At 36.6% G+C, this 231915-nt stretch overlaps 3 protein-coding genes and 1 long non-coding RNA gene across 8 annotated transcripts; 2 read left to right on the top strand and 2 right to left on the bottom strand.

Annotated features, from left to right (window-relative positions):
- Positions 1-3823: 3823 nt before the first annotated feature.
- On the bottom strand, positions 3824-59487 carry ZDHHC2 (zinc finger DHHC-type palmitoyltransferase 2). Of its 2 annotated transcripts, none has more exons than XM_045535479.1 (13): positions 59027-59487; positions 35721-35747; positions 34441-34535; positions 26849-26969; positions 25317-25386; positions 24549-24581; positions 19364-19484; positions 17016-17148; positions 15308-15434; positions 14875-14967; positions 11539-11651; positions 8715-8789; positions 3824-6370 (listed from the first exon to the last, which is right to left on the bottom strand). In XM_045535479.1, exons 1-12 carry the CDS (start codon positions 59151-59153, stop codon positions 8749-8751), a joined length of 1101 nt encoding a protein of 366 aa, XP_045391435.1. In that variant the 5' UTR covers positions 59154-59487; the 3' UTR covers positions 3824-6370; positions 8715-8748. The 2 variants fall into 2 exon arrangements, with proteins under 2 accessions (XP_045391435.1, XP_045391436.1); XM_045535480.1 differs by lacking the exon at positions 59027-59487 and adding an exon at positions 38455-38482.
- A 15995-nt stretch (positions 59488-75482) lies between these two features.
- On the top strand, positions 75483-124109 carry LOC123626399. The gene is made up of 3 exons (XR_006730840.1): positions 75483-75706; positions 117040-117185; positions 124065-124109. It is a non-coding gene; the product is annotated as an uncharacterized LOC123626399 (long non-coding RNA).
- MICU3 (mitochondrial calcium uptake family member 3) lies at positions 84462-164238 on the bottom strand. 4 transcript variants are annotated; one of them, XM_045535329.1, is made up of 15 exons: positions 163829-164238; positions 135724-135877; positions 131403-131434; positions 124052-124130; positions 120437-120484; positions 117698-117780; positions 115308-115379; positions 111814-111852; positions 103774-103869; positions 97644-97744; positions 96867-97038; positions 91951-92059; positions 89489-89646; positions 87990-88058; positions 84462-87372 (listed from the first exon to the last, which is right to left on the bottom strand). In XM_045535329.1, exons 1-14 carry the CDS (start codon positions 164207-164209, stop codon positions 87990-87992), a joined length of 1593 nt encoding a protein of 530 aa, XP_045391285.1. In that variant the 5' UTR covers positions 164210-164238; the 3' UTR covers positions 84462-87372. The 4 variants fall into 4 exon arrangements, with proteins under 4 accessions (XP_045391285.1, XP_045391287.1, XP_045391288.1 ...); XM_045535331.1 differs by lacking the exon at positions 111814-111852 and having other exon boundaries at positions 163829-164227; XM_045535330.1 differs by lacking the exon at positions 84462-87372 and having other exon boundaries at positions 87409-88058; positions 163829-164227.
- Positions 164239-179857: 15619 nt separating this feature from the next.
- On the top strand, positions 179858-189500 carry FGF20 (fibroblast growth factor 20). The gene is made up of 3 exons (XM_045535271.1): positions 179858-180961; positions 186452-186555; positions 188358-189500. Exons 1-3 carry the CDS (start codon positions 180676-180678, stop codon positions 188601-188603), a joined length of 636 nt encoding a protein of 211 aa, XP_045391227.1. The 5' UTR covers positions 179858-180675; the 3' UTR covers positions 188604-189500.
- Positions 189501-231915: the final 42415 nt, after the last annotated feature.

Genomic DNA, 231915 nt, shown 5'->3' with positions numbered 1-231915 from the left:
CTGTGGCGTCTTTTTAAAGCTGACACAGTGTAGCAAGTTTCTAATTGGTTTCTTTTCATTTTGATCTTCACCTACTTAAAAAAAAAATAGGAATTATAATGATTGCCTTTTGAGTAGCCACATAGTTGCTGAATTTCGTAACTTGTATCAATTTTGGTTTCTGTCTCTGAAAGTACAGACAGTCCCTGACTTATGATGTTTTGACTTCCATTATTTTGTTATTTATAATGGTTTGTCTGGAGGTAACCCCATTGTAAGACCAGGAGCTCCTTGGAACTTAGGAAGTGGGTACAGTTTTTACTGAATGCATATCGCTTTTGTACCATCACAGAGTCAGAAATTAAGTTGAAACATCATAAGTTCAACGTATGGGGACCATCTGCTGTGCTGTCAGTATTAAATGCATTTTCAACTTACAGTTTTGACTTAAGATGGATTTTTTGGGACATAACCCCATCATAAGTTGAGAATCATTTGTATGGTATTTTATGACTTCTGTAGAAGAACATTATGCCTTTTACTCAATCTAGTTTTTGCATATGAGATATTTGGCTGATAATTTTTTTAGTGTTGCTGAGCCATTAATTATGGACTCACTACATACTATTAAATCTACTAGAGCAAGAGTCAGCAAACTGTGGCCTCTTGGCCAAAATCAGCTTGCTGCCTGTTTTTGTGTGGCACGTGAGCTGAGAATGGTTTAGTTTTAAATGGTTAAGGAAAAAAAAAATCAATAGAATATTTTCTGACATGTGAAAGTTATATGAAATTTAAATTTCAGTGTCTATGAATTTGTATTGGAGTGCAGCCACATTCATCATTTATGTATTATCTATGGCCACTTTTTCACTACAGTAGGAAAGTTGAGCAGTTGCTACAGAAACTGCCTGTGGCAGTCTCATTGTTTCACATTGCTGCTTGGCAAGCTGCAGGAGCATAGTGCTGCAGATAGAACCTGACAGCATGTGGTGAGCCATGTGTATTGTCATACCACAATTTATTATTTTGTCTATTACCAGCTCATGCCCAATTATGTCAGTAAGAAAAATACACTTTGAATGTTGTGCTTTTAAGGCACATTGGAGTGAGCATTTATCAAATGATATAGTAATGCATTGTATTTGTGATGCAATAACACTATACTGTGGTAAAAGAATACAATATTGTTGACATTACCAGACTAAACACTCATCACAACATTCCCAGTTCATGGGAAAGCAACAGTAAGAAGAATTACAAAATTTAAATGGAATCTTTCATCACAAGATAATTTCTTCACAAAAATAAAAAATGAAAACAAGGCTACAATCAAAGGATGTTTACAAGTGCCCAGTTTGTTAGGTAAGCAAAGAAAGCCATTTATTGATGAGTTATATCATGTGTGAAGGTGATAACCCAAAGAAATGTGTCCAGAGAAAGTAAACTTAAGACTATTAATATTAATTAGCCTTTTGATGAGAATAGTTGCTTGAAGAATGAGGGCAGTGGAAGCAACAGCAAATGATGTTGAGTGTTGTTCTTTGACTCTTGAGTCAGATCTTACCAGTACAGCCCAGCCTTATTCTTTACTTGAAAAATCAATGCTGAGTTGAAGTGACTGAATAATTAGTCTCTATTGATAGACAAGTGGGAATATTTTTAAAGAAGTTGAGAAACCATTGTCAGTACAACCTAAAGTGGAATCTACTAAGAGATGATACAACTGATGTTTGTAAAAATATGGTTGGAGCAGAAACAGGTTTAGTTGGTCTAATTTATAAAGTCTGTGAAAATGTAAAGTGTTTAAAGCCTATAGCTATTCATTTTATTCGCTAGCAGGTACTTTGCAGGAAATATTGGTGTTATTGAACTGGTAGCATCAACAGTGAACTTCATTCGCTCTTGTGGACTTAACCATCGTCAGTTCCATGAATTTTTGTGAGAAACAGAAGCTGAATATCCTGATTTGATCTACCACACAAGACTTCGATGACTTAGCAGTGGTAATGTTCTGTTGTGATTTTCTTGAGCTCTGGGCTGACATTTAAATTTTTCTGAATGAGAAGAACTGTCCTTACCCACTATTTTTGAACACTGAGTAGCTTTGGGAATTAACTTTTGCCACAGACTTGATAATGTTCCTTAATGAATTTGACCTAAAATTACAAAACAAAACACACTATGATAAAGTTATTTCAGCAAAAACTAACATTTAAATCATAAGAATGCCAAGCTGCTTTATACACTTCTGTGCTGTCAAAGGTCAAAATGGAAAGTGAGATCTCCATTTACACATTAATTTTTAGTGGATATATTTTCCTGCAGTTCCTTCACCAGTTTTTGGATCTTGATGCAAGTGCAAAGAAAACATTTCAAAATCCATTTAACTGCAACTGAAGAGCCTCCTCGTCTGTTGGAAATGAACAATCTGTAATGAATGACATGCTAAAAGGCAAATACCAAGAAAAGACAAATGCAATCCCATAAATGCCTTACAAGTGATAAATACGGTTAAGTAAAATCATACACTCATGGGTGGTATCTGGCATTACCTTGACCTATCTGTGAAAAGACAAAGATGAAATATGTGAAATCTCCCTACAGATCAGCATGAACAGATGAACATTTTCAATTGATTTTGATGACAGGGAACACTAACTTTGAGCTCAAATTGACCAAAATGTTACCCCCCTCAAAGAAATTCCATTTTTCTCATTAGTAGACATATATTACAAAAAAATTGTACTCAAATTTGAGTTTTGAATTTTTAAAACAATTTTGTGAAAATTGTTTTCTCATATAAATACCTAAATAATGTCCTTGATTTTGTCTTTTAGCTTGCACAGCCTTAAATATTTACTCAAGCCTTTTCCAGAAAAGGTTTGCCCACCCCTCTGCTAGAGGAAACTTAAGGGTCCGTATCCGTCCTGGCTGCCATTTCATCTGCAATGCCAAATGCAGTGGCTCCTTTGGGTAACCAACCTGGGGTAGAATCAAATTATGAATACCTAAGATGTGACCTCACTTCTATGAAATGAATGTGTTAGAGTGGAAATATGTGTTGCATGGGCTAAGAATGTGTAAAAGGATGTAAAACGCTTGGGATTAAGCCAGGTGGTTTTCTACTCAGGAAGAACAAGTTTCCACAGAAGGATCTTACCTAGAGACATGTTATTTTTGAAAAATCCATTGTTGAAATGTGTCACTTCTGTCAAAATATTGGCAGATTGGAATTTGTAGTCTGTGGCAGGATGAGAAGGTTGAACTAGGGGATACCTTCATCATGGTTTACAACGTAAGTTGCTTCACATTTACCATTTTCTCAGGTAGGTTTGTATGTTCGTAGGTTTTTTTAAAAAAAACTTCACTTTGATAATATAAGTATATGCAAAAATATATAATACCGTGTGACTTCAGAATCAGCCCAGCAAGTTTACATGTATCTCAAAATAGGGAAAGTTTGCTAGTTTATAATATAATGGAGTAACAGTTTTTTCATATGTTTTCTTGAAGCATGAATCACATGATTGCTAGCCTTTTTATAAACATGATTTATACCTTTGATTTCACTAGTTAAGATAGTTGTCAAACATAGGCCATATTTCCAATAGTTGTCTATTGATTACAGAGTACTTGAGTTTTATAGTCTACTTGCCCTTGGAATGACTTACTGAGTAATTACCTCATCTTTCCACCACCCTTTCCCCAAAAACCTGTTATGTCCATGTTGTAGATGGGAATTTTGCCATTAGCAGCACTGTTAGACAAGAGAGTGTATCTTTAAAGTAATTTATATTGTCAGTACAAAGTATACAATTTCATATAGACAGTTAATGAAGGTGACCAACCACTTTATTTGGGTACATGAGGAATGAATTCATGGATATGCTCTTCCTTGAATGCATTGTCATTGTAGTCAGATGTAAATGTTTTTAAATTTACCTTTGAAATAACAATCCTCTTCCACTATGCAATAGCAAATAGTTGACTAAAGTATATGAAGCATTTGTACAATATTTTTAAATGAAAAATTTCTTAAATCTTGATTCCTGTATGGTAAAATCTCTAAAAACAAGAAAAATCAAAATTATCAGAGTAATGGACAATCAGAACAATTGAAGTATGTTTCTTCAAGTTTGAGTTAAGCTATTAAATTTTTTAAAGTAAAATGCTGAAAGGTAAGTTTTATAAATTTACCTCTTAAGGTAAAGTTTATAAATATGTACAAAATGTAGGTCTATTTATTTGGTACTTTGTTCACTCAGATAAATTTATACTGCATATCAAATGAGCATAAATCATCTCTAAAAATTTTAACCTCTTACAATTAAAAACAAGATAAAACTGAACAAAAAACCCTTTAAAGGTTATTCACTGTATGAAAACAGAAAGAGAACCATTACAACAATGAAAATTTTTAATTTTTTAAAAACTTTTTCAAACCTGCTTCTAATCTATGTTGACTTATGTATTTAAATAATTACATAAAAGACCTAAGGGAAGGGGGTAGAGTAACAGTACTGTAGCAGAGTAAAGGATAATAAAAAATTCCATCTTTCTTTTCTAGCTTTCAGTTTGACAGGAGGGAATACCTAACAGAATCCTGTCCAGAAAAACAGCTATAGTAATGTGCTTTGAAAAAAAAAGTCTGGCTGCATATAATTCTTAATACATCATGTGCTGCTGTTACCTTAAGACTTCTAGCAGTAGCTGTACGTTCCAGTCTGGCACTTCAGGTAATAAAAAAATGACCAAAAAGTGCTTTAAGATAAAAGTAAAAATGTATCGTATCTTCTGAGATTTCTTGAAGCAGATTGTCAGATCAAACTCTTTAGTTTAAAAAAGAAAATCTGAAAAAGACTGCCATCCTACTGTTCAAAGAACTGCACTCAAATGAACTATAAGATGGACTTGACTGACATTGGTTCATCCATAAGCACATTTAATATAAAACTTTATATTTTTAGCAAGGATGAGTAATTGCAAGGATCTTTACTCCATTATCTTCTGATCTTCTAGTTTATGTTGTGTTGAATTTTTGTCTAACAAAGATTTTGAAAAATTTATTACCATTTTCACTTTGATTAAATACCAGTTACTTCGCTGTGTAAGCTTTAAAAGGTAATCTGCTTTAAATTCTCAAAATCAGTACCAAAAAAGTATACAGCTTATTCTAATTGTTAACTTTTACAAAATGTATACTTCATTCAAATAAAAAAAAAATAAAACTTTTTTCTTTTTTTAAATAGTGCATACAAGGCACGAGAGCTTCTTAGTATTAATATATATACTGAAGCTGAACATTTTGGCATCAACACACACCACTTTAGTTTATGTTAAACTGAATTTCCAAACAGCATGCCATTTAGTTCATGTTGAACTAAATTTCCAAAATTACATGATTTTTGTTTAATGATTTGCATAATTTAATCTTAATAGGTGTTTGAAGAAAAATATAGTTTAACTGTCATAGTTTTGATGAGAGGACAGAGAAATAATACAGATATCACTAGAGGATTAATCTGTTGACCTATCAGGAATTCTTAACAGAAATTCGATATTTTTACTATGTTTAAGAGGAGAAATAACCTAAAAAGAGATTTTTTAAAAACCAAAGAATGCCATAAAACAATTTTCATAATTATCATAAATTCCCCCTGAATAAGACTAGAAGAGATGAAAATACGTTTCCAACGTAATAGAAATGTATTAGTTTTGACAGAAGTTTTTTAGCCAATTGCTTTATCAGTGAGCTCAAGCTTCAATGTTCACCTTTATTTTCCAGCAGGCAACAAAGGCTGGAATTAGATTAGTCTGGCAAAAATGAACGGTGATCTTCAGCTGTAGGTCACTTGGACTCTGTAATGAATTCATATTTATTACAGGTCACTCAGTCTGAGGCTGGATTCACATCAGAGGGGGAAGAAAAAAAGTCTGATTTGTTACCTCTATTTTCCTAAAGGTAACATAGGTTTTATGAATAAAGCTTATCATTACAATGTGGCTTGAAATCTTTTAAATCTTAAACAATATCTTAATAGTCTCAATTTGCTGACTCAGAAAATTAGATGAGTAATAGGGTTTTTATGTGATAAACTGTGCTGCTCAAATATCTGTGTGAAAACTGGCCCTGAATTTATTCTAAGTTTTTGATAGATGATATTTTCCCTTTTGATTAATTAACCAGAACTACTTTTAATGTTTAATAGGGATTTGTGTTAGTTGTAACAATCTGTATATTGGATCCAAAATGTGTTATATTTTAAGCAACAGCTTGGAGACAACTACTAATTGATTCATATTCTGCACATCCAGCCAAAGGAATATAGGACAACTGACCAATGGCACCTTCCTATGGGAAGCCGCTTCCATCCATCTACAGCACTGATACCTTGAAATAAACAGAAAACATGAAAATATTGTGTTAACCACAAAAAACGGCAACAGCTAACCAGGTCATTCACTACTTGTGCAATAACATCCCTCATTTTAACTGTTTTTTATGCCAGAAGCCTCAGTAGATGTGTTCTTGAATACTGACCTCCAGATCAATGCTTCTCAAACTTTAATGTACATATACAAGAAAGACTCTTATTAAAATGCGAGAAAATGCAGATTCTGATTCAGTAAGTCTAGGATAAGGCCCAAGATTCTGCATTTCTGTCAAGCTTCCAGGTGCTGCCAGTGCTGCTGGTGAGGGGCCACAGTTTGAGTGACAGGGTTCTATGTTGTTCTACATTTGTCTGAGGCCAAGTGGAGTTTGGGAGTGGCAACTGAGTTGGGAAGCAGATTTAGGGAAATAATTTTGAAACTTCATGTGTATAGAAGCACAACAATTTTTACTTAAATTGTATGGGGGGGGAGAGGTTAGGTAAGCTAAATTGAATCTACATTTTAGTACCTCTATGAGTTTAGGCACATCATAACTATCTGAAAACTGCTGAACTAAGACATATTTTACGAAAAGGCCACAGATCATTTACTAATATAATTCAAAACAAGAAGAAAAAACTATCAAGATAACATTTAGTAATATAGGCACATCAATTTCAGGCTATTAGTCAATATAAATGTGAATTGAATGAATTGCAAATCTGAAATGTAAAAAAAGGAATAACTGTTTTTAAAAGTCTAGTATCTATTAGCTACCTTAGGAAAAATTTAATTAAAAACCAAAACATTTTGCTGCCACTGGTTCTATCAATAGAATGGAAACCATAGTATCAGAAAATCACTTGGATATTTTAGGTCTATGCAGCTGATTCATGCTGGTATTTGGTTATTATGACTACTAATGTCAAATATTCAAATGTAATAAAATCAGGTTCCTGTGAGATTTTTAATTTCAACGTTATTTTGTCACTTACCTATCAAATGTTTATTGACAACCTACTATGTGTCTGGCATTGTGCAAAGTGTTGGGGACAGTGATGAACAAACATGACACTGGTCTTGTATCAAAACACTGGGGAATCTAGATGACTTATATACAGTGTTCCCAAGTAAATATGTAAAATATTTAACATAGAAAAACTTGTAATAACACTGACCTCACAAACAATGGTAACTATAACTAATGATTCGAAACACTGAAAAAAAATCCTGTGAAATTTTATATGTTTTATAAAACTCTGTTCTGTAATATATTTGTTGTATTGGCTAGTGATTCATATCTGTGCATTCATAGTTACATTCTAAGAATTATTTTCAGAAATTTAATAATGTCTCTTATTTAACCAAATTAAGATTAGATTTTCACTATATTAATCATAGTTAGGATCAGTCTGTTCTACTGTGTCATCATGTATTCAGAGTTGATCCTGGTGTTCCCAAAGTGGAAACACTAGTCAACTGACAAATTACCAGATCAACATTTTGCTCTCATTACATGGCTGGTCATCAAAAGCAAAACAAAGCAAAACATAAAAACATATCCATGAAGTACCTTGACACAAACGGTTTTGTTTTACATGCTAATCTCTTGCTTCTCTTAGACTTTAGGATTCTAGGTTGCAGTTTTGTAAATGAGAGTTGTTCAACTTTTTATATTGCATTTATTGTAATAGTACATATAGTTGTTTGTTTATTCCAAAGAGGTTCTTTATTTGTAGCTTTTTAATGACTGCAGGTTTACAGACAGATGATGTTTTAAAGAAACTGATTTGGAACTACAAGTTAAAAAAAATTAAGGTTTAGAGAAAATAATTTGGAACACCTACAATTTTCAGTATAACACATACTATGAGGTCCTACTGTGACCAAAAATGAGAATGAGAGTGGTCTGCACTAACAAGATATAAGTATCTTCTACTTAGACCCAGAGAGATTCTGCTAACAGATTGTTGAGGATATGACCATTGTATATTATTATCCTGAAAGATAAACAATAAAAATAATAATTCTATTATCCTATGAATGACAAGATAATTTTCATGTAAAGTTCCATATTTTAGGATTGATCCGTGTCATTTAATGCATTACTCTCAAAATGACTTTTTTTTGCCAATTTATTTTTATAATTTATCAAATTAACCTAAATTTTATCTAATACTGAAGTTAGCTCCATGTCCAGAGGCCCCGACATGATGAATGCAATTCCATAGGTGAGATAAGACATCTACTAATATGACTGACTAGCAAATACATAGTAATGCTCATGGAAACTATTTGCATTAAGAACACTAGAAAACTTTTAAAAATATAAAATGTAACAATAAAGGGAAAACTTATCTTACTTTTATAAAGTATGAATTTGTTTTGCTTGAAGAGCTAAGTCTCATTCTCCATGCTTAATGCAGGATTGCTCATACCTTAATGGAAGAACATAAATTAGCATTTTCGGTTGCTTTTGAACAAACAGGCAGAGACTTGTTTATTCATCTATGAATTCCCCCTCCCCCAGTATGCTTCCAAAGATGCCTTGTACCTATGGGTGTTTATAAGATGATTATATAGAAACATACGCCCGCCCAATACAGTGTCAGCTGCAACCAGCATTTCTCTCTGTCTCTTTTTCACACATACACACAAAAGCCCACTAAAAATAATTAGAGATACACACCTAATGAAGTAGAGGAAAAAATAATGAAAGATATATTGAGCCTGGCACCGCTCACATCACCTTAAATTAACGTTTCCTAATTCTTCATCTACCTGCCTCATTCTAGTCCAAACCAATCTTTGATGAGACCTTTCTCATCCCACCTTCTCATTCCTCTTCCTTCTTTTACATCATCCCTTGAGCTTTAAAAAGTTTCTCACTTCATCAAATTAAGACAAAAAAGAATCTAACATGCCAAATAATTAACAGCACATAAAAATCAAGAAACCACTTCTAGCCAGATGCTGTGACTCATGCCTGTAGTCCCAGCTACTCAGGGAGCTGAGGCAGGAGGATCACTTGAGCCTGGAGTTTGAGACCAGTCTGGGCACCATAGTGAGAACTAGTCTCAAAAAAAAAAAAAAAAAAAAAAAAGGAAAGAGAAGGAAAAGAAAGAAAGAAAGGCAAGAAACCACTTCTATGTTAATGTTGACTATATAAGATGAAACAAGAATCCCTTCTGGAAGAAAAGGAACTCTGTTTTTCCACCCCCCAACAATTGACCCCCAACTATATATCATTCCTTTGCCTCTAAGGAAACTGATGGATTCACATGGCAAAGTGGTGTCATCAATTTTGTTTTAGGCAACACCTAGTCCTTCCCAGAGATTGGAAAGTGAAATGGCATCTTAGAAGGTGAAGAGAGTGACCAAATTATGAATACTCAAATCATGGGGATCTTTGGAGAGCATATATAATCCTTAAAAATAAGACTCTTTAAAGAAAGCTTATATTTTAGGAGATTGTGACTGATTACATATTAATTAATGACTAAAATTTGTACTCAGGACCATCTTTTTTTTTTTCACTAACACTAAATCCCAGAGATTTCAAAGAAACCAGTAAACATGTTAAAGTGCAATGAACCTAAGTCAGGCTGCATGAGAGTTTGAAGAAGAGACTAGAAATGAAGGAAATAAGGTCTGAAAAATTAAATTAGTCAACCTGGGAATTTTCTGGAAAATAGTGCCTTAATCATGGCTGTATGCTTTTAACTCATTACATGGACACCACACAAATATATACACACCTGCATGTATGATCACACCATTTTGTTTAATCCTTATGAACCCTGAGAAATAGGTATTATTTTAAAGATAAGGAAGCTAAGTCTAAAAGAGGCTGGGTAATTTAACAAATATCACACACTAATAGGTGTTCACATTGGGATTAAAATCAGGTCTGTCTGACTTAAAAGCCTTGCTTGTTCTTTGCTAATAAACTGTACTGACTAAAGTAATCAAAAGATTAAAATCAACAACAATAACGAGAAATGTGAGCGGGATGTGAAGAAATCACAGGCAGCTGAAGTTATGGTAATTACACAATCACTTCAACATTTTGAAATTGGATAAAAATCTTAGAGTAAAAGACAGAACTACATAATTTAAAATACCTTTCAGCACATATTTTTCAACCTATTATTTGAACTGATTGCATTTTTTTCATTTTTTATGCTTTGTATTTTGAATTTTACTTCTATCATTTTATATAATGTTCAGTGATAAAGATTTAGTTCTTTAAACTGGAAAAAAGCAATGTAGATCTGTCTTTCACAAAATGATTTTCTACTGCTAACACATATTAAAGTACCTCACAAACAGAAGTTCTTTGAAAATAATTCTACGTTTACAATAGGAGTCTGACTCCAAAGTAGTAGTTCTTTGTAGATTCTGATTATTAGCCCTCTATTGGATGTACAGCTTAAGAAAAAAGCAAACAACCTCATTAAAAAGTGTGCAAAAGACATGAACAGAAGCTTTTCAAAAGAAGATAGACAAATGGCCGATAAACATGAAAAAATGCTCAGCATCACTAATCATCAGGGAAATACAAATTAAAACCACAGTGTGATATTACCCTACCCCTGTTCAAATGACTTTTATTAAAAAGTCCAAAAACGATAGATGCTGGCATGGATGCAGAGAGAAAGGAAGGCTTATACACTGTTGGTGGGACTGCAAATTAGTACAACCTCTATAGAAAACAGGATGGAGATTCCTCAAAGAACTGAAAGTAGAACTACCATTTGATCCAGCAATCCCACCACTGGGTATCTACCCAAAGGAAAAGAAGTCATTTTATCGAAAAGACACCTGCACTTGCTATTAAATTGGAACTAACCAATGAGCACACATGTGCACAGAGGGAAGTAAAACTCAGTGGAAATCAAGCATGGGGGAGGGGAGTGGAGGGGATGGGCAAAAACCTACCCAGTGGGTACAATGAACACTATTTGGGTGATGGGCGCACTTAAAGCCATGACTCCAGCATTGCAAAAGAGATCCATGTAACCAAAAACATTTGTACCCCTTAATATTTTGAAATTTTTTAAAAAGTAAAAAAAATAAAAACCAAAGTAATAAAAATTCTGTAGGTAACATAATAGAATTTTTTCACCACTTTCACCTTTTAAAAGTAAAATATGTTAACAGATAACCAAACAAGCCCACCCTTACCAGCTTTGCATTTTCCTGGGTTTGTGCTGCTCTCTGTCCAAGACTGAGAATCAGTAAGAAGGTGACTCTGGGACTCTCTCAATGGCTTTGCAGGAAATTGATGGTTTTCAGGACTGAATAATAGTAATAATAACAAGTTAACTTTTGATAGTGTTGTTAAGTGTTTCTCAAAGTATGGAACTCAAAACACTTGTGATGCAAGATGTTTGTAGGAGGTACCCCAGATAATTTTGGGAATACAAAAATGAGGCATTAAGTAACACTGATTCACAATGAGAAAAGTATTCTCTCTTCAGTCTCTTCATTCTTCTTATTACAATATATTGACAATCGCTAACTCTGACAAATCTCCATTTTTAATACAGAGAATTGTCCTCAGCCTCAGAATTTAGCAAGTAAGGGAATCTAGTTAGAACTGAATCACAGTATTTTATTATCAATCTTATTTTTAAAGTTATATTCTATTTATAGCAAGTCATAATAGTTTCTCATTTATGACAGTGGCATAAAGTTTGGTTTAAAAATAAGTTTAAGTGCCAATTTAAAGAAGTATTTTGTTAAAGAAAAATGTTATTTTTTTAGGTGATACGTAGATATGAGAAAAAATAGGAAGTGACAGTAGGAAGACAATTTTGAGAAAAACTGGTCTAGCGTTTCTGAAATAGCCTAAATGGCTTTGAACAAAGAATTCTCTATCTTCCTCTACAAAACTGAAACAACACATTTGAGGACTATCTTGCAGGAATGTTAAAAACATCTGAAATTATCACGTCTTGCAAACTTGATCTTCAATTTGGGGAGCAAGGAGTCTTAAAAGCAAAATTTCCTTTAAAATTGAAGTTTCAAAATTGAGGTAGAAATGCAATGTATCGACATATTGGAAGGCATGAAAAAATATACATAACATAATATTTCACTTAGGAAAAACTGTTGCCTTAGAAACTAAGTGGCATTTTAGAATATTCTGAAATAGTAATTAAAATAGCATTCCAAAGAAAACAACTACTTAAAATTCTTTCAAGAATAATTTCACATATCTTAGCTCAATTATATATAGCAGCTATTTTTTAAGAATTATAAGGATGTGCTTCTGTTCCTCAATGATTACTTAAATATTTCAATTTTGTGCAGCTTTAACAACTCCTTATTAAAATTTGAGAGGTAAATCTTAAAAAAAAAAGAGCATGTCTTCACACAGGTTTATACCTATCTATATTAAAAATTTCTTTCACTTTTTCCCCCTAACAAACATCATGAGATGGCATTTTACTTTAACTCTTCTTATTCCTCAAGAAAGGGACCATATAACAGAAACATCACCCTAACTAGGCCTGGTGTAGGGACTCCTTGCAGATTCCTTACTGCTAACAGGACTCCAGCAAGGGTCTACTCGTTCAACAATATTTACTGAACACCTGTTATGGCGATGAACAAAGCCTTTGCTCTCGTGAAAATCTCACTGTTATTGAGGAGGAATGATAAATTTTACATATATATAAATAAGTAATAAGTCAGGTGGCAAGAAGAGCTATGACAATAGAAAGATATTAATATAAAAGAGTCTAATGGGAAGCAGAGGAGCAGGTTACCATTTTACAAAGGGCTATTGAAGACGGCCTCTATTGGGAAGTGACACCTGAGCGGAAGGTGAATGAAGAGAAGGCACAGACCGCTCCGCTATCTGGAGGAAGAATGGGAAGGAAGGGGAATTGGAAAGTATGAAGATAATAATAAGGAACATGGTTGGTATATTTGAGGAGCAGCAAGATCTGTGTGTCGAGGATTGTAAGTCATGCACAAGTGATAAAGAGTGACATCAGAGAGGTGTCTGGGGCCAGATTAGATGGTCTTGTGTCAGTAAGGACATTCATTAGCTTTCATTCGTAGTAAGATGGGAAACCAATAGAGTTTTCGGCAGAAGAGTGACACAGTCTGATTTATATTCTCAGTGGAGAATAGACGGGAATGCAGCAAAACAGAACTGGGAAGATCAGTGAGGAAACTATTGAAATAGTCCACGTGAGAAGTGATGGTGGCTTAGACAGGAAGGCAGCCGGGGAGGTGGTAGGAATGTATTCATGTTTTAGGTATGTTTTGAGGGGGCATCTGGTAGGATTTGTGAATGGAGTAAACACAAAGTATTTACTTGTATTTAAGTCATCTAGGATGATGCCAGTTTCTGGCCTGAACACCTGGGGGAAGAAGGTCACTAAAACTGATACATGGAAGAATGGAGGAGAATTGGGTTTAGGGTAGCAGTAAGGGTATAAATGTCTTGGAATCCAGTTCAAAGTTCTGCTTTGAACCTGTTCAGTTGGAGATGACTTTGAGATGTCCAAGTGTGTGTGTCTAGTAGTAGACACACAACTCAGAAGTACAGCAGAGAGCAGAGGTAGCCATAGAAATTTTGTATGCACTAACCAAGGGAATTTTGTAGAAGAAAGAGATGTTAGCTGTCAAAATCTCAACATTTTAAGGAAAAGGAAGAGAGGCCTAGAAAGGTTACTTGACTTTTCAAGATCATCCATTTAAAAAATTAAAGGTATGGTTATACTCAAACAAATCTGTCATAAAGATATAAAAACTGGCATTTCAAACCACTGAAAATTCACATATAGGATTTTAAAAGCTTAAGGAGTTCTTCCTTTTGCCAGTTAGTAGCAAATTCAGAATCAAATTTCAGGTCTTTCTGTTGCCGTCCTCAAATTCTTGATACACTAGAATCAGAACAAACTTAAAACTGGAGCAAGAGGCTCCAGACAACGAACTTCTGAGACCCCTTCCCTTCTTTCTCCATGGAAATGGCTCAGATAGCACTTAGAGGTCTTTAAAGCACACTAAGCACATGGAGCACATTGCTGACGGAATTGTCAAGCAGGTGTCTGGGGATGCATTTGATCTTCAAAGTGCTGATCGGGGAAGTTTCTCTGATCTCTATACCAGTTACCACGGAGAGGAAAGACATGGAGGGTCAGAGGGGAACTTTTCCCTGTCTGCTTACCCCAGCAATGGGGAGCTAATTTGGACTTACGCTTTTTTCTTATAAGCACTACATTTAAAAAATCATAATATATTTCAGTCAACCAAAATGTACAGAGAATTAACACCTTTTTACCCACCACCTAGACTAATAACAGAATGTTCCAAGCATAACTGAAGCTCCCCATGTATTCCTCAATCACATTCTCTTCACTCCCGCATTCCAAGTGGAAACCACTGCAGTAAATTATCGTATGTTCTTAATTTTTTTTTGAAGGAACATACAACCAAAGGATACAAGAGGATAAAATACATTATTTGAAAGTAAAATGAAAAAATATATATATATGAGATTACTTTTTAGCTGTTGAATTCAGTCCCGCAGGAGTAGAGGGTTGTTCAGGATCCTGGTTAACAAGGCAAGTTGGAAAGGAGCAGCCGTCACCTAGACTATAATTAAAATTAAAACTTACAATTGAACCATAAAAAGGACAACAGAATGAAACCCTGTTAAAATGCTGATGTTTGAGAGCAGAACATTTTACATTATAGGCAAAACACTTGTATCAGACATTGTCTCCAATATAGTGTCTACGTTTAGGAAGATGATGAGTTAGCTGATTTCCACATTGATGTAATAGTGAACCATAAAATAATATAATACTTTAAAAAATAGGAGGTCCTCCTATACAGAATTATAGACCTATGGAACTAGAGGCTTTTCCTGAAATTAGCTTTTGTTGGATTATTTTCATTAGTTTAAAGCCTGAAAAATTTCACTGCAAAGTACCTTGAAAAAATGGGTAGCAACCAGTACTTCTTCTCATCACCAAACACTTGTCGCATGTTTTTACTGAAACCCAAGCTGAATCCATTCTTATCTGTTCCATGTCGAAATACTGGACTTCTGAATGCCTCTAAAAAAGATGGTAAAGCAATCACATGAGTAAAAAACACATTTACTAGTAAACCCTAATATTTAGCAATAATTGCATTAAATGAGGAAACTCTGAAAATCAATGGCAAGGCACCTGTGGGTATGTGCCTATCAACAGCCCTGAAATATAGCTGGTCTATTCTTCTTTAAAATATCATAAGATATATCTATTAAAATTTTTAAATAACCCTTTTATTAATATAGAAAATTAGAAAATACAAACTAGCAAATAAACTAAAACTTTACATTTTATGGGTCTTTTGATTAATAGATAAATGGATGGATAGATAAATATAGACATATACAAATCTACATTTTTTTAATCAAAATGAGACTATTCTTTACATATATTCTACAACCTGTGTTTTTAAATCAATAAACTGTTTTCCAATTTTATTGAAACTTTATCTCATCTAATCATAAACCTTTTCCAGCTGACTCAAAAATGTACTTTAAAGCTACTTTGTCCAAACCAGGATCCAAACTAGAGCCATAGACTCCATCTAGTTATGCTCACTCTTTAGAAATGAGAAATTTCTATGCTCCAACCACATGGATAGCTTCTCAGATATTCCTAGCTTTTTCCCTCATTTCCTATGGGGCTATTTGTTTTTAATTGAGGTGAAATTCACAGAACATAAAATTTGCCTTTTTAAAGCAAAGAATTCAATGGCACTTAATATATTCACAATTTTGTGCAACTTCTACCTATATATCAAGTGCCTAAGTATTTTCATCACCTCAAAAGAAACTCCATATCCATTAAGTAGTCACTCCCTACTCCCCTATCTCCCCATCCCCGGCAACCATTAATAGGATTTTTCTCTGTAGTTCTACCTATTGTGTATATTTCATGTAACTGGGAATCACATAATAAATAATCTTTGTGATCAGCTTCTTTCCCTTAGCATGTTTCCAAGGTTCCTACATGTTATAGCATGTATCAGTGCTTCATTCCTTTTTGTGGGTGAGTAATATCCCATTGTACAGATATGCCACATTTTCTCCATCCTTTGATGAGCATTTGGGTTGTTTCTACCTTTTGACTATTGTGAATGTGCTGCTGTGAACACTGGTATACAAGTATCGGTTTGAGTCTCTGTTTCCGATTCTTTTGGGTATATACCTAGGCAGGCTGATATGGATATCCTATGTTTAACTTTTTAAAGAATTACCAGACTGTAAATAGGTTCCCTTTCACCAACCCCAGGACTTTATTCACCCCCGAGCATCTGTTTGTTTCCTTCAAAGAACTTTTCGCATTTGGTAGTTACTTTTACGTTTGGTTGTTAATTTGTGTGCCCCTCACTAGACTGTTTTGCCCTTGCTCATATATCCATAATGCCTTGTATATATATAATGCTTCCAGACAATGCACAATCAATCAATATATGGAATGAGTAACTTTGGATGTATCTAAGTGACATATTACAAAAAATGTGGGAAATAAGAATGATTTTTACCACTTCAGAACAAGTTGGCATTTAATCATATGGCAACTGTCAATGAATATCTAGATACGTATTCAAAGCTCTGGCAACTCCAAGAGTTGGATACTCACCTAATGTAGATTTATTTTTGCTGACAAGCCAACAATGATAGCCAAACAGAGAAGACAAGCTGACAGAAAACATAGCTGCAGCAAAGAATAAAAACATAATATGGAACTTGGCTTGAGTATCAGGTAGGCCATTCTATAAAGAAAGGAAGAAAATAAAATGTTTTGTCAAAGGGATATGTATTCCCCTACTTTTATAAGTAAATTAATAAGATTTGTTTTTTTTGCTTAAAATTTTTCTAAATTTAGATATGGAGAAAGATACATGGCTTTATATTGAAACTTTAGGGGAAATATATATATGTAGATATAAATATCTACATATATATATCTACATATATTAGATTAAAATAAATGCTTGAATATGAATATATATGGAAATGATATTGAAATTCAGAATATTTATTTTTTTCTATAACCAAATCATAGAAAAATTATGGTAGTATATATGTATAAACTATAACAGTAGGAAGCAAGATAAAAGGAACTATAAAATATAGTTTTAAATTTATTCCTTGAATATGTTTTGTTAAAATATGATAAAGTCACAAATGTTTAAATAGTTTTATAACAATGCCAGAAAATGAAGGTTAACTGGCACAATTTAGCTACTATTCTCGTTGATGTTTTACAGTACTACAAACAACAGCATCAACTAAAAGAATACATACAACAACACATTCACAATAATGATTCCAGCTATTTTAAATAATAGCATCACAGAAAAGATCAACATTAGTACATAACACCTGTCTAAACCTTACAATATCCATGGGCTGAATCAGTCCATCTCAAAGCAAAACCAGTTTGACTTTCGCTGCTTGTGTGTCCAAGGAGAACTGGACTGGCGCGAGAATGGAGGGCTGGGGGCTCTGGACACTGAGTGACGCACCAGGACTGCCAACAGGTAGTCCTTCTGATAGAAGGTCATGATGTTTCAATACCTGTACTACCTGACAGGTGGACACAGGTCACTAGGTCTCACTGGCAATTTTCGACAGCAGGGTCCTCACGGTGAAAACTTTGGTTATTCCTCTTCAAATATATTTGTGGTTTGGAACTAAAACCATCCACAGGAATAAGGAGCAGTGACATAATGTTCTCCCAGACATTCATTAGGGATCATTCTTCAAGCTGGACACTAGTAGTATTCTTGGATGCTAGGATATGTCCCTTCACCCACGTATTCCTAGTGCTTAGTGATCTAAATGGCACACGGTAGGCATTCAATAACACTTTGGTATTAAGTTTGGCTCAAATCCCACATAAATGATCTAGAAAATCATTTCAGAAATTCTCACCATAATAACGGATAATTTAATGAAAATAATAAAGCAACCCTGGAAGGAGATAAACTGCTTTTTACCATCATTTGGTGTTCACAAGGAGGATTTTTGGATATTTAAAATACTCAATTTTAATTTCTTTTTGCCTACATTTAAACTATTGAGTGCAGAAAACAAATGAGTTACCTAAAGCCTAATCAAGCAATGCCTAATAAAAATTGAGGACATTATAGACATAATAATTTAAAAAGTAATCTTTTTACATGTAAAGAAATCACTTCTATTTTTGAATTTGAACAAAACTAATACAGTCAAATTCTTGTTATTTGCAGTGGTTATGTTTTATAAAGTTACCGCAAACACTGAATTTATGAATGCTGGATTATTGCTCCTAGGGAAAATACAGGGTTAGGTTCCCATGGGCCTCTCTGGTCACAACATCTTCATCAACTGATCATTCCATAACCTTGTTTTATGTGTGTTTCGGCTTAAAGGCACCTTATTTAATATATGTTGCTGATTCATTAATATAAAACTCACATCCAATAGCACTACAACTCATGCCTGAATTAAGCTTATCTAACACATTTATTTTCTCCATAAGACACATCAGTCTTCTCTTGTTTAGAAACACTGGACCAAACTTCAGCACTTGAAGACCATTTTTAACAGCAAAATCAACAAAAAGCACAAAAAGGCAAAAAACATGGCACTAAATCGACTGTGAGAAGCACACTTGTTTACAGTATGAGAGCTGAAACAAGAAGGCAGAGCGTCGCCTTGTCCAACCTCAACTAGGGAAGGTGCAAAGGGCAACTCAAATTTTTTGCCACTGTGCACACAACTGCAGATGACCACAAAAGCTCTGTCAGTACTAATTTTGGGGTTGCAAATACATTTTAATGGAGTAAGTAAATTAACAAATACAGAATTTGTAAATAATGAGGACTGATTGCATATCAATTAGCTGTATTCTATAAAATCAGTGTGTGAAATAATTCTTTACGAAAAGCTGTATTATATATTTTTGTATACTAAAAAAGAGTCACCAAGGTAATGACTTACTGTCCAAAATTTGACAAAATACTGTAAATCTGTAGCCGCAATAAAAACGCAGTAGAGCAGAGAGTAAGCCAAGAAAAGGAGAAAGAATTTATAATTTGAAAATCCAACACAATTGTTCACCCTGTCAACAAAACAAAAATATTTTCAATGAGTTTTATATCTTCATTCTAGGTATGCATATGCTCAAGGTTAACAGAGTGTTTAGTTTCTTCTCATTTTAAATGTATTGGCATTTTTTAAAGTATAACTCATAAGATTTCTTTATATACATGAACATTAACAAATCCATTTCACTACAAAGAAATTTGTCTGTATTTTAAAAATATGATATTTAATATTGCTTTAATCCATCACAATGATTTTTCACATCCAATTATACAAATAAATACATACCTAAAAGAATAGAGCTTGTGAGAAACTTAAATCGGGCAGACTAGAGGAATTTACTAAGTCCTTCCTCTACATTATCTTTGGCTTTGATTTCCAACAATGATTAAGTAAGCTAAAATCTTTTGAGCTTTCCCAAATTAGATGAAATATCTTCCCAAACTACTCTTTGCATGCCATTACTGAAGCAACCAGATTGTCAAAGCATATTAAATGGGAGGTTTAAGAAAAGAAATAGAACTGGGAGTCAGACAGCCAGGGTCGTAATATCCATTTGACACTCAATAATTATGTGGTCCCGAGGGAGTGAAATAGTCAATTAGAATTTCATTTTCCTTATCTGTAAAATAAGCGTTCTGAGATCATTTCTGAAAGCCAGAGTTATATTTTATAATTCCAAATATTGAAATTCATAAATTCACAGTTGTTACTCTAAAATCATTACATGGAAGGGGTAGAACTTAAACTATCATATCAATAAATATAAATACAACTCATTTTATAGTCACACTTTCTATCAAAGTTTTTTTCCCTTATCTTAAAGACAAGGCCATTACTGGACCACCTCATGTAAATGTGACACAACACCTATATGAAATTGGCCAATACCTTCGCTGGTAGAGTTCACTTTTGGTTAACTGGTATAATGAACATATTGCACAGAACATACACATATTGTTGTCTTTCCTCATATGTCCTTGTTCCCACTCTAATGTTGGTAAAATAATCTCACTATCTATTGACTTTGCTAATAAAATGAAACATCTTTCTTTCTAGATTTTTTAAATGAAATTATGTCCATATAAAAAATGTTTACATTTTTTACTTCAAAAACTATAAGGTACAGGACAGTATTAGATTTAGTATTTTTTTACCTTAAAGATCTTGTATATGGGAAATGAATTCATAAAGAGGCCAAAAATTGTGGGTGCACACTGTATGAAAACAATTATATTTGCAGCTTTAGAGGATCCAATGGGAATGCAAACCAATTGCTGAGGTTGCCTTTGACGGTGTCTGAATGAAATAATGGCAAGAAATCATATTGGAAACAGTTAGCCTAGTCTAATTGTATTCTGTCTCAAGGATACAGAGTATTCCCTTTGCTTGCTTGTGTTGGTTTAAAGATGAAAGAATGGACAGATAGACGAAGGCTGGGATACTGTAAGACTTTGGACAATGTGGGTAATAAACAATGACTCTTGTGGACTAGGAGAAAATTAGAAGGGATAGGAAAGATGGTTCCTCTTCCTACAGGAATGTAAGAAGCAGCTTTTGTATTAAATGATAAAGAGCATTTGTATAGAAAGAAAATGATTTTGATCATAGATTTTATAACATCTAATTGAGCTGACTTTAACTTTTACTTAAGAGGATGGTATAATTTGCCATGCTAAAACCAGGGAACACAGGAGAAAGTAAATAAAAACCAAGTATTTTAGAGTTTAATATGTATACACACATATCTACATATATATCTAGGGGAAATCTAGTAATAATATTTATTTTGAATGATACCTTACTCTCTGCAAAACAGACAGGTTTTGGTTAGACATTTCAACTGGCTATTGCTTTGTAGACTCGATTTCAAAAGGAAGAGGACTTATTCTGAATCTGAGCTTCCTCCGTCTAGAATTACAGAGAAGCAAAACACATTCTAGGTAAACATCCTTTCATGTTGTTTAAATTCAGTGTAAAACAGCTGTTGGCTCTGTTTCAGGGCAATCACTTTTGGAGTCTAAACTGGGGAAAAAAACATAATATATTAGAAAGAGCGTGGCTTCTGAAGTCCAAAAAACTTGCTATGTGACTTTGAGCCCAGTCTTTCAACTTTTCTGAGCCTCATTTTTTTCCCTTTAAAATGGGATACATAATTTCTGCCTCTTTCTGTCATTGTTGTAAGTATTACAGATTATATGTATGATCTCTAGAACATAATAGGCATTAATATTTAAAGCTAAAATTATTTATGTTTCTTTGTGTTATCTAACCTTTGGCAGGCATGTGAAAGTATTATTAATATAGTCGATTAAACAATTAAAATTTTATGCTAAGAGAAAAACAACACTTCTCTGATAGAGAATCCAATAAAGCAGATATCACAGAATCTCTTTTAGTTAAAACGCAAGTGTGAGATTGATCTCCTGAATCCTGATGGGTTGTTTTAACTGGCCACAGCAGATGTGCTGAAATCACTGAAAAATAGAGAGGCATTGTTGATCTGGTGTTTCAAATGCTCAAAGGCGACAGATACTAAAGTTCAAAACCACAGCCAAGACCTGCATAATAAGGTTGCCCCATAGTCTGGGAACATCCTAAAAGTGCATTAATAAGTGACTAGTACATTCACATAAAGGTTGTAAAAAAATTTTTTTGTAAGTATTCATATGGAAACATTTCCAGGATATATTAAGTAAAAAAAAAAAAAGGAACAGATTCAGTCCACAGTGTAGCCATTTGTGTTAAAAATAATAACAAGGGGGCGTGGGAGGCCACACACACAAGCGCACGTGCACACACATATTTACATCTACAAAGTGACCATGACATTAACAACGTTGGTTCCCTGTGAATATGGAAGAAGGTGGGGCTAGGGGCTGGGAAGAACACGTTCACTTATCTCATTTTTGAATTTAGGGTCAAAGGTATGTTATTAGCTAGAGATTTTTTTTAAGTTAAAATTTTAATTTGAAATAAAACAATAAAATAGCTGCTCCATTCAGCTGGCACCAGGTGATTATGAGGCTCAAGGCATCAAATCCTTCACAAGTCAACATGGCTACTGATTTCTGCGAGGCAAAGCCCAGAGCTGAGATGGTGGCCGGGACAGTAGATGCAGCATGGGCAGTGACAGTGCAGAGAAGCAATAACACGGCCGTTAAATGGCACTGCAGGCATTCATTCACCTTCTCCCACACTGCCGCCAAAGGGTGCGAGGAACAACAGGCAGCATGTAGGTACACCATGTGAGCCTGTTCTTAAAAACTCTAGAGTCTTATATCTGTTCATCTTCACTTATTTAATAGGATCTGTCAATATTCAAAAGATTGTCAAATTGTAAGTTTCTCATTCAGCCAAATAAATTAGAGGTTTAGAAAGATTGCTATAATGGCAAATTATTATTTCTATTTGTGTAATTTGTGAGTGAATAGCAAGGGCATGGCAAGCTTTGTAGGTATGTGCTGACCTGCTTGTTTCCACCTCTCCATTCCCTCTCATCACAATCCCTTTATTAAAGTTAAAAGCTGAAGTCAGCTCTATGTCCCTGATTACTTTACCACTCTGCTAAATAAATCTAGAGCACACAGCTACCCAGAAAGGAGGGTGCTTGGCATGGGTTCCCCCAAAAGCAGACCCTGAGACAAGAACTTGGGTACAGTTTATTTGATACAAGGAAGGAAGAAATGCCAACAGAGCATAGGTTACTGGCCAGGCCCTCACTGGTTGAGAGTTGTTCCTGGAGGTATTAATGCCCTGGAACTCCGGGACTGCCCAGCTTGTGAGCTGAACAAACCTACCCAGGTAGAAGAGATCCCTCACACAGAGAAGCAAAGAAACATAGGTGCCTGAAATGGGGAACTGTCAGCAGACCTGGGAACTGTCCACACAGGGCCCATGAACTCACAGGTCCTAGAGATACGTGTGGGGCATTAACAGCATCTGCTACTGGAGAATGGCGGGGAGTCAACAGAGGAATATAAGGAGGATAAAGAAAACTTATAATTGAAGATATTGCAGGGGGAATACTTGCTGAGAGAGAAAGAAAGGGGGAGCAAAAGAATGAATACAAATATAAATTAGTACAAAGGGGACATATCTTTTGAGATCTTTAAGAAGAATATCATTCTCTTAGGAGTTGACTAACCTTAACAATTCTTTAAAATTTTTTATTTCTTATTTTTAGCTCAGTCTCTTGGGAGACAGTCATGGCCTTAACATTTTTAAGCAGAAAGTCTAGGTGGAGAAAAAGAAGAGGTATACAGGCAAGAGACAGAATACTGGAAATCCTACATTCCCCTATTGTTTCCTGCTGCTAAGAGAACCATTACCTATACATATTTCAACCTATACCCAGAGTGGACTTGTAGGCTTGTGTACCTGAAAATCAGATAAGGCTTCTAGAATAAGTATGATTAATGTCCAAATCCAACCTGGCTGGCAACCTTAGCATGGTTGTCAGAGATAGGTGTGCACTGAGATGAAAAATTGCAGGAAAAGGTAAGAAAAATCAGCCTTCAGTAATTGGATCTTTCAAATAATCCTCTAAGTTACCTAACTCCATGACTTAGAAATATTAGACAAAATTATTGAAATTAATGAAGTGGAAACTCTTGTTTAAACATATCTGTGTATTTATGTATTTGCTATTCTGCTCCTTAATGTCAAGTTTTATTTAAAATAAATTGTTAAAGCCTTATATGACTTAACTCTTTATTAAAACCTTCCAGGGAGGTATTGTGTATAATTTAAATGTACATCTTTCTGTATTATTTCTGTGAAGTATTTTAGAATCTCTATGCTTATGCACATGCATACAAAGAAAACCCTTTGTTCTAAGCTAACATGCAAAATTAACTTTTATATTGTTAACCAGCTGGCTTTAAAATTATTTCATGGAAATTCTCTCGAATAAAGGCTCCTTTAAGCTAATTAAACAAATACTAGAAACTAAATCTGAAAGTACCTCCTAGGTCAGCTAAGGTAATATTTCATTTGTAAAAAGATTTAAATAGATATGATTTAATCTATTAAAATTTGTAAGAAACAGAAACTTATTTAAGTATAGAGCCAAACTCACCATGGGCAATGATGATCCATCTTTAAAATACATCTAGAAAACAAAACACAAAACCCAACACCCCACAAAATTTTAATCACATTAAATTATAAAAAAAAATACAAAATATGGCTATTTCAGAGTTGTGGCAAGTAAAATATTGCAAAATTATTTACTTATCTAAAAATTGAACAATAGCAAAAGTTCTCACTTAAACACTATAGCCAATTCTAGTTATGATATAATAATAGAACTTTAAATTAAAAATGCATGCTTTGGGATGCAAATCAATTCATTTTCTAAAAACAACATAATATGGTAATACACAACAATCTTATGCTAAAGAAACTACAAAACATCAACGGATTTACAGAAAGTCTGGATAAAACTTTTTCTTTGCTATCAATTCTTAAGCCAAGTAATACTGTCCTTGTAGTATATTAAATATTAATATACAATAACATCTGACTGTCATAAAATCATCTGGGTTATCTTTATAAAGATGGAAAACACTCACAGAAGGGTTGCTAAATTGAACTAGCCAAGTCAGAACTGCTAAAAATCATGCACCTGTCATTGTGAATCTGGGGGAAAAGGGAAAATTGATCGTGGCCCTTTCCCCACAGTGGTATAAATGTGATTATACCAATTATGTTTTCTAAATAATGATCTGAGAAGTGTGAATAAGGAGAAAAGGAGATAATCTGGAAAACAGTGAGAAAAAAAAACCATACTGAATAAAAAAGACCACCAGCATGTAGATATTTTAGAAGTAAAAGGTTCTCTTACTTATCACAGACGGAACAGTGATGGCAGCGATCTGGTTTTATAAGTTGGCATCTGTCACAATAACGGATTGCTAGGAATAAAAAGCTCCACTTAGTCTTAGATTTAACATTGAATTGAATATACAATTAAATGGCTTCTATCATCTCTCCAAATGTGAATTCTAAAAAGCATACAGAATTCAAATTTGGTAAAATAAGATATTTGACTCTGTTTAAATACAAAAATGAAATTACTTGCCTACAGCCACAGTTCTCTTGAGAGGTTTCCCAAGAATAGAAATTTGTCTAAGGCATTCTCAACTGCCAGTGGTTATAATGAGGCTCACAAAGGATACAAATATGTCCATTTCTATCAAAGCAGTCAGAATGTCTCTCTCAATTAAACCAATTCATTTCCTGTACCCTGCTATGTACCAAAAACATTTTAAATCGGACTAGGCATTAGGTGACCAGGTTTTTGCACCTTGTACTGTCAATAACTAGCTTTGGAAACTCAGGCAGTAATTGATTTCTAGGGAGCTCAAATTTCCTCAATATTTGCTTATGCTTATAGGGTAAATATATCTACACATACATAAGCACATCTCTGTTTTTGTGGGATAAAACCAGTGTCACAATAGCAACCAGGAAATTACCACTTGATCATCAAGAAACAGTGAAAACAACAGCATAAAAAGTACATGTGAGACTTAGATTCCATTATGATTCTAAAGTGAGTTAGAAACAAATATAAATAATATAAAAATATTAATGTGACATTTTATATTCTTTTTGCATACTAAGTCTTTGACACCAGTGTGTATTTTATACTTAAAACGCATCTCACAATTTGAACTGGCCATATTTTAAGTGCTCAATAGCCACATGGGACTGGCAGCTACCATAATTGGCAGCACAGGTTTAAAGTCACAAAATTTCTGGATGAGTCTTGGTGGGCAAGTATCAATAGTCCATGTGCATCAGTTGTTTAACTGAATAGTTGTTCGTTACCTTAAAATATGACCCAAGTAAGAGATTTATTAATTTAGTAGCATTTGTAAAAAAAATTCCTATACATTTTAAAGCCGGATAAAAAAATTGTGCCCATACCTAATTGAAGTTTTACATAATTTATATAATTACTATTTTAAGCTTATGAAAAATACCTGCAAATATATTAATTTTATATTCACTATAGATACTGCTCTCTTAAATATGAATAGGACAGTCTATAATTAAAACTTTAAATGTCAATACTACTACACATTGAGATGTCTGCAGTTTTCACATCTCCACTGGGTCAGAACTAAGTAGGCAGAATGGAATGAAAGTCAGTTCAGATTTAGTTGTGATCTCTTCCCTACAGTGTTTGTTATTCATGTTTCCATTCTACTTTATGGAATTGCACAGGAAAGATTTAATAGCAATCCAAGAAACAGCACAATATTTTGAAATTAGTGTTTGACAGTTTCAAGTACACAAATCTGGTTTCTAACAGTCGCTGCTAACGCACTATTTGGATATTGTTACAAAGCACTCATCATGGATGCTGACCTCCAGACATGGTCCTGGTATAGATGGGAAGGTCTTTGGCTGCCCGCCTAAGAACTTCCTGATGGGCTTCTCCTCTTGGCTCTCTCTCCAACAACTCTTTCTCTGCATAAGAGAGATGGAACTGGGGAATAAATTTAAATTTCAATCAGTATTTATTTTCAAAAGAATTACAACATATTGGTCTATTCTACCATACCCAGTAAAAGGTATTTATAAAATATTAATGGTAGACAGCATATTCAGAGAGATAAAGACACCTCAGCAAGTCTGTTAACCACACAGGTCATTAGTTTATGCATCCAGAAAAAGTGTATAATATTAATACAGTAATACCTACTTCCTCAGATGTTTATGTAACTAAAAAGGAATAGAATACACAAAAATGCTTACGCACTATAGAGTTCTATCCAACATTAGTTATATTAATAGATGAAATGGCCCAGTAAATAGCTCAATGAATGAATTTTTCATTTGGATATCATTCAGAACAAAAGGAGAAACAAATCCATCAAGTGTAGTTTCTCATTTAAGTGAGTTTTAACTTAGGGATAATCATTTCATGAAATCTCCTCCAGTATTCAAAAGAACTAACTATTCATTTTACTTCTTATACTGCCAATTTGGCCCAACTAATTAAAAAATATTTATTTGAGAAAAACTGAAAATTTGTTTGGACTCCTGAATAACACACACACACACAAATAGTTAAGTTTGTACGAACTTCTATAAATGTGTTTCAGGAGACAAGCACAAGAATAATCACGGCATCATTGTTTGAAATAGAAAAAGCTAAACACAACTCAAGTGTCCATCAAAAGGATAATGGATAAATAAATTGGGATACGATATATCTAAATAATGGAACACTACTGGTACTTAACAATTAATGAACTACAGCTGTGTACAACAAAGGACAGATTCTCAATATATTGTTGAACATAACAAATCATCTTATAGAACATGGATGGAATGATTCCATTCATATAAAATTTTTAAACCAGCAAGCTAAACAATATATACATTATTGTTGAGGGATACATATATGTGATAAAATTATAAAGAAAAACAAAGAAATAATTAACATAAAATGCAGGATAGTTGTTGAGGAATAAAAGGAAATATGACTAGGAAGTTCACAGGAGATACGGAAAACATAAATGTTGTATATATATTGGCTGGGTGATTGCTCAGGTGTTTTCACTTAATTATTCATTAAATTGTGCACCGTATATACTTTTTTGTATGAATATTTTATCATTTTTTAAAAAGTTTTAAAAAAGAGATATAAGTATGTCAATGAAAGAAGGAAAAACAATTTGATGAAAATTAGGACATGATATTTGAGCCTAAATCTTTATCTTCAGAAAAATAAAATGTTAAAATCTTTGTTTATAGATTAACAGTTCTACTGAGATTATTTTCAAAGTAGAAACAAATCTCCAGCTTTCAACTGTATATAATTTTTAAATTACCATAATATTCCTATATGCATGACTTTTTGTTTCATATTGTCATAAAATTTCAGACTCATTATGATAAAAGAAAAGAAAAAAGTAGAAAATTTACATGATATGAATTATTCTAAATTAGTATATCAAATTTACTAGCTAGCATTAAACTAGTAGCTATGTTAATTATAAGTTTCTAAAGTATTTGGAAAAGTATTCTCTAGGCGATGTCTCCTGCTATAAGTTCACATTTGCTTACCTATTAATTAATTTCATAGTGTTTCAAATTACATTTCAACCTGTCCTTTTTCAAATGAACACAAATAATGAATAGTGAGGACCACATTTATGAAAGCTTATGTATTCTTTCTATCAGCCTTAAACCTTCGGTTAAAAAAAATGAAGTATATTTATGCAACTATTCTGATCGTTAGAATATATATCATAAATAAGGGTGGTGTGTAGCTGTGAGCAGTGTTGAGTGTGGAAGACCAGAAAAGGGCAATGCTGCCTAATCCTAGAGGCTGGGCAGGAGCAGCAGCAGACCTACATAGCCTGGAATCAAAGAAAAGGTTGGGAACTACATTTCCAACAAATGGAACACTATCTTCTAATTGGATAATGGATTCCTAGGATTCATTCCATTGTTTTAAAAGTTTCTCCAGAAAAAAACTTTAATGGGAAGCTGATGCAATGAGAATGCTGTTACCCTTCATATCTTAGTAACCAAATTTAAGAAAGGAGAAAGAAAAATTCAAGTTATTTATTGGTATGCAATCATATTGGTTTATCAGAGGATTTACCAGCTTTTCTTTCTTACTTAAAAATTCTAGGTTGGGGTACAAAATATAGTTAAATAGAAAGAATAAGATCTAGTGTTTGGTAGCACAATAGGGCAACTATAGTAGTTAACAATAATTTATTATATATTTTAAAATAACTAGTGGATTTGGAATGTTCCCAGCATAAAGAAAGGATAAATGTGTGAGGTGATGGATACCCCAATTACCCGGATTTTATCATTACACATTGTATGCTTGTATCAAAATACCACGTGCACCCCATAAATATTAATATGCACAACTATTATATATCTATAAAATTTTTTTTAAAAGATAAGAAGATGAAGGAAAAGCTTTAGGTTGGGTAGTGTGTATCTGTAGATCACACTACTTTTAAAATTAAAAATGTGTTCATTGGAGACTCGCAAGGGTGGGAAGGTGGGAGAGGGGTGTGTAATGAGAAATTATTTAATGGGCACAACGTATACTATTCCTGTGACAGATACACTAAAAGCCCAGACTTCAGCACCATGCAATAAATCCATGTAACAAAATTGCACTTGTACCCCTTAAGTATATACAAATAAAACAAACTAATTAATTAATTAAAAATATGGTGTTAACTATTTTGAAAGAAAAGAAAAACACTGACAAACACACACGTACTGATGGTCGTAAGAGAAGTGGGTATCTTGTTTGGACATATTTTTTCAGTATGAAAGAAATTAATACCTTTTATACTGAAAATGATGTTGTAATGCTGTAATAGTCAATAAATGGCAGGGACATTCTTGAGAAAGTATGTGTCAACTTTGCACATGCTGATTCCTCTTCCCAGAATGCTACTCCTCACACTCTTTCTATGGATGGCTCCTTTACATTTGGCAAGTTTCTGCCTAAATGTCATCTTCTCAAACAACTTCTGTGATTCCCTTACTAGAAGGTACTCTGACCACTCTGCCCCTTCCCCTGTCATACCCTATATCAGGTCTAAGTGTGCTGTCTTTGTGCGACATGCCACAATCTGAAATTATTTTGTTTGTTCATTTGTCCTTCGCCCCTCTCTCCCATTAGCATTTAACTCCACAAGAGCAAGGCTCAAGTCCTGGACACATTAAGTGCTCCATTATAACTATGTAATGGAAAAGGAGCAAACACCACTAGGCCCGGGTCACATCACTGCATATAAAAAAAAGTCATTTTATATGCTAGTCTCTGTCAGATGTGGCAGTTCTCTGGCAGGTTGATACATACTATTTTGTTTTTGTTTAAATGCTTTTTTTTAAAGAACACTTTAGATTTACAGAAAAATTGAGAAAATACAATAAAGTGCTCATACACTCCCTTCACTAAATTTCCCATATTATTAACATCTTGCCTTATATGGTACATTTGGTACATTAATAAACCAATATTGATACATTATTATTAACTAAAGTGCATAGTTTATTCAGATGTCCTTACTTTTTACTGAATATCTTTTTCCATTCTATGATACCATCCAAGATACCATGACACAATTACTTGTCATAGCTCCTCAGGTTTCTCTTGGCTGTGGGAGTTTCTTAGATTTTCCTTGTTTTTTTTTTTTGTTTGTTTTTATCTTTGACTTTGATAGTTTTGAGTAGTATTGTACGAGTATTTTGTAGGATACTCCTTTATTGGAATATGTCCTGATGTTTTCCTCATGAATAGACTGGGGTTATGGGTTTTTAGGAGGAAGATCACGAGGGTAAAATGCCATTCTCATTATATCATATCAAGGGTACATAGTATCAGCATGACTTATCACTGTTGATGTTAACCTTAACCATCTGGTTGAGCTAGTTTCTGTCAGGTTTCTCCACTGTATAGTTACACATTATACCCTTTTCCATCTTGTGCTCTCTGGAAGGAATTCCCAGGACACAGCTCACATTTAAGAAGTGGGGATTTATCTCCTTCCACCCCTCTTTGAGGGCAGAGTGTCCATAATATTTATTGTATATTAATACTTTGGGTTATAATCCAACACTACTTTATTTTTGTCACTCAAAATGTTCTAGCTTTGCTATTAGGAATTCTTTCAGTTGGCTCCTGTGTCCCTTTGATAAATCCCCATCAATTTTTTCTTTTTAAGCATTTCCATACTTTCTGGCAATACAAGATGCTCCAAGCTCATCTTGACTATTTCTTATCACAGTCCATTTCTCAAAGGAGCCTGCCTTCCTTTTACTGGAGAATGTCATTAAAAACCAAGATCTGGCTCATATACAGTTTTTATATTAAAGGAGAGTATAATTTTAAAACAACATGCAAACTAAAGAAAAAACCTCAGATCTAATAATACATAAACAGAAAACTCACAGATATGTATTTTCTTTTTTACTAGTTGTTTTTCACTTAGGACAAAACTAAACATAATCTCACTAGAGTCTAAAATGTACCTATTAAAACATAAAATTTTTTTGCCTATTAAACTGGCAACAAAGAGTTTCTTAATAACACCATGAAATGCCAAGGGTCTGATTAAACTGTTAACATCATAAAGTGCTACGATCCATTTGGGGAACAATTTGGCAAATGACGTAAATTTTCTTGGTCTAGTAATTCTACATCTGATAATTTATACTAAGGAAATAATCCAAAATATGGGTAAAGCTCTATGTACAAACATGTTAATAACAGCATTATTTATAATACAAAGAGTTGGGATCAGCCTAAAAATACAATTTGAGATGAGACTAATAAATTTTTATGTATTTCAGTGAGACTATTATGTGGTTATTAAAAATGGCAATAAACCAATGAAGGACTAATTAAAAAAATTGGAACAGGTGTGCTCTAAATACAAAAATAATTGGAAAGAAATTCAAAATGCAAAGTGGTTGAATCAGTGTGGTGGAATTTTTTTTTCTGTTTCTTTTTGCCTAGTCTCCATTTTCAAAATATAACGAGTATAGTTATATTACTTTTATCTTGGAGAAAATCTTACAAATTGAAAAACTATTACTGATTTAATAATCCTGCTATGAAAAAGGTAAATTTTAATTCATATGTTCCAGATTTCTTATATTCTCTCCATAGTGAAAAGAAAATATTAGCATATATTACTTCTTCTCCTACTTCTTTAGTCCACTTTTCAAAAATTTTTAGCAGCTGAGGGTACTTCATTGTCCATTTAAGTCCAGGATTCTCATTTTATAAGGGAGGGGTCTCTGGCAGCTAATCAATTAAAAGAGTAGCCCAAGATCTTACATTTTATAATGGAATAATCTAAGATTCTCAACCACAAAACAAGGGCTCTTTCTGCCCCACAATGGTCTCCAAACCGCTGATCATGTATCCCAACAGTAAAAAATAATGTGAGACTGTGCCACTAGTATATGGGTATTATTTATTCATTCATTTACTTTTAGAGACAAGGTCTTGCTCTGTCACCCAGGTTGGACTATAGTGGTACGATAATAGCTCATTGCAGCCTCCAACTCCTGGGCTCAAGCAATCCTCTTACCTCAACCTCCTGAGTAACTAGAACCACAGGCACGTGCCATCGTGCCCAGCTAATTTTTTTAAAATTTTTGTAGAGACAGGCTCTTGCTGCTGGTCTCCAATTCCAGGCCTTAAGCTATCCTCTTGCCTGGGCCTCCCACAGGGCTGGGATTACAGGCATGAGCCCCTGTACCTGACCGAGTATTTATTTATTGATATATATATATACATATATATATGTACTATCAGCTAATATATTATGTACCTTATATGTCATACTTTTAAAAAATAGAAACATTAAAATAATAATACATAAATAAAAATACTGCTATTTTTCCCCCATGCTCCAGTTGATGACTTCGGTACATCACCCCACTGTGGTATCTATTCTCCATACAGGAGCATGGTGTAGTGAAAACAGGGCGTCCTTAAGGGTCAAACAGCTGTGGTCTGAAACTTAGCTTTCCCACACACTAGCACTAGATGCCTTAGGATAATTACTTAATGGTCAAAGCCAACGGCTCCATCGGTAAAAGGGTAATAAATATTATTTGTCTCAGCCAGTTGTATGAATTGAGCAAGGTATGTCTTTTATAGAAAAATCACCCCACAAAGCCTGCTTCAGTTATAATTTCACTGTTATCAATTTTTACTGTTCCAGCCACACTGTGTTCTTGCTTCTGTGTTTCTGTATCATTTTCCTTTTCCCCTCTCTCCAACCACTATTTCAAACCTTATCTACTTTCCCAAACCTCAATTAACTCACCTCCCTCTTCCTTCTTAGCCACTGATCTCACATATAATTTTAGGGAGAAGTTAGAAGTTACCTCAACTTCCTGCCAAAGCTATAAACATAAACCTGCATCTGTACACATAACTCCTTCCCTACTTTCTTTCAGTCATTCAGCAAATCTTTATTGAGTACCTTCTATAGGTCAGACAGTGCTGTTGCCACTGGTGATGGAGCAGCGAACAAAGCAGATAAATTTTATACTCTTGTAGAACTCACATTCTAGTGATGGTATATAAAAAAGTAGTAAACAAATAAATATAGAATGTGCTATAGGATAGTAAATGCTATGGAGAAAAATAGAGCCAGGTAAGGTATAGGGAATGCCGGGAGCCGGGGTTTGCTATTTTATACAGAGTGGTCACGAAAAGCCTCAACCATAAGGCACCATCTGCATAGAGACATGAAGAAAGTGAGGGATCTCTCTTGTCTTCTGAAAGGATCACTCTGGCTACCGTGTTGAAAATACACAGAAGGAGGCAAGGACGAAAGCAAGGAAACCTGTTAAGAGGCTACTGCAAATGAAAAATGAGATGATGGTGGCTTGGACCAGGGTGGAAGCGGCAGAGGGCATGAGCTCACACCGTGGACGTATTGCGGGAGCATGGCACAGAATTTGCTGATTGACTGGATGTGGGGTATGAGAGAAGAAGAGTGGCTGAGCACCACTCCAAGGTTTTGGGCCTGAACAACTGAAAGGGTGGAGCTGTCATCACCGAAGTGGGTAAACTTTAGGAATAAGAGCACTGGGACGGTGGGTGAGAAATCAGAAGTTTGTTTTCAGTTACGTTGAATTTGAAATTCCTAGTAGATGTCAAATGGGTAGCTGGAAATGAGTCAGGAGTTTAGTAGGGAGGACCAAGCTAATGTATTAATCTGAGAGCTGTAGCATTGGAATGATACATAAAGTTATAAAACAAAATGCAATTGTCCATGCCACCATCATCTCTCATTTATTGTTTTAAAATTTTTTTTAAAAAATCCCAAAAAGTCACTAAACTCAATATGTTTGCAACATTAAAAAAGAATAAAACTCATTCTTTGGATATCGGTATTACTGATTTCTATCTATAGAATAATTTTAGTAATATTTTAACTTACTTCTTTTGAAGGATTCATTGGTAATGTAAAGATAGTTTTCCAGTAGGACCAGACAAACATTGCGAAAAGTAGATGATAGGCCATCAGGCACACAACTAAAACGAGAGAAACACAATTATCAGCGTAATATGGAAATACATATTAAAATCATGGTATTCACAAAAGATCTGCTTGTTCTACAATAATCAAACTTTAATTATAATACATTATAAATGCTCCTTTACTTCATATGAGAATAAGCACAATTCAATGAATATAAATCCAGACCCAAGAGTTTTTTAGAAATTCCCTAAATAATTAGATGTAAGCCCATGAATAGAATCTTCCCATCTATAAACAGATCCATCTATTGGAAAAATGACTAAGAAGGAGCTTTCCTAAATTGTAAAAATAAGGTAGTTGGGGCTGCAACTTTAAAGAGCAAACATAGCATTAAACACATGTTAAAACATTCAGGCCTTAAGAACTTTGCTTTACCGACACAGATAATACAAGCAGTTCCTATTTGAGAAGCTGTTTGCTTATTTGCTTAGCTCTAGTCAAAGCTGGTGTAATGACAACCTGTCTAAACAGAGAACATCTGGACAAAGAGATTTCCTCCAAAGGGAGTTCAAGTGTCTTGTTTAGCACATGTGATAACTGTTAGAAAAAGAGTTCTGAATACTCTTTTCAGATACTCTATATAAGCACACTCTGTATGGTGTTTTAAAGTCTGGAAGTACTGTGCAAATTTAAAATATTAATTAATGATTCATTCTGGATAGTACATTAATATATAACTGACTTCTGTAAGACATAGTTGAATTAAATGTGCTAATTTAAAATATAGCACGTTTCATATTTTAAAACTTTAATAGCCATTTTTAACTCTTGTAAAGAATGATGATACTCATATTTTTAAAGAATGACGGTCATTAAAATTCTGAATTATTCAATAAGCCACTTAAATCAGTGTGAGATGACTATAGCCAGTGATATTTTTCATAAATTATGCAGGTGTCTCAGTCATGGGGTAATACTCTGAGTTGGGAAAGGACATTGCTGATATCCCTGTACCTCAAAGCCATAGGAATCTTTGGCACAATTAACACCATTCTGGGGTAGAGGTCTTTGCCAAGTGTCTGACAGAATTCAGTCTGGGGACTTAAAGACATGAAGTGTCTTTAACCCTATCTTGTCCCCACGTTCTCAAAGAATAATTAATCCCAATCAAATCTAAAGAAATACAATGCGTTTTTAAAGCTATTTTAAAATTTTATATCTGTAACAATATATTTTACCTTGTTCGCCAATGTTTTCCATGGACACTGTAGAAATAAATAGATAAAGAGATAAATAAATAGATAAAAAGATAACTAATAGGTTATACGAAGCTTAGAGCAAACATAAGGCCTGACAGAGACAAGGCATTTAAATAGCTTAGCAATTTGGCTTCCCTTCAAAGCAACGTTCTTTAAATATTTGCTCAACTTTATTTCGAGGGGAGGCAGCACCGTTGTGAACAGGGTGGAGGAGAAGGCTGGTGTTGCAATCCCCCTGCCTCTATTGTACACTTTGGCCCTGTCTCCCACGCAGCAAAACAAACCCCTTCATGTGTGCCTCTTGTCTTACTCCTATGTCATTTGGTTTATTGGTTTTCCTTCCAACTACAGAGTTCAGATAAAAGCAATGCTCTCCAGACACATTTATTGCTCTTTATAAATTGGCAACCACCTGGTTAGCTTTCCACAAAAAAATAAAACGTGTCCAAAGCGCATTCTCTTTCTTTTCAAATTTCTGTAAGCACAAGTTCTTATGCCCAATGTCTCTAATTGCTCCCTATTCCAATGAGGGGCTCAGGCAGAGCTGGGAAACTGCCATTCCTTAGGGGCTGTTGTAAATATTCCAAGGTAGCAGGTAGATTAGGACAGGGGCCACAAGAGCTAAAACAAGCTGGGACAAGAAACTGTGTTCAGTAATTGAGACAGTTTTCTTACCTTTTTGTGTTGTCTGTTTGTTTTGCTTCCCATTTGGCCTTCCTGTGCTTACACTGAAGTCTTTTGGAAGTTTTGGCCTATCTCAGTTGTACCAAGGGAAGGTTTGTTTATGGGTTTTTTGGCCTTATTCAGCCTTTTAAAGGGGCACAGGATTTTTTTTTTTTAAGAGATGGGTCTCACTCTGTCACCTAGGCTGGAGTGTAAGTGGCAGATCATAGCTCACTGCAGCCTTTAACTCCTGGGCTCAATTGATCCTCCTGCCTCAGCCTTCCAAGGAGCTAGGCACGCACTACCATGCCTGGCTAGTTTTTAAATTTTTCATAAAAACAGGGTATCGCTATGTTGCCCAGGCTCATCTCAAACTCTTGGGCTCACGCAATCCTCCTGCCTCAGCCTCCCAGGCTGCTGGGATTACAGGTGTGAGCTAGTGTGCCCCTCAGTGGGGTTGAGGATTTCAGGCCTTAGTTCTGGAATGAAATGTCATCACCTTAGGAAGTACTAGAATCAGAGAGTAGTGTGAGAGATTTTTAAGATCCAACCAACCTCCTTCCCCAGAGAGCTACTGAATGTAAGTTTAGGCACTTCTAGAGCCAGCAGGAGCCCACAGCTTTGGAGAGCAGCCCATCCCAATATTGGATTGCTCGAAGAATGAGAAAATTCATCCTTATAGTGGGCTGAAATTTCTCTCTTTGTTGCTTCTACTTGTGGTATCTAGGCTTCCAATCTGTAGCAATAAGCAGAAAATCTAAACAACAGACCTTCACACATTTAAAGGTGTTATGTTCCCCTTAAATAATTACCAATCTTCACGTGGCATCTTTAAATGTTTCCTAGGTTCTCACGTCCCTTTAACATTTCTGAGCCCTAGAATGGGGTCCGCAGGCATAGATGATCTTTGACTTATGAATGGCCTGTTCTACAAGTTTGCTTTTAAGTCAGAGGCTAGTCAGAGTTCACTTTCTCATAGAATCCCTGAAGTGGTTAGCCAGAAGGCGTAGGTAAGATCTGAGGCAAGCCTGTTTTTTACATTCAAACCCACCACCACATAAGTGCATTTCTCTCTAGGCAATGACTTCCCAGTCTTTGAAAGTGCTCCAAAATTAACAGCAACTCAAAACCTCCAACCCTTCAGTGCAGCTAATCTAAGGAAATGAAAAGCAATTTGTCTCCATTTGTGCATTTATGTAAGAGTGGACCCTTAATGACCCTTCCAGAGGTGCTGTTGCTTTAAAGAAAATGTATTTAGTAATCCATGACTCTAGCTGTCAGAACTGAACACAGTACAACAAAACAACATTTTTTTAAAAAGGTACGATTAGCACGAGTTCATAATCCTTTTGACCTGGACCACTACTCTATTAGCTGGATATACATTCAAAAACATCTTTTTTAAAAGCTATTTTATGTGCCACTCATAGCTTGTTTTTCCCTAAATGTCCTTCAAAAGCCACAGATGCCCTATTTTATTTTAAAATTAAACAAGTTATCCATATATACATGCTTAGTGTGAATAACTGTGATCACATTTATAAGATGAGACGTAAAAGTCCAAAAGGGCTGTGTCCAGTTACACACCAAGATCATAAGCTTATCCAATTTCCTGTAAACATAAGTCTTTGTAATTTTTGTTAACATCATAGGACAAAACAAAAATCATTGTTTTAGTATTCATTTCCCTTATTACTAGTGAAATTTAGCATTATTTTTAAAATATAATGACTGCCTTTTCCTATCTCTTCTGAGTGAATTATCATTTTCCTTTTGACCTACTTGGCTTTTAGTTATTGAAAGCATTTTATATATTCTGGACAGTAATACCATATCTGTTACAGATATTGCAAATAAAGTATGTAATTATTTTAAATGATTTAATACTAGCAAAATTTTATGATTTATCACTGATAAAATAACAGCATCCAAATTTTTAAATTAACAGTTCATTGATAGATAAATGGGCTACATTAGATTTTGCTCTATGATACTTAGGAAATGAATGTTCTCTCAACCATGTTTACTTCATTAGTAATCAGTGATTCACCTTGTAATTTTCAGTTTAATGGCAGAATTGTCAAGGTCAAAGTTTCCTTTTTCACTGTGTAAAAACACATAAAATATTGTTGTCAAATGCAAATATTTTTGTTCACAAGTGCTATTAAAGAAAAGGTTGCTATTTAGCCTCAAATGCTTTTCAAATATTTATGTATATAAAGATAATATATGGAAAATACTCATTTTTGAAAAAATATAGATGGTAACCAAATATAATTTGATTATTTGTATCAATATAAAAATGTGATAAAGGTGGCTACACAACACTGGAAATTCCTCTATGGTACAGTTGAAGAATAGGTATCAGCATAATTTTTAAATAGACGAAACTGAAATTCTGTCTGTAAAGTAAATAATAAAATTAAACAATACTGGATTAAAACTCAAAATTCACATTAAAACCCAACAATTATATTTGGAAGATCTGTTATAATTATATTCAATATTGCTATTTAATTTTTATAAAAATATATATAGGACTGGAATAATCTGTGAGATGATTCCCTGCTTTTAATCACAGATTATTCCAGTCCTATATATATGTTTACCAACTGATTTTTAAAAATCTGGCTTTCATGATTATTATTACATAAAGTATTTACTGTCAAAAATTGTATCTATTGATATGTAACAGCCCAGTAAACTGTTGGTAACTCAAATCTAGTTAAACTTTGATTCATAAACACATCCAAAATCCAAAATTTCAGATACTAAACTATACCTTCATAATGGATGAAAAAAAAAAGCACTCCCCTTCCCTTAAATTAGCAAAGAACAGTTGTATAATTGTTTCTAGAACAATTAGGTTTTCAGGTATTTTTATGCAAATGTATACTGCTGTGATCTTTTTATTTCTTCTCTTAACCTGAATTTTCTATTTCTTGTCTTCAAACTCTCTCCTTTGGAGGAATTAATTTACCTTTGTTGCTTGTACACAGTAACTTTTCAATATAAAACCACCATACAATTCCCAGATTCATTCTGACATAGATACATCCTAGCCTCCTAGAAGCAATCTGATAATGAAGAGTACCAAAAACCCCACAGAGACTTGGTTCTAATGAATGAATCTTAAGGATAACTTTAAAGCCAAGCTCTATTTTTTTTCTGCTTCCCTTTCACTCACTCATTGAGAAACAGTCACTGACTATGCTATGCTTACACGGTTGAGAACAAAATGGTAAATACGACTCCAGCTCTGTGCTGAACAAGCTTAGAGTTTATGAGATCATTTTAGTTAGAAGTGAAAACTCAGGAAACAAGGATGTGGTTAAGACAACATTTTCAATGAAGGAATAAAGCGGCTCACAATCAAAAGATTAAGGCAGAAATACTAGTAGCACTCATACCGCCTGTGCTAACAAAATCTCTCCCTTGACCTCAGGTCTCTAGCTGCTGCCCCATTTTTCTGGTCTTGTCACAGGAAAACTTACTTTAACAATCATCCAAAGTCACTGTCCCTGCCTCCTACCTTCCTCTTACTTCTTCAACCAACTGCACGGAGTCTAATTCCCTGACATTCCACTGTAATCACCCTTGTCAAGGTCACCAACACCCTCCCTGTGCTAATTATCGGTACTCAAGTTACTCCAACAGAATTAATTATGCTCTTCTTTTGGAAATAGTCTGTCAAGTTGACAGCGAATTCTTTGACAAATTGGCCAGGGGCAACCCCTTGAAGCAGAATCTTTCCTCCACTCAGCTACTCTCAAAAAAAGGTCTAGTTCATTTTTAGTGTTCTAGAGATCAAAGCTGATGCTGCTGCTAGACCATCTTAATGACAATGGAGGAAAAATGTCATTCACATTAGTTTTTCCAGTTTACCTCCAACGGTAGTCTTTTCTTCCTAGCACATTTTTTGAATTTATTTTCTTTACAACACATCTATTTACATTTTTAAAGTCTTTATTAAATTGGTTTTGTCTTTGTCATCCTCCTACGTCGTTGTAATTTTATTGGCAAATCTAGAGCCTGCCTTGCTCTCAACCGCATCTCATGGCACTTCCCTCTTGTGCGTGATGCTTCTGCCACTCTGGGCTTTCTGGCTTCTTAAACAGGCTAACCTTGTACCCTCCCTAGATCCCCTGTGCCGGCAACGAACTGGGCAGTAGGAGACCTGGACTCTAGTCCAATCCTCCCACCTTGATCATGATACTCAGCTGAGCTGTGCTTTAATTTTATTGTTTAACACTGCGGTCCCCAACCCTGGGCTGGTACCGGTTGGTGGACTGTTAGGGACTGGGCTGCAAACCTCTGCCACACCCCTCCCCCACTCCCCACATCCATGGAAAAATGGTCTTCCATGAAACTTGGGGTGGGGAAAGAAGGGGTCAGAAGGTGAGCGGCGAGGGTGCAAAGCTTCCTCTCAATCACTCTCATCACACCTGAGCTCTGCCTGCTCCTCTTCCAAGGAAAAATTGTCTTCCATGAAACCAGTCTCTGAAGCCAAAAAGGTTGGGACAGCTAGTTTAACACATTAACTGTTATGTGAGTTGTATTTAACTCAAGCCAGTTTTGAGCCAGGGGCCTCATGAAGCATCTGTAACTCATACATCTCTTTATTTTGGGAGCTGCGTGGTGTGCAGGCAACTCACGCTGCCATGCTGTAGCATACATGTTGCCTGATGAGCGACCTCCTGGGCAAAACCCTGCAGTTGGTTCGTGAAAATGTTACTTGTTGATGTTCTTACTGTTACAGTTAATATTGACAATTTAGTTGCATATAACTCATGCACAGAAAACAATAAAAAATAACAAATTTTTCATTAAATTAGAAAGGATCTGTTTGTTTTCAAAGTTTTTATCCTATTTTCATAATAAAACACCGTGGCCCCAAAGAAAAAAATTTTTTTTCTAGTGTGGCAGGCAATGTGTTACACAAAGATTTGTACTTTATCTTGAAGGTTTCTCTGGCTACGAAATTATCTTAAATCCTACTTTAATGTATTCTGAAAAAAAAAATAGTGACTTTTACAAAACCCTAGGACAAAAGACATTCTAAATCTAAACTGATCAGTAAATTAGTAGAAATTGTTCTGTCAAGGGCAGATAAACACCTTCAGAATAGAAACAAAGGTTAAGGATAAGGCATCCACGGTACAGAATTTGAACCCTGAACACACGCTTTCCCGTTTGTACTTTCTCAGTTACCGTAAAAGCCAGTGCTAATATTCCTAGCAGTCTTAGCACAAACACTGTGCCAGTCAACCTACATTCCTCACTGGATCTCCACACAGGTCCTTGAAAATTCATTTTGCAATAAGAAAACTATAATCTCTCTTAAAAGGCAAATCAATGATGTCATCTCACTTAAAGCCCTTCCAAGGCTTTGCACTGAATTTACAATAAAGTCCAGTCTCCTGTCCTTAGCCTCAGTGGTCAAGCATGTTCTGGCTCCTCTTATCTCTCCTCTAAGATCACTTCTCGGTCACCAACCTCCTTGTTTACTAAGTTGCAGCCACACTGAGCTTGTTTCTAAATCACACCAAACCTTAGTGTCTTTACCCAGGTGTGAAAGCTCTTTACCTGACTGCACACCTGGCTCACTCTTTATCATCCTTCAGGTTGCAGTTTAAATGTCAGCTTCTCCTGTCTAGTTAGTCCCTGCAATCACCATCGCAATACATCTTTTTTTTTTTTTAGCACTTAGCACAACCTGTCATTATTTTTATTTATTTATTTTTTCCATGCCCCTCACTGACGTTTATATACTGGCCTTTTGCCACCTGTTTGATGTTTTATCTTGGCTGAGCTACTTAGCCTCTATGAACTTTCTCCCAATGTTTATCTCCCTGGGCTGTTTTCGGAATTAAACTAGGAAAGTAAAAGCACCTAGAAAATAGGATTTGGCACATTTTAGGGGCTGTTAGTTGAACATGGAGGACAAATACATCACTAAACAGTGCAATGTTAAGAATGTTAAGAGTAGGAGTTCCCGAAAATTTAGTGCTGACAGTTTTATCCACATTCTAGGGGAAGAAGCGCACAGTGAATATTTAGCTTCTAGTAACACTAAAATTTTCTGGAGGCGAAATGCCAAGTTGTTAAGAATAACTTGCTGGCAGACCTTTTAAGTGTGAATAAACAGAAAGATGCAGGTGAATTACAACGTGGGCAAATTAATATAATGAGAAAGAAAAGAAGCCAGTGAATTTTTAAACTACGTTTTCTACCCTACCCCTCCCAGGGCTCCTTTCCTCTCAAGCCCAGACACACCTGTGCCCACCACGCCCTGTCCAGACAGGCCTGCCCTGCACTAGAATCTCAATGCGAGGAGCAGAGGTGCTGTGCCATCTGGGGAGAAGTGGGGCCTCCCAGGTGGTTTGGTGCATTTCCACAGCCTCTACCTCAGGATTCATATCTAACAAACTATACCGGTCTAAACTACGGGCTAGGAATTATCAAACCACCATGGAAAATGGCCCAGAAATTACTGACGACAATGCAATGTCACAGACAAAAGTGAACAGTAAGTTAAATACTAGAAACCAAGATACAGGAAGTCTCTTAGTTAATAAGTTATGGTCCAAAACATTTGTTTTCTGGGTGGTGAGGCCTCTAGATTAGCCATCAGAGGTGTTTGCAAAATAGTATCAGTAATATTACAAAAACTCGCTACTTTGTGTTAAGGGAAGCCTATTGAGTTTGCAATATCCAAACACACCTCCCTTCCAGCACAATGGACCAGGGGCTGCCTTCATTCTCTCCCCACCTGCTGGGCTGTGAGAGCAGGTGTTCATTTCACTCCAAGGCTTCAGTGACAACACCTGCGTCAGTTTGCTCAGGCTGCCATAACAAAGCCCCACAGACTGGGTGCCCTAAACAACAGAAATTTGTGTTCTCACAGTTGTGGAGGCCAGAAGGCTGAGATCGAGGTGTTAGCCGGGCTGGTGTCTTCTGAGGTCTCTCTTCTTTGCTTGCAATGGTCACCTTCTCTTTGTTTCTTCACATCATTTTCCCTCTGAATCCAAATTTCCTCTTCTTATGAGGACAGCAAGTCACATTGGATTAAGGCCCACTCTAATGACCTCATTTTAACTTAATTACCTCTTTAAAGACCCTGTGTTCAAATACAGTCACATTCAGAGGTCCTGGGGTTGAGGACTTTAACCTAAGAATTCTGGAGGGACACGACACAGCTTACAACACCCTGGAAGGTAAGACTGCAGCTCTGCACGCTGGGTGGGGGCAAGAGGGCAACAGTGGGCTGGTGAGGGGCAAGGAGTTCGATGACAAGGCATGAGAATGACCTAAAGGAATGACAGGAAAGGAGCACTTGTTGAATGCTCTCTATGCCAGCGATTTCTGCTCAATTACAACAATCTGTGAGATTGGTATTATTATCATTTTAACACAAAAAGGTAAAATAACTCCTAATGTCATTCAAATCATAATATATGGAGCTGGGATCTACCTATAGGCCTGACCCCAAAATTCTTTGAATGATTTCATGTGACCTCCCAGGATCTGTGACATCTGGTGCCTACTGACTGTGCACCCACTGGGCTTCTCTGTCCCGGGCAGCCATCCCTTCTTCGGTGGCTCCCAGTTACTGGCCTGTCTGGGTCCGATACCCCTGCCACTGCTTGCTACTTCTGATTTGGGATGCTCAGGAAAGCAGAGTTCAAAATGTCCTCTTTTTGTCACCCTTCCTCCACCAACCAACTTAAAACATCTGGAAATGTCCAAACTTGACAAACTTTGGACATAAATATTTGGTCATATTTCAGGGTGGTACCTGAATTTGGCCTTTCCTGAGCATCTCACTTGAAGAACTGGGGAAGGTTTAGGGCTCTGAGTTTCTAGAGCAAGAGTGAGATGGTGATACCGGGAAGATTAAGAGATGGGACGGGGGTTTCCTAATCTCCATCCCAGCAGTAGACGGAAAGAAAGATAATTCTTGAGGTCTGTACTGCCCGGGCACACTCCTAAGGTACATTCTTCACTTGTAGAAACTGACATTAAGAAAGACAGAACATGGATCTGTCCTGGAGTGTGTAATTCTTAATTGTTAAATTTATGAAAATCTCCAAGTGAGAAATGTGTCTCTCCCTCTCCCCTCAACAACACCATTTCCCTATTATTATTATTTATTGTGGTAAGAATACTTAATCTGAGATCTACCATCTTCACCAATTTTTAAATGCATAATACAGTATTGTTAAGTATAGGCACAAAATGTACAGCAGATCTCTAGAAGTTATTCATTTTACACAAGTAAAACTTTATAATTGTTGAGTAGCAACCCCATTTCCCCATTCCTCAAGCCCCCAGAAAGCACCAAACATTCCGTTCTCTGGTTATTTGAGTTTGACTATTTTAGGTACCTCATATAAGTGGAAAGATGCAGTATCTGTCCTGTGACGGGCTTATCTCACTTGGCACACTGTCCTTCAGGTTCAACCACGTTGTCACACATGGCAGGATTCAACAACATCATTTCTTTAGCAATTTGATGACCAAATCATTGCTCAAAATATCTAAGGACCTCTACTCTACAAAAACAGATGGTGTAAAATCTAACTTATCCAACTGAAGGCTGGGAACACATTCACTGAATGTGTGTCCCTACATCCTTAAGAATGTGGAGGTCTCTCAATTTATCAGTTCTGAAAGCGGGATAAAGTCTCGTGGCAATGGCCCTGAAAAACTCATTGCCACATTCATCCTGGCAAAGGGACAGACAATTCCTGCATCGCTGACTGTGCTGAGCAGTGGAGATAAATAAGGCAATCTGATCTCAGTGCTGGTCCCTTGATCTTAGTGTCCTCATTTTAAAGCTTACTCAATGGAATCCTATAATCCTTCTGTCTCGATTTAAAATAGAAGAGCTTCCCAGTGCCAGCAGGTTGTGTAGATTTCAGTGCAGGTGTAAGTTTGCTTATCCTGTTTAGATACAGAGTCGTATGGGTCCTCCCTTTTCTACCCATGGATAAAACTCAACTCCAAGTTTCTACAGTCACTGAATCTTTTCAACTCCAACCCCCTCCTTTCCAATTCCAGATGCCCTTCCTGAGAGAGACCAGAGAGGCCACAACTGACTCCTAGGAACCACGTGAGTCTATGGTGGACACTACTCTCTCAGCAAAGATCTCCCTGGTTCCCACACAATTCTTGTCTACTATCAAGGGAAGGTCAACTAGGGATTTATATCCTGAAATATCCCCCTCATTAGTCAGAACTAAAATGTTAGAATTGGAAGGGCTTTAATGACTATCTTGCCCGATGCGACTACTCATCTTGCTTATATATGTATGCATGCATGTATTTATTTATTGGTAGCATGCAAAAGTCCCACTTATATTTTGGTTATTTCATCATTTTAAAAATATATACCATCAGGTAGAAAAAATTTTTGTAGTATGTTTTTTAATGTCATTGGATCAGTTTTGTATTATCTGGTACACTCAGAATTATCCCAGAGGACAGCACTGAAAGTACTCTATTTTTCACCACCAAACATTAGCTGTTTGATTTATCAAACAGAAAAGCAAAAGATGCTTCTTTGCATCTCTAAGGAAACAGACAACCTTCTAAAACTACTTCCCATGGCTAGCAGCTACATGTTGAGTATTATATGACCAGAGAACACGCACACATAACACATTTTAAAAATTAAACCAGTATTTCTAGGTTCACAAAATTACTTGACACTTATGTAGTACTTTACAATTCTCCAGAGAAAGAAACTGTATGAGGATGTAATTCCAACCTTTGTGTTTATGATGCTTATTGGTATAAAATTTACAGTGGCACACTCAAAGAAATAAATTAAAAGATTTAAAACAACACTAGCACCAGCAATAATTGTTGCAGTATAGCATTGGGGTGACAATATCTATTCAAACATGCAAGAGTATCAAGCTATTCACTAGCTCGCCCTTCAGTACTGGGTTACTGGGAAATAGTATTTTCTTTTGTAACTTCACTGTCATATATTTATGAAGTAAAGTTCTCACATACGTGATCTTTAACCCCAGCTGGAATTACATGATGCCTTCTCCTTACTTGAAGCAAATCATACCCTCACCCTACGCTGCATTTACCTATAGCACTACCACAATCTCTCTGACAGTAATTGCTAAAACAGTATGTATATTCAGTTGCAGAGAAAAGAAATTTGACATAATCATAATCTGGCAGCCCACATATGAAAGATTTGTACAACTACTGCTATAAGACACAGCATGTTGTAATAGTGCAATATTATACAAATACCACCTGTATATATACCAGGTGTATTCATTAATATAGTGAGAAGTTCGAAGAAATGTAAGCAATCAAAGAAGACAGTCATCAATATTTGGAATGAGTCTCTTCCTCTGCTCAGTATGTGAGCTGCATCTCGTTTCCTGTCTCCCTCTCTCTCTGCTAATTATATGTATGGATTTTTGCTTTCTGTTCCTAAAACCATTTCTTACCCTGGACCTGTAGGCAATACAGAAACCTTGCTATTCATTCATGAATGCTGCTCAGTCCCTGTGCTATGGATCACAATCTAGTTCATGATTAATACCACGGATTACGGATGCATCCAATTCCCCATCCTCTCCACTAGCTCCTGTCTACCCGGTTTGCATACCATTTTCACTTGCTAGCGTGTCATTCTTTAAAAGGATTAAATTTGTCACAGTTTGTGCTCTGAACTCTGTGGTTACTCAAAAAATTTGTTGAACTTTTGACTATGTACAGTAAGACAGCCGCTCTCAAGTTTTCTACCATGGGCAGGCCTGATGGCCAGCATTCTCAGGAGGGACACACTACCCAGTAAAGAAGGCTACCACATGGGCGAAATGGAACCACTCACAATCCCCAGCCCACCAGCTCTCCTGCTGAACCATGAAATGACACGGTATTAAAAAACTGCTGCAGCGACATCGGTGCACCCCAGGGATACCTCCAGAGACCTTCAAATTTGGACACGTTTACAAGGACACATTATAGGCTTCTCTGGAATCACACTTTCATCAGAAATCACCTGCTCCAGAAAAACAGTACGGTGGTCCTCAAAAACTTAAACACAGATTTACCATCTGATCCAGTAGCTCCACTCAAATTGAAGCAAGGACTTGAACAAGTAGTTGTATACACTGTTCTCAGCAGCATTGTTCACAACAGCCTAAAAGGTGGAAACAACTCAAATGTCTATCGATGGATGAATGGATAAACAAAATCTGGTATATCTGGTATAAAAATGAAATTCTGACATATGCTACAACATAGATGAACCTTGAAGATATTATGCTAAGTGAAATAAACCAGACACAAAAGGACAAATATTGTATGATTCCACTCATATGAAGTACCTAGAACAGTCAGCTTCATAGAGGCAGAAAGTAGGATGGTGGTTGGAGAATGGGAGTTACTGTTAATGGGTCCGGAGATTCAGTTTGGGAAGATGAAAAATTTGGATGGTGGTGATAGTTGCACAGCATTTTGAATGTACTTAATGCCATTGATCTCTACACTTTAAAATGGTTAAGATGGTACATTTTTATATTATGAATATTTTACCACAATAAAAAAAATAAATCACCTGCTCTAGAGCCTATTCTCACACCACGAATTAAGTTAAAATTCAACTTTAGCTAATGTTTTCTTACTTCTGGTCATTTACACACTGCGAAGTTTTTATTGTTCAATACTTTGAAAAAGTAACCTCAGAAGTGGTAAGTAGAGAAAAACAAAGCTCTGTTGAGATGTAGTCGTCTAGGCATTTCCACTTGCCAGGTGGCTCATTCATGAGTCTCCCCAGACTCTCAGTGTCTGAGATTCAAAAGAATGCTGAGGCGAAATGACAAATTCCACTCTTCTCTGACCTTTTTCAGTCAATAGGAAATAAATTAAACTGTGAATGCAAATCCTCCAAGAGTCTTGGATCCTAGCCTGATACATGTATCTGTCTCTGATAACCTTAACTCAGAGTTAAATTATGTTCGGCGTACTCTAAGAAGGCTGGGGCAAGGAAAGGGGGAATTGAAACATATTTTAGAAAATCACTTTTTTAAATCTAAAATGGATAGCAATTTCAGCACTTTAAGGGGAGGTGTTAGTCATCTTAAAACTACTAAAATGGACTACAGTATCTGTGGGCAATGTTGACATGCTTCCTGCAAATGCATTTCACTTATTTTTTGAAGTGATTATTTGAAACCGTAAAAATATTACAAACTTGTTTATAAAATCTGAATGATCAAATAATAAAAAGCTAAAATAGATGATCCTCGCATGAAAGATTCAATGTTCTTTGATGCTTGAAATGTCTACCCTGCTCACAAGGGTTCAAATTAAACAAACCCAGCTGACATTCATTCATTCATTCATTCATTCAAGAAACATGACGAACCTTACTAATCAGCCTCTGTGTCAGGCACCAGGCTACAGGGGTGCATAAACCTGACAGGGTTACTGCTCATGAAATTTCCTGTAGATTATTTTCAGATAATAAGAAAGCAAAGCCTTTTAATTTGAACTGAATTAATTCAGACAGCCCAGCAATTCATACGCTGGTATATTGATTCTTTTAAATTATAGTCAAGGTTGTCAGAGTAGAGTTGGTAATGAATTCAAAACAAGAGTTCAACGTCCACATTGTTAAATTCCCAGTCCTCATCTCATTTGACATCTGAGTACTTTTGTCAAAGTTGATCCCTCCCTCCTCCCCGATACCTTTTCCTCCCCAGGCTTCAGGACAACACACTCCCTTAGTTTCCCTCCACTTCACTGATCGCTCCTTCTTGGTCTTCTTTGCTGGTTCCTACTCATCCCCTGAACTCTCAGTGTTGACCATCTTTGGTCCTCTTCTCTGTTCAAATTATTAATACATTCTCACATGTGGTGGAACAGATGTATCCAGTGTCATGTCTTTAAATCAATTTATATGCTGAAAGCTCCTAAATTTATTCCTCCATTCTACACCTCTCTCCCTAACGCCAAACTCATACATGCAACTGCTTACTCAGCATCTCTGTTTCAGTGTCAACACACCCCTGACCGACCTAAGGCAATCCCCCACCCCCACCCCTACAGCCTTCCGCATCTCAAGTGGTCATCCTTCCAGTTGTTCAGGCCAAAAATATTAAAATCATTTTTGACTCTTTTCTTTCACAACTCACATCAGTCATGAAATTCTGTTGTCACTACTTCAAAAATGCACTCAGAATTGGACCACCCATTTCCAATACCTGCATCATGGTTTGACACACCATCATTGCTCACCTGGATTGGTGCAGGAGCCTAGGATACACTTCAGCCAAAATGATCTTTTTGATGCTCCTCAATATCCTGCCTCAGGGTTTTGTTTTGTTTCAGACAGGGTCTCACTATGTTGCCTGGGCTAGAGTGCAGTGGCATCATCATAGCTCACTGCAACCTCAAACTCCTGAGCTCAAGTGATCCTCCTGCCTCAGCCTCCCAAGTAGCTGGGACTATAGGCACGTGCTACCACAGCTACTTTTTGGGTTTTTTTTGAGAGACGGGGGTCTCACTATGTTGCCCAGGCTTGTCTCAAACTCCTAGCCTCAAGCAATCCTCCTACCTCTGCCTCCCCATGTGTCAGTGCTTTTAAGTGGACTATTTCCTCTGGCTGAGATGCACTTTTCTAGAACATGGCATGGTTAAATGGTTAAATGGTCAGCTCCTTCATGTCTTTGCTTATATTTCATGAGTCCCCCTCCCACTCTGGTCATTGTATTTAAAACTGAAACCTCCCTCTGGCATTCCCAGTCCTTCTTGCCCTATGTCTCGCTTTTTGTCATCAAACTGATGACCCTTTAACAAATTATATAATTTACTTACTCATGTTTCTTATTTGTTCTCCTTCCACTAACAAGAAACGGAAGCTCCAAGAGCTGTCAATAGATATTTTTTGAATGAATGAATAAATTAATAATGTCCAATAAATTATGGATAGTTAAAACGCATTTTGGATTCTGCAATTATTTGTTAAAAGCCAAGCTTACGGAAACCTATAGTGAATTGCTACCCATCTCTCACTGACCTATAACTCTCAGTTCTGCATATTTTAGTTCTCAGTATGTACTAGTCCTGGAATAAGTTGCATTTCATTAAAAACATGCTATAGTTAACACCTTGATTAAGTCAAACTGGTCTCTGCTCTCTTTTCGCATTAACTGCCCTGACTGCAGATGCCCTGGATAATCACTTCCTAGTTAAGTACATAATCCCTGACTGCCTTTCTTCCTAAAACATGTCACATGGATTTGTCCACTTAGTAGTAAACCTGATCACAAATTAAGGCCCTGCCATTTGGAGTAGGTTTATGACTTTCAGTTTGAGATTCATAATTGAAATCTTTTCCTTGGTCCGTAAATGGCATCAGGTGTCTCTCATTACGGCTCAAGCTCAGCTGTTGTGGAGCAGGGCTGCCTTTCCCACTAAAGTCTTTCTGGTGTGAATTATATGTACATTACAGAAACTATTTGAAATCACACCATCCCTCACATCCCCACAAATCTGGTGAAAAGCCACACTTCAGATTCAGCTGCTGACCTCTTTGAGATTACCCATGGGCCCCTAAAGGGACCAGGGTCACCGGTCTGGATTTTAAGTCACCCCATTCTAATATACCCTTCAAATATAATGAAAATCCTTTTACATAATGCAATAAACACAGATACCAATTTAATTTTATCTGTACACAAGAAAATAGATACTCATGGCAAGGCATTTTGGTTTTCCAAATTTCACTGAATTCTAATCAAATAAATGTAAAAAGTTCGTGGAAATACACAAACTTCTTTTTAAAAGGATGATATCTTTTCTCAGATGATCATGAGAGCCAGGCACAGTGGCTCACACCTGTAATCCCAGCTACTCAGGAGGCTGAGGCAGGAAGATTCCTTGAGCCCAGGAGTTTGAGACCAGCCTGCTGAGACCCCATCGCTATAAAAATGAAAGTTAAAAAAAAAAAAAAGATGATCATGGAGATAGACAACTACCTTGAAACTATTTTACTTTGGATATTTGGTTTTAAAAGACTTAGAGAAAAAGGTTTTTGTTTTTTTTTTTATTGTTTCATGTGTATTTTGTTTATGTATTTGTTTTGGAATGCTCCTCTGGACCATTCTACTCCTCTGGGGTGCCAATGACAGTGAATAAATCCAGAGGTCAGATTAATTTCAGTATGGCAGGAATGCTTAATGGGACACTTCACATGAGGGTAAATTGCAGGATACCATGGAGAAGCACTGGCAGAGAAATAAAAGCCAGCCACCTATAAAGCACTTCCTCATTTGCATTTTCGAAGTGTAATCAACAACATACCTAAAATGAACTACCCTCAAGTATGCATTTTAGAGTGGAGAGAAGTGCTAAGACAATAAATGCAGCATATATTTTTGCTCAAGAGTGTCTCCCAAATAAAAATGGATTTTTGTTAACACTTCGGGCACTAACATTTATCACTGAATTTAAACATCACAGTCAGATGAAAAATCAAATTAGGAAAAATGCTACATAAATGTTATAAAATGTGATATTATAATTTTGAAAGGAAAATTCCCAAGCAATCACAGCTGGTTTCTTCATGACTATCTTATGCTTCTTAAGAAATCCGGGCAGCCACCTTCTCCCCACCGTCCCCTACCCGTACCCCTATCCCCTGCCCCGGTAATTTCACTCTTTCCACTCTCAGTATTGGATTGAGGAAAAGACCAAGATATTATAATAAAATTCCCTTAAAGGAATTATAAATAAAAATTTCAACAATTGGACTATTAAAACCTTCATTCAATTATGTTATGCTTTGATTATTAATTCTCTGCGGTATTTCTGAATGGTAATATGTAATAATAGAGTTCCACATAGTATTAAAACTGTCTAATAATCTTTGGAATATTGTTTTTCCAACAGACAGCATTAAGAATCTATGCCATGTTCTAATCTGTCACTTTGCATGATAGACAAGGTAGTATTTCCACAGTCATTACAGAGTGCTGGAATCTCAGGGGACCCATGAATCCACTAATTCCTTGAGAAGAGAAGGCTGGGAGATGTGATACAACTGTCAAAATACATGAAATCAGCAGTATAAATTATGAAATATAAGTATGGTGCTATTTTTCTGAGAAGGAAAAATCACAAATTTTCCACCATGATGAAAAATAAAACCAAATGAAACAAACAAAAAAATCAACGAGGACCATTTCACTGAGAACTCCTCAGCCCCATATATATTACTCTCTGGAATATATGTTTCTTTTTTTGTTCCTTTGTTTTCCTGGCACTTCTCACCATGGAAGCCAAAAAAGATCAACTACCTGCGCTTGCTGCACCCTCCTGCCCGGGGTTTGGGTGCAACCACCTCCACTCGGACAGCCGGATGCTCTGCCCAGGCCCGTGATGCTGGACCCGCTATTACACAGGGGTGGGCAGCAGTGGTGGCCCCAGTGCTCTGTGATGACCGGCCACCAGGCCTGCAGCCCCTTCCAAAGGCCTTTCCTGGGGAGGAATGTCAGCTCTGCTTCATCCACCTTCTTTTGGCTGCTGTCCATTTTCTAAACTAGGTTCTCCAGTGGTCCCATGGATTCAATCAGTTTCCTTCATGAAGTTCCCTGCCCAGTTTCGCCCACCAGGTCACAGGCCCTGAGCTGGGAGCAGAGTCAAAGAGGCCCATGCATCTGATAAGAAGGGAGAGAGCTGAAACCACCACCCGGTACATAGTGGGGGCAAGCATTGCTGTTCATAACCCCACTCTGAGATATTTACATGTGGTAAGATTTCTAACATGATTTGAAATTCATTGCTACTTAAATGCTCCCCCGAAGCTCTCCTTTTACTGGCTTTGCTAATTATCTTTTCACATCGGTCCAGCAACCAATTCACAGGTTCCTAGGAGTGAGACGTTTTGTTTTCCATTTCTGCTTTCCTACCACTCTGCTGTGGAAGGGGCAGTCTGAAGGGTAACATGCCCTTTCGTCATGCCCAAGCTGATGAGAAGCCTTCGATCTTTGGGTTTTTTCCCCCAGAGGCAATTTTTTTTTCCTTGGCTATTAGGAGAAGATGTCTATTAAGCTATTCTCTAAATCGTTTCTGTGGGGGAAAATGCCTGGCATATAACAAGGGTTCAATAAATGCTTTTGAATGAACCCTGCTCAAACTACTAATAAGCTGACCTCTTTCTAACCTTGTGGAAACACACCTTTTCTAGAGACAATTAATCATCTTGATTTAAGAAACCATCCCTTTGGCTTCTGTTTAATTACTGGAAACATTCGTGCAAGTATTTAATGTAATGGCATAGATGACATTCTCAGTGAGCATTTGAAAGCAAAGTCTTCTACAACAAACCATAGTTTAAATTGAGCTTTGACTTCTAGATCCTATCCTCTCACTTACTGGCATTATACAACTGGATGATCTCATACCAAAAATGAGTTGAATAAGATTAAGTAAAAAACTTACACGATTAATTCATTCAACACTTACTGAGTATCTCTACATGCTGAGACTGTGCTAATTGCTTTACAAATGTTACCTCTAATAGGGTTTAATAACAAACGGTAATGCTGCACTGTATATCAAAAGAAAAGGAATTCTCTGACACACTAAATGGAACCAAGAAAGCATTAAGCAGAGTCTTCTTTTCTTCTATTCCCCCCATGACTGCCTCTCCATGTCTGGACCATTTATATTAAAGTCAAATGGCTGCAGAGATCAAGAGTTTGGGATATTTCAAATGTATTTTATACATCTGAATTTTGGATTTGAAGAAATATTGAGTTTTTACCCCTCTATGCACATAATTTGAAATCTTCAAAATATTTGATAATATCAAGAGAAGTCACAGAATATATTTTTGCATCATTATTACCAATGAGAAATAATTTCTAAAGTGATTTAAGCATTAGAAGTTTTGTATGCATCAGTTTTCTATGGATGTCCCTTATATTCCATTTTAAACTGTTTTGATACATATAGATAGCAATATCTACATTCCCAAGGATCATCTGCCCTTTTTAAAAAAATGCTTTAATGTCCTAGTTTTTAAGTGATAATTTACCAATAACAGGGATATATTTCTTTTTCTATGTAGCTCAAATTCATTTCCTCATGGAAGGCAATTTAGAGACCCACCAGTTTGTGTTCTTGAGCCTGCAGTGGCCTGGAATTAATGATAGATTATAATGTGACAAAATCCAAGTAAGAGGTTTTATGTATTTTATTCTTAAAGATGTTTGTTTGAAAGAAGGAAAACATGGCTGTGTATCTTTCAAACTGATCCCTAAATATATGGACAAATTCTTTTAATTCTTAAACATCTTCAATAATCACTGTGGAATATAAAAAGTTGCAATTATTGCTGAGGGATGATTATTAATAAAGACTGCAAAACTGTGAGTAAAACGTCAATATTCTAATGGTCTAAATTCTAAAATACGCCAAAGGTCAGCAAACTATCGCCCCAGAGCCAAGTCTGGCCTGCCAACTATTTTTGTTAAAGCTTTATTGGAACGCAGCCACACCCATTTGTGAAAGTATTGTCTATGGCTGCTCTCTACAACAGCAGATTTGAGTAGCTGGAACAGACACCACATGGCCTACAAAGCCAAAAATATTTACTATCTGGCCCAAATTATAAAACCTTCAAAAACTCTGAAATCACTGTGTAAAGACTGCTGACTTACTTTCAGAGCTCTAACTCTTATTAAACAACAACAAAGTTTAAACAACTTGCTAAAACAACTTCATTGGGCTAGGAAGATTTGGTCAAGGGTTTGGTGGGAAAGGGACACATTTCGTCATCTGCACCACAGCAGCTAAAGTCATTACTGACACCTCCACTAGGTAACTTGGAGAAAGGACAGAGGACTTGTAGCAACTCTTAAACGTTTAACTTTTTCATCTACAAATTCAAGAGGTGGTTGACCTAGATGAGCTTTTTAATCTCCATGATTATTTAAAACGACTAGAGTAAAACCCTAAGTAAACTCAGAACCATCTGAGTGCACAAGCTAAACATCTCCTAGCACCTGCCTAAGATGAGAGCAGGAAAGTGATACATCTCAGAAAAACAGAAGCCAAAATGGTTAAAACAAGGATAAGTGAAAGTTTCTTGTACTATTGTTGAAACTTTTCAGTAAATTTGAAATTATAACAAAGTAGTATAAAAATAGTTAAAACAATTTTAAATGTTAGCACTTAAAAGGGAAAACTTCAGTTACCTTCTTCCATCAAGCAAAGTTAACGTGATAATAGCCATAACAGGTCTATAAAACATACATAAGCCACTTCCGGCATGTCCATTGACTCAAACATGCCTGAGGTTGCAGACTACCCTTATTCCCTCTAATTCTGTATCCTAAAGTGCCACCTTACAAATTTCACCCTTAGAATTTATCTTATTTTACGTAAAACAAGCTCGCTAATAACGAAAGGGATCACAGACAGGTAAGATACAAAAGAAGCCAGAGGTGAAGGAGAGAAGAGAAGGAGGAAGAGGAAAGAGGAGTTATGAGGAAAAGAAAAGGATGGAGGGGGAGAAATATGAATAAAAGAGCCTAGTTAATCGACAGACTAGATAAACATGTTCCAAATGATTACAAGTGTAACAGTCCTCTGTGGTCTTGTCTTTGGGAGACTAGGAAAGCAGACTTAACTGAAACACTTGACTCTCACACGACATATGCACATCCCATATATTTTATATGTACACATACTCCAAAAAGAGATATGAGTTATTTTTATAAAATACAAACACTAGGCAAAAATTATGCTAACTGAAAAAGTGCCTAGAGAGCCACATACATCCACGTTGTTAAATATAGAAACTAACTGTAATGAGAATCATTATCTCCAGTTTCCAAGGATACCAGAATAAGCACTACTCCTAAATTGCAGTTCATTCAGCAAAGGGCAGAGAGTAATTTATATTCAGGGTCATCTCTGGCTGATAGCAGATGTGGAAGGCGGACCAGGGCCAATCATCCTGTTTGTTCTATTCTGTTTGTTACCTGCTCTAGTTCCTAGTCCCTGACCCCCACCCTCTGCTCCCAACCTTGGCCAATGTTTCATGGGAGAAATTTGGAAAATCTGCTTGTAAACAGCAACTTCCAACAGAAAAAGAATCCACCATAAAAGGCAGGGCAGTCTGAGATGTGATGAATACTGGGGGTGGGGTGGGGGGTTGGCATTTCCATTTGCTTTGTCGGTGAAAAGGAGCGGAGGCTGGTTTTGTGTGTCAGTCACTCTAGTCGCCATCTTTCCCAGTGCCTATAAAGAAACTGCACAGTTACTTTCAACTTCCCACCCAACCAAGGCCATGTGAGGCTTTTGGAGCCTACCACTCCTAAACTGCCACAGTCTCTACCACCAAATTCATCTTCCATTTGTTCTGCCTTCTAGACTTCAGGATCTAGACCTTTCATAACAATTACTTTTTGTTTCTATGACAACAAAAATATAAAAACTACTTTCTGACAACCTAGGAGATATTGCCTCTGCATCATTTATTTGTTTATTCTAGACTGTTTATAGATCGCTTTCAATGTGGCAGGCATTGTGCCAGACCAAGCAGGCAGTGACAAGAAGCGATAGGAGACCTCACTTACGATCACCAGGTAAAGTATCAATAACAGGCCACGTCACTTAGACAACTGAAGAAGAGGCATTCTCCCACTTAGTCAAATCGTCACTTAATAAAACAGTGACGTGGATTTTATGGGGACTTGAGATCTGTCTTAAACTTACAGAAAGTACATATAAAAATATGATCCAAATATAAGAGCAATTTTCCATTTAGTTCCTTCCCCATCACCTGTCTACCCAACACAAGAAGATTTCTCATGTAGCACTTCAGCTAGGTGCAGAGAGGTACTTGCAAAGGCAAGAAAAGCTCTCTCTGCCTTCAAATGTTTCCTCCTGGCAGACATGAGACACTGTAGCAGGCTAAGCTTCTCAGCTTAATGTGATAATACAGGAGAACAAGCTGCCTATTATAATAATGAAGGCCTTCTAGGACTGCCCTCCTTTGGCACCAGTTATATTAATTGATACTAGTCACTGTTTTTAAGAGAGTGAAAGAATGAAATACAACAAAGGTTCCTAACAGTTATGTAACATATACAGTATACCTCAATAAGGGAGGCTATTTTCGTATTAACACTTAATACAAAAATTACAACATGTTTCTTCCTATACATTTTAGACGACCTGAATATCACATATCTAGATGCATTGTCATGAAGATGTCAGTGCAGCCCAATCCATTTAAAAAAAAAAAAAAAAGACTTTTTTTTTTTTGGACTATAATATTGTTTCTAACTCCAGGAAAGAAAGTATTAACAGCAAATTTTAAAACTACCAAAACTATATAAAATGGGAAGTTAGTCTCAATGCTCTTAAAAGTTACGTCGGTAATTATTTTGGTGTATTATCCTGATACTATTTCTCACCAGGGGCAACATTTGGAGGTTAGATGGCTTCAGACAAGATTCTATGTCTGAATTTTGCAGCTTTGAAAATGCTTAAGATGGGAAGGTTAAAACTAAATAGGACACAATTTAATCTTTTTTCCTCATCCCACCCCAAGGCTAGTGCTTGGTAGGTGGAACACCAAACACAGAAAGCATTCACAAGTCACTGGCAGAAAGATCACCCTCTGTTTTAACATTTTTTGTGATAACCCGTTATCAGTTTTCACAGACCTTTGAAAGTAGAAGCCGGCTTACATGAAGCGACATAAGGGTACTGCCTGCTTGTGCACAGTCAACTTTTTTCCCCCTAATCTTCAGCATTGAAAGTACCCCACCCACCAGTTCAGCAGCGTAGAACTTGGACTTGAGCCACTTGGCTTTCTGGCTGTAAAATGCTCGGATATCACCTCTTTCTTTTTCTCCCTATTATTCTAACGTTTAAATTACGGTCTTGCGTGTTGCATGTGTCTTCGAAAATACTTTCTAGTAGTTCACCCCCGCTCCCCTTTTTAACTAGAAAGTGTCCAGGTGGCAATCCTCAAATCATAAAGGCAGCAAAACCATCCCCCGAGCGCTTTTTTTAAAAAAGTAGATTCATGACAACCAGAAAGGGACCGAGCTCTGGCGCCCAAGGCCCGTACCCCGGCGTGGTCTGGCGCAGCTTGCACCCCGGGCCCGGCCTGGAGCCCTCCAGCCTCCCCCGCAGCCTCCCCAGCCTCGGCTCGCCAAGGAGGCTGCGGGCAGCGGGGGACGCGGTTGTCCCGACCTAGGGGGTGTTGCCGGGGCGGCGGTGGTCAGCGGAGGGCAGGGGCAGGCTCGGCTCCGTGTGCGTGTGCGGGGGGGGTGGAGGTGGCACCGTAACCTGAGAGTTGCGAGGGGAAGGCAAGGGTGGTGCGAGTGGCAGGAGGCCGCCTGGAGGCTGTTTCCGGCCGCGGTGCCAGCGCAGACGCGGCCACTCGGCAGCGCCCGGGGCGCGGAGCAGCCTCCGGGGTGGGGACGGGGGAAGCGCGGCTGCGCGCGCCCGGCTCCCGCGTCCCGGGACCGTCCCGGGGGGCTGCCCGGGGGGCGCCGGGGAGGCGGGTGACAGGACGGGCCGGAGCGCGGGGGGCGCGGGGGGCGCGCACTCACCTATGCACAGCTGGACGGCGTAGGCGTAGTAGGACCAGCCCAGCAGGAGGCTGATGAACACCACCGGGATCCAGTACAGCGCCCGCCGGCACCGCCGCCTCACGCTGCCCGGGCCCGAGGGCGCCATCTTCCAGCCGCCCGCACCTGCCCCGCTCCGCCGCCGGCTCCGGGGCGGGCTGGCCGCGCCCGGCGCCCCAGGCGGGACGGGCCCGGGGGCGGCGGCCGGTCGCGCCGCGGCCACTGCCGCCGCCGTGGCGCTAGGTCCCCATCCCGCAGCCCCGAGCCGGCGCCGCGGACTCCCCGCTCCTCAGCCCGGCGGAGGCGGTGGCTGCGAGAGGAGGACGACGACGACGAGGAGGAGGAGGAGGAGGCGACGGTGAGGAGGCGGCGGGAGGCTCCGCTCCGCCCCCGGCCCGTCCCGCGGCGTGGCCGGCTGCGCCCTCGGGCGGGCGCTCTGGGGACTCGGGCGGCCCCGGCCCGCGCGCCCCTCGCCGCGGGCCCCTCGGGAGGGCGCCCACCTCGGCCCGGCCGCCCGCGGCTTTGAGCCCGGATTCCGGGCGACCCGGAGGAGGCGGGGGGCTGGGGGCGACGGCGGCCCCTCCTCAGGCGCCCGCAACTCGGGACGGTCGGGTGGCGGGAGCCGCCGCGCTCGGCGCGGAGACGCACGCGGGGGCGGGAAGGGAGGCGAGGGTGACCGAGCGGTCGCGGCGGGACCCCTCGCCTTCCCGGGCCAGCAGGGCGCGGGCCGCGCACCCCGGCAGCCGCGCCGCTAGAAAGTCTCCGGGCGCCGAGGCCAGTGGCCCCGCATCCCGCTTGGGGAATTGTCGCCTCAACTTGTGGGTCCCGGGGAACTGGCGGCGGGCGGGGCCCCGGCTCTAGTACGCGGATTTGGGGGGGGACCGACGCGCGCCACTGAGGGGGGTGGCAGCCGCGTCCTGGCCCGGGAGGGGCCGGGGCGGGAGGGAGAAGGATTTGCGGTTGCGAATCCCGAAATCACTGGAATTAGAAACAGCGGTCATTTGCTGCGAGAGTTTGAATTTTCTAGTCAAAGTATCTCCTGATGGTCACAGTGACCATTCCCGCCACCCCTCCCCGGAGGCCGGTGGCTCCTTCCAAGTCCTCTTTTTCGCAACCCCTGGGTCACTACGATGTTTTCTTTTGCGATGGCAATTCCGAACTTAGCTTCTAGCTGCTGCTAAAGTGGTTGCTGAAGACACGGGAAGGGATCCTGAAGGTAGTCAGACCAAACCTCTCATTATGGGTTTGATGAGAAAAGGAAAAAATAGTCGCATGCTTCTGAGATTGTCTCCGTTTTTCCCTTCCTCTGATTATGAACGCACCTAATTCCGCAGGGACACACTGTAATCAGTGAGTGTATCTAAATTATATACATAATTGCTATATAAATGGGCACCATTTTACTTAACATTAGTGAATATGTATATTTACACCACACAGCAACCGCATTCAATGAAATTACTTCATATTCATGTGTAGAAGTAAAAAAAAAATGATTTAATGAATTCAAAGAAATTTAGCTCTTACGGCCTTGAGATTATCTTCCTGTGACTGGATTAAACAGCATGCTAATCTCTCCTGAAATAGCTACTACGTTACACGTGCACACGCCAAATCTCTTTGACTTCTCTTCAAAAAATGCATAGAAACTGCCAGTCTTTCTACAGGACTTTAAGTAAGTAGATGAGAGAATGAGTCTTTCTGTCCCAGTGAGTCACTTTGCTATGGTGTGGTACTTTATATTGTATTTGGATATTCTGTAGGGTAGATTAGTGACTTCCCTGGAATCCTCAACTTTTCCCCTGGATAGTGACCTTATGCTCCCAATCAGAAGCGACGAAAAGCAAAATTAAAAGTCCCTTTCAGGACTGAAGTACTGTGACAAAGATGAGCAAAACAGTGATTGAGAGACTATCAAAGAATGAAAAGGCAGGGGTCAGATTTCCCACACTAGAAACACTGGAGAAAGTGCACATTGTGCCTTTGTAAATAGCAGCTGCTGCAATGCGCTGGGCTGCTCCTCTTCTAACCGTCTTAGGGTCCTGAGGTCAGAAATGGAATCGCATTCTGCACAGTTTTCACCTCTTTTATCCTTCTGGAAGAATATGCAGGTGTAATATCTTTGAAGGAGGTTAGATTTGTATTCATCCTAAAATGTTATTTATTTGTTCATATTTATCATAAATACTTGTGGAACATTTTCAATTTATTTTTCTATTTTAAGGGTACTACTATTATTGAGTTCTCCAAGGGTATGGCTTTTATCTCAAAAAAAAAAAAAAAAAAAAGTCTAGTGTAGAAAGAATTGTCTTGAAAGCCACAAGATAACATGATTGATCTTCGCATAGTCTCTAATTAGACAGGCATAAGCATGCACACACAAGTATAAGCTCTTTCGTGAGTAGCCAATCTCTAGACACCAGGCTTTGATGAAAGTGGAAGGATAACTTTTATTTTTAGGAATAGAGAGTTTTCTGATTTTTCCCCTTTAGGACTGTACATTAACAGGAAAATAATTTGGAGGTTATAGACAATTAAGAAGAAATTTCACTAGGGAATTAACTCTTTAGAGAGAAATACAGAAGGTTCAACTCATGAATTTTAATTTAGATGTTCAATAAGTATAAGACATTGTGGGTTTCATGTATAACTATGATAGAACTGATATGGCCATTTATGAAAAAGACAGCCACAGCAAAGGAGAGAGAGAGCAAAACTAAGAGAAAGAGGAGGGGTGGGAACAGCTAGGCAAGAAAAAAGTGTGGGGAACACAGAAAAGGGAACTTGCCTAGCCTTCCCTACTGGGTCCACCCAGTCCCTAATGACCATAACTCCATCCTCACCAGGCCTCTGCCTGGTTGCTCCACCCACTCAGCAGTTTAGCAAACTCATTCAGCTCTCAGATTTTCAAAATCCCTATTATCAGACCCTGCTCCCATGAAGGGAACTTAATCATCCCCCTTTCCCTTCAGCCCAGTGCCCCAGATTCTTCAGTTCCCAAACCTCAAATCTATCTTGCCTTCATGTTTAATGCTCCAAATCTTCCTCCTACTTCCGGATTCAGATTAAAATGTTCACTTACTCCCATGCATAGCATGAATCAAGAACAGCATGACAATCAAGCCCAGGGAGCCACATGTCTCTAGGAATGGACCCCCACTAAGCCACCTATGCCAACCTCATCTCACCTTTTCACCCAAATCCCCTACCATAAACTTTATTAGGGCACTGGCTTGGTATTTACTCCTTTTTGGAAGTGTTCTTAGAGGAAAATGTTGCAGTAAGAATATATCGTTGAAGTGTAAGGTCAATTTTATTACTCTGAGATATATGATAAATGGATTGTGTTGATTTTGCTAATAGTATATGGTACTTGACAACTAATACATTTTATATCTCACACGAATTAGAAGGAATGAAGCTGAAGTCTGGATTTACTCATTTATTTGTTCTTATTTACTTACTCATGACTCCCTCATTCTTACTACAGTGGTCTGCAAAAATATTGATAGTCTTTTATTATTTTCTTAAAATAAGTATATCATTCTTTTGGGGGAAAAATCCATTTAAAAGCCTGAAATCCAGGACATCAGTGACTCTAGTGTTAACTTCCATGTTTATAATAGTGATCAAGATGTTCTTTGTGGGAGAATAATAGTATGCCCTAAAGTATATGTTTCTAGAGATGTGTAAAATACAATAAAAAGGAATGTGTTTTAGGGAATGTGGGAATGAAGTAATGCTTAGATATGTTTTGGCTCTCAGAGATTTATGTTTGCAATTAAGTTGTAATGGAATTGAATAGAATGGAAGATAATCTCAAATGCCTACGGATATTTCAATGTACAGTTGATTGGGTCAAAACATTGGGAAAACTGTAAAGTGGGGCACACTGTCCCTGGCAAATCTTGCCCTTCAAGCATGCTAGGTTTTCTATGATAGTATTAACGCCTACTGCCACTAGATGGCAGGGACACACCAAGCAGTGCCGTTCTGACTTTTTCATACATTTCAATTGTATCACTGTTGGCGTAGCCAAGGCAATTATAAATTATGAATTATAGCTTCATCGCAATTATATTATAATTATCCTCATACAGTTTAGTATTATTTAGTAGTGAATGATTAATTAATAAAATATCAACCGTATTCAGGAAATTTAGAAGACTTTAAAAGAACAATTTTCTATATAGCAGATCAGTCTGATTTTGCTTCCATTTCTTTACGGTTTGCACGAAGGTTAATCTCTTTGGAAATAAAATCGGAATTTTCCATTTAAATAAATGCTTTTGCCCACAATGACCCCGTTCCTTGCCCCTAAATGAGTAAGGGCAGTGTCTATGAACCCAAGAGGTGGGCAGATATTTCCTTCCTATGACTGGCAGCTGTAGCATGGATCTCTAATGGGTGATACAATGGCACAAGTTCAGTCGGAGATTATTAGAAGTGGCCATTATGGAGTTGAGAGTTCAACAGCCAAGCAGGGAGTGACCAAGAGCATTAGAGCCCTGCAGTGTGGTGGCAAGACGAGTGTCCAGTGATGCCAAGGCCAGTAATGCCATCCTAGGCATACTGTTCTTGGTGGCAGGATCTTGGCCTTGCATCAGCTTCCTTTGTTCCAGCTCCATTCTACAGGCTTCCTTTTAATTCTGTGGGGTGCTTATATACTCACAAAAACATTTTTTGTGTGTAAGTCAACTAGAGTTGACTGGTGTTTACAACCAAGAACTGTGACTGTTATATAGCTTTAATTTCATTCTGCATCCATTTCTTAAAGGGTCAGTGTCAGCGCATGGAGACTGAGGCTCCGTGAGAAATAGGGGTACAGGAATTTGGAGATGGAGGAGCCTACTTGGTGTCCTTCAAGTCATACTCTCTAGAGCTGCATTGTCCAATAAGTACCCACTAGTGACATATGGCTGTTCAAATTGAGGTTGAAATTTATTAACATTAAGTAAAATAAAAAGTTCAGGTCCTGGCCGGGCGCGGTGGCTCACGCCTGTAATCCTAGCACTCTGGGAGGCCGAGGTGGGTGGATCGCTCGGGGTCAGGAGTTCGAGACTAGCCTGAGCAAGAGCGAGATCCCGTCTCTACTAAAAATAGAAAGAAATTATCTGGCCAACTAAGAATATATATAGAAAAAATTAGCCGGGCATGGTGGCTCATGCCTGTAGTCCCAGCTACTGGGGAGGCTGAGGCAGGAGGATCGCTTGAGCCCAGGAGTTTGAGGTTGCTGTGAGCTAGGCTGACACCATGGTACTCACTCTAGCCTGGGCAACACAGCAAGACTCTGTCTCAAAAAAAAAAAGTTCAGGTCCTTAGCTGAAATAGCCACATTTCAGATGCTTGCTAGCCAGCCACATGTGGCTAGTGGCTGCCATATTGGACAGTGTAAATCTAGAACATTTCTATCATGGCAGGAAGTTCCACTGGACAGAACTGACTAGACATTTTGTTTGGTCTGAATATTCATTAGCCTGGCTTTATATTGGTAAATGTAAGAAACAAAATGTTCCCTATGTAATCCTACCTCTACTATTTTATAGAAACAAGAATGAAAGGTAATAGGAAGAGGAAGACAATTTTAGGTTTATGGTATTAGGAGCTTTCTTCCTTTGAAGATAAGTCTAAAGTGTAAGGAGCCAGTTGGATAACAGAAACACTATACATAGATTCTTCAACCCAAGGCTTGTGTACAAATGATTACTTTCGAAGTATATGCAGGGAGAAACTTAGAATACTATATCCAAGCTCCTGCATGTAAAGCTAAATATTGGATTTAGATTTTAAATGAAGTGCTTGAAGCTATAGTCTTATTCCTCGATAACTCCAGCCTTGAAACACAGAATGGTCTATGTTTATCCAGTGGCCACCAGGACTCTTTCCATTGTGTTGTTTGAGCAGATAATCACTGGAAAGCTGTGAAGAATAACTGGTTATATTCAGCTCTGTCTCTGTCAAACTGTAGGCTAGATTAGTCATGCCAGGTTTTCTGGATGGCAGATGTGAGAGGAGGTGGAATTAATGTGTCTTGCCCAGTGGTCTGTGCAAACCCACATTGGCTCTGGTTCAAGACACACTCTCCTGAAAAAGAAAAAAAAAAAAAAAAGAAAGAAAGAAAGAAAAGAAAAAGAAAAAATCAAATGATTTTTTAAAATGTTTAATTTTAATAAGTATTTCCAAGTATTGTCAAAGACTTGATATGTAACTTGGAGATCAAGCTCAACATTGCAATGTATAACTATAGAAGGAAAAAAATCCAACCAGAATTTTCTCTGGCCTTCAGAAAGAACAGGAAAAATAAAGAATAAATATTTAATGATGACATTTAACAAAAAAGGAATGTTGGCTTCAGACTTGTAGTAGGAAAATTTTTATCATCAGCGATTCTTTCATCACTTAGAATTTCTCCAGTGTAAATTATGCCCTATAGCTCAGAGTCTTTGAGTCTATGATTATTTTCAAGTAATACTCAGATACTCCATATTTAGAATTTTGTAGGATTATTTCACTGGTTGATAAAACCTTTCTCTATTTGCTCATATTTCAGTCTCTTTGATAATGGGTCATGCTATGAAATGCTAGGCTGGCAGTGTAACATCAATAACCTTTATATTGAAATCTGAAATGACATGGATTTTGGTTTTTCAGACACTCAGTATAGTTGTTGAAGGTTCAGAATCCACATAATTAGAGATTTTGTAAACCAAATATAGGTTTGGGCAATACATTTTTATTCTTTTAAGCTTTCTTTTGAATTCGGTAAAATATTAAAGATAACATTTTTTAACTTGCAGGAATAAGTAAAGATTTGACAACTTGGCATAGTTACTTTGTGAATTGTTGAAACAGTATGTTGATTTAATTATAAAGTAGAAATTATACAGTTCTAAAATATTTTTAATGGATAGAAAAGGTAAATTGGACTTTATACATTATAATAAAACTTTCTTAGTGGTAACAATAGTGACCTATTTCTAATTACAGAAATGTATAATTCCTCTTTAATTAGAAACATCTCAGAATATGAATACACATAGTTGAATGCAAATTCCAGTGACTGAAACTAAAGTTAAAACATCAACAGTCTATTATTTTGCTAAATATGGTAAGCATTGCAATTAATTATACTGCATCCAACACTCAAACAAAATATCTATTTTGGCTAAAAGCATTAATTAATTTCCTTTATAAAAAGGTCAGTTGTGACTATTTTCATTAGAAGACAGTTAAAGGATCCAATATATTTACAAAATTTAAAAATAATGAGCCTATCTACTGAGGCTGCTTAAATAAGACTAGGAACTTTTCAAAATTTTTATAGTGTGTTATTTAACAAATATTTACAAATTGCCTCCTTTGTGCCCAGATATTGGTGATATTCAAATTGAAAAATATAGTCTTTAGCCTCAAGGAGCTTATGGACTAGTGAGAAGACCAATGTGTGAACACTTTTAATTCTAAGATAAATGTACATTGCAGTAACGTACCAAGTACATTGGCAGCAAAGGAGAAGTGACTCAATTGTGCCTGGAATAGTCAGGAAAGCCTTCAGAGAAAAAGTGGAATTTGTGCTAAAGCTTAAAGGACAAGTAGGAGTTTGCACCACAGAGAAATGAAAGGATAGTTTTCTTGTGCAGGGAATGCCTTCTCTCCTTGAGAGGCCTATTTTGAGAACTAGAAGGGAAAAGGGTATATCATTCAAGGTCCAGCCGGAAAAGTGAAACTCATACTAGGCATTTCAATGGGAAGAATTTAATACAGGAAATTAAATGCAAAGATGTCAGAACAGTTGAAAGAGCAACCAGAATGAGGTGAAACAAACACAAGATTAATAACTGTAGAAAATCAGTCCCACCCCTAAGGCTGCAAGGACAAAGAAAAGGTGGTGTTACTGCAGCCCGAGGTGATGGGAGACCAGGTAGCTTGAGGCAGAGAGAGAGAGCCCAATGGAAGGGTAGCCTGAGAAATGTAGTTTGCAGGGATCAGTGCCTTGTGTATAAAGCAAAAGAGGGATAAGGAATAATCTAAGCCCAAATAGACAACTGATCAGCACAAGGGAGCTCAGAATAGGGAAAATGAAATCCTAAACTGAAACAATGACAAAGGGGCTGGAGACAGATTCTGGGAAAGGTCCAAGGACCAATTAGATAAGAGATGCAAAAGACAGGAAGGAGAAGATTTCCTAGATTTTGGAGCCTGCAGAAAGGAAATCCAGGGGAAAAGGAGGTGAATGGGCCACATCTACCATTAACTATTAACTTTCATGAGAATAACTTCAGAGTAATATGCATAAAAGAGACACAGAATTGCGAAGTGGGAATGGTCATTTCTCTCTGCCTCAGAGGAGTCTACATATACTCATCCCATTTGGATGTTAACTTAGGCCACATGTTTTCTTTTGGGATTATATCCTTCAGTTATTCCATCAAGTGTTTAACAACTCTCTTTGGTTTGGGTTTGTTTAGCTCTGCCGCTTAGAGAGTGTTAGGGCTGCAGCTATGAAAAATCGTTTTGTTGTCCAACCTGTTCATGTTCTAGGTGAGAAAGCAGGAGCACAAGGAGGCTGGATGACTTGTCCGATGCCGCACTGCTAGGTGAGCAACGAGCCCAAACCCAGACTCCTGACTCCCAGCCTTATGTTCCTCCCACTCCACCATGGGCACCAGAGGATCAGCTTGTTTTCTCTTAGACTCTAAGTGTGGCTAGTTTAAGAAGTTAAACCCAGGAATTTAAAGTTCACAAAAGGAACTGAGTAAAATGTCATTGTTAGATTTTATTAAAACAATATTAGGCCGGGGGCAGTGGCTCACACCTGTAATCCTAGCACTTTGGGAGACTGAAGGAGGAGAATTGATTGAGCCAAGGAGTTTGAGACCAGCCTGGGCAACATAGTGAGACCCCATCTATACACAAAGATTTTAAAAATTAGCTAGGCAAGGTGGCTGTAGTCTTAGCTACTCAGCAGGCTGAGGCAGGAGGATCACTTGAGTCCAGGAGTTTGAGGTTGCTGTGAGCTATGACTGTGCCACTGCACTCTAGCCTGGGTGACAAAGCAAGACCCTGTCTCAAAACAATAAATAAATAAATAAACATACCTGGGATAGTAACTATACTTGGATAAAAGATCTAACCTAGAAAAAGAGCAGAAGAATCACTTAGAAGAATCACAAGATGCTGTGGCATTTTGGGCAAGACAGTTATTTACTGTGTGGGACTGTCCTGAGCATGGCAGGTCATCTGGCGTCTGTGGCCCCTTTGCACAGTAAATGACAGGACCATCCCCCTTCCTTGGCATTATGGCAATCAAAACTGTCCTTTCTCTGGGTGGTGACTGGGGGTGGGAGGAGGTTTGGAAAGAGCACCAGCCTCGAGACAACTACTGTTAGACTGAAAAATGGTACAGAAGTTCCACCTTAAATAGATAGCGGTGGGTGGGATTATTTTTACCATAATGTTCCCTCATAGAGCAAAAGAATACATTTATGTCATATAATGAAACAGTCTCTTTGGAAGAACATTGAATTTGTTTCCAGAGACACTGAAGAGAAGATAAAGTTTTATCACATTTTCACTGCAAGAGAATGGTCATATTTCAGGGTATGTATTTAGAAATATAACTAAAGTACCAGTGGTAAGAATTTGGTTTTCCTCAAGGGCTTGCAATGAAAAAATCTGGTTTTGAATTACAGTTCTGTCACCTATTAGCTGTTTGATCTTAAGCAAGTTACTTGTTAACATTAAATTTTCCAACATTTCTTGAGGACGTTTCTTGTTTCTTCAACAAGAAAACTAAGAATGTACGGTGTAAAAGTCCTTTAAGAAATCCATTAATTCATCCATTCAACACATTTTGGTAACTTCCTGTGTTTGAGATATTATGCTGGGTGATGGTTATATGGTGAGCAAAATAACAAACCCAACCAAACCGAAACACAGCAAGCAGATGGCCTTAGTGAAGTTCACAGCATAGCTAAAGAAAAGAGTCTACATTTACATCTCTTATTTGAGTAGGCATGACTTTATCAGCACATTGACTGGTATCAGTATCATCAAAAATGTTTGCATATCATCTGTACCTGTATAAAACCTGGTATGAGATATGTATATCCACATTCAAGAATCAGTTTGAATCGCCATGACCTGAGACACAGGCAGTCTGCTTGTGTCTAAAAGTGAAATCGTCTGTAACTGGCGACATACTTCCGTGAATGCTTCAGTGTCAAGATATATATTCCTCCAACATCGCTGATGTCCATTTTTAGTATAAAGGTATAAATTGTATGCAACAGCTTTGGAATCTTCCCACCACAGCAGAACATCCTCCAGCTATTTTAAATAACCTCCTGTGTTGGATATTTCCATTTGCTCGTCTAGATCCATTTTCTACTCTTCTTTGTGTATGGGAGGCTCTTCTTTTAAGATCTATATCAAAGGACTCCCTTGCACTCTGGAGTTGGTTCAATCAGTAGGAAGTAGGCAGCAGATGAGAGAGCTAGACAATAACATGGGAGTATTTGTTCTACCTCCCCCAACCTGACACTGAAGATCGTAGCTTCTGTGAAATATACCTATTGTCTCCCTTTGCCTCTCAGGCCTGGGGTAGGGTGGGGTGGGGGATCGCCTAACTCCCAAGGGTGCTCAACCATACCCTGTTGGTTTCCTTTAATTAAATTCTTCTCAATTACCACTTTTGAATGTGTCATCTCTTCCCTGGCTGATCCATTACTAATATAACACCCCCCAGCCTATCGGTAAATCTCAGGACAGTCTACTTTTTGCTACATAGAAAAAAAAAATGACTACTGAATCCTTATTTAAAAAGTCAATTTTATCTTTAATTATCTTTTTGAAAGTAAAAAAAATTATAACAGAATTACATGTAGTGGAATAATACCTAACAGCTATATAGCAGAAAATTTGGATACAGAGAAAGAAAAAATCCTCCCATGGTTTTACCAATTAGCACAAACCATTTTCTTGTTATTTTAGTTTCCATCTGGTCTCTTTTTGTGTATTTTTTTTAGAGTTGAAATGATAGCATACGTACAGTTTGGTGTTCTCATAAATATTTTGCTACATTTTTTCACGCTACTATATAGGCTTCAGAACAATTTTAAATATTTGCACAATATTCTATTCTATGGAAGTACTATAATTTATTAAATCATTCCCCTATTGCTAGATATTTAGGTGTTTTCAAATTTTTTGCTGGTCTAACATAATGTAAATAACTTAGCTCATATTGCATTTCCCTTATATTATCTTTGGTTTCTTTGGATAGGGTCCCAGAAGTAAAATTAAATCAGAGTCAAAGAATTTGAAAAACTATATAGATGTGATGGTTTTAAATATGTGCACAAATTCTTTGACACTTTTTTCAGGAAGTGGAGACTAATTGCCTTCCCCTCAAGTGTTGATTGGACTTAGTGTCTTAGTCCATTCTGGCTGCTATAACAAAATACCATAAACCGGACAGCTGATAAACAACAGAAATTTCTTTCTCACAGCTCTGGAGGCTGGGAAGTCTACGGGCAAGGCACTGGCAGGTTTGTGTCTGGCGAAGGCCAGCCTTCTGGTTCATAGAAGGCAACTTGTTGCTGTGTTCTTGGATGGTGGGAGAGGTGAACAAGCTCACTGGAGGCTCTTTTGTAAAGGCACTAATCCCACTCATGAAGGCTTCACCCATATCACCTGATCAATTCCCAAAGGCTTCACCTCCTAGCACCATCACCTTGGGGATTAGGATTTCAACGTATGAATTTTGGTGGGACACAAACATCCAGACCAGAGCACTCAGTGACTCACTTCTCATACATAGAATAAAGCAGAATTGATGGTGGGAATTTCAAAGACTAGGTCAAAAAAAAGACATTGTGACTTTCCTCTTTCTCAGATCACCTGCTCTGTAAGAAGTCGGCTGCCATGTCACGCGCAGCCCGGTGGCGAGGCCTGTGTAGCAAAGGACAGAGCCCCCAGCCAACAGCCATGCCAGTCAGCGCTCCTGAAGTCAGTCCTCCGGCCCTAGTCATTCCTTCAGGTGACTGTAGTTGGAGTGAACAGCTTGGTTGCACCCTCACGAGAGACCCCAAGCCAGAATCACCCAGCCAAGCTGCTCCTGGCTGACTCAGACATTGTGTGAAATAATGTGTGTGTTTTCTTAAGCCACTGCATTATGGAGTAATTTGTTTTGCAGCAATAGATAACTGATACAGCAGCAAAGGAACGATTGTTTTGTAGCATTTGTTTGACTGGGTTTGAATATGAGGCATTTATTTAGTGAGTATCCCCGCTCCAGTTAATCATAGCAAATTATTGCCACTTGGGGGATATGGGAAGAGCCAGTGAGAGACATAATGAGAACAAAGAGGGAGAGAAAAGAAGGGATAAAATCAAGAGAGGGGAAAAAAGAAGGAATAAAAGGGAATAAGCCAGCAAGAGAGGGACATGGGAAAGGTGACCACATGTCCTAGTTTACCGGAGGCAGTCCCAGTTTGTGTTGTTCTGATGTAATTGTGAACAGAGTTCCTTTTCACTTTCAAAAGTGTCCTGGTTTGGATGACAAATTATATGACCCTAGATGTAGGCCAATAGAAGCAATTTTCTGCAATAACAAGGAATGTATTTTGACCTAACTTGATGGGTTTTTTTCCCGAAAAATCTAAGAGTTGGAAAATGCAAATTATGTGAACATATAATTTGGATCCGTGAGATATCAGCAGAAGGAGCTGGTGACAGGAAGATAGATTTTTTTTTTTTTTCAGCTGTAGGCATTCCTCATTTCTGTTTTTAGGAGCAAGGAAAACTAGTAGACAGAAATAGCACTAGGGACTATGTATTTCACATGCACAGCATAAAATATTCAATAAGACTAAGTAGGTGATTGAAACTCAAGAGATTAAATAAATGAAAGTGGTAAAAACAGTTAAAATATATCCTTTCCCCCCCTCATGGAACAGTATAATAAAGAATAGGAAAATAAAGAATAGGAAATGTGTATAGGATTGGTTTAAACTATTTGGCAATATTTGCCAAAAGAAATTTTGAAAAACCTTTTTCTTTTAACTGTTTTTATTCCACTTTAACAATGAGTACTGTGTTATATTTTTTCAATAGCCCATGAATTTTTACCTTCATTTTGATCTTTAAGGCCAAGTTAACATTAATTACAAATAAGCTGATTCTAAGTGAATAGCATCATTATTTCTGGAATAACAGTAACTAACATTCACTAAGTGTTTCCTATGTGCTAGGCTTGGTGCTTTACGGCAGTTTCCCATTTCATTCTCAGGACCGCCCTAGAGCACAGCTGCTGTCACTATGACATCCTTCAGATGAAAAAGTGGAGGTGTGGAAAGTGTAAGAACCTTGCTTAACTCTGAAGGTAGTTAGTGAAACAGCCAAGATTTGAACTTAGCGAAGTCTGACTGTAGAGCCCATGCTTAACCACCATGTTATTCTGAATAGATAGGCTACATGTGATCACCTGTTTATTCAGATGTTCTAATGTATCCTTTTTGAAATAGTTATGTCTGTTTAGATTCTGATTTTAGTCCTTGCCCCTTTTCTCAATTCTTTGCATGGATCATTTAACTTTATAATTATGCAAGTCCACACCTGTCTGGATGATACACCGACTCATTCATTTTGTTGAAAGGTAGAAACCAAATCGATGAAAAAAAAAAAATACCATAGGAACCTAACTGAAAAATTTCATGAATCACCTTAATGAGGAATGGGTATCAGGAAATCAAGTACACAGAACCTCAGACAATTTGCTTTTAGAAAAGTGCTAATCACTACCTATTCATCTTGAATGAAAATGCTTCTCTGGCAAGACATTTTATGACGATGGAGGACAGGAGGTGAGAGTCATTTCAGTGGCTTTTAAACAATTGTTCCTCATTCTTCTGTGTTTGAAGATGATGATGTGTATATTCATTACTGAAAAGTGAGGTGGCCAGTATTCTTCCTAGCATTGGGTAAAGAAAGACAAAGTCGATGCCCTTACTTGCTAGTTCTTGTGTTGTCTCTTTGCAGCTGTCTTTATTTTCCTCCCTAATTTTTCCAAGGCTAGCTGATCTGTGTCTGCCCAGGGCCCACGGCTCTGCCAAACAGTTGAAGGTATGTTCTGTGTTCTTTAAACCACATTTTTTCCTAAATAGCTTCTGCCTCATGCAAAATATTTAAAAAAAGGTATAACATCTTGCTGTTATCTATTAAATATTTTTTTATAACTTTACATTCTGTTGGAGTTGCAAGTCTAATTTTGCACCCTTTTTAAAGTAAAAGTACTTGGGATTTTGTTGTGAAATAGAATCCCTAAGTCATAGTGATGAAACTCAAGGAATCAGTTCAGACAGTTCCTCATAACTGCTCTTTAAACATCAAATTCTCCTAGAGCTTATTGCTACATTGGTGGGATTTTTGGTGTCATGAGCAGCATACTTACCATCTTTTCTCTTCCATTAAAATTTTGAGAGAGATCAATATCCCCTTCCGAGTAGCATAAAATATTACTCTTTCCTTTATCTGTTTCTCACTACCCTAAATTTCTCTAAACTCAGATACACTTGCACACTGGCCCAAATGTCCCTATGCCAGGAAAGGATCAGTTACATAATTTTTGGAGCCTAGTGCAAAATGAAAATGCAGAGCCCTTTGTTTAAAAAAACAGGAAACAGTGTGGTATAAGGTATTAAAATATGAAACTTTCTCCCTTATTGTATGGTCTTTCTCAACTTGTCATGGTGTTTTTTACTTGCTACTTAATGTCATTCTAAGTAAATAAAAATTTAAAAATTTAAATTAATAGTATGACTTTTACTGTTCATCTTAATATTGTACAATGCCAGTTTTAAATGCAAATATCAGAGCATTTAACTCCTATGTGGAATCACTGAAGTTACATAATTCATATTTCATGGCAAGGTATCTGAGCATGCCTCCAGCTGGCCAGAAGAGGCACATGCAAGGCAGACTTGGAAAGGTTGGAAGAAGGAGAAGAGTTCATCCAGCATGGAGCAAGCCATGGGTATGCTCCCTCAGGCATGAGGATATCTGCAGGGTAAGTGTGGACCCTCACAGGTGCCCTGGGACCCCATCTTATGATGCAGGATGCACATGCGTTTGCTCAGGCCTGACTGCTTTCAGGTTACCTCTCCTGCCAGCTGCTGCACTGACACGCCAGGCTCTAGCTGGGGTAGCACCGTGGGGAGTCAAGTCAGACAACGCCCCTTCCCACAGTGGATAAGCAACCCCTGAGGGTACTGCAACCTTCGGGCTAAAATGCTTATCTAAGTACTTGGTTTAGGGGTGAGTGGAAGGCTCATGTCCACTGAGCTGGTTTCTGGCTGGCTATAGTTGACACACCATGGCACCAGGGCAGGATGGCCTCCCATGCCCTGCGCCAAGACTTGCCCTACCCACATCTGCACCCAGGCTCCTGCCGGGGGCTTGGCAGCAGCAGCTGGGCAGGGTGGGGAGTCCAGGCAAGGCATAGGGTGGCCAAGAGGCCCCGGGAGGTGAGGGAGTGGGAAGGAAAGCCAAGTGTGAGCAGAGGCTGGAAGCCCCTGCACAAGTGTCACTGTCCCACTGACTTCACGTACAAAACACAAATTCAAAGATAACATTATTAAGAATTCCAAGAGGGTGACTGCAGAGGATTAAAACCCATGCATGGAAGCCTTCTGACACGGGGCTTTGTGCACTGCACTGGTCACGCGGCCATGAAGCCAACCCTACAGCATGAAGGAGTTAGCATTTTACCCACAAGGAGGTGGGTGTAAACCAACAACACAGTTTTATAATAAAATAACGAGAAAATAACTCTTTGTTGCTGCCCATGATTCATACATAACAATTTATAAATATCTATCTTATTTTCTGTAAAAAAACATGAGGAACATCTCACTCATGAATATAAGTTCTGGCATCTTTGACTCGGTTAGTTGGGAGATCTTAGTCCTAAAGGAGATCGTGGTTTCCACTAGGGGACACAAGGGTGGTTCCACCGGACTGGAGAAGGCAGAGATTGCCATCTGGCTGTTCTGGACGGCTTTTGCTACTGGATCAACAGCAGAAAGGTGGAGTGATTGATCCCTGATACCAAGAAGAAACTGGCTTGTTGCTCCACATTAGGGACAAAAAGGACTATGTCTGTTACCTAGGAGTTTTTCTGGGGTTTTTATTAGTACTCTATACGCAACAGGAGAGGTTAATGGAAAACTTCAGAAACCAAAAAAAGGCAGGACAATTAAGGATTCAGACCCTTCAGGAATGAGGGTTTGAATTACTCTATCAAGTTAAGAATCTTCAGCTGAGGTTCTGCCTGAAGGTGGAGGCAATGAATGGCTAGTGGAAAAGGGAAGCAATTTGGGCCTCATGACCAATTGCAGAGAAAAGGACTGTCGTCACTTTGCATATTTTATTTTTGCTTCTCATAGGTATGTTTATGGGTAAATGCTAATATTTTCGTCTTCTCTCTCCTTTCCATTAAAAAAAATTTTAGGTACAAGTTGCTAGAGGTTAACCCTACAATGAGTCTTTATACAACAGACTATTCGGTGGAACTGGAATGGATTCTGAGTGGCGATTAATGTAGCCGCAGCGGTGTATACAGTGACTGCAGGGCTGTGTGCATTGCCTCATTTTGAAAAGACAGTGAGTATCCTGTTAGGTGAAGATATAGTTGTTTATTGCTGTACAGCAGTCAAACGTGTGCAGAGGGTTATGTATATGGACACTAAGTAGTCAAAATGGGGGACCGTGCTGTTTATTGATTTATTTCTTATCTCCAAATTCACCCTTTTTGCTTACTCTGTAATAATTATGATGGATTTTGTAACTATTTCTCCTTTGCCAACCAACCTGGTGCTAGACCTTGTCAGTAGGGGTTTCTGGAGGGACAGTAGAGGCGGAAGGAATTTTCTCTTCCTGGTTTCAGTATGGCTCACTCTCTAGGCTCTTACAGCGTGAACTCTGCACCCCTGCCAGCCCCCACTTGTTCCCTGTGTGGTTTCTCCTGTGCTAGGTTCCTGCAGGATGCAGCTCTCTCCGGTGCTCAACTCAGACAGGGATGGTGTATCTGGCACCCCAGATAGTATAGAGCTGCACCCCAACCCAGGTCACAGCACCCCAACCCAGGTCACTGCACCCCACAACTCCTTTTCAGCCCTAGCATCCCAGAGCCACCCTGCGAGTCAGTGTGCGGGGCTCTCGCAGAGGGCTGCCTCTCCAGCTCCCGGTTCCAGCAGTGCCCAGCCACCAGAGGCTCCCTCTGATGCTCAGTGGGATTGGAAGCTCACTGAGGACTCCGATGATTTAAGATTCCACTTCCTTGTGGATGGCCTTCCTGGCACCCCATAGACTTCCAGCAAGTCCCACTTCTGAGGCACCTCAGTGACTTCACCATCCAGTGAATCAAAGGTGGGCCCTTTCAAAGAAGCCTGGATCTTAGCCCAAGTAGGGGGAAGCTCTATGTTGGGAGCGCTGTCTTTGTCCTAGTGATAATGGTTGCTCCTGACATCTGCTGCTCCTTTGTTAGAATTCTCTTTACCTCTCACTGGTCAATTTACCATCATTCCAATAGCTTTTTATATCAAACTGTCCCTGCCTAAATTGTTCTGTGATTTTATACTCCTTGCCAATTTTGTCTGATGTTAATATAACCACTCGTTTCTTTAGTGTCTGCATGGTATTTTTTCACTTATTTTACATGTATCTTATACATGTCTTTACATAAAGTACATCTTTTCTAAATAGTTGATAGTCTTCATTAAAAAATTCAGTGTGATAGCATCTTTCGGTTGGAATGTTTAGTGAACTTACATTTAATTCAATTATTAATTTGGTTGGATTTATGTGATCACTTTGCTGTTTTTTTTCTATTTTTGTTTCCATGTTTTTGTTTCCTCCTCATGGGTTAACCAGTATTTTTTATTATTGCATTTTATCTCCTCTACTTGCATTTTATCTCATCTTTGATAGGTTACAATATATATTAACTAAATTAATATTATACCATTGTACCTATAATGCATCTTACAACAGTACACTTCCATCTATCCCTTTCTGTCCTTTGTGATATCATGAAACATTTTGATGATAAACTCAACCAATGCATTGTTACTTTTTGTTTAACCAATTGCCTTTGTATAGATATTAAGAGAACAGAATTGTGTATCTACTAAAAATTTATCACTTATGGTAAACTTTAATATTTTGCATAGATGAAAATTTCTGGCTGCTTTCATTCCCCATCTGCCTGAAGAACCACTTTTAACTTCTCTTGTGGTGCTGGTCTGCTGGTTGCATTCTCTCTGATAATCTTTGTCTGAAGGTGTCTTTATATTACTATTATTTTTAAAGGCTACTTTGCTGGATACAGTATCCTAGATTGACACTTCCTTTTTCTTTACACACTTTAAAGAGGTTATACCACCACCTTCTGCCCTCCATTGTTACTGATAACCAGCCAGTGATTATTCTTATCCTTACCCTTGTATGTAATATATCTTTTGTTTCTGGCTGCTTTCAAGATTAAAAAGTTTTTTTTTGGCTTTCCAGCAGTTTGATCAGGATATGACCAGATGTGGACCACTTTGTTTAGGGTTTGTTAAACTTCTTAAAACTCTGATTTATACATTTTTTCAAATTTGGAAAAATTTTGGCTATTACCACTTTAATTTTTCTTCTGTCCCCACTTCTCCCCTTCTTGATCTCCAATCACACCTATGGAATTATGTTTTATATAGCTCTGTAGGTCACTGAGGTACTGTTCTTTTCTTTTTCTCAGTATTTTTTCTCTTTGTGGATCAGTTTGGCTAGTTCATATTTCCTTGCCTTCAAGATTACTGATTCTTTCTTCTTCTGTCTCCAATCTTCTATTAAGGCCATACAATGAACTTTTATTTCATTACTGGGGTTTGTTTTTTTTTTGAGACAGAGTCTCACTTTGTTGCCCGGGCTAGAGTGAGTGCCGTGGCATCAGCCTAGCTCACAGCAACCTCAAACTCCTGGGCTTAAGCGATCCTACTGCCTCAGCCTCCCGAGTAGCTGGGACTACAGGCATGCACCACCATGCCCGGCTAATTTTTTTAAATATATATATATTTTTAGTTGGCCAGATAATTTGTTTCTATTTTTAGTAGAGACGAGGTCTCGCTCTTGCTCAGGCTGGTCTCGAACTCCTGACCTTGAGCAATCCACCCGCCTTGGCCTCCCAGAGTGCTAGGATTATAGCATTACTGGGTTTTTTAATTCTAGAATTTTCATTTGGCTTTTATAGTTTTTTCTGTTTCTAATTCCTATTTTTCTCATTATGTCCTTCTTTTCATTTAAACTCTGGAACATATTTATAATAGTTCTCAAAGGTTTTATCGGCTAATTTCAACTATCTGGTCACCTCTGGACCTGTTTCTATGAACTACTTTCCCCCCTGGTTAAGAGTTACATTTTCCTTCTTAGTATACATAATACTTGTTTACTTGATAGATCCAATGTTGTGGATACTCCATTGTTAAAAACAGGGATTTTGTTGTCTTCCTTTAAAGAGTACTGAGTTTTATTCCAGCAGTATTACTGTACTCATGGGCCAACTTGATTTTGTCAGAGCTTAATTACTCCTAAGGTGTGACCTTAATTCTTGGGTTGTGATGGGTATACATGGGCATAAAAAGATGTAAAGACACTGGAAACTAAGAAAGGGGGAGGGTGGCAGAGGGTTGAGGGATTAAAAACTTACCTGTTGGGTACAGTGAACATTGTCCTGGTGGCAGGCACGCTGAAAGTCCTGACTTCAGCATTATAGGGTTTATCCATGTAACAAAAACTTTTGTACACCCTTAGTATTTTGAAATAAAAAAATATTCTTGGGTTGTTTAGTGAGACCTTTACACTCTGACCGATTCGAACGCTGATGGCTCCCAGCACTGTGACACTCCAGTAGCTGTTTTCTGCCATGCCTCAGGGAGTCTTGCCCTGCTTATGTGCGGCTTAGTATTAGTCAAATACTTAAGAAAGAGTAAGGACACCCTTGTGCAGATTTTTGGTGCCTCTTTTTTGCATAGCTCCCCTTCCCACAGATTTCAGCTACCTGAGCTATCTTTAACTCTGGTCTCATATCCGCCATCCCATGAGCCTGCTGTTTTCTGTTTGGGCTCCACTTCCTTGTGCTGCAGTTTGGAAAGTGCTCTCGGGAAGAAAGCCAGAGTGAACGTAGAGGTCACCACGTTGTTCTTCCCTTCTTTCAAGGATCAAGGCCCTGAATTCTTTGTTGTAGTTTATGGTAGAAGGATAAATCTAATACCGATTACTTAGTCTTGGGTCTCCACGGAGGTTTTGATTTCAGCAATTAAATCATTTCTAGAAATTCTATCTGATAAGTATATCTGTTTAATCCCTATATATATATATATATATTTGTGTGTGTGTGTATCCTTTTTTTGAAATTCCATGGTTAATTTCTTACATAGCTCTTCTGTATTTTGTATTCAGTTCTAACATCTGCATTATATTTGGGTCTAAATTTATTGTTGCTGTTGATTCTCACTCACAGAGGCTAGTATCTGGAGTTGACAGAATTCTTTAAAAGATAATGCTTGATTATAGTCTTGTGGGATGGTTTCTTTTGCTTCAGCCAGTCGTGTGTATGTGTATAGACTCATCTCAGGACCCTTTGGGACAGTTAAAGGTTTTAACTCAGAGCAGGGGGGCTTGTAATCAGGTCCTATTTTCATTGCTATTTCAAAGCCCAATACGCTCTCACAGTGCCTGTAAAGAACTCTGGCTTCAGGGCAATCCTACCCCTTCATAAAACCTGCAGTCTCCCACCTACCATTCTGGTTCCATCCACCTGTGATTCTGTTGCTCTGGCTGGGGTCCTCACCTATGTGATCCGGTTCTTGGTTATTTCCAGCAAGTCTAATGTAGGCTCCAAGTTACCTAGTTCCCACTCCTGGCTACTTGGAGCTCAGCTCTTGGATTTTTAGAAAATTTGTTTTTACTTTTTGTTTTTAATTGTGAAGGGGGGAAAATTACTGGAGACTAGAAATGCTTTGGCGTATGTTGTATTTGGGGTCTAGCTATTGTGGAACAAAAATTAACCAGGGCTTCTAAAAACTCAGGTATCTGGGAGAGAAAACACATGTATTGATTTTATAATCAGTCAAATAACAAAAATAAAAGGCCACAAATATCTTTATCTGAATTACTAATGTACATGCTTAGTGGTAATTTATCACTATGAGAAATTGAGTTATTAGTATCATCTATCTAGCATTTTCCTGTTGTTTAATTTATTTCTCAGTCCAAATACTAGCTAAAGGTTACTTTCCGTAGACTGAATCTTTGTAAATTTTAGAAAAACATATTTAAGTTGACAAATGAAGGCTGACATTTGGCTATGCTTTAATAGGCTGAACACCAAGCAAATCCTATTCCTTTATTTGTTCATTTTGCAATAAGTCTTGACATCACCTTCTCCTCTTTCTTAAATTTGCTTACTTAGCAAGGCACAATGCAGTTTTGATGTGCAATCTGATTTCAAAAGAATCTTTGAGACAGCTAATCTTTTGTACACTCACTGTAATTAAATATTATAGCACAAATGGTACACAAGGTACTCACTTTCTTGAGAACCTCTTAGCACCAAAGAGCAATGACACAAAAAAAGTATAGATTTTCAGAGTGCTTTTTTGTAAGTTTTCAGCTGGAACTTTTAACTCTTATAGCACCATATATAGCATAGACTAAAAATATCATTATTGTCTTTTATTCTGTCCTAAACTCTCATTTTACCTCAGTTTAAAATCTGCTGGCAGACTAATTTGCTTACCTTTAAGCTACCTGCTTCATCCATAAATGTATGCATATAGGAAATGCCATACTGAATTAGACTAGTAATCAAGTTCAGTTGTCTCTTACGGTAAATGTGACCAGAATGTTTTGTCAGAGAGTAGGGCTGCTATCTTTCTTTAACTTTTTTTATCCTAGTGAATGATTTCCACTGATGTTCCTTAATCAATTAATTCCTTTCTCAGCCCTACCATCCAAGCTTAAACTATCTCATAGTTCCATAAATTTATAATCACAATTATACTTTTACTTTTCTTAAAACCATTTCTTCCCACTTCAAGAAGTAATCTAACTGGATTTAGTGAATAAATCCACCCAGCACATGACCTTCACGACTTCTTCCCACTCTTACCAGACTGAGATCATAAGTTTTAAAAATGTGCTTTTCTTGAAAAGTAATCATACATATACTAAAAACACTCAAAGCAGTTCCATAACAGTTCATCAAATATAACTATGCCCCATCTTCAAAGGTAATAACCATTCTTAAATTCCTTCCAGATATATTCTAAATATGGAACTTAAATATATTGTTTTAGACTCATATTTTTTCCTGTTCTCTCTGGAAACCATACTAAAATGACAGAAAAAGGATTTTTTTTTTTAAAGTGTACCTTTTTCAAGGACAAAAAAATTAGAAGAGAATACAGGGACAAAATTTTTAAATCTTCAGAAATAGATGGTAATACACTTACAGATTATAGAGAATTTGAACACCTGCAACAGGGACACACTTTGGAAGTGGCAGATTCATACTGCAGAGTTCCTGAAAGGCTTAAGAAGGAAGAATCCAAGTACCTCCGAAGGTTGTACTATAAACAGGATTGACTGACTGAAACTCTGTTTAGGGAGCATTTAGATTTCAGGTTTGTCTGTGCCTCTTCCTCCTTTCCCCTCCCACACACATCAGCAGAAAACCCTGCAGAGGTCAAAGCAGAGGTATTCTATGCACAGGGAGAACAGAGAAACTGAAGTTGGAGGTAACATACTGAAGAAAGGAGATGAAAGATATCTTTCCTATACTCAGCTCTGAACAAAATGGCAGCCAAGGTTTGAACTACCAGGAAGGAGAAATCGGACCAGCTAAAGAGAAGAGACCTATAAGGACTGATAGGTAGTCAAGGTTCCTCAATGAAATGGCCCAGCCAGAACAGCACAGAGTAAAACCCATCGATAGTCAAAAGCTCATCCCACGCACACAGAGCTCCCAATTTGTTTTTAAATATGAACATATAGCAAAGGATTGGCAGATACTTGAGAAAAACCTGTAATATACAGAGACCCAAAACACAAACAGAAAAAAAAAGGAATGAGGCAATGAAGGGAACAGAATAAAACTTCAAAGAAACCAAAATTCAATAATCAGAGAGAAAATAAAAGACAATGAATACATGAAACAAGACCAGGAGATGATAAAAAAGAAAAACTCACAGAAAAAAAATTTTAAAATATGAAATAAAAAAACTCAAGAGAATGGATACAAGACAAAGTGAGGAAATCTTTAAAAGGTACAATAAAAAGACAAAGAGATGAACAGCAGGAAAGAAAAGAAAAATTATAGACTGAGTATAGGAGATTCAATATCTGAACGACAGAAATTCCAGAAAAACTGAGCGGAGAAAACAAGAGGGGAGGTTCTCAGAGAAACAATTACAGGATTTTCTGTTGTTTTTTTCAGCACTGAATGCCATGAGTTTTTAGGTTGAAAAGACCCTTATCAAGATACATCAATTTGAAAATTTGGAATAATAGGGACAAAGAGAAGATTCTCCTAACTTCCAGAAAGGAAAAAAAAAAAAAAACAACCCACAAAAGTGAGGAATCAGAATGGCATCTGATTTCTTAAGAGCAACACTGGAAGCTGGAAGCCAATGCGGCAACGCTTTCAAAATTCTGCAAGCTGTACCATTCTAGATTTCTATCCCTGGGCAAATGTTACCCAAGCAGGACGGTAGAATATGGGCATTTTCAGGCATGCAAGATCTCAAAAATTTATTTACCATGCAGCCTTTCTCAGGAAATGTGGAGGATTCTGATCCACTCCAAAAAATGAAAAGATAAGAAATAGGATGACCTAGGAGCTATAGAGGTTAAATAGAATCTTCAAGAGATAGAGAACAACCACTGTAGATGTCACGGTAAGATGGAGAGCTCCAGCAGGCATTTCTGACATAACAAAACTCACATATTTCCTTGTGTGTTCAAATATACTAACAATATACGTGTAGTTCTGGAGAGAAGTCTGGGATAAATTATTATAGTAAGTAAATGAGAGGTACACAAAAAATTAAGCTGACTGAAAAGGCGAAAATTATTAACTCCGGGGAAAGGAGGAAGATATATAAGGAAGGAAATATAATAATTGATGATGATATAATTGATTCAACTAAAGTTAAGCTCTAACTATACTGAAAGGATGGGGAGGGGAAAACACGGGTCTGTGTCTTGGAGAGGGACTTGTAAGAGAGCCAAATCCTTATCTTCCACTGTAGGAAATCAACAGTTAATAATGCAAACATGAAATCAACCAAAAATATCGGTATAAACATATTATCGTGAAATATGAAGGTAGATACCAAAAGAAACTGCTAAAAGACTTGAAAGTGATTGCCTCTGAAAAGCAGGAAAGGGAGTGGCTGGAAACAGGGATGGTGTTTTTCTAGACTTTAGAGCTCTTTGACTTTTAAAAATATATAGTGCATAACTTTAATAAAATTAAAATATAATTCTATGCAATGAAAGTATGCTTTGAACACCAACAGTAGGAGAGCACACATTCTTTCATACCTGACTGTGCTCCCATAAACACATCTTGCGGATCATGTCATATAAACATTATAAGTATACCTCCTACTTTTTCACAGTTACATGCTATTCCATTGAATACATATATTTATTGACATGAAAATTTACAAACATATGTATTGGGATAATCCCGGAAGTAAAATTCTAAGTTAAAATTTTGAGATATTTCTATATTGCCCTCCAAAGATGTTATACCCAAACTTACAGTCTCACCAGCAGTATCTAGGAATTCTAAACTGCCTCACAGACTCTCCAACACTACATATCACAAAACTATTCTATCTTTTCAATCTAGAAGGTGGAAGGACTTATTGACACTTTGATTTAATTTGCATTTCTTTAAATTTATGTTTACAAAAACTGTCTACCCAATCCCAATTTAAAAAACTGTATCCTTATTCAGATCCCTTTTCCATTCTCTTATTTTTCCTATTCTATTTCTCATTATCACATCTCCCTTTCTTCCTTCACAATGTTGGACAAAATTTATCTTTTCCAGAAAACTTTCTCTGAGCACTGTATACTTACATGTGTATAGTCACAGTTACAGGTATATCTCTCAGTTTTTAAGATGTGTTCCAAAGATACTGATAGTGATATATAAAGAATTATAAACACAATATTTCACAGTATTTAAGATGAAACATTGCAAGACGTACCATTATTTCATGAGCTACTAAGAAAGTAAAAATACTGTTGAATGAAAAAAGCACAATGGTTTCTTAACACTTAGAATTTTTATTATACTTACTGAACATTATACAATTCATATTTTTACATCCTTTGGAAGTAAAAGCACTATGCTTTTAACAAGTGTTAATTTACTATATGGCTGTAAGAAGTAGGATAATTACTGTATTTTGAAAACTGATAAATTTCTAGGTCTTGTCTTAGGAAGACAATATTTACAATTCACCATCATTAGTAAAACAGGGGCTGCTGTAGTTTTGGTCTAATTATTTTAAACAAAATTGATACTCCATTAAGTCACATGTAAACTTTCTGAAAAGCTTTCCAGTACCAATGACCACAGTTCTATAATGTAGAAATTCCTATGATGCACTTTGAGAGGCATTATGGTTCTATGTGATTTACTTACTTATAAAGGTGTTGATGAGATAAATTTCATTGGCATGTATTGCCACAGAAGAGAGCAGACGATCGATGGAAGTTTGGTAACCCATAAAGATTTCCAAAGTTTGGAGGTGACATTTCTGAAGGACATTATTAGTCCACAGACATACATAAAAGCAAAGTACAATGTTTCTTGATTAATGGGCAGGTATATTTATTTTAAGATGATGTAAGAATGTAAGACAGGTCACTTTACAATTATAAGAAAAATAAATTAAAACTTATGTTCAATAAATTTCTTATTATGAAGTGATTCTGAGAAGTACCATCAACTGTTTATTATGTAAGCTCTCTGTAAAATGTATGATATTAAAATTTTACGTATAGCTTAATCTTTCCAGAGTTTGTAGAAGGAAATACTGAAAATAATAGCATACATGTATTAATAATTAGGATATTATTTTCAAAGCATTTAAAAATTTTTAAATTGATGTAAATAACAATCTAGTGAGCTATTTTTACCTCTCATTTCATATATGATAAAGTTCCAGAGTGATAATATGAAGGGACTCACTGTAATTTACTACTTTCCTTTACACTTTAATTGATCAGAATATTTTATTCCCATTTTAAGATTATGCTGCAACCTTTCAAACAGATATTCACCCATTCACTCTGATAAGCAGTAAAGAATAAAGATTGTGTATGCAGTATGCTGTTCTTTCTTGGGAGAATGACAGAATTGTAAAGGATTTTAATGGGCTAATTTAATTTTTAATCTGTATTTATAGGATTTTCCATGTATGTAAGATAATATAACTTACAGCTAAGGATTAAAGAAAATTACATTTTTTCAATTATTTTAGATACCAAATAATGTTGAGAACAGTCAGTATAAGATAAAACAGACCTGGGATTACTTCTCTAGGTAGCTCACAGGGTAAAAAAAACAGACCTGGGGCATGTTAAATGAGTGGGGAGGCATTTTCATTTAGTCACTCGAGTCAACCTTCAAAGCAGGTGAAATTAAATTATTATACTACATGGGATCCTTAAATTTATGAATCATATATTTCTAATTAGTATAATAAATAATATCAGATAAAGAATGTAAAAAGTCTAACAAATACAAAATCAATGCTAATAATATTTTCTTGGAAATAAAATTACTTTTATAAATAAGTTGATGCAGATCAATTTCACATTTAATAACTTATAAAAACAAAGTCAGTGTTTCCTATTTTCATATGCAAAAGCAAGGTACTAGTTGGAGTGTATATAACTTACATTAAATATGTCTTAGAAAGGAAGATAAATGAGCTTATCTTCCACATACGGTATACAAATTTATTAATTTAGGTTCATTATTCTATTTTTGTATAGTATCCTTGAATAAACTAAATGTTCTGAATTGAACAGATTTCTATTAAGTACTATTAAATTATTTCTCCACATGAAAATCTTTGTTGTGATTCAATAGAAAGTTTTTATTTTCCCTTTTAAGACATATTATTTTGAAATAATAAATTATATTTAAATTATTCATTATTACTGGCTGTTTGGCAACACTTTTGCATGTGGTCCTTTTGCAAAAATCAAAATATTAGCTTCTACCTAATATATACATCAGTCTTCTAAACCATTTTATATTAGTCTCTTACAACACCCATTTTGATGCTACATACATATATTGACAATATGCAACAAGTTACAGAGCTCTAAGACATTATTTTTACTAGTGCTATTAACATATACCACCTGCAATCAGGAGCAGCATTATGTTTAAGAAGATAATGACAATGACAGTGACTACTGTTATAACAACTACCACTGCTTCTACCATCAACACATGACTGTTTTTTGGGGTAAAAAAAAAAAATCTACCTTTTAAATTTCTGTACTGCAAACATAAAAGAATACTAGACATTCTGTTGACTTTGGTAAATGAACAAAAATTTTAAAAAACTTTTTATGCAAGTCAAACAACATATGTTTAAGTACTTTTAAAAGTTAAAAGTACAATGTAAACCATCACATTATACAGTAGCTTAATTTCGTTTTCCAAAATTATTTCAAGGTAATTAAAAACCTGGTAAATAACAGGATTTGTTAACAATGCTAAGGGTCCTAAGATAAGTCATAAGCAATATTCATTCTCTGAAAATAAGTTCACAGTCCAAAAACAAAGAAAAAAATGTGGCGTTCATTTTAGGTGATCTATATTCCATGAGTCATAAATTATTTTGAAATGAGGCAAATTATTAATAAATAAATAAAAAATATTTTACATACATTCTCATGTAGTCATTGGAAGTATCTATATACTTCTGAAGGGAATGAAAAAGTGCAGAAAGTTCAGTAAATCAAGGCAAAAGCTCAACTTGATTATATATAACATTTGTAATAAGAAGATATATTTTATCTGTTTTATGTTAAGAATTAAGTTCAAGAAAAAAATATAAATATCATAGCATTTCACCTTTTCCTTCATTTTCTACATGTTCTGATCTCAGACCTGCTTCCACTCTCTGAAATTTTTGCTTCTTGCATTTGTCACATAGATAGTAATCCTTTAAACTTTGCTTTACGAGTATCTAATTAAAAAAACAAACAGTAATACAAAAGCAGTATTTATTTAGGATATAATTCAGAGGTGATGGCATTAATCAAATATTTTTACAATAATGATATGACACAGTAAGGAATCTAATAAAAATACCCCCCATAATATATAAGAATAAAGTTCAAATCCTGGTTTGCCGCTTACTAGTAAGTTATCATAGGCAAGTTACTTGCTAAACCTTGATTTTCTCTGCTCTTAAATGGGGTATCTGTGAGAATTAAATGAGACACTATACATGTGGAAGAACACTTAGTGCCAGATAAATAAGTAAAAAAATTAGCTGCTATTTTTGTAGCAGATGTTCAGAATCATGATCCTAAAAAACAGTAACAAATATTTCTTTGGTGCTAATGATCTTTGATTACAAAAGTCCAATTTGGATTCAATATATTGTATCTGCTTATGTACAAAACTGCAGGTTTAACAAAATTTTTCAATCAAGATGCTCTAATGGCCTAAAAAATAAAAATAAATTAGAAACTATAATTCTATTCCTTTCAGCTATAAAATTTTACATAAAATTTTATAACAGAAAAAGAAATCATGACCCTTTGTTTATTGGCATTAAACAAATTTAGACAAACATACTTATCTGCTATGGAGTTCTTTCTTCAGGCAGGACTTGAAAGTTGGATACTTCTGGACAGTTTTATAACCCTGTGGAACAGAGGATCAAGCATACAGATGTACAGGAAGACAAACATAGCATGATTTCACTCACATGTGGAATCTAAAAAAGTCAAACTTAAAGAAGTAGAGAGTAGAATGGTGGTTACCAGAGGTGGGGGTGTGCGTGGGGGGGGAGGGAATGGGGAAAAGTTAACCAAAACATACAAAGTTCCAGTTATACACTATGAATAATTTTTCAAGATCTACTACACAGCAAGGTGACCATAATTAATAACCATGCATTGCATTTTTCAAAATTGCTTTAAAAACGCAGATTTAAAATGTTCTCACTACAACAAAAGTATGTGAGGTGATGGATATACAATGTATACCTATATCAAAACATTATATTGTACCACATAAGTATACACAATTATTTTTTGTCAATTAAAAATAAAAATTAAAATAATGTGCTATTAAAATGAGGGCCACAGGCATGTATATAAATAAATAAAAATAAAACACATAACATCTAAGAGAAAAATACAGGGTCAGATGTTTGGCATAGTTCATATTTAATTTGATCTTGCTACTCTAAAATTTTTGAGGAAAATTAAATGATTTTCAATGTATATCCTTTCAAGTCTTTGTGGCATCATCTAAAACGTTAGCAACTAACCACTAGGTGGCAGTTAAGTACACAGCATCTTCACCCAGGCAGTTTGGATTTAAACTCATTAAAATTTTTAAAAAACATTGTCTAATATGAATTTTGACTTTTTGTATATACAACTTTTTGTCTTTTAAAATGTATAATACTTAGGGGTATTCTTGCCAAATATAGAAGATTGAATATTCTAGCTGTTAATTTTAATAGAAAAAAATTTTTTCTTTTTCCATTAGATGTATAAACATTTATGGATTCATACTATATTTCAATCTTTAAAACATGTTTCTTGGGAAAAATCATGGAATTTCTAGTAATGACCTTTCAGTATAAAATGGTAACAGAAAAAATAGTTCAACACACAAATTGTTTAACTTATTTTTCATATAAAAAATAATGAACATACAATGACTTAGAAACCTCAAGTTGCCTAAAGAAAACATGTGCCTTATAAAACAACAAATAGTGGTATTTCTTTGCATACTGCCAGGTCTGAAAAGCCAATGTGCACACTGAATTTTTCAAAAATATTTGACAACATTTTCCCCCACAAACTGGGATAGAGACATTAACTGAATATGAAAATAAATTATTAAAAGTGAAACTAATTTTATATTTTTAAAAAAGTATTCTCTTTTATTACCTCAAGTTGTTTCTGAAATTAGATAAATCCTGTTTTTCTTTTCAAATAAAGTATTTAACATTTAATTTTTATATTCTTAAAATTTATATAAATTGTTTCTAAACTTACACGGATTTTTTTCCCTCAGATTTTAAAAGGATATCAATATGGTTAAAATTTGTAGTTTACCCGGAATCCTCTATGGAGTCTGTCTTTCATAATTCCAATAAATTCTTTGTAACTTAATTGATCATCTTTGTCAACATCAAAAATCTTGAAGACAGTGTTCACTAAATGTGGTGAAAGTTTGAGTCCAGTAGCTACATAGACGGCACGTTTAAATTCATCTAGATAACATCACATAAAAAGAGTAGTCTGTTAACATTTTTATAATATGTTATTAGAAAAGTTGTAAAAAAACATTGTTTTCTAAAAATGGATCATGACCTTATGCAACATGTCTTTTCATTAATCATGCTGTGTTTTAGGGAATAATTTTTGTGGTTGTAATGAAAAGAGACAGGAAGTAGCTGTACCTTAGGTTAATCATGCAATCATAATCCATGAATGTTTCATGAGCACCTACTGTCAGTGACAGATACTTTAGAAGTTATTAAGGTAAGTTGTCAAGAAACTTAGAGTTCAGATGGGAGATGAGACACCTGTCCAAATAGTCATTACATGGGCCACACAAAAAGTACCAACAAGGTGTTATGAGAATTTGGAGATGCGTGAGTACTTCTGTCCGGTGTATGGGGTAGGAAGAAGAGAGAAAAGTGGTGATTAGGAAAGGCTGTGATTTTGTATTTGGGCTGAGCCCAGAAGGATAGATGATTTCAGCTTGTACAGCATACAGAAATGGCACAGGAGATGACATGTATGAACCAAGGCATGTGGGGACACAGGGCAGCATAAAGCACATTCAGAAAACAATGAGGAGTCTGGTTTGGGTAGAGCAGGGGGACAGACAAGATCTGTAGGAAACTCTGCACAGGGACTTTGAGGTGAGGAACCTGTACATTCTTCAATGGGCAATTGGAAAACTCAATAGTTTTCCGGAGAAGGTGTGTTGTAGGAAGGTTAATTTGTGTTTTAGAAGATTATTCTGTGAGCTGTCCAGGAAACATTGGTGAGGAAAGTAGCTAGTACCAGGAATGCCACTTTGGTTGCCACTGCAATAGTCCTTCTAAAAGGTAATAACTTGAATAAAGGTGCTAGTAGTGGCAAAAGAAAAGAAAGGGATGGACATATTCCTACAAACTGCAAGACAAGTGACACAATTACTTTTTTTCATTTCTCAGTTCCACAAAGTAAAAAAGCAACTTTCCATTCTGAACCAAATGAGCAGATATTGATTTTTTTAAAAAATGTTGATTAAGTTTATCGTGGTAATACAGGCTGGTCTGTAAAGGCAGGGCTCCCAAAAGTTTTCATTTTAAAACACTAAAATGGGTTGAGAAGGTGCCATATTTGAATGTCTACACTAGAGAAAGGGTAAAATATGAAATTTGTTCAGGTTTCTCCTACTCAATGGATAAATGAATGAGGCCACATAACGGAGTCAATACCTGTGGCTTTGGAAGAGACAGAATTGTCATCAGCCCTTAGGGGCTGCAGCCTGGCTTCTCCCTAGAACTTGGTAATAAAAAACCTAAGACTGTCCTCTGAGATTTAACCTTGGGATAATAGCAGAGACTGGCAATCACCTTAAAGACATAAAGTCCCCATAGGGCAAGAATAAAGAGATATGGCCATGAGGGGAGGGAGGATGATCACAGCCAGAGAGTCCTAGAAAAATACCTGGCCTGTTAGTCCACCTACAGGGAAAGGAGCTGGTTCTGAAGACAACAGCATTCTGAACTCTATGACAGTTGTATTTCTTTGTAAATTAAGCAAAATTGATATTCTCAAAAGTCAGTCAATGTAAGTCTATGGCTAAGAGGTAGCTCTGATGACAAAACTCGGGTTTCTGAGTTGGCAGGCACTGAATCAGTAACATAAATCCCATCCTGTGGGAATGTCTGGAGCATGGCCAACTGGTTCTTCTGTAGGTGGACACATGTCCCCTAGTGATACCAAATCGCCATGAAGTTTCTTCTTCTTTGAACTTTTACAAACATCATTAGCTTTTCCCCATGATATGAAATCAAGGGCAAAAATAAATTCAATATGAAAATTTAGCACATTTCTCTAAACTTTGCTTAGTTTTCTTTTAAGTGTCAGAACTCATTTCTCATTGAAAGTATATACCAGACTTTCAGGCAAGTTGGGTGATATGATATGAAATATTTAAATTATTGCCAAAATCTCTATAATCAATGTAGGATTATTATTATTTTTTTTTTTTTTGGAGTTAGGGTCTTGCTCTGTTGTCTAGAGTGCAGTAGTGTCATCATAGCTCACTGTAACCTCAAAATCCTGAGTTCAAGTGATCCATCTGCCTCAGACTCCTGAGTAGCTGGGACTATGGGCACATGCCACCAGACCTGGCTAATTTTTCTATTTTTTGTAGAGACATGGGTCTTGCTATATTGCTCAGGCTTGTTTCAAACTTCTGGCCTCGAGCAATTCTCCCGCCTCAGCCTCCCAAAGTGCTAGGATTATAGACATGTCACCACACCCAGTCTAATTTTTGAAAGATGATTACTTACCTTGACCTATAGAACGACTTGCAAAGTTATACATATTCAGGGCTATTGCAAAGTCTTCTAGGTTGTTAAGAAACTGGAAAAATGACCTGAATTCATCAAATGTGATGCCCTATATTGGGAAAATAAATGTAAATATATTTAGTATTACAAAATTTATTAAAATAAGTTTCTACGCTTAAGAGAAATAAACAGATTAAGCATCTGCAATATATCTCCTATGTAAACATTTCCAGGGTACATTATGAAACCTTCTTTCTCCAAATGGAATGTAAAATTAACTCAGACTTATTTCCACCAGGTGATGTTGTTACCATTACAATAATAAGTGAAAATATTTTTTAAACACTGTCATATTAGCACAAAGTTCCAAAAAATGCTACAATAAAAATGAATAAAAAAGTTTCAATTTTGAAAACTCTCTATTTTAGGCCTGAATTTTTTTACACCCTAAAAGTAAATATGATGATAAAGAATTTAAAAAACAGCAGGAAGTCATTAAAAACAATTTCCCCTGCACATGTACTCCTTAAATATGATTCAGCATTAGATCATTAATGTCTTTATAATGACAATGCAAACTCAAAATGTTGATTCAGCGTCAACCTAGTATATTTGTGCTTGTTCCTGTCATGATAACACTGCCAGGACAGCAGGAGGAAATGCAATGCTGAAGATACAGCTCTGGGAGACCCAACTAAGGGCTTGTGTGGGATCATGTAAAGCTGCGGTCCCCAACCCCCAAGGCATGGACTGGTACCGGTCCCTGGCATGTTAGCAACTGGGCTGCACAGCAGGAGGTGAGTGGCAGGCAAGCAAGGGAAGCTTCCTCTGTATTTACAGCCGCTCCCCATTGCTCCCATCACCACATAAGCTCCGCCTCCTGTCAGATCTGCCATGGCATTAGATTCTCATAGGAGCACAAAACCTACTGTAAACTGTGGATGCGAGGGATCTAGGCTGCATGCTCATGTGAGAACCCAATGCCTGCTGATCTGAGGTGGAGCTGAGGAGGTGTTGCTAGCACTGGGGAGCGGCTGCAAATACAGATTCTCATTAGCAGAGAAGTTTGACTGCACAATAAATGTAACACACTTGAATCATCCCAAAACCATCCCCGCCGTGGTCTGTGGAAAAATTTACTTCCATGAAACTGGTCCCTGGTGCCAAAAAGGTTGGGGACTGCTGATGTAAAGAACTGGTGGTCAGAGCGGCTTCTTCTGGAATGTTATGTGTATAAAGTGAAATTACTGCCCTGGATGTTACTTCAGTTAAATAGTTATTTAAAATAAGAACAATGTATCTCAGAGGATACAAATTTGAACAGGAGGAGCTGCACTTAATTAACGTGTTCTCCTCAATAAAATTAACATAACTGAGAAAATACACAGAGAAAAGAGCAGAAGGCCAAGGGCTTAGGTTTAACAAATTCTGGCTTTAAGATGGGGGTAAAAGACGAGGAGACACTAGCAAGGCAGTGTTGCAAAGCTAGGGAAAGAACCACAGGACTCTACTTTCATATAAGCCAACTACTAATTAAAGGACTTAGTACCGAAAGACCCTATTTTTGGTATACATTATTTCTACTTCAATTACAACTCTTCTGTTGCTTTCAACATGAGAATCCTATTGTCTTTTCACATTTTTCGCTTCCCCTTTCCTTATATTTCTTTATGGGCTCTCCAATCCTGGATCCTGTTTTGTGACCCGATCACACCTGCCATGTTTTCTAAAGAGGGCTGTTTGAATCAGGTAGGGAGACTGCGCCAGAAGGGGTAGGCCTTGATGTGGAGAGCTTGTTGCCAGGGAAACAGGTCACTGCTCCGGGTCTGTACCAGTTCATGCTGCCATAGCAACAGTCTCTGTCTCAGGACAACAGGTTATTGTTGGTAAAAGTAAAAAACAGGAGGATGAGATATTTTTAAGCAAAGGGTAAAAAAAAAAAAATCAATGTTTTCAGGGAGCATGAAATTAAGAAACAAATTTTAAAAATGACAGAATACATGTTCAACATCTGAACTTTTAGCTTTACAAGATGGCTTCTCAGAATAACCACATAATGCAAATATTAACAAGGAAGTAGTATAATTATCAAATTTAACTTGTTCCTAATAAATCTGATTCTCTCCTAATCCCAAATTCATGGTTTTGCTTAGCTCAGTAAATGGCATAATTGATTTGCCTTGTGGTTCAGGCCAAAGCTCCAGGAGTTCTTGATTCCTCTTTTTCCTTCACATTGAAATATAATCCATGAACAGGTTCTATCAGCTCTACTATTTAAATGATTCAATATCTGGCCTCTTTTCTCTACTTTTACCCTGGTCCAAGCCATGCGTATCTCTCACCTAGACTCCTATAATAGCATCTTTTATTGTCTCTTTCTTTCAAAGCTGGGCCAACTAAAGTCTATTCTGTTATGTAGCAGCCCAGATGATCTTTTGTAATGTGACTCAGAGTATAGGCTGCAGCTGAGTGTCCTAGTAGACAGTCAACACTTACTGAATGATTAACATCATACCTATGCTCTAATGCAAGGTTGGCACACTTTTTCTGTAAAAGCCCAGAGAGTAGATATTTTCACTTTTGCTGGCTATCTGGTCTCTGTTGCAGCTATTCCACTGTACCATTATGGTGCAAAAATAGCTGCAGACAATACTTTAAGTGAATGAGCATGGCTGTGTTCCAATAAAACTTTATTTACAAAAATAGGAAGTGGTGTGGTTTGTTGGCCTCTGCTTTAAAGTTTAAATGCCATAGTGGCTTCCCATCACTCCTAGAGGCTCTATTAGAATAAACTCTAAACTCCTGACCCTGGCCTACAGGGTCCTAAAAGACCTGGCCCCTATCTGTCTCTCCTTCCTCATCTACTACTTTCCTGTTCACTTACTTTGTCTTTTGGCATTTGCTTAAATAAACTAAGCTTTTCTGTCCTCAGGCCCTTCCTTGGTATTCTCTGCCTGGAATGCTCTTTGTCCAGATCTTTGCACAGCTCACTCCTCATAGTTTCTCCTCAAAAGCCACCTCTTTGGCAAAGCTCTCCCTGACGGTCTCCCTTGTGTCCAGTACCCATGACCCTTGGTCCCCTCCATAACATTTATCATTACCTGAAAGTATGTCATTTTTTTGTTTACTTATTTTGTCTCTCTACTAATATATATTAATATTTCCATGAGAGAAGGATTTTGCTTATATCGCCACTTTAACTCCAGTGACCAGAATAAGGCCTAGTAAATAGTAGGTGCTAGATAAACAAATGAAAATGAAAGTATTTTAGAAATGTAAAGTGTTATTCAAATAATAGCAGTTGTTATCCTTTTGGAGAGGAGATAAGAGGTAGAGGGAGGGAAAGACCTAAGTAGGGTGTGGAAGGAATATCACTGGCTTAGAAAGCCTTAGGTTTGAATCCTTGGGCAAGTGCTGAAGTACCTGAAGGCCTGAGCTTCCCTCATTCCAAAAGAAAGATGTCAAACCTGGAAGGTTGTTCTGAGGATTGATGAGGTAATGCAGAAAGAAATCAATGAGACTCAATCAATCATTTCTGGTTCACTTGTGAAATTTTCCTTTTCTACCTTAATGATTTGTAGTACTTAAAATATTTCAATCAATCAGAAGGTTTCAGAAGCTGAATTTAAAGTTTTAAAAGTTTTATTCTGAAATAATCTTAGATGTAAAAAACAGTTGCAAAAACACTTCAACAAGTTCCTATAAATTCTTCACCCTGGGAATTTAACCTTTTGAATTACAGATTTTGATAAGTTTCCATTTAATAAAAGAAAAAAGTATAGCTTCAAGGTCCTAAATGATACTCTAGTAGCTTGATAAAGTAGTACAACTTCCAATATTTATTTTTAGGGAAGTATCTATGAATTAGAAAAATTCAGTTTAACATGCAAAACAGATAAAAGGGCTCTGATTACGAGAGAATGTAAAACTAATGGCCAAATGCATCGAGTCCTTTTTTGCTCATTCCTTAGTAGACAGAATTGTTAACATTGTCACAGTGTATCCATTCTAAACAGAGTCAAACTATTTGCAGGTTTCTCTTGGACAGATTAACCTGATCTTTCTATAAACACAAACAGAAGGCCATATATCCAAAACATCCCATGCTTGAAGGGGTACTTGTAACACCAGTTCTATTTGGTTGCAACGATGCATTGAAATACCAATGTAATGCAACTGCTCAGAAGCGCTGACAATGCATTTGTTACTAAACAAACAATCATTTGTCCCAGGTCCTTAACTATTCATGCCATCCAAACTCTTTGAAAAACCTCACTTTAACCGATGATAAGATCACTCACTCATCAATGGCAGTCTTCAAATGACCTTTTATTAAGGGTGTTAAAGAAAGGAACAGAGTGTGACAGAAATGATGTAAATATAAACGGTTTTTTATGAGGTGATGTTTAGGTAGTAGTCAAAGCATATAGTTCAGTGGAATTCTCTTGAAAAATGATATTCTTAATTTGAATAAAACAACTGCTAATAGCCTTAAGTGTTTTCAGCATAGTTAAGAAAAATATGGCTCTCTACCCAGAATTTAAAATTAATTTTTAAAAATTTAACCAGAACACTTAGGACACAGAGGAAAAAGAATAAAATATATACAAGATATCTTTTAACCCACAGAGGAGCAAAAGAACTAACAAAAGGGCAATGTGATTAGCTGGGCATGGTGGCGCATGCCTGTAATCCCAGCTACTCGGGAGGCTGAGGCAGTAGGATCGCTTAAGCCCAGGAGTTTGAGGTTGCTGTGAGCTAGGCTGACGCCACGGCACTCACTCTAGCCTGGGCAACAAAGCGAGACTCTGTCTCAAAAAAAAAAAAAAAGGAAAAAAGGGCAATGTGTTTTACAGACATAATTACAAGCTATTAATAATAACATATGAAACAAAATAAATGTAGGGGATAGATACCTTTTCTTCAGGTATACTGTAACGCACATTTTCCAAAAATACTGATGTATTTTCCACATTTGTATATCGTAAAAGAATATGAGCAAAATCTTCTTCACTGATAGTATTCATTCCATTAGAATAGGAAAGGAATTCTATTTCTAGAACTTCTGTTTGGAGGTTATCCATAAATCTATGACAAAAATACAATACAGAATGAACAAGATAAATGAAGAGTAATGGTAACAGAAAATTATCAAGTATTCACTGGCATAGAAAAGGTCATATGGAAATAATTATATGATGACACAAAGATTTATAAAATCCCTCTCTGTAAATGGGAAAGAAAAGAGAACAAGAAGTGTTGCCACTTACTGACTGTAGCACATAGGGCGAATAATTTAGCCTCTCGGGGCTTTGGTTTCCTCGTCTATAAAATGGGTATAACAAAAGTACCTTGCAGAGTAATAATGCTGCTTAAACTGCTTGATATTATTATTGTGGCTAATTGAGACTAAGGAATTGGCAACATACTTTCTTCTGCATATATAGGAGACAACAATCAATCCAGATATCCAGACTTTTTTTTTAACCATCCACAGTAACTTCCTGTTACAATTCTCAAAATAAGCACTGGTATATAGGTACTTATGGAAGTGGGTAATTGTTATACAGAATATCTTCAGTTACAATGAAAGTAGCAAAGAGGAGAGTATCACTACATGAGACAATTTCTAAAGACCCTTCTGATTTTAGCAAGTTAACAATTTTCAATAAAAATATAAAAATTAAGCTCACTTATAAAAATCTTCAAAGTTGAGCTCAGCTTTTCCTTTCTTTCCAAAAAAGTGTACAAGAAGTGTAGTATCAGTTACTAAACTTGTGATGTCATCAGCACGCTTAAAAAAAACCATAATTTGAAAGTTAGCTCCAGTAAAAGAAACAGAATAGGCATACTCAATATCCCTCAAAGAGTTTTGTTATCAACATAGAAATATCAAGACATAAATACATTAACATTAGAATGAGTTTTACAGACTATAGTATGTAATTACAATTAAATGCAATTACAGTTAAAATGAAGCTCAAATTTTAATAGAACTTTGAATGAAAGTGAACTTCAAAAAATTTTAAAGATATTATATTTTAAGAAGTTTTCAACCTCAAATTATACATATAGGGTTCTACACTTTAAATTATCTAAAACAGCTGAAATCCTTTAACAATCATCTAAATATTCTATTTCTATTTATTTGGTCTGGATTTTCCTAATCAACCTGAAAAACCCACTTTTTATGATGTTCAAAACAGATAAATTCTTCAGACATACTGAATATATGGGGCTGACACAAGAGCAGCCCCAAGCTTCACAAAATAGCTTCCTTTAACCATGATACTTTCCCACTATATTACATAATTATGATACTTAAATGGATACCGTATTTTGAAAGAGAAAACTGTAGTAATAACATTATCTTGGAATTTATATCATCTATAATTCTTTCAAAGAAAAGTCTTATATAATTTTTTGAATGGGTAAGAAATAAATTCCAGAGGACTTTTCCTTCCCCATTCAACTTGACAAACTAAGTTCCAACAAGTGCATTATTTAAACTGCTTGATTACAGTCCTTATAAAGTATGATGATCTATAAAATCTTCCACCTTTTCTATAATATAGCTTTACAGATCTTCCTTTTCCCTCTATCCCTCTTTCCCTTCCTTCTTCAGTTTGCCATTAACTCATACCTACTTTATAAAGTACTACTTTTGTACTGAGGTACAAAAATCATAAAATTCAAATGATTGTAACTGTCCTATATATCATCCTAGAAAATATAAGAAAAATAAGAGTTTAAATAATAGTATCATTTTTTATATTTAAGAAAAATAGCTGACGTCCACTAAAGGTACATAGTTGAAATGCATACTTCTTGGCCAGAATTGTGACAGCATGCCATAGAAAATAAAGACAGAAAACAAATACTTCTCTACAAAGGATCAATCTTCTATGGTCCTTGACCAGAAGTCTCATTCACCCATCTCCCACACACTAAATTTTGATAATCCTTTGATTCCTCATACTCCCCTTCCCAACTTTCACAAAGATAGCTATTTTATCCTTCATAACATTTGTTAGATCTTTATTTCCTTTCTCCCTGGACCAAATATTATTATTCTCTTCTATGATTAGTATGGAGTAATAGAGACCACATCTTCTGATTTCCCCACAGATGCCCCCTTTTAATGCATTAAACTGCTTTTTTAAAGTGAGTTCTTTGATAACCCATGTCTCTCTTAAAAACTCCAGCATGTAAGGTATCTGTGTATACTATCAATTGTCTGAAATTGTTGAAATTCGTTAGTAATCATCTAAATATTCTACTTAAGTAATTTAGTTTGGGTTTTCCTAATCAGTTCCAGCATATAACCTCCTTCTAATTAGTTTGGAAGATCTCTACCACTACTTCTCACTTCACTTTGCTAAGCCCTAAGTATTCCAAACCTGAAAAGTTCCCTATAATAACAACCAACTTCTTTGAAGATCTGATAGCAGTTTGATCTGATTGCTAGCAGAAAAATAATACAGCCAGGTAGCCAAACATCCCATACTATATTTTAAGTATATCTTCTTGAACAAGCTTCTTATGAAAGTCAAGGAATAGTAATGGTGCCAGCCTTTCAGGGCTCTTTATGTGAGAGGAGACGAGTGTAATTTGAGTAGCTCTCAAAGGCAATACTTTCCCCAGCAGCTTTAAGATGAAAAGGCAGACTGCTCTAATAGAGAAGACAGGATTTAAAATCAGAAGACCTGAGTTTATTGAGTTTTTTTGACCTTCAGCTTCCTTATCTGTAAGATGGGAATAATTCTAACTATAACAACAATTTTGAGGATAAAGTTAAAGTATGAGTGTCAATAAAGCATACAAACATTATTGGTAGTCATAATATGCAAATAATTTTTGGGAAAAAGACATCTGATATTAATTATAGATACTCTCTTGCAATTTAGTATACTCTAGTTTAATCAGTTTATTATCTTAAATTAAACAGCTTAAATTAGTAGGGGAAGGAAATATTTCAGAGGTTATTTCATGCCTAAGTGAAACATAAGAATAGAGGCTGTAGCCTACAAGCATGAAAAACTGGGGTATCTGGACTAGAGGAATGGGGCAGGAGGAAAGCGGATAAGGGGAGATGATGTTTTTGAAAAAGTTGCTTACTTCACAAATAAGCAGTATTGTGGTGAGCAAATAAAATGATGAGTTCAAGAGTCCGATTGCTGGCTTGGAATCCTGACACTTCTCATTATATAAAAGATATCGGGGAAGTTAATCTCTCTGAGGATATTATTATCTTCAGGAATAATATTAATAATAATAGTACCTATCCCAAAGGGTTGCAGTAAGGATTAGGTAACACATGTAAATCACTTAGCACTGTGACTAGCATATTGTAAATGCTCAATAAATGTTACCTATTATTATTTATTTTTGTAAAAATAATATACTTTAGGAAGTTGAAAAAGGACAAGACAGAAAAGATGATAATATTGAAGCCTTAATGGAAAAAATATTTTTACATGGTACACTCTTCTAGTACACTTGAAACTACATGTTATATAGATCTGAAAAAAAGCCTTAAAGTGAGAGCTTACAGGAACACCAAAAGGTAGTGAACTCAGATAACGTAGTTACGGAATATTTTCCTCTAGTGTTGTGATGTCCTTTACCTTAAGACACAATACACTAAAATGAGACGGCTTTGTTTTATACAGGTTTAAAATAATGACCTCATTCAGCTGGTTTTTCTCATGCCCACTGAGCAGCACAGATCTTCACTTACAGTCTTCAGCATCGAAATCTTATTAGTTGTATATTGTACTTATTCAGATAACCCAGATCCACAAGTAACAGCTTGATATTAGAGAATAAAATTAGAAAATGGAAATGGGAAAAACTTTTCTTCCCAGTCAATGAAACATAGTACAGCTCAGTCATTGAAAACTACACCAGTGTCCTTGGTATCCTAACTGTGTTATATAACTTAAATCACCCGAGGATTGAGGGAAAAATAGAGACTTTATTCCTTTGATTCCAGTGTTCATTGTTAAAATGAAATGAATTCAGGTGTTTTCATAACAAAGGGAGAAAAAGCCACAAAAGAACCCATGGGCCATTTTCGTGAAAGTCTATTATCTTTGTTTTGATTAAAAATTATTTTAAATCATTTTAAAAATAAGTTGATAAACCTGCATGACATACAAATATGCCAAAGTATTAAGATAATGAGTTTTAAGATATTCTTTCAACATATTTTTATTGATTACAATGTGATGATAATCTTAAGCTCTATCCAAGGGCTGGAGGAAACCTTCAAACTCTTGATTTTGTTAATGAAGTTTTGAATAATCTACTGAAATTTATTATGGATAAGTAGAGTCTAAAGCAAATAAGACAAATTTTAAATTTCATCTGTAGAACTCAAAATAGTGTTTGTAATTTTAGCACTGACAGATTTATTCAACAGTTGCATGATATGCTTATCATGTTGTACTATGAATTTATGATGTATGACTTTGGTTAGAAAGTGGTGTCAGCTGTGGCATATTCAAATTTTCACTGTATGGTTTTACAATAATTGAAGACACATGGTTTTGCTACAATTGAAAAACTCCATAATTAGAAACAGCTCTGGAATAGAATATGAGATGCTAATATCCAGTTTACCTACAATATTTAAAGAGAATTATTTTATCTCAATAATTACATATTAAATATATAACAAAAACGCAAATACAAATAGATTTCGAAGCCCTCTTTCTGAATCAATTTGAATCTTGAAATACTAATACTATACACAATTCTATGTTATACTGGTATTCATAGTAACCTATAAAGAATTACAATTAGTTGTAAATGAACTATACCTTAATTCTCATTTATTATTCTCTCTAATGTGGGAGGGTAGTAACAGAGATAATCTCCAAATAATTATTTTACTTTAGAACACAATATGTTTTGTTTTCTTTTCCTCTCTTTCCTTTCTTCTTTCTTCTCTTCATCAGAATTGCTTTCATGATATTTGAGTCAATTCATTAATTTAGCAGCTTATGATCATGGTGTGGATTGATTGTGGCCAATGAGACACTGGTAAACTGGTTCTTCAGGAAAAAAAGGGACTGATTTGTAGTGTTTGCCAATTTCTGTGGTATTAATTCTCCTATCATGGCCACTTTCAAGGTACTAAAGGAATGTCCCACAATTCTGAGTTGGACAGACAGGTGCACAATTAGCTCTGGAAAGCTGTAAAAACCATCCAGCTCTAGCACATCTCGAATAGAGCCATAAACATTTTCCAAAGATCTTACACAAATCACATCATCTGAGTAAGTAAGACCTGATTGGGCTTCTGATATTAAACCTCCCAAGATTTAAATTAAATTCAATATCTAATTAGCAGATTTTGTCTAATTGTGAGGATTTCTAACAGAGGTGGGATTAAAGATAGCTGGAGCTTGAGAGCTGGGCGCTGTAGTGTGGGGAGAAACAACAGTGACATGACTCTCAATTTGAAGCCAGGAAGCCAGGCCACAGTTGGCTTGTAGGGACTATTAGGGGCAGCGTTCCCAGTTGTTCTTATGTTTAAGTGCTGACTATTATGTACCTACATAAATGATTATAAAATAAACACTTCTAAAATATATGTAAATGGACACCTGCCACTTTATACCTAAACATGGCTCACATTTAAAAGCTAATTTCAAAAGGTAATTGTTGGTTATACTTACATCATGTTTATATATCATTGGCATATTATTAAACATGGGGCAAAATGCTTTATTTATTTGCTTTGGGACTTTAAAATTGAGCAACAGTGACAAAATTAACATTTTCAAGTATTTACTATAGTACAGGAATGCCAATTGAGTAACACTGTATATACAGACAACAGCAGTCACAACTGATTCCAGTTTACATCTCCAAATACTTTTAGGTATAATGATTAAAAGTCAAATTTAAAGCTTAGGAAAAGAAATGAGAAGCCCACTTTTTTTAAAAAAAAGAGATAATGAAAAATAAATCTCTTAGCATTTATTAAAAATTCTCTGGTAAGACTGATAACCACCTCTAATACATTTCTTAGTTTTAATTATAAAAATTATTAATAGGAAACACAAGATAGTGTTTAATCTACAAGATAGAGCCCAGCTTTCAAAAGCACAAATCCCTATTGACAGTGGTATAACAAGAATGGGTGGTGGAAGCAGTGTGCCCCAAGTGCAGCAATAAATAAAGTGCTGGTCTGTATCAAATTCAAAAACAATAATAAACCGAAGTAAGGTCAGTGTGCTTTTTATTTTCACCATGTACTGGCAATCTTAATGTCAATTAAAATATTGCTCCCTTCCTTGACTGACTGTTCCCACCATACCTTCTCACCCCCTACCCCTTACACCTGTCCTTGGGAAGCCCCTCACTATCAATATTAGGAAATTTAATTGTTTAACGTAACTCTAAAGAGTGAGCTATATTTGACCAGGTGAAACATTTCAGCATTTCATGTCACACTGTAAACTGTAAGGTTAAAAAATTCAGTGAAACTGTAAAATATTATTTTCAAATTTCTAGAAAGTAATCCTTAAGTAAAAATTAACACCATTTCCTTTTAATTAAGTTGGAAAGTCATGTTTTATACAACAAGCAAGTTGATTTAGCATAGACTATTAAAGGTGACCTTGCAGCCCCATCAGCACAGCCTACATATTCAAATACACACTTTATATATAGTAATTACTGCTGTACTGAAAAAAAAAAGGAAAATATAAAATATGTTGCTGGTTTCATCATTGTGACTCCAAAATGAAATGAGGACTAGATTAACAAAGTGGCAAGTAGGACAAGGACCTTGATGAGGTTTAATTATACCTCTGCGAGGTCTGAAAAGAGTGCTTGGCTCGTGTTACGTCTCAGTGTATCCCAATAGCTTCTGGAGACAAGTTCCTCAGCATCTGTTTTAAGTACCTGCAGAAGTTTTAAGAAGCACAACTGAAATCTAAAGAATAGTCACTAAGAATGATAATTTAGACACTTTAAATCGGTTCTAAACAACCTTGAAGAGAAAAGAAAACACATTAGCTTACCTTTTTTGTTTTCTGCTGTGCACAACAGTATTATATTTCATTGCCAGTAAACCCAATGTACTTTCAAAGGTGTAATGGTATATAACCACTATTTCTAAGTATAATGTATCTTGGTCAAAAAGAATCAAATTCTCCAATCCCTTCCTCTGCCCTTCTACTAAAACACATGTAACTTCTAAGAAAGCATGAAATAAAATTTTATTCCCATCTGGGTAAAGTAGATTAATTTGGAGTAGATTTTGGTAATTTTGTAGCAACCTATTAAAAATCACGCTTAATTTAAAAATGAATTATTGCTGGCTATCATATATCTTGATAGTGTATCAAAGAATCAAAATGACCTTATCCATACTTTAGAGAAACAAAGTTTAAATTAATGCAAAACTTGTCAAAAAGAAATATGCCCGTTTAAGTCAAAGCACCCAAAACGACTTGGGATTTGGTAGGTGTGTCAACTGTGAATGAATAAGGTACTTTCTGGTCTTTATTACAAGGATAGAATACTAGCTTTTATTTCAGTATTGGCAAGTCTAAAGGAGATAGCAAGATTACGAGGTGTAGTCTAATCTTCCTAGGAAAATGGCAAACTGCACACCTAAATTTGGTTCTTTATAAACAAAAATAGTTAAATAGTTTCTGTCAAGATTTAGCAGGGAAGATCTCCTACGTTCTCAGGCTTGGTGGTCTTTTAGTTATTGTGAGAAGAAAATCTGCATGATGTACTTAAGAGTGATAGGCTGATAACGAGAGAACTTTTTTTTTGGTCTTAATTTTTGAAAGTCTAGTGCCACTAATAAAATTATAATGCATCTAGGAATTATTTCAAAGATCTAAGTTTTAATTCACTATTATTAACTAGAAAACATTGCCTACTGCCCATATCTTAATAAAATCTTAACAAAGTATTATTTAGCAGGAACCATTTATATAACAGACATAAATATTACCATAACTATAAATGTGGCAACGTGACAGAGAATCTGCTCAGCACTGCCTTTATAATGAAATAAACTTTAAGTAGTTATAAACTAAATAGGCAAAATTAGCTAAATATAGAAAACAGTTCATTTCCTTTCAAATAGGTATGGAATAACCTCAATGAAAACAAACTAGATTAAATGCTTACTCTGCAAACATTATCTACATGTTTTGAATGTGCATGCATTTTTAAATTGCAACTCAGAAGGTTAATACATGATAAAGAAAGGGATTGTTAAACCTACCGAACTAGAAAATGAAGCTTACTGTGCACTATTACTAGGAGAGTAATAGGAATGATTCATTTCGTGAAGCCATGCTTCTTCCCTACTTCCAAACACTGGTCACCATCATGCACGTGCATTATAAATATATTTACAACATATTAAGAGATAAAATTAGTTTAACAAACCACATTGAAACATAGAAAAGAAGTAAATATACTGAGATATACTTAATATAATATATATACAATATAATTATCTTTGAATGGTGGGGTTAAGATATTTTTATTTTCTTCTTTTTGCTTTCCCATATTTTAAAATATTTTGAAAATGTGTATTTATTTATCAATATACAACTTTTTAAATTAAAAAAATCTTATTTAGAACATAACAGCTTTATAAGTCCCCTCCTGCAGAAAGCTTTCCCACTCATCATTTAGCTCCAGAGATTAACTTACACTAGACCATATGACAGAATTTCTATAACTGGATATATTTGTTTTTGTTTTCTCTTACACTGTCTTTTAAATTATAAAGACTTTGAGGGCAGGAACAATATCCTGACAGCAACTATCACTGCAGGAAAAAACAGCCAACAGATCAGTGATGTGCATGGTACATTCATTGATTCTTATATATGTGTCCGTTCTGGAGCCAGAATTTAATTTAATCAATAACTTGAATGATGAAATTAAGAGTAAATTTGCAGAACATGCAAACTGGTAGAAAGTTTTAACACCTGAAAAATATAACAGGATATTTAAAATAAGCTTAAAGTAGCCATGAAAATCAGATTAGATTTTAACAGCAAGAAATGCAAAGCAAATACAAAACCAGAATATGTGTGTACAGGCTAAAGACAGACTGATGGGGGAAATGCCCAAGTGTAACTGAGCATCAAGGTGCTTTTGATACAGATAATTATGATGCTTTGATATGTAAATAGGCAATCTGCAAGGGCTTCCTGAAGTCTACTCAGTTACCTGCGATTACTGTCTGAGCTATAGGCCCCTTTACCAGAGTGACACATTAAGTGTAGACCTTCATTAAAAGAGATAAAAGAATATATAGATCGTACAGAAGAACTTCAAAAATGGATGGCAAAGGCAAAATGATGTTCTGAACGTACTGGCCCTGTGAGTCTGATGTATTTTTCGCCTAAGTTCAGAGCCTGTTATTGATAGAGCTTCATTAAACTTTGCAATTTTGGTCAAAAATTCTCTATGCTTTTCTGGCTGAGCCAAAGCAAGATTCTATTCAAGGCATTCCATGACATCTATGACTGAAAAGTAAGGAGGAAGGAAAGAAGGAAGGAAGAAAGGAACAAAGGAAGGGAAGAAGAAAAGAAGGAAGAAACTTCAGTGGAAGGTAGCTGTGCTTTCTTTAACAGGATGTGGCAACCGTTGGAGCAGGGGTCCATAGGCCCCAGTCAAAGCCAGCACAACCTGGTTGCTGCTGAAAATTGACCTTTTTCCTCACTTTAATGCTAACAATTATGCCCAAGGATAGAGATTTAACATGCTAATGAGACATACAACCCATGAAGAAGCATGTCACAGTACTATGCAGGTGCCAAGAAAAATCTCCACCTCCATGTGCACATGGTCACCGTTTTCCTGCCTAAGCCTCTTTAAAACTCTCTCTGAACTCCCCTCGGGGAACAGCCTGAGGATTTTTCCCTTGTATTCAAACATGAGCCCCAATAAAACCTTGCCTGTGACTCTTGTTCAGCTAATTTATATTGCATAGAGAGCCCTTTTGTTGGGCTGGTAATTAAAAAAGGAAGGAGGGAAGAAAAAGGAAGTTAGGAAGAAAGAAGACTGATTTAGGGATGGTAATATATCACTGTGGCAAACAGAATAATGGCTCCCGAGAGTTGTCCATGTCCAGTCAGACAAATACCCTATGTAAAGTTAGGGTCCGAGAAAGGTTATATTCAGACATTAGACAAACTAAGGGAAAAAAAAATAACAGCCCATAGAAGCAGAGAGTAAGACACACACACACACACACAAATAAAAACAAATAAATGAAACTATACCTTTGTAATCTGTGCCACTATGACAACTGTAGTCTTAAAAACTGGAATATGTGAACTACAATTTTAAGTTTCACAGGACTGCACCCCAGGTGTATCATAGAGAGAAAAAGCAAACTGAGCACAGTCCTCCCGTCCTTTCAGGAAGAACACACCCTTAATCTAGCTAGTCCTTAAAAAATCCCCACAGAGAATGAAAATTAGTGCAACCACTATGGCAAACAGTACGGAGGTTCCTCAAAAAACTAAAAACAGAACTACCATATGACCCAGCAATCCCACTGCTGGGTATATATCTAAAGGATGGGTATTCAGTATATTGAAAAGATATCTGTACTCCCATGTTTATTGCAGCACTATTCACAATAGCCAAGATATGGAATCAACCAAAGTGTCCATTGATGGATGAATGGATAAAGAAATGGTGGTAAAACTGCTGGTGTCTTAGTATAAATGAGGCAGTGTCACCAAAGACCAAAGTCATTACATTCTTCAGTAGTTGTTATATTCCAATTAAAAAAAAAATTCCACTTAAAAATGTACTTGCTGAAGAAGAATAAAACTTATAATTTTGTTAAACTAACCTTTGAGTACACATCTTTTTAGTATTTGGTATGATAAAATGGGAAGCATGCATAAAGCACTTTTGCAGCATACTTAAGTACTGTGGTTGTCTTCAGAAAGAACATTTGTGTGATACTTTATGTAGCAAGCTGAACTAGCCAATTTTTCATGAGCCACCATTTTTACTTGAAAGAACTAACAGACAACCTATGGTTATTCAAACTTTGGTATTTGGCAGACATTATTTTTGAAAATGAACCAAGTGAGCCTGTCATTTCAAAGTAAACAACTGACAGTATTTGTTGCCAAAATAACATATTACAACAGATTGAATGCAAAAACCAGCTATGAGAAACCAGCTGTCTTCTATTAAGCCAGACATTAAAGAGATTTGCAAAGAACATAAAACAATACCACTCTCCTCACTACATTTTTGAAAAGTTAGTTTCTCATAAAAAATGTTTGTTAACATGTAATGAGTTTTTTATTGTTATTTTAAATGGATTAATATTTTTAAATTCTGTTTTAATTTCTAACTGGTAAATATAGATAGATATTGTCCACATCAACCAAATCTCTTTTGGATTCTCAATAACCTTCAACAATGTAAACGGATCACAAGACCAAAATGTTTGAGAACCACTGCTTACAGCAAAAAAGTGGACGAATTAGAACTACATACAACAATACAGATGAAATTGATTATCATGATGTTGTGCCAAAAAAGACACAGAAAAATGTAATATGATGCCATTTATATGAAGTACAAAAATGGGTAAAACTAAGCCATATTGTTTGGAATGCATAAGTAAATGGTAAAACCACAAATCAAAGCAAAGAAGTGATTTACATGTAAGTTATGACTATGGTTATCTTTTTGTGGACACCCAGGGATTACGACTGGGGACACATATGAAGGGGCTTCTTGTTGAATGGCAGTGTTTTATTTTTTGATCTATATGGTAGTTAAACATTTATAATTATTTTATGTTATATTTATACTTTGCAGTAAATTTCTGAACTAAAAATGTATTTTAGAAATCAGGGAAAACATCATTGCTACAGGAAAACACAGAAAACAGAAAAACAAAAAATAGAAAATAACACAAAATATTAATTAAAATAAAGATGGTATAATTTATCCTGATAACTAAAATAGATTTTAGGGCAAAAGCCATTTTTAGCAATCTAGAGATAGCATATAATAGAAGATTCAATTCACTAAGAAGATATGATCTATATTCTTATATAAGTAATAGCAATGATTCAAAATATCTAAAACAAAAATCAAGAAAATTACAAGTAGAAATTAATGTGTAATTTAACATATCAATGGACAGATCAAGCAGACAAAAACATTAGTAATGACAGAGATTTAAAACACAAAATCAACATGCTTCGTAATATATACTTGATACATTAGAACTCTGTACCCCAAATTGGAGAATACACATTCTTTTCAAATACAGATCATTTTTGAAGACTGACATTGTTTTAGTTCATAAAACAAATCTCAATACATGTCAAAGAATTGGTATAAAAATTGGTATATTTTCTGACAGCAATGCAATTAGGGTAATTAAGAATAATCTAGAAAATCCTATAAGGCATGCCAACGTCAAACATACAAGATTTTTGTAGTATTTATTTTCCCGACTTTTTTACATTTCCCTTCATCACTCCGCAAAGATGTAATCAAGAGTTGACCATATGAGAAATATGAAAAGAATCAGGGTTATCTGGAACAGAAAAGGCTATAAAGTGACAACTGTCTCCATGAATACAAAGGAGTGTGCTCAATCTTGCACTGTAGCAAGAAATAATGTGATTAAATATAGGCAGAATCTACTGTAAGAGTGATTAAATTTTGGAACAGGCTACTACAGAGGTCACAGAATCCCTGCCTCTATAGTAAAAGCCAACAGGGTCTCTGTCTCTCCTGAAGAAACTTCTTCCTAAAGGTAGAAACTGGCTATTATAAACCTCAGGTTATATTTAACTCTGTGATATGTAATCAAATTAGATACTTGATCACTCCAGTTAATCTACAACTCTGAAAACTAGCAGATAATTGCCAGTTAATTCAAAACATTATACCAATAGATCTGTATAATACTTACATCAATGATATTTCATATACATTTTCAGGCTGATTTTTTTTTCTATTTTTAAATAAATTTTCCTTGCTTGCAGTTTTTGAAAATAGTCATTCCTTATTGAGCAAAATTTTTTCTATTATAGGAAATAAAGTTAGTTTATATAACCAACTAAACTTTTAAGGGAGTTGAAAAATCATGTAATCCATTTTAGACTGTGGATAAAAATGACATCAAGTTATATCATTTTAACACATGCATTTTATATTTGAAAGAAGCTATCTTCAGTAAAATAATAAAAGAAAAATATATATTACCACAATAAAATGTAAAATCATAAATTTACTTTCCTATTAAATAAGCATAATATAAATGAAATATGCAATTTAAGTCTGCTTCTCAAAATTATTCTCTTAATGTGTGAGTGACTGCAATTTGTATATGTAGTTTAAACTAAAGCAATGTTAGGATCTATTTCCTTTTAACAATGTTACTCTGAGACACATTTTTAAAAAAACACATAATCATCCTATATGAAAATAATTTATGAGATTAAAGGAAATAAAAACTGTAACAGTTCATAAAATGGCTCAAACAATGATGACAAATTAGATTAGAAAAATAATCATAAAATCATAAGCATTAACATTTATTAAGTTTCATAGGGCAATGGCATTATAATCTGTGAGATTTTCATCTTATACATTCTTACAAATTTTAGAGACAATTAATAGGAATACTTTAAAAATTTTAAGAAAATGATAGAATTTATTTAATGGAAAACAGTAGTAAATTTTGTAGAAAAAATTTAAAGTAACTTTTAAGAGATTAAAACAGTCAGCTTTTAAGTCCCACAGACTTGGCTTGTTTCCCAGCCCATCTAGGTCCATTCTATATGACTAGGCAAAATATACTGGGTTTACTTTATGCCTCCAGTATATGTTCAGATCTAGAACAACAGTTATTTTTTATAGTTTGGAATTTTGATTAACTAGCCAATACAAGAGGCAACAAACACACCTACTTTTAGAATTATACACTACAACTAGAATACTTCCAGCAGGATAATATTAAATCAGTCATCCTGAATTCAAATTTCTATAATTTGAGGGATCCTTTTAAGTCACTTAAGGAACCTTGGGAAATTAAATGAACTGCACATGTTTATTCAAAAAGGGCCATGGCCTATTCTTACTTAGTAGCTGGGATAACCAATAAACTCTGACTTTTCAAGGAAAAAAGAAAGAAGAAAGTTCAACATAAGAAGAAATGTACATATGGAAGTTCATCTATAGGAATTCCTGATTTTTTCAAGACAAGAAGAGTCTGAAAATCATAATCCTGAGAAATAACATGATATACTGATATAGTAAACATAGCAAGTAGCAGCTTACACCAGATTTTTGTATAGATCAGAGGAAGTAGGCAGGCAATAACAAAATTTTCCAGCCATTTTTGGAAAAAATTTATGAGAAATACTGAAAATTAAGAAAAGTATATCCATTAATATACTTCTTCATTAGAACCGAACAAAGATAGTGTATCAGATCGTAAATCTAGTTCTTAAAATACCTGTGTTCTGCAGGAGCATAGCCTGAGAATCTGTTCTGTAATTTACATATAACTTCAAATACTGCTAAAAAATATAAAATTTGGATTATTCTACCAGATTTATTGGTGGTTATTGTTCACTCACCTTTTCCTTATTTTAATCTAATGTTAAAAATATACAATTGCTCCACATATTTTAGCCTTCTTATAAATCTAGAAATAAAATGTGCAATTTTGGCTTGATTGCACCTATTGTATTCAATAAATTCCAAAGCATTTAAATAGCAGATATGACTGTATATAAAGAAATAACATTATCAAGTATAACAGGTGAGGACTATATACATAAAGAACATTTAAAGTATTGTACATACACTATTAGTAGGAGAATGGTATCCATAAAGTTGAAGACGCTGACATAGAGCACAAAGGGCCAAATGAAGTGTCATATTTCAGAATGAACCCAAGTATAGCAAAAGAAAAAAAGAAAAAGATGACAAAATATTCAATTAGGAAGGGCAAATCATTATGCTACATTCTATATAGAGCACACACACAAGTGGGATAAATGTTAAAGATGAGTAGCAAAGTTTTAAAATCTCATACAATTAAACATTAAAGGAATTTGTGCTCCTTTTAACCATTTTCACTGTAAATTTCTGAAAGAACTATCACTTTGAGTTCCTCTTAAGTATGCAGTTTTATTTAGACATGCTCCAGCAATTCTACATGGCGTGGGGGAAAGTCTAGATGTAGCAGCATGGCAGTGGAGATGGTATGAGAAACCTGCACTGGAATCCTGTCAGCTGTTATCAGTGCTGTAACGTTAAGCAAGTTAAGTAACCTCTCTGCAACTGTTTTCTCATCTGCAAAACAGATATAATACTTACCTGGGAAAACTGTAATGAAGACTAAGTGGGAGTAACATTTATAATGAACATAGCACAGATTAGAACATAGTAAGTGTCCCAAGAAATGTTATGTTCATTTACCCCTTTCTTTCTGAAACACAGTTTTATTTTGGTAAGTATTTTTAAATTTAGTTTTGATTTAGGTATGTTAATATTCAGGTTAAAGTAGCTATGTGGTACTACTAATTAAAGGAAAACTTTAAGTTTTACAATTAGCTAACCTTTATGAATGTTTAGCTAACCTTTTTGAATGTTTATTATACTTTACATACTATTAAGCGGCTATGTGTTTTAACCTCCATGACAATCATATGTGGTCATTACTCCTAATACCCCCATAGTACAAATGAAAAAGCTGAGGCACAGAGAGATTAAGGACATTGTCCAAGGTCACCCAGGTAATGAGTGGCTCGGCTAATATTCAAACCCCCCAAATCTGGCTCCTGAACCTGTGCTATGCTGTCTCTCTTATGTAAATCCATATATTTTCACAATAAGCTAAATTTTAATTGCTTTAAAATTCTACCAAAATATCCTAAGAATATGTGGAATCATGTTGTCATTTCTATCACCTTGACACTACCACCTTGCATAGCATATAACTCTGTAACTAAAGTAATATAAAATAAAATCTCAGCTCAGATTTACATTATTTAAAATGTGACTATTAATAATAATTTAATATTAATTATCATTATTGTTAAACACAGTAATGAATATTTGTAGAGAGCTGTATTGTAGAGGGCTGTTAGTTTAGAGGCTGTACTGAAGATTATTTCTGAATTGCTTTAAGGAATAGTTCTGATAGCTAAATTATGTAAATGAGATTTCAGGAGCACTATTTAAATTATATAAATACCTCTGAGGTACCTGTGGAGATCAATGACTTTCATAAGTATTCCTTTACATATAGACAAGTTATACTTTACTTTTAAGTTATTTTTACTGTTGTTTAAAACACGTATCCTTCCCCATATGTTTGCTAGTGAATGCTTCATTGACCCATATGCATATAAAATAATACAATTTAGGGTATGTTGGTAAAATTTAGATTTCATAATTCAGATAGACTTCTCCTAATTAATTCAAGTTAATGAAGTTTTACTCATCACTATTATGAAATATTTATATTAAATCAATATTAGATTTCCTTTTCCTTGGCTGCAATGAAGCTCAGAGCCAAGTTTTGTGCTACCATTACAGATTTTCCCAATGTGCATTGTCTGCTATTATTTTTCCCTTTCCTCTCTCCCTTTGTTACTTGCTGGATGTATTTCAGTAAATTTTAATGATTAGAATAGTGTTATATTTTTTTACTGGAAGATCCATAATTCCTCTCTGGAAGTAGTATAAATAAACAAACAAAACAATTAAATTTCTATCCACTGAAATACTATATACTTTATCACTAAAGTATATTGATAGATTCACTAACATAATTCAACCTCCTTAAATGATATGTATTTAACAACTTGCCTATTCAGTCAATTATATTTAGTCAGAGGTAATCTATCAAAATTAAAGTAACTGTTTACTCTTTCAGTATATTATCTCCAGGATATAAAATTTAATAAGGCATTCAATTCTCTAGTCTTCTTTGCTAATAATCTAAACAGTTGCATTTATGGGGCTATTCATATAGGATTTATTAATTACAATTTGAAAACCATGAGACCTAAATTAAATAGAGAACAACTAATGCCCCTTTTAATACTTGGCTAAATTATAATCAGCTCTTTGATATTTTTAAGACTGTCTTCCATAAGCTTTGTTCAACTGTATACTGGGGGAAGTTCAACAACTACTGATAATTTTATATCATACTCAAAATATTCTGTGAGGCAGTATAACCCTAACAATGTGCTTTTATTCAACTAAATATAAATATATACTTCATAAATATATCGGGATTGAATATGGTACCTATCAGTTATAGATAATTCATGTTAGAATAAACCTAATGTATATTCTTCTAACAAAGAAAATAATAAAAATTTTACAACTCTTCGAAGTTAATTATTTGAATTCCATGTAGAACAATTAAACTACTGCACAGGGCCACTAATTGAAAAATGGAACGATTACCATTTACATGCCAACAAAATTTCCTAAGTTTCTGGTACGCAAGGACCAGCTGAAGAAATGTGGAACACTTTTCTTCAAGTGCAGGTTTCAGAGATGGTCAGACATGGGTTCAACTCTTTGGCTTTGCAATTTAATAGGTATGTAAGTCTGGACAAGATACTTAACCTTTCCAATCATCAGTTTCCTCATCTGTAATTATGGATAAGAGAATTGTTGGGTAGATTAAATGAGAAAGTGCACACAAACTACCTAGTGTAGTGTGTGACAGCAAGGTCTTGGTACCTGTCTGTTACTTTTATTATGTGAACTCAGCCTATGGTCAGGCTGAAATGTTTGGGACAAACAAAAAGAAAACTGGTAGGAAGATGGAAGGAAATGTTGCTTAACTCTAACTTCAGAATAAGATGAAAATATTATGCATTCCAGAAGAAGAATCTATAATATATATTTCTAAGAATGCAAAAAAAAAAACATATTACTTGCTTGTATTTGCTTCAACAGTCATATTGTTATAATACCACTAAATTCAGTCACATTATAATTAAATCTTTGCAATTCACCTTTAAATTTTCACATGCATAATGATCTGTATTAATCTATTACATGATATACCCTTCAAATCTCACAAATAACAATATGGATGAAAATGATTTAATGAATGTGGTTATGGATACAGATATTTAATATCAATATTTGATACAAATATTGATATTGATGCATATAAATACTAAAGCAATTTTTCTACATAAGAACTTCAGAAAGTTTTCAAGAAAGGGACAGCTCCAAAGTTACAAATTTTAATTACTGTTTCTCAACATGAATAAAATAATTCTCACCTAGAAAACCCACCTGAAACTATTAAGTATTCTTACCAGCAATGCACGCTTTTCTTCATCTCCTTTAGTTTCTCTCTTTTCATTTTTTTTCCTGAATATCTCTTGAAGCTGAGAAAGAAATCAATCAAAAATCAAATACCCAACAAGAATTTCTGGGCGTGTAACTACCACCATGTACTAGGTATATTCCACAAACAAAATAGTTAGCTTTATCCACCAAGAACATTTAAACTACTAGAAATATATTTTCTGATTTCAGTTTTTTCCCCAAGAAAATACATCCTTTGGTACTGGTAACCCACAGTGAAGTTAAAGGTACTTAATGTTACACTTCTACTTTATCTCGAAGACATGGAGTCTGAGGCACACACATAAAAGGAGATGAAGCACAGGCTCTGCAGTATAATTCCTCGGGCAAGTTACCCTGATTATCTAAGGCTTGTTTTCCATATCTGGACATGGAGATAATTCCTTACCTTATAGGAATGCTGTGTGTTGTAAATATTACAAGTAATTATTTAGCACATTGCCTATTATAAATAGTATTATTTCCTCTTTAAAATTGTATGATTTTATTATTGATAAGAAAAGCCTAATCCTACCTCTGTATCAGTTTCCTGGAGAGTTCATTACTTTTGTGTAACTTGGACAGCTATCTCAACTCTTCATTTTATTTTATATAGCAATAGCTTAAAGTAAAATAAAATATATTACCTCCTATGATATCTATTATAATAATAATATTTAAAAACATGCCACAAAATACAAATGATTTTATTATCACATAAAATTATTTCCATACTTTTTTTAGTGAAAAGAACTGTCAATAATCACTTTATAGATAGGAGAGTCACAGATTTTAGATTTCTACAAATAAATTGGTCAACTCTACCCCTTGCTTTCACGAACTCTTTGCAAACAAATAAACAAAAAATATCACATATGAGGCAGCAGTACAACAACTGAAAAGCTGCCACAGCTTTAAAGCAAGGGCACCTTTTGCAAGAGTATAGAGTAGAAACAAACTGGAGTTCTATTTGAATGTTTTTACCTCACAATTCCACAAAGAGACAATACTCCAAAAGACATTCACATAGGCAACTTCCAATGGACTGAGTTCCAAAAGTTAATCTTTAGTCAGTGGCATGGAACTTGGCAGCATTGTCATATGTAGAACATTATTTAGAAAACTAGGTCCATTCTGAAAATTCCTAAAATATAGTTGTACACTATCATGACAAAACTACATTAAACTAAACTTGCCCATTTTAGGATGGTAGAAGGATATCTTTATCTATTATAACCAAAATGAAAATTCCGACTTCCCCACCATTCTGCAAAGCACTAGAATGAAGGTGCCAGCTCCAGTGACTTGGGGCTCGGGGACTGCACCTGGGGAAGGGTTCTGTGGGTGTGAGTTTAAGCTTTCTTAAGGCCCAGTAATTAGTCTGCTTGCTTCCCTCTGGCTGGATACTAATTAGCTTTTGATGAAGATTTTCATCTCTTTCCTATTATGGAAAAGAATGATGTCATAGATTTCTTCTGTGTTTCAACTTCTGAAGTAAATATGAAACTCTTTAAGAGGTTTTCTGAGGCATTTTTAACAGCTATGTTATGAAACAGAAGTAGAAAATGAAATGGCTATTTATGTGCCATCTTTCCTCTTTCTTTTTACTAGGAGAGTATAGGTAAAGACAGAGTTGAACATAAATGCTGACAGTACACCTTGTTACTCTATGGAATAAATTAACATTAGTTTCTATTTCAGAGAAAAAACAGAATGGGCATGTTGCCACAGATACAGATGTAGGACACATGGGAGAAACATTCTGGAAGTCGGGGCGGGGAAGGTGTGAGAAGATGAGTGCACAGCTGAGGACTTTGTCCGAACAGCACCAAGGCTGAACCAGTCAGGTGAGAAAGATCACAGGATAAATACCTAAGAATTACCATCCCTTGGTCAAAGAAAGGAGAAAGGAACAAGGAACGGGGGACAAGACTGGAACACAAGGCAGTAGCAAGAGAAAGAAAACAGGAAAAAGAAAAATCATGAATCCTATATTGAGAAGGCAGAGAAGTTCCTATGGAAGGAGTTGTGACTGGGTGGCTGTTATGATGGGGACTGAATGTTAACTGGGTATATATGGTCTCAGAACTGCCTGTTATCTACCCAAAAGAAAATACTTGATACGTGTCAAACCTCTAGGTAATGTACAAATAACTATAAGAATCCTTATGCACTGAATATAATTTATATTTTATACTGTAAATATTGTTCAAAGTACATGAATATATGCTTCTTTATTAAATAAAGGCAAAAGCATAAATTTTTTACTCTTTCCTCTGCAGTAGTATTCCCAATAAAGCAAAAAATATAAGTAAGCAGTATTTAATTATTTATACAATGCAGCACATAATATACATACCACCAAAAACTCTTTTTTATCCACCATCTCATTGCCATCAGTGTCAAACATGTTGAAAGCTATTCTAAAACCTGCATGTGGCTCTGCCAGAAAAAACAGAAAGAGTATTCATAAAATAGAAAAATGCATTTTAAAGCACAAAATTGATACTAGTTGTAAACAGTTACTCATATTCTGTACCGAAAAACTTTCTTTAACCAAGAAATTATAAGCAACATATTACTATTAATAGTTAAATATAATGAAAGCTATATAAAAGTATACATATTTCTGCTTCATGTATTAGCACACTTAGTAATAAAAGGACTGATAATACGCTTTAAGAGTAATTGTGTGATACTTGTTGCACAGCACTGAAAGAAAAATTTGACTACTTTCCTTCTATAAATAATCATTTCTCTTTCTTATCCAAAGTCTGTCAGTTTGTTTAAAAGAAAAATATCAACTCTCATCTGAAGTATTTTCAGAAAAGAAAAATATCAACTTACATCTGAAATATTTTCAGTATGTTCAATTACTTAGAGTAACAGGAAAAATAGTTAAAATATGACACAAAGGACCAATCCCAATTCTTGGGAAAATTATAACTGAAATGACCTATGAAAATAAATGTCAAGCATGAGAGATTACATATTAGGGCTTAAACTTCCAGAGGCTTCAAAAACAGAAATATAAAATAAAAGAGGCTTGAATATGTAATTTCCAATTTCCCCAAAATACAAAGAACAATTGCTTTTCTGAGAAAGACAGACTTTCACACAGTATGAACTGGTTTAATTTTATGAAGTTTATAGTGAGGTTCAATCTCTTTCCTCTTTTCACTTTTAGAGCATAAAGGAGAAAACTTCAACAGAAGAAAACTTGAAAGTGTCCTTCAAAAAGGAACTCAGTGTACATGTCTTTCTCAAAACATTGTACTTTTTGAGAGGACTCGCAAAATGTTTAAAAAGGGACGCCTTCATAAGTACACTTGCTACCACCTGTTGTGAAATTTTGAACCTGGAAAGAAAGGAAGCTAGCCCCACTTTCTTAACTGGCAATAGCTGTCTCTGAAAAGAAAAGAAATGGAAAAAGCTCATTTCTTGCATGTATTAATATTTTAGGAATCTAACCTTACTTTCGTTACCATTTATTTCTTTGAGAAAGAAATACAAATTTATGCCATCTCTGATAACCAAGTTTTAAGCTTTAAAAAGATCTTAAAAATACATATAGAAAGGAAATCCTTACAATTATTGTTTGGAAGGGGAAATACAATTAAAATAATAAAAAGTAAGGAGACATTTATAGACAGGTGACATAGATTATGTAGCCCACTTCCTATCAGCCCTCTTTTCTCACATTTTTTTTAGGTTGAATCTAAATAACATCCCGTAGTTTTTCAATTCAAACTCCTTAGAAGCTTCTATAGATGAGTACTGAACTCCAAAGGAAGTTTCACAGCACCCAAAGATCTTAACCTTTCTGTAGCAAGCAAAACCCACTATATATGTTTTTTCCTACATCCTTAAACCACAGGCTGTCCCATTTCAACAGGTGGCTTTCCTAACCAGCATTATTCTGATTCTTGCCCATCACTCTGCTGGTTTAGGTACTTATAACGTCTAATTTTGTATCCATCATTGTTCTAACAAGATAACTTCTGAGCAAGTTTTTGAGATGCTCCTTGATGCACTCTGATTCCCACTGCAGCAAATCATCATTGACTACACTTGCATCATTACTATGGCTTTCCAGACTGGATCAACCGCAGGTAGCCCTATTACCAACTGTATAATACGTGCTGTTCTTTGGCACTAACATTTTAAGTCCATTTTAAGTCCATTTTAAGTCCAAGAGCAAAAAACACAGGAAAAAACAAGATAATTTCTGAAACACACATGCACTTGCATGCACACATTCCCTCCCTCTCCCAACTTGCTTTAACACAATTCAGTGTAACATCATTCATACTATATTAAGAATAACACAGTGGTGTGAATTTTCTAATCATAAAAATACAAGGTATTTTAAGTCTTGTTTCTAATGACAGAGTTTTATTGATATTCTTGTTTCCATACATCACAAATCCCCACAACTGGATGTTCCACTAGCAATATTCTTTCGTTCATTTCTTTCTTCATTCATTCACCAACTATTTTTTGAGAAGGTACCATGTACAAGACACTGTTCTTGATACAAAGATGAACAAAAAAGATAAAATCTTTGCCATTATGAACCCTGTATTCTAGTGTCCGGAGACAGACAAGAGCATGTATACCAATAACACTTTCAAATGGTTTAAATGCTACAAAGAAAACAAAACACGGCAAAGAAATAAAAAAAAGAATAGATGGGAGAAGGGGCTATTTTACAATATTTTAGAGAGGATGGTCAAGTAAGGATTCTCTAAGTCTTCACATTTGAAAGGAAACCTGAATGATGTTTATTACCATGAGGATCCTGAGGAAAAGTTCTGATGGCAAAAGAAACAGAAAGTACAAATCCCTGAGGATTGATACATATTAAATTTAAAATTTATCAGCATTGTATTACTATACCATAAACCATAATATTTATGTTTTTGACTCTTGCTAGTGCTATGCTTAGCATTTTTCTGTAGCATTCAAACATGAATTTTCCCAAACAGCATGGATATACCTAATGTGATTTTTAATAGTAAGAGAATCTAAGAAAGATCTAAGGTTCTGATTAAAAAAATAAACTGTATCCAGAAATAGATTTAATGAGTATACTTACTTGTTAAAATACATAAAAGAAAAAGATATTCTGTGTAAGAAATCACACCTAGAAGAAAAATATCAGTTATGTTATTATAAAATATTACTTTCTCTTCATATTTATCAAAGTAAAATATTCTAATAGCAATAAACACTATGAATAAAGAGGTTACAGTTTTAAAGCAGATGCTAAATACTGTTTTAAATGAGACTAATGATTACGAAAAAATCATAGCCAAAGAAGCAGCAAAATTAATTTCACTTTAATTGTTCTACATGCCTTGGTAGAAACCCATACAAAATTCTCATTAATGCTCTCAAATATATTGGCAAAAAAAGCAAAATTATAATGTTTACTTATACTTTTAACTTTTAAATTTGTTGCTACTTTTTAATGTAATGTTTTAATACAATTTAATGTTTTAACATAAATAAAAAGGTCGGAAATGGTTAACACTGTAAAGTGCTTAATTACTTATTAGTAACACTTGAATAAAACACTTAGCCATTCTTGCTTAGAAGTTTGGATTTTGTATTGTATTTTAAAAACAAAACTCTATAGTTGTTACTCTTCTGCTTTCAAATTATCATTATTATTCTTGACAATGTTTCTACTAAATATACTCCAAGAAGTTTTTACTTTAATTAAATGGCTTATACTTTCTGTATATTGCATCCTGAGTTCTCTGTAACCCCATAATTACCAACTATAAAAGAGCTCGTTTGGAGTAAATAAAAACATAAATTTTGTAACTTGAATTCTTGCTTTTGGAATATAACAACCAAACCAGAACTGATGGTTTAATTGACCTTCCTAGTAGATACTAAAAAAATTAAAATCAGGAATAGGTATCTATAATACTTATTTAGATATCAGATAGTTATGATGTTTGGAAAAAGGTATAAGAAATCTTTAAATAACCAGAGCATGAACTCTAAAACTCCATTTTATCTGATGTTCTTTGAGGCTACCCTCTTTGTTACAAAACAAAGAGAAGAGGAGTCACTATCTGGCAGTTTGTCAGAGACATGAAGGGAACTACCCAGGAGGCCCTGAAAGCATTCACTCCCTCCTTTTGTTTATACTAGAATATTGTGACCTATAGACAGATAGTTCTGGTTGATTGCCATGAATGTTACGGGAGAAAGATTCTGGAATGGTCAATGTATATAAAGATACAATACTTAGATTCCATTGGGATCCCTCCACCAAAAAAAAAAAAGAGCATAAATGCAGGAGGAAAAAAGAAATGGGATCAGGAAATGGACTTGCTCTCTCTACAATCCTATCTCACTGACTGTCGTTCTAATTGTCCTGGTAGTATACATAAGAGATGTTGGTTCCTATAAAGAATTTTAATAACTGCTATGCATCTTTTATTTGATAGTTAACTCAAGATTTCCCTCAAGTGAAGGATTACTTCACAGTGGGAGTCCCAGTCATGATAATCATAGCATGCACTTATCTGAAGGACTACATGGTTATTGAGGGGGCTTAATCTCCAGGGAAGGAAAACAAAGTAGAACTCATAATTTAATAAAAATGGTCAAGGAAAAGAGAAAATACTGTGGAAGATGAACTGTAGATTCCTACTGATTTCCAATTATAAAAATGAAAAACTATAAGACTAACTTTTTAATTTATGGTTACCCAGAATAAAAAAATAAAATTAAAATAAGTGCTAACTAAGCATACAGGAATGGTGTGATCTTTAGAAACAGAGGATAAGAAAGATGCCAACTAGGTTTCTTTTGAAAATTCAATAAAAAAAAATTTAAGAGAAGTTCATTAAAAGTATTATAGTGTTTAATTCCTATATCATGATACATTACAGTTAACTGAAAACTGAGTCTATGTAACGTGTTTTCATAAATGTTGTGCATTAGTTTTTTTAAAAACTGCATGACATTTTCTTGCTGGGTAATATTTTCAGCAGATAAGCATCTTCATTTTAAAATTAATCTTCAGTAGCTCTAAAGATTTAGTTTTAAAATTTCTCTGCTACTTAATCTCTATAAAAAGAAAAAAGCAAGTCTCTCTGTACTTCTCTGTGTCACCTAAACTAATGTTTCTAAAACTTTCTGAGATCGTGGATTACCTTGATAATCTAATTGGAATGATAATAGATATGCACTGTCCAAACAGTAGCCATTGGCCACATGTAATGTAGCTATTTAAATTTAAAATAACTAAAATTAAGTAAAAATAAAAAATTCAGTTCCTTGGTTACATTAGCCACATTTCAAGTACCTAACAGCACATTTGGCTAGTGGCTACTATATGAGACAGCACAGAAACAGAACATTTCCATCACTGCAGATAGTTCTGCTGGCACTGAATAGATTCTCTCCTGTGAAAAAAAAATGCAAACATGCATATAACATGAGAATGATTGGGACATGCCTAAACCCAGGACTTCCAGATTAAAATCTCTCCTTAACTAAAAAGAATTTCCTTCTTCCATGCATTTATTTTTCTCAGACTATATTTGATCCAATTTGCATTTTCCCATGAGATTGAAATTCACTATACTTACCTGATGCTTCTGAGCTTTGAATTTTCCTGATGCTATCATCCCACCCTAAGATCTGAATGGCAATCTTTAAGACAACTTCCAGGAAAAAAATTGCTAAGAGCTTTTAAGACAGTTTGGCACAGTTTTCTCAAAGATTTTAAAACCCTACTTATGAAAAGACTAAAATAAAAGATAAGTAAGTGTCTCTTCCTTTCAGATTCAATGTGAGCCATGTGGGAACAATTTGAATTTCTAATTTTGCTTAACTAAAATATATGAATTATAACTACGCCTTTAAAGTATTTGTCTTCATGCTAACATAAGTACAACATTTTCAAACCAATATTGGTGAAAATTGATGAAAAAAATAAAAATATAACTACTTATATGATTTCTTTAATATTTTATATATTCCTATATTTGAGAATACTAAAAAGCATATTCATAAGAAACTCCTTTTTAATATTAAAGAGATTTTTATTAATTTTTTCTATAGATAAGTATTAATACAAAAAGTACATTGGGAAAGAAAACTGCAATGAAAGCTATAATATATCATTTGATTGCTAGAAAATGTATGGATGAATTAACTTAGATATATGGATATTGATAATAGAGTAATTTGAAACAGATGGATTTTGCAATGAGTGTGGTCTTTAAAAGAAATATGTTCAAATTTAGCTGCCAAAGAACAATCCAATTAAGTTTTTCATATTGATTATGTTAAGGAATATCTATAATTCCCTGGAAACAAAATGGAAGGAAGAAAAATAGACATTTGGAGATCTAGTATGTTTGCAAAATTCTTTCTGTGGGTAAATAAATACTTTTCAATATGGTTAAAAAGCAGTTTTTTAAACCTCTTAAAGTTCATTTTGTAAAAAATTTGGAAGATACAAATTACATAAAAAGTAACATTGAAAACCACACTTAATCACCCTACCCAGGAATAACATTAATACCTAGAAACATTAATATTTTGGTGTTTTTCTTTTCAATTTTTCCTCTATGCATATGTAATTTTAAATTTATCTTAGATATGGGAAAATATGTATATGTAAGTAGTATAAATAATATAGTGTCAGTATTAAAATGCATAAGTACTAAGGTTAACTTACCTCTTTCTTTAAGGTTTCGAAATAATTTTGATGATCCTTTCCAAACTGGTGGTGTTTCTGAGAGCATCTGATTCAATTCCTGTGACAGAAGGTATTACATTACTGATTCATAGGTAAACCACTTACTTATAAAATAAATCAAAAAAGATTTAAATGTCCATCCAAAAATATTCTCCACTTAAAAGACCTGAAATGTGGCATCATTTATTCTTATTCTATGTCTGTGGTTCATTCAACCACAAAACCCAGTCTAAACATAAAACAAATGATGAACATGCCATATTAAATTCAATTAGAGCTACTCAAAATTTCAGATAAATTTAATAACTGGAGGTGAAAACCAAATTAAGATAAAACAGTGAGTTTAAGTTCTGGAGCCAATTATAAAGGGATAGTTTTATGAAAGCCATATAAAAAGGTAGATTTCCTTATCAAGGTCAGAGAAGATCACCTGGCCTCACATAATGTCTCTAGCACTTCTGGACTTAGGAGGCACTGTGTAGAGGAAGAAATGAACAAAGGGTTATGTCAGAAAGGAATGAAGAATATTTTAATGTTGACAAAGAATGATGACATCGGATGAAGGAAGTACAAAATGGGTATTGTGGCCACTGTTTCAATTTTTTTTCTAATTTTAACTTTAATGTTCAATAAAGAACACAGACTTCAACTGTTGCTTAGCTTTTTTATTGCTTTTTTTTAAAAAAATCAAACTATTACTGCTGGTGGGAAATTACTGGAGAATTTAAACATTTACATCATTGCTCATATATTAAATCAATTTTGAATTTATTATATGTATTCTGTAAAAAAAACTAAGTGGAAATCATAATTTGGCTAATTGTGAAGAAAAGTGATTAAGGGATTTGGTAAGATAACCAGAAATAATTTGAAATAAAAACATTAGTTTGCTCAGTAACACATTAACACAGAAACCACTTCTATTTTCAGATCTGATCCCTGCTACTCGTGTGGGTCCCCAACAGTCCAAGAGTCATCTGAGTTTGTGAGAGATGCAGAATCTCAGTTCCCAGCCCACACCTACCAAACCACATCTGCATTTTTAACAAGATCTCCAGTTGATTTTTATGCACATTCAAGTTTGAGGAGCATTTTACACAAACCCTTCCTAGTGCACTTGTACCTAAAATGCTCCATGACATTTACAAACATCTTTTTTTTTTTTTAATTGCAAAGCTGAGTAGCAGGAAAATAAAGAAATCTTTGGGATGCCAAAGGCAGAGGCAGATTTTCAGGGGAATTTATAGGCTCCTTGAAGGCCACCTGTGGAATGTTGCGTTCATTTCCTTCCTGGTGTTACATCTGCATTGCAAGTACCAGATGCCACCAGGTGACCAGCGGTATCTCATTAGGGCAGCAAGGGCACAGAGGTAAGAATTCAGATATGAACAGCAATGAGAAGCTAGGATATTTACTATTTAGACAACAGTAAACTCAAATATTTTTGTTATAGTAACAGAATTAATAAAACATTTTGAATACATTTTATAAAGCTTAATTTATACTATCTCTGTTGTATTATAACTGTATAAATATTAACTTAATCTTTCCCCATTTTAACTGTTTTCATGTCTTCTAATCTTATCTGTTCTCACTTAAACTCAGCTAGAGCTTGAGCTATAAAATCATAGTTACCTTTTATTGGGTGCCCTCTATGTGCTTGACTATGCGTTCATACAGTATCTTATATAATTCTAAAACCAATCCTCACTATGTATATTTTACTGAGACTTAAAGTGGATAAGTAACTCACCCAAAGCCACACAGCTAAAAAATGGCAGAGACAGACCCTTAGTGACTCCAAACAGTTCGTTTTAGTAATAACCTAGTTTCACCTGGTCTAGGTCATTCAATCAATACATGGATCTTCTTTGTCTTCTTTGTTAGCTTTAAGGACTTAAAAAAATTTATTAAAATCTTTATATTTCCATTCATGTTGAGAATCTCTCCCACTCCCAGTGCCTTGCTTGGTCTCTTATATGTAATAGTGCTGTATAATAAAGAATTTGACTGACTGGCCTTTGTCTCTGGTTCCTGTGAAGGGGACTCTAAATCCTTGGATCATACGTGAGTTTATGCTAAGGAGATGACTTAGGATGGGGGCTGGTCACTGGAAAGAAAGTTATGATTAGAGGATTGGGGGTTTGGGCCAACCCGACCTCTGGGAAGACAACAGGGGTAGAGAATGAGCTCAATCACATGGCCAATAATTTAATCCATAATGCCTATATAATGAAACCTCAGTAAAAATTATGGACACCAAGTTCAGTGGAGCTTTCAGATTGGTGAACACATTGATGTACTGGGAGGGTGACACCCTGATTCCACATGGAGAAGGCACAGAAGGTCTGTGTTCAGGACCCTCCTAGCCCTTGCCCTCTGTCTCTTCATTTGGCTAGTCTTAATTTGTATCCTTTACAATAAAACCAGAATCATAACTTTGACATTTTCTTGAGTTCTGAGTCATTCTAGCAAATTATTAAACCTGAGGGGAGTTGTGGAAACCTTCCAGATTTGTAGACAGCAAGGTCAGAATGTGGGTGGCCTGGACTTCTCCCAAACTTGCGGTAAGCATGTGAAACGAGGACAGTCTTGTTGGGCACCATGCCCTAAAGCCTCTGGAAGCTGACACTAACGCTAGGGGTGGTTAGTGTTGGAATTATATTGCAGTATTGCAAGTAGATACAAAATAAATATTTGTTGGATTAAATTCGGTTTCCTAGAATTATAGTGTCCTTTTAAAGGATTTATACAATTTTCTTAAATGAGTGTAATTTAAAAAAATTATACAGTTAATGCATATATACTACAGGAGAATTAGTAAGTACAGAAAATAACAACTAATTGTAATCCAGGGATTACAAACTTGAGTTTTAAACCAAATTTAAGTTTTATTTAACATCCTTTTAGTCCAATTTTCTAGCTAGGCATATTTATATAGTATTTTTTTATTATTTTTGCAAATATTAAATCATTTTCTGCATATTAATTTGTGACTTACTCTTTTTACTTAATATATCATGGGCATATTTTCCTGTCAAATATTTTTCATTTTCATTTTAATGGCTACACAGCAGTTGTCTATAACAGCAGTTTTGAAATGAAGCTCTATGCTCTTAAAAATATGGACACAGAAGAGATATCATTTATATGGGTTACATCTATCAATATTTAGTTTACTTGAAAATAAAAACAAGAATTTTTTAAAACATAAGAATGCACAAGCACATATTCCATTAGCTCTTAGAGCAATGGCATCAGTACTTATCATACAGCCTCTAGAATATTCCCCTGTACATTCTCATGAGAAAATGAGAGTAAATAAAACAAGTATCTTTTCAGTATTATGATGAAAATAGTTTTGACTTTATGGACCTTTAATAAGGTCTCCGCATGTTAAAGAATTGCCAGTCTGTATTATTCTGCAACTTGCTCTTTTACCCAACCTTGTGTTTTCTAGGTCTATGCATGTTGATATACATAGCTCTAATGTACTTATTCATTTTAACTCTGTATTTCTCCATTTATTCTTTGTATGTCTATTTTACAATTCTTTTATCTATTTCCCTAATGATTGACATTTATTGTTTCTAAATTTTTGCTCTTACAATTGATGCTTCAGAAAGCATGTATAGGATTCCTGGTACAAATGTGAAAATATTTCTCTAGTATGTATATCCAAAAGTAGGATTTCTCATATGAATTTTCAATTTTATTAGGCATTCACAAATTTCTCTCAAAAGTTCTCACCTGGTTCCTTCTTGTCGTCCTTGCTAATTATTGGCATTGTCAGATTTCTGGAAGCTCACAGTGTGGTGGGTGTGAGACAGTATCGCATCATGGGTTTAATTTGCATATCCCTGGTTACTAGTGAGGTTGAGCTCCTTTATATATATTTATTGGCCGTCCTAGCTATGTTTGTCCATTTTTTTCTTATTGGGCTGATTTTTTATACTGATTTATAGAAGTTTCATATGACTAAAAGACCTTTTTTCTGTTAATATACTGAAAGCATATTCTCACATCCATCGTACATCTTAACCACCTTTAACATTGTTGACAATGTCTTTTGATGCCAAAGTTTTTAATATTTTGTTTTGTAAAATTTGCCATAATTTCCCTTGAGTTTTGCTTTATGTGTCTTGTCTTAAAAAAAAAATCTCTCATGTCCCTCATTTTTGCTTTTAATCATTTAGAATTTTTGTCACAAATAAGAACCTAATCCATCTGCTGAAATCAGCTTTCATATATGGTTGTAAGTTTGAGACCTAATTGTATGTGCCCTAAAATGGTAAGTTTATTATTCCAAAACCTATGATTGAGAGGTCAACCTTTTCTCCAGTGATTATAGCTCTTTCCTTATATGTCTGGATCTGTTTCTGGATTCTGTAGTCTATTATCTTGAGCTAGTTTTTTAAAAAATCTGCTCAATGATACAATACTATTTTAATTATTATAGTTCTATTATTAATCTTACTATGTGACTGACCCAATTATTCTCATCTTAGTGGATTTTTTTCCCCTCTTTCCTTTCAAAATATTGTTCTAAATATTCTGGGGCTCTTACTTATCCAACTTAATTTAAAAAGTTAATTCCAAATCAATTCAGTTGTAATTTTTATTAGTTACACTGAATTTATAGATAGCTTTGGAAGAAATCAATATCATTATGAAATAGCTTATTACCAGCCATGAACATGATATAGTTCTCCATTTACTCATCTTTTTAAAAATATAATTTAATAATGCCCTGTACATCTTCTGTTAGGTATACTTTTAAGTACCTAAGTAGTTCTTATTCCTACTGTGAAATATCTTATTTGATATTAGTTTCTAATTGCTACTGCTGGGGTAGAGCATATTATTAACTTTGGTTTATTGATCTTATATCCAGTAGCAACCTTGCTAAACTTTCATGAAATTTAAATAAACTTGAAATCTATGTATTTTTACATTTTTCTCTCAATCGTGTTGTTTGCCACTATTCCAATCCTTAGAGGCTCTTTTATTTTCTTATCACACTACCTGTTATGGCTTGAACTGTGTCCCCCAACCCCAAATTCATATGTTGAAGTCCTAACCCCCAGTACCTCAGAATTTCACTGTTTTGGAGGGAGGACCTTTAAAGAGGTAATTGGATTATCATATGAGGTCATCAGGACAGGCCCTAATCCAATGTGACTGGTATCCTTATGAGATTAGGACACACACATACACAGAGGAAAGAACATGTGAAGACAGGGAGAAGACAGCCATCTATTAAGAAAATCCAAGGAAAGAGGCCTGAGAAGAAAATTAACCCACTGACACTTTGATCTCTGACTTCCAGCCTCCAGAACTGTGCGAAAATAAATGTTTGTTAAGACAGTCAGTCTGGTACTTTGTCATGACAGTCCTAGTAACCTAATACACCACATTAGCTTAGACTTCCGGTAAGATGCTGTGGAACGGTTGTGACAGCAGGCACATTTGCATTAAACAGTCGTCCCCCCTTTATCTTCAGTTTTATTTTTTACAGTTTCAGTTACCCACGGTCAACTGCAGCCCAAAAACATTAAATGGAAAATTCCAAAAATAAACAATTCGTGAGTTTTAAATTGCACGCTGTGCTGAGAAGCATGATGAAATCTCGCACTGTCCAGCTTCATCCCACTCAGGATGTGAACCATCCCCTTATCCAATGTGTCCACACTGTACATGCTACCCACCTGTTAGTCACTTAGTAGCCCTCTTGGTTATCAGATAGAAAAGATATGGCATAATATATATAGGGTTCAGTATAATCCACGGTTTCAGGCACCCACTGGGGGTCTTGGAATGTATTCTCCACTAGTAAGGGAGGGAAGTTTATCATACATATGAAAGTATAAAAGGAATATATGTACAATTTAAAGTTAGGAATAGTTAAGTTAAAAAATAGAAAATTACCAGTACTTTAGAAGCCTCTTTGAGCCCAGTACTGTTGATATTCCCCTCCATCTCCAAGGTGACTACTGTCTCGAATTTTATGTTAATCATTCCTTAGTTTTCCCACCTATGAATATATCTGTAAATAATGTGGTTTTGTTAGGTAGACAGTGAGGGACCTCTGGCCCTCCTGGGGACAAAGGCCACCAAGCAATTGCCACACTTGGGGGAGGAGAGAAGCCCTACCATCTGCCAATCAGAACTTAGCATGCCAACTACAAAAGAATGCAGAGGATTCCCTAGCCCGCTGGCCAAGCAGCACAGGTAGGTATATAGGGTCTGGCAGGTGACCTAGAACAACCTGAGACTAATTATCATGTCATTAGCTTAAATCTACATTGCGGTTCACCGCCCCAAGTGGGCTTTCAAAGAGGCTCATGTTCAGTAAGATTCAGGTTATATATCTCCCAACCATCCATCAAAATTCAATAGTGACACTGAAACCACAAGGAGGGCTGAGCCTAGATAATAGAAAACAGGACCCCAGCCCATAATCGGGGTCCTCCTATGACAACAGGGGGTGTGTTCATCATCTGTGGTGAATATATCTTGCTCTTGCTCTATAAACCTATCTTGTCCTTCCTCAATAAACCTCGTTTCAAGCTTGACTTACTTTTGGTGTGTCTGGTCATTCTTCAGCCAAGAGCACACCAAAAACTGAGAACAGACAACTATAACCCAATGGTTTCATTTTCCCAGTTTTGGACTTTACATAAATGTAATTATACTTTATATTTTTTTGAATTATGTATTTTGTTTACATTAAGTTTCTGAGATTCAATCTAGTTAAAGCACTGCTATAATGCATTTGTTTTCACTATTATATAGTATTTACTATATGAATATATCAAAATTTATTTATTGTCTACTATTGGTGTATTATGGTTTTTTGGCCATTATATAAAATCTATAACACATTCCTGTAAATCTCCTATAAGCAACAGTTTCTCTAGGTATATACACTGGTATGAAATTACTGGACATAGAGTATATTCAAGTTTAACTTTACTAGGTACATGTGCATGTACTATTTTAGAATTTAAACCCAGGCATGGTATTCCTAGGTTTAGGGTGTAAGTATATTCAATTTTAGTAGATAACCAAATTGTTTTCCAAAGTGGGTATATCAATTCACATTTGCACATGAGATTAACCATTGATCTACATCCTTACCAACCCTTAGAATTATCTACCTTTTTAGCTCTGACAATCTGGAGGATAAAAAAAGTCACCTTGACGTGATTTAATTTGCAAAAAAATTTATACAATATATATAAGATATATATTAAATTTATGCATATATCCATGCATATATTTATAAAATTTGTGTATACGCATGCATATATCAAAAGCTTTAACTTACCTGTTTGGAAAGCGACTTCCATGTTTTAACAACTAAAATAAACAAATATAAAATAATTAGATAATAAATACTTCATGTAATATATATCCACATTCACTAACCATCTAGAACTATAACTCATAAGCAAACTTTTATGTCCATAAGGCAAAGTTTCTTTAAGACCAAAATTTGGATCTAAGATATGATCTTACTTATGTTATCTCTTTGTTTTATATGCTATATACTATTTATAATAAATAACAGCAAAATAGGGAACACTTTTTCATAACCATATTATCTTAATTTGGGGCTTTCTGGATTTATAAAGTAAATTAACTTACTCCATGTTAAACATCATAAACATTCATCCTAAAATTTAAAATAGTATTAACACACGGAAATTATTTTAAGTTGTTACTCATGATCTTTGCTATTACAGTATTTCGGAATATAATTCATAGGTCAGGTCTCTCTAGGGTGGAGGAGAAGGATGGGGGCAAAGAGAAAAAGAGACGAAAAGGAGAGCAGGTAAAGTGAGAGGGAAACTCCTGCCCTGTTTTTCATTCCCTATAAACAGTTATAGGGAAGAACATCTCCAGAACAAGAGTCTTATAGTTGAGTGAAATATCTGGGAACACTTTCTTTCTCTAATTCTTCCTCACACCCCCGAAGATCTCAACCACTTTAAGTCTTACAATGTTGGGACAAATGTGCAGTCATTATTGCTGTTTCCTTGGCTCAGATTTGAACACTGTAAATATCTAATGCCTGCCTAAAAATTAACTCCATGTTTATATGTGATTAAGTCCTATAACACAGCTGCATTAGGAAACTGGTAAATATGATTTCAGCTAACTACAATAATGACAATTTTTTTCCTATATGGCAATGGGATTATTTCTATATAATTGATAGTATATTATATCAAATTCAAAATTACAAAAAGGCCATTTTTTTGCTATGTAACTTTCTCTTTTTTAAGCAATATAACTCATTTTAATGTCAAAAGAGAAGAAATATGTTTCTAAAGATAGACTTCTCTATGTAGCAAAAACATCCTTCCTCTACCCAAGATAATTTATACAAACATGTAATCAAGTGATTAGAATCATATGTCTATAAATTAGAATTTAACATGTAATTTTAACTATGATACTGTATGCATTCATTTTGCAAAGACTTTCCTTTTAACAATGAACATAACAATTTAAGATTTATTATTCTGTTGCTCCTAAAATATAGCAGTAAGAAAAGAAGAAAAATAAATGGTACAAAAGTACATGCACATACTCTTATGCAATGTTCAGAAGCTATTTATCAAAAGAGGAAGTTAGACATACTCTTGAGTTTTGTAGGGTTTATGAGATTTCCATGGTAAATTATTCACAAAAGACATATTCATTCTGCCGGAAAAGTCACCATGTTCAATATTATTAGCTGTTTTAATAAAGACTAAGAGCCATTAAGATTGTTCTTCAAAGGATTTTCTAACTTTCTAAATTCCTTATTTCATATGAAGTTACTACATATATAAATATAACTTGGGTGGAGAGGGACTTCAATTCTACTGGAAATATTTTATTTCTTAACCTGTAGGTTGATGTGCATTATATTTTAAATACTTTTTTGTATTTCTGAAATATTTAACAATATATTTTTTAAAATCTAAATTAAAATAATTTTTGATGCTACCTGAAAATAATCAATTACTGATTTTAGTTCTAGAAGGGAGGGTCAACTTTTAGGTTCTATTTAAGTAGGTAAAATAAGAAATTTTCCAGTTTTCAAAAACTAAATTATATCAAACAATCAGATATATATCCCAATTAACATTTATTTGAACTGTAATTATTAAGTGAATGTTTACACAGCATACCATTTTTTCTATCGAATGTCATCATAAAATTACATCAAAGATTTTTTTTAAATCATGGTTATGAATTTAAATGATAATGATGATGACAACAGATACCAACACTTATTAAATTTTTACTGTATGTCAGATAATATACTAAGCACAACTGATTCATTTAAGTCTGAAAAAAGTCATGAGATTGTTATTGTTTTTATAAACAAGGAAAAAGAAGATTAAATAACTTAATCAAGTTTTCAAAGCTAGTAAGTACCAAGGTTTAAAGAAAGTCTATCTAATTTCATTATGCTGCTTTTTTATGTATCTGATTTAATATTCAGTCCATGAAGCATTTTTCTATTCTAAGGCAAATATTTCTTTTTAATATCCCATATTTTCAAAACAGTTTTTACAATTATCTTGACCTTTTTGTGATTATTCTTAATGATATTTTTAAAATGTTGTGGTTATAAAATGTCCTGTGCAAATTTTTTATAATAAAAAATGGGTTTTTTTACTGCAAGGTATGGTTTTGGAATACCTATAAGAAGAATTACCACAAAAGTTATTTCCAAAAAGTGAGCTTCTAGTGAGTATATTATGAAGAAAAAATTCTACAAAATAATGGAACTAAAAAATTTCAAAATATGAAATTATAAAGTATAACTTAAATAACTTCTTAAATGTAAGTCTGACAAAAAATTAGAGAATTTGGTACAAAACACCATTTAATATTCTCAGAAATCCCTTCCTTTGAAAAATATTTCTTGTATATTACCATGTGCCAGCTGACCACATTCTACCTTGCAGGTGGTTGTTCCTGTATTTTATTTTCTCCTACAACACTGTAAGTTTCTTGAGTGTAGACACTTTGTATCTCTCTTAGTACACAGAAAAGACCCTTGACACATAAATAGTTGTATACGTATTAGATACATTTTTACTTGTTTGATACAATGTGGATTCTTTGTATTGATTATTAAGTTAGATTTAATAATTGTTTAATCAAATAAAAATTAATATTCCAACTGACCATTCTAGCCATTTTCCTTAACTTGTATGACTCCTCATTCTTAGGATTTTCTTCCTACATCTCTGGACACTCTATGTCCCTTTTTGAGGCTCATCCTTTTCAAGCCTTTTGTACATCTATCTTTTAAAGTACAGTAATTCCTCAAGGATTGGATTGGTCCTTGGTCATCTCTATTCTTTTTTTATTGAGACAAGGTCTCACTCTACCACACAGCCTGTAGTACAGTGGTGTGATCATAGCTTACTGCAGCCTCAAACTTCTGGGCTCAAGTGATCCTCCTGCCTCAGCCTTCTGAGTCGCTGGTAGTACAGGCATGTGCCACCAAGCCTGGCTAATTTTTCTTATTTTTTGTAGAGACAGGGTTTCACTATGTTGCCCAGGCTGGTCCTGAACTCCTGGTCTCAAGGGATCATCCTGCCTTGGCCTCCCAAAGTGCTGGGATTACAGGTGTCATCTATATTCTCATACTATACTGCTTCCCTAGGCAATTTCATCCATACATATTGCATTAATTACAAATGATGCATAGATGAATCCCAAATATATACATCTCTCTCTCCCCTGATCTCCAATAGAAATAACCCAAAGCATAAAAAATTAGTTCATTAATAGCTAGTTTACAAAGTAGCCAATTTGCCAAATTATTGAGGATTTATTTTAAGGTTCATTTTTGCCATATCCCTGCCTCTGGAGAAAAAGTGACTGTAATCATTTCGGTCTAACATAAGGTATTTATTCGTGTGACGTTTGAGGCAGATATCAAACAACTGATTATTTGGTACAATGATTTTCAGTGAGTTATCTTTTGGTGAACCGAAATGATGATTAAGAAACAGATCTGACTCTTCCTTTTTCTTATTACCTGTATCTGTGAGGTAGATTTTCTTCATATACTTCATGGAAAACAACAGATTGTAACAGATTGAATACAAAAGCACAGGAGAATCCAGCTGTCTTCTATTAAGTCAGATGTTAAGAGATTTGCAAGAATGTACATAATGCTAAAAAGTGTGAGAACCACTGCTCTAAAGCATGGAAAGGTAAGAAACAATTAAACTGTGTTTACACTGCAGAAGCTATGACAAATGCAGAAAAGATATAAGTAGAATTCTTGCCCAGGGCTAACTTCAAAGCCGGTCTTCTGAATTACTCTGTTCAGGCTGGATATAAAAATAAATAGGCAGATCATGAATCTTTTATAAAGATATCAAAAGTAAGGTGGTATTTAAGTTTGACACACTAAGAAAGATAGAGTAACAGAAAGTTACTGAAAAGAGAAGAGATATGAATAAGAGTTTATAAGAAATATTAGTCTGGTAAGATTATACAGCATAATATCTTTTGAAATATCACATTACTCAGTCAGTTCTAAAAAACTCATACTGTTCCATATTTTTACAAACTAAAGATTAAAAAATCTTATAAAATTATTAAGATAATTTTAAAAATATACTTACATTTGGGCTCATCTGTTGTAACAGCCAAAATAAAATCATATGGAGTCATGAATAACTGCCCTTCACATTCTATGGAAGCAAATAAACGAAATCGCCTCTCCCGAGATGTAGCATAGAGGTCTAAGTCTTCGTTGTCTGTTCTGCCAATAGCAACCTAAAGTTAAGAGAGCAAATAAATTTCGACTGTGTGAAGTATCACCTCCTTTTAGAAGGTAAAATGGTTTTAATCATTTTGAAAGTGAATTAAAGGTAAATGAAGTGTGAAAATATTTTGTCTTCTCAAGAACCTTAATCATTTTATAAATAAATTGTTCACATCAGTAAAATGAATTAATGCTCAAAAGATCCTACAATGAATATCATTAAGGGCGTGAAGGTTTAAACTGACACTTTGAGAATTTGTGATTTTTTTTAGTTTATCTCTTAATTTCAGTCTTAGAGAACATTAGAGCCAGTGGTAACTCTAGATACCACTAGAAAGAATGCCAACACTTGCTGAATGCCTACTATACACTCTCTACAGGCTTATTTTTTTGATTAGAGGTCTGTTCATTAAATTCCATAAATTTTCTAAAAGAAGAAAATAGAACCCTGATAGGCTGCTCATGAAAACCATTAAGGAAACCATTTAGTGGTAACGCTTAGATTAGAACTGAAATCATTAATTCTAGATCACTATAGTATAGATACCATCAATGGTCATTCTGAATTTTGCCTAGAGTTAGAGTTTGCCTAAAATTAACAGAATTAGAAGGCTGTGTATGTGTATGGGGGAAGTCTCTTTTCCTTCATTTCAAAACCTTTCCTTGTAATAATTTTCCACTGTTATTTTCTCTCTTTAAGTAACTATAGAAAATTTATTTTTTAATAAAAGGAATTTTTCCTGATCACAAAAGTATGTATAATTTAGAATATAGAAGTTTTTTTTAAATTTATAAATATAATTTTATTTTGGTTTTGGCAAAAAATAGGATTATACCATGCATCCTGTTCAATAACCTGGTTTTTTTTACTCATCAATACATCAGAGCCATTTTCCTATGCCACTATATATTCTAGTAGTTACGGTATACAATTAGAAGATAGAATTGTAAAAATTACGGCTATAATTGTTTGGCTTTCTTTGTGGCAAAAATGGGATTATACCATACATATCATTCAGTAATCTGATCTTTTTTACTTAATACTTCAGGGCCACTTTCCTATGTCACTATTCTAGTACAAGACCTTTTTTTTTTTTTTTTTTTTTTTTAGTAATTGTATAATATTCCATAGTAAATGTTTGTAGCATAACAGAAACAATTCCACAAGGTTCAATATTCAGGTGATTTCTAATCTTTTACTATTAAAAAACAATGGTATGATGTTTGGCCTTGAAAATATTTGGTAATATCCACAAATAATTCCTTGGGATGAATTCTCAGGAGTAAAATTGATAGGTCAAACAAAGCCTTTTTGTATATACTATCAAATTGCCTGTGGGGAGTTTATAGCAATTTACATGACTATCAACAATACATAAATTACATTGTCACATATTTCATAAAAATTATTTTTATTAGAAAAATTCTCATTTAAGGTAACAATCTTATTATCTTTATTGTTTGTACTTTGTCTGTTAAGTTAGAATGCAGATTGTGTAAACTATTAAAATTATTTATACATCTAATAACTTGAGAAGTCACAACAAAACAATCCATAAGAATGTTCAACAAGGAGACTACATTTTTTATTTCTAAATTATACTTTCTTAAACGAAAAGCCAGGTGAATGATTACTCTTTTCTACCATTCTGAAGACTATGACTTTTCAAAATATTACACAGGAGTCAAATAAAAACTAAAAGAAAATTTCACTTCTCATTTTTTAATGGCATGTATAAGAAATAAAATATACAGTCTCTGCCTTTAAGAAATATATAATCTATACAGAAGGGCAAATACTAGTTAGAGAAACAAAATGTACAAACACAGAGAAACGGAATGAGTCAAGTGCAAGTAAATAGAAGAAAAGCACTATAGGCTGAGGTTAATAAGAAAGCTTCAAGAAGAAGAAAATATAAATTTTAATGTCAGGAAAAGATATGAACATTCTAGGTTTATATAGCATATTTGCAAGATGGTAATGGTCTTCCTGGAACAGAAGATTTGCATTCATGGAAAAGGGTAGGTAAGATAATGGCAACTTAATTGTGATTTCTGAATGCCAGACTAAAGCACTGGAGTTTAATCTGACAGAAAACAAATGGCTTTAGGAGATTCGTAGGTAGAGCAAAGACAAAAAGAAAATGATGGTTTAGAAAGATAAAGCAACCTGGTACCAGGACAAGCTGGCTCAGTAGCACATTAACAATTGCTTTGGTAATCCATCGGTATTGGGAAGTTGTTTTGTCTGTCATGGGTGAGACATGGAACACTGAACAACTCGATGGTAAAAATTGTCAATAATCTCCCTGAATAGTCCTCAGGGATCGGACTGCCATCTTAGTCCCCTTGTATATGTATATTCCAGGAGTTTCTTCTTCCTCTCAGGGTGGGGAAACCAATTTTTTGTCTGTGCCTTTTTCTCGCTAGGCCATTTCCCTGGGCCTAGGTGACTCCAATCAACCATGATATATTTCCAGTACATTTAATGGAGGACCACTCAGCCCACAGCTCCGACTGTTTTTGCATCACAGTCTGAAGCTATGCCTCAACTGACATTCCTAACCACAATTTTTGGCTGTAACATCTTTATCTGCTATGACCTAATATGGACTTGATCTGTGTCCTCCTCTGCCTCTACTTCCTGCTGCCATTTCTGCTCCTGAGGTGCCTGTGTTTTCTCATCAAACTTTCCTTCCTTAAGCAGAGTCTATCAATGACCCCAGCATGCCAAACCTGCTGGACCACTGCAGCTGGGAATTCGATCCACCCTCTATGAGCTCATGCTGACAACTCCTTCTCCTTTACCTCTCCTAACAATCAATTAACAAAGCCTGTGGGTTCCCCTCTAATTTCTCACATCCACCCACTGTCACCACCTTTGTTCAAATACTCATTACTACTTCCCTATAGTTTTACAGTAATGGCCTAACTCATTTCTGCCTCTAATCCATTCTATACTGAAGTGAGAAAATAAGCAGAACTGTAGAAGTTTTCATTCTTTAACCACCTGAGTAAGGGTATGAGAAGAAATCCCACCATGTAGAGTTAAAGGTTTTCATTAAAATTCCACTGTATGAATTCCACTCCTTGTTGCCTTTGCAATAGTGCCCACCATTTTTGATACTACGTGGTGAGCACAGGTCTATTTAGCACTACCTTAAAAGGTCTGGGGAGATGTTTAGGAATGAATGGTTTGCACCCCTTATATCCTAAAAGGAAAGAATATGATTTATGTATAAAAGAGATAACGAAAGCATGGTGCTTAAAAGGGCTTCCCAGTACTGCAGACCTGTTGCTTCCTCCATTGTCTCTGCTCACTTTAGTATAATAAATCACACAGTCTAATAAACCACGCTGGTACTGCTCAAATGAAACATGAGCTGGTGAAAGGGGAAGAACGATTCACCCATGACATTCCAGTAAACTGGCCTAATCCCAGAACAGTCTACTCATCATCAACAAGGAGGACTGGGCTCATACAGTTGGAGAATGGGATGGGAGGGAGAGGAGAACAGGAAATCAATACTTGGGTCGATTTTAAAATTCTCTTTTCTCCTCTACTGACTTATTTGTCTCTTTCTACTCAAATGCCATAGTGTTTTAATCACTATATATTTTAAGTATGTTTTGACATTAAAGCAATACCCTTCTTACTGTCAACCTTTTAAAAAATATTTGTGATGATTGATATGTAATTTTCTCTTCTAGATAAACTTTGAAATCAATGTGACAAGTTCGATTTTAAAAATCCTACTCGTATTTTGTTTGGAAGGATACTGAATTTTGGTTTAATTTAGGGAAATTTGACAGTCTCACAATATTGATTTTTCCAACACGGGAACACAGATATCTATTTATTCAAGTCTCCAACTATGACTTTCAGTAAAGTTCTGCAGTTTTATTCATATAAGTTTCAAACAAACATTTTATAATGTCTGTGAAATATGAATTGGGAATAGGATCTTTCATTTCTATTACATTTTCAATTGGTTATTTCAGATGTATCGGAGAGCTATTAACTTTAGTGTATTTGCTTTGTATCCAATCACCTTATTATACTTCTTCATTAATTTTAATAACTTTTTTCTCAAATTTTCTATGTAGATAATCAAAAATTCTTTCAAAATAGGGACAGTTATAGCTTTTCTTTTCAGTATATACCACATTTTCACTGCCTTAATTATTAGAGGTCTAGGTCTACAAAAATGATGTTGAATATTATCAGTAATATTAAGCATTCTTGACTTGTTCTCTGTTTTAAAGAGGATGCTTTGATAAATTGCCAGTAGAAGCAATGCTTGCTGTTAGTTTTGATAATCATCCTCTACCTCTTATCAGGAACGGGTATTTACCTTGACTCCTTTGTTCACTGAAAAGGAGTTAGGAGTTAGAATGTTCTTAGAGATCATTTAGTCCTCTTGTTTCTTCACCTTTTTACCAAAATTTGAAAAATAAGTATCAGTCCCCAAACAAAAATTTTAAATGTGCTGGGCAAGTAGAAGCATAAATAGAAATCCCCAAACAAAAAAACTCAAATTGTATTGGGCAAAAACTCTATTATTTATATAATTATTTAACTATGTATAGTTTCCAAGATGAATATCTAACATCAACTAATGAGCCAATGTAAACTTCTTCACTCATTCAACAGATACTTTGTGTATGTATGTTATATATCAATACAAATGAATTAATTATAAAATGTTAATAATTAGTCAATTTGAAAATTACATTACCTAAAACTGTTTTAGGGACAAATAAAAATAAATAAGCTTGGTTTAATCATGTTCTGCCTACATATGCCTAATTATTAATGCTTTCAAACTTTTCAAGAGTCCATATGCTTATTTCTCTGTAGTTTTGTCAACAGATTGTTTTCTTAGTGAATGATCTGATAGCACAGGATGAAGAATTCAGTAATTTTTTACTATGATACGTTCTGACCAAGTTAAACTTCATGTGTAGAGAAGGCTGGTTTGGATCAGTCCGTGAAGCTCTACCCAGCATGGCTGATCTACTGCAACCTCTGAGCAAAGGGGCAGCTGCAGCCAACAGACCACCGAAGTGCCAGAAGGAACCGAAACCTTCAGGAGATTTAGCTTTGCTTGTGAACTTTCCAAAGTTTAAAAAATCTAAACCCTCTGGAGTTTTAACATCACTATTATGAACACTCAGAAACAACCACCAATTAAAAGAAAGGTGGAAAATGATATCAAACCAGTTTACTAATCCTCTCCTCAGTCTTGCTTGCCTACAAATGACAATAATCTTGTATCATGTTAATGTTCTGGCCTTTTAAAAAACAAATACACATTGATTCTCCGCCTTTTGGCTGAGATCAAATGTAAAAAACAAATACAGCCATTTTTCTGGAGCACACTGAATCTGTGATTCTGTGATTAGGGATATAATCTTTATATTACAAGGAACAGGTTAATACAAGCACACCTGTATTTACTGATTGATCTACTTTATTTTAAATACTTTTTCTGCTTACCTAAATCCAATAAAGCTTTTAAAAGTTAATTTCTAAAACCTAATGTCAACCTAAAAATCTTTCATTAATATGTATTACTTTAGTAAATGAGACTTTTTGCATCTCAAATTGCCAATAGAGTAGAAATTCATCCATAAGTATAACATACCAAAGGCCAATGGGGAAAGCTAACCTGAAAGCCAAAAAAACAATGATATTCATTTAGTTATTAAAACATTAATTGCTAAAATGAAAATCATTATTATCAATTCCATATTACGTGCTTGACAAAAAGCCTTTCAAAAGTGAGGAGACCATTTGTGAACTGCAGGGAAGAGACTAAGAGGAGTTATAGAAGTCACAGTCATTTAAGAAAAATTCTTAATTTCCACAGATGACAGTCAAAATGAAAACACATATTTGGGAAGTAACTGTTAGGAAAATATTAATAGTAAAGAGAAAATCCTTAAGCTTATAATGGCCACAAAGACAAATACATCCTCTCTGAGAAGCTGGAGGACACAAGCAGCTGCAGACTGAGCTAGCTCAGCTTCTAAGAAATCATCTCGCCAAAGTAAACACAACACAAACTTTCCATGCTCCATCTTTCCAGAGATGCCTCTTTAAAGTGGCTATTATAAGGTGAAATCCTTCCTCTGCATGTACTCCTGACTTTGTTTGGATGTTTTTTGGTATTATCAGCAAAACCTACTGAGGAAGCTTTTAAATGTAGAAAGACTGAAACATAAATTTTTGTTAGGTTGTTAAGCAGTACATCAAATCATGGAGGTTATCTATGCTTATCAATTATCAATTTTTAAAATTTTCTCTAATTATTATAAAAATTCTTAGGGATTGAATACAAATTAATATTGCTTGTACCTTGAATTCCTGTTTTCTATCAGTCCCTAGAACCAATCCTGTTCCAAGCTGGAGGTAACCAAAAACTCTCAGACCAGAGATTTGAGTATTGCCTGTTCTGTTCTGGGAACAGAAACTGAGCTCCTGATTTGTTCTCTACCCTTAGAACCAATCCCTCCCTTTTTCCCAATTTTAGTACCTGGGTTCCCACCTGTCAACCTGTGCATGAGACCTCTTCCTGATACTTCAGAGGTTCCCCCTGGAACTGCAGTGCATGCTTACCTACCCACCGCAGTGCTTGGTGTTAGGCTGCTACTTACCAGGTCTCCCTAATGCTTCATTTTAGACTCTGTCTGTTATAAGGCTGTGCTAGTTATCCACACATTCAATGGTTATTTACTGCTAAAACTTCATGAAATCAACTAAGCTAATACTAACTAAAGTCTAAGCCTAACCTGTTCATAGAAACAAGAATAAGTCTAATTTCCATCTGTGCTTGGGATGAGCTCTGGAAACTGTAATGGTCTCTGAGCTATAGCCAGCTCCAAGAATATTTTAGATCTACTTCAGTTCCCTGTTTAGCTTTGCAATTTCTCTGGAGGTGAGCCCTGATACCTTTCTGGTTATTGCCAGGGAGATAAATCCTTGCTCCATATAAAATGGAATATGTGATTCTTTTGCTCAGACTCTCAGGAAGGCCACCTGCCAGAAAACTGCTGCTGCTACACCTTCTCTATTATATACACTACTGCTCCAAATCAATCCTAATTAAATCACATCCCCTGTAATAACATATCTCAGATTTTGACAACACAGCTTCCCTGAGAGCCAACACTGTACCTTGGATTAATCCTAGTTATTTCCTTTATATATCTCTATTATATATTATTTGTACTCCTTTCCCCCATTCACATTGGGTTGCAATTATCTGTTTATGTATCTGTCTCTGCCATTCAGTCATGAACTACTTGAGAAGAGCAGTAAGTTCTTACTTTTATAGTCCCAGCTGTTAATATACTGCCCCATATATAAGAGGCTTAGTAAATGTTTACTTCATAAATAAATGAATGCTTGTGGATGAAAAGACAATTGGCAACTGGATAATAAGCACCCAAAGGCATACTGCATCTTGGTCAAATGGCAGTTAAGGACAACCAGAAGCAAGATTTCTGATTCCAAAATAGGCATTTAGTCTGAGACAAAAAAAGAGAATCTAAAGCTTTAGTAAGAAAGGTACCACATTATGACTTATGGTATCTTTTAAAAGTCATTTGAACATGTCATCTTTAAAACTAATGCTGATTATTAAGTTTAGCCATTGCAATAAGAAGGCTTATGAACTTTATTTTTTATTTTGTGTATTATTTTAATAGAGTAAAATTCTGGTTAAAAGGATTCTCTTAAGCAGGGATGCAGGCAACAGCAACCGTGGCTTGAAGTCTGGAACACTCAATTCTCAGGCACTCCTTCCCAAGTGATTACAACGTATAAAAACTATGTAATATTTCAGTGGGCTTCTTTCAGTTATAAAGTATCAATTCTTTTCTATAGCAAAGAATAATTTTTGCTTCCATAATATCCTTCCGAAAAGGATTAATGGAATTCACAAATTCTTCTGAGTTCTGATGACAGGAATAACAAGGTCAAATGGTTACTACATGTGGTAAGAATTTTATCAGTATATGCATTAGGAAAGGCCAGAAAGAGGAGAATATAGCTTTTCAAATCTGAATAAATACTTGGAGTTCTAACACAAGAGAAGGTAGGTTGTTGCTGGAGAAAGAGACAAACATAAATATGACTTGGAAGAGGCTCAAATTTGGTAGGACTACAGGAGGGGGCAGCAGTGGAGGGCATGAGAAGCCAGAACAGGAAAGGCATAGGAGACGTAGCATCTGATTCACTTGGCACAATCCTGAACCAAGTACAAGACCATACTGTGGCTCTCAGCCAGGAATAACGGCGATATGCAGAGGTTCAGGCAAATTGGCTGAAGTCCAATATTCAAAGAAGAAATAAGTAGATCAAGTCTAGAGCCTGGGTTCAGGAAGAAGAAATTTAGTCCCCAGGGAACTGGCATACGGTTACCAGGTCTTTTAAGTGACTTTATAAGGTAGGAATCCAACCACAGAGGATTGGGATATAAGACCAGGGCTAATTCACAGGGATCAGTTACACTAACAATGTCCCAAGTGGCCAACAGCCATTAATCTGAAGCTCCTTGTATTCTCCCCTAGGTCTTAGTGTCTGTGGTGAGGCTGAACCTACAGGTGGGCAGGTAGGTGAATTTTCATACCAGAAAAATATAGGAGACCAGTCAAGCTGACAAAGTTAATTCACCTCCACCAAAAAACAATCATCTCCCTTCGAAATGATCAAAGCCTTCACCAATTAATCCCTTCCCTAGATAAAGTGGGCTAAATTCCTCAAATGTAATGGCTCAAACACAACAGAAGTGTGTAAAACATACTAGGACTGAGGTTGGGGCAGGATCAAGGGGCTCTGCTTCATGCTGTCCTTCAGAGACCAGGGTGATAACGACTCTGTCTTTACCAACCAGGGGAAGAGAAGCAGGGAAAAGCGGGAAGAAGTTCACATGAGAAGCTTTTACAGGCCAGGCCTAGAAGTGGCATAAATCACTTCTGTTCACATTCACATGGCCACACTTAAGAGCAAGGAACTGCTGGAAAATGAAGGGCTGGGCATACAGACCCTAACTATTACGAAGAAAGAAGAGAAATTAAGGCCAACAGTTTGCAGTCTCTGTCACACCAACTTTGAGTAACAACATCAAGCACTCATGGAATTCTAAGGACTAAGGAGAAAAACGTTTAAGAATTACACGTTTAAGAAAGACTGGAGAGTCTCACTTCCAAAACAACCACATCTGTAGGTTAAAGGCCTCATAGGAAACACTAAACTGCTGTGATTCACTGAGGTTGACAGTTCCACACATTTTTATCCTCTGCAGACTCTTTCCAAATGCTTAGATGCAGCCATCACTGCCTTGAAATTTAATTTTATTTGAACTTGCACCCTTCCTGGCTTTGTTGTTCCAAATTTGGCAAAATGCTTCTGTAACTCTAATCTTTTCTCAAAACATTGCAATAAGATTAAGGAAACATTTTGGTCTGGTTCTCCTCCTCGAATGTTGAGAGATGCTGAGTGTAAACAGATGTTTTCTACTTCACCTCCACAGACCTAGGAGATTGAACAGTGATTATCATTACTGTCCTATAGTTTAATTTACAAAAACTGAATTCAACTATCTATAGGGAACAAGACTGTGGTCTTCAAATTTCTCTGTAATTATAAAACTGAGTTATTACTAAACTAAATTTGATGACAGATTGCTATACTCAAAATATCCAACAAAAATAACTAAAAACTCTAAATCTAAAATCTAAGTAACAAATTCCCTGCAAATACATATATGTATATAGACAAGTTTTAAATTCTAAAACTTCATTTCTTTTATGAATATAGTGAAATTCACTTTGAAAATAAAATATCATCATCAAACTTCAAAATAATGAAACTATATATAGCATGTATGGTATTGATAAATATTACCTATTAAGTGTAATACAATTATAATTTCTTGGCTTCATATGGGCATATTATAACTAAATATGTTAAAATTTGTACACTGCTATTTTTTACAGAATAAGAAAATAGACATTGTAAGTTTAAGGTAAGGTATCACTGCAGTTTTTTTAGATATGGCAAATTTTATTGAAGAAATGGAATTTTCCACATCAAAAAGATCTTGCAAAGCTCCTGTTAAAAACTCCCCAAGCACAGACCTCAGATGGGCACGTGAATTATCTTACTTGTAAGAGCGAAGCCACACAGTAAGAAGATGATATCATAGAAATCCAGAGGTAGAAGAGAATTTAAATTTGCCTTTTCTTATTACTCCTTCTAGGAAATTATACCTTACACTTTCCAGGAAATTATTTTGTGGGAATTACTTGATATTCTTTTCACGTTTGCTAAAAATGTTTAAGGAATCTTCTTTCTAGCTCTAGAAAGCCCTACTTCTGTTTTATAGAGAAATTTGTGAGCTACAAGCTAGGTCTTTAATGTCAGTTTTCCTACTTCTAAAAATGGAGAATTTAAGTGGAGGTAAAATAATGTACATAATTTATTCAGAAAAATAACTAATGATCATTTTTAGGTAACTGTGAGGATCCTGTAAGTCATGCTGACAGAATTAGGATGAGAAGCTTAGGAAGTGGCAGAAATGATAAAAGTTGCTTTTTTTAATTACTTCATCTTTCCAAAAGAAATAAAAAATATTGTGTCAATGCAATTATCCTCTCTGGAATTTCCAAACTTAGACTTTTGCAGCTAGTACTTAGATGTTACTTCTTACGGTAGTGAAACTAAGGGCCTTTGGGCAACAGAGTACATCATTATCCTTCCTATGAATAACAGAAAGCAAAGGTTCACTGCCAAGGCACAGTCTCATGTTACTTCAGGTCAGCAATTCGAAAATTTACTCTGCCGTAAGGTCTGGTTTTCCCAGGGAGGCAAGATTAAATGCCAGATAAAGGATTCACTACTTGACAATTAGAGAAACTGATGCCTACAAGCTGATAATACCCTGCAGAGGTAACTTGAAACAATTATGTCAATTATCTAAACACTGCATAATGCGTTACCTTTTAGCAAGATAAACAGAGAAATGAGAATGAAGAATGAAAGAAGAAAAAAGAAAAACTATTTGTATTAACCAAAATTACTTATATTACTCATTAGTTTCTTTTATATTAAATAAATCAACACTAAATTTTTAAAATAGATTAAAAATGTGTTTGATTTCATGTAGGAAATTGAGCATTTGGTATTAGAACCTACCTGATGCTGGCAATAGCAGCAACATCTTTACAAAACATTAAAGAGCAAATAATCTTTTAAACTTACATTTTTATTTTCTATTATCTGTGCAAGAATCTTATGGGACTTGCATGAGATTCTATTCAAGTAGCTAAAAAAGACCCATGGAAGCATTACATTTGCCTTTCTCATATGGCTTCAGGCTTATCTAAAGCCATCTAAGAAGATAAAAGAGGTAACATTTTCTTTGCTTACTGGGTGGTCGAAAGGTTAAACATCAAATTCCCAGTGTGGGAAAATCCCAAAGTACTCTAGGTGAAATGTTTTGATGGTTAGTAAATCTATCTATGTGGAAATACACACAGCTGAAGACAAGCCAATAGTATTTCCCCGGCTGAGATCAAATTTAAAAAAAGTTGCTAGATGAAGCAAGTGACCATTTATAATTTTAAAGAATGACAGTTACTCCTATAGAATGATAGTTACCAGAGGCTGGGAAGGGTGGGTGAGGGGGTAGGGGAATGAAGAGAGGTTGGTTGACAGGTACAAACGTACAGTTAGATAGAAGGAATAAGTTCTAGTGTTTGATAGCACAGTAGGGTGAGTATAGTTAACAATAATATATTGTATATTTCAAAATAGCTAGATGAGAAGACTTGAAATACTCCCAACACAAAGAAATGATAAATGTTTGAGGCCATGGAGATGCTAAATACCCTGATTTGCTCAGTACTCTTGTATCCGTGTATCAAAATACCATATGTAGCCCACAAATATATACAAGTGTTATATCTCAATAAAGTTTCTATTGTTATAGTTTACATTATATGGTTCTTTATAAGTTTATAAAGTACTTTCACATATATCATCTCATCAATTGATAGGAAGATGATATAAGTTAAAGTATTTTTCTATGGAGGCAGTGTAGTATAGTGGTTAAGTATATAGATCTCATCTTTTCTTGCCTATTCAAGGTCTTGGCTCCAGTAATAACTCTCTTGCCCTGCCAACCTCATTATTTTTTCCTCCTCTACTGAATACTTCCCTTCAGCATGCATACATAACATGTTGCTAGTCCTCTCACCTTAGAAAGCTCCCTGTCCCACTTCTCCCTTTAGCTACCTTTGCCCTCCTCTGCCATTTCTCTCCTACCCTTTACTGCCAGGCTACTGGAGAGAGCTACGTACATTTCCTCTCTCCTGAACTTACTCCCGCAGGCTCTGCCCACCCCCTCATACCTACCAAGCCAATAAAACTGCTTGTCAGGGTCATCAGTGACCTCCTTGTCGCTAAATCCAAAGGTCACTTCTCAGTTTTCATCTTACAGCATTTGACACAATCGATAACTTTTTTTTAAAATAATTTATTTTCTCAGTTTCTAAGACCCCACTTTCCTGATTTTCCTCCTACCTCTCTGACAGTTACTTTTATTGTATTTTTACTGGTACTTCTATCTACATAGAGCCCTAGGGCCAGTCCTTGGACCTCCTTTCTTTTTTTCAATCTATAATTACTCCCTTGATGATCTCACCTGGCCTTTAAATATTATAAATATACTGACAAATCCAAAATTTAGGTCTCCAGCATTCCACAATAATATAAATTCCATGAAGGCAGGAATATTTGTTTACTTGGTAAACTTCAGTTTCTCCAGTACCTAGAATAGTTTCTGGCCTGTAGTGAGCTCTAAACATTTGCTGAATAAATGAATGAGTGAAAGTGGTTATAAAACTTACTATAATTGTTAAATAAAGATTCCTTTGAAAATTAAAGCATAATATTGAAACAAAACAGTAACTATCTGATACACTGTAGTTGACTTCAGAAAAATGTAGGGTGGGGAAGGCAATATAGTAAAACATACTCAATGAATTTGTCTTTTTTTGGAATGGGAAATTTTCTAAAACTGATTTATCCTCAAGTTTCAGATGTATATATATTACAAACTGTTTACATTTATGTGTAACCAACTGAAGACTAGAAATAGGATGCATAACTTTCAAACCACTAGAGGGAGAAAAATGATAAGGAAACAGGACCAATCAACGTCAGGTAATAAAGACTCATATACTCATTTATTTTTGCAAAAATAAATGCAAATATATTTTCAATCACAGTAAGTATGATAGGGTTAAAATCCCACAGCAAAAAAGAGCAACTCTTGTACTGTATTTTTTAAAAAGCCATATAAATGTCTCTTATTACAGTCACAGTTAAACATTACTCATAATGTTCAAAAATACACGGAACTGAGGGTCAAAAGCATTAAATAGGACAAAGAAAAAAAGATATTACACACATAAACTAAATAGCTTAAAATCATATGATGGAAAAGCTATTAAAGAAATGCAATAAAAATTTAATCAATTCACAATTATGGCTGAGACTTCAATAGATCTCTATCAGAAATGGATAGATCAAATAGAGAAACCAAGTAACAAAAAGGATCTGAGTAACAGAATAAATAAGGTTCTTATAAACTTTGTTTTTAATCAATAGGGTCTATATAAACTAATCATTTATCAGTCTTCACAAAAATATTAATAAAATAAAAATGGAAATTATATCATTTTAATGAAATATTCTTACAGTAGAGTATCACACAGTAGTAAAAATAAATTAACTAGGAGTATATGTGTGAGTATGGGTAAATTTCCCAATATTAAATACAATATATAAGTTATAAAAGGATAGGTATTTTTACATAAAATTTAAAAATTTGCAAAATTAAGTGTCTACATTCGGGGTACATCATTTGTAATGAAATTGCTCATTACTTATTACATGTAGAAGTATATCTTGGTAGAAACATTTTGAAAAACAATTTGAAGTTTCTATTAAAATGTAAAAGCTATGTACCCAACAACTTAACATCTGCATCTACTAAGATCCCTGTATGTTCACTGTAGCATGTTTCTAGTAGTGAAAAGTAGAAACAATCACAATTTCCATCAGTAGGACAATGGTTAAACAAATTATGGCACATCCATGGAATGGTGTGTTAGACCATAAAGAACATTCAAGAGGTTATGGTAGATCTAGAGGAGGCACCATACTAAGATTCACAAAATACATGGTTAGCTGAAAAAGGCAAGCTATAGAAAAATGGGTAAAAATAAGGTTCATGTTTTATAGGAATGCATATATGTAAAGATATAGAAAAATTCTAAAATGGCATATTATTTTTTAAAAAGCCAGCAGAACATATGCTACTAGCTCAATTGTACAAAAGTTAACATAGCCAACAGAGGTCTTCATCAGGGTTGGACAAACAGCAAATGAGTTTGGGATCAGAACTTGGGTGTTATGACACCCAGTCCAGTGTTCTTTCATATTACACAACTTGGAATAAAAGTACATGTTTTGCAATCCTTTGGGACCATGTTTAAAAGCCAGCTTCACTTCTTTCTAGTTAGGTAACCTTGCGCAAAATACTTAATCTCCATGAACTAGCATTTGCAACTATAAAATGGACAACACTAACCTGCAAAATTGTAAAGATTAAATAGAAACTAAACGAGAACACTTCCTTCCCACTTGCCCCATAGAATCAAGCAAATCCACTCTATTAACCAGCTAGGTCCAGAAATAGTCTTTGGCTACTCAGCTCCATGCCTCAAGTTTATGAAGTATCAAGTACCTCTGTGGCACGATAAGTTGGATGTTCTCTAAATATGTTCATAGTGATAAAACTACTCCAACTTTCTTGCATTTCCTTGTAGCTCCCAACTCTCTCACGCTCTACTGCCTTTCTCTCAGTCTTCCTGGCTTAGTCCCAAACACCATACGATGTGGTATTCTGTTTATTTCTTGAGAGTGATGGGCTGACTCTTAATGACAAAATCTCTAGCTATGAACGGAGCCACTGTCTTCTAGGCCTGGCTATACAATGACTCTAAGACAGTTTTTCTAAATGGCAACTGAAAGAAAGGAACACGACACAACTTTAATAGTTTGGATTATTTTTCTCTAAATAAATCACCTTGAACTTACCCAACAGTATTAGCCAGCTTGGGTTACCATAACAAAATACCACAGACTGGATGGCTTAAACAACAGAAATTTACTTTCTCACAGTTTTGAAGGCTAGAAGTCTAAGATCAAAGTGCTAGCATGGTTGGTTTCTGGTGAGGGCTCTCTTCCCAGTGTGTAGGTAGCTGCCTTCTTGCTATGTCTTCCATGGCCTTTCCTGGGTGTACTCAGTGATGGAGGGAAGGAGGAAGAGAAAGAGAAAGCGAGGAAGCGCTCTGGGAGTCCATCCTATGACCTCATTTAACCTTAATTATATCCTTAGAGGCCCAATCTCCAAATACAGAGCTACACTGAGGGTTACGGCTTCAACATCAATTTGGGGAGGACACAAACATTCAGTTCATAACACCAACCATAGAGCAACTGTCCCTTTTCTTTAATCACACAGTCCTCAAATGTTCTGGCAGGTCGTTCTCATCAAGTTAGCATTTTACTCTTTGGAAGAATTGATTATTTGACAATTTCACTGTGGACTCTCTCTTTCAGATCATTTATAAATGAACAAAGAAAAACAGCAATTAGGATCAGTCCTAGAATCCCCGGCCCTCCAGTACCCCAGTATGTGTGTGTTGTGGGTAGGGGGAGTTCCTACTTGTTAATCGCAGCTAGAGGTTCCCTGCCCACCAGCCAGCCTTGGTCTGCCTGCCTCCCAGTAGGGGGTCTCCTGCATGCCAGTTCTGGCCCATGATTGCCTGCCTGCCAGCCCTGGCCCGATGGCACCCCAGCAGGAGGCTTCTAGGTTGCCAGTCCCAGCCTGTGTTTCACTGTCTGCTGCTCTCAGCCCAGCAACTGTGGAAAAGCTCTAGCTGCAAACATACCTTTTCCAACAAGGTCCAAATCTCAACCTAGGGAGGGGGCTCCCCTTCCAAGTTTGTTCCTTTCCAGGTACTTTTCCTGAGCCCTAGGGTATTCTTTTGAATTTTGATCACTTCTTTGCAGCTAATCCCCTGTAAATACGTCAATAATTCTGTATAATAATATAATAGTGGATACATGTCATTTATAATTTGTCAAAACACATAGAATGTGCAAAACCAAGAGTGATTCCTAATGTATATCAATTCTGGGTAATGATGATGTATCAATGTGAATCCATCAGTGGTAACAAATGTACCATTCTAGTGCAGGATACTGATAGTTGGGGAGAAAGCCTGTGTGGGGATAGGGGTATACAGGCACTCTGCACTGTCTACTCAATTCTGCTGTGAACCTAAAACTACTTTAAAAAAATAAAGTCTATAAAAAAAAGGGAAGGGAAACTCTATTAAAAGTCTATGTTCTTTAATACTGCTATTAAAAAATACAGCACACTTAGGTATGTAAGTTTGTAACTATCTCTGAAAAAGCCTGGAAACAAATATGTCAAAATGTTAATAATTGTGTACTCTGAATGGTGGAATATATAATTCTTTGTATCTTTTAAATGTGGCAAAAATAACTGACACAAGAGAGCACAACAAAAATGTGAGAATGATTAAAAGCTCTAAAATTTAAAAAATAATATTCAATTTTTCATCTGCAGAAATCATCATTGAACAAAAACAATGAACAAGTTTTAAAAATCATACATCACTTAGCTTTGGCAGTTTATTCCTATCACATTGGCATTTTCTGGAAGAACTGAAGTGTCATCTGAATTTAACAGGACTGAAAGCCAAAAAGGCATTATCTGGGACAAAGGTTATAAAACTAGTATAAATCTAAGTTTAGAGAGGATTAAAGGATAGGAACAACTTTAAAGCAAATATTAGTAATAACCAATATCAGAAACACTAGAGTGACTTTAAGATTACAGAACTGTAAAGTTGAAATGGACCTTATAGATTCAAATCCAATCATCCCTACCTATGACATTTCACAAACAAAGATGTCTCTGAAAGGTTAAATGACTTAGTCTTGTCACAGAGATAGTGGCAGAGCACTAAGACTGAACCTCTTTATACATTGTATCTCATTTGAGAAATAAACACTTTTAAAGGCATAATTAACATGTAGTCTTTAACTTAGGTTTTATACATGAATAGTAATGAAACTAAAGAGATTTAGTTTCATCATCTAAGAGAAAGTCTGAAATATTTCTAGTTTGAAATATTCATAGTTAACTATGAAAGAAGATAAAAAGGCTGATATTCAAAGAAATGGAATAAGGTCTACTCTATCCACCAAATACAGAACTATGCAATGTTTCTTTGCATGGAAACACAGAGGCTGATAAATTTCCAGCAGTTTACAGATTATGCACCTGGAAAATGGCTGTAGACCAGTTTCAAAGAGGTGATGGTTGAAAAAATGAGTAAAGTCAGTGAATTTGATGGCAAAGTTGCTATCTGTCTAGGTCCCAGAATAACCACATGAAGGGGAGTCTCATGGAGTCTTCCTCAACCCATACAGACATTTAGAATAGTTACATAAACAATAAAGGTTTCATGGGTTAATCCACTGAAATGTGAACATCTATTTGTTATTGCCACCCTAATATAATCATAATTGGTTATGATTCTGTATATTAAGTTGGGGTACCACATGGGTCTTAGAGATGATGTATCTTGACAAGAATCAAGCAGAACATATAATCAGATAACTTAATTTGCTATTTCTTTCTGGAGAAGAGTACATCCCAAGGAAAAGAAAACTGCTCCTAGAATGGGATATACTGGAAAAATCAAGAAGCTATTCAAGGATTTTATGTGGCCAAGAGTAGAACGTTTCCTTATTCAACAATGTTCTTTCACCTTCAGAACTTCACCCTAAATATACTCCCAAAAGTTCAACATTCTTGTGGAACTGAACAAACCTGGTCTCCTGTCTTTTACCAACCAATATTTTTGGTCACTGATGAGGATGAAGGCAATCTGCTCTTTTTTCTGCCACCAGCCTCACCTAGACATTTATATTTGACAAATAAATTTTGAGCCACTGATGCTAATGAAGGCAGATATGCTCTGGTTATATCACTTACCACCTTGCCAGTGGCAAATTGTAGACATCCCCACTCACTTATTAAACGACTTTGATACATGACTCACCATTTTCCTCACTACTCCAAATCATGTCAGATAGAACTTTGAAATTCAAGTAGATGGCCCATCTAATAAAAGCCTCAAAGTTCTCTGACTTCCTAATTTCAAAATTCTATAATCACCCCATATCTCCCTACACCTAGAATACCTCCATCTCTCGGGCTATAGAGCACTGTTAGAGAAAAATCACAGCCAATACTGACTTATGAACCCTAAAAACTTTTCTGGAATCTCACAGGAAGTGGCATTCTTTCCTATGGGACTAGGGGAAAGGAGGTAAGGGTGAGAAAAGCAAATTTAGTCATGAGGTAGTAGCAAATCGAGCAAATTTAGTTAGGATAGATCATTGCCTCTGTAAAGAATGAAGAGAGGTCTTTTGCTCGAGATAGTGTAAGGTGAGGTGTGCTGCAGGTAGAGTAGAACACAACGTTTTAGAGCAGCTACATAGGATGAGAAATGGAGTTAACACGGCCATGTGAAAACATTGTTAAAAACATGTCTCCTTGTGCACGTTTAATTTCTCAAGAGTGTATATCTAGATAGAATTTGTTAGTATGCATGTGAAACTGCCAATCTATTTGCTACATAATGTGTATGCTTATGAGCAGAATGAAAATTTTTGTTGCTCCACATCATTGCCAACAGTTATTGTCAGTATTTTTAATTTTACACCAATCTAATTGGTAAGAAATGGTGCCTCATTGTGGTTATAGCCTGTATTTCTCTCTTGTTAGTGATGTTAAGCATCTTTTCATGTGTTCGTCCATCTTTTGCATATCTTCCTCTTGATTTGCCGTTCAGATCCTTTGTTCATTTTTCTATTGTGCTGTCTTTTAGTGCTAGACAGATAATGCCATAAATAGAGCTTGTTTGATTTTTTTAGAACATATTTTCTCTAACCCAAGAATGTTTACACTACAGAAAATAAAGTTACTCAAATTCTCAGTGTTTGGCACAACAATTACCAGAGATCAGTGAGATTAATATTCTCCAGTTTAAACTTGCCTATCAGGTTTAAACAGAAAGAATAAAATCTGTATTGTAAGTTTGGTATATTTGCTATGTAAGTTCAATATTATATCATGGGTTAAAAAAGTACTAATTCGTTCAGATTACTAAGGTTTACACATATTTTTAGAAAACGGATAACATGAACAACTTATAAATTAGAACAGCAAAAGTTGTGACCCTGAAAAAAAAACTGCACTTCATGAGCAAGTTTAAAAATTCATTTTATCATTAAACACCTCATATTTAATCTTGCAAATATAGAACATGAACAAATTATTATAAAATATTTCACGGTTTTCTAGTTTCTTACAATGGCTATTTTAATCCTCCACTCTCCCCTAAATCTCTATCATAGTTACTTCACACATTTCTGTATCTTGCTCTCAGAAGATGACATCACCTCCATTTAATATTTTTACATTTAAATATTTAATATTTAATATATTAAATTTTTCAGTTAATATTTTCAGACAAAGGTTGATCGCTGGTAACTGAAACCACGGAAAGAGAAAACACGGATAAGGTGAGACTACCGTACATAATTTTATACGTACAACCATCTCAAAATAAGAACAACATTAAAGCATTTGACCAGCTGCTAATGCTAAAAGACTAAGGATGCCTCCAAAGAAAGTGAATCTTTTGTTTTCTCATATATTTAGGGGGAAGAAAACAAAAACATATGATCTCTGCATCTGCTATTTCACAAAATTGTAATTAGTTACTAAATTCACAACTACCACTAATGCTATTATGACTCCGTGTCCAATCATTAGTCCTCACAGATAACACAAGGTAATAGACATCCATTATTTCACCTTCTGCTAAGGCAGCAGTCTCAAATCTTTTTGGCACCAGGGACCGGTTTCATGGAAGTAAATTTTTCCACAGACCGGGGGTGGGAGTATATTTTTGGGAAGATTCAAGTGCATTACATTTGTTGTGCCGTCAAAACTCTCTGCTAATGAGAATCTGTATTTGCAGCCACTCCCCAGTGCTAGCATCACCACTCAGCCCCACCTCAGATCATCAGGCAGTAGATTCCCATAAGGAGCGTGCAACCCAGATCCCTCGCATGCGCAGTTTACAGTAGGGTTCACACTCCCATGAGAATCTAATGCCGCTGCTGATCTGACAGGAGCTGGAGCTTATGCAGTGATGTGAACGATGGGGAGTGGCTGTAAATACAGACGAAGCTTTGCTTGCTCACTGCTGCTCACCTCCTACTGTGTGGCTGGTTCCTAACAGGCCACAGCCTGGTACCAGTACCAGTCCATGGCCCCGGGGGTTGGGGACTACAGCGCTAAGGTATGTAGATGATCTGATCTCTATAAAGTCAAAAGCAAATTTTCATCAAGGAGATGATTTTGTAAAAGTAAGATTGTTAAAAAACTGTAATAATTAGAAAAATAGTAATTTATTTCTGGATTTTTAATTCATCAAGTCATTAAATAAGAATTTATTAAAATCTTATAAGATAACAAGACTTATATGTTATAGTGTGGGTGATGAATGAAATCTCCCTCAAAGATGCTTCAAAAATTTAGGATCAAAAATATTAAGAATGTAAGGTGATGGATACATTAATTAGGTTGATTTAGTAATTCTACAATATATATTTATATCAAAATATTACCCTGCACCACTTAAATATACACAATACAAAATTTAGAGTTAATATAATTGTTTTAATGATCTCAAATGTCTTCTTTTATCTTTAGGTGGAAAATGGCATTCATTTTTCAAAAATTATTAAGAATAAATTATATATTCAATCTATAAAAGGGCAGCTACATTTTACTTAGTACTCATAAACAATCCAACCCAAAATTATATAAGCAAAATTATAAGCAAAAATCAATTAGAAGTTACATTAAACCCAAATACACCTGAATTCCAATTCAAAATACAATTCAATGTTTGCATATTTTTAAGGTGGGGATTACACAGACCAAGAAAAGAAACTGTTATATATGTTCATTCAAGCTAGTTGCTGTACATATTCGAAAATTTCCAAGTCTTGGAAGAGAATTATAGATGAAGTTTTTTTTTAAATTTAACTTCAAGATTATGACAGTTTCATGTGTTGATTCCCAATGTGAACCTAAACAAAAGTGCACCCACAAAATGTCGTAACTAGCTTTTGTAGAAATCCCAACAAAAGGTGCATTTATTTCTACAACTCCAGGTTCAGTGTAATCAGAAAAAGGATATATTTCTTTTTCCAAATTCATCCAAATTTTACTCCGTGAATTACTTAGGGAAAAATAATCTATACACAAATCATTGCATGTGAATCCATCTCATGGTCAGGCCATGTAGGAGTGCAGGTAGAATCTGGTCAATTGTCATGATTGAGGAAACTAAAAAAGGGGATCCCCTAGTTTAGCTTTCTATAAACATTATTCTACACAGAATTAACCCATCTTCAATTTCATATATATGTGACTTCCCTCACATAACAAATTAAGGCTATTCTCCATTTCTAGGCATAACTCAGAGATACCACAGGTTCAGTTCTAGACCACCACAATAAAGCAAGTCACACAAATGTTTTGGTTTCCTAGTGCATATAGAAGTGATGTTTACACTATAGTATAGTCTATTAAGTATGTAATAACATTAGATCTAAAAAAAACTATACACCTTAATTAAAAAATACTTCATTGCTAAAGAGAGGCTAGCAAACTCTGGGCCTTCAGCAAGTCGTAACCTTTTCGCTGGTGAAGGGTCAGCCTCCGTGTTGACGGCTGCTGTGACTGATCAGGGTGGTGGCTGCTGAAGGCAGGGGTGGCTACGGCAATTTCTTAAAATAAGACAATACAGTTTGCCTCATCAACTGATTCTTCCTTTCATAAAAGATTGCTCTATAGCATGTAATGCTGTTTTTGATGGCAATCAATCCTCTCAAACTCTGCTCCTACTTTATTAAGTTTATTCTAAATCCCTTTGTTGTCATTTCAACAATGTTCACAGCATCTTCACTAGGATTAGATTTCCATCTCAAGAAACATTTTCTTCGCTTATCCATAAGATGCAACTCCTCAACCATTCAAGTTTTATCATGAGAGCACAGCAAATCAGTCACATCTTTACACTCCACTTCTAATTCTAGTTCTCTCCCTATTTCCACCACATCTGCAGTTACTTCCTCCACTGAAGTCTTGAATCCCTCAAAGTCATTCGTGAGGGTTTGAATCAACTTCTTCCAAACTTCTGTTAATGTTGATATTTTGACCTCCTCCCATGAATCACAAATATTCTTGATGTCATCTAGAATGGTGACTCATTCCCAAAAGGTCTTCAATTTACTTTGCTCAGATCCACCAGAGGAACCACAATTTATGACAGCTAGAGACTTATGAAATGTATTTCTTAAATACCAACAACTGAAAGTTGAAATTACTCCTTGATCCATGGGCTAGAGAATGAAGGTTGTGCTAGCACACGTAAGAGCGACACTCCATCAGAATGTACATCTCCATCAGAGCTCTTGGGTAACCAGGGCATTGTCAATGAGCAGTAATATTTTGAAAGGAATCTTTTTTTTTCCCTCAGCAGTAGGTCTCAACAGTGGGCTTAAAATATTCAGTAAACCATGCTGACAGATGTGCTGTCATTCAGGCTTTGTTGTTCCATTTATAGAACACAGCGAGAGTAGATTTAGCATAATTATGAAGGGCCCTAGGATTCTTGAAATGGTAAATGAGCACTGGCTTCAACTTAAAGTCACCAGCTGCACTGGCCCCTAATAAGAAAGTCAGCCTGTCCCTTGAAACTTTAAAGCCAGGCATTGACTTCTCCTCTCCAGCTATGAAAGTCCTAGATGGCATCTTCTTCCAATAAAGGGCTGTTTTGTCTACATTGAAAATCTGTGGTTTAGTGTAGCCACCTTCAACAATTCTCTTAGCTAGATCTTTTGGATCACTTGCTACAGCTTCTACATCAGCACTTTCTGCTTCACCCTACACTTTTATGCTATGGAGACAGCTACTTTCCCTAAATCTCATGAACCAACCTCTGCTGGCTTTAAACTTTTCTTCTGCAGCTTCCTCCCTCTCAGCCTTCATAGAACCGAAGAGAGGTAAGGCCTTGCTCTGGATCAGGCTTTGTCTTAAGGGAATGTTGTGGCTGGTTTGCTCTTCTATTCAAACCACTGAAACTTTTTCTCCATGGCAGGAAGGCTGTTTTGCCTTCTTATTATTCATGTGTTCACAGAGGAGCACTTTTAATTTCCTTCAAAAACTTTCCCTGTGCATTCACAACTTGGCTAACTGTCTAGAGCAAGAGGCCTAGCTGTTGGCCTCTCTTGGCTTTTGACATGCCTTCCTCACTAAGCTTAAACACTTCTAGCTTTTGATTTAAAGTGAGAGATGTGTGACTCTTACCTGTCTAACTTTTAGTTTTCCACTCCAGAGTACGACTAAATTAAGTTGAACCATCTTAAAATGAATAAATCATAAAATAGATCATGTGTTCTATATAATAAGCAAAATACTGGATTGAAGTACGTTAAGCAATCTAATAGATTTTTTTATTCTGGGCCTAAAACAAAAAGGCAGTTCTAGAACAAAAATTTTTCCACTAATAAAAATAGTGCTTTAAGGCTAAAACTTTAAGGTTCTAAATAGAATCCTGTCAACATCTCTTCACAATATTAATAAAGTTCAAAGGCCATGGTTGACTGAAAAATTTTGGCAAGACAAACTTGTACAATTAAAGTAAATAGAGTTCACATGATTTGATCTCCCAAAGCCTGGAATTTTGACCTTGACTGAAATCTTCCCAATTCTAATGCTTTAAATAACTACTTTAGCTGAACAAAATATTAAACTATTAATTCTCATAGTGTATATGTCCCATGCAAATATTTAGCACAGACTTATTTATTCAACACATCTTTATTGTGCCTACTGGGCTAAGCCCCATACTAGGCAATGAAGATATAAAAGTGACCATGACCAACACAGGGCCTCTCCTTAAAAGGCCAAGACAAGCAGAGAAGACAAAAAATGAACAAATAATTACAATAAAGTCATGATCCGACAGTATAGATAAGCAGGGATATTTTAACAAATCTGTGGAGTCAGGGAAGGCCTTCTAGAAAAGTTTAGAGCCAATGTCTTTCAAATAAAAATCTTCAAGGCTATGGTAATGGAACTGTATTTCTGTAAGTTATTTCTATTCAGTCCTACCAGTTAAATTATTCTTAAAATATGTACAGGTTAATTTATATGACAGACTTTTGCTCAGCATAACATCATGCTTAAAAGATGCCTTATAAATCAAAATTTCTCAGCTATAGCTTTACACATGAAAATGAATCATTTCTATCACTTCAAGAAAATCAAAAATAATAAATGAAGCAGTAGCATAGGTTTAAAATAGTATTTCTGGGCCAGGCATGGTGGCTCATGCCTATAATCCCAGAACTCTGGTAGGCCGAAGTAGGAGGATTGCTTGAGCTCAGGAGTTCGAGACCAGCCTGAGCAAGAGCAAAACCCCATCCATACTAAAACTAGAATAATTAGCCAGGCATGGGGGCACATCCCTGTAGTCCCAGCTACTGAGGAGGATGAGGCAGGAGGATCACTCGGGCCCAGGAGTTTCAGGATGCTGTGAGCTACGATGATACCACAGCACTCTACCCAGGGCAACAGAGTGAGACTCAGTCTCAAAATAATAATAATAATAATAATAATATTTCTGAAAAATGGCAGATTGACCTTAAGAGTCTCTTTAAACCTCTTCCTCCCCTAACCACACTAAAATCACAGTAAAGGAACATAAAAAGGTATAAATACACAAGGACTAAAAAAGAGAAAAGGAGAGGAGACTAAAACACTCAAGAGAATTTGTCAAACTGTTATAAATTGAAGAGATGGAGGAGTGGTAATTCACTTAAGGGAGCAGAGGCACTTCCTGGGTGCTGTGGAGAAGACGGCCAAATGGAGGAAGCTATTTGCTGTAAGGACCAGGCCTTGGGAACACAAGGAGCTGTGGAGGCAGAGTAAGTGGTAGGGCTGAAAACAGAGGATTAAATAATGTGTAAGTGCATCATTAGATGCTCACCCAACACACATGTTCTTCCATATACATGCACACATGCCTACATCCAGATTACTGCTCTTTTCACTTCTTCTATTCTTTAGAGAAACTCAGTAGTACCAGGGAAAAAGAGCTATAAAATACTGACATTTGGATGCTACTCTAATAAGCCCAGATCACCAAATGAAAAGCCACGTTGATATACAAAGACCTTCAAAGTGGTTCTGAAATAATAGATAGGCAACAACCACACATATGTGAGGAAAACCTTCAAAATGAAGGTAGGAGCTTATAAATTCAAACAGAAATAGAAAAAGAACCTGGAAGAAATGAAGCAATGCACAGGGCAGAAGACAAAGCAAAACTATAATTTATATCCTTATAACAAAAAAAGAAAATGCAGCAGCCATGAAACAAAATAGAATGCATGCAACACATGAACATCAAAGAATACAAAATAGTTCTTTGAATTAAAAAACTAGGATAGTTGAAATACAAAATTCAGTAGGAAGGTTGGAATATCAAGTCCAAGATATCGCCCATAAAAACAAACAGACAAAAAGATGTTTAAAACCGTAATATAAGAAAGATTAGAATTAGACTGGGTTCTGTCAGGAGTTTTAACATGATGTTAACAGTAGTTCCAGAGAAAGGTAATAGAAAAAGGGAGAAGAGAAAATGTCAAAGAAATAATACAAGAAAATTACACAGAACTTTTAGACATGAATGTCCACATTGAAAGGGCCCTTTAGTACCTTGCACAATCGATGAAAAAATGTCCACATCAAAGCAATTACTATAAAAATGTCACACACCAGGGATAAAGAGATTATATATTTTTACAGAAAGAGAAAAACGGTCACATACAAAAGGCATGACAATCAGAATGTAGTACTAGACACTTGGGAAGGGCAAGACACAGGACTTTAGTATTATTTGATGTCTAAAACAATGCACAGGAATTTTCACAAACACTAAGCAATAATAATGTAAGTAAATAAAAACAGACAAGTAAATAAATGAATAAAATAAAAAGTAAAATTGGTATATTGAATGTTCACTACATGCCAGGGGTATCATTCTGTTTTAAATATACTGTATTAACTCATTTAACTTTCGTATCACCCTACCAGATTATTAGCCTCATTTTACAGATGAGGAAACAGGCATTGACAGGTTAATTTGTCCATAACGATACAACCAGCAGGTGGTGGAGCCAGAGTTCTAGCTTTCTGAGTGTAGTCTTTTAAAAACTGCCTAATATTGTCTTTCAACTTTAAAAGTAACATTTACTTAAAAAAAGAAAAGAAAGAAAGAAAAGAAAATACTATTTGAATGTTCCCTACCTTACTAATCAGTTCCCAGATCAACTGTGGTTGATTAAAAGTTCTGCCTTGGTTAATCAGGGCACAAGTTTAATGCTATTCCGCTTCCCAAACCACAAAAGTGTATGTGTATGGGAGTTGGGGGATAGTGGGAGGGAGAATGAAGATTGAAGGCATTTCCTAGCACTTTAAATATTCATTGAATAAAGTACTTTATGTTGTGTGCTGGTGATTTGCTGCCATATACATAGTCCATAAAGTAGAGTCCCTAAACTAAATGCACTTACAACCTCCACCAAAAGAACTGATGCACTTACATGAGCACCGTGTATTTAGGCAAAGAATGAAGGCTATATAAATTTCATTTAAGTTAAAAACAACATAGCTGTCTCTTTTCTAAATTATTTTCATCTAAGCCTTTCACACTCTTCCAGTCTTAAAAGGAAAATTTCCCTGGGCAATTTTCCTAGTCATTTATGACTATTAAATAGACTGATGTGACAAAAACATTATGCTCCTTTCTTAACTTGCCTTACACTTATCCATACCTTATATTAACCATATGATCACATTTGTTCATTTTCATGTCATGTTCCTCTGTAAGAGTTAGCTTCATTCACAGTCTCCTGCTTTTGCTGTCCTATCCATTGCCTGTTTTAGTGTATCTACTTAAGGGATTCTGGCTTTAGTGGTGGTGGAGGGGAAGAGAAATATGTATACTCTTTTTGAATAAATGTTTTTTTCTTTTCCAGTCTAGTAACATCCCTATTCCTTCTGACCTATAAGGAGGCTACATAGATTTAGCATTTATTAGCCCCTGGGCCTAATGAATTTCCATATGCTAATGTAGTGGCTTTGAGACCTCAGACCACTGCTTCAAAACTCGTCCTATGGCACTGGACCTCCTGGGTCATTTGCTGCCCCACTGCCCAGTCTGGAGGTTCCCTTTTGCCACACATGCAGCCGCTCATGACCTTCATTTCTGAGTTGTTTTTTTTTTTTTCAAGGGGGGAGTGTTGGTTTGGGATTTAGGTTGACAGTAGCTGCAGCAACCGTTAAAGTCCTGCTGTGTCAATGACAGCATCACCTACGTCTTCCCAGCACGTGGGAGAGACGCCCCCAGGCTGTCTCAGTCCCGCTCACAGGAGGTCTCCCACGTGCGGCCTCAGGGCTCACAGTGTCTCCACCACCTCCAGTGTCCAATGTCACGGTGGCCCACAGTCTCGGGCGCACCCTGCGCGCCTGTCACACGGGCCCTCCCCGGCGCAGGCGGGGCACCTGGCCGCCCACCCGGGGGCGTCACCCGCGGGCCGGCCCGGCGCGCGCACGCGCCCCCGCACTTACGGTCTCCTTGGCAGCCGCGACCGGGATGGGAAGCAGCGCCCGGCCGCGCGGGGGGTCCTCGGGCCCTGCGGCCGCGCTCTCCGAGGGACGTCCGGGCGCAGGCGCGCCGGTCCTGGGCTCCGCGTACAGCTGGTAGCACACGAGGCCGACGAGACCCCCGCCGGCCGCCGCCGCGACGCTCAGCTCCCCCCAGCGCCGCCGCCGCCTCCAAGCCGCCTCGGCCACGGCTCCCTCCTCATCCTCGCGGCAGGAGAAGGGCCGCCCAGGAAGGCCCGGGGCTGTCCCCGCAGGCCGCCCCCACGGCCCTAGGAAGGGCTGGTGAGCCGACAGCGGGGGCGGCAGCCGAGGCGGCGGCCGCAGGAGCCTCCGCAGCGCAGCCATGGCGGGAGCCGCCCGCGCCGCAGCCTGGAGGGGGCGGGAGGGGGGCGGAGGCGGGCGGCGAAACATCGCGAGAAGTCGGTGCCGAGCGGTTCTCGGCCGTCCGAGAGCGACCCCTGCAAGCGCGCGGCCTGGGGTCCCCCTCGGGAGCGGCCTTCAGCTGAGGGGACCGGGAGTGGCTTGGCCCGGGGGCAGCCAGGAGGACGCGGCGGATCCCGGCCGCTCTTCGCCCCCGCAACCACGGAGTCATAAATAACCCGCGCCGGCACCTGGCTGCGCGGGAACCCGACACCGCCGGTGCAGCGGGTCCGCGGAGCACGGCGGAGTCCCCGCGTGACGGGGCGTCCGGGCGCCCCTCGCCCCTGCTTTGTCGGGTGGGCCTCGGAGCCCCTCTAAGAAAGACACATCCCCTAACGGTACCCAGATCTTCTCACTCAGGGTCGTGCATCATTTTAATTATAATGGTTTGGAGGCCACAATGTCCTATAAATTAATGGAGTTGGATAGGTGATCATCTTCATGATTCTAATTAACCAAAATGCTCCAAGTATATCTGTAAACCCTATATAGAGGCTTCATAGCATTTTTCACGTGTCATTTCTCTTTTCAAAGTCTACGATTGGCCTATGATTGCTTTCTTCCTTCAACTTAAAAGTCCATCCCCTGACCTAATTATTTTAAACTTGTACCATTTTTTAAATTGCAACATATTAGTGAATTTTAAATTTTGGAAATGTACAATAGCCAGAAATGACTTGTTTAATGAAACTGCTGTTAAAATATGTCGCTCACCGTATTTTTCTCACCCTGAGCTCCAGATTCTGGATTAGTTGAAAGAGGAGCAGTTACATCTGAGATCGTACATCAGGGCACGTGAATCTCACCCTCACCCCCAGGTCCACTCAATTCTGACTGAGGGACTCTACCAGCCAAAGAGCAAGGCTGCAGCAATCTTTTTTCTCTTGGGGAAGTTGTCATCAACATTGTCCCCCACCTTTGGTGCTATCTTCCTTAGGGGACAATTGGCAAAATCAAAGGAGAAAATGCTTGGGAAATTGTGTTCTGTGGGGTTGCAGCCTTTCTTGTTCTTTTGTCTTTAGACTGCTAGCCACAACAGGAGTCTGGAACTCAATTCCCTAGAATCCAGGTCCAGGGCTTTGGAAACCAAGTTCCCCAAGGCATCGAGGGTCTGTTTTCTACTATGAGGAGCTCTCACTCCCAAAGACAGTGATTTACACACCACTGCTTTTCCTTTAGCCACAGCTAAGCTATGTCTAAGCAACATGAAGCCAGGACATGTATCTCCTGGCACATAGTAGAACATCAATAATATTTATTAAATGAAGGGAATTTACTGGTCTTTTGGAGGGGGTAGGGTGGAGGCCAAGATGGGAAAGCAAATCAGGAGACAAGGAAATACGGTGGCTCATTAAAGGAGCAGATGGGGTGGAGAACCTGTGGCCTTGGGGCCACATGTTGTGTTCTGGATTCTTGAGTGCAGCCTTTTGACGGAATCCAAATTTTACAGAAAAAATCCTTGTAATAAAGGGATTTGTTCTGTGAAGTTTGGATTTGGTCGAGGGGTCACACTTGGTCTTGAGGGCCACATGTGGCCTTGAGGCTGCAGGTTCCCTACCCCTCCAAAGCAATAGGTTTCCACCAGAGAGCTCTGTTGTTTTGGTCCTTGCAGGAAAATCCAGCATGATCCATGGGCAAAGGTCAGTGACTTGACTGGCCCCACCTCCCTTTTTGTTCTTACGTGTCTCACTTGTGATAATTACCAAGCTGTCACTTGTACACATTTAACTATCTAACTTCAAGACCAGTAACACTCTCACTTTGACCATTACATCTATCCAGTCTGTTTTATATAATTTCCAGGGTCTTTGCTGATAGTTTCTCACTGTCCAATTTCTGTTGTTTAGGTCCCCAAACTCCTCTGCCTTTGTCCTCCATTTGGTGGCAGGGACTTCTTATCTTATGCATTTGGGAAACAAGGAATAGCAGCTCAAAATTGCTACCAGCAAAGCCTCCCTCCCGAAAACAAGTAAGCTCTTACTCAATCATCATATCCTGTTTCGAGGTCTGATCGTGATTAAAGCTTCCACACTCATCAAAGGGTGTTTTCTGGTGAAGAATAGCCTCAGAGCAATGTAATGACCACCAATTACACAAGTATGACACCAGGGTAGCAAAATAAATAATATAATCCTTCCAACACTTTTGGCAGTATCTACTAGAGCTGAACACATGCAAAGCCTATGTCCCATCAATTTCACTTTCAGGTGAAATACTCAACAGAAATGAGTACTTACAACCACCAAAAGAGGATCTACAGAGGAATATTCATCATGCACCATTTTAATGCACCATTTGTAATTGGCAACAAATTAGAAACTATTCATATATTCATCAACCATCCATGGCCTGGACAAAAAAATTGAATTTTATAAAGCAATCAATGAAAATTACTGAACTGCCACTGCATGCAATCATGTGGATAAATTTCATAGCAAAAGTTGAGTCAAAGAAGGCAGACATAAAAGAACAAAATGTGCCATAATGTTAGACATCAGGACAGTGGTTTCCTTAAGAAAACAATAGTGAGTGGAATGGGGCAAAGGGGACTTCTGGGGTTCTGTGTCTTGATCTGAGTGTCAATGACACAAGTGTATTCACTCTAAAAATTCATAGAGCTGTCCACTTACAACTTGTATACCCTTTTTGTATGTGTTACACTTCAATTAAAAGTTTATATAAAATTAAAAAATAGATTTTCTTCCTAATGTTCTTATACTAATGTGTTGTTTACTAGGGGACTTTGCTCAGTGATGAACTATACAACTTAGAAGGAACGTATAGAGCTTGAAGAGTTCAGCTAAAAGCACTAAAATTAATTGAAGACTTGGAAACTAAAGGAAAAGTTATATAATCATGATGTAGCCTAAGCAAAGTTAACCAAGGAGTATCTTAAAAAATGTCTTTTAGTACCCAAAGACTCCTAAGAAGATACTCATTAGCGATTTTCCTTATTTATGGAGGAAAAACCAAAAGAAACTTGGTATTCGAAACAAATGACCTAGTGTTTTATCTTCTTTGACTTGTAGCATTTTCTCCTGTGAAATGTCCATATGGACAGACCCAGTAGGTATCTGGTTGAAAGGCCTAGTGCAACCCGTACATACCCTTGTCTCTGGCTCTAACCCCACACTGTCAGGTGTTGGATGGGGAAATTGCTTTAAGGGCAGATAACTAAACAGAAGGGCAGTCTTCAGAACAGATGGAAAGCTCAGCATAGAGAGGGAACCATTAGAGACTTCGAGAATAGCATAAGGTAAGTCAGTGCACATATATGCGGAAGCTTAGCAGGATAGCAAACCAGTTTCATCCCTTACCAATGCTGATTGATTGGTGTTAGTTACCCAGAACACAGTGCCAAGCACAATTTTCAGGCCAGGCCCAGAATTCCCAGGAAAAAATAGATGAATATCTCTGCTAAGAGAGGGCTGTGAGATTGGGGCTGAGTTGAGTTGTAGGACCACCCTGGTTTCTTTGAAAGTCTCCAGTAAGAGAAGATGGTGCACATAGCGGCAGGAAAAGAAAAACTGAAAAAAAAGTTTGAATATTTCTGTAATATGCATGCGAATATTTTGTATTTATCCTGTAAAGTTATAGAAGACTGGAAAAGAATTTAGAGATAGCTTAGTCTGGAAAATTTTTAACCTTTCTAAGTTTTTTGGGGGGAAATCAGAAGGGGCCTGCTTAGAGGATAATGTTTGTCAAAAGAAATCGTATATGAAGCCCAAAAATACAAATGAGATAAATGCAGACTGTCTGTAGTTGAAAAGGGGAGGGAATCTGGACCCTGTCTGTTTAAAGCCTCCTTTTCAACTCCCACGGTGGGGCCTGAAGTACCTCTGTAGAATCTTCGGGCTTAACAACCACTAAAATAAATATACACTCCTTTAATTTTTACTGATGAAGCTGAGAGGCTGCCAGTTTAAAGAATTTTTCTCTGAGTTACACAACCAGGACTTGAGCCTATATTCTGCCCTATGTTTAGATAGTTCCTATATTGGAATCATCAGAAACTGAGAGAATTTAAGACAGTTTTCTTTAAGGCACATTAGTTTGCAAGGAAGAGGAAAGTAATCGCATTAGCTCAAGTAAAAGACATATTTTAAAGATTAAATGGATAGAGTCAAGAGAAAAGTGGTACTATGACGTCTTAGGAAGTGCGGTAACCAAGTCATCTCTAGGGACCTGTGCAGTAAGAGCTCAAGAACATTTATTCTAACACACCGCTGCGAGCATGACTTGGCCACTGATTCTATCAGTCTCTGCAAATCTTAGTTCAGATTCTAAAGAGAAAGCATTAGCTTGGTTTCGCCTACAGATATTTTCTACCTTTGTTAGTTTTTCACTCTCAGGCCAATCAGCTGCGTCTGCGGGGAAAGGTGTAGAGTCACATGGAAGATGCAGTTTATGGAAAATACAGAGAACAGCTTCCCTTAGAAGCCCTCGTGGGCAGATACCAGGTGAGCTGGTAAAGGGTTAACAACTGGTTCTGGGGTAGAAGAGGTGGAGAGTCCTGATTTGTAGCATTTGCAGATTTCCATGGTGTAAATACTCCCACTGTGGTGATTTCAAGCTACCAATATGACTTCACTGATTACAAAGTTGGAAAGAGATGCATGGTAGCATATCATATAGAATTTCCGCTATCCATGTACAAAAGACATAATAGTAAAATAGTTGGGAAGTGATATAAGTTTTAGTACTCATTTCCTCTTATATTCATATTTACCTAAGAAATGTAAATTATATTAATTTTAATATAATTAATTGTAAGTTTTTATAATTATTTTTAATAATATCTCTATTTAATAACTGGATCAGAAATCCCTGAAAATTTAACAGCTCTAGTGAGTTAGTGCAAGCTGGTTCTAACCCACCACTAGAAAGCATTTAAAGACCACCATCTCCATTAGAAAGTTTGGGAGCTCTTGAAGACCAGTGTTTGGCATAAGAAGAGGACAGGATGGGTAGGACTTAAGACTGAGCCCAAAAAGATGAGGATTAAGAAGTTACCTTTAGCTATAAAGGACAAAATGAATTTACCCATATTGTAATTAAGAGGAGGGTAGCAACCCTTCTTACCTTTCCAAGGTTGTTAGTTGGTTTGAGTTCAACCTATATACAGATATTACTGTGGACTTATTTTTGCTCTTTCCAATTAATTATATTTGTCATTACAAAGACTTGAAATTACAGAATCATCTCAAGTGTGTAGATACTGAATGGGTACAACTGGATGACTACCTAGAACAGGTAGAGATTATTCTTGAGCTGAGTTTGCAGGGATCCAGTTAAAAAGCTGCACATTTAACAGCTGATAACTCAGTAAGGACCAGCTCTCATTTGATATTGCCAGATAATTAGGTCTGGCTTCATGCTAATGTTGATTTTTAGGTTTCATCAAAATATTTCAAATTTACATTATAGTTATGTAATATATTTAACCCATACTTAAATTTATTACACTTAAAATTTGTATTTTGTCTACAGGAAGGTATTCATTCTTAAGCCAAAGTAATAATTGAGTGTTTAGATCACTATGCAACATCATTTTCTGTTAAAATAAATTAGTTTGCCTCAAACACTAGAGTTTGATCTAAAAACAAAGTCTGAAAATATGGGTGTCCATAAATTCCTTGGCAGCTGAAGCATATCAAAACTCTTGCACTTCAAAAATGATTGCAGTTTTTTTTTCAGGGTAGTCTCAAATCTTATGTTCAGAAACCTGTAAACCTCAAACCACCACATCAAGGGAAATGAAGTGAACCTTTCACTTGATGATAAGACTTTATAGAAAACCACTAGATGAGCTACTCTAACATCATCGTGCAGGTGCATGGGTCTCCTTAAACAAATTATTCCAAAGTAAGGAAGCCTCTTCCTCCATCCTTCCAGTGTTATACAAAGAAACCATGTTTAATTAGGATTTTATTGTGTATAGAATTTATTTGAGGGCATATGCTTTGAGGAAACTCTATGCAATGGAGACTTATGCTCTATAATATCTAGAATTAATCATTGAACTCTTGGGATGGCAAAATATAAATATTGCACTGACTTATTAAATACCTATGTGCCTTGAAGGGTTTGTCCCTAATGTGAATTATAAATATAGAGAGGAACACCAAACAATAATGAAACCAATATTCAGAGCTTGAGGTTATTGTCCAAACCAGGTGCTTTCTCAAACTGAAAATGAACTAAATGAAGAAGAGCTGAAAGTTGTACTAATAGAACAATTCACCATGTTAAGTCATGAAAAGTAGACACATATGAGAGATGAATTTCAGAATATGGTATGAATGCTCCTTTGTTCTTATTTCCAGTCTGTATGTTAAAATTAAATTTTCTTCCAATCTTTCTTTGATAATTATGAAAGACTGACATGTCATCCAATCATCCAGTTAGAAGAGGTGACTAGACAGAGATATGAAACTAGGGCTTTGGAAGGGAGGTCTTAAAGGTGCTAACTAACCACTATGTGGATTTGTATTGACATTTAGCTGACTTTTAAATGTGATATTAGTAAAAAAATATTATACTTTAAAAGTTTACATATTCTATATGTGGATTATGTTAGAGTAAAAAATTATAAATTATATAACATTTATATAATAATGAGTGGGAACTTGCAGATGGATCTACAGAAATAAGTGCTTATGTTTAAGAGAACTTCAGAAGTTGGAAGTTCATGTATACATAAAGATATTTTATCTACATACTTGTTTTGTTCCATAATTAGAACCTTCCTGTCTTCTTCAAATCTCTGATTATAAGGGGAGGAGAATTTAAGTAATTTGAAGAGCCACGCTTGTGAAAATTAGTCTACAAAGCAAAGTGACTGAATTTTATTTCCCTATTAAATTTTCTCTTGAAATTTGTGTAGAGAATCACAAAATGTTAGCCAGAATGGAACCATAGAGATAATCTAGTCTAAGGCAATATAAGATTGCCCTAAAATAAATTTCTATTGTAATGGCTCATTAGAAATATTTATAATTTGTTATGTTGGTAAGTTTGAGGAAATAATAGTCGATCTGAGTTTACTCAAGTCAATCGTAAAAGGCTGCTATCTGAATCTTTCATCTCTTATTTTTAAAAATCCACATAAAGGTTTGTTTGCTGTTATGATTCTGCCTTTTTGTTGTAGTTTTTGGTAAATGCAGTTTTATGGGTCATTCCGTTCTCACTGAAGAGCTTCTCTTTTTATTTGCTTTGTATGACAGCAAACTACTCTGAGTCCAGCTCCTGGCCATTTCATTTACTTGACTCAGCTCTTCGTCCTTGAACTCATCTCACGATTTCATTGCCAGCCAGAAACTTATAGCCTTGTTCGCAGGAATAGCTTGAGTCCAAAATATTTCCAGCGTCAACACTTTCACGGTGTCCTGACAGCTGCACAGTATCTGCTGAGCTGCATTTTGTTCCTCATCAAGATTATTGACATTTTCACAATTTTTCCGTGATTTTTATCTTTGCCAATGACCTACTCATTATCATCATGCTGTTTTTTTTATTTTTTCATTTTTGGAAGTGAGGCTTGCATGAAGAATTTACCAACAGTGTGACTAGAAGCTGGAGAAGTGAAACTTGGCAGCATTTGTCCTATCAAGGTCCCTCTTGGCCTTATCAAGGTCTGGCAGCGTATGTGACCACATCGTCCTCTAGTGGCTGACCCCATAAGAGTCGGTGGCCATTCTCCCACTGCGGCAGACTGTCCTTTCTCTCAGTGCATGACTTCATGCCCAGGGTTATTATTTTTTAAGATAAAGGATATTTTTCTTAGTATACACTTGTTTTCTAATAGTCAAATTTTACATCTTTGAATATACATTCTGTGACTTAGAACCATCTTAGTTGAGGGAAATATAAAAATGAATTCAAGAAATCAAGGCAAATACTTCAGATTTCGGAAAAAGTCTTAAGGAGCATATGTAGCATTCAACAGATATTTAGCAGGTATGTAAAATACTCCAGGCACTGTTGTAGGTGCTTGATATATGTTATTGATCAAAGTAGACAAAGATCCCTGCCTGCATGGAGCTCACATTCTAGTATGAGGACTACCCTAATGAGTATATGTTTCTCCTTAGGATAGCATTCAAACCAGACTCCTTGTAAATGTGAAATATTTTAATAACCATGCTGTTATGAACTGTATTCTTAACATTCAGTAATGTAATTGGTTTTGTGTTGTCTTCTCTAACCTGCCTTCAGGAGGTGATTGGCAACATGTCACTTATTCAGCTGCTATTAGCTCCCATCATACCTCGCCATGCAGATGTATCACTGAGCCCATGTGCTAATGCTGCTTACTCCGGAGCGGCCATAATAGAAAGCTACTTACATCTTCCTAAATTGTGCACCAAAATTTAAGAAATGCCCTTTTAGTCCTCTCTCTAGTCTTCTTCTCCCAGCTCTCCTCCTTATAGGGATGAAGTCTTATTCTTACCCCTCCGTCTCTGATTTGGCTGAACTCCTACTGAGCAGTTTTTACCTGGGGCTAGACTCCAGTTCTCTATAAACAGGACTAGTTATCTCAGGCCTCTAATTAGGAGACAGAAATGGGTATATAAGGCTTTAGTTACTCTCATCACATTACTTTGCTTGAAAGATATGAAATGTCAAGGTAGTCTAATAATCACAATCTCATTTTTTGACTTTTAAAGGGAATGTAATTTATTTATATTTTGATATTGCCATAGACTAAACATTTGTATCTCCCTTCTGGAATAGTGTTTTTATTTCCAGCTAATTCTGAGAGAGACAATTAATAAATTCATTAATTGTTTTAAATCTACTGACTTCCTAAATTTTATGAATAGATTCATTTGGAAGAGTATCACTTAAAAAAATCTAAATTCTGATGACAATTCTATGCCCTTGGAAAATGCAGTTTATTTGAATAGTGATGATTTAATTTTGAAATTATTATAATAACAACACTCCCTTAATGTTTGTATGGCATTATCCTTCAGAATGATAAAGCAAATTTAATTTAAAATAGTTTCTTTATGTTGAAATTAGAAAAATTAAAAACAAAGAGGCTTAGTGGCATCTATGGATACATTCATAATAAGGAGGTAATAAAGGAATGAAACAAATGCCAGCTATAATTATTTTTCTTAATCCATTGTTCAATTGCTGATTCTGGGAGCAACCAGATAAACTAAAGTGTATGAGCAGTGATGTCAATTTGAACCATATATATTTTTTTAGGTATACTTTGGTTGCTATAGAGAATCAACTTTTATTACTATTTGGGTATTTGCAGCATGATTTGGTGAGAACAGCATTGGAACTGGATGTGAAATATGTTAATTTAAATTCTTGTTTTCCCATTAAGTAGGTGAGATTAATGTGAAAGCCATCTTCCTCATCTATAAAATAAAGGTGTTTGGTTAAGGTGATGTGGCAAGTTCCTCCCATGAAATGAAAAATATAAAATACTTACACAGTACAATTTTATGATATATTCAAATGATAATGACAGAAGATCGTATGAAACACTAATAAATGATGTGTATTTAGCCATGTACTATAAAATAGATTACTTCCAAAAGAACTTGTTTATTATAGAAGTATGTTTAATTCCTTCAGACCCATCTCGAAATACTATTAATAAAGCTTTTCCCGGCAGCAAGCATAAAAATTATTTCTCTGTGCTATAACTAAAGAGCATTGTTAATTTTTATGATGCTATAAATCGCACAAACCATCTTTAGCTTTTTGCTTCCATGGAGCAGAACATGGGGTTTTAAGTGCCCTAAAAGCCATGGAAAATTGATAATGATATCATCATTAAAATCATCATTTAGATGTTGTAGCACTAATGGATTTTCATACACATTTATTCATGTAATTACTATAACACTTCTGCAAGTTGGATAGAGTACACTTTATTATTTGAATTTTATAGAGGAAAAAACTGAGCTCCAAGGAAGCAGGGTAACTTTCCTAAAGTCTCATAACTATTGAGGGTCAACCTCCTGCTTATATCTAACAAGGTAAGGAAAGAAAAAAAAATACAAGGTAAAAATCAAATTTACTTTATTACTTTTGTTGCTGTTTGTGGTGAATAACGTATGGATAATGTATGGAGTGGGGCTGGATTATAGAAATTTCCATTCCTGAAATAAGCAAGTAACAACCAAGATGTTTTTGCCAAATTTTCAATCTGCCTGAATGTGATTCCCCAAATTATATGACTTCATGGTCAATTAATATTCCTTTTTTTTTTTTTCACATGCACTCAATGCTGTCCACAAAAAATACCCAACCTGTCTGGTAGAGGTGGGGGATTTTGTGAAGACTGGGACTATTCTATGCAAGTAGTTCAAATTCAGAAACCCTGATTTATCTCAATTACCTTACATAATGGCTATTGAATTTAGATTTTCTCTCCTATATTAACGTGCATCTAATATCTAAGGTGTGACTTGACATAAAAATTTACATAAAACTCTTATTTTGATATACTTTCATACTTACAAGAATAGTACAAAAGAACTCCACATACCCTTTACATTCAATTGTTAACATTTCACCCCATCAGCTCAGTCATCTGTTCTATTTCTCTCTCTCTCTCTCTTTCTGTGTGTAGGTGTATGTATATTTTCTTTGAACCATTTAAGAATGATTTTGCAGACATCATGTCTCTTTATCCATGAAGTCTTATTTTGTATTTCCTAAGACTTTTCCTTATATAATCAAAGTTCAATTGTCAAAATTAGGAAATTTAACAAAGATATAATGCTATTATCTAATTCACAGTCCATAGTCACATTTTGCTGGTTGGTTCACTAATGTCCCTATGGTTTTATTTTTCATGGATTCAGGCTCCATACCAAGGTCATACATCACATCTAGTTTTCATGTCTCTTTAGTTGCCTTTAATCTGGAACAGTTGCTCGACCTTTCTTTTTCTTTCTTGATTTTGATGTTTTGGAAGAGCACAGGCCTGTTGCAGAATGTCCCTCAATTGGGATTTATCTGATGTTTCTTCATGATTACATTCAGGTTTTGCATTTTGTTTGTTTGTTTGTTTATTTATTTTAGAGATAGGGTCTTGCTCTGTCATCCAGTCTAGAATGCCACGGGCTGATCATAGCTCATTGGAACCTTGAACTTCTGGGCTCAATCAATACTCCTGCCTTAGCCTTCCAAGTAGCTAGGGCTACAGGTGTGCACCACTACATCCAGCTAATTTTTAAATTTTTTGTAGAGCTGGGTCTCACTATGTCACCCAGGCTGGCCTTGAACTCCTAGTCTCAAGCTATCTTCCCGCCTTGGCCTCCCGAAGGGCTAGGATTACAGACATGAGCCACTGTGGCCCAGGTTATGCATTTTTAATAGGACGAACACATAAGTGACACTGTGTCCTTCCTAGAGTTTCAAGTGGCACAAGGTGTTGATTTGTCGCATTATTGTTGTTTACTCCTATTTTGTGGTTAAGATAGTACTGTATTCACCAGATTAATCCACTACAAAATTATCATTTTCTCTTTGTAATCAAGACTCTTCTTTTCCAAACTGTTACCGGCTAGTTTTAGCATGCCTTGCTGATTTTCTCTAAATCAACAACAATCCTATGATGGATGCAAAATGGCCACTTTCTAATTCCATCATTATTTTGATATTTAGTAGTTAGTATTCTACCATACGGAAAAGTTTTCCCTTCTCCCTTATTTATTTGTTTGTTTGTCTATTTAAACAGTTGCACTCAAAGTTTGTTATTTTACTTCATAAGTATCTTGTTCCTATCATTATTTATTTTGATGCTCAAATTGTCCCAGATTTGGCTTATGTCCCTTGAACATATCCTCATCATTTTTTGAATATTTCCTTCTGGCACACAAAAAAATGCCCTACTCCTAGAACCAGCCATTTTTACAAGTTTCCCTGAGTTTTATTTTGGTAGGAGATTGAATGGAGAAGCCAACATCTAGACACTAGGTATAATCATTGCCCTGGGGTGGGTTTGCTTCTAGGCCCTTTTAGTGGACAGACTCTCACCCCAACACACACACGGGCACCATGTGTTAATGCTGATAACTGCAATTCCAATTCAACACTACAGGGTTCATTCTAGTCTTCCCTTTTGTCATATTTGAACTCTATTCTTTAACAATAAAATCCTTGTCATTATCCTCACCATATTTACTTATGTGTTCAATCCTACATCGCACTATTCTAGCCCCTATCACTGAGGAAAACAATCTTTCTCACTGAAGTTCAATATTTATGGTTTTTTTTTTTTTGGTCTTTGGACCTATATTATATCACCAAAGAACTATATTTGAGAGTTACTTGGGTTTCTTTTTAAAACATACTATTCTTGTACCTTCTGTATGGTTATGCTATTCACTTGAAGAGAGTTAGTTAGGTTCATTTGTTCCATTTAGTCTATTTCCCCAATCCTATTTTATTTTATTTTATTTTTATTTTTTAAATATAAAACATTAACATTTCTCCAAAAGTCAAAACTCTATAAAAAGTTCTCTAAGAAGTGTCACTGCTCCCTCCCTTCCACTCCATTCACCTCCATTCCCTGGCAACCAACTCACCAGGTCACCAAGTTCATTGGTTTTTGGTTTGTCAAATCCTGTGTTTATATTTTTGAAAAAATAATTATATGCCTTTAGGTGTTTCTCATTTTCCCTCTTTTATACAGCAAAGGTAGCATATCATATATACTCTTTTATACTTATTTATTTTCACTTAACAATATATCCTGGAAATACTCCATATCAGTTTGTAGAGATCCTTCTCAGTCTTCTTTTCCAGCCATATAATGCTCCATTATGTGAATGTACCATAATTTATTCAAATGGTTTTCTGCATATGGAGATTTATGTTGTTGCCAATATTTTATAATTATACATAATGAATAATCTTGTGCAAATATACTTTTATTTTATTGGGGGTCTAAATCATGACTTTTAAATCAGCTCTATTTCTTTTTCTCTAATTAAACACATGTAGAGGCAGCATCAAAAGGTATTAACTCCTTTCTCATGTGTAAAAACAGAGATTCATGACAATATGCTGACTTAAAAAACTATACAGGGACTATGTGGTCTGGAAAACTGTAACTACATTTTGTGGAAGTAGAAGTTGTACCACGTATTTGTATAACAGCAAGGCAAGTGTGGTCTCTAGGAAGTATAGGTGAAGTTGATTAGATTGCAATGTATACTTAAAAGTTGAATAATGCACTCTTGTAAAACACTCTTCAAAATTATTTAACTTCCCATGATATCATCACAGCATGTGCAAAAAAAAAAATCTTTAGTGTTATCTTTTCCTGTCACATGACTAGTGCAAACAAAAGAAATCCTTATCTTTTTGTTGCTATTCTGGTCCTTTATAAAATGGCATTAAGCACCATTCAAAACTTACACATTAAAGGTTTGGTTTGGGGGGAAAAAAGATTTTTTTTTTGGAATTCAAATAAATTATATCTGCTAAATTATAAAGCAAAATTTTTCACAACTGAAGTTGTCTAGCATGTTATAAAACTTAATAGCTTTAAAACCATTTTCCTATACATTTTCACATATAAGTCTCATAGCAACCCTAGGCATAGTGAAGTAAGCAGGAGTTACATTGTCCTTATTTTGCAAAAGAAGAAATAGAGGCATTTAGAGAGTTTAAGAAAATTGCCCTGGGATGTTGGACTCTGGGCTAAATCCTAAACTAGAATCCAGGACTGATTTTTTTTCTCTGTAAAGCAGATGTAAGTGTCTCATAGGGTTATTGTAGGGACTAAATACGATAATGTACATGCAAATGCTAAGGTGTTCAAAGAGAAGGTAGTTCTATTATTAAATTATTTGAGCTTTTTGTGACTTACGTGTGAAAAATTTCCCATATTTTAGTGTGTGTGTATGTATATATACACACATATACAAGAGATTTAAACAGTCTAAGAGCTATAGATCACAGAGCAGAAAGTGTTCATGTGGAAAAATATTTCATAGACTGAACTAGTACCTCTAGGAGCAGGTGACGATAATATATATCCATTGTGGAATAATTAACAGCATTATATGTTGCACAGAAATTAGACCTTGAAACAAACCTCATTAAAAGGCACCGATCTAAGTTTGAAACCTTTAAGTATCTCCTCTTTAAAAGTGATCAATGTATGTACTGGCTACTTTAGTTATCCTGCTATGAGATTCACACAACTTTGATCTAACTTTCTTTGATTTAACACTGCAATTAAGAAGATTTGGTTCAAAGTAAAAGCTCATTGGTTGATGTTTTACACTGATGTGATAATGTTTACACAGATGTGCTTTGAAATCTTGATTATGGTGGATTTGGGGGTCCTACCACAAGACAGACTGCTGTTATTTGAAAGGTGAAATAATATAACATTTACCTAGTACAACCTTTAAAACAGACTTAGCAATATACATTTCTAAGGTGATTTATCTGTTTATTGTTTCTAGCCAGTGTTTTTGTTTTATTTCATTTCTGTCAACAGTAAATCACTTGCTTTAAGGATTCTTTTATAACTTGGTTGCACAAGGGTTATTACTTAGGCCCATAGTGATGAAAAGGTGTAACTGTACCGACTTTAAAGCACCTGCCAATTAATTAGAAAAAAACCCTTCAGAGCAAATGAAATAAACCAGTCAAATCCAACTGAGCTCCCAGGTTTAGGCTTTTGCTGAACAGATCATGAAACAAGACTGGAAAACTAATCTTCAGTGATTACCTAGAACTTTTTTGCTCAGGGGAAGCATAAATTTGCCAAATAATTCTCAACTCTGCTGCCAATGAAAAATTTTAATGGGAAGATCTTGAATTTAACTAGTGGGACAACACCAAAGTTTCAGCATTTCAATGGACATGTATCTCACTGCTTCCCTTCAATGGCTTTTTGTTTTACACATAGGCACTCTTAAATTTTACTAGTCATCTTCTGAAGTCTCAAAACACATCAACATTATTTCCATTCACTTATTTTTAGGTTTTATAATCAAAGTGTGAACAAATAATCTAGCCTTTGAGAAAATGCAACTAAGAAGAGCAGGGACCTACTCTTAGATTGTATAAGGTACTTGGAGGCCATTCAATATTGATGACACTATTCCAGATATTCATTTTCTATTCATGGCAAAATACAAGAGTGTAAACCATTTCTTTTCAGTTTATTTGGATTTTCTCTAAATCCCTTGATTCATGATTATATTATCATATTATGCTAATTAAAAGTTCATGACCTTAGCACACGATTTAAAACTTTCATATATATATATATATATATATATACACACACACACATATGTATATATGTGGTAATCTTGGTTATATCATGTGCTGAGTAAAAATAAACATTAAAGAGAACTTGGGAAGGGGGGGAGGGTGTTCCTAACCTAACCGTGATTATGTAAAGAAAATCCCCCATCTAAATGATAAAAGAAAAGAGTAATGCTTGTACATTTTATTAGTGTTTTAAAATTAGTGAGTTAAACTGTCAAAGCTTTGATTTTCCTTTCATGTGTGTCTGGGCAGGTCTAAGCCTCAGGTAACGCCCTTTTTCCTTCTCCCTCTCTTACCTTTCTTTGCACCTGTCCACTGCAGGCTCCCAGCAGCTCCCAAGGAGTCCAATTCTCCTCTTCTCTCCTCTTCCTTCTACCCATCCCCTCCTTTGCTCTCTCTTCACCCCCCACTTCCCACCCTCCTCCCTTCCTCTTCTTCTATGTACCTGCCAAGCTGGGCTCCTTTTGGCGGCGATCTCTCACTGCAAAGGAGCTCACATCAAAGGCGGCTGCACGGCAGCATCACCGTTGTCCCAAAGATATCCCCAAAGAGGGGCCTCGACTGCGCCTCCCCGAAGTTGCTGGCTGGGTCTGGCCAAGTGCGGGAATGCATTTTGCGAGGGCATGGATAGAGACCCGTCAAGGGCCCCTTTTGGTCACTTCCGAAGAGCAAAAGACGTGTTGAGAGGAGGCCGGTTTAAGATTTCAAACAGAACCTCCCCAGAGCGCATGAAAGGACTTGATTAGCATATGTCAAGAGGACCCGCATATATACTCGGTGTGTATGTACACAGGACTCAGATCCGATCAGTTTGCGGAGTGGGAGCCCCAGCCCCCAGCCCCAGCCCCGGTATTGGCAGCGGCAGCTATAGATGCTTCTGCAGAGCCGGCAGCGGCTCCCACCTACCCAAGGACAGAAGCTCCTCCAAGACACTGAGAGCTTTCCTGCTATTTCAGTGCCAAGTCCCTGCAGCGACCTCACGGGAGTAACCGGGCCTTAACTTTTTGCGCTTGTTTTGCTATCATTTTTCTGCATCCACCTCCCTACCCCCGCTACACTTTTTTATTGGGGGTCTTTTGTTTTCCGGATCCTCCGCCTCTCCCTCTGGCCCCTCCATGGCTCCCTTAGCCGAAGTCGGGGGCTTCCTGGGCGGCCTGGAGGGCTTGGGCCAGCAGGTGGGCTCGCACTTCCTGTTGCCGCCCGCGGGGGAGCGGCCGCCTCTGCTGGGCGAGCGCAGGGGAGCGGCGGAGCGGGGCGCCCGCGGCGGGCCGGGGGCTGCGGAGCTGGCGCACCTGCACGGCATCCTGCGCCGCCGGCAGCTCTACTGCCGCACCGGCTTCCACCTGCAGATCCTGCCCGACGGCAGCGTGCAGGGTACCCGGCAGGACCACAGCCTCTTCGGTACGTACCCGCACCCCCCCGCCCAGCCCCGCGGCTCGGCTCCTCTTCCCCTCCCCGTGCGCCTCCCGCCTGCCCCGCCTGTCCGGGGTGCAGGTGCTGCGCGGAGCCCGGAGCCCCCCCACCCTGCATCCACCCGGTGCGAGATGCAGGCTGGGGAAGGGCGGGCCAGCGCAGGGACGCGGGAGGAAGTCTCCTGCTCGCTTGTCGCCTGAGCCTCTCGCAGGCCTGCAGCTCCAGCCGCTGGGGGCGGGAGGAGAAAGGGTGGGCGCTCTCGACCCTCCTTGCTGCATTGCTGCCTGGCCCTGCCCTTTCTACTGCCGGGGACGCCAAGACCTGGACTGGGGATCACAGTTCTCGCACTGCATACCTTGCAGGCATTAAAAAAAAAAAATCCTTATATTAGTTTCTTCTACTTCCTTTCCCATTTTCCCCAGTACCATCCACTTTACAAAAGTGGAGAACAGAAAGCATTGCACTGCTTTAAACATGCCCCACAGTTATGCAATTGGTTATCCGTCCGTGGCTACTACTCAGGGGGGTCGCTCGTGCATAGGATGCTGGCATTTATGTGTCTGCTTAGAGAACTGTAAATGTTCACCTGAAGGGGTAACATTGACTTTGCGTGGGCACCGTCGCTACCATCGGGCCCAACTGGCTGCAGTTTTCTGAGCTCCTAAGTTCTACCTGGATGAGAGAGGAAAAAAAAAGAAAGAAAGAAAGGGAAAAAAACAAAAAAGTCTACCTTGCTACTGAGCAGGCTCAGATCTTCTTTAGAAATTGTGAAACCTGAAAGCAAGGATCTAGGTATTGACCTTAGGTAAGAGGAAATGAGAAAGCGAAAGAAGATATGGGTGGGAACACAGAGGGACATGTTTCAGAATACCTCCAGCAGTGCCTGGGAGGAGAAGGGGTTAAAAGAAAGAAACAAGCACATGATTGTTAAGACAGTGGTTGTTATGGACACTAGGTTGGGAAGGTCTCTACTGTTCAGTACGCCTTAACTAGCTGTGTAACTAGCAAGCACCCTCGTTAGTCTGAGGCTTAATTTTCTCGTCTGTACAACGATGGGGTTAAATGAAGTCATCGCTGTAAGGTGCTTTCTGGTTCTAACAGTCCGAGATCTTTCCCCCACAGCTGCAGTTTTCATTATATTACAGCTAACCTACTAGCAATCTCAAAGGATTTTGATCATCAAACTTTTGACATCATCGGAGAGATTCATTATATTAAAAAAAAAATACCAGTTATTTGTGAGCCACAATGAAAAAAGGCAACACAGTGTTAGTTTTGCTTTCCCTTCCTTAGCATGGTGGAACCCCATCTCTGAATAGCCCTCTCTTATCTTGTCCTTGTCCTCTTGTTCTGCTTATACTCTTATTCCTTTTTTGACTTGTATGACTCATTAAAACTTCGGAGAAGTGTAAATCTCAGTTCGAGGGGCATTTGTAACTCTAGATGTAGAAATGAGCATGTGGTGGTCATTTGGTAGCACTTAAAGGCTTAGAAAATTAACTTTTTAAAGCCCATGTGTTTGCAGCTTCCATTCTCTTCCAAATTCCCACTATCAGTCAAGAGTGTCATGACCTAGTGGCCAACCTGAGGTCACTTTTGGAAAGTGGTTTTTAAATTGAGGAGGCTTGAGCTTCTGAGTCAAAAGGACTTTGCTGACACCAGGTGGCTCAGTTCTCTTGCTGTCAAGGATGACTGCACTCCAGTCATCACAGAAAAATAGTCTAACTACCAGAAGGATTTAGAAATGGACACAAATGTGATGAACGCTTATAGGTAGAGCAGGTAGAAGTGAAGGTTAGGTCCCCTGCAATACACAATGTAGTCCTGGAAATTCTGCTTTTAAGCCACTTGTCAACTGTAATCTCCCAAAGACCAAAAAAAAAGACCCTCCCCCCAAAAATGCTTCTTCTTATTTGTGTCTGTTTATAAGACTGACCCCATGGCAAGAGATTAGTAAATATTTGTTAACTTGATAATATTCATTAATGGTATTTAAATCCATTTCCTTAAGAATGAATGTTGCATATTAGAATTACCATCTTGCTAGCATGTTTCTTTTTTTACTAAAATTTTGAATAATTATTCAGTAGTTGCAAAAATATGAGTTAGACTGATTTTGTGCTGGTATAAGTCACTCTATGGTGGGAAGCTATATTTGGGAACAAAATATTCACTGTCACACAAAAGGAAGATAACCCAGTTTAGTCTGGTAATCCAGTAGAATGAACAGCCACTTTACGATACATGATAGTGCATCCTAGTGACCTTCAATAGCTTAGACATCATAACTTACTACAAGAGAGTATAGTAGGTGAAAAGAAAGTTGATATTTAACCCATATAACATTAATACTTCTATGTTTGCCTTCTTTTGCTAATGCTTCTTTTACCAGTTATTAAAATATTTTGTTATTTTTCTTTTAATCTCTTATCTGTGTCATCAAAGTAAGAATTTTGAAAACACTCAGGAATGGCTATCTGAGACGTTAAGGCAAATGATATTTTGGATAATTTTATACTAATTTAGCCATGATCAAATAAACACTCAGAATACTGTATTTTTAAATTTCAAAACCACATCAGTAGAATATAAATAGAAAGGTCCCCGTGAGGTCAAAATAATTTCCTATCTGAGTTATCTCTGTATTTATAATCGAGTTTTTCTGCACACTAGTACAGTAGGAAGACCTTACCTAATACGTAAACATGGAATCATTACTTTAAAAAAAATTTAGCCTGAGATCAAACGTATTTCTTTAAAGGCTTTTCCTTTCTTCTCCCCTATTCTCCATAGATTTGTCTGATGTGGTTTGCATTGTGGGTTGACTCACCTGTTTATTATGATTTTCAAAAAAGCTGGCTTTGAAAATGATACCAGAAAGACAAAGTACCTCCAAGTCTTTTTATGGGACACTGGGCATTAGAAAATCTATCTAAAATCTGTGATTACCTCTTAAGGAAAGTTTTTCATGTCTACCCTTTGTAAGGGAATTAGCTTAGTTGCCACCTCATATTATAAATAAGAAAGACTTGTCAAATCTCATTTAAGAATCAAATGATTACAAATTACTATGTGGTATACTATTTCCTGCAGGAGAAAAAGGATCAGAATTAAAAAGTGTGACTAAAATCTTTAAGAGGAACACAAAAAACAGATCACCCTTTTCCCATCAGACCTGTGAGCCATTGCAAAATGATTTATGCCTGGTTATGTATTAGGTTTTGGATGTTGTTTAATAAAGTTGAAACTATTGAGTATAATTATTCTAAGAACATATGCAATCTTTTTTTTTCTTCCTACAACTACATAATTTTTTGGCAAGATGACAGCATTATCTTAAGATGAGAATTAAAGTATAGGTGGTTTACCATTTAGTTTTCCAAGAAAAATGAATACTTTATGAGATTTGTAATATAATTAGCTTATGTGGAAATTAAAACTATATTGTATGGCACTTGAAAACGTGTTCTATTGTACATTCTAATCAGTTAGTCAGTTCCTGTTCTTTGAAAGACAAGAGCATCTTAATGTAAATCAGATACTTAAAAGGAATTAAGTTGCGTGTCAGCCATAGTGCACTTTTTAATTGGAATGTAACATTTAATACAATGTAAAGTAATTATATGTTTGTAACTATATACTGGATGAAATTACATTAATATATATATTTTTTCTACCAGCTATGTTTGGACCTATATTTTTGTTTCTAACGGGGTCCTTCATTAATGGGCATGGCAATGAGTCTGATTTTCTTTTACTCTCCCCCTCTGTATTTGTTATTATGGTGGCTATCCTATGGAGTCTGGGTCTTCTTGCTATATCTTATCTTTTCTCTGCCTCAGGCTCTCAATTAGGGACACTGGCTCTTTCAAGCCACTTAGAGACTATTTAGTAGTGTATTGTTGCTGTAAGATTCTTGATAGCTCTAGTGTTCTACATGATCTCCTAATAGTTTGAAAGAGCTCATTTGTCTTGCTAAGAATCTATGTTTCTGCCAAAGAGTGAATTAGGCTCGGGATAGAATAGAGCCCTCCGTATCAGCAAATAGTCAGATTCTGTACTTTCCCTTGGCCTTGAAGAGTATCACGTGTCCAAACAGGAACTTGTCCAATAAATCAAGAAATGACTTAAGAGCAAGAGTCAGGCTAAATGGCACACATTTGTACTGTTTGTAGAGCTTAAGATGGGGTGAAGGGGCAAAGGCAGAAAACTATTGAGGGAGGCAGTTCCAAGCATAGAAAGTGTAGCTATACTTTTTCAGTAGAGTCTAAGGGGAAGAACTAACAAAGGCATTAGTCCAAAGTTTAGTGTGTGCAGAAAAATAGGGTAATGCAGTGAGAGGTGTTAAGTTTTTTTATTTTTGTTTTTTAAACTATGGTATATCAGTGTATTAAGTGGAAAGGTTTTGATGCTAGCTTGCCTGTTGATAAATGAAAATAATTCTAGAAAGTTACTGATAGCAAAATCTACTTGCATGCACAACTCATGGTATTTGGCTATCATATTTAATGAATCATAAAGTCCTTTTACTTCTCTGAACTATACAATTTATTTTTAAAAATCACATACCAGGAAACACAGTGTATTATTTAATATTTAGAGTCTTGGAAATACTGTATTGTCCTCAGAAACTGTGTTGAAGTAGAGGCATTGGAATAGGGCTCTGAATGTTAGTTCAAGTATCAGTTCTATCAATTACAAATGTAATGTCAATTACAAATCAATTACAAATGTCATGTCCCTTGGGAAAATCGATAAGCCTTTCTGAGCCTCAGTTTCTTTTTATGTAAAATGGGAATAATAATATCTTTCCTACCTATCTTAAGGGGTTATCTTTTAGGACCAGATGAGAAAATATATGTAGAAGCCCTTTATAAAGTAAAAATCACTTTTATACCCATGTAAGGTATGCTGCTACTACTAGGAAAAGATTGGATTTGATTCATTGTAAACAAAAACAAAACAGTTAATAGAAAATGGTTATAATCTACTAAGGGAATCAGGGAGAACTAAGAACACTTCTATCATACACTAATTTATGATATAATAGCTTCCATTTGTTGAATGCCTAAATGTGTCAATCTTCACCCCTCTCCTGTAGGCAGGCATTTTGCCCATTTTGCATATAAGGAGATTGAAATTCAAAGATGACAAATAATTTGCCTACACAGCTAGTCAGTAAGTTACTACACGAGAATTGAAACGTAGGTCAGTCTGGTTTAAGGTTTCACACCCGTAACAGTATACCATGATGAACAATTTTTTCCTTTTTAGTCTTTTTTTCATCTGTAAAATGGGAGGATCATCATAATAAAACAGTTGCACAGCACTTTTCAATCCATAGAGAGCTTCCACGTACATCATTACGTTTAGCAATATTGGTCTACTACTACTACTATTTAGAAGATTTTCATGAGTCATATGTTCATTAATAAATGTAAGTCATTTATGTTTTTATAACCTTATTTATGAATTCAGGTATCCTGGAATTCATCAGCGTGGCGGTGGGACTGGTCAGTATTAGAGGTGTGGACAGTGGTCTTTACCTTGGAATGAATGACAAAGGAGAACTCTATGGATCGGTACGTATTATTTTTTAATTATTATTGTCATGCTTGAAATAATGACTCTCCATTTTATAATCAAAATGTCTACCAATAATTTTTATAAGAAGTATATAAGATATATTTGTGTAGAAGTTAGAACTCTATATCCTGCTAAATTTCCATGTGTTGGGGCAATAGTCTAGTACCTCAGTTTTATTTTTTGTAGCCCAGTCATTATTGGCTTCAGCTCTTCCTACCCACTATCCTGAATCTTTCTAGTTTCCTCTGTATTTTGATCATTCCCATCAGAGACAGAGAAAATGGGAGCATTTTTTCTTTGCCATGTTAGATCCTTTCACCTTTATATTTATTTAATGCAAATTTTCTCTACCCATTATCATCTTCCATAGGTAAACGTGTATCACTTACTTGCTGGCCTTTCTTGTAGAACATGAGTGAATGTGGTCTTAGGATACTGCAAGCAACAACAGAAAATGGCAACCACGCTAGTTCTACTATGCCTGAAGTCTTGATAATTACAGTAGACAAAGGGCTCACTCCATGTTGTATTGGGCAATTTTTAACTTGCTACTGAGGAGTGCATGTCTATGAATCTACTATAAATGTTTAAGTATAGGGCGTAAAGTATACTTTTCAGGTCAATATTTTATCAGTTTAATTTTTTTTTTTTTGAACAAAGCAGCAACAGCAATACGAGAGTTAGAGTAACAGGACAATATCAAACTCTGCAGCACAATGTAGATTTTTCCTCTTTCACTGTTAACATTTTTTATTTGTTCACAGTGCTTATATACTTTAAAAAAAAGTGGTAAGATGTAAATGCGTGCCTGTCTCCCACTCATGTTCTCATATGAAACTCTTAAAATCGGAGTCTCTGTAACTATTTCTGTAGAGAATTTACTTTTTATGATTTAGCAGATGGCACTATCTGGTACTTTTTTCTTAAAATCTCAATTGAGATGACAATATTTAACTAGAATCTTAATAAACACTGAGAAAAATTGGTTATGATATTTTATAAGTAGACTGATATCTGACTTATAAGAATAAAACTTGTTCTTTCCAGACTTTCTGTTGGCTCAGAACAAAGAGAAATAATGTTGTGTGTAATAATCATAATAGTGGAATTATGATAGAATTAATAGAATTATAATGGAAAAAACATGCACATAATCTTCATGTTACGTGTTGGATTAAATGAGCAACTGTAGTCTATTCCTTAGGACAACATATAGTCCATTTTGAAAAGACAAGAAATCATCAGGTTTTTATTACATTTACTTTAATAGTAAGAGATGCAGATAAAAGTTAATCATGGGGAACATATCATCAAACAATTAATGCATTCCTAAAGGGAAGATATATGATTTGGAGTGATGATCTTGAATTTGGAATTTGGATCTTAGCAAGATTTTGAAATGTTCTCAGATGTTAGTACAGGCTTGATATGTAGTAGAGCTTTGGCATCTAATGATGGAACATGTTAAACTACAGGCCTACGGGTGGTGATTGTGGCAGGATGATAATATGGAGCATGGGAAAATTCAGAATATTTATTAAATATTTGAAAATAAAATTGGGAATTGACAATTGACTTAAAATTATTTGAGCTATGCTATCAGATGAAGTAACCTGCAAGGAAGAATTATAGAGAACTTATGAACTAAAACAAAATAAAGCAAAACCAATTTAACCTTTTTCCTTCTTTGACAAGGATATAGTTATAGGCAAAGAAATAAAAATATGGAGTTCACACTTTTGTAAGGAAATGATCTCAAAGTTATTTTTTTAAATGGTAGTTATCTTCTCTCTTTTAGGAGAAACTGACTTCTGAATGCATCTTTAGGGAACAATTTGAAGAGAACTGGTATAATACCTATTCATCCAACATATATAAACATGGAGACACTGGCCGCAGGTATTTTGTGGCACTTAACAAAGATGGAACTCCTAGAGATGGTGCCAGGTCCAAAAGACATCAGAAATTTACACATTTCTTACCTAGACCAGTGGATCCAGAAAGAGTTCCAGAATTGTACAAGGACCTACTGATGTACACTTGAAGTGTGATAGCATCTTTATGGAAGAACCCAACCACCACCATCCTTTCTTATCACAGTTCCCATCATAAAATAATAACGCAGGAATTCATTCAGAATATTACAGAATCTATTTTCTACTGGGAGACTGAATTTTGAAAGAATACTCAGAAGAAAACAAAAAAAAAATTGATTTAAGTGGATCAAGATCACTCTTTATAAGTGGATTAAATTCCTTAGGTACATTGACTAAGTCCTTACCAGTAGACTGAAGCTGAAAATCTGTTGAATTGTGGATAATGGGAACCCTACCAAGTTTGCTGCTTGTGCCTCACCTCTTTGGATTATGTTTACTTTAAAAGTTGCATTAAAAATAGATACTTCATGTTGAAGAAATGGGTTGACATTGTTGGCCAAGATTGTTACTACATAAATTCTGAGGACCGTGTAGAATTTCACAAGTTTTGGCATTATACGTAAAACAACAACAACAACAACAAAAACTTGGGTGACATGTCACTATGAAATATGCCATACCAAGACAGAACATTTTTTTAAAAGAATGGACCTATTTATACATTTTCAATTTGGATATATTTATTATATATATTTATTTATTAAAGAGTTTATTTTTTACTGGTATATGAAGATAACACAAAGAGTAAAAATAAACCACAAAAGTGTCTTTATTGTGCCATTACTTTATTGTGGTGTCTTGGGCTGCAAAGAAGACATCATTATCACACCACTGTAACCATAGAATAAGATCTTGGATTTCTTTTTAAAAATATAGTGTAGATTCTATTTTTATGAAGTCAGTTACCTTCTAGATGTAACATTGGTTCCTTGTGGCCTAGAGAAATGGTTTATTGATTTGTACTGAATTCAACACACATTCAAAAGGGAATTAAACATTTTTATTTTATGCTTTGATTTCATTGCTTTTCTGGTGAAAGTTCTTATACTTACATATTTTAGAAATGAAAAAATTCTAAGCGCCCTAGAGAAAGACTTTGGTATTTAGAGAACTTCTAATGTTGAAAGTTACCAAGTATGATAACAAACAACTTATGTTTACTATTTTCTTGATTCACTGTGGCAAAGATCATTACTTTCACCCAGTATGACAATCCCAGAAAGAATTAGTCTTTGTGCCACCTCTGTTAACAGGGGTAAGGCTCTATCTACCTGAGTCTGGGATTCTTTCCATTACATATCCCATTTAGTCATTTATTCAGCAAATATTCGTTAAAGGCTACTATACACCAGACACTGTGTAAGGCACAAAGGGAAGTGTGGTGATCAAGACAGAGGTGGGCCCCAAATCATGGAGCTTAATGTTTGGTAGGAGAGACAGATAATATAAACAAGTAAACCAACAAAAACCATCATTCTGAATTGTGATGTGTTCTATGAGGGAAACAAGGCTCAGACACAGGAAAAAAGAACAAACTTAGATAGGATGGGTCAGAGAAAGCTTCTCCAAGGAGGTGACATGATAGGCCCTGAAGGATAAGAAGAGCTAGCCAGGTCTGGAGCAGGATTAGAGTCTTCTAGGGAGAGGAAACCATGAGTCGGGGCTCTCTAAGGCAAGAAATAAATTTGTGGCTGGAGCTTAGTGAGCGATTGGGAGAATGGCACAGATGAGTTTAGAAAGCTAAGCAGATGCAAATTCTGTAGATTGGTAAACATTCTTCCAAGGTTTCATTTGCGGCTGCCCGGCAGTTGTCAATGCTACCTCACTTAGAAGTAGCAAACGTTGTTGGGGATGTGGTAATGACAATGGGGAGCAGCTGCCACCCTCCACCAACCTGGAGGGCTGGATGAAACAGATTGCTGGGCTCTACCCCCAGAGTTTCTGATGTGTAAGCAGTCTAGGGTGGGGTCTGAAAATTTGCATTTCTCACAGGTACCCAGGTGATGTTGATCACACTTTGAGAACAACTAGTCTAGAGCAGTGTTTCTCAAACTTTAATGTACACACAAATCACTTGGCAGATCTTATTAGAGGATGAATCTCTTAAACTATAGGTCTGGGATTTTGCATTTCTGCAATGTCCCAGATGATGCTTGATGCTGCTACACCTTGGAGCACGCTTTGAATGGCAAGACTATTGCTTTAATGCTATTTTAGTCATTCCTATTAGTTCATCCTCTCATTGCTTACATAAATTAATGTTGATGTGTAGGGTGGGAGAAGAGAGTTCAACATATGACTTTAATAAAGCTACATGTGGATGTGTGTATGTGTGAAGAATCACATGTGCACTCATGTGTATATGGAAGAAAGTCAAAAAGATGATTTAGCTCTTGGTTTTATGAATATAAAAATAGCAAAAATGGTTTAGTGGTAGTACTTTAACAATCTTCAGAATAAAATAACTCCTATTTTTCCTTTTATTTGTAAACTAAAAAATAAAAAAACCTACTTTTGGTTTAATGCTTGACATCTGTATTTAAAGTACATGTCCTAAACCAAGAATTGAGCAAGCATGTAAAGTCTTTTGTACAAATGATGTTGTTGTCTAAACTTACAACTATGGAGGAAATCATATAAATCTAAAGAGACAGTACACTGATCAAAGATGGCCCCAAATACTGTTACCCAATGAAAATTTCTTTTATTTTTAGATATAACACAAATATATGTCTAACATTATTTATTGTGATAGATACTTGTAGTGATTGAGATATGAAATGTTATTGAAGCAATGATTTTAAAAACTTTCAGAAACATGGAAAATCACTATGTCTTTAAATCTTACTATATTTATCTATTGGCATCCATTCCTGTGTCAGAAAAACAATTTGCATTTGCTGAAATTGCACCATTTGAAAAAATGATCTATTAGGCATCTGAAGAGATTTTACTTGATATTTCTAAATGGAAGTGGTATGTGAGCATATTAATTAATTCACATATGGAAAGATAAGAATAATTTGGTTTAGTATCAAATCATTATTTTGAAAACAATATCATCAGGATGCTAGGGAGAAACTTCACCCATTAGTTATCCATTTTGCTTCTTTATTTTTATTTTCTTTCATTTTTAAATGTTCTATTAGTAATTATATATTAACTCACATTTTCCTTCTATCTTGCTTGGCATATTAGCTAACAGTGGCTAAACTTCTCTACCTTTTCTGCAACGATAACAGAAATCTAAACACATGGGGGTAGGGGAACTCTTGGTCTGTCCTTATTCCAAAGGGTTCGGTTTTCAGGCAAATGCAATGTCAAAACAATTAAGGAATTTAAAGCTATCAACCATTTGTGAGATCATAGATCTATCATAAACTTAACATATAAAAGAAAGCCATGCAGGCTATTCCAGACATTACATTTGTAATGCAGTCTATGGCAATTTCCAGTTTTGTGAATAAACTAATTATCAGAAATATCTCATCTATACCAAAACTCTGACTTTAATAGATAAGTTGTTATGCTTACAAATACAAGTCCTCACTTAACATTGGTAGGTTCTTGGAAACTGTGACTTCAAGTGAAACAATGTATAATGAAACCAATTTTACCATGAACTAATTAATATAAACAAGAGTTAAGTTCCTGTAGCATATTCCTGGTCACAAAAACATCACCAAACTTCTAACTAATGTCAAAGTCAAAATACAAATGTACAGATGAATCTCTAAATTTAACATTTTATTTGGGAAGGAAGAATTGCAATTAGGAGCATACACATAGACCAGGTGGTCTGCAGTATGTCAGAAGAACGAGAAGGTTGGAGTTTTTGTAAACAGGAGAAATGTCACATATTATTTTGAAAGAGAGTTCATTGGAACTAGTAAGGTTTTGAGGAGTTGGCAAGCTCTGAGTGGTGAGTGACTGCAGTTGGATAAAATTAGTCTTAGATTGTTTCAGGAGCTATTAGAGAAAACTGGCTTCAGGTTACAGCAGGCAGTTTCAGCAGCTAGGCTTGCAGAGAATTACATTCTTGGAGCAATGTTCTGAGTGCTTTTTCCCCCTGGCCTCTCAACTGTTTTAGTTGGCTGTGACAAAAATGACCCAATTTGTATGATCAACTTTCACACTAAAGACCCAAAACACTTAAAAAATGAAAATCAATGTGAGCTATACATACATTTAAGAAAGATGAATAAAAACAAGATAGTTATTTACCTAATCTTTGGTCAGTCAGTGAGTGATGGTAGTCATAGTCATGGTGAGTTAATGAATAAATGTTTGCAAAGCGAAAATTATAAGGGACACTTCCTATCACCATGCGGTTCACAAACAATAACAAATATGGTGAGCTTGCTGAGCACTTTTTCCATAATCACTGGTTTATTTTTATTGCAGTATAACAAATTACCATGCACTTAGATGCTTAAAACAATAGCCATTTATTATCTCACAGCTCTGTTGGTCAAAAAGCCGAGAAGACCTGTCTGAGTTCTCTGCCCAGGGTCTCTGAAATGAAGGTATCAGTTGGGTTGAGTTCTTATCTGGAAGCTCTGGATTCTCTCTAGGAAAAATCCATTTTTAACATTACCCATGTTGTTGGCAAAATGCAGATCCTTGCAGCTGTATGTCTGAAGTCCCAGTATCCTTGCTGGCTGTCACCAGGGGCTGCTCTCTGCTCCTAGAGGCTGCTCACATTATTTCTTAAGCTTTGAATCTGTCTGACTTGCCCTTCTCCTACCAGCCAGAGAAAATTCTCTACTGTTATAGAACACACATGATTAGATTAGGACCATGTGAATAATTTCTCTTTTGATGAATTCAAACTCAACTGATTGGTAACCTGAATTACATCTTCAAAAATCCCTTTTGTCATAATCACTGGTATATCATCTGATCATGTTCAGTTTTGAGCATTAAGGCAGGAAGTCTCAGGGGGCTGTGTTAGAATTCTGCCTACCACAGAGACAAGAGGCTAACTGACCCAGCTTATGTTGTTAATGCTGTAGGTAGTGATTACTCCTCCTTCCTTCAAAAAAGCTGAACTTTTGTACCTGTTTAGTACATCCTATTGATGCCTTCAAAGATTAATAATCCGTCAATTATTGGTTGGATTTTTCCGTAAGCCCTTTTAACCACAGAGAGGAGATATTCATGCTTATGTGAAATATGCACATGTAACACATTTGCTCTCAAGCAAAGCTTGCTCAGATAACTTTCTATAAGGGAAGGTACCAGTGTTTCTTACCCTGACACTGGAGTCTTGACTGTAATATTCAGGTGAGATTCACCAAATCAGTTAGCAATAGTAGTACCACTGGGAAATTTTGACAAAAAAATTTGAGAATAAATTAAAACTCTGGTGGGAGAGGTGTTTACATTTTTACTTGGACATATATCAGTTTAATAATAAATATACATTCTAACCAACTGGCAGGTTTCTGATAGTAGCTTAACCTTTAACCAGTGTAGCTGAGGGATGTTTCCATTATTCTACCCCCTCTGGTCCCCAGGCACAGTGGTGACTGTGCCACTGTGTCTTACGATGCTTTGTAGTCAGATGTGACTTTCTAAGCTCAGGGTCCCAGTTGCAAATGTCCTGCTTCTGCAGTCATGAATATTTGAAGTTCACTTTAAACGCTGCCTAGCGTGGGGAGCTTTGTTTCCTTCCAATCAATTCTTTGTCTTGACTATCCCTGCTCTAGTGGGGATGCTGTGTAGAGCTGGTCTGTCTTTGCTCTTTCCCTTGGGCTGGGGAACGAGGTGGGATCACGTCTACCCATTGCAGGTGTGTGAAGATGGAATGAGACTACTAATTATCTATGAGGCAGTGAAGGAGTTGGAATGGAAGGCCTGAAGTAGAATCAGGTGCGTGTAAATGAAATTGTGGTTGCTTGGAGGCAAATCTGAAAACCTCTCCCTCCTAATGTGGTATCTGTGAAATACCACTAAACATTTTAGTGGACAGATGGTGGGATTTTTAAAATTTGTCCAGTTCCAGTGAGACTAATTTTAACCTAAGTTCTAGAGACAGAGACATGGCCCAGGTTGGCCAATTGTATATATCGTCTTGGCCACAGTATTTCAATGAAGGATTGGCATGTGTGCCAAGCAAAGCCCTCTCTGGGATTCTTGCTGAAACTCTAAGAAACGTGTTTTGTTTTTTTTTTCCTGAGATGGCAGGGATCAAGAACCATGCAAGTTTAGAGCTTCAGGTCCATCTGTGCTGCCATGAAGGGAAATCCTGCACAAGGTTAAAGCTAAAACTAAGGAAAGTAGGACAGAGAGATAGGGAGAGCCGTGGAAGATTATTCCTTGCTCATGAAAACTAATCAAGGAACTCCCAACACTGGTCTGGCTAGATTTCAGAATTGCTACAAACAAATAAATCCTTTTGTACCTTTGGTTTTCTTTCTTTTTGAATAGGAATATCAATAGCTTTTATTTTATGCCTATTCCACTATTGTATGTTGGACGTGTTGAGAGTATAAAACTCATTTTTCAGTCTCACAGTTCTATAGATTGAGAGGCATGGCGCTTTAGTTGTACTTAACTAATTACACCCCAGGAGCCTCATCCACTCCTACACCTGATTTAGATACTGAAATTTTGGACTTTCAGATGTTGCTAATGGGTTGATACTTTCAGGAACCTTGGGGGAGAGTGAACGTATTTTGCATGTGAAAGGACCACGAAGCACTGGAGGGCAGCTGTATATGCTAGTGGACAGATTCTCCCCTCGAATCCCTGCCTCCTGGTGCTCGTGCTTTTGTGCAACTCCTCGTGGGGCACCGTAACTTCTAGAACTAGAATCTAACAAAGGTGAGGGTTGTCAAGCCCGTGATTATGCTGCATGACACTCTGCTTTGCTAGGAGGTTTGCTCTAGAGTCCCTCCCTGTTGAATCGATGACGTAAGCAGCCACGCTGGGGAAGCCTGAGTGGTAACAAGGTGCACGTGGCCTCTAGGAGCTGAGAGCAGCCTCCAGCCAATAGGCAGCCAGAAGCTGGGGCCCTCGGTCCTACAGCTGCACGAAATTAAAGGACGCCAACAAGCCAAGTGAGCTTCACAGTGAACTCAGTAGAGGCTCAGCACAGTCTGCTGGTTGCAGTCCTGGGAGATCCGAAGCTGCGGGCCTAGGTCCATCTTGCTTGAGGTCCTGTCCCCCAGAAGAGGTGAGATAATAACTGCATGTTGTTTTAAGCTACTAAGTTTATAATAATGTTATTGCACAGGAGTAGGTACCTAATACGCTTTATTTTTTATTTTATGTTTTTTTTTTTTTTGAGACGGAGTCTTGCTCTGTTGCCTAGGCTAGAGTGAGTGCTGTGGCATCAGCCTAGCTCACAGCAACCTCAGACTCCTGGGCTCAAGCGATCCTACTGCCTCAGCCTCCCGAGTAGCTGGGACTACAGGCATGCGCCACCATGCCTGGCTAATTTTTTCTATATATGTTTTTAGTTGGCCAGATAACTTCTTTCTATTTTTAGTAGAGACGGGGTCTCGCTCTTGCTCAGGCTGGTCTCGAACTCCTGACCTCGAGCGATCCACCCGCCTCGGCCTCCCAGAGTGTTAGGATTACAGGCGTGAACCACTGTGCCCGGCCCCCTAATACGCTTCTTAATTGAAGGGAAAATTTGTTGTTAATCAGGTATGACTCCATGTTCTCAGTTGTTTGCTGGTGTTCCTTCTTGTATTTCCAAACTCTGAGCAAATAGAGGCAACGTCCTTCATCTCTGATTCTAGCCTTGGAGCTGTTACTCAAATGTATCATTGGACATGCCCCATGAATGGGGCCTGGTCCCTTCTCTGACTGAATTAAGTGACCAAACTCCTTCCTTTATAACTGACTTTGGAGTCATACCCAGATTACCCTAACACTATCCAAACACTAAAAATCTTGTGGCATACGGAATTTTGGTTAAGGTGTAATAGAATTATATTAATATGCCTCATTACCACGGGAAACGGTTGAGGCTTGCCAGAGAGCTGGGTGTACTCTCTACACAACAGCCAGCCTCACAACAGGCTCTCCAGAGGATTCCTGATAGAATTCGGCCCTGAGGAACCCATCGTGTGTAATACGTTAACTTAGCTTCTACACATCTAAAATGGTATGAGATAGGTTGCTTGGGAGAATTAAGAAAAGTCACTCACATCGTTTCTAAGGCGCTTAATTCTCTTGCAGAATGCAGTTGAGAAAAGCTATCCAGTCAACACTTGCAGCCTGTTTCATCCTATTTCATCTCCACGTTGCTACCCACAGAGGCCTGATCATGCTGTGATGTTTCAGGTAAGTGGAACACCTGCTTTGCCTTGCACTTGAAGCAACACATGCTTACCCAATGTTCTACCTGTAAATGGAAACATTTAATGTATATTACCCTATTGCTGGAGGGGTTCTAGTATTCTTTTTGATTATGTTGGTACATTAATCGCCGGGAGACTAGAATGTGTTCAGAGCAAGTTTCATTAGCATTGATTAGTTTCTCCAGTTGCTAAAACAGAACAGGTGGGTCTCTTTCCCAGTGGAATGTTTCCCGTGTCCCAGCGTTTGCCGGTGATGCTGTGCAATGTATGATGGGATATAATTAATACTTCAAGACCCTGGCTCTGCTTCATATAGAGCCTCTGCTTGGGAGGCTGAAACGTATTGATGAGTCCATGACAGCTGGTTAAAGGTTTCCATTTATGCTAAAAATAGCCTTGCTTCTCATAGGGTGAGCAAACTTACAGTCAGGCCCCCAAAGTGCAGTGGATTGAAACAAGTCGGGTGTAGTGAAGTTGTATTCTAGTCTTTTATGATAGTATCCATTGATAGACGGATTAGAGAATTACACTAGAAAAAAGAAAAGCAAAGGCCTTTTTAAAGATTTCTAAGTTTTAAACTAAAGTTCTTCTGTCTCTTTTTGCCAAAGTATTCAGAATTTCCTGGTTCCTCAGCCTATAAAGCTCCTTTTCTATATCGACTTGTGGGTGGTGAACGTGTATTTTCCCCACCCCATTTGGTCAAAGGGAGTTTGAATACTTAACGTATCTGGCACCTGGAAATAAACACCTGTGCTTGTTTGATCAATGTTTTCCCTCAATACGGTTAAAATGGAACATACGATTTTGGGGCCAGGAATATTTTTAAGCAAGCAGTTTCTTTCTCCCCAGTGAGCCATATACTCTTGGTCCCAATTCAGTAAATGGGTCAGCTCTATTACTTGCTCTCTAGTGACTTAATAAAGAATTCAGGACTTCATATTTTGTATTGCATTGGATCACTTCGTGGTGGTGGATGTGAACAGGCATGTCTGAGGTCTATAATAGGGTATCTGTTGGCCAGACTGTCACCTCGTCTCGTTTGCCATGGGGTGTGAGTTATGGGAGGTGGTACTGAGAAAGGAATAGTTACCCAGAAGTTAAATTGTTTTCTGAGTAAGACTCTACCTCTAATCATTGGGTTTGGCCTGCAACTGGGATTTTGGTGGCTACACCTTACACTGTTGGAAAGTAATGATGTCAGAGGTATTAGAGTGAAAAGTGCAGAAATCACAAACAGCGTTTTTTTAGGAGAAGCAATGTGCTTTGCAAATGGGTAAGGATGCCTTTGCCAATGGTTGGGCTCCAGGAGTGTAGCCCAACTCTGTAATGGCTTAACACCTGTTGGGAGATGGGCATTCCCCTGTATTGATCCACCTGTTTCCGTTTAACAATTGCGATCTCATTTGCTGAGTCCTCGAGAGTAATCAGGTGTGGGAGATCATCCAATTCATGGTGGTGTAGCAAAAGGACTTGATCTGTAACTCGCTGTTCTAACTATGGCACCATAAGTGGCTGGCAATTGACTTTCAAAAGAAGAACACCATTTGGCAGACTTGACAGCTTTGTCATTTGCTTAGGCACTTGGCAATGATTGCACATCAAGTACAGAGAGGTTAGAAAGTTGTTGGCATAAACTTTAAGGCACTGTTGTTCATGATGCTACGTAATCAAATGATGAGACTGCAACCCGATACTCGGATGTGTCAACATCCATACGTGGTACTTAATGTCTTTGCCTCCTGTTTAGTGATACGGGGTTCAAGGGCAAAATGTGTGTCATTCAGTGCATACTTTATTTCCTCCAAATAAGAGTACTCCCAGAAAAGTTATTTTGTTAAAGGGTCTTGAGTTGTTTCTCCTGTTAAATCATCATTTTTAGTCAAACTAATGAGAGAAGGCAGAGCCTTAGATCCAACTATTTCTGACGGCTAATCAATATGGAATCTATGAAATGAATACATTTTCTATTTGAATTAGGGCATGATCACCTGTTCAAAATCAATCTTATTAGGCTGTAACACAGTGCTGGAGAGTTTATCCCTGTAGGAGGACGATAAAGGTATAATTCTGGCTAGATGAAGTTGTATTAGTCTGTTTGGCACTGCTATAGAGGAATGCCTGAGGCTGGGTAATTCATAAAGAGGTTGATTTGCTTCAAGGTTCTGCAGACTGGACACAAAGCATCACACCAACACCTGTGTCTGGCCAAGGCTTCAGGGAGCTTCCCATGAAGGCAGAAGGTGAAGTAGGAGCAGGTGTCTTACACGGGGAGAGAAGGAGCAAAGAGGGGGAGGTACCAGGCTGCTTTTTTTTTTTTTTCTCCACTTAAAAATGTATTTGAATCTGTGTAAGTTATTTAAATCTAAATTTAAATATGATTAAATCTATCATATTATCATATCTATCTACACAGTGTATCTTTGGGAGAGCTGCTGAGTTGAGATGTGAGGAGATGAGAAAAATCATGGGAAGCTTCCTGGAGTAGGAGGCATTGGTTGATGTTTGTAATAACTTCCTGTAAGCAGGCTATAAAGAGAAAAATACAGCAGTCTTCACTATTAGTTTATTTGGAGGACTTTTCTATTAAGAGTGCTAATTAAAGAGACTAATATTTTATCCTTTTATTTATAACACGAAGGGAATAGAGGCTATCCATTTGATACCCCATTGTTTAGTCTAATTGTTTACAAAGCAGTATTAAAACTCGAGGGTTAAAAATGAATTGGTCAGTAAGAGACAGGGGAAACAAGGAAGCTAATGGGAAAGACAAAGGGGTGACAAAGGTTTTGGGTTTGATTACAGCTTTATGTATTTATTTAATTTTATTAGAGGCTAGCCGGAAGGCTGACCATATCAGATAGCTAGAAAATTAATGCATATATTTTAAAACCCAGGCCCAAAATTTTGACAGATACTGTTTTAACAATGACTCAGACTAGATAGTGACATTTTTTCAACTTAAATCAAGATGGCTCTAATGCATTAACAATTGATCATAAACTCAAAATGTACTTGAGAATGCTAATTTCTAACAAGTACAATGTTTAAGACAAGAATTTGGAGATACCTCAAAGAGCTAAAAATAGAAATACCATTCTATCCAGCAATAGCACTACTAGGCATCTCCCCGAAATAGCAAAAGACAATCTATAATAAAGGTACCAGGCTCCTTTAAACAACCAACTCTCCAAACCGAAAGCGAAAATTGATGATGGCAGGAAGGGCACAGAGCCATTCATGAAGGATCTGTCGTCATGACCCAAACACCTCCCGTGAGGCCCCACATTCAACACTGAGATCAGACTTCAACATGGGATTTGGAAGGGCCAAATAGCCAAACCATACCAGAAGGTAAACTACACTGACCACAATTAACAGGGACCTAAAAGAATGTTACTTGAGTGACGAAAGGTTACTAGAAGGCTGACTTAATGTCCATCTCTGTTTTGGACTAGTCAAACGAGGGAGTTAAAGGGGTAAGTGGTGTATGGAGTTAGTGTTTCTTCAACACCCCTATTAGGTAATTCGGTGTATTTCTATTGAAACTTCATACTATTTCGTATTTGCAATTGTAGTGATACAGGATCGCTCTAGAGATTCCCTTTTGGCATGCCCAATTATTGGGCTCCTGTTGTTTAACCTTTCGAGAAAAGGCTCTTATCTTCCCTGGAATTGGAATAAATCCCTTGCAGTCACAAACTTAGGGGAAGGAGATACCAGCCCCAGGGACAACCCCTCTGACCCTCTGGGTCCAGCAGTTATCACAACTCAGCAACTTTAGCTACTTTTTCCTCCATATCCTTTACTAGTCAAAACAATTTCTTGCCCTATATTGAAATTTTCCACGATTAAGGTTATCTCCAATCTTGTATCTAATAGCTCCTGATATTATTGAATATTGTCCTTTGTTCAAGCCAGGCCACAGGGTTTAGGTCTCTACAGGCAAATCTGTTGTTCAATGAACCTGCATCTTGAAGACTCTGGGACAACTTGTCCTTCCCTTTGCGAGACTGGGATTGATCCCCTAGACTTTAGGGCCAGGCTTTCTAAATTTTAGATCAGGAAAAAATCAAAGAAAATTCTTTAGAAGCTGTCCTTTGCTTTTCATGAGTGGGGAATAGTTTATCCTCAAGATTTATGAAGTCCTTGTGTCGGGTGTTCCCTCTCTTGGCTCGGCTCCCAGTGATTTTTGAAGTGGCTTGTTATTATCTGCAGACGGTTTGCCAAGGTTGTTGCTATGGCTGCAATGCCTGCAAGTTTAGCTGATACTTGTGTCCTATTGATCTCCTGATCTCCTTTGAATCTCAGCAACTTGCCAGTGTTTCTCTTATGAATTCGTGGTCCCGTTAGCCCCAGTCTAATGACTCTTTTGTCTTGGGCCACAGAGAAATGACTGTGCAGATGGTGTACCAAATCCAAATACTGAGCAAATGTTGCAGCATTTTCTCATCAGATTCATGCATCCTTTAAAAGCTTTTGAGAGACACTTAACCCTTTGGGAGCAGACTTAAGATGCTGGATTTCTAAAGATAATCGTCTGGGTCACTGGGCTCACTTCTCCTGTTGATCAGGACAAGTAGCTATTTGAAGTTCTTCCTTCCTAAGCTCCTTGATCCTTCGCTTATCACTTTTCATTGCTACAGTATTCCTTGCAGATCAGCTCATGTTGGTCTCCATGCTTCACCCACATGTATATTGTATCCGCTACCTTTCCTTTCATTGTGGTAAAATAGGCATAAAACTGATCATTTTAACGATTTATTAAATGTATAGTTCTGTGGCATTAGTACACTTAAATCATTGTATCAACCATCACCATCCATCTTCGGAACTTTGTCAACTTCCCAACTGAAACTCTGTAGCTATTAGTCACTAATTTCCCTCTTGCCCTGGTAAACACTATTCTATGAAAGTGGCTACTCCAGGAACCTCATATGTAGAATCATACAATGTTTTTCCTTTTGTGACTTACTTTATTTAGCATAATGATTTCAGGGGTCATCCATGTTGTAGCATGTATAAAAATTTCATTGCCTGTTAAGGCTGAGTGATACGCTATTGTGTGTGTCTATATACGGAGATACCACACTGTTCATTCATCTGTTCATGGACCTATGGGTTGTTTATGCCCTTTGGGTATTTAGCAAAGCTGCTATGAACATGTGTGTACACATATTCAAGTCTGTTTTCATTTTGGCTACCCCTCATTTAAAAACATCAAATATTCTTTAAAAACTCCTGAAGTGTAAATGTGGTTTAGAAGCAGTAAATTCCATGATTTACGTAGGGTAACTTGCAGATTAAGTGTAGTATTTTGACTTTTGAAAAACATGCGCACCTGTGTAATCACCTCCATATTCACAACATCGAATGTTTCCTGAGCTATTGATGTACTCTGGGGCCTCCCATGGTTCACTCTCTGCCTTGAGTCTTTTTTAGAAAAAATAACCCAAGTCAGATTCTTTTACACTCAGAGCAGGAGTTGAAAAAGTAGGATGTTTATTGCACAGTGCCTTTGGGATCAACAATTGTGGAAGAAAAGCCAAGGAAATAAGATGGGGCAGGGGACATGCAGTTGTGATGCAGATTCAGTGTCAGGCTTGGTCATCCTGACAGTGAGCTCTGTAACTCCCAGGGGCTGAATTGGCTGAAAACTTGTACCCATGCTTGAATCAGCGTTGGATGTGGCCACCCCAGGAAGTGTGGCTCTCCGCAGCTCAGGTAGTTCCTGAAGGGGCTGACAGCACTTGGGCAGTTGGGGCAATAAACCCTCCCTAACAGGAATGTGGACAGTGAATCTCCATGTCCACAATGTCTAACCCTTACTGTTCAGAGCCACATCTTCATAAACACTTAGAAAGCACTCTTCCAGGATTTCATTAGGCTTTTTTTTCCTGCGGAAGACTTAGAGAAGGAGGGGTGGTGGGACAAACGTTGTTCCCCGTTGCTGAAGCTGGTTTCAAAGTCACAACTGATACTCGTTGCCTCCCCACAGCATTAGGCAATCTAGGTTCTCTTCCCCTTCATCTATCCGTCTGCACCTCTTGGTGACGTTAGGTGGTAAGAGTAAGTTCTAACACCGTACTTGAAGGCCCTTGTCACAATGCTTTTCTCAGGCTGGGTTTGTTTGATGTGTCCTAAGGGATGCCCACACCTGGGTTCTATGTGTTTCTCCATATTCCAATTCCATGACGGTGTTTTCTCTTCCTGATGATCAGAGCCAATTACCCCATTAGGGTAATTATTCCTGCTTTCTGGATCTTGGATAGAAGGAAAATGAAGTGTCACGTGCAGCCTGAACTTATATCTTAATGGTACTTACGCTGTGTCCCCTTGGTATCCATTAGTCTGCTTTGGGGACCAGGGCCTTTAACACTGCGGAGTCAAGAGTTTGAGGGGTGGGATGTATAAATTGCCCAAGTGAGAGTTACAGTGATGGTAGGTAGGGTAACTTCTCCCTATATTTCTCAGTCCCTTCTTACTGGGGACACGATACATATAATATGGATAGCTCTGAATCATGGTATATGCTACGTTCTGGAGGGATACGATCCCATCCTTGTGAGCTGGTGCTTCACTGATGCCTTCATGTTACTGCAATGCTGTATCTGGGTAGCAGCTTCTGGGTGATGCAGAGCATGTTATGACTGGTATGTTCCTTTGTCATGGACCTTTTCCTATACCTACCCCACTATATGTGGGTCCCCATGCAAGTAGAACGAACACTTGATTAATGATGCTGGCTAAGACCCATTTGGCAGGAAAGACAAATCCATACTCAGAAGATACATTCCTCCAATCAATTGCAGACCTTTTCAGGGTCGACGGGGCTTGGTGTGGGCAACTTGCCACATAGTCTCCTTGGGGAATGTTGACATATCATGGACTGAGCATTGGTTCTTGTTGCAGGTGGATTGCACATTCAGGGACAACAGTAGATAGTCATCGTGAAAACCAGTAGATCATGCTGCCAGGCTGATGCCTAACCTCGGTCTCTCTGACCACAACTGCTTTTTTGTGTCTCCCTTGTTTCAGCGCTGGAATAACCAAAGACAGAAGCTGGCTGACACAACTGGCTGACTCATTTTACCTAGTTGGTTGTTAAGTGCCTCTTCCATGGTGGGTGCTCTTACACTGGTGTTACTTTTTCATTACAAAGATTTCATACTTTGTCTACTTTCATTCGTCCATATTGTAGTCATCCCTTGGTATCCATGGGAGACTTACTCCAGGACCCCAATGGATACCAAAATTTGTGGATGCTCAAGTCCCTTACATAAAATGGAGTAGTGTTTGCCTATAACCTATTTATATCCTCCTGTATACTTTAAATCATTTCTAGGCTACTTACAATGCCTAATACAATGTCTACATACTTCATTTGCATGATACCAATATAGTACTTGGTGCATGTGAAATTCAAGTTTTGATTTTTTTTTTTCTGAATATCTCTTATCCACAGTTGATTGCATCCATGGATGTAGAGCCCCACTCTATTCCTGTATGCTAGACCTCTTAATCTCTGGCTTTTCTGATCTCTTTGCTTCTAGGGCTTTGATCAGCTAGTCGTACTGTTTGCCACTATCCATGAGTCCTTACATATTCTAATCTCAGGCCACTTCTCCTATTATACAGAGCGATGACCAGGTAAACTGTCCAAAACTTTCAGTGGAAAGAATTTTCTGTCTTGAGCTATGGTGGTTTGCATCCACACACTGAGCTGACCCATCTATAAACCAGTCCTGGGCACTTCCATCCTCTGTCAGCTGGTGCTCGGGGATCCCTCTTGGCCATGAGAATGAGCTGAGGAAGAGGTATTGATGCAACAGTGGTGGATGACGTGGGGTCCTGGTTACCTGTTGGGTATGAAAGGATTCAGCTAAAGATGGGAGATTCTAGCCACGTGGTCACTTGGCTTCCCATAGTAAGCTGTCCATTTGTATGGTGGATTAATAACATGTCAAGAATTCCATTTCAAAAGGTATGGATTCTCCATTGAAAGTTGTATGACTTCGCTATAGTACCCCAGGAGCCTGTGTTATGATCCCCCCCTTTGACTTCCCATAAATTCCACATGGCATCTCTTTCCACCACTGATACCTCTAATATGAGAGTCTCTGAGGTCCAAGATGTACTCTGCCACTTAAGCCATATCTACAGACAGTGCTGGCATCTCTTCCTTGCTTAGTGGCATCTTTGGTTTGATTTTTATTGTAACTGTTACTTTTTAGCACCATTTCCAAGGGTTATGAATAAGGATGTCAGCAAAGTGACGTCACAGGGCAGGCGTGCTAGTCAGGTGAGACACCTGACATGGATTCTGGGAAGGGCTGTTCTCTGGAGGATGCTGTCTATTGTACTTAACAGTGGAAATGGTTAGACTCTTAATAGACATCCTAGTGGTGGTAGGATGTGTGTGTATGTTTAATAGGATAGTAGTGGAGAGGGAAATACAGGAGAGGTTGGAGGGGTGGAAGAAAGTCCTTTAAACTGGCTGCTAAGGAGTAATGAGCTACTCCATTGTATTGCCACTTTTAAGAGAGGCAAGAAGGAACCCACATCTGTTGGTATCCCAGTTTAATACACCATACAGTTTTAAATAAAAAATGATAAAAATGTGAGTGATGTATACTGTCCTCCTTGTGAAAAGAAGAAAACACACTCCTTTTTCTAAAAACAATAATACTAAAAGTTTTGGAGCTTGAAGGTACCTTAGTTGTCCAGTTCAATCTCACTTTACAAATGAGGGAAATCTTTTATCTTAACTCTTCAATAAAACCATGAATCATTTTGTTTGTAAGTTAGCAAATGGATCCATATGCTTTTATTGGTTCTTTTATGATTTTGGCTAGCAGTGACGAAATTAGCATGTTTTGATCTTTGTGCAAGTTGTTCAGAAAGAACTTAAAAGAAGTATTTAGGAAAATCCAAGTGCTGAAACATTTAAGATATGCTTTGTGGTCTCAATTTTGTGTGATTGTCAGCCAGGAAGTTTTCTGATTAAGATGGCTTGCCAATTCCTTGCCAAATAAATTATTTATCACAGTAATGGGGATTTCCTTTGAGATGTTAAAGACAAAAATGTTACTGATACCATTTCCCTTAAAAATAATACAGGTCAACTGATAGATTCTAATAAATTAAAATCAAGGACAAGATAGAAGTCCATAAAGACAGAGGCATTTTATTGGTACATACTCATTGAAATACATATACTAGAGATTCTCATTTATTGACAAGCAAACTTAAAGCTGAATATAATTTATTTCCTTTTCTTTGATCTAATTTTTCATAGGAATGAAATAACTCTTAGCAAGGACTGAATTTTGTTGGATTAAAATATCAGCTAGAATCCCATTGTTACATACACAAACTTTACAACTCTACAAGTTCCTCAAAGTTAAAGAGAAATTACTGCATTCTTGGGTCTGTGTGCACTTTTTAATGGTAGTACCTTCACAGGAAGATGGGTTTCAAGCATCTATTAAAGAATGTATACACTGAGGTAACTGAGCTAATATAATCTAAGTTATACCTAGTTTGAACTGGACAGCAGAAGCATGAAACAAATCTTGATGACACTTGTAATTTATTTGTAAAATTAAAAAACTTTAAACTTACGGATTGTGGTAAGTGCTATGAAGGAAAAGAACAAGGTGCTATAAGGAAGACCAGAGGCAAGTCCTTCAGCAGAGACAGCTAGAAAAGGCCTTTCCAAAGGGAGAGTAAGGGTTCAGAAAGTTGGTGCAGCTCGTGTGTGGGAGGCAGGATGTGTATGAACAGCAATCGAGGGAACAGCATGAAACGAGCCTTACGGTTGGAAAAGTGTGACATGTTCAAGAAACTTAAAGAAGGCCAGAAGGTTAGTGTAGTTGGGCAAGCACAGCATGAGCTAAGATTGTAGAGGTTGGCATGGATGGGCCACTGCATGTAAGCCCTTATGGGCCACGCTGAGTTATTCCAGGTGTGTGTGTGTGTGTGTGTGTGTGTGTGTGTGTGTGTGTGGACACGTGTGCATGCACAGTGGAAGATCACAGAAGGATTTTAAGTAGAAGAGTGACACCATTTCATCTATATCTTTGAAAGACAACATTGGCTGCAAGCTGACATTGGATTGGGGGAAGAGTGAAAGAAAATACATTGTTTGAAGACAATTGTATTAGTCCAGGTGTAAGAGTTAAAACAGCTTACACTGGCATGTTGGTCATGAAAATGAAGGGTAATGGATGGACTCAGGGTATCTTGAATATAAAAATCAATGTATCTTGATAACATTAAGTATATTAAATGTGGGGAATGAGAGGTTTCGAGCTGTCTCCAGGTTTTTGGCTTGAGCAAAATGGATGTGTGTGTGTGGGGGGGGGGTCAGTATCATTCATTGAAATAATGTGACACTAGAAGAAGAAAAAAATAGGAAATCAGAAGTTCCTTTTCGGGAATGTCAATTTTGTGATGCCAGGAAGATGAAGTGAGACATTAAACAAATACATCTGGAAGTGTGGGCTGGAGATACATCAATAATTTTAGAGTTATTGACATAGATGGTAGGGAGAAAATAAAAGTTGTTAGTCACATTAGGTCAGATGGAAGAGAGTGAGTCTTCCAAAGAGGAAGGGAAATGCTAGGTAAGAAGAAAATCGGTAAAATTGCACATCAAAGACCAAGAAAAGTTTCTCTTAGGAGTGAGGAATCAACTGTACTGTATTACTGCGAGGTCAAATAAGGGCTACAAAGTGTTGATCAAATTTGGTAATGTGGGGGTCAATGGTGGACCTCAAAGTGACCTGAAGAACAAGAGAGACATGTCAGATTGGAGTGGGCTGAACAGTGACAGAAGATAAATTGAAGACAAGACATAGCGAAAACTGTGGTGTAGGAACAACTGGTGAACGCCATTGGTTGACTACCTAATAGCTATTTTTCCAATGCTATTTCACTAGAACCCTCTTCTCTCCATGGTATCTGAGTGGTCAAGTCCCTTAATGAAGGTTGTGCTCCTCTCAAATTGTAGGTAGTGAGTTGACATTGTCCAAAACAATCATAGTTCAATTTGTCTTGCCATATGATTGGTTTATCCATGAACTTTTTACACAATCTGGCCAACACCTTCCAGTCCTAACTTAGGAAAACACTAACATTCTCATAAAATATTTGCAGTTAACAAAACAGCTTCAACTTATGGGTATTATTTCAACACTTCAGTACTGGACATAAGCAATTACTCTATTTTTCCTGAAAATCCTTTTGCTATCTAACATAACTATTAATACAATTATTATAATTGTAACTTCTTTCTTTTTCTGTGCCAAACATTGTGCAATGTGCTCTATGTATAATATGTCAGCTAAGCCCGCAACAAACTTGTGATTCATAATCTTATTTTTCAAATAAATCAATCAAGACTTAAATAAAATGCCTAAGGTCATAATCAAGTAAATGGGAAAAGCAATCAGTGACCTATTCAACCCATTGGTATTATTCATTCCCTACAAAATAGAACACACTTCATATTGTACCTATCGAAGGGGTATTTTACTGCTGTTAGTTTATACTTGCCTGTTGACTTCCTTGCTCAGACTTGCCCTTTTGATTCCATTGGCTTTTAGCCAACTATTACACGTGCAGATTAAAGATTTTTTTTTTTTTAAAACCAGGCAGAGCCTACTAGATGGATATGCTTTCTCTGAAAGTATTAGGGGAGGGGAGGGGGTTGGGCTGCTTAATGATCATAAGAAGCATTAACAATTGCATACAATTTTACATGAGACTAAAGGAAAGAAACTTATTGTATATTTATAAAACAGAATCAAAAACATAGAATTATATAACCCTGACAGCCTGACTTTGATAGAATATTTAAATTTTCTCATGGAAAACATGTACATACAATGTTCTGAAAATGAAGAATAGCTAATTAAAGCAAAGTGTACTCCTCTAGGTTATCAGATAATCCTTCCTTCTTTGTGGTTCTAGTGCTCTGAGACCTGAGCGGGGCTAAACTTCTTCAGAGTCCATTTCCTCATCTGTAAAATGGCCATAAAATTACTTTTAGGAGTGAAATAGTTCAAATGACACAATGTAAAACCAAGTTTCCTGGACACCATACAGCAGGCAGTCATTTAATGTTTATTGGGTTTTAGGTGCTGTGGTAACCTGTAATTCACTACAGATGGTGTAACAAATGAGCAAGTACATGAGTGTCCTGTAAAAAAGTGTTAAAATGAAAAATGTGTGAAGCCCTACGGGAATACAGGATGACTGACGTGGTAAGAATGATCCTGGAATAGCAAATTGGGCAGAGTTTAAAGGGCCTTAATTTTGGCTGTTACAGCAGTGTGCTTACTGACAGTTACTAAGTATGGGAACAACATGATTATATGTGACTGTAATAAAGATGGTGGCTTTTGGGTAAGTTGGAATGGGAAATGGAGTTTACAGAGATGAGTTATCTTGTGACTTTGACAATCAGCCCTTGGTGTGACTTGCTGTGTGAGCCTCAGGTAGGGCTGTCAACACTGGAAAAAGGGATGGAGTTTCTATTAACCATTGTTGGTTAGCAAACCATGGCAAGCTGAATACTACAAACAACGATTTATCCCATCAATGTATGGGTTGGCTGCGTGGTTGTACTGCTGGTCTTGCTTGGGCTCATTCCTATGGTTGCAATGACATTACGGCTGGGAAGTGTGCATGGAAAGCGTGTATGGTTCAGGACGTATTCACTCATGTCTGGCTGTTGGTACTGACTGGGGCTAAGGCATCTCCTCTCCTCCAAGTGGCCTTTCATCCTTGAGGGTAGACTAACTTCTTCAATCATGGTAGTAGCACGGCAGAGTTCCGAGAGCACAGAGCCCAAGGCACATGTGCTTACTACACCTTTATCGTGCCACATTGCTGATGTCCCATTGGCCAAACCAAGTCACTTTGGCCAAATCCAGCCAAAGTAGGAGAGTATTACGAGGCATCTATGTCAGCCTTTTTCTAAAGGTGGAATAGGCACTTTGAAACTTTACTGGTAGCAATACAAATTGAGAGAACTCTGAACTACAAGCGAGACACATGTAAACTTTTGAGAAATTCTTAAACCCTTATCTAAGTCTTTCTTCCTCTGTGCTTCATCTTAAGGAAATGATCAGAAATGAGTGTATATTTCCATAAGCACAAAAAGGATCATCATGAAATTTATAATGGAAAAAATACTTGGCAATAATGTAAGTGTCCAAATAAGTTATGTGAACCCTTACATATACTGCATGGACTATTAAACCATTAAAGTTAGGTTTAAAACTATGCAAGAACATAATGCATTATAAAATGAAAGTCTATCATACATAAAACTAGTAAACTAATGAAAAAATAACGAACACATACCGGAGTGTAAAAGTGACCTAAAACATTTAAAGAGGTAATACTTGTGAGTTAGAACTAACCTATGATAGGTTCCTTTTACCTTCCACTTTATTTTACTGTCATCTACATTTTCTCTAAGGAATATGATTACTATAACTGCTTTTATGTTAAATCACAAAAGAAAAGTTAAAACTTGGGCAATAACATAGATCTTAGAAGAGCTGGTAGACTGCCAGTTGTGTTTTTAGGCATATATTTAAATTGATATTACATGTAGTACTCCATTCTCAGATAGCAGTGATGTTTTTCATACATTCTGGTTCTCAAGTCTGTAATTTGGGCTGACATAAAATTTTCAGTGTTCTCTGAATCACAAATTTTAGATGTCCTTTTTTTTTTTTTTAAGATTCTGACTTCCTCATCTATTTTTAATCAGAAAATCACAAAACACAGAAACTGACTTTGGACAAATCTTGCAACTCGAAACACTTTGTATATGCTGTCGGACCCCCCCCCCCCAAGCTATTTTATTATTTTAGATACCTAATTGAAAAGGAAATTCACCTGAATACTGTTTCCAAGGAATGTTTCTGGGTAATGATAAAATCAGGTGGCTGCAGGTTGAATTATTGCTTGGTAAATCAGGAAACCATCAAAGCACAAGACTGTATTGACTGGTTTCTTCCATCACAACATTCTAACAGAACTCTGTCAGACTAACATAGTTGGGTCAATCACCTTCACTTTGTTCAAACACATAGCTCTTACAGAGAACTGCTTGCAGGGAGGCTGAAAGAGCACAGAGAAAACAAAAGTGAAAGATGAGAAATGGAAAATAGGGCAGCAGAAGGTAATAAAAAGGGGAGGGGTGTTAACCTTCTAAAGAAACTCTATTGTTCTAACCCCACAAGATCATAAATTTAGAGACTCAGCCTGTCATAGGTCCACAGGGTCAAGGGAATCCAAGTTGTCTTTGGGATACCAGATCTTGTGGGGCAAACTAAAATTACCAAGTAAGACATCAGTAACTGAAAATTGGACCGGCCATCCTTCAACATTGATAGGTTACTTAATGTCTCCTGTTGCAACAATGCAGTTCCAAATGATGGGTTCACTCCCTGGAAGTAACATGAAGATGATGAGGAGTCGTCAGTGGGTACCAACAGCTTCATTCCTATTAAAGGCAAATCCTGTTTTCATGTATGTTCCAAATCATGACATGATCAATCTTACACTAAAATGTGGATGAAACTGTTTAACAAACAACTCATTCATGGAATTATTGAATGTCAAAAGTCTTTGAATTTTAAAATGTGTCAATTATAAGAAATTACATGGGATGAGTTACCTTGTGTTATTAACCAAAGGAGATAATTACATAAAAACTGGAGACTTCTAAACAGAAACTAATGTAGTGCAAAAAGGAATAGGGGAGCAAAAATTGCCCTTCCTAGGTCTATAGTTAAACAGAAAAGCTGTAGATCACCTGTAAAGAGAACACACACATAAAGTAATGGGTTTAAATATTGTCAGATACAACTCAAGGTAGGAAAAACTCTGCTAAAAAAAAAAAATTAAGTAGGACTTTGAGGGAGACAATTTCGGCCTAGAGAAGATGACACACTGTTCAAAAGGTTACGGTATCATTCATCTATGAAGCTGTTATTTAAAATTGTTACTAATGATAAAGAGTATACATTTAAGCAAATTGCTACTTCAATTATTTCCTCCTCTAACATAGACTATTGCAATACAGTAGCAAGGTACTAAGTTGTGTAACTTGTAGTGAAAGCTTTGCCTAACCACGAATATTAACATTCTGTGAGTCATAGCAATGGATATTATTCCATACTCAGAAGAGGGAATATTACTTTTGAGACCTTGAACCAAACATTACCACATCCTTCCAATAATGATGGTAGGTATCACATACTGAGAGAAGAGAGTACTACTTCTGACACCTTGAACCAGGTTTTGTAGGCAACCCTGCAAGAGGGTAGGCACCAGTGCCTTGAGCAAAAAGTGTGAATGGCTGCAGTAGCTGAGGTTGGGGTGCTGTGATCAAGCCCCCTTGACTCAACCCAACTCTTGCTTTTCTTTTGACAACCCCAGACATTTGTGTGTTTAGTCTCTGCAGGCTCAGAAAAATAAGGTAATTGGAAGGAGCATTGTGTAGAGAGAAGCAAAGGCAGTTTCACCATTGAAGTGACTCTTGAATCCAACTTTCCCTCTAAATTGCTGCTGCTTTTGATACAGGTACAATGCCTGATACAGCATTGAGCACAATCATGGCATGTAACAGTAATATTGAGCAGGCACAGTGATAAGCACTGTACGTGCATTATCTTATTTTTCTGTACAACAATCCTGTGAGGAGAGCAATATATTCTCCCCATTTTCCAGAGCAAATAGCTGAGGCTTGGGGAGGATAAGCCACTTAAGCAGGATCAGTAACCAATGTATTAGTAACCAATGTAAATGGGGTCCAAACACAGGTAGTATGACTTTAGTCGTTCAGTTGACTCACTGAGCTGTCCTGTCTGCAGTAATAAACATGCATAGCTGCTCTCCTCACTATCATTTTTTTGTTCTAGCACCTACCACACTGCATGGCTACGGTTGCAGCCAGATAACTGTACACTGAATGCATGTTTGAACTGTGACTATGAATTTCAAAAACTTACCTGTCTTTAACATACCTGACACACTGGGTGTATAAAAATTATTTCAGTTTCCTGATAAAATATTTTCTTGGAAACATTCCTTAGTGTGTGTGTGTGTGTGTGTGTGTGTGTGTGTGTGTGTGTGTGTGTGTGTTTTGATGTATGCCTGAAAAATCTCATTTTTACTTGGCCAAATCTCAATTTTGCAGTCCGAGGTTAAATGTCATTTTGTCTGTCAAATATTCCCTGATTCCTCAATTCACCAGCGTTTTATTTATTCCTCAATTTTGGCACATCTTTTTATTCTGAACTGAGCTATATGTCTATATCACTAAACGATGAACTCTTTAAGGACAGAGGGAATATTTTATTCTAGCTATATTTCCTCTGTTCCACATACAGTGGCTGCCTAGTGGACAATGAAAGAAGTTGAGTTGACTAGGTTAAGGCTTGTGAGATGCTGGACTCCATCTCCAAGAGGTGCTATGAGTTTCTCCGAATGTTCTTCAAAAAAATGCTAATGAGCTATTTTCTTGCCACTATAAATTTCTGAAAAGGATCACAAAGAAGTGGTAGAGTGGTGTAAATTTCTATTTAATTCTATTATGTATAGACATATATATGAAATGTGTAATATTTGTGTATATAGACATGTAAATATATAAGAATTTCTTGAAATAATGAAGTGTATTTGCCCATATAAATGTCATAAAGTTGCAACAAACCAAATTATACATGGCAAAAGAAACGAGGTCTTCAATTTAGAAGCAACAGTTTCATCCATGGACAAGACTCTGTTCTGTCCAAATTAGTTTATAGTAATGCTATGTATAAGAAACCACACTGTGACGTGTGTAATGAGTGCCTAGAGAATAATTATGCTCTATTCTGAAAGATACGGGGGAGTGGAAAAAAATGCTTCCTTCTGGTAAATTAAGGAAAACTTCATAAGGAATTAGGGAGAAGAAGAATCATCTAAGATTTAAGAAGGTCTCCATGAAAATCGGGTTGCATCAGATGACAATGTCAGCAATAATAGATCAATTTGCATCTTTTTAAAATAGATGATTGTAGCTGGGCGTGGTGGCTCATGCCTGTAATCCCAGCACTTTGGGAGGCCAAGGGGGAGGTTTGCTTGAGGCCAGGAGTTCTAGACCAGCCGGGGCAACAGAGCATGACCCCCTGTATTTATCAAAAAGTAGATGATTAAGAGTTTTCAAAATCAGAAGCCTGTTAGTATTTTGGGTTAACAAAAGAACATTTAAAGACTGTGTTCTGAAGTCTTCAAATGGGAGGATGCACCTAGAAAAAACAAAGGTGTATGTGGCTTTGCAGAGCTGCAATATTTTCTAGAACAAACAAACGGACTGAAGTAGGAATTTCAAGAATGGGTAATAGGTACTTCATTGTTGAAATGTGTGTAAGGGGAAATCCATTTGTATAGGCAACAGGTTATAGGCCAAACCAAGATGACTGCTGGTGTGTTCTCCAATGGCCTGGTAAAGCATGAGTCACCACGCTTATGTAACCGTGATGTCACCTCCTACATAAAACCCATGTGATCACATCTTTGTTTTTCAAACCTTTTCCTCCTCTGGAATGTAAGCTCCAGGTGGGCAGAGATCTTTGTTTTCTTCATATGTGTAACAGAAGCATCTGTCACTTAGTAGGTGCTCGACAATTTTTTTTCAAACGAATGAACATGACTGTAATGTTGCATAATGTTAAATATATTTTCAAAAATTATATCAAGAGTTTAGAAGGCTACATGAAAATGCAGTAGAGAAATTTCACATAATTATTTTTAGCACACTTAAAACTTTCTTTTTCAACTTCTGAGAGATACCATATTTCCCACCAAAAATGTTGGACTTTGGTTTTGAATGCTGTGCTGCCATCTAATGAGGTAACTATAAATTACATAGATTTCCTTTTTTCTGCTGTTGCTGTAGACTTGGGGGGAATGTTAACTAGTAAATTTCGATCCGAGCCTTTGAATGCATGCAAGTAGGAGCATGCAAACAGCTCTATTGAAGTCTGAAAGCACTCAGTGTACAAAGCCGATGCAGAGTAAAAGATGATATCAATTGCAGATGTATTATCTCTACTTCAAATAACAATTGCACAGGAAAATGAAACAAATCATTTTATGGGTCACAGTTTTATTTACAAAATAAACCTCTGGTTTAACCTTGTACTGACCTGCAACATGGGGAATTTCTTTACCAGAAAAAATGGAACCCAAAGGGAAAATTTACAAGAGACTTGGGGAGAGTGAAGGACTGAATGTTGTGCTCCATACCTAGAAATCAAAAACAGCTCACCTGGGGCTGGAATTGTAGAAGCATAAATCACAATAGATCTTATGCAGAAGCCAACTGTACATGAAGTACGTTACAGGACCATAAACGTGGAAAAGCTTTAAGAACCTTGTATAACAAAAAATATTCAGGGGCAGAGTCTATTTAATGCTCTAGATTTATGTAGCAACATTCTAGAACAACTAAACGAAGACTCACTGATACCGTATAAAATTCATCGCTATGGATCCAATACGTGTCACTTTATGTATTCTGGGCATATATTCAGAGTATCTCATGGGCTAGACAATTAGCCAGTGTGTTGAATATTTCAGTCCGCCTTCAGTTCATATATTTTTCCTCTTCCAGGTAACTATTTCTCTTCTATAACTGACAAAAAGAGTTTAGATATGTTATATGCATAGTTTATCTGTATAGAACATACGTAATTTTTTTTTTTATTTTTTATTTTTTTTTTTAATTTCAGCTCATCATGGGGGTACATAAGTTTAGGTCATATACATTGTCCATGTCCTGCCCATCCCCCCGAGTCAGAGTCCCAAGTGCGTCCGTTCTCATTCTCCAGACAGTGCGCCTGGCACTCATCATGTAGTCATACCTCCATCCCCTCCCCCCCCACCTCCCCGGGTCTGCACCTTCAAGCATGACCATTCCCCAGAGGGTGCGCAACGCACTCGTCATGTAGGCATACACCCATCCCCTCCCCCCACCCCCCATCCCAGTCTGATATCCAATTGGTATCCTTCCCCGATGTACATTTAGGTGATGATCAGGGAAACCAGTTTTCTGGTGAGTACATGTGATGCTTGTTTTTCCATTCTTTGGATACTTCACTTAGTATAATGGGTTCCAGCTCTCTCCAGGAGAACCAAAGAGATGTCGTATCATCGTTATTTCTTATAGCTGAGTAGTACTCCATGGTATACATATACCACAGTTTACTAATCCATTCGTGGATTGATGGGCACTTGGGTTGTTTCCACATCTTTGCGATTGTGAATTGTGCTGCTATAAACATTCCGGTACAGGTGTCTTTGTTAAAGAATGACTTTTGTTCTTCTGGGTATATGCCCAATAATGGGATTGCTGGATCAAATGGTAGGTCTACTTGAATCTGTTTAAGGTATCTCCATATTGCTTTCTATAGGGGTTGCACTAGTTTGCATTCCCACCAGCAGTGTATGAGTGTTCCTGTCTCTCCGCATCCACGCCAACATGTGGTGTTTTGGGATGTTTTGATAAAGGCCATTCTCACCGGAGTTAAGTGGTATCTCATTGTGGTTTTGATTTGCATTTCCCTGATGATTAGGGATGTTGAGCATTTTTTGATACGTTTTTTGGCCATTCTTATGTGTTCTTTTGAAAAATTTCTATTCATGTCCTTTGCCCATTTTTTGATAGGATTGTTTGATTTTTTTCTTGCTGATTTTCCTGAGTTCTAAATAGATTATTGTTATCAGTCTTTTATCTGATGTGTAGTATGCGAAAATTTTTTCCCATTCTGTAGGCTGTTTATTTTCGTGACTGTTTCTTTGGCTGTGCAGAAGCTTTTTAATTTAATCAGGTCCCATTCGTTTATTTTTGTTGTTGCTGCGATTGCCTTAGGGGTTTTCTTCATAAATTCTTTGCCTAGACCAATGTCTGTGAGAGTCTTTCCTACATTTAGAATATACGTAATTTTGAATTTCCGCCTTAACAATTGATCTTAAAGTCGCCCTTATAGACCACAAAACCATGTTATTTATTTGAACCCAAAATAATGTGGAGGCTCTTGGATTAATATAACAGAAAAATCTCCTACCTTTAGTTACTGAATGGTGTCTGATACAAAGCGGGAAGTCAGCATCCCAGCTAAAAAATAGTATGCAAAACCTGAATGGCTACTTAATTGCATTTTAATAAATGATTTTTTGTAAATATCTTATCAAGTCTCTACAAATAAAGTTACTAGGAAAAAATCTGCATATAATTCCAGATCATTGGAGATTTTGATCGGTAACTCTCATAGTATGACAAACCCTTAAGGAGCCTCTGGGTCAGTATTTCAACTGACCTACATTTTCTCTTGTTCCTTTTTCCTTTATAATTCATTTTGCCTACTTCAGTGGTTGAAGCTCAGTTCTGTTCTCCCTTTCATCACTTTTCTGTCTCATGCCTAAAGTGGAAATGCTGCTCTAAGTAATTCAGAAGGTTGGACTTTGCTTGTAGAGACTGAGTTGAGTCTTACAATGTTAGTCTTGATTTTGTTTCTGGAATGATGTACTAATTTACTTACATCATTTTATGTTTTAAAAAAAGACTAACCATTTTATTATCTTTGCAAAAGTAACAGCAATCTATTGATACCTTTCTGGAGGCTCATCAGTCGCTCCTTACCTTTGTAAAATTATGAGTCAAGCATTACATTGTTCTCTTGATGGAATTAACTTGCAAGTCAAAGTGAAACATAGACATGATCACAACCCTTCGTGGCCTTTTGCTTTTAGAAACTTTTTTCTTCAAATCATGTGAAATTCATTCAGATGGTCTTCCCCTTTTCTCTTTCAGTACCAGCATATATTTTAGAGCATGTGATAGCTCTAAACAACTAGAAACCAACTATAGATATGGTCAGGTATCACCTGGCTAGTTCAAATCCTCCATTCATTGCTCCCCCGTTGGTTCTTTTGGTCAGAATATTCAGCCTTCTTAGATGAGAACCGTTTCCTGTCAAGGCTATGAGTGAGTGTGAGCTCTGGCCATGTTACTCATAAATAAGGGCTGGGTAGGAAGGCAATTGATCATTCTTTTCTTCATTCCAGCAAATAATTAAGAGGGTTGAATATAGGTGAACCATTTCTGAACCAGAGCATAGAACTAGAAGAGTTGTGTGGTTTGCTGCTGTTGTTGGTTTTTATTTTTTATTTATTTTTTTGAGACAGTCTTTCTCTGTTGTCCAGGTTAGAGTGCCATGGTGTCAGCCTAGCTCTCAGTAACCTCAAACTCGTGGCCTCAAGTGATCCTCCTGCCTCAGCCTCTTAAGTAGCTGAGACTACAGGTGTGTACCACCATGCCTGGCTAATTTTTTTTAGTAGAGATGGGGTTTTGCTCTTGTTCAGGCTGGTCTCAAACTCCTGAGCTCAAGCATTCCTCCCACCTTGGCCTCCAAGGGTGCTAGCATTACAGGTGTGAGCCACTGTGCCCAGCCTAAGAGTTGTGATACTGAACAATTTGCTGATCCTTGTGGATATCGGGGTTGATCTAATCCTCATACATGAGATGTGGTTAAAAGGCTAGACTTCATAGAGGCAGTTTAAAGTGAATGACCAACCCATATGTTTCATAAGGCAGTAGAGCACTGTTTTAATTCGTCACCAACGAATAGAATTAGCTTTGGGCACTGCATAATGACCCATACAGAATAATGGTGTTGGCCAGTTACCAAGGGGTAGTGAAAGCTTTAGACCAAACAAAAAACTGATCCTTAGCACAGTTCTATAATTAGAATGCTCATGTCTTACAGCAAAACGCCTATTCCTCTTTTGTGCCTTGATATAAAATGTAACCTCCTTCTCACACCTAAGTTCCACCTCTGGGCATTTCTTTGACAGTACTGAGCAAAATACGGGTTTTTTTTTTTTTTTTTGCATGTTCTTACTTGTGTGTCATCTCGATTGGACTGTTGTAAACTCCACAGGGCTGGAACAAAGTCTCTTTTGCTCATTACTGCATCCTCACTACTTATCATGATGTCTAGCACATAACAGATACTCAGTAAATATTGTTCAATAAGTGAAATTGACAACTTATATGTTTTATTTGTGCCAGAAAATGCTTTAGCATAACTAGACAGGTCTGAATTCTAGTGATGAGCACGGCTTATGTTCAAATATGATCTCTCCCATTCCATATACTCAAATCAGAAAATCAGACATAGGTGAAGTAACACAGGCTTGCACATACTGAAGGTGAACTAATGTGGAGGTTCTTTTATTACAACAATCTAAAACAGAGGTCATCTTTACCAGAAGAATATTGCTAATCTTGTAGGGACAGCAGAACTAGCAAGGTGTCACGAAAAGTATGATCAATGCCTAAGACGAAAGTTCCATCTATTCCATTGAGTGAATACAACAACCTTGGACAAATAACCTAGCTTCCATGTGTTCTACTTCATTTGATAGGTGATGATGACGTATAAGTTAATTCCTGTGTATCGATTTTTGCCATGCCATGTGCCTTTCAATAACCATGGATACATAGATTTGACATCTTTTCTAAGAATGGAAGAAAACTAGAGCTGACAGCTACCCTAACGAAGCTGACAGGCAATAAAACCACTAAAATTAGGGATCATGAGAACTTTAAGCAATCGATGAAAACATGGCAAGAATGAATAATGTAGAATCCCACTGCCACAGTTGAGCCAGTGGGATAATTTCCTTAGGGTATGTCAGCGATCAACATAGCCAGTGCACTACGGGACTCCATTCTGAGCACAGAAAGCAGAGTATCATTTTAAACTAGCTTTGCTTTTTTGGTTGTGTTTTGCTATGACTCCATAAAGATATAAAGTTTCAGGAGTAATAAATCGGCCATGCTCAGGTCCCTTGTTCATGGCTGGGCTACCTGGAATGTCTATCTCTTTCCTTTCTGTAGAGGGATCCAAAACATGAATCTAATGAATCACTTAATGTTACAATTCTAAGTCTGGTTGATGAAGCTTCATAGCATGGATCCACACTTGGATCCAAGGCCTTGCTTTCCTGGTTTAGTTCATCAGTTTTTAGGGAGACAAAAAGGGCAAACCTTAAACTACATCCACTTTGTGACACAACATGAATCTAATGAACCACTTAATGTTACAATTCTGAGTCTGGTTGATGTAGCTTCATGGCATGGATCCACACTTGGAAAAACACCTCTTGGGCAGAACCAGGGGAATTGTTGACATGCCAACCTTTGTTCCTGTGTGTCGCAGCACGCCCACTGTGCCCAAAGCTGCTGCTCCAGGTTTTCCAGAGGAAAGATGTGTGTTTTTTGGCACTGCCAGCCATAGTCCAGAGACCACATTCATTGGAAAGAAACATTTGTCTTCTACTCTCGTACATATTCCAGTGTCTTACTGCCCTGCAGCTCTGAAATTTTACTGTTGCTATGATGTTAAAATGTACTCCAGTGAAATGTGTGCCCATGACGACTGTAGTCTCAAGGAATTCTTGGCTGGGAAGGAGGATACATTAAAAGTTTGAAATTGACTTGATCTTACTGAAAGAACTAAACTCCATCCTTGGGTCTGTGACTAACGCCACTTCAATCTGTTAACCTCTTTCATCCTGATTGCCAAAGCTTTAGTGATACCTTCCAGTGTCTTATTTAAACGTCATAATTACCTATGTATCTATATAAAGTTACTGTAAATTCCTTATGAACACCATCTATAAAATTCACTCATTCAACGAATAGTTAAACACATGCAGTGTTCCAGGCTGAGTATACAATTGAACAAATGGTTAAAAAAGATCACAGTACCATATTACGAGGCATGGCACGTGCACCTACACTCTGCCCTAGCTGTCCTGGGGGCAGAGTAGGAGGGCATTCAACTCTTCAGTGGGCAAGAGGAGAAAAGTGTTGTCATGAATTTCTTCAGAGAAGCTGACAATTGATCTGAAAGCAAGAGGAAGGGAAATAATTTCGATAGAAATAGCATGAAAAATGGACGGTGTTTTAGGATGTGGAAACAATGTTTAAAAAGGATAGAAACACACACATGGCATATTTGAGTTTGAAAGGTAGTCTGGTTATGATGGGTGTATATTTAGAGTCCATTGGTGACGTAGAATTTGGGTATGAGGCTGACATGATTAGGTTTGTGCTTTAGGCAGATGACTTTGGTGGCAATCGCTGTGGCTGATGACTGAGAAAGTGGTGGCACTCATGCATTATATATGCACAGGAGTGTGTGTGCTTGTCTCTGTCTCCTTAGAGGGACAATGGAAGACAATGACAACGGGAAAGTGGCAGAGGACCCTCCCCTTTCTGGCTTCAAAGTGCAGTGCAGAGACGGGGTATTAGGGGTGTGTATAACCAGAAATGCCTTGTAAAAAAAGCTACACCCAGAAGGCAAGCTGAATAAGACCGGTGAAATGCAAAAAGAGAATAAATGGGCAGCATCTGTGAGTACTCCACTAATTTTGAATTAAATGAAAGGCTTGTGTGTTGAGATAAATTCATAAGACATGTACATTTCCTCAGTTAGTGCTCTGTTTGCAAGCTCAAAGCATCTAGCATTGATGATATGTGAACACATATGCCACTGGGTGGAACATTTGTTGGTTTACACACATAAATACAGTGTGGATCTCAGAGCCATCTGTCATAGGCTTGGCTAGATGGTGTTAGAAAATTAGCAGAGCTTGGAGGTGGCTGAAGAGTGAGGTGCTAAAATAATACAGAGGAATATTCCCAAGATGGGGAAGGACTTAGAACTTTTGGATTTTTCTGGTTACTGACCATTGTTGGCTTTTAAGCATTTACTCATAGCTGAATGTTATCAAAGACTCAATGTAAGAAAAACACGTAAATACTATTTCTGACTTCCTTTCTTCCTCCTCCCTTTTTTGTTGGGTGTCTCTCATCTTCCAGGCACTGGGCTATAAACTTGGAGTATCGGGAAGACCAAGACAGAGATCCGACCTCAAGGAACATAATTTTGCTAAGAGGAAGTAGACAGGACAAGAACTGATCATAACATGATTTAATCAGTACTATGATAACAGTATGAGCCAACATTTCAGAACGGGGCGGGGGGGGGGGGGGAATCATTGCTGCCAAGCAAGATTGTAGGAGTCGTCACAGATGAGGTGACACCTGACCTGAGTGTTGAAACATGCACAAGATTTTGCCTTGTAAGGAGATAGGTCAACAGGGAATTGCAGACTTCAGACAGACCCCAATTTCCTTGTATATAGCCCATTGCATCTGTTCAATTTAAGAACATGAAGATGTGTGTTTAATGCTAAAGCAGGAGGCTAATTGGAAAACAGGATAAGACGTGGGCCTACATCTGGGTATGATGCTGATAGGGGAAAGGAAAAGAGAAATAGTAGTCGCTGGTGGGTATTCGCTGAGTGCTTAATATAACTGATCTTGAACTATCGGTGAAGTGTAGGTATTAGTTACCTATTCATCTCTAAAGAAATGTTCAAGGTCATGCGGTAGTAACAGCCAGTATTTGGGCTCAACCTTTCTGAAATGCAATCTCCACTGCATATCGTTGCCTCTATATGCTTGTTTTGAGTATACACTGTACATACATACACAACTGCATGTATTACAAACATACACAACTGCAAACAAATACACGCAAATATACACATATCCTATGTGTTCTTAGGGTAATACACTGCAGGAATAGTTTTGTTCACCAATATAAGTGATTTAAAAGTCAAATATACTTTTGGTGCTTTTAGAAAAAATCAAATATATTATGCTTTACAATACATTATTAGGGAATCACTTGACATTTATATAGGGAACATCAGGCCTAATTCTGTCTTGAGCTGCACTCTTCTGTTTTGTTTTGGTACAGAACATTAGCAGGACAGCTCGTACCTGCGGCAAGACTCTGCCCATCCCTGCGCCTTTTTACTGACAGCCTTTCAACACAGCCCACTGAGTGTTCACTAACACTCACAAGTGTTAAAATCTTTCATGTCAACAGGTTGAGGATCTGGCTGTTGAGTCAATGAGGGCATTTTGTTGACTTCATAGGGTTTTTACAAAGGAGATCAAAGGGATGCATTATGTTTCAATACATAACTTTATAGGACAGATGGAATCCACCTTGAAAGAGCCATGACACTTAAAGCTAGATTATCAAAAGTTTCAGACACTAAAACCTATTAACATGCTCGAACCTTATCCTCACATTGTCAGCCCTTTGTAGCTTCATTTATAGGTAGTGGACAATCCAATTAGAATTTTAACTACTGCCGAAGTTCAATCGTGGGTTAGAAGGGTTTCCACTGGAATAGGCATTTGTACAACGATGCTCCTGTTGGGTATGTAGACTTGCTCCCTTAAATGACAATATCACACAAATAAAAAAATCACTTTATTTGAATGCAAAAAATTAACCATTCACAACTTCTGGAAAGAATTCCAGTGCCTAGAATGGTATCTTGGCTAGGTGGTAGCCTCACAAATCTCTTCTATCTCAGAGAAAAGAGCATGAAAACAAGTTGTTCATTCTTTGATCTCGCAGAGACTCCAAGGGGATTCCGTTCCTACCCACATCTAACACTTGAAATACACACAACCTGCGAGTTTCCCCTCTCAAGCCTCTTAACAAATTGCGAAGTTACGAATGAGGATGATGCAGTTGAGTATTTTTTTTTATCAGTGAAGAAAATGATTTCTGTGCATACGAATCATTAACTGTTAAAGCTTGGCAAAAATCTTACCTCGCAAGAACAATTTATAGCATATATACGGTAACTGAAAATACTTTCATAAGATGCTTAAAAGACATCTTGTTTGACAGGAGTTTAATCCAGTGTTTGAAAACATTTTTAAATATAATTAAGTCCCAATTGCTTGAACTTACACAAAATCCAAGTACAATAGTACCTTTTATATATACTCCTTTTAAATGGTGCTGCAAAGTGAAAAATCTTCGTTTTTCTATAATGTGATATTTCAAGTTGCACAATTACTTGACTTCTGATTTTTCTTTCATTTTAAGTAGTTGGGTGGATGAAATGTCTTTCCAAATAGATACTATATTCATTGCACAATGACTCATTTATCAACTTGGGGGTTAAAAAAAGTAGATTAAAACAATTACATATTTTTAAAATAGTCTCAGTACAGAGGCACTAATTGTTTATGCAAATACTTAAGTTCTACAAATTATGTCTTTTAAAATTTGTTTCTCAGAAATACATACATGCTGTATTTATACTTGATAAATCTAGTAATAAAACTTTGGCTTCTATATGTGTTAATACTATGAAATGTCATAAGTTTAGTTTGCTTCAAAAATTTGTTCTGGTGTATTTTAGAAATCTGCTTTCCCACCCCCCACTTTGTTTAGGAGCAATTGTGAATCCTTTTTTGCTATTAGTATAAAGTGTCCTACTGAGCTTTTTGCTAGACATACTCTATGAGCATTTAAACCTTGTAACACAGAACAGTTTCGTCTGCCTCTTAGCGCCACTCTTTGAAGAATACTCTTTCCCATTTGTACCTTGTGGGGGACCCATCAGTAGAAGACGAAGTTAGAGGCATCCACCCATCCAACAGGTGTGTCGGGAGAACTTTCTGTCTTCCTTTGTTGGCAGCTCTGAAAGTGCAGGTGTTGAACATCAGCACCATCGTTCTGTTTGATAGTTAGGCTTTGTGTCAGGTGGGGACACTCACAGTAAATCTGAAGGGGAAAAAAAAACCTATCATAACTTTGGGCTGAGAAGCATAAAACAGATTTCTTTTTGACTGGTTTTAAAGCTGAAAAGATTGGTGTGGCTTTACCTGTCAAGCTCATAGGTAGGAGTCTTGTTTTGACTTGACCATAAAAACAGATGCAGTTTATTCTTCATTTAAAAAAAATAAACAGTAAGTGGTTCTAAATCGGTCACTAGATATTTTCTGCATTTAGTCAGGAGTCCTTGGGCGGAGTGGATGCCTTGCTCTGGCTGGAAAATACACCACATTTAAGTTACTTGTAATTGTTCAGATCTTTCGGGTTCAAGCAATAATTATACTTCGTTTTTTTACTATACTACCTGTCGCCTTAAATTAAGACGTATGTAGCACCAGGTCAGAGGCACTGGAAAAAAAAAACCTTCTCTTTTAAAACATAGAAATTGTCTTCGGTATCTCTTGGCTGCCCTGGCTTGAATCCAGCTGTCACTTCTGTTCCATGATTGATTCTGATAATGTTAACCAGCTGTCGATCTACAAATCTATTGTTGCTGGAGCTCATCGCAGGCTTTCTGGTTCTTTCTGAAATGGCCAAAATAACAAAATGATTTTGTATGGTTTACACCCCAAAATGTTGTCATTCTACAATCCAGGTAAAAAGTATTGAATGTATCTTATCATTCTTTGAATTAGCCTCATGTCTGAGCGTGACTCAAAATGAAAAATGATTTTTTAATTTGCATCTCATGGAAAAATGGCAGGAAGGTTTCTAAGGCTCCATAGTGTCAACAAAGTGACAGATGTTTGCAAATATTTTTGGTATCTCACGTGTTCCTTTTTTCTAGTCAGTTAACATTTCTATCTATATTACTCAAGAGGCCACGTGGCTCAACATATGCCAATAAGTTGGCAAATTATACAGCATTTATTTCTCTAATTTCACCTATCTCTTCAGTCATGGAAATTGATAGTAAGGTGAGGACAATCTGTTAAAGGATTTTAAAACGTACTTCAGATATTTTTAATGTTAAATCTTACACAAATGAAATATTGAATACAGTACTGAGAGTGCCCACATGAAGACTGGATAACACCACAATAAAAGCTGCTGTTAACCTTGGGCCTACTCTGTCAAGCAGCTCCTTTAATCTTGATGCTAAGGATTATGCAAAGTACGAGAAATGAGAATAGAAACGTTTCATCTGCAGTGACTCAGCTAATAAGTGACAGCTGAAACTCAAACCCAATCTCAGCAGATGCTCAAAAAGTTCTTTCCACCGTGGCACGTGCTTCTCAGTAAAGAAAAACTGTTAAAAAGAATTGTGTAATATGGTGTTAGAATTAATTGCATTTTCAGGTTACAATACATTCATTTAACCAAATCTGCGTTGGGTTGACTTTATTACCAAAAGATACCTGACCCACGTGATTGCTCTAAGAGTTAAAATAGGAAAACTAGTGACATTTCAATGCACACCTATGTGCTTAATAGGAATAGCTTCATTTAATTATCATAACCCTATAGCGTAGACACTACACCCATTTTACACAGGTGAATACATGGAAGCCTAATTAATTACCAAGCAGAAAAGGCAGGATTTGCATACAGGCCTCTTAGTTCAGCACCTAGGATATATTGCATACTAGCCTTACTTTCCAGATAAATTTTTACTACACAAATTGTACAGAATTCACAGGGTTTGACGTTAAATTCATACTGAACCCAGGATATATCTTAAAAGTTGTATGCATTTGTTTAATTAAACCTAAAGTAACTTTTTTTTTGTCATTTACCACTGTCATCCAGAATTGTAAGAAAAAGAAAACTAAAGATTGTACTATCTTGATTGAGGTTTTACTGTATCTTGAATCGTACCACTGAAAAATAATACTGGTAAAAGAGGCAGGAAGGATGGCCCCTTCCTGCTCTAAATGTTGGCTGTGCCACGTGAGCAGCCTCTTGCCCAGAGTTGGTCAGCTCTGGTGGGAGAACTACATGTGTGAGAAATTGGCTTAAAGTGTGCCTTGTGTCATCTGTGAACTTAGGCAATTCACTTAAAATACTTGCAACATCTAAGCCCCACTTTTCCACATCTGGAAAACTGGAATAACAAGAGTGACCATAAAAATGAAGAGTAAAAGGTCTTAAGCATTTCATAATCTAAAGGTTATAAACAATAAAAATGATCATCCTAAAAATGTTTCAAAACAAAGCTTTTAGAAAGGTCGTTTTTGGATGGGACAGTAGTTTGGAAAACACTGTTTCTACTTAACTACTTGGCTTCTGGTTGCCTAGATCCTTCTCTTCTAAATTTGTTCCTCTCTAGCTAGTTTTTTCATTCTCCATGAAAGAATGTGGCTAATTTATCTTAATAGAAGACTACCGCCTTTATCTTTTTTCCCTCCAAATAGCTAAATTTGCTTGGTGTTTGTGTGTGTTCTTAACACATTCCATAAGTGTTGCATACGCTGTTCTTTCTCAGGGCCTTTGCACGTGCTACCCTTTAAGTTGGGCAGCTCCCAACTCCTTGCCAACACTCCACCTTAGTTACCTTTGTTCATCCTTCGTAGCTCAGTGACATGCTCACTTACCTAATGAAGATTGTACTTGGCCAGGTGTTGTGTGTTTTTGAGACCCTCTACCTTTCTTCTATGGACCGTTCACACTGTATAATTACTATATGTCTTAGTGACTATCAGGATTAATATGGGTCTCTTTCCACTCTTGGTAATGTTACTGTGTGCCAAGCTTTCTGATGAATTTCGTGGTCATTTTGTTTTTACCACCCTGGGTATCATCCATCCTTCTTAGTGTATAAGACAGTTAAGGAGAAAATAAGCCTGATCCATAGGTGGATTGAGGAGCTCAAATGAGTTACAGTGACAAGCTCTGTGTTGTCTTTATAAAGACTCAATAAATGGTTTGTCTCTACTTCTAAGTAAATATGGCATTTCCTTTTAATTGGGGCTTACTTTGTATCCTGGCCAATTTTTCCAATTCTGTTTGTGTATCCTTCATAGTATGGCATGAAGTCTATTATAGGCCAATCAATAGAAAGGTTACAAAAATATTAACTTCAACAAGCTACAAGATGACATGTAACTTCTACAACCATGTGCCTTTGTAAAGCACTTCTTTCCAACCGTAAAAATAGTCTTTTGCTGACTCAGTGTATTATAGCTATTTAGCCAGGTTTAAGTCTCTATAATAAAGTTCATACTCAAATTGATATTAACAAGTGCAATATCATTAAAATAATACATTGTTAAGCCTCTAGTACATTCTACTGTAATCAGTAAGTCCAATATGTTTATAGACGCACATGTTCCACTTAAATCTACAATGTTTCTATATGATTAAGAAGCTGTGTTTTCCATACTTGGGTAAACCTTAAAATTATGTGCTCATTAAGTTCTTGGAAGTTGGTTTAATTTGGAGTTTGAGATTTTTTCTTTCTGACTATTCAATACTTCATTTGGAAATACTACTCTAATACCTAAGTAAAGGCAACGGGTTAATCCAAAATACTGTTTTCTAACAAACATTACGTAAGCTTATGTGTGTAACATAAATATCTTCAGGAACCATATAACCAGTGTTAAAAAGTAGGTCAAATGTTCGAAACAGGTTGCAGTAAGCGAGCATATTGAAATATGTAGCCATTTTTCTTCAAGAAATTTCTACAAGAAATTACTTTTTCTTGTAACTGCTGTTTGCATCAGTCATCTTAACACTTCTGAAAGAGATTTTGATATTAGAGAATTGATAATGTGTTCTTCTAAACCTGTAACATGAAGAAAAACAGCACCAGTACAATGATAAAAAGTAGCTGACACAGTTTCACAATGGAAAGTGATAAAGACTGTGTCACACGAGAGAGTATATGACCTGGCAAAAGGGGATGTTGGATATGTAACTTCAGCTGACCATTACTGTCTGACATACTTCTGATTCTTGTAGGAAAAGCTAGAAATTCACATTTTTTGTATGAAGACTTAAATAATAGGACTTGACTAAATTAAAAAGCTTCGACACAGCCAAGGAAATAACCAACTGTGCAAATGGACAACCTACAGAATGGGAGATGACACTCACAAGCTAGACATCTGATAAGACTATTACTAGAAGCTTTTTAATTTAATCAAGTCCTATTTTTGTTGCTATAATTGCCCTTGGGGTCGTCTTCACAAATTGTTTGCTGAGGCTGATACCTGGAACAGTTCTTATTACATTTTCCTCTCGAATTCTTAGGATTTCATGTCTTACATTTAAGTCTGTTACTCATCTTGAGTTGATTTTTTTTTTTTTTTTTTTGTGGGTGGTGAGAGATAGAACCTGTTTCGATCTTCATGTGACTGTCCAATTTTCCCAGCACCATTGATTGAATACGGCTTCTTTTCCTCATTGTATATTGTTGTCTGCTTTGTCAAAGATCAGTTGGCTGTATGTGGGTGGTTTTATATCTGGGTTCTCTGCTCTGATCCACTGGTCTATGTCTGTATTTTTGTGGCAGTATCATGCTGTTTTGGGTACTATAGCCTTTATGATATGGTTTGGAGTCTGGTAATGTGATGCCTCCAGATTCATTCTCTTTTCTTAAGATTGCCTTGGCTATTGGGACTCTCTTCTGGTTCCAAACAAAGTGTAGAATTATTTTCTCTAAATCTGAAGTATTGATGTTTTGGGTATTGCATTGAATCTATAAATCACTTTGGGTATTCTGGACATCTTAACAAAGTTGATTCTACCTATTCATGAGCATGATATGTTTTCCCATTTGTGTTGTCTATGGTTTCTTAGTGTTTCATAGCTTTGTAGAGATCTTTCACCTCCTTGGTTAAGTATATTCCTAGGTATCTTACTTTGTAGCTATTGTGAATGGTATTGACTCTTTGATATCAGCTTGACTATTGGTGTATAGGAAGGCCACTGATTTCTGTACATTGATTTTATAACCTGAGACTTTGCTGAATTTAATTCCAGGGGTCTCTTGGTTGAGTCTTTGGAGTTTTCTAAATATAAGTGGTCATGGAATCAGCAAAAAGCAATAGTTTGATCTCCTCTTCACTAATTTAGATACCCTCTATTTCTTTCTCTTGCCTGGTAGGTCTGGCTAGTACTTCCAGTACTATGTTGACTAATACTGGTGACAGTGGGCACCCTTGCCTTGTTCCAGTTCTGAGCGGGAATGCTTTGAGCTTTTGCCCATTCAGTATGATATTGGCTGTAGGTTTGTCATATATAATACTTATCATTTTGAGATGTTCTTTATATGCCAAGTTTGGGGGATTTAATCATGAAAGGGTGCTGAATTTTGCAGAATGCTTTTTTCTGCATCTGTTGAGATGATCATATGCTCTTGGCTTTTGCTACTGTTTATGTGGTGAATCAAATTTATTGATCTGCGTATGTTGAACCATCCTTGCATCACTGGGATAAAGCCCACTTGGTCATGGTAGATTATTTTTTTGATGAGCTGTTGAATTTTGTTGGTTAGTATTTTACTGAGGACTTTTACATCCATATTCATATGGGGTATTGGTCTGTAGTTTACGTCTTTTCCTGGCTTGGGTATCAGGTGACACTGGTGCAGAATAATTTCTGCAGTATACGTACCAGTTCTTCCTTGTAGGTTTGGTAAAATTGGGCTGTGAATCTATTTAGTCGAGGGCTTTTTTTGGTTTGAAGCTTTATTACTGCTTCAATCTCCTTGCTCCTTATTGGTCTGTTGAAGAGTTCTGTTTCTTCCTGATTGAGTCTTGGGAGGTTGTGGGTCAGGCCCATTTGTTCTAGAGTCCTGTTTAAGTCCAGTGTTCTCTTACTCTCAGCTTGGATGACCTGGCCAGCTCTGTCGGTGGGGTGTTGACCCCAGCAATTACGATGTTGTTGATTGTCTGCTTAGATCTAGTACAGTTTGCTTTATGAATCTGGGCATTCCTGTGTTAAGTGCATAAATACGTAGGATTGTTAGGTTGTCTTGTTGAATTGTTCCTTTTACCATTAGATAATGACCATCTTTGTCTCTGTTGACCATTGTTGATTTAAAATCAATTTTAACTGATACGAGAATGGCTACACCTGCTGTCCTTGAGTTGCCATTTGCATGCAATATTTTTTCCACTCCTTAGCCCTCTACAGGTTAAGAGGAAAGGTCTGAGCGCTACTCTGTTGAAGCCCTGATAGAGGGGAAGCAGAAGCTCCTGAGAGCCCCAGCTCAAGCATCCATATGCAGGGAAGAGGGTGGAGAGGAAAAGAGACTGAATGGGGGGAAGCTAGCACTCTGGTCATCTCTGTCCCTCTCTGGAAGGCAACCCGCCTGGAATATTCATGCTCTGGGGTCACGCAGATCCCCCAGGACCTACTGGCTCCCACAGTCTGGGCCAGAGTTGGGAAATGGTTGTGTGGGAATGAGCAAGATGAAGTGTGAGGGGCTGAAGCCCTGTGCGGGGGACAAAGGTGCACGGTGGGTGGAGAAGCAATATGGCACCTGCAGTGAGGGGAAGTAACCCCAAAGGGGCTGGCAGCCTGGTGCTTTGTCCTCAAGAAGCTCCCAGTTGATTGGCAACACTGTCTTTGGGGCTTGTCAGGGGGTAGAAAGGCTCTCAAGCAGCTTGGGAGGCTGCTGACAGCCAGAGATATGAGTGAGGGAGAAAAAAACCACCCACCCTTTCCACCAGACTGCAAGCCTCTCGGGGGTTGATCTCTGTTGATATCTTGCTACTTCTTGATCTGCTCCACAACTTCTTCCTGTGGAATCTCTGGTAGTTTCTAGCACTTTTCCCTTAGAATTACAGCTGCTCTGTGACAGTTGGCTTTTTTCCTTTTTCATCTAAAACTTTTCTTTCTTTCTGAGACGTTCTGGCAGCTGGTGTCTCTGGTCAGCCATCTTGCCTGATCTCAATTAGTCTATTTTTTAATGACTGTGTTCCTCTAACATCTACATTGCACAAAGGGTGAATGATTGGCCGGGCAAGTTCTCTTTAAGGCCAGGATACTATTTTGGGGACAGCACATAAAAGCTCCTGTGGAATGGATATCCACTTTGTATTTAGGTTCTTTAGAATTCATCTGTCTTCTATTTTGGATTATACAGTTCCTAAGCAAGGTATAATCCTGCTTTAATATACTTCATACATTGTTGAACATTGTTTCTCACATACACTTAATGGAAACATTCAGTGTTAGGCGTTCGATTGTTTAATTTTACTGGGAGAGTGTCGTTTCATTTCACTAGGAATGAAAATAAAACGTTGAGAATCTAATATTCTAGGTATTCTGTCCATTCATCACCTTACCAGTCTTTTAACATTCTTACAGAAGAGGTTATTATCCTTATTCTATCTGATAAGAAAACTAAGACTCTG

This window comes from Lemur catta, chromosome 22 (assembly GCF_020740605.2).
Source record: "Lemur catta isolate mLemCat1 chromosome 22, mLemCat1.pri, whole genome shotgun sequence".
NCBI lineage: Eukaryota > Metazoa > Chordata > Mammalia > Primates > Lemuridae > Lemur > Lemur catta.
This window is presented reverse-complemented; position numbering and strand designations above follow the sequence as displayed.

Excerpts from the sequence above, each read along its gene's own strand:
- ZDHHC2 (XM_045535479.1), bottom strand. The coding sequence starts at position 59,153 with ATGGCGCCCTCGGGCCCGGGCAGCGTGAGGCGGCGGTGCCGGCGGGCG. Across the intron at positions 17,149-19,363 it reads ATTTTGTCAAATTTTGGACA|AATGGCCTACCTGATACTCA; the intron begins GTAAGTCATTAC and ends CTTTCTTTATAG. Across the intron at positions 15,435-17,015 it reads CAAAAATAAATCTACATTAG|AGGCATTCAGAAGTCCAGTA; the intron begins GTGAGTATCCAA and ends CATCTTTTTTAG.
- MICU3 (XM_045535329.1), bottom strand. The coding sequence starts at position 164,209 with ATGGCTGCGCTGCGGAGGCTCCTGCGGCCGCCGCCTCGGCTGCCGCCC. Across the intron at positions 124,131-131,402 it reads GGAAGTCGCTTTCCAAACAG|GAATTGAATCAGATGCTCTC; the intron begins GTAAGTTAAAGC and ends CTTCTGTCACAG. Across the intron at positions 92,060-96,866 it reads ACAGTATACCTGAAGAAAAG|GGCATCACATTTGATGAATT; the intron begins GTATCTATCCCC and ends TTCCCAATATAG.
- FGF20 (XM_045535271.1), top strand. The coding sequence starts at position 180,676 with ATGGCTCCCTTAGCCGAAGTCGGGGGCTTCCTGGGCGGCCTGGAGGGC. Across the intron at positions 180,962-186,451 it reads GCAGGACCACAGCCTCTTCG|GTATCCTGGAATTCATCAGC; the intron begins GTACGTACCCGC and ends TTATGAATTCAG. Across the intron at positions 186,556-188,357 it reads AAGGAGAACTCTATGGATCG|GAGAAACTGACTTCTGAATG; the intron begins GTACGTATTATT and ends TCTCTCTTTTAG.